Here is a 288,358-nt window from a genome sequence, read left to right on the forward strand (position 1 = left end):
GCAGTGGCATGATCTCACATCAGTTTTATTCCAGAGTAACCCCAGAGGTTTCAATGGAATTACTTCTCATTTACACTGGTGTGAGAGGAGAGTCAGGCTTATTGACTGTGAAGAATAAACTGCAGCAGATTTAAATGTACCTGTGTTGTTTTCCTGACTGCTCACAAATGTGGCTTTTGCAGAATCTAGCTTTATGAAACTTAAATAGATAAACCTAAAGTGTTGAGTAAGTCAAAAAAAGACTCTCAGGATTTGTGATATCAGTAGAATATGAGCTGTCAAAAACCTGAGCTATAGATAGATGAATCTGTATGTAAAAAGCAAAAACAGAAAATTAAAAAAATCTTTCCACTGAAACATGGAGATTCCCAATTTCGAATTGCTGCGAATATTTTCAGTTAATTCATAGGACAACCAGATTGTAGTCTCATCACTTGCACCAATCCCCATAGTTTCATTCCACTTATTCAACAAATGGGAAAGAGCTGGTTGGAGGGGCTGCATGGAGGACAGCTTGGAATACTATTCTCTGACAGACCTAGGAAGGGCCCTTGAGGTATAAATGTTGTCACCCAGACTACGTTAGTTACAACAGCTCCTTCAGGCAGCCAGTCTTTATCAGAGCAGGGAGGGGTGTGTGTGGGTGTGGGTGTGTGTGTGGGCGGGGTTTACACTGTTTTTGGTAAAAGTAAGAGACCAGAAGGTACAGAAGTAAAGTCCAATGAGCAGAGTACATCTGCTCTTACAGGCTGAAGGAACTCTGACAACAAAATGGCTACTCTGTTCTGCACACAGGGACAGTTCTTAGAAACTAAAAAGCACCGTACACAGAAAACATCAAAACATGATAGTAAACAACATCGGCTATCATGATATTGCAGACAGGGTACACTGCAGGAGTGCAAGTCAATAAAGTTTGGGGTCAAGTTATATTCATTTTGTTAGAAGCAGCTGCCCATACTTTTGTATGTAATATTATAAGGAAAGTGATGCTCTTCAGTTTTAGACCTAAGATCAAGCCCTTACAAAGGACCCTGTAAGGCCTTGTCATCATATTGAGCCATGAAGTTTCAGAATGAATTTCATGACTCTTGGGACTCTACACTTGTGATGGTGTGTAGGGTATGTGTAGTAACACACGACCGCAAAAGGCAGGTTACATCCACACTGTGGTGTGTCCATACATGTGGTAGTGAAAGGCTCTGGCAGGGGGGTGACAGCAGGGAAAGGTTCCAGCAGTTTAACATTACATTACTAAAAAATAGCAGTGTGGACATATGAGCCATTGCTTGGGTGTGTAGAGACCTGTGTAGGGAGTGGTCCTGGTGTGGCTGTACTCTACTCAGCTAAGCAGTGCTTCTCTGTCTACACTGCTATTAATAACTGTGCTAGATGGCATTCAGTGTATGGACTCTACACACCACCGTTAGTGTAGACATACCTTAGGAGTCTCTGAATTCATTCTCAAACTTCATGGCCTGATAATGATTATTGTGGAACAAGACAGCAACAACAACAACACTACAGAAAACAGGCTTCGTACACCACACTTAGAATGAACCTGGAGTCCTGTGGAGCATCCATGGAAATGGGCTTCTTCTATGAAGTTGTCTCTCCCTTATTCCCCATCACCTCCACCATCTGGGTTTTCATCTCCTTCACCTGCCAAGAAGCTGGGGAAGTTTTGGCCAAACATATTTTTGGGTATATCAGTACTTTTAAAAAAAGAAAACTGTAAAACTGCAGCTGTACTAGGATTTTTGAAGTAAATCAAGTTTTTACTGTAGAGTTTTAAAATGAAGGCCTTGCTAATAGGAAAGACCTATTTTATCATAGTAGTGCTCTCATAATGCAGGAAATAAGTTAGGGGCGGGAAATATAGTTTGCACACATGGTGTAAATATATTTTATTAAATGGCTGTGTAGCCATTGGTTTTTGTTTAGTATCCATTTATCATATGATGTTATCATATGATTCATCAATATGTTATATTATATATTTTCACTGTATGCTAATTAGAGTTGATTTGTAGGATTATAAAAGTATAAGATTGATCAATATTTAGAGGAACTATGTAGTAGACATGAGTAAGAGAAGCTGAAATGCAAAAGCCTGTAGGCCGAGGCCTGCAAGACTCTAGCTTAGCTATTTTGGGCCTTGGAGACAAGAAATGATGGCGCAAGTCGATGACTGAGAAATAACCCAAAAGATGATGGGAAAGAGGTACCAACTGGTAATATTGAGAAAGTATAGCTGGGAAGATTAAATTTAAATCATAAAATGCTGTAACAACAAATATGATTTCTAACACGTACGCTAACTGCAGGACAAAGGTGGTACTTCAGTGTTGACAAGAACTTACCCAGCCTACAGAATTTGAGGTCCCTTGTGTTTCCAGGGGTCACAAACCAATAAAAAAGAGGGTTGACACTTTCATGTACATGTACAGAATATAGGTATAGACAGACTCACAGTATAAAAAGGGGTGCCCAGAGCAGGAAATTGGGCTTCCTATGGGAAACTCCAGCAGGAACCATTCCTGTATTGATAGTCAATCCATGAGGGGGCCAACAGACTCTAACACCATCTAGGAGGGATGTGAGTATGTCTGTAGGTATAACTAGTTCATTATACTTATCTATAGGAATTGTATATGCTGTGACATTTATAGCTTTCTTGGTAACTTTTATAAAATTACTAAAAGATAGATGCCCTTGTAATAGTATGTGTTATTTGCCTATGGTTACATGTGTTTCTATGAACTCTAGATCTGGAGTAAACAGAGGTACTGTTGAATTTGAGACTGTAAGAGCCAAACCCACTGAGATATGATTAATATTAAATAGAATAAAAGGCTACAGCTGTGGCCTTTAATTTGCAGAAAAGAAGTCAGTGTGGTGATGAGTTCATTTCCCCAGAAATCACTACCTTGGTACTCATTCTGCCTGGCATCCATGAATTCACAATTCACTTAATGAAATTTGATCAGTGTTCCTGAATAACGGATTTTACAGGAATTAGTAAAAGTATCACAGGGAGATTAGAACACTCTTTATTTTGTAGGGAAGAAAAAATACATTATTAGAGTTGAGGAAGGTGTATTATAAAATTATAGTGTTGCACACACAAAACCAAATACTACGATTACACCTGTTGCCTCCAAGGGAGCTTTCTGTGCTTCTTGATCCTTTTGTGCTAAACATTAACTGTGATTTCAGAGATGAAATCCTGACACCACTGAAGTTAATGATGAAAATCATTGACTTCAGTAGGGTCAAGATTCAACCCCAGGTGTGCAAATTCAGCTCACATATATATTCTCTGAGGGCCAAATCCTACAGTTTTCACTGAGGCAAAACTCCCATTGACTTGAATTTTGCCTCAGTATAGCGGACTACGGTATATAGTCCTGAGTTATTAATTTTGTGCTTTAAACTTATTTATGTTCATATTATGGCTTACCAGCTGACCATGGTGGTTTAAAACAACCACTCTAGTTTGCAGTAGATGATACAATCTGAGAATTAGCTGTTGCACAGGTGAAGGAAATGAGTTAGATGTCTTCCATCTGCCCTACACAACGGAAAACCTTGTTAGCTAACACTCTTTTTTCCCACCAGTGAAAGCGCTAACGGGATCCCCAAGTGAAGTCCTTTTTCATTCAAATAGATTCCGACAATGCCCCGAATGCCAGAGTTTACTCTATCATTTCCTGTACTTTACAACCTACAGGCTGCGGTTCAGGTTCATTTACATAAATCAATTCCATTTCCAAGACATGTTTATAAAGCTATTTACATAGCTCACAACTGTATTTCAGTTATAGATTCATAGCATAGCTTCTGGTCTCCTGCTAATTGAGGTTAGAAAGCCATTACTGATATAAAAGTAATAATGTTATCTTGCAGCTCAGTAGGATCCTGCTAATAATTCAGCTGTAGAAAGAAAACAATCTTTTCATATTCCCTTCTTTAATGTCATTTAAGCTCCACATTAGCATTCCATGAAATAAAACTTACACATCAGTGTGTTAGGGTCTCTTGATAAAGCTTCTATCACTCCGCTGAGTGGTTCCAACACAGGAAACCAATTTTTATTTGACTTTTAGGTTATATTCTGAAGAGTTCAAGAAAATAAAACTCTTAAAAATCTGAAGATTAACAGTTAAGCTGATTTTCAAAACTTGGCTGGAACTTATTGCTACAGTATGTGGTACATTATATGATATGTATAATGCTAATAAAAATACTGCACTATATAAAGTAGTACATTTCACAGAAAGATCTCAAACTGTTCAAAATTCACTCCTACTAGTATCCAGGGTGTTATATGTGTCTCCTTTGCCCATGAAAGTATATTGCACTAGAGGGGGGTGGCATTCTGCCAGGATAGGGCAGTTGATTTTCTTGGCTCCATAGGTGGTGAATCAGGACATCTACAAGTTAGCTAGGTCTGGCCTGGTTTTGGGCCTGCACTGGTCAGATATGGAGTTTCAGGCAATGTCCACACCATACCTCTGCTCTAGGCAGTCTTACCACCATAAAGGGCCCACAGACTGAATTCCATCCTGGAGACCATTTCCTTCAGATCATTTTTTTCTACTTTCATATTTTAGTTGACTGTTTTCCCCCAATAGGCCCTTCCCAGGCATCTGTGCAGCCGAACATCGAAGTATAGGCAGTAACCTCTTAATCTGGAGGGTGATTTTTTTTCTCCATACTCATATATTTTTGGCCTCCTTCCAAGGAACTACTTGGTTTGACCAGTGGAAGGTGCAATAGGTCTATTTCGCACTCTACTGTTCTGCGGTAATTCTAAATCACTCACCATGCATCACAGAGAGTTAGCTACTCCTAAAATGCAACAGACGTTGTGTGCTGCTAGAAACACAATCTGGAATTTCCAAATTGATTGCACATGAGAGAATTCAGCATAGGATAGAATTTAGAAATGAAAAGAGACTTAAGGTCAGATTCTCAATGGGTTTAAACTGCAATAGCCCCAATTCTAAATACAAAACTAGCCTGTGTTATTTCTCTGTCCTCAGTGATGTTTGCAATGTATCCTAAGTACAGATCTAGTGCCCCAAAGCTTGCACAGAGAAGAAGCAGAGGGGAAGGAGCCAGTATTTCAGACCACAAACTGAACCAGTGACCACAGAAGGCTCCAATTCAGTTCCATGGCCTGACTGTAGGTTGGGGGATTGGTGTAAATGTCATGCTCTGCTTCATTCCTTGCAGGAAGCCCAGCTCCTTAGGCTTTCATGAAAGGGGTAAATTTCATTTATGAATAGCAGCCATGCTTGGAAAAACAAACAAACAAACAAAACAAAAACATAAAAGGAAATTCAGACAAAATTCCACTCTGGACTGCTCTAATTTAGTGACAATAAAAACAGCTGGCCATTTTTTATTAAGAACTTCTTTGCCAAATCTATGCATTTCCTAAAACCAATTATCTCATTATGAATCACATATAATGTGGTATCTGGTTGAGATTAGTACAAATAATATATTCTCTGTTAGCCAGTTGGGAGTATAACTCTTTATCATGCTATAAAGATTAAACAGGATGTTGGTTTCCAATAGGATGGACAATAGACAGGGCTCAGCATCCATTCAGACTGTGGGAGTATGCAGTGTTAAACAGCCACTTCATTCATGTGTGGGACTTTCATATACACACACATACTTCACACTACACACTCTCACCCTCTTTTGGTGATAAGCACAGTAAACCTCATGTTGCAACTCGCCCTGTACCTTCCCAAATTTTTTGATAACGCCCGGTCCAATTTTAGGTCATGGAATCCATTACACTCTATTTAAGGTGTTCCTTACTTTTATCAAAATATAATTCCTTTTTCCACTCTGTCCTTCTTGAAAGTTCTCCCAGCCCAATATATTTCTAAGGAGTTGAAAGATTTGTTCCTGTTTGTCTCTTTAAATGTCCATATTAGCTTTCAGAAATTGGCAGGGTTGTAATGATCACAATGGTTAACTCCTTTAGTATGTATATAGTTACAATTGGACTATTAAGACATTTTGGGGAGGAAAAATGTCTTTATATGTTTGTGCTGCCCCTAACACAATGGAGCCCCAATCCTGATCGCGGTCTCTGCCATATAAACAATAATTACTCCATTAACTTTGAATAATACTTTGAACTTCTATAGCACTTTCCATCTGAAGATCTCAAAGTGCTTTATAAACATAAAATACACAGCACCCCTGCAGTAAATATTATCATCCCCACTTCGTAGCTAGGAAAATTGAGACACAGAGAAGTTAAATGACTTTCCAAATGTCACGCAGGAAGTTTGTGATGTTGTCAAGCATAGAACCCAATTCTCTTTACTTTTAATCCTGTGCTTTACTCTCTCGACATGCTTTCTTCTTTTAGCAAGTACTGTTGATTTGGGATTACAGACATATGAGGACTATCTAGCAGTGTGAAACATTTCAATCATAGCCTGTAATTGATATATGGCATTGATGTATGTGAATGAAAGATGCTTGCAGAGCTAAGAAATTTGGAGATCTACATCAGCGCAAGCTCCCTTCCTTCTCTCTTCAGTAGCCCCTCTCTTTCCAATAAACCCTAGAATCCTTCTCACCCATGTCCATCAAATACACACAAGTCTGACTTCAGCTATATCTAGTAAAGGTAGAATGTATGGTGTGCTGAAGAGTTGGTATGAGGGCCCTTTGTGGGGAGGGAGAATGTTTCCCTTGGAGGTTGAAGGTCAAACTTGGATCTACAAATGCAGGTTCACTTCAGCCAAACTCTCTGCCAACTGAACTGTAGAACAGTGCTACTCAAAGTGGTGGTCCGCGGACCGGTGCCCGTCCGCGAGCCATCGGCTGCCGGTCTGCGCGCACACTGGGGGAAAAAACTGCCGGTACCCCACATTAGATAGCTTGAGATGCACTGCTGTAGAAGACACTTTGTGAACCAATTCCTGTAGGGGTCACCTGGATCAGAAGCTGACATTTCAAGTAAATTGACAGAGAACTAAAAAGCATTTTAGAATGCTTTGATTATGCACAACATGGCAGCTAGATTTAATGTCTCAGCATATAGAAGGCTTTATTTTATCTCTTGGTTATTGTTTAGGTTGCCTCTTCCAGACTTTCTGTAATATTTGTTTCTTGTGGAGTTTATTTGTTTGAAAATGGAGTCTAACACAAGAGAGAAGTATTATACAGTCAGCTACATACTGGTTACATTCAGCTATATAGGTTGTCTGGATAAATTAACAAAAGCCAGCTTCCCAAACCAAAATGAGCCCTACTGTGGTCAAAGAAGATATACCAGAAATGAATTCTATATAGCTTAATCTGTGTGCTCATTTAAACTATAGATGATTGGTTTTTATGCAGATGTTTACTGCATTTTCTTTCAAACAAAGCCCCAGGATATCCTGGCTCTTTCCCAGCTTACTATGCAGCTTGCTTTGATGGCTTCCCCTTTCCCTCTACAGCTTCCTTGAGACCCCCCTTGGGAAAACATGATTTTCACATTGAAAGGCCATTAGGTAAGATGACAAAATCAAGCTTTTCCAGATAAATCTGTCTTAACTGACCTGCTCTGGAACATACTTAAATGCTGTCATCATTTCATTCCTATTCTGAAATAATATCCCACAATATTAGAGTCTGTGGAATTGAGCATTAACATAGATCAAACATCCTAGACAGACTATTGACCTATCAAGTGTAGTAGCCTGTCTTAAGCAGATGCCAAAACTTGGTGTTTCAGAGACAGGTGAACCAGTCAGTTGTACAAAATGGTGAGCAAAGAGTCAGGAGGATGGGTGGCTTTTGACTCTTGCAAGCAAATTCACTTTTGACTTTTGCAAGCAAAAAGCATGATCCCTGAAGTCCAAGACTCTAAATAAATATTCAGGACATATCACTCTAAAGCTTATTGTCTTGATCTTTTTGTCTTACTGAATAACACCTGTATAGAAAATAAGCTTAGTTTTAATACACTGGGTTATTAAATGATCCACTTTAGAGAAAAATGCACTCTTGTGAATATGTATTTACATTGTGATTTTCAGAACTGCTGAACACCCACAGTTTCCTTTTACTTTAATACGATTTATGGATGCTTAGCATTTCTGAAAAACAGGCCACTAGGATATTGTAATTTATAATTTTTTCCCTAGAATTTCTAACTGAGCTATGAAACTTAGTTGTAACTAAAATGTTTCGTACATGCTGAAGAATACACACAGATCTGAAGAAGAGCTCTGCAGCACTCAAAAGTGTGTCTCCTTCACCAACAGAAGTTGATCCAATACGAGATATTACCTCCACACCTTGTCTCTCTACTATCGTGGGGCCAACATGCCTACAACACTGCAAACAACAATACATGCCGTCAAACTCACGAATGCTACTCTATCTTTTTATAGCTAGCTTGCTATAAGTTGGCTCTCCAGTCCCTTCTAGAAACCCCTCTCAAGCAGTCTCCCCTGTAGAAACCATCGTCCTGCACTCCTCTCTCATAGAGATCGTGGCCCCCGCTCCCTTTACAAACTTGCGCCATGCTCTTCTCTTGTTCTCCCCCATAAACTGGCCCTTTAGTAATGTGTTGATTTGAAATGCCTTCTTGCATTGTTGTAGTTCAAAGATAACTTTGTTTTTAACAGACTTCAATGAGTTATTTAAGACAAAGTTCACACCACAGGTTTCTAAGAGGAATTTTACATGTGATTAGAGTTGAAGTGAATTGGGAATTTGATAACATTGGCGTTTCCATTTACTCCATGCCATGAATATTATCTGACAAACACAAAAGAAGGAGAATTCCTTGTCACTGGAGGAGTTTTGCCAAAGTTCTGTACTGCTGCTTTCTCTCATTTTCCATTGCAATAACTGTTGCAGCCAGTTTAAGAGAGAACTTATCTGAGGAGGATTTCACATAGGGTGAAATTCACCCTTGTCATCAATATAAAGGGAAGGGTAAACCCCTTTAAAATCCCTCCTGGCCAGAGGAAAAATCCTCTCACCTGTAAAGGGTTAAGAAGCTAAAGGTAACCTCACTGGCACCTGACCAAAATGACCAATGAGGAGACAAGATACTTTCAAAAGCTGGGAGGAGGGAGAAAGAACAAAGGGTCTGTGTCTGTCTGTATGATGCTTTTGCCGGAGACAGAACAGGAATGGAGTATTAGAACTTAGTAAGTAATCTAGCTAGGTATGTGTTAGATTATGATTTCTTTAAATGGCTGAGAAAATAGCTGTGCTGAATAGAATGAATATTCCTGTCTGTGTGTCTTTTTTGTAACTTAAGGTTTTACCTAGAGGGATTCTCTATGTTTTGAATCTAATTACCCTCTAAGGTATTCACCATCCTGATTTTACAGAGGTGATTCTTTTCTTTTTACTTCTATTAAAAGTCTTCTTGTAAGGAAACTGAATGCTTTTTCATTGTTCTAAGCTACAAGGGTTTGGGTCTGTGGTCACCTATGCAAATTGGTGAGGATTTTTACCAAACCTTCCCCAGGAAGTGGGGTGCAAGGGTTGGGAGGATTTTGGGGGGAAAGATGTGTCCAAACTCCGTTTTTTCAAGAACCCAGATAAAGTTTGGTGGTGGCAGTGGAAATCCAAGGGCAAAGGGTAAAATTAATTTGTACCTTGGAGAAGTTTTAACCTAAGCTGGCAAAGGTAAGCTTAGGAGGTTTTCATGCAGGTCCCCATATCTGTACCCTAGAGTTCAGAGTTGGTAAGGAACCTTGACAACCCTGATGTAGAGGGATGACACAAAGTCTTCTACACCACTTAGAAACATGCTTCGGACAGTATAGAGGGAGGAGTTGGGTGTGGGCTGCAAGCAGGGACATTGGATCCACAAATATATAGATCCAAGAGTCCTGACAAACCACGTAATTTGTGTGGAAGTTCTATAGCTGCATTTCCAGCCCACAGGCACAGTAGGGACAGAGGCTGAAGGGTTAAACTTTTCTTCCTCAACAGTAGAGGTCTTCAACCACATAAATCTCAACTCCTTGGACTTTATTCAGCTGCACTGAATTTCACCCAAAATAAGAACATTCTTGAGGGTAGGGGTACACCATGATTTGTGTAGAAATGGAGGGTTGTGATTGAAAACCTATAGGCCCAATATTCAAATATACATATTTTAATAGGATGTCTATATTTCACACTTGAATTGTCAAATTGGCACCTGAACACACAAGATTTACTTGTGTTCTCCTACCATGCTCATGACTTTAATATGAGTGCTTAAATATCTCCCCCCCACCTCTTTTTTTGGGGGGGAGGTATTGCCTATATGCTGATATAAGCATCCACATGGGGGATCTGTAAAGTTGTTTAGGCACCTGTATTTTTAAAGTAAATCTGCAGTGACAATAAGGAATTTCTCTATAATTTGTGAGATGCTAACATTTGATTTTGCTGGGTAAGTGGATGGGGCACGGGTCACTTGCTGGAGGATTCTCTGCTCCTTGAAGTCTTTAAACCACGATTTGAGGACTTCAATAGCTCAGACATAGGTGAGAGGTTTTTCACAGGAGTGGGTGGGTGAAATTCTGTGGCCTGCGTTGTGCAGGAGGTCAGACTAGATGATCATAATGGACCCTTCTGACCTTAGTATCTATGACTGTGGTAGGCTGAAATCTTGCTGCCTGCAATATAATGAAACATAATTTAGGGGTTTTGTTTTCTTGTTTTTTTTATTATTTTTACCATTAAAAATGAAAAGAGATCAAGATATTTCACTCTAAAATCTTTTTCTTGTATTTACACACTAGTTTCTGTAGGCCTTGATCCCGTACCATTAACATCAGTGGGAGTTTTGCCATTGACTTCAATAAGATCAAGTTAAGATCCTTAAGAATGTTTAGTGGATACACTAGGAGTTTCTTAAAATGATATTAATTATATTGTAATTATATTAATTAACATTGAGTACACTGCAGTCCCTTCTTCAAAGTTGTCATATTGTACATTCTAGCAGATTAATAATAAAAATATAGAACCTATTGAAAATGCTTATTATACCAACATAAATACCAATTCAGGGATTTGTCTTCTGAGCCAAAGTATTCATTTAGAGCATTTTCTAAACTGAATAGCTTGTATAACATTGTTCACCTGGTTACAGTATAGCTTTTTACATGCTAAATCTTACATTTCAGATTAAGAAACAGCTATATTTTTGTCATTTTCTGAAATTATAAGTATATAAGAGTAAGAATAAGTATATACAATATTCTAATTAACTGACTGGACATCAAAGGTAACAAACAAATTATGAAGCTACTGAGTGTATTAAAAAGACGGCATTACTGGAATTGCCTAAACATAATATATAATGTTTCTTTTAGTGAAATCAGAATTAGTTTTGTTTTCCTGCCTTAATTACTTTGGTGTGGTCCTACTGGAAAACCAAATAAGATCTTGCAAAATATTTATGGATACTTTACAGATACTTTTTAAATTCTTAATTTCTTTCTTCTGAGATAAATTACACGGGAGCTCCAGGTTGGGAAGCCTTTCTGTTTGAACGATGACTTTTCGAAGTGTCCTAAAGCCAATGCTCACATGTCACATGCAGACAGGGTGGCTCAAGGGGACATGTGCTGGCCAATAAACCTTTGCTACAGCCTGTAAGACACTGTAAGTTTGAACCCAACCTGTGGTAGAAATCTGAAAATGAAATATAGGTATGTTACTACAAACTACCTCCATCCAAGATTTCTATTTATTTATTTTGAGGAAATGTAATCTGACTACAGCAGAAAATTCAGGAGGCACTCAATCTATATTTGAAAAGAAAGTAAATTGCACATATAAATGTTTGTTGGGGGAGAAAGGATTTAGCTGTGGGTGGGAGAGCGGCGAGTGATTTGGTTCTGCAGCAAGGGGAGGGGGATTATTGGGAGGGGGATAATGGGTATGGGTAGTATGGGAGGGAAGCGGGGTTGGAAGGTTCAGATCGTGGGAGAGGGTGGGGATTAGGGAGAGTGGAAAGGGTGACATGGAGGTGGGTATGAGGGTGAGGGTGGGATTTGGAGCAGTGGGCACCTGTCAGCCGCACATTCTCTCCTCCTGTGTGTGTGCTGGGATCTAGGGGACCGTGCTGAGTTCAACAAAATTCAAACATCTGAAAATAGAAAATGAAGAGTTCAGATAGATGTCCATGCAATTGTAATTCTGCCCTCTTTGAGTGATGCCCCAATATGATGCCTGCACTCATACACTTAGCCTATTCCACTGAAAGAACAACACATCTGCTAAATTTTATAACCCCTTCAATACCTTTTACAACCCCTTCACCCTTATGCACATGATGCCATCTAACACTACACTTCCACTTACCCTTCATTAAACCTTTAAATCACACCCATCTCCTACCTGACTGCTGACAATCCCCAAGGTAAGAAAATCCCTGTGCCCCAGCCTGCCAGCATCTTGTCTGCCAGCATCATAGCCATGTCTTTGCAAATTGCTTTTTGTTGACCACTTGCGTGAAGGATTGTGCCAGCCACTGGTAAGCAGGAGTCCTGAGGTACTTCTAGAACTCTGACAATATGTTGTCATAACCAGCAGCCACAGTGCTGCTCTTAACATCACTCCAAAATTTGTCTAAGTCAGTGGCTGTGAGGGCTCTAAGTATTTCCAGGCTTTTCTCCAATGGAACTAACACCATTCATCATGGATTTGTTGTCTGACATGATTCTCGTTTGGTGCCTTTGACAGATTCAGCAGATAGCTGGCAGCTTGGTTTGGCATCACAGGTGGTTTGCTTTGGTTGTTGAACTGCACCAAGACGACAAATCAAATTCCAGTATTTCTGGCTTCAGTGAGTGATATCTAAATTCCAAGTCATCCCTTCCCATCATGCCTGTCCAGCGGCAAGAAGTGGCTCGGATTAGGTGGTCAGCAATATCTGGGTCACTAGAGGATTCATACTGACTGAGCAGTTTGGCACATTCAGCATCCAGGCATGGAGTGTAGACTGGACGGTGCCTGCATGGTACGGATGGGCAGGCGGCTCTGAAGATGACTTCTCAAAATCAACTAAAGGCTTCATCGAGTGAGACGATAAGTGAAGGTATAGAAATGACATTTTTTTCTAGAGCATCTGTGTACTTTTTCCAGTCTGCCTTCCTGAATTTCCATCTTGGCGTGTTAAAGGTTCTAATGATTGGGACTTGTAACCCCATGTGGATAACAGACTTCATGGGAAACCAGAAATGATGTAGGTTCCGAAACCAGAAATGATGTAGGTTCCAAAACCAGACATGATGTAGGTTAGGAGTGACCATCCATGAATAACACCCAACACAAATCAGGAGAATATTTATGAGACCATCTGGATGAGCGGAAGGTTGCCTCTCTGCCTTGCAAAATGGATGAGGGCAAGATCGTTGTTAGATGCCCACTCCACCGTCTGATGGAGAGTATCCCCAGTCAGGATGGTGGCTGTTGAAGTCACCTATATAGACAACTGGGTGAGCTAGTCTCGGCAGAACTTGCTGGTTAACATTTGGTGGCTTGCAAAACATTTTGATCTGGAAACCTCCCACCTGAATCACATCACAGACAATAGTTGATATAAAAGGAGCAGAATCTGAGATGTTTGCCTAGATATAAGTGGAGCGGCCCATGTTTTCCAAATCATTATTTAATTGCCTCTTCGGAAATGTTAGAGCTGTATGTTCTACTCATTATTATTACACATTCTTGTTTTCCTAAGTCACTTCTGAATTCAGCTTCCGGTTTTAAATGGGTTAGTCTTTAAATCATTTCAGTTCTCCTTCTCTTCAGACAGTTATTAATGTTCCGGCTACTGAAGTTGCTCTGAATTCTTATCACTCACTCAACTGATATTATTAACCAGTCAGAGCTGACATTGGAAATAGTACCTTAATTTACAGGGAGAAAATGTGACTGGCATTATTCATAAAGTACACCGCATTAGCTATGTAGAATACAAAGAATCAACTGAGTTAGTTAGTTATGAAGATTTACAACCAAATCCAAGTCAATTGAAATCAATGGAAATATTCCCATTAATTTCAATGAACTTTGGATCAAGCTTTTTAATAGTGAATTTAGGTGGAAAACTTGCAAGTGTATCCACAACAATGTATTTTCTATTCTAATCTAATTTTGGTAGCCCTGAAAATAAACCTACAAAAGAAAAGCAGAGACATGACATAGGTTACACACTGATGAATCAGACAACAGATGCCTTAGGAATGTAACCTAAAAAAATAATTATATGAAAGAACAAATGCCTCAAACAATCAAGATCAGACTGTTTAACAATAAGTTAAATACCTGTTAATTATTTTTCAAATGGTAAGTAGGTCAGAAATTAAATCTGAGAATATTTGTCAAATCTAAATTACATCAAAGGATATACCTATACTGGAGAAGAAATCACACAGTCATAGTTGTAAAATGATTGTTACTATGGGGCAATACATTACTTTTTTAAAAATTTAAAATATTTTCTTCTCCTTCTAGGATGCCTTCCACTGAATTCATTCAGATTGTTTCCCCTTCCCTTAGGTTAGTCACAGATGGCAGCCATCAGGACACTGCCCCAACAATTTGAAGATTTATGACAGTAACTTCCACCACACCTAGTATCCTTGAAGATGGCAGTGCTTGGAGACAAAATCAGTAAGAGGAGGGATACTGACCTCCTTAAAGGGACCATCCTCAATGGAAGTTTTGTCAGTGTAAGGAATGCAGGATGAAGTTTTTGGGCAGTGAGCATCTTTTGACTGATTTCATTCTCTTGACACAAGCAATTTGTGTATTCATAATTTCCAAGTGACATTAGTTATGCCTGTAGGAATTCTGCGCCACTGCATATGTGCAGAATTCATGACCCTGCAGATTCTTTTTCTCTGCAGAAATTACACCTTTCATGCACCACAGGCAGCTGTGGCACCAGAACATGCAGCCAGGGCCAGAGCAGTCAACTGCAGAGAGTGGGAAGGAGAGGCTGCACTTCTCATAGCGCCCTACCCGTGGAATCAGGTGAGGAGGAACGGGATATGTAGGGGGACATGGACAGAATGGGACACATGGGACTTCAGGGGAGTCACATAGACTGGGGTTCAAAAGGGCTGGTGGGGGGGAGACAGACTGGGGTGGGGGCACAGGAGCTAGTGGGGTGACAGCATTGAGCCAGTGGCTGAATGGGAGCAGGGGTGCAGGGCCACATGGAACGAGGGAGGGGGTTGCAGGGACACATGGGGACGGATATGGAGCGCTTGCTGAGGGGTGCAGGGACATGAGAGGATGGGGGAGAAGGGGTGGCTGAATGGGGAGGGCATGGACACATGGGGAAAGAGGGTGCAGGGACACATGGGGATGGGGCAGATGTGCCTGACTGAGTGGGAGAGGGTAAAGGTCAGCCAGGGTCTGCCTGGGGGAGGCTCCCCAACAATCCCTTCCCCCTCCCCGCAAAAAACCCCCTGTCCCATACTTCTCTCATCCACACCCAACAACCCTCCAAGTTCACTCCCAGGCTCCTTCCCAGCAATGACTTCCTTCCCCCTCAGCTCCTCCATTAAACCTGACTTCCCAAAGCCTTTGTGTAGCTACTGAGGGGTGCAGGAAATATGTTTCTGTATTGTAGTTTAAATGAATTTTTAGTCAAAGTTCTATATTAATATCTCTAGTAAAGAATCTATTTGTCAAAAAAACATTTCCTGAATCTTTTTTGTTGTCTGTATTGTTACAGACATACATGTCGACAGCCATTTTGAAATAAATTACTGAAATAATTGAAACTGGCCTGACTATATTGTGTTATTGTGACAAATAAAATATGCAGCATTTTAAAATTTTGTATGCAGAATTTTTAATTTTTTGGTGCAGAATTCCCCCAAGAGTAATTAGTATGGGTGTAAGATGTTAACAGGATGCTGAGGAAAGACGGTCACATTATCCCTTTTGGAAATATTATCTGTTAACCTGGAAAATTGTCTGACGCTAGTCCTGCTTTTATGTGGCTGATGTAATGGATTCTATTTATAAATATCCACAATCAGCTGTTACCTAATTGCACTGATGGATTACCTATTGAATCACTGGCCAGGCTATTTTAAAGAAAAAAAAAGTCACTTACTATTTTAACAGCAAACAGCAGACACTGAAAAATTAGGTACAAACACATAATATGATACAGTATCAGCTTTACAGCTCTCTAATGATGCCAACATATGTGATTCATTAGGTTGTTATCACAGCTTGTAATTCTGGGAAGCCAGGGGTTTTAATCAAGATTGTGAAAAATTGTTTTAAAAACATCGAAGTAACCAAAATACCTCAATCTTTTTATGCAATGATAAATTATTATGATGATCACATTCGGAGTTCTTTCAGAGTAACAGCCGTGTTAGTCTGTATTCGCAAAAAGAAAAGGAGTACTTGTGGCACCTTAGAGACTAACCAATTTATTTGAGCATAAGCTTTTGTGAGCTACAGCTCACTTCATCGGACGCATACTGTGGAAACTGCAGAAGACATTATATACAGAGAGACCATGAAACAATACCTCCTCCCACCCCACTCTCCTGCTGGTAATAGCTTATCTAAAGTGATCACTATCCTTACAATGTGTATGATAATCAAGGTGGGCCATTTCCAGCACAAATCCAGGTTTTCTCACCCCCCCCCTTTTTTTTCCAAAAACCACACACACAAACTCACTCTCCTGCTGGTAATAGCTTATCCAAAGTGACCACTCTCCTTACAATGTGTATGATTTGTGCTGGAAATGGCCCACCTTGATTTTCATACACATTGTAAAGAGAGTGGTCACTTTGGATGGGCTATTACCAGCAGGAGAGTGAGTTTGTGGGGGGGGGGGGGCGGAGGGTGAGAAAACCTGGATTTGTGCTGGAAATGGCCCAACTTGATTATCATACACATTGTAAGGAGAGTGATCACTTTAGATAAGCTATTACCAGCAGGAGAGTGGGGTGGGAGGAGGTATTGTTTCTCTGTGTATATAATGTCTTCTGCAGTTTCCACAGTATGCATCCGATGAAGTGAGCTGTAGCTCACGAAAGCTTATGCTCAAATAAATTGGTTAGTCTCTAAGGGTGCCACAAGTACTCCTTTTCTTTATTCGGATTTCTGATTTTCTAAGAGTTTCTTACAAGTTCAACTGAATAGGCCCTTTTTGGGCTGTTCCCTTTTCTTTTCTTTACCTTACTGGTAAGGATTGTGACAAGTGGAACTGCTGTGTAATAATTTGTGAATCCTGCGTGTTGACCTGGTTATTGGGGTATTTAGTTTAATAGGAGGCTGCAAGGAAAAGCAAGCAAGAAGGAAGCAATGGCTCAAGATAAGCTACTCCCTAGTAAATATTTAAGAGGTATTAAGAGACAATGCCTGAACTATGAGCTGTGAAGATTCTACTTCCTGGCCCCAGCCAATTTACAGAGCAGGTTTTGACAAACAGGACCAAAGCTTGAGAACTAGAAAAAGAACAAATGATTAATTTAAAAAGGGACTCCCTCTCAAGAAGGGGGTAGCTGTTCAGATGTCCAGGGAAAGCAAACTGAGACAGACATCCACTAGGTGTCTGAAGAAGCAAGGCCTGCCTAAGCTACCATCAGGGGGCGATAAGCCTATAGATAAGAAAACCATGCATGTATAAGGGGACTGTTGCCCCCTTACTAACATTCAGTGGGGGTGTTTTGGTTGGCTAGCTCCCAGTAGTAAAAGGGGGAAGGGTCTATGGGAAACCAGGACCCTGAGACTGATAGTCCCCAGGAACAATGGGGAGAGGCCAATGCTCCAGGTCAGCCTGAATGACAGGGCGAGCAGGCTAATCAGGGAGTCAGGAGGCCAGGGAGGTCCTGTCCTCCGTGTGAGCTGGATTTGCCTGGGTCAGACAGAGTGGGGCCGAGCTGAGGAGAAACAGGGGCCCAAGCTGCGCTGTGGAGCAGAGCTGTGCCAGATCCAGAGGGACCAGAAAAGCAGCCCAGAGAGAGCAGACCCTGTCCTGGGAGCAGAGCAGCAGCCACAAAGCCAGAGGCACAGCCCAGAGAGAGCAGACTTGCCCTGGGAGGAGAGCTGCAGCAACCAGAGCCAGAGGGGCCAGAAAAGCAGCCCAGGAAGCAGGTCAGTGCTGGGAGCAGAGTCACAGAAGCAGCCTGCAGAGCAGACCTGTCCTGGGAGCAGAGCTGCAGCAACCAGAGCCAGAGGGGCCAAAGAAGCAGCGCAGGGAGCTGGAGGCAGAGCAGCAGCAGCAGCAGTGCAGAGACTGAGTGGTGGAGCTGGAGCTGGAGCGGTCTGGAGCTGGGTGTGGTGAGCAGCTGGGGAGAGCGAGGGGGACCCTGGGCAGTGGGCCCAGCACAGGGAGACGCCTCAGCCAGAGGCTCTGCAGGCCAGGCTTGGATCGTAACCCTGACAGGGCAGGGGCGACACTGGGAAGAAGGGTCCTACCACTTAGAGCCTGAGAGTGTGTGGCCACCACCAGAGCAAGTGTCCAACCCACAGCATCCCTGCAGCACAGCCAGGCCTGAGAAGGCGGCCTGGGACTTACAAGGAACAGACTGTGAACTGCCCTGACATTCCAGAGACACTGTTTGTGATGTTCCCTGCCACAGAGCGGGTTGATGTTGTTAGGTGAGAAAAGCTAAACAGGAGGCAGTTATGCCAACCGAACCAAAGTCAGGCTAAGAGAGGCTGCTGAAAGTAGAATGAAGGAATATTTGTTTAAGTTACAGAGAGTGAGAAAAAAGGGGAGGCCTGCATTCCTGCATTTTTGTACCAGATGTTCTGGGAACAGTCCTTGAGATACAGAGGCGCTGTTTTCCACTCCCTGCTCTTGTGTTATGTCTGTTTTAACTCCTTGTCTCCTGGTTGGCATCCATACCGATAAGAAAGTTAGTGAAGCACTACAATTTGCTAAAAGTTATCTACAATAAGGGGGGGTAGATGTGCATGCATATAGAGAAAGAGGATTTTAACTAATGTAGGGGAGGGGTGATCTGCTTCATGAATAAATCTGTGACGCGACGGAACTGTCTATATAAACCTATGAGTTTTACTTAGAGGCTGGCTGGTTCTCTTTGGAGACGGGCTGCTCTCTATTGTTGTGTGCACTCTTCAATAAAGAGCTTTGAGTTTGGACCTTGCTGGTGTTGCCTGTCTCGCTCCGGTCAGACAACAAACTGTGCCGTCTGGGGTTCAAGTCCTCGACAATGTGTTCCCTTTAACCTTTCCCATTTTTCCTCATTCTTTTTAAAATTAATTGTTGATTAAATAACTTGTATTTGCTTTAACTTGTATGTAATGGTCAGTGTCAGAGAAGTTCCCGGTGCAGAGAGAGTACCCCAGAGTGGGGACACCCTAGCCCCTGTCCTCGGTGACCACAGCAGGGTTGGGGGTCGAGCCCCCCAAGAATCCGAGACCAGCCTTGTTGGGGTTACGAGGACTCTTCCAGACAGGAGAGTGGAAGGGGAGTGCTCAAGGGCAGGGAGGCCACTGGGTAAAGGAAGTGGGAGCGAGGACTCAGATCCTTTCACTCGCCCACTTCACCGGGGTAGTGCAGAAGCCAGGAAAGTTCCCCACAATAGCGGGACTATTCCCCAGCTTACATATGTAAGATGGCGAAAGTCCCATATGTATGGAGGACTTAGTGTAGTATGCTGAGCCAGACTCCAGGACTTTCACTGTGCTGTAGCAGCGTCGCATTGGATATTACTGTGTGTCAAGTTCCCATGCTGTAGATTCACATCACAGTTTGCCAGGCAGTAATTTGCTATGTAGACAAACCCTACATGCATTGTTCCTACTGTTAAAATACTTTAGTTATAAGAAGGCTATCTGGTCACTATATTCACCACCCAAGAAAGAGACCTTGGAATCATCACGGATAGTTCTCTGAAAACATCCACTCAATGTGCAGCAGTAGTAAAAAAGCAAACAGAATGTTAGGAACCATTTGGAAAGGGATAGCTATTATAGCAGAAAATGCCATAATGCCACTATACAAGTCCAGGGTACACCCACACCTTGAATACTGTTTGCAGTTCTGGGCACCCCAGCTGAAAAAGGATGTACTGGAATCGGAAAAGGTGCAGAGAGGTGTATTAAGCAATATAACTACAATAAAATTAGAAAAAATACAAAGTGAAATACATATTCAGTGTATCATAAAACATCTTGTTCACTACTTTATGCTATAAGAAAGTGTAGAGTATCTACTGGTCACACTTTATATAATTGTTCTATTTATAAATGGTTTATAGAATTAATAAATGGTTGCAAGATGTTATAAGCATATTACAGACATGACTGGCATGAGTCTACCTTTTCTACCAAAAACAAGGAAGACAGAGAAACAAGTCATGGAAAATGGGAAATATGACATGAAGAAATATCACAAATTGCAGGGAAATCCTCATCACAGAGCAGACATATCATGCACAGTATAAAAGAAAAATGTAAGTGGGATTATATTTCATAGCAAAAGACTTTAGGTGAACTTCTGGTCGCACTGAAGAGAAAGTAAGTTTTGCCACGAACATCAGTGGGGGCCAGAATTCACCCTGTTTTTGAGTTTGAGGCGCTTCCACAGAGATTATCACACTGCAACCCACCATGGAAGAAAATGTTATTACTGATGAAGCCCAGGTTCAAATGTGCAAGGGGCAGGAATAAGGTTCTCTCAGAATATGGCCCTTAGTTATGGATTTCACAACTGCCAGAGATGAAGCTAAATCCAAATCTTGCCTCTTACAGAAATGCGTCCTGGATCACTTCCTTAAAAAAACCAACCAAGTTGGGGAATGACCCCACCTGTGAACTCTGCATAGTAAAGTACCTAAACGTTTTTCTCACAAATAAGCACTTTTGATCTGGATGGAAGTGGGGAAAGCAGTATGAGAACACTGACCCCTTTCCTGAAGGAACTGATAAGTTTTCCTGGACTGATGTAGATAAAATCCAGACACTAAAATAATGGGCAGCATAGATATACACAGAGTAAATAATAAGAGTTGTAGCATTTCAGACAAGGTTTTATGGAAAATTGCCTGCTGCTGAAGGGAGATTGTACTGGACAGGGTGAAAATTTAATTTTTTTCTCCTGCTTTGCTTTCTCCTCCATTCTCTACTTTGCCCCCTCCTAAATTGCCACCTTCACTGCCTCCCTCTAATCCTGCTGGTGTTGTGTACTATACAGGCTGCAAACCTGCAAACTGTCAATCTGCTCCTCTGACTCTCATTCAGTCAGGCAAGGGGTCAGAATGCCTGCTCCACTCAAATCCCAGGGTGAAGAGCCTCCATAAGGGCATGCTCACTTCTTTAAGGCACAAAGAAACACAATTCAGGGCACTAGGCTCCCCTATTCTGATAGGGTTCTAACCCACGAAAACGTATGCCCAAATAAATTTATTAGTCTCTAAGGTGCCACAAGGACTCCTCGTTATTTTTATTCTGATTATGTATTTCCAAAATGAGGTAAAGAATGGCTTGACTATTTAGAGGGAGATGGCAAGAAATTACAAGCAAACACTATAGCTAGGGTGGGCTTTTGTTTCATAAATGTAAATCTACACTCTACTGCTTGGGAAGGGAAATTTTACATCAATATTAATTGTACATATAAATCATGTAATAATTCTACATGCAAAGAAAGTAAATACATGTCTTTTCCAAATTCATCTTAAAGATGTGCTAAAATCAGGCTGAACTGTTGCTGACAGCTCTGTTCAACTGATAGGGAGAGAAAAAGGAAATGCTGGAAGTTACCAGGGTTTTCATGTCACAAAAGGAGAATGATTTGTTTTAAAGCAATTGTATATAGGATGGCGGCTGGTTTGATAAGACCCACCGCTTATCATACTGACCAATATTGTCTGATTACGCTCCCTGGTTTGTCTGTAATCACGTTGTCTCCTCTTATACTTGAATTGCAAGCTCCTTTGGGAAGGAACTATCTTTCTGTTATGCAATTGTATAGTATCTAGCACAGGGGTCTCCCACATGCGGCCCACAGAATTATTTCCTGCAGCCCGCCATAGCTCCCCTCACCCCCCGTCCCAGCCCCCCTCCTGCGCCCGCCCCCCCGAGCTTGCTGCATCCCTGCTCCTCCACCTACCTCAGCTGTTTGGCGGCGCTTAGGACTTTCCATGATGGAGGGGGGAGGAGCGGGGGACACAGCACGCTCAGGGGAAGAGGCGGGGCTGGGGCCGGGATTTGGGGAGGGGGTTGGAATAGGGGTAGGGAGGGGCGGAGTTGGGGCAGGGACTTTGGGGAAGGAGTTGGAATGGGGGCAGGGAAGGGGTGGGAAGAGGCAGGGCAGGGTGGGGCCTCATGGAAGGGGTGGAGTAGGGGCAGGACTGGGGGCAGTGGGGGCGCTTTTGTATCTTCCTATGGAAAGGTGTTGGTGATGTACTAGTCCTCATGTGGCCCTCGTGGTGATTTGAGTTTGAGATCCCTGATCTAGCACAACAGGGCTTTGGTTCATGAGTGAGACCTCTAAGCGCTGGTGCAATACAAATAAAAAATAAAAATAATATAGGATGCCAGTCTCCTATAGAATAAGAGAACCCAGTGTAGCCTCCTTTTTCTAGTAAATGCCTCATTTAAATTAGGAGAATCTATAAATAAGCCTCACAAAAGTATTTTCTTTAAACTCAAGTACCAGGAAATCCCTCAACTTCAAATGAGATTAAACCATCTGAGATGCTTATGTGTGAAGCCGGATAATATTTCTCAAATAATTTATTAGACAAATTTCAGAATATATTTAAAATAAATTATTTAACTTTTTGTTAATATTCATACAGATATAAAGCTTTGTGTGATAAATGAAATGTGGGGGAGGGGAGCTCCCTTTTATGGACACCCAGCTAGCCAGTTTGCTATAAAGTCCCTCTTGGTGGCTGCTTGCTTTACCTGTAAAGGGTTAAAAAGTCCCCCAGATAAAGAAAAGGGAGTGGGCACCTGACCAAAAGAGCCAGTGGGAAGGCTAGAACTTTTTAAAATAGGGAAAAAAGCTTTCCCTTTGTGTTCTGTGGTTGTTCTCTGGAGAGAGGGGAACAGAGCAAAGTCAGGGCTCTTACTACGCTGTATGTAAGGTATGGCAGGTATGGAAATCATCAGATTATATCAAGAACTACCCAAATATGTATATAAATTAGGAAATGTCTAGGAAGATGCGATTAGGTTTATTTCTTTTATTTTCTGTAAGGTTTGTGAACTCCTCTGTACTAACCCCAGATGCTTTTGTTTGCTTGTAACCCCCAAGAAAGCTATTTTGGGTACTTGATTTTTGGAATTGCTCTTTTAAAATCTAGCAAAAGCCTAAATTCCAGATGTATTTTCTTTCTTTTTGTTTTTAATAAAATTTACCTTTTTTAAGAACAGGATTGGATTTTTGATGTCCTAAGTGGTTTGTGCATATGTTGTTTAATTAGCTGGTGGCCACAGCTAATTTCATTTGTTTTCTTTCTCAGCTCTTCCGCGGAGGGGTGTTAAAGGGCTTGAAGGTACCCCACACAAAGGAATTCCCAAATGTGCCTTCCTGGGATCTGAAAAGGGGTTTGCATTTGGATAGTGGCAGCATTTACCAAGCCCAAGTCAGAGAAAAACTGTAACCTTGGGAGTTTAATACAAGCCTGGAGTGGACAGCATTAATTTTAAAATCCTTGCAGGCCCCCTCCTTCTGCACTCTAAGTGCCAGAGTGGGGAATCAGCCTTGACAGTTTTGGTGGATAATTCATGAATATATTTGTCTCGTAATTTATTAGATAAATTTTATAATGAATTTCAAATAAAATATGAAAATTAACATATGTTTCCAACTCTTAACTTTAGTCTACACTAGAATCATTGTCTGCACCCTGATGTACCACAATCCAATGACTGCTGGGTCCAGAAAGTGAGTTTGATAAAGAAGTTGTGGGATGACCAAGGAAAAATTAATTGGAAAAGGAGCGAGCTACAGCTTCCAGATGTATTTTAGCAGTAGGATTATCATCCTGGGAAATAAAATTAATCTAGTGGCATACAGAGTGATTCACAGCCCTAACAAAAGGCGATAAAGCCCAATTTTGACAAAGCATTAGAATGGGTTGAGGATCATAGCAGAGGATGAATTATCTTTGCAAATAAAATTTGAATTATTCCTAGCACTAAAGATTCAGTAATAGTGAGATCTTGAATTTTCCAGTTTGAGCAGCTGTATACTGCAAGGGCTCCTTTAACACTTACAAAAAGGGGTTCCACTGGGACAGTGGTTCTTAATCTTTTCAATACTGTGACTCCATCTTACTACAGCAAAAAACAATATTTTTAGAATTTATTCTTCCTATCTAGCCATAAAAAGGGAAGGTGCTCATGATTCAAGGATTACCTGAAACCTTTTTGCAACACCAAGACTGAGAACCTATTAGTATATGATATGATCAGTTCTTAGAAAAAAGTTTAAGGCACATGATTCAAAAAATAGTGCTCATCTTAATACATGAAGGTCTGTTACATTTTCAAAACAACTTTTAATTTAAGAACTTTCTGCCTCTGTCTTCATGAACAAGGTCAGCTCCTAGACTACTGCATTGGGCAGCACAACATGGGGAGAAGGTGACCAACCCTCTGTGGAGAAAGAAGCAGTTCAGGACTATTTAGAAAAGCTGGACGAGCACAAGACCATGGGGCCGGATGCTCTGCATCCAAGAGTGCTAAAGGAGTTGGCAGATGTAATTGCAGAGCCATTGGCCATTATCTTTGAAAACTCATGGCAATCGGGGGAGGTCCCGGACAACTGGAAAAAGGCTAATGTAGTGCCCATCTTTAAAAAAGGGAAGAAGGAGGATCCTGGGAACTATAGGCCAGTCAGCCTCACCTCAGTCCCTGGAAATATCATGGAGCAGGTCCTCAAGGAATCAATCTGAAGCACTCAGAGGAGAGGAAAATGATCAGGAACAGTCAGCATGCTTTCACCAAGGGCAAGTCATGCCTGACTAATCTAACTGCCTTCTACGACGAGATAACTGGCTCTGTGGATGAGGGGAAAGCAGTGGACGTGTTATTCCTTGACTTTAGCAAAGCTTTTGATACAGTCTCCCACAGTATTCTTGCCAGCAAGTTAAAGAAGTATGGGCTGGATGAATGGTCTATAAGGTGGATAGAAAGCTGGGTTCAACGGGTAGTGATCAATAGCTCCATATCTAGTTGGCAGCCGGTGTCAAGCAGAGTGCCCAAAGGGTCGGTCCTGGGGCCGGTTTTGTTCAATATCTTCATTAACGATCTGGAGGATGGAGTGGATTGCACCCTCAGCAAGTTTGCAGATGACACTAAACTGGGAGGAGTGGTAGATACACTGGAGGGTAGGGATAGGATACAGAAGGACCTAGACAAATTAGAGGATTGGGCCAAAAGAAATCTGATGAGGTTCAACAAGGACAAGTGCAGAGTCCTGCACTTAGGACGGAAGACTCCCATGCACCGCTACAGACTAGGGACCGAATGGTTAGGCAGCAGTTCTGCAGAAAAGGACTAAGGGGTTACAGTGGATGAGAAGCTGGATATGAGTCAACAATGTGTCCTTGTTGCCAAGAAGGCTAATGCCATTTTGGGCTGTATAAGTAGGGGCATTGCCAGCAGATCGGGGTACGTGATCGTTCCCCTCTATTCGACATTGGTGAGGCCTCATCTGGAGCAGTGTCCACTACAAAAGGTTTTTTTTCTCCTGCTGATCATAACCCACCTTAATTGATTGGTCTCGTTAGAGCTGGTATGGCAACACCCATTTTTTCATGTTCTCTGTGCATATATATCTTCCTACTGTATTTTCCACTGCATGCATTCGATGAAGTGGGTTTTAGCCCACGAAAGTTTATGCCCAGATAATTTTTTTAGTTTCTAAGGTGCCACAAGTACTCCTCTGATACAGACTAACACAGCTACCACTCTGAAACCTTTGCAGCACTAGTGAAACAGCTTTTCTAGCCCCAGATTATTTCTAAAAAAATTGTCACCAGCAGAAATTCCATATACCACATTTTTTAACAAGTAAAGTTGTTTTCAGGGCCCATTTAAAAAGATGGTGTTAAGACCAAGTTTTTGTAAATCCCTGCAGACTGGTTAGCTGAATGAGCCACCAGGCAGCCAGCTTTGCTGAAACTAAGAGCAGGCTGGCTGACTGCTTTTATGTCTAAATTACCCATGATCACTGGGTGCCAACTTTCTGATTGCAGAAAACGAAACACCCTTGCCCTGCCCCTTCCCTGAGGCCTTACCCCTTCCCCGAGGCCCACCACTGCTCGCTCCTTCCCCCCTCCCTCCATCACTTGGTCTCCCGCATCCTCACTTGCTCATATTCACTGGGCTGGAGCAGGGGATTGGGGTGCAGGAGAGGGTGAGGGCTCTGGCTGGGGGTGAGGGCTCTGGGGTGACACCAGGGATGATGGATTTAGAGTGCAGGAGGGGGCTCAGGGCTGGGGTGAAGGCTCCAGGTGGGGTCTCAGGACTGGAGCAGGGGGTTTGGGTGCGGGCTCTCAGTGGCACTTACGTCAGGCAGCTCCCAGAAGCAGCTAGTATGTCCCTGTGGTCCCTAGGCGCACGAGTGGTCAGGAGCTCCATGCACTGCCCTCGCCCGCAAGAGCTGCCCCTGCAGCTCCCATTGGCTGCAGTTCCCGGCCAATAGGAGCTGCGGAGCCGGCATCAGGGTGAGGGCAGTGTGCGGAGCCTCCCAGGCTGCCCCTATGCCTAGGAGCTGCAGGGATATGCTGGTCGCTTCTGGGAGCTGCATGGAGCCAGGGCGGGTAGAGAGCCTGCCTTAACCCCGCTGACTGGAGCTGCCAGTGTCCCTTTTCGACCGGGTGTGCCTGTGAAAAACCGGACACCTGGCAACCCTAATGATCACTAATTTTGTCACATGTTCACACCCTGCGCATCCTGCTGCCACAAGTAATGCCAGAGACTCTCATTGCCCCTTCAAAGTCACTGAGCCAACCCTCTTCTGCATGAAGTGTTAGAGGCATATGGAATCAGAGGCTCACTGTGACGCTGGGAAATAAGACAGGCGCAAATCTATAGACAGCTCAGTCAACAGATCTGGAGAACGCGGCTGACCCGAGCCGCCACGGCTTCTCCTCACCGCTTCCGGGCTGGCTTGTGGCGGGCATGAAAGGAAATGAAAGTGAAGGAGTGAGGGGGAGCGAGGCAGGACTAGGGCCCGGGAAAGAAGAGGGAGCATAACAGGAGCGGGCGAGAGGGGCCCAAGGGAGGGGAAAGCGGAGAAGAGAAGAAAGCGGAGAGAAAAGCGAAGCCTGCAGGGGATCACAGGCGCAAAGGGCGAGGGCACAGCACAGGGGGACAGGGCGCAGGAGCTGGCCTGCAGCTGCCGGAATACAGCGCCCGGGGCGGCGCTGGCGGACAGCCACCGCCTGGGGCCAAGGGTGGCGGGGCCCTGCCCCAGGCCCCGGGCTGCTGCGGGAACGCAGGGGTTGGCTCCAGGGGCTGCCGCTCCGGCCCCCGCCGCGCCACAGGGCTGGCCCCACAGGGCGCCGGAGCGTCCCGTATCCGCCGACGCACTTCCCCGGGCTCCCAGCCCGGGCCCTGCCCACTCCTGCTGACCCGCCCGCCCCTCCCCTGGCCTTGGAGTCGCGGCTGCGACACAACGGCAGGACCAAGGTGGCGCCGCCGCGCCGGAACGACGCTACCCAGGAGGCCCCGGGCTCGGCCGGAAGGGCCCCGCCCGCGCAGGGACTGCGTTACCCAGAGGGCTGCGGGGCAGCGATGTCGTGGCGTTTGGGGTGACGGGTGGCCCCTGAGGCGGGCCCGGAAGCCGGAGTTTGGCCGCGGCCGCTGAGGCGCAGAGCCCCTTGCTCAGCGGCCCCCCGGCCCCTCCCGCCGCAGGGATGAGGCGCGCTGGGCTGGGTAAGCGGGGGCCGGCGGCGGGCCGTTGCAGGGCGGATCGGCGCGGAGAAGAGCTGGGGGGCGGACTCGGGAGCTGGGGGGTGACCGGGCCGTGTAAGCAGGTGGAAATGATGCCTGAGTCGTTTCTGTGGCCTCCTTACCCGCGGCCTGAACTCGCCTCTGGCTAAACTCCAGGGCGGTTACCCCAGCCGGGGCTGTGCACCCCCTCCCGCCCCCCGTGAAGTAAGTGGCACTGAGAGGAGGCTGCAGAAGCCAGACACCATCCCAGCGCTGAACTACTTCTTCGGGGAAGCCCTTGGGATACTTTTCTTTCCACCTCGTTGGTCACCGCTTATCAGACCCCCACCACTCCAGCTGCTGCTTTCCTTTACCCGCCCCCCTCCCCGGAATTGAGTGTTGTCGTTGTTTCAGGCCTTCTCTCAGTACCCTCGAGCAGTCAGTTGTTGTTTACAGACAGCGGGAGGCCCGAGTCATCTCGGGACCCATATGTAAATCTGTGGTAGAGATCATCCTCCAACCTGCCGAGGGTGACAGAAAGTGAAAGAAGATGCATTTAAAATGCTGTTGTTGTTTTTGCCTTTTTGTTTTGTGGTATGCCAGTACTAAGCTCGTGGACTCTGTTTCAGAGCCCGTGACTTGAAAAACGTATTTGTAAAATTTATGTCTAGCTGTTTGTTGCCCTTCATTTCCTGCCTGAAGACAAGCTACTTCTGCAGCTGGCATCAAACTTCCGGATGTGTCTAGAGTATGGCTTGGAAATAACCCTGTTGGGTAACAAGAATATTGGCCATTGGAAGAATTATGTAAAAAGGGGGTATGGGAAGTTATGAACATGTTATTGTCTGGGGACGGGCACTATTACTTGTACAGCACATAGCAGTTAAATCCTTTCACTACTGTAAGGTTGTGATTTTTCCCCTTAATGGGGGGAAAAAGTTAAGTAAATGAGAAAAAACATTGTCCAAATTGACAAAACTGTAATTATGTAAATAAAATATAAGAGTAAAATAATGGATTACCCAATCTACTAAGTAGTTAGGAGTTAGTTTTGACCAAACCATTCAGAATGTGGTAAAACAGACTCTGTTACTTAGGCTATGTTTACACTACATAGCCTAAGGACAGCATAGCCCATATGGTAGACTCAGCATTTGCCAACAAACATGAATTTTGCAGGTATAAAAACCACTTCCCTTCATAACCTTACCTTTGCTGAGAAAAGCCTTCTTCTGTTGGCATAGCTGTGTATACACTGGGGGTTTTGTCAGCAGAGCTATGTCACCAAGTGTGTAGTTTTTTCACCTACGCTCCTGACTGAAATCACTATGCTAGTGTAAATGATATGTGTAGATGAGGTTTTAGACTGTAAGTTATTTGGGCCAGTAGACCATCTTTTTGTTATGTTGTTTCTATCATGAGTAGCACAACAGAGCCCTGATTTCTGTCTGGGGGCCTTAGGCTACATCTACACTACACAGTGTGTAGGGTATGTGTAGCTACATGGTGCAGTGAAAAACAGGCTGCGTCCATACTGCAGTGTGTAGCTATATGTCAGTGAAAGACTCTGGTGCGGGGAAAGGGCAGCATGGAAAGACTTCAGCAGGTCCCCAAGCCTTTCACTGCAGTGAGAAAAGGCTCTGGCAGGGAGAGGCTGAGCTGTTCCCTGTGGTGGGGAGTTGCCAGAGCCTTTTGCTCTGCTGAAGCCTTCCCCCTGCCACCAGAATCCTTATCTGCAGTAAGGAAAAGCTCTGGCGGCAAAGGGCTCCAGCAGCAGGGAGCTGTCAGAGCCTTTTCCTGCTGCCTCCCCTTTGCTGGAGTCCTTTCCTGAAGTGGGGAAAGGTTCTAGAAGTGGGGAGTTGCTGGAACCTTTTCCCCTCCGCCAGAACCTTTCCCCGCTGCCTCCCCCTGCCAGAGCCTTTACCCAGTGCTGGTGTTTTTCCTTGTGGCAGGGAAAGGGAAAGTCTCCAGCTGGGAAGCGGTGGGACACTGCATGACTAAAAAGAGCAATGTAGACAGGAAGGCATGGGTCGGGCGAATAGAGAGCCATGTAGGATATGTACCTGAGTACATACCCTGACTATTCAGGCATGTCTGTACTCTACTCACCTAAGCTGTGCCTCCCTGTCTACACTGCTATTTAAACCTGTGCTGGGGGTTGGAGGGCCACCTTAGTACATACTCTACACGCCCTCAAAAGAAGCATACAGTGCAGATATGGCCTTTGACACTACTGCAATACCAACAATATTTTTTTTTAAATGTACAGAATTCAACTGATCTAGGACAATTATTTTACTTCCAGTCTTCCATTCTGATTAAGGCTATGATTTAATCATGGGTATTTTTAGTAAAAGTCATGGACAGGTCATGGGTAAGAAACAAAAAATCAGGACCTGTGACCTGTCCATGACTTATACCATAAATACCTATTGAATCTTGCGGGTGAGGGGTGCCGCAGAGGGGAGGGGGAGCCTGCGGCACCAGCGGCCGGGGCAGGGAAGCCCTGGGGGGCCACCAAGCTGTGGTTGCTCTGGTTGCCGCCGGGGACCACTGCTCAGGCAGTCCCCAGGGCCAGTTGCATTGGCCACCACTCGGGTGTTCCTGAGGCCAACTGCCTGGGGCCTCCAGAGCAGCGGCTGGCTCTGGGGTCGGGACCACTCCAGTTGCAGCTGGCTGCGGGGCCACTCCCGCAGCAGCCTGTGTGGCTGTCCCCAGGGCCGCCTGAGCAGCTGGCCCTGGGGTCAGCCATACTGGCCGCTGCAGAAGTCACAGAGGTCTCAGGAAGTCACGGAATCCGTGACTTCTGCCCCCTCCATGACAAACACAGAGCTCTAATTATGATGCAACTGCATGATACAACATACTCTGCAAACAAGATTTGGGGTAGAAATCTTGATCTTTACTTTTAAATGCTAGAAGAGAAAAAATTCTGTTATTCTATCAGCCACGTTTCTGACGCTTCTTTGTGCTTGGGATGAATCGTGTTAGTTAAGTAATAGGTTCCATAGCTGTTTCTGAATTTTTCTGGGTTTTTTGTGTGGGTCTAGTTCTCTAATTAAATCACATCAGATTTCCACTGAAGGAATGGTCAGCTTGTAGTGACGGGTCCCTCCAAACACACCTTCAGTAGCTTTTTAAAAAAAAAATGTTTAGTGCCTTTCGCTGTGGTCCTCTGATCAGGGTGGATTTGATTTAAATCATGATTTAAATCACTAGCCAGGAAGACTCTATTTAATCATGGTTTTCTACATAAAAGTGCATTCTTGTTGGTTGTTATTACCTTAATACATATTCTTCACAACTCAGAGATAGATGGAGGTTTTATTTTTAGAAGGTACACAACTATACGTTTTTAAAGTGATTTATTTTGAAAACTTTTCAGATTAGTTTTACAGCTATATCAGAAAATTAATGATTGGTTATTTCATTTACCAAAAGTAACTGAAGCAGATATTTATGAAGTCATTGGGAGGTGAACTATCTCCAGTTCAAAGGGTTAATCATTAATATTTGGAGGAATTTCTTGCCATGCTGTATTAGGAGGAGAACATCACCAGACAGACATTTAAATAGTTTTATTTAACTAAAACAGCAACATTAAGTATTTTGGTTTTTTTTGTTCTACAGCAAATATATAATATTTTAACAAAACAAGCATCTGTCCCTCACTTCTCACGTTTATCTCCAGACTTCTTCTCCTTGTCCAGATTTATTCCGCCCCCAATCTTCTATTCATTGAACTTTTTGAAACTTTGCACTTTTAGAAAGAAGTAAGGGATTGACTCTGTGGTCAGAAATTTGCAGAGGGACAACAGAGTTGAGATCTGTTATTTCTCACCTCTATATGTTGTTTCTTTATTTATTTACAGACATTTTTGCTGTTAACAAGAATTTTACTTCTGGAGACACAAATCCACAGTTTGAGAACTGCAAAACTAAGCATCTCTGATGGTATCTTCTAGACTGAGCACCGAGTCCCATTGAGTAGATAGAAGGATTAACCTAAATAATCTATACAGACGCCTGTGGAACCCCCTAAAATTGGTCCCTAATCCATGAACTATTGGAACTCATTTACAAAACTTTTCTTAAACATTACATGAATATATTATCTCATACTATAGAATTAGAATTTATAATCTCTATTCCATGATGAGATATCTTTGAGCCCTAATGTATCTTAATTAAAACTCTTTTTTTATAAAAAAAAAAAATCCGATTTAAATAAAAAAATCCAATTTTTAAAAATTTCTTTTAAAAATCATAGATTTTTATTTATCCCACCTCTGATTAAAAGTCATGCTTTTTAAAAAGTTTGTGCTCATTATACATTTTAACATTTATGGTAGTTGGGTGCAAATATAGAGACTGTTCCTGAATTCCACAGAGTCTTTGGGAAGTTTGGGCATCGTTATCTTTCGGTCAACCAACCATGGTGTTGATGGTGATAGTAAAAGAACTTTTGAGCTTCCACAATGCGTTCTAGGACTGGTAGGTATTAATACTTCAGGATTTATATCATGTGACCCATGCATCAGAAGTTCAGGATTAATTCGGACAGTATTCTTTGATTTTCTGTTCAGATATGGGATCGGTATTAAATGGGAACATACTTTCCCTGAATGGATGTTTGTACCCATTCCTGGGTCATATTAAACCATTAATGTCAAAGTAACTAAAATATAGGGATTGCCACCAGCTCACTCTGTAATATTGTTTCTTTAAATTTTTCCCCTTTCTTCACTTGCAAGACCTGCAAATTTAAATATGTCTGGATGGGTATACTAAGGTTGAAGGGCTTCAGACACTTCTCCTAATTGCTCATTTCGTGCTACATTGAAGGTAATGTTCAACATAAAAAGGAGGTTGCAAATTGATAAAATTAATTGTTTTGCTTTTCAGCGTTTCCTATTGGAAAAGATGGGGATCAATATGAAAATTGAAAGGTGGATAAGGAACTGGTTAAAGAGGAGACTACAGTGGGTAATACTGAAAGGTGAACTGTCAGGCTGGAGGGAGGTTACCAGTGGAGTTCCTCAGGGATTGGTTTTGGGACCAATCTTATTTAATCTTTTTATTATTGACCTCAGCACGAAAAGTGGGAGGGTGTTAATAAAGTTTGCGGATGACACAAAGCTAGGAGGTATTGCCAATTCAGAGAAGGACCAGGATATCATACAGGAAGATCTGGATGACCTTGTAAACTGGAGTAATAGTAATAGGATGAAATTTAATAGAAGTGTAAGGTCGTGCATTTAGGGATTAACAACAAGAATTTTAGTTATAAGATGGGGACGCATCAATTGGAAGTAACAGAGGAGAAGAAGGACCTTGGAGTATTGGTTGACCACACGATGAGTATGAGCCGCCAATGTGATATGGCCGTGAAAAAAGCTAATTCGGTCTTGGGATGCATCAGGCGAGGTACTTCCAGTAAAGATAAGGAGATGCTAGTACTCTTATACAAGGCACCTGTGAGACCTCAGCTGGAATACTGTGTGCAGTTCTGGTCTCCCAAGTTTAAGAAGGATGAATTCAAACAGGTACAGAGAAGGGCTACTAGGATGAACTGAGGAATGGAAAACCTGTCTTATGAAAGGAGACTTAAGGAGCTTGGCTTGTTTAGCTTAAGCTAAAGAAGGCTGAGGGGAGATATGATTGCTCTCTATAAATATATCAAAGGGATAAATACTGGAGAGGGAGAGGAATTATTTAAGCTCAGTACCAATGTGGACACAAGAACAAATGGATATAAACTGGCCATCAGGAAGTTTAGATTTGAAATTAGACAAAGGTTTCTAACCATCAGTGAAGTTCTGGAACAGCCTTCCAAGGGAAGCAGTGGGGGCAAAAGACCTATATGGCTTCAAGATTAAGCTCAATACGTTTATGGAGGAGATGGTATGATGGGATAACATGATTTTGGCAATTAATTGATTTTTGGCTCTTCGTAGTAAATAGGCCCAATGGCCTGTGATGGGATGTTAGATGGGGTGGGATCTGAGTTACTACAGAGAATTCTTTCCTGGGTATCTGGTTGGTGAGTCTTGCCCACATACTCAGAGTTCAGCTGATTGCCATATTTGGGGTCGGAAAGGAATTTTCCTCCAGGGCAGATTGGCAGAGGCCCTGGGAGTTTTTCGCCGTCCCCTCCAGCGTGGGGCACTAACAGACTGTTCCTGAATGAAACTAATGTTGAAAAGCTATTAGAAGGCCAAAGTGACTTAAATTTATCGTGTGGCTACGTTGCTATTATGAGGACATTAAAAAATGTCCTGCTTGCTTACAGGTTCATTAAACTTTGTGCTCTATCATTTCAGTAGATGGTTCCAGTTAGCAGAATATTTGATCTTAAAGAATCCAAAGAAACAATTTTTTGTGCACTTTTAAGATGAGCGTGAATCCTGTATCTTCCTATTTCACAACTCTTGACAGACTCTTACATTTTATTTTAGGAGAAATCTGTTTTATTTAATCTATTCAGTTTCTACTTTCCTACCCAGTCCCGCTCAGATTGGGCACATTGAGAGAGGTTGTCTACGTAAATTCTTCTATTCTTATGAATACTTATAATTTATAGAATTTCTGCCATTGCTGCCAGCCACCTGTGCCTTCTTTGGCTGCCTATTACACAGTTGTGCTTACTGCATACTGCTTATTCCCACAATGATAGCACACAATGTTGTGGGACAGTACACACACGGCACTGATTTCTCTCAAAAGTCTGCCCTTTGTACTTCTTCCATACCTGTCTGGCAACCCCATTCCCACTTGAAGTTGTGGTTTATGTAAATATGGGGTTTGCTTATTAAAAAGACTTGGAATGCTTGTTCCATTTGTAAAAGACTGTCTCTTGCAATGATCTTTGATGTATAACTACCGGACTCTGGCTCCAAGCTACAGATTATCGAAGTCCATTGTAAACATGTACCTATTATGATATTCACTTAGTAATGAGTACTATAAGGTTACTTCCGTTATAACTTCATATTTGGCACATGCTTGTGACTCTGCGAAAAGATTCCCTTTGAGCCAACTTTGGTCTTAATCCAAATCTGATTGGAAAAAAATTTAAAAGAATAAAAGAAAAAAGATCCATTTCCCCATTGTTGAGTAACATGATAGTAAAATGGAAGCTTTCCAGTTCATTCATCCTTACTGAAAACTTGTCATCAGGCCAACTGGTGAAAAAAATTTGTTTTTAATCTGCATCTGTAAAAAAACAACCACCAAACAAAAAACCACCATGGTATTACGGAATATCATAAATCCTTAATATCAGTTATCTAGTTATCCTGTTTTCCTGTGTATGCCTTTACTATGTACAGTACAGTGGGAAATCAGTCAAGAGATAATATCAATCCATTATTCTAGTTTTGATATGATTGCTCTGTCTCCTCTCTCTCAAAACCTTTTCAAAGATGAACTGAGAGAATTAATTTGTCGAGGGGATTCAAACAGTTTTAGTGTGATTTAAAATTTTTAGCTAGTCATGATAAATGATGATAGGAACTAGATAGCTCGCTGAAAGTAAATACAATCTCTACTCTAAAATTTAGCAGATAAAAACCCAGGCTTTTATCCAGCCACCTCCCTTGGTATGTCTTCTATTTTTGGCCTGCTTCACCCTGCTATTCCTCTTAGCCCTGCAAAGCTAGACTGTTTTTACTTTGAGTACTGGGTGGTGTGCGTGGGTGGGAGGGGGGAATGCAGGGATCTTGGTGCATATCTCTCCCAGTATGCTGTTTAGCTGCTGGTTGGATGGTCTCTTTATTAGAGATTGGAAGGGGTGAGCATACTAAGCTGATGATTTTGGCACTGACTCTCCTCTACTGGTCAGTCATCTGCCAGTTGACAGTCTGGGTAGCAACTGTGAAGCTCCTTCATCCACCTAGCAGAAGACTTGCCAAGTGCAGCATTCCACCGCAAGGCAGAGGTCTCTTGCTGGTAGAAACATAAGGAAACCTCTGATTACGCAGCCTGTATGTTAATCCTTTTCCCTTTTTATAAACTAAAGGAACATTAAAACCTATATTTCATATAACAGGTTACAAATGTAAACATTTCAAAGTCAAAAATATGAAGACTTACTGAGTAACCTTAACTCCTGAATGCCACATACAGCATAGTTGGGAATGTATACCTTAATATACAATGGACTCAGTTCTACTTTCAGGTATGCTTTTAACATTCAGGCTGTCTTCCTTGGAGAATACACAAATGTACTGTATCTGAGGGCAAAATTGGGTTGTGATATATGAATTAGTTAAATCAAGGTTACCAAAGAATCTTTTAATTTTCCCGATTTCTGAACTGAAAGCTAAACTCAATGTTCTAATTGTCTGAGAGAATATGTATATGTTAACAATGTCTCTTGCTCACTCTTGAGGATGCTGCAGGGATGCACAAGGAAATGCATTTGTAACCATAGATGGACTGGGATCCCCATGATACTGTATTTTGCTTGGATGATATTTCCTGTCTGTAGACCTGATTTACTGGTTTTTTTGTGTTTAGGTGAAGGAGCACCTACCAGTAACTATGGCTATACCAACAGTGGGTATAGTGTACACGAAGAGGAAAATGAAAGGTTAACTGAAAGTCTGCGTACAAAAGTCTCTGCCATAAAATCAGTAAGTATATAATTATAGTGGCATCATCACTTTGATTGAATTAAGTGCACAATAGTGAAGCAGCAATAGAGGAAAAGTTTAGAACATAAATTGAATAGCGGAACAAAATATTGCCAGTCAAAAAGCACAGTGCATTCACTCGTGTAGCTGATTTCCTCTTTAATTAGACTTTAGCTCCTGCTGTCCTTTTTCGCTAATCATGAAGCTACTTGCCTGATGAGGACAGCAGAGTCTATACTTACTGCTTATTGTCAACTCCAGAAGTCAGCATTTCCTCGAGTATGACTCACACTGGCCAGGGAAACTAGAAGCCTGGGTTCAGCTCCGTAATTGGCCTGACAACTAGGTTTTTGTTTGTTCCTGTTAATTTAAGAAATTAGACTACTTGTACTTAGCAGAGACAGTAGTTGAAGAACAATCAAGTCCTTTAAGTTGAGGTTTGGACAACTTTTACTACATCTATTTATGAATATATAATATGGAATAATTATTTTGGAAGTAACATCCTGATTTCCTCAAAAGAAGAAACTTCTTGACTAGGGAAACTCATTCTAGAGACCGAGTACTGTATTTTTAAAATAAATCCTTTTCTAACTAGAACCCTGAGAGTCCACTCTACTCAACAAGAAACTCCATTTTTCCAATAGTTAATCCATTCCAAAACCTATTAAACATTTTGGAGCCCTCACTATAGGTGCTGTTTCTAGAGATGTGGTGCAAGGCAATGAATTTTACAGAATCAAAGCCCATACAATCTTATTGCTCAGACTGTTGCTCATAATTAAGCAATTCAGTTCCAATTAGACAAGCATAGAGACATTAGCTTAAATAAATGCTGTCATCTTAAATCATACTTTGAACTAGGATTGTCAAATTGGGGGTTGCATCACAGGTGGTGGTTGGGATTTTGAAGTAAAATCACCAAAACACAGTGACTGCTAAGATCTAGTGGAGTGAGCTAAAGGGAGGGAAGAAGAAGCTCTGATTTCTGCTCTCACAGCTTGTCTCTCCTAACCATCTTCCTTACTGCCCACACTGTGCTATACTCCTGATAAGTGCCACTTAGAATCATCCGCACAGTACCCTCATACAAAAAGAGCAAAAGACCATGGGAGTGGGATCATGACACAAAAAAGTAGGTCATTTGGGTGGCCCCAGGTAGGAAAGTTTGAAATTCTGCTGTCAACATGTTAGTAATATAGCAATAACCTACTCCAGGGTGTGCATTAGTTAGGTGATTGCCATATACTTCAGGTGTACTGAGAACCAGGAACACAGACAGTACATTCAGCCATCCAAGCGGTGTGTCAATAACCTAATAACTGCACCCTGGTGTAGCGTATTGCTATGTAAATTTCACCCATATCTTTTAAATTTCTGGAAAATTCATGCTATGTCTTCTTCCACTGTGAAGAGTGGTTCTTAGTAAAATGAGAAAAATAGGGAAAAGGCTATAAACACCTTCTCTCTATTCTGAATATTTGATTCCAGAATCAATCTTTATAGAGAACCTAAAAAAAATCCTGAGAAAAATGTATACCATAAAATAATGCCAGTCTTTAGGCTGTATATGTTCTTGTCGTAAACTGATACAACATAAATGTAGATGCGGTGGTAGCACTACATCACCAGAAGATGCATCTGCATGTCGGGAGATGCATTCAGGTTAGAGCCACTTTGCCATAGGGGGATGGTGTTAAAGTAACAAGTGTCCCAGAGTTGAGGGCCTTATCTATTGCACTTGTGCACAGTTTCATAGATGCTTTTCTTTAGCCTCTTTCAAAATATAGCATCCATGTTACTACATCTAGAAAAACACAGGAGATGACAGATATTTTCAGAATGACTTCTCCCAGTATATAATAGTCAAATCTGGTTTATATGGCTCAAATAATATAAGTAATGGTAATGCTCACTTCTTTTATAGCTTTCCATTGAAATTGGAACAGAAGTTAAAAATCAGAATAAAATGTTATCAGACATGGTAAGTATGTAGCAATTAATCTTATTAATTTTTACAGTGATATATACATATGCTTGTTTATAGTTGGCATTTTTTATATTAAGAATCTTGTAGTGACGGGACTAAGAACTTATCCCTTATGTTATATAATACCACAAAAATGTTAATTATTATAGGGACAAAAAGGAGGAACAGTTCTGTCCTCCAAATTGACCGTTAGCTACTATTTCTATAGCAGCAGTGTTTCCTCATGTAAACACTTTGGCCTTGTCTACGCTACTGGGGTAAGTTGACCTAAGTTACAGTACTGCAGCTACATGAAAAATGTTGCTGGAGTCAGCGTAGCTTATGTTGACTTACTGCAGTGTCTGCATTGCGCTGCATCTCTTACTTTAATCTTCTTGTTCCGTGGAGTACCAAAGTTGACCGGAGAGTGCTCTGTGATCGATTTAGTGGGTCTTCACTAGACCTGTTAAATCAACCCCTGCTGCATCGATCACAGCACCATTGATCCCCAATAAGCATAGACATGGCCTTTGTATGAATATAACTTTTAAAGGAGCAGTAAAGATTGGTAGGTCCCAGATGAGTCTAACTATTTCTGCTCCATTAAAGCAAACATGCAATAGGATTTAAAATATAGCTTTGACAAACCTGTACAGGGGGCATGTCAGTGCTAGAATTGATTTTAAAAAATGGAGGAGGGAAGCAAAAATCCAAGAAAATTGGTTACTTGTGTAAGATGGTCTTGTACCTGAAAATAGATAATCAGATGGAATGGACATGAAATGAGGACTTCCCTTTATTATAGGCTAGCAAGATGTAACTGCCTGTTCATATGCTGGTTTGAAATAGTTTTTTAATACTTTAAATATAAGAAGAAAAGACAAATGCAAGAAGTGATTGTGCCTAGAGCATTGTAGCATGGTATTACTTGCTTAAAATGATTCTCTTTATGTTCTCCTTTTTCATAGGACTCTGACTTTGATTCTACGGGTGGATTTCTAGATGCGACTATAGGCAGACTGAAAACACTCTCCAGAGGGAGCCAGACAAAACTATTGTGCTACATGATGCTCTTTGCACTCTTTGTCTTTTTTGTAATTTACTGGATTATTAAACTGAGATGATGCAAATTATATCCAGCTTTTTTGTGCCACTTCAAGAGAATCACAAAATGGTGTTAATCTGTGAGGACAGACCTTAAATTTACATACTCTGTTGATAAATGTGGTTAAATGGTTATTGTAAATTATATTAGATATCAGTGCATTTGTTATGTATATTTTGTCTTAATGTTTACCATTCCAGAAGCTTTCTTATCATATCCCCTATTTTCTGGGGTTAACAAATGTTATCATACTACCTTGTGCATATTTACATCTTGGCTCAAGTTATTTCTTGGGGAAGTATCTTTGGAAATGCACAAAAATAAATAAATAAAAAATGTGCCCGCAAGGACAAAATGTGAACCTTTAACTTTGAATTTCCTTTAATGGGTTTCACGTTTTTAATAAAGTAAAAACAAATATTAATAAAATTAGGGCCTGATCCTGAGCAAGGACCTCAGGATAAGGCTTGTAGCAATTTGCAGATTATAAAAGTATGAAAAAGGCTTATGCTTTTTCAAAACAGATTTATTGTAGCATGGATTAAACCACCTGAAACTACAATATCTTCATACTTGTAATGCTTTGGGTGTGGGTTGGCAAGTTTCTATAAGTATCATGGCTTAGAATTTTAAAATGAAATTAAAAAAAAAAATTCACCTCGCAGGTTAAGGAGGAATTAACTGACCTAAACTGGAAGAATGTTGGTTAATTTTAATTTGAGACCAAGCATTGCTAAGGGCTGGTCTACCCTGGGAATTTACAGCGAGATAGCTATGTTTCTCAAGGTGTGGAAAAATCCACATCCCTGAGAGACATTAGCTATGCAAACCAAACCCCTGCTATAGACAACATTAGGTGGATGGAAGAATTGTTGACCTAGCTTCTGCCTCTTGGGGAGGTGGATTACCTATGCAGATGGGAGAACCCCTCAGGTGTGCATTGGTAATGTCCACACTGAAGTGCTATCGTGGCAGAGCTGCAGCAACATTGTATATGTAGACAAGCCCTAAGACGTATTCAATATAACCAAATGCCTTTTGATAGTTTGGGGAACCAGCATGGACAAGATGCAAATATTTGCATAGCATCTTTCCATTACATTTTGTATTTAAGTACTTAAAACTTACTGATTCTATTGAATCGCTGGGGTTTTTATCCTTCGTACATTTGTCAGTTAATGACCTCTTAAAGCTACTTAGCATAATTTTTAAATGTGAAGCCAGATTTATAAGCTCTTATACTGGAGAGTATTATGATGCAAGATAGCACTAATTACCTCTTTTGTTAGAGGCACTTTTATTTATTTGTTGATTAAGCCTTAGTTTTGGTTATTCATAAAGGTAAATTCTTGACTAGCAACTATTACACTGTTAAATGCAGCATACAAAATAGAAACCATTTTCTGGAGATTGAAATGTTATCTAAAAGAAAACTATGCCTTGCCTAAACTTTCTGGACTCACTATTAAATGCAATATGTTGCCATGACTTGTAGTACTACCCCATTACAAAGTGTAAAAAATAAAGCATGTCTGTGGTATATTTCTTAGCCATATGGATTTGTTCCTGAAAATAGATTGCAGGTTTTGTTCCATCTTATGTAGTCTTTCCTAGCATAAAATACTAAGAGGTTTTTCAAAAGTGCTGATTTTAAAATAATGTTAGAATCAGTATTCAATATTTTAAACAGCAGCATTTAATGATGCAACAATCATTTTGGGAAAAAAAACAACTGGTAAACTGAGGTGCATTCTGAATATTTAAGTATCATACTAGTATTAGTCTGGTGGGTAGTTACTTTTATAATCCATATTCAGCAACTTGATTGTGTTTTTCTTATCTACCACGTTTGAAGAGACCTAATTCTAGATAGTCTGCAAAAGAATTAATCTACTGTAGTTTGAGTAGACTTGAAAATTTTTTTGTCAAACATCTAAAATAATTTACACAAACAAAATGTGCTTGAAACACTGACTCTTACGTAACACATCCTCCATCTTTAAAGGATGGCTGTTTGTATCACTGTAGGTATGTTGCAATGGCCCTCTGCCCAAGGAACCCTCCATTTTTAACATAAATCTGCCTTCAGGAATTAAAGTCCACTCACTATTCTATTTGTAGGTATTGTAGTCTTTGGGAGTGAGCGTTACCCCCCCAAGCTGAGATACTACAAGCATTATTCAGAATACAGTACATTGCCTCTGACCTCCAGAGCTTTTGCACCTCATCTGTCTTGCCAGGCTTAGCGCTTCCCCCTTTGCTAGTGGCAGGGCCTGGAGCAAATCAGCCCCACTCTGGACAGTGTTTCTTTCCCTTTTTATTTATCAATATTTTCAAGGAAGGCTTTGGGGCAGGCCCAAAGAGTGCTCCAAACAAAAGAAACAAATTCACAAACACAAAAGACAGGAAGACACCTTTTCCTATCCCGTCTCTCAGGTGGGGAGTTATCCTGTTATTGGCCCCAGAGTACCCATCCTTCCGCTAAACAGGCATTCAGTTTAGTTGTTTCCCTTGTCAGGAGCAGAGCAGCCCCTCACCCTGGAGAAGCCTATCTTCCAGCTACCGCTAGCCCTGCAACAACTTGTCTCTCTGCCCCCTCTCTCACCAGAAGAGGGGTTTATAAATGTCTCAGGCAGCCCTTGATTGGACTCAGGTGTCCCTAGTTGCACTGAGGTAACCCCTCAGTTGATAGGGAAAATGGCCTTTATCAAACAGCCCTTCCACTATTCTCTTGCAGCTGTCCAGCCAGACTTTGTCACAATACATACATAGATGCACATACTGTCTTCATGTTACTGCAGCATCTCTTTTTGGTGATCAAACATAGTAGCTGAACAGTTTCACTACATAGACTACTTTTTTTTCTCTCTGCCTGGTGCATACAAATACCTATACGGGCAGGGACTCATTGCGTGTGCAACACATAGCATAATTGAACTACACTTGAATGCATGTTGGTATACTTGTTTTCTGCCCTTGCCCAGAAGTGTTGCCCTAACACCAGGGTTCACACTAGTACTGCTTTACAGTTTATTCTTGCCTTTTCTCAGCCTTTGTGGGAATCCTCAGAATATAAAATCTGCCTCTATTTGATTCTTAGATTGTTTAAAACTGACAGGATTTTGAGGTGTAGGTTTTAAATCTCAACAGGTGAGTAAAAGGTATGTCTATGAAAGACTCATCTCCCTAACCCTTGATGCCTGGGAAAACTGTAGCTTGAGTCTTAGCCTTTTCTTGATATTACTACCTCATTAGTTTTCCAGGAAAAATAGATCTGATACTTTGGAGAAAAGTGAGGGATCTTTAAGCATGAAGGAACAGTAAAATATGAGGAGGGAGTGACACTACACCCCTTATTCTTCATAGTGAGATATGATTATAGCATAATCATGATGTATTTTATGCAAGATGGGTCATGTGGGATGTCACTGGAAAAGTTATGATTTGCTGAATATGATTATCCCATTTGTATGTATGTATTATTTTTGTCTCTGAAGTTACAAATACTATGTATCTGTACTTCAAACCTGGTGACACATGAGTGATGCCCACTAGACAAGATGCTTTCAGTCTAGATAGCTGGCTGGGAAGGGTCTATTCAGGGCAGTGAGCCATGAGGGAAAACAATAGGCCTTAGGAGAAGCTTATCTTCTACCTGGTGACCCTTCCAGGGAACACTCCAGACAGCCCGTGAGTGATGGCTGCTATGACTCTACAAGGACATGTGACCAGGCTATATGATTCTGGACTCCATCTTGGGATGTCAGTATGTTTCTACAAACCAGTCTGGGGACTAAGTTTTGAAACAAAGGTTCCCACCATATGTTAAAGCTATATAAGGCAGGGAGTGACATCTGTTGTTCTTGACTCCCCACCCAAGAAGACTCCTGGAAACACCTGAGAAGCAATGACTGAACTGGGGAAAGTGCTGGACCCCGGCTAAAGAAATTTCTAGCAGGTGTATGAAAGACTTGAGGATTCCAAGCTGTAAAGCAAGCACAGCTTGCCCCTTAAGAATCTGCAGCCTGCTTGTATCATCGGCCAGGGTGAGAATTTGCTAATTCATAGCCCACCTTTCTAGTATCTTAGACTTAGTTTGCGTTTTTATTTACAAGGTAATCTGCTTTGATCTGTTTGCTATCCTTTATAATCACTTAAAATCTATCTTTTGTAGTAAATAGACTTGTTTTTGCTTTCTCTAAACAAGTGAGTTTAGAGTGAGGTGTGTGGGAATCGTAGCTCAGAGGAGCTGCTGCATATTTCTCTCCACATTGGGGGTGGGGGGGTGGGGGGAGAGCAAACTCAGCTTATACTGTACAGTTCCCTGTGAAGCACAAGATGGTATAATTTTGGGTTTATGCTCTAGAGTGGGTGCGTGTCTGGGACGCTGGGAGTTACCTTGGCTTTAGCCTTTCTACTGTTGGTTCATGCAGTGGCTAGTCAGAGAGCCTGCGTGTAACTGCAGCTGGATGTATCCCGACCTGTGTGTATGTTTGGGGAAGTTAAGACGGGGAGCATGTCTGCAGCTTGTCACGGCAGTGCAGTATGAGAGTGAACCCAGGCTGGTGGGTCAGAGAGCTCAGTGGTACCCCAGTTCCAGGTGGCACCCTGGGGGGAACCTGTCACAGAGGGGAAAAAACAAACTCCTTTAATCTGCTATGGTTGCCTAACTTCTCAATATGCTACATCAGAAAAAAAAAGTTTTGTATAATGCATTAGTAGCACAGTAATGGCCTGATTCCTTAGAATGCGTGAGAACTTCATGGCTTTCCTCTCTCCAACCAGAGATTTCTATAGCATCAGTATAGGGTACTTTAAATGATGCATCTCTGAGAAATGAGATGTGAAAAGGGTATTTATTTTTAATCACACTAGAGCGCCTCAACTTTAATGGCATTAAGTTATTTTGATATCTCTCGTAGCCTGAAATTATTGGGCTGGGATACAGTTAAGAGCGCAAAGAGAATCTTTTTGCGAATACAGACTAACACGGCTGCTACTCTGAAACCAGTTAAGAGCGTGCAGCTCATGTGGACGGCTGTAGGTTACAAACTATGTGTTTCAGTAGGTTTTACCAGTGCATTTTAAATTATAAAGATGAACAATGGATGAAGTATCGGCCTTTTAACAGAAGTAAATGTGCAGTATGAAGATTTGACTCAGAATCCCAGCCATTCATTTGGAAAAGGTTGAGAGAGAACTTCTGTAGAAATAGAATGACCCTTTCTTGAGGAATATTTCAGTATGTAGAGGATACTATATGTAAGGAGACTATTTGGGGGAGACGATGTCTTGCAACCCCTGTAGTGCAGAGGCCTGGACTCTTACGTTGTTCAAGGTAACAAAAGTCCAACACAGCCTGTTAACATAAAATTACTTGGAAAGTCAGCAGAAGTTAGATTGAATTAATCTAAACAAAAGGGTATTCTTGTACCACCCAAGGATTCCTAAGGTGGTGACTGGTAAGAAAAAGCAAATGGAATAAGAAATTAATGGATCAAAATTGGTGTAAAAAACTAGGACTAGTTGGTGGACAAAATAAAGAAAGATGAGCTAATCTTCCTATTACCCCTTTTGGGTTCCTTAAAGACTTTGAGGGAAATTCCAATGGTGGAAGACAGGTGGACTGAAAGGAGTGAGCTTTACCATCCTGGGTGCCATCTTCACAGGCTTCTGAGGCCTCAAGATTCATTGTGATAGCACTAAGTCTTCATCATTTTGAGCATGAGAGATGTCCTGAGCAACCCAGCCCAGAGGATATTGTCACCTCCACCAGTTCTGACTAAATCCTGCCCACCAGCTGGACTGTAATAGTTGGGTTTCTGCTCTTACTTCTTCTCTCGTTTGTCCTTTTTCCTTCTCTTTCCGCCTTTTGTTTAATAAGAGTTGGGCTTAACCAGCCAAACAACTGCATCTTTTGCAGCACTGCAGTGAAGCCAAAGACAATCAAGAGGAGTGCCCTAAGAGCCTGATGTTGCTGATGTCAAAGTGGCTTGATAAGACTATGCTGTACCTGTATTTCTCCAGCAGCAAGCACTAGAGACAGAAACTATATTTTCCATCATTGTTTTTCTCCTCTTTCATGTGTGTTTTGTCTTGCAGTGGGATCAGACTTTTACAGCTCTACTCCCGTCTCAAGTAATCTTCTCTTTCCCCTAAAGAAGACCAGCTGTTACCATCTTTAATACCACCTAAAAGATTGTCAACCGAGGTGCATTCTCTATAAAACTGTCTGCAGCTGAATAGAAAGCGAGAGGTTTTCATTTTAACACTTACTTAATACTTTACCTTTCAAATCTCTATCATTTCCTTTTCTGTATCTTTAATAAAAGGATAGCTTTTTAATGGTGGTTGTCGACATGCTGGCTGATGTCTCTGCTCAACCCCTTGGCCTAAACCATCTTTAACTATTTAGTGTTGTACAATGACAAGATCACTAACACCTGTGACTTTCTGGGCCCATTTATTCCATTGAAATTAACACCACTCAGAAATAAGCACTGGCCTCTGGATAGCTTTAGATACAACAAAATATCATTACTTAGAACGTTTCATAATTCATACCAAAAATGTTAGTTTCTCCATAGATCAGCAAATATTTGAGTGCTATGATATGGTCTTATGGTCATAAAATACTCTGCATTTACTCACTACAGATGTGGGTGCTATACGAAAACTAGTCCACTCGCTAGTATTGTGTCAAATGCACAAATATTAGAGCTGAATAACATTTTTCAACCAAAACTATTGGTGAAAAGTGAAAATTTGGGTTGACCACAACACTTGGTTAATTTGCATTGATTTTAGCAAATTGTTTTGGCAAAAAAACCCCAGTTATGCTTTGACATATTTGAAACTAAACATTTCAGTTTGAAACAACTATTTGAAATTTCCTTTAATGTTGTTAAAAACCAAATGTTAAATGCAATATTATTTTCTGGGTCAAACAAAAATGTTTGATTCAGCTCAAAATGGTTTTTATTCTTTTTTAGTTTTCAGAACTGCCACCAAACCAAACTGTCGGTTATTCACACAGTTCTCCAATGTATATTGTAATTCTCTTTGCTTTTGTTTTTAAATTTAATTGCTGTGGGGTTGGGTTTTTTAAAAATTAGTAATTTTAAATGGCTCTTGCACTTAATGCAAATGGTATTTTACTGTACCAGCAAAACAAGTATTTCAAGTTGCAATGTACTTTTATATTAGCTGTCATGATGCTTAAAGGAAATATCTGCTTTAAAGAATTAACCCCACAATGCTGTGGAGATTCCTTAAGACATACATTATGATTTATCATTAAACTGTGAAAATTCTCCATTTTAATGAGCAGTAATCCCATCAAAAGCATTCTTTTTGCAGTAAAATGGTTTTTGACAGTTGATTTTTTAATATGTTTCAGTTTAAAAGGCTTTGTTCTCATCTAAAAGTGGTGGAAGGAATAACCAGAGTCAATTTTGAAGGTACAGATAAGGTTGAAATGTAAAGACTAATTTTGATTCAATGTAAGTATAATGTAAAACTAACCTTTACATTTATTGCAAGCAGCTGTACATTGCATGACAGGGACTTCTGTAACAAATTATGCTAATTTGTCCAATCAAATTTCATTTGTCACATATTTGTACTTTAAAGCAATTACAATTTACGGCACTGTGAAACACATTTAATCAAGTTTAAACAATTCCAATAAGTGTAACTGACACTGATGAATCAATATTCAAAATGAGCAAATATTAATGGACTGATCTATTTAGAGAAAATGAAAAGAAAAAAAAGTTGTTGTCTATTTGGTCCTTAGGTCCTAACCAGTGTAAACTCCTGTCAATCATAGATTCCAAAGCCGGAAAGGACCCTTGTGCTCATCCAGTGTATCCTCCTGTATAACACAGGCAGTAGACTGTATAACTTCCCCAGTGTGGTTGCAGACTGTAACAATTCAGCTAAGGACTACAGAGTGTCCGGTGGCACCTTAGAGACTAACAGATTTATTTGGGCATAAGCTTTTGTGGGTAAAAACCCCACTTCTAAAGAACCATCTGAAGAAGTGGTTTTTTACCCATGCAAGCTTATGCTCAAATAAATATGTTAGGCTTTCAGGTGCCACCGGACTCCTTGTTATTTTTGTGGATACAGACAAACACGGCTACCCCCGGATAGCTAAGGACTAGGTATATAAGGGAATATTACCAGACTTATGGCCACTGTTCAAAATGAATGATGTATATGTAGATCCACTTTCTGCAGTGTGTGAGCTATTGATCATTTAATATTACTAAGTGAGAGTTAGGTAACCTATAGGTGAGTGAAGGACAGCAGAATTACCGTTCCAGTAACGGAATGTACAAGTGCAAGAAATGTGGTATGAGAAATGAGAAACTGTGGTGCCTAGAAGTGCTAATTCTGGACCAGGGACCGTACAACCACTGAAGAAAAAGAAAGTCCGTTCCCCAAAGAGCTTACAACCTAAGATGAAGTGCATGTCTCCAATATGGTTGGTGTTCAGTGCAGTTTTACATTAAAATTTGCTTAAGTAAACTACTGGTAGAATTGTCTCTTGCACTGGATGTGGCAAGGCGGCACTCAATTTTATCATGGTTTAGATTTTTTAAATGTAGGTGTACCTTGCTTATATAAGTAGACACTCACTCCATTTACTTAATATGCACTAGACCAGGGGTGGCCAACACGTGGCTCCGGAGCCATATGTCGCTCTTCAGAAGTTAATATGTGGCTCCTTGTACAGGCACCGACTCTGCGACTGGACCTACAGGCGCCAACTTTCCAATGTGCTGGGGGGTGCTCACTGCTCAACCCCTGGCTCTGCCACAGGCCCTGCCCCCACTCCACTCTTTCCCGCCCCTCCCCTGAGCCTGTCATGTCCTCGCTCCACCACCACCCCCGACCCCAGCCTCCTGTACATCACAAAACAGCTGATTGGGAGGTGCGGGGAGGGAGTGGGAGGCGCTGATCAGCAGGGCTGCCGGCCGGCAGAAGGCACAGGGCTGGGGGGAGAGCTGACGGGGGGCTACTGACATATTACTGTGACTCTTTAGCAATGTACTTTGGTAAATTCTGGCTCCATCTCAGGCTCAGGTTGGCCACCCCTGCACTGGACCACTCACAAGCAGCAACTAGTCTGCAACAAGAGAAAAAAATGTTGCAAGAGGATACATGTTTTCAGATTACTTTCTTTTAATTTCAGTATTTAATTTAAAAGTTATGGTACAAGAAATTTTGCATACAAAGGCACTAACTAGTAGATCATTGGCATAAATGCTAGAAAATTTCACTTAAATTTCACCTTAAATATATTGCTTATTCTTTCAGTACGTAATCAATATACTGTATCTCTCTCATGAATTTTCAATGAAGAAATGTAACTGTTGCTGGGTGTTACTTCTTTTGTGGAAGAGTTTCCATATATTTGCATATAATGGAAAGCATGACTTCATCTGCACCAGCCCCTATTGACAGTAGTCTTGAGTCTCTGCAGAGAAAAAGAATGGGTGAAAACATTTGTATGATACATCAGCTGAAAATTCATGCTGAACTGAAATGTTTCCTCTCCCCGCCCCCGCCCCCGACACACATTTAGTTACTACAAAGCTACTTTTCCTTGGTTTTCTTACACAGAAACATACTCTAGCTGTAGAAGTGTATATACTTCCTAGACAAAACCTGAGTTAATATTGTACATACACATCAATCAGAGCGAAGGAACTTTTCCGGTTGTTTGAAAAGAAAAACACAGCATTGCTTCAGACATAGCCTAAAGTTTGGAAATGCAGTTTTCTTCAAGTGTAATGCTAGCTCTGAATTTCAGTAATTTTGTTTCCCCTTCAAAGTAAAGCTTATGAAGGATTTGCCCCTTTGCTAACTTCCTACAGCTTTAAAAATTGGCCAGAGAAACCTTTGAAGAGCAGCTTGTGTTCCATTGTCTACACTGTTTAGATTGTCCAAGTTTGTTAGGCTAACACTTGAAATCTCCATGCTCCCCACGATGAAGGCTGCACTTTACAAAAGGAATTGTGTCTGCTGGGGATGGAGGGTAGAGAGAGCAGGTTCCCTAAAAGGGTTCTAGGGAGAAAAGGCATCTTGCATCCTTTAACTTTTCAGAAATTCAGTGTAGTCTGTAGCATTGAACTTCAGTGATCTCTGTAGTGAAGGGTCACAATCGAACAGCAGCAAGGGTTCTGCAGAACACTGGGGGCAGTTCATTTTTGCATGACTTTGGAGTAAATACTACTTCTTAAAATACATCATGGTATCCAACATCCACCCTGATCTGATAAGACTATTTTTAAGGCCTTACTTTTACTTAGTTTATCTTCCTGGAAGGGCCGCTCTAACCCTACTTATTTTTGAGTGGGTGGTTTCAGCAATAGTAATTGAAAAGCTGGCTGTTATACCACTGAGCCATCCCCACCCGTGATGCCTAAATTCTCATAGCAACTCAGATCTATAAACCACCATGCCCCTGCTCTTTCCTATTTTCTTTGTAAATTTGATTTTCCCTGGGGGAAAAAATTGTTTTGCTAAACTACCACTCTTCAATTCAATAGCGACATTGTGGTAATCAGACACATATCAAGAAAAGAAGAAATTACTTAGAGTCATTCTAGATCAGATGTATACGTTCATAAGATTTATGGTCTGTTTGAAAAAACAACATAAAAGGTTACACTGACTTTTTAAACATTTTCTAAAAAACCACAAAATAATTCAAGCTTGAAAGAACGCTTGAAGAAAAGAGGACTTGTGGCACCTTAGAGACTAACAAATTTATTTGAGCATAAGCTTTCGTGAGCTACAACTCACTTCATCGGATGCATGCAGTGGAAAATACAGTGGGGAGATTTATATACACAGAGAACATGAAACAATGGGTGTTACCATACACACTGTAACCAGAGTGATCACTTAAGGTGAAAAGAAAAGACGTACTTGTGGCACCTTAGAAACTAACCAATTTATTTGAGCATGAGCTTTCGTGAGCTACAGCTCACTCCGATGACGTGAGCTGTAGCTCACGAAAGCTCATGCTCAAATAAATTGGTTAGTCTCTAAGGTGCCACAAGTACTCCTTTTCTTTTTGCGAATACAGACTAACACAGCTGCTACTCTGAAACCTGTCACTTAAGGTGAGCTATTACCAACAGGAGAGTGTGGGGGGGGGGAAACACACCTTGTAGTGATAATCAAGGTGGACCATTTCCAGCAGTTGACAAGAACGTCTGAGGAACAGTGGGGGGGGGGGGAGATAAACATGGGGAAATATAAATCTCCCCACTGTATTTTCCACTGAATGCATCCGATGCAGTGAGCTGTAGCTCACAAAAGCTTATGCTCAAAAAAATTTGTTAGTCTCTAAGGTGCCACAAGTACTCCTTTTCTTTTTGCGAATACAGACTAACACGGCTGCTACTCTGAAACCGAGCAAATGCTTGGTTATTCAAAGTAACAATTTAAAAACCATACTTATAATTTTATCTATTACTAATAAAACTTTGCCTAGCAATAACTAAAAGGTATTTGAGAAAAAGATATCTTTTGGATTTACCCCACCTTGCACTTTTGGCAGCACCATTTACAGTCATTTTACCTGTTTCATAAGCATAGCCAATAATCAGTTTCCCCTGTTGCTTGCTTGGGTTTTACACACAGCAACTGGGGAAGAAAAACATTTAAAAAGCAGGAATGCGCGACTGCAACACTGTAACAGTTGACAGAAGTCAGAGGTAGCTTGTAGTATTTTAAACTACTGTAAAAAAATTTTGTGATGACTAGATTTCAGGTTGATCATAACCCTTTACAAATTTAAATAGTTTCTAATAAAGAAAATTAGTTAGTCACTGACAAGCTAAAAAAGTCATGTTATATTAAAATGAAATCTAAGTTTGTTGAATATCCAAATATGTAATATATGGAAGATGTCTGCCTATATAAAATGGGGATCTTTCCATGAAACAATCATATATCTGGAATCAGTGAGCGAAAATGATTTTCTCCTCCTCCTCTCCCCCCAAAAAAGAAAAGAAAAATCCTTACTATATCTATTTTATTTAATAAACACTGAGATATAAGAAGTGAAACATCTGGGAAATGTATTACATAAAAGCAGCAGGATGTGTTTAGTGAGGGGGAGGGGTAACTAGCCTTCATTAATTCCATCTTCTAACAACTCTGTACGTTGGAAATACTTTTGTAGAACAAATGATTTCAGAGCTATTGAACTTAAAGTGATAACAATTACTGAAACAACTTGGCAGACAGGTTTGTACAATGTCTAGTTAAAACTCCCTACCAACACTGTTAAGCAATTTCAAATGTATTGACTGTATTAAACAGTTATCATAGTTCATGATGCTTGCTGAAGTAATAGCAGACTGACCTGTGTGTCAAGCACTAACGCTGCTTACTAAGGATTACTTTGCAAATTAATTTTCCTGGTATGACTGAATGGACATGCCATGCATGCACTTACAGTAACAGCTGCTTGCTGCTGTACAAACGTCACAGTGATGTGAACTGATTACAGCAATGTCTGAGTAAAAGGAAGAGCTAGTATTAGGAGACTTGCTGCTTTGTTTATTAGTAGAGATTACAAAGGATCACAGAGTAAACCTGTTTGTTCCTTCAGGTGATATTCTTACTTCACCTCTCTGGTGACTATAATTATCCAGCCATGGAATTGTATTAGTTCATAACAAAATTCTGGACTGTGATCATCATCATTTAGGTCTATTTCTAAGGCTTTTTCTTTTGAGGTGGCAAGGATTTATTTCTTTAATATTAGATGGCAGGCACAGGTTAGATCCCAATAGGAAATGTGCTGGATTTGCCAGCTGGAGAGCAAGTACATAACTACACTAGTCTGCTTATCCTGGAATCCTTATACATACCTGCCCTATCCTGGAATGGGCCAGAACAGCCATAGCAGAGTCAGACGGGTGCTCCCAGAAGTAGCTATGGTGCCAAAACCACAAGTTCAGAGGACAAATCAAACCTTTTCAAATGCATGAGATTTATTTCCCTCCTCCACGGAAATCCTACTCCTGAGGCATATGTAATACAAATGTATTACAACACCTCTGCCAACAGCAACATGCTCTGAAAAGGGCAGGAAGCTTGCAGAAAGGTGCTCTGGGGAATGAAGCACTTACACTGCTCCCTGCTCGGGAAATTGCCATATCACTACCTTGTGGTCAACACATCCGAGCTCTTCTTCAGCCAGCCCACATCAGCCTTGCCTCTCTGAAGCAGCAGTTCTACAGCCTTTCTCACAAAGGGACGGCAGTTTTATATCAGACATTTTTAAATAACACTTTCCTTCTTCTGTTGCATTGGTTTAACAGAAGAGGTTGTTAGCAATGAGACTGTTGACAGTTTATATCCTGTGCTCTGATGTAATTTTTAGTAAAGTATTTCAAGAGCTTTATTTCTAGAAACAAAGTAACACATTATAAAGAAGTAAAATTTTTATAACTTCCATTTTTTCAATTTTCCTATTGCCACTTTACGCAGAAATGGTATATTTATTAGTATCTTGACAGACCTAACCCTGATTCCACTAACACTTTGTTAGGCATCTTGTTATGAGGTTTGATATGCAAGCTGAAATCTACTATAAGCAAGAGAATTTAAGATCCATATTTTGTTTATGTAAAAATTCATACAGCAATAACATCACTTGGCATATAGGCTATAACCATCCTCCAAAAGAACACAGGGTACTGGAGCCAGCATCCCACTTAAAGGATTATTGGCAATGCATAGAAAATATTCTCCTTACAATTTTGCTCATTTCTATAGTCAGTATTTCTCTTCCCTCTGTTTTTATCATCTTTGCAGGAATCTCAGTGGGCTCAGGGTGTATAGTTTGGCATCTCCCTTTTAAAAGTCCACAGAGTCTCTACAGGTAAAATTTACTCATGGTGTGTAGGGCCACTGTAAGACCTTTGCACCTCTTAAATCCCATCCAAGGGGCAGCATTGAGGGAGCGAGAGGCAGAATTTCATTCCTCCACATGCCTTGGAAAAGATCCCTGAGCTAGCCCCACACAGGCTGCCAGAGAAGAATACTGGAAGGTCCACCAGGGGAAAGGTTGTTGGAGCTGTGCGGAGTGTTGAGTTTCAAAAACAGGAGCCTAAAGGTAGACTCCTGAATCCATTTTTATGGGGGGTCAAGTTCTGTTGCTCATTCATTTTTATTTTGGTTCTGTAATTTGTGTCAGGAGCACCTAGGATAGGCACCCCCTTGCTAATGGGGAAAGGACCTGTCATTAAGGTGTCCTTCTCTCTGGAGCTACTGCCTTAGAGACATATAGGGCTAATGGTGAACTGTAGAAGGAATATGGAGTCACCAGTGACCACTCCCTTTACTTGAGTTTCAGACGAGCCTTGTGGGTAGATTAAACCACACAATTACTGTTTAAAGAAGATCCCTGCAAAAGGGATCTTCTTCCATGTTCCTTGACCGTTACACCTAGGCAAAGTCACATTGGAGCCAATGAAACTCTCTGCCTGTGGATCCCACTGCAGGATCAGGCAGGAGATAATCAAAGGATCAGATCTGTGGCTTCTGTAACTCCAATGGAACTTCATTATTTACATCAACTGAGGGTCTGTTCCAGATTATTTTCACTGCAGCAAAACTGGAAAGAGCAAACATCCCATGTAGGGTTTTTAATACTCCATATATTTGATCAAAGTTATTTAAAGCAGAGTCAAAACCTTTCACATTCTCAAACAGTGACTCACCTGTAAAGTCTGCTCACTAGCACCTCATTGGTGAATCCCATTCCTCCCCAGAACTGGAGGCAATTATCACTCAGCTCACGGGCTAGACGACCTGCCTTTAGTTTAGCCATGGAAGCAAATTTGGTCACATCATTGCCTCTTATATAGAGAGCTAAAATAAAAAAGCACAAATTCTATAGTAAGTCACTGACTGCAGTATAACTTCACTCCCAACCCCCTTCCCACAGATTTCCAATCATGACAATTTTTTGATATTAAGAGTATATTCCTGAAGCCAAATGTGGAAGCTTACCAACAGCCTGGTAGAGCAGAGAGCGAACAAGTTCCACCTCAGTTGCTAATTCTGCCAGGCGAAAGTGCACTGTTTGGTTATGCAGTACTGGCTGGTTGTATATTTTCCGTTGGCGAGTATAGTCAATAGTTTCTTCTATCACATTTTCCATTGGTGCCAGGACTAGAGGAATCAAAGCACAGAACAACAGCTGTTTTTACTCAAGGGTTTTGCGGTTATGTGGTGTGTGTGAGGTTTGTTAAAAAGGAAGACTTTTTTTTCCTCCCAGCTTGTGTGAAATAGGTACAATGAATAAACTAGTTATTTAAAAATAAATTATTCTATGGGGCTTATTTACTATTTATAGTTTCACTTCCCCACAGATGTCCGTCATTCCAATATGTCTTGAAGAAAGACTTTAGAGTGTATGTATGTATAAAGAACATCTTCTTTTCTATATCTACTGCCACTACCCTTGTCCATGCTTCAGTAATCTCCTACCTTGATTATTGTAACCTTCTTCTCTCCATTCACCTCATTCCTTCTAGGCCATCCACACGGCACAGCTGCCAAACTCATCTTCCCTGCCTCATCACCCATCTTTATGAGTCCCTTCAGGGACTCCACATCCCATTCTGCATCACTTTCAAGGCTACTCCTTGCTTCTGTCTCATCACTGGTCACCCATCACACCCATATAACCTTCTGTACATGTTGGGACAAGCTAAAGGAACAAAGAATTCTGAACTGTAGGAACATAAGAATTACTATACTCAATAAGACCATTAGTCCGTAGAGTCCAGTGGCCTCAAAGGATGGTGTAAGAATCCTAGAGTGTTACCCTGGATTTGAGGGGTAGGAGTGTACCCCAGAATGTGATCATGCTAATGGCAATCCTATTATGTGCATTCAGCCACCATGAATTAATAAAATAGAACACCACATAGTATAGGGTTAATTTGAAAGCAGGCTTTTAGAGGCAAGGTCAAAACTAGCTGGCAATTTCTGCTAATCAGAATAGGAGTGGAGAGAAAAAGGTCAACAACTGAGACTGAAAGAAAATAAGTGGACAGAAAACCTTGAATCTGGGCGCCTTTGATATAGAAGTTTATTACAATTAAGATTGTTAGGAATGTTTGTTGATAAGTAGTTTATTGAAAGTTAGGAAAAGTGATGATTTAGTAGGGGTCACGATGACCTACGTGTTTTGTAGAAGTTAGTTATAAAGGTTAGCTAATACAGTGTACTTGGAGCAGACCTCTGAAGCCATCCTGAGAGACATTTTTCCCTACACCTTTTCTCCCCAGTGGGTTAGCAACTGGCCAAAGTAAACCTGCTGTTAATTACTCAATACTATTCCAGATTTTAGGTAAATATTTGGGATGTTCTAAACTTATTGCTTATGTCTGTGAGTGCTTAAATCTAATAAACTGCAGTTTTAGACAGAGCACGCTTACTTGCATTAATCTTTTATCAGATGGAATTTCTGTGTTCCCGTTGATTTATTCTTGATACCACCTAGAGTGAAATAGTTAAGTTACCACTACTGTGGGTTCTGAAAACCCTGGGTAACAACAGTAGACATATGTGGAACAATCTGCTCCCCTGTACATAATTTCCCATGCCTAGTCTTTCTACAACTCTCCTTAAACTAGAAGAAATGAACTAAGCTCTCTTCATTCTACTGATAACCAATGTGCAAGGTCATTCCTCAGGGATACAAAGGGGACATCCCCATCTACTCCCAAGCCTAACAATCTGCCACATCAGAATGCAGAGCACCTCATGCCTAAACATTTATCATTGTTCTCTGACTTGGCCCTGGCTGCATGACTCACAGACCTGAGCCCCCATGCACAAATTAAGTATTTAGAAAGATACCATTCTACGGACTTAGCACACATTAAACTTTCCCATCACCTCCAAGTTGAATATAGGAATTAATAAATAAAAGAGATCTGCACTTTACTGTCCAGGTCCCCAGTCTTACAGTGTGATCTGCTAGCATCTGTGGGACTCTGTAGGGGTCCATGTTGTCCTGAGGGCAACATGACAGATTTTTAAAATTGAATGGGCATGTCACATTATGAACAGAAAGGTGTGCTTCATTATTTTCTTCAAGAAAGCAAGAAACACAGCTACTTTTATTAATGTCTGTGATATATTTACTATATTATACCATAAGTGATTCGCCACTTGCGGCCCAATCAGCACACAGCTGCGGCCCATGTGACATCCTCAGGGTTATGCAAGTAGTATTGCATGTGGCCCACAATGGTAAATAGGTTGAGAACCACTGCTATACACCAACTATAAAGAACTCAAAGAAGACTCCACACCACAGTTTACCCAGGAATTTAAGGAGATCATCAAATCCTCCCCCAAACAACTCAAAGAGAAACTCTACAACCTCATCCCCCACAAATCCACTCTAGGGACCTTCTATATGCTTCCCAAAATACACAAACATGGGAACCCATGCAGACCCATCATATCTGGCCACAGCACTCTGACTGAGGGAGTATCAGGACTCATAGAACCCATATTCCAACTACTCACCGCACAAAGGGCCAGCTTCCTCCACGACACAACTGACTTCCTCCAGAAACTCCACAACATTTATAACCTCCTCAGAACACCATCCTTGCCATTATGGATATCAGTAGCCTGTACACCAACATCCCTCGCATTGCTGCCTGCCTCAAATATTTACAAGATAATGGACAGCCCTCAGATATCCACTCCAAACACATCATCAAACTCATCCATTTCATCCTCACTCATAAGAATTTTACATTCAACAATGAACACTTTGTCCAAACCATGGGAACAGTGATGGGTAGTAGGACGGCTCCACGATATGCCAACATCTTCATGGGACACCTTGAGGAAGAATTTATGGACAAATGCAACACAAAACCAATGATATACCTGAGATACGTTGATGATATTTTCATTTTCTGGACCGATGACATACACTCCATCATAGATTTCCACCATAACTTCAACAACTATCACCCATCCCTCAAATTCTCTGTAGAACACTCCCACACTAGCATCAACTCCCTGAACACCATGATCAGCTTCAACAATGGAACCCTACAAACAACTATATACAAGAAACCCAACATAATCACACCTGCCTTCACAGATCTAGTAACCACCCAAACACATCAAGAAATTTATCTACAGCCAGGCACTCAGATACCACAAAATAGACTCTGAGGAGAAAAACTGGGATATATACCTCAACACACTTAAAACTGCCTCCCCCAAACAAGGACACTCCACCAGAGAAGTAGCTCACATCATGGAACACCCAAGTACCCTGAGAAAGCTGCTTCCATACAGAAATAAAACCCCCTCTGACCGCATATACCTAGTTGTCACTTACCACACCCCACACTGGAACCCATATGGATTATCATCAAACAATTACAACACATACACAATGGGGACCACACTCTGAAAGAAATCTTTCCTGAACCCCCTCTTTTGGCCTTCAAACAACCGCCAACCTCTCCGAGCTTATCACTAGAAGCAAGGTGAGGATACACCAGATAGGATACACCAACTCAAAGCGGCAGCAGCCCTTGTCAGATCAAGAAATGCAAAGCCTGTAGGCATATCTCCACTGCTCTGATGATCAACACCCCCACAACATACCTAGCAAGATTCATGGGTCCTACACTTGCATATCACACATATGGTGTACCTCATACAGTGCACTAAATGCCCCAGTAATAACTATGTGGGTGAAACCAGACAAACACTGCTCTCACATGAACTCACACAGAAAAATGATAAAAGACAAAAACACTCCATCACCTATGGGTGAACACTTTTCACAACGTGATTACTCTGACCTCCCAGTCCTCATTCTCAAAGGAAATCTGCACAACACTTTCAAGAGACAAGCCTAGAAGCTTCTCTTCATAACTTTGCTAGACACTAAAAATCATCAACTGAAAAGAGACACTGGATGACTGGTAGGGTGTTAACTGGTTACTTCACCTTTAATGGTCCCTTGAAATGTGTGTTAACTACTTATGCTAAACAATCTGTTTCACCTTGTATTTAGCTCTGACAGTCTGGGTACATTTCCCAGACCTGAAGAAGAGCTCTGTGTGACTCAAAAGCTTGTCTCTTTCACCAACAGAAGTTAGTCCAATAAAAGATATTACCTCACTCACCTTGTCTTTGTGACACATTTAGCAGACAAAGAGAGAAAGGAATGTTTAATAATTTGGGACCACATTTTGATCTGGCAAAATAAGATTTTTATGAAACATAAGACCAATAAAAACATTTCCAGAAAATTATTCTTTTTGTTCTATTCTTAATATAAATTCCAATGGAAACAGATTAAAACAAAATTCTTTGAAGATGTGCTACTTCCTCAGGTATACAAACTATGGATTAGGCTATCAGATAGACTTGAACTGGTCTATGCTTTATAGGAACAATTTTGTGTCCAGAAATAATTGCATCTGCACTGAACTGCAAGGGGACACTTTACAAGATAGACTTCAACCTTCTCATTTGTGGGTCCCAAGAGGTGAGTAGATTATCTAGAAATGTTTACACCTGCAGGGATGGAGGCTGGCCCTGAAAATCTGCCCCTATTTAGAAAATAAAAGATTTTAAAAATATCGTTTTACAGGCAACTTAGGCCCAGTCCTATATTTGATTTCCCAGGGTTGAATCCCCACTCCCATGCGGATCCAGTGGCAGGACTGGAGCCAGAGGTATGAAGAGATTTTTAATATAATATAGTTTTAACCTTGTTGTCCTTTAAAAAAATGAAAAGGAAATACACGTTATTCTGTCAACTAATGTTTCTCTCAGTACAACAAAAAGTCTTTGTCAGCACATTACAGGCATCACATTACTTTTTAGGCTGAGCTACAGGACCACAGATCCCTGCAGATCACATACTTAAAAAATATCTTAAAAATGAAAAATTGTTTCCAAGGCTGTGCTAATTTGGTTGACTTTGTTTTCAGAGAAATTCAGTCTCAGATGTTTTTTAACAACATTAATCCCTTTACAAAAAGCTGTCTGGCTTTATCATGTCTACCAGGAAGTTTCTCTGAACCTCTGTCACCTTTCTCATAACAGGACTCTTTTCCCCATTTCACTGTTATTTCCTCAGATAAAGTGTAATTTAATCCTCTATCCTTCAATTTTGATTTCTCAGCCACTTTCTTTTGTTTGTCTTTTATTTCAACATCCATATTATATTCTAAACTTGGAGGAACTTTCTATTACATTTTATAGAGAAAATTTGTACACCATACCTACAGAATGGCAGACTATATCCTGGAAAGCTGTGACTCTTAAAAGTATTTAGGGGCCATAGTGGACAAGAAACACAACATGAGCTCCTAATGCGATAGGGTGACCAGACAGCAAGTGTGAAAAATCGGGATGTGGGTTGGAGGTAATAGGAGCCTATATAAGAAAAAGACCCAAAAATTGGGACTGTCCCTGTAAAATCGGGACATCTGGTCACCCTACAATGCGATGCTGTGGCAAAAGGGGCTAATGCGATACATGGATGTATAAATGGGAGTAACAACAGTAGGGAAGTATATGGCATTGGTGAGACTGATACTGGAATAGTGCATACGTTCCTCGGGATGTTGACAAATTGGAGAGGGAGCAGAAAAGAGCCACAAAAATGACTCTAGGCTTGGAAAACACCTTTACAGTGAGAGACTTAAGAAGGTCTATCTGTTCAGTTTATCGAAGACCAAACTGAGAAATAACTTGATTACAGTGTATAAGTACCTTCACAAGGAGAAAATACCTGGTACCAAAGAGCTTTTCAGTATAGTGAAGTAAGCCATAACAAGAACCAATGCCAATGCTCAGAACCTGAAGCCAGACAATTTAATCAGAAATAAGGCACACATGTTTAACAATGAGGGTGATTAACCACTGGAACAAATTACCAAGAGAAGTGGTGGATTTCCCATGTCTTCAAACAAGACTGGCTGCCTTTCAGGAAGATTGCTTTAGACAAAACCACAACTTATTTTGCTCATTAGTGGAATAACTGGATGAAATGCAATGGCGTATGATACACAAGAGGTCAGGCTGGACAATCCTATGATCCCTTCTGACCTTAAACTCTATGGCTCTGCAATGTAATTCCTGCCACATCAAAGCAGAAGAGAAGGGAAAATCTGGAAGTGGTTAAAATTTGAGTGGCATTCCCAGTGGGACAGCTGTTGGAATGTTCACTTATCCCTGTGGAGAGAGGGGAACATCAGCTCTTCAGTTACTGTGGTAATTATGAGAGCAAGTCATAAGAGAGAGAGATCTGCAAATTAAAATTTAAAAATTGACAAGATTTCAACGGGGACAAAGCTGCCTTTTCCTTGCATACAATCCCCAAGGGATAGATGGTAACTGCTGTGTAATGACATACTAATTAATTAAGAAAAAAAGCTTCTATATGGCTTTGATGGGACTGGTAGAAGAGCAGAATGATACAAATATCTGTAGGAAGAATCTTGTCACAGTGAGACTCTTTTGCCTCTTTGGGTGCGGCGGGGGGGATACTTTGTCTTTTAAGCTTCAGCAGCAAACCTTTGTCTGTGTTATGGAAAGAATTCTGCAGTTGATCCCAATGGTTAAGGGACAGCTTGTGACTGACTTTGTGGATATGCAAGACTGAGGAGATGGAAAAAAGAGTTACTCCCAGCCCAGGGGCTAGAGACAGTCAAGATTCTTGCACTCTTCGGGTGAAATTCACCCTCAGTGCAGAGGGCCAGCATAAGGCTGAACAGGAAAAATCTAGCTTTGTCCCTCTATCCCTGGGCTGGAGGAGGCATACTCAGTCGCTCTGATCGGGTGGTGCATGCACAGTCTGGTCAGCACTAAGAACTAGGAGAGGCTGGGCATGCTTAGGGAGGGTAGATTCTTTAGAGACATTAGGTGTTAAGCTCTAGCAAGTGTGATGGGGCAAGGCCAGATGGCTATAGAAAAGTAGTGGGAGATAGATATATTAGCTCCAGGATAAACAAATCCCTGGTAGCAGGATAAGTGAAATGGCAGCTGCTCCAGGTCAATTAAGACACCTGGGGCCAATTAAGAACTTTCCAGAAGGCAGGGAGAACGCTAGGTTGATTGGGACACCTGAAGCCAATCAGGGGCTGGCTGAAACTAGTTAAAAGCCTCCCAGTTAGTCAGGTGGGGGTGCGTGTCAGGAGCTGTGGGAGGAAGTTGTGCTGTTAGGGAGACTGAGTAGTACACACCATATCAGGCACAAGGAAGGAGGCCCTGAGATAAGGGTGAAGTGGAGCTTGAGGAAGTGAGGGCTGCTGTGGGGGAAGTAGGCTAGGGAATTGTACATGTCATGTTTCTAAAAGGTCAGCTACCATAGCTGATACTATTAGGGTCCCTGGGCTGGAGCCCAGAGTAGAGGGTGGGCCTGGGCTCCCTCTCCCCCACCTTTGCCCCCTGATTAATCGCTGAGACTGGGAGATAACAGAGACTGTTCAAGGAAGGATAAGTTTGCCTCACCCACCTCGCTGGCTTATGATGAAAATGGCTCAGTAGACTGTGACCCTCATCTCTAGAGAGAGAAGGGTTACGTGGAGGGTCACAGTGAGCCTCTGAGGCTAGCAAAATCCGCCAGGAAACGCGGGACCCTCAGAGGCAAGAACAGAGCTTTGTCACACAAGTCTCTACTGAGCATATGCAAACTGTGATTTTTCTGAGACTTATTACTTGGCCAAATTTAGGTAGATTTCCACAGGGCTGGCAAAAAGGCATATCCTTCACCCCCTACCAAATTTCAAGTCCCCACTCCAAAGCCTGAGGATGCTAGAGCTGTTCAAAGAAAAGGTCACCAGATTTTTTTTTAAGATGAGCCAAACAGCCTATTTTTTCCTAATCTCATTCTCAGAAATCACTGAACCATTTTGGATGACATTTTCCAGAAGAATTGAGACTGAATACAGATGCCCAGCATGTAAAATTTCAGCCCGAACAGTTAAAGTTGGACAAAGTTATAAGCAACTGAAAACAGCATCATATAATGGGACACATTGGGCAATCTTAACAATAGACAGAGCTACCAGTCCTGTCTAAAATACCTTTACATAACTTTGAAATTTTAGTAAAGATACACTTCTTAGAGTGGGCCAAATAATACTATAAACTAAGTAAATATTGTAAAAGAGTGAATGGTTCAGGAGGCTGGTAAAGGGACACAGGTTTGAATTTGTCCTGCATTAGTAATGATTGAAATTTGATACCATTTGATTACTATTTGGTAGTCCAAGTTAAGTTAATTATTAATAATACTCAGCACTTGTGTGGTACTTTATGCACTAATAAGTGCTGGCTGTCACAATCAGTTCTCAGTCAGTAAGTGTCTGCATTACAAGACCACCTTCACAAAACTTAAAGAAGGCACCATAAAAACAAAAGTCAGACAAACAAAAAAACCCTCCATCTGCTTCTGCTTAAGTTCTGCAAAATTCCCATTGACTCCAATGGGAGCAGAAGCAAGCTCTAAATGGGTCTAGAGACTAAGCCACACTCTCACTCCCACAGAAGAGGCCTGCCAGTTCAGGCTTGAGACACAGAGGCAGAGCAGCACGGGGAAATTTGTCCTGCCACTGCTTATGCTGTACCTGTATCAAGGTGAATAGAAGATTTGAGACAGAGAGCTGTTAAAGAAGAGCACCTTTACACAGCCACAAAATTCTCTTAAGAAAAAACAGAAAATTATAACTTCTCCATTACAGGCAGTTTCAGAACGCAGCCTTATGGTAAATCCATGTTTGCTATTTTCCATATGTATTATGATCATCTTTGTATTTCATTGGCAGCCCATACACAATGCTGCTGCTTCTTCCTCATGCTGTTGTCAGAAAGCTCCAGCAAAAACAAACACATAAAAAAACTCCAAACCAAAAAAAACAAACAACAAAAACCATACAGTGCCTCACTAGTAGTATCCAAAGGTTACTTTCTTTCCATTTCATTTTTATTCCAGCTATACAAAGATAAAGTTCTCTATGTCTAGACTATGACCAATTTTACAAAAATGAATCACAAGAGTTAGCTGTAATCCACCACCAGGAAAGTAAATTCTGTTAGTCATTTTGTAAGAGTCTTCTCTCTTGCCTGGAGTATGGCTGATGACTTACTGTTGGCTACTGCCCATAAACGCTCTTCCTGGAATTGCAACATCTGGTATGTAAAGCCCATTCCTTCCTCCCCAATTCGGTATTTGCTGGGAACTCTGACATCTTCAAAAAAGATCTGTGCTGTGTCTGATGACCTCATACCCATCTTGTCTATCTTTTTAGCAATGGAAACACCTAAAAATAAAGATGGATTAGGAAGAATACAGGGAATAAGAGTCTACGGTATATAATTATATATATTAATTTAACAAAAGAAAGAGTTCTGTACTAATATTTGCAAATTTGAAAATGTCTATGCTTAGGCTACAATAAAATCCTAAATTTAAGAAAACATGAAAGTGTCTTAAACCTAACCACAGCATTCCTTCCCTATCTGTTAGAACACCACTATTTTTAAATGGGAAATCAGAATTTTCATAATCCTAAAGACCTTACTTCTCATAATCCTAAAAAATTAATGATTTGCTAGTAGAAATGGCCTTTATTTTAATAAAAAGAAAAGGCGGACTTGTGGCACCTTAAAGACTAACACATTTATTTGAGCATAAGCTTTCGTGAGCTACAGCTCACTTCATCGGATGCATTCAGTGGATGCATCCGATGAAGTGAGCCATAGCTCACGAAAGCTTATGCTCAAATAAATTTGTTAGTCTCTAAGGTGCCACAAATCTGCCTTTTCTTTTTAGGGATACAGATTAACACGGCTGCTACTCTGAAACCTTTATTTTAATGGACCTCTAGAAATCTAGCAGTATCAGGTTAGCTTTTATGTTATTTTATATGGTATAAAATGCAGAAATTAATGTAACTTTTTGAGTGACAACACTGCAGTAAAGGCAGTAATAGATATTTAGGAATAAGACCATTTTATCTGTGTATTTTGTAACCTCTGAGTTATCTTTCAAATATATGAGCAGTTCCCAATTCATAAATATCTGCAAATTAGTCTCACATAATGTATAGGTTGTCATATCAACTCATTTTCAGGATTAGTGAAACTAGATCCAAGACTTTCCTTTCCCTCTCTCAGTGTACTATGTTGCAATGATCGCATTTTTCTGGAAGGAGGGTACCTGTCTGGTCAAAATGTCTCCAGTGACATTAAAAAGCCACATTACATATGTATGGAATACAATGGAGGCTTTCAGCAACTAACACCAGCTATTCATTTTCTTCTGCCAGCTAGCAGTGACCATTTTGCAGCTGGACAGTTACAGTTAAATCACTTGAAATTAATCCCCAAACAGCGTCAACAGCATAGAGGAATTTTTTTTCTTTTCACATGAGGAAAAAAAGCATTTCTGCCTCTAGTAGTCTTGAGTGGCATCTAAATGCATATGGCTCATTATTTAACCCTCCTGAGAGCATTGCTCTTGACCCTTTGTTAATTGCTCTTTTATGAAAACAGTTTAAACATCAGATGTCAGGGAAAATGTGTTTTGGTCCACACTGAAACACTTATTCTCACTACTGAGCTGCCATAAAAAGCAATCCCAATCCCACTGAAGTCCCACATCTCATCAAGGTGTGAAATTTATTCTTGCACAGATGGGCCAATGCACCACTTCAGAGGCGCATATGCCTCAGGTGGTGAATTTCACCCAACATAGAGGTAGGATTTTCACAATCTAGTTTCAAATGGTATCTTCTCTACAATTATGGTATCTTGCCAGGCTGTATCATTCACTCACTCCAACAAGGAGATCCAAAACGAAACAATATGAGAACTCCTCCTTTTTTTGGCATACAGAGATTGAATGAGCTTTACACCAGGAGGTGGGCCCAAATCCATAATTTTATTTAGCATTATCTAATAATCCATCTCCATAGTAGACATGATGTCAGATTAGGTTGAAATAAATGTTGTGCTCTTCCAACCACAGTGTTAGCAGTGGCTTGTGTAACATTAAATCACAAACACTATGTTAATGCAATAGTAAAATTGCATGGTTAAGCAACCAAAGCTTTAGAAATGATAAAATTAAAATTGAATGCGATACCTTAATGCTCCCACTTTATGTTTGTTATGTATTAATGCACAATCTTTATTTACATGATTACACATTATGACTCAAATACCATTTCTCAGATGCATTCTTTATATAAGAAATACATATATTACCATCTTGTATTATGTTATCGTATTATTATATATGTAATATCTTGTATTATATGTATTACTGTGTGTATAGCAGACAAGGCCCCTAAAGTAATTTTTATTACAATTGCACAATATAACATCTGAATATACTACAGATAAAATATTGTATACTGTTATATAGTAATAGTGAAAATGTGCTCATATATAGAGGCGTATATTTAAAATTACAACATAAACACTTTCAGTGATCATGTTTCTTCAGTTATGATTAAAAACTTCTTACTTTAAATAATTTACTTAGTAAAACTAAATACTTAGCCCCTAGAAATATACGTATGTTTTAAATGCTCTTATGGTGAAAAAGTGTTTGTAACTTGTACATCTATTAATATACTGATAACTTTCTAAGTAGTAGTATATAAGTATAAATTCTGTGCTGTAATTCTCACTCACTAAAGAAAGAGTTCAACAGTATTTTGGAAAGATGAAAGGCGAGCACAGAAGTTTACAGTTTTTATCCTCCAAAGCTCCATGTAGTCTATAAAGATAAAATAATACACAATATATTGTGAGGAGTAGCTGAACACCATTTTGGGGGGATGAGGTGGGGTGGGAGTCGTGGAGGACCAGAATCCAGGACAGCATTTGTGGACCCTCTCCAAGGTTAAAACACTGGATATTATGATAGTTTATTCAGAGTTTTGCTTCAATCTGTTTTTAATGATGTTTTGTAAGGTATTAATTTTGTCCTTGGCAATTACTTAACTGATCTGTTTCCAGAGTAGCTTATAAATTACTCCAACAGAAGCCTATTGATAGACTTTTTTAAACAATATTTCTGGCCAGAAGAAACCTTTATGTTACAGTAGCTTTGGCATCAGAGTCTGAAGTCTGCAAAATATTTAATTTCCTCCCTTTGTCCCTTTCTGTTCATTCATTCATTCTGTACCTACCATTTAATATTTCAGAGTGACATAGAATCATAGGACTGGAAGGACCTTGAGAGATCATCTAAAGTCCAGTCCCCTGCACTCATGACAGGACTAAGTATTATCTAGACCATCCTTGACAGGTGTTTGTCTAACCTGCTCCTACAAATCTCCAGTGATGGAGATTCCACAACCTCCCTAGGGAATTTATTCCAGTGTTTATCCACCCTGACAGTTAGAAGTTTTTTCTAATGTCCAACCTAAACCTCCCTTGCTGCAATTTAAGCTCATTGCTTCTTGTCTTAGTCTCAGAGGCTAAGGAGAACAATTTTTCTCCCTCCTCCTTGTAACAACTTTTTATGTACTTGAAAACTGTTATCATATTCTCTCCAAGTCAGTGGTGGGCAACTTGAGGCCCGTCAGGGTAATCTGCTGGCAGGCTGCCAGATCGTTTGTTTATATTTGCACGGCTATCTGCAGCTCCCATTGGCTGAGAATGGCAAACCGCGGCCACTGGGAGCTGTGGGCGGCCGTGCAAATGTAAACAAATGATCTGGTGGCCCACCAGCAGATTACCCTGACAGGCCGCGTGCAGACCACAGGTTGCCACAACAGCTGTAAGTCTTCTCTTCTCCAGATTAAACAAACCCAATTTTTCAATCTTCCCTCATAGGTCATGTTTTCTAGACCTTTAATAATTTTTGTTGCTCTTCTCTGGACTTTCTCCAATTCATCCACATCTTTCCTGAAATATGGTGCCCAGAACTGGACACAGTACTCCAGCTGAGGCCTAATCAGCGCAGAGTACAGCAGAAGAATTACTTCTCGTGTCTTGCTCACAATACTCCTGTTTATATATCCCAGAATGATGCTTGCTCTTTTTTTTTTTTTTTGCAATAGTGTTACACTGTTCACTCATATTTAGCTTGTGATCCACTATGGCCCCCAGATACCTTTTTGCAGTACTCCATCCTAGGGAATATTTGCTTGGTTACTTTATTTGACAATATAACACTGAGTTGAGGACATATTATGTTCTCTCCAAAAGATTTTATATCATATGCTGTAAAACGCAATAAAAAGAAAACTGTAAGAAAAACAAATCAGTGCTTTTACCTGGTAGGTTCATTGGTAGACATATAAGAGATTTATTTTGGTGGGGAGGTCCTTCACTGGAATTTGCCAGCAGGCACATCCAGTCAGCTTGACATCCTGAAGTAATCCACATCTTGCCACCATTTATGACATAGTCATCGCCTTTTCTTACTGCTGTTGTTTTGATACCTATTTAAAAACAAATGTGAAATAAGAGGTTCTTTTCACGGATCAGGTGACTGAGGTGTGATTGGTAGCGTTAATCTCTCAGTCACATCAGCAGTCAGATAGCTAGCATTCACTCACTGCTCAACAAGTGTTGAGAGTCGTGGAAGCAAATGCTAAAGATACCATAATTGTTCATCTGCATTCATTTAAGTCATATTTCAGATTAAAAAATACCAGGTACCAGGGCTGGTTCTAGGTTTTTTGCCGCCCCAAGCTCCGAGAGTGCAACTGCACAAGTCAAAAAAAAAAAAAAAAGGATGGCGGCCCCTGGAATTGTGCCGTCCCAAGCACGTGCTTGCTTTGCTGGTGCCTAGAGCTGGTCCTGCCTGGTACCACAATAGGATTGTGCAGACAACCTTTACGTTTGAATGACCACTCTGCTCTACTACATTTTAGGTAATCTAAAGAAAAAAGATGAATGAAATGAAACCAATGAGAAATGTGGGGAACCAGATCACCTAGGCCAGTGGTTCTCAACCAGGGGTACACATGCCTCTGGGGGTACGCAAAGGTCTTCCAGGGGGTATATCAACTCATCTAGATATTTGCCTAGTTTTACAGCAGGCTACAGAAAAAGCACTAGTGAAGTCAGTACAAACTAAAATTTCATACAATGACTTGTTTATACTGCTCTATACACTAAAATGTAAGTACAATATTCATATTCCAATTAATTTATAATTATTAGGGCTGTCAAGCGATTAAAAAAAGTAATCACACTCAACTGTGCAATTAAAAAAATTAATTGTGATTAATTGCACAATTAATTGCGCTGCTAAACAAGAGTAGAATACCATTTATTTAAATATTTTTGGATGTTTTCTACATTTTCAAATATATTGATTTCAATTACAACACAGTATACAAAGTATACAGTGATAACTTTATATTTTTTATTACAAATATTTGCACTGTAAAAAACAAGAAATAGTATTTTTCAATTCACCTAATACATGTACTGTAATGCAATTTCTTTATCATGAAAGTTGAACTTACAAATGTAGAATTATGTACAAAAAAATAACATAATTTAAAAATAAAACAATGTAAAACTTTAGAGCCTACAAGTCCACTCAGTCCTACTTGTTCAGCCAGTCGCTCAGACAAACAAGTTTGTTTACATTTGCAGGAGATAATGCTGCCCGCTTCTTGTTTACAATGTCACCCAAAAGTGAGAAAAGGTGTTTGCATGGCATTGTTGTCGCCGGCGTCGCAAGATATGTATGTGCCAGATGTGCTAAACATTCATATATCCCCTCATGCTTAAGGGAGGATAGACATCCAGAGGATGTCTGTCCAAGCTGATGACGGATTCTGCTCAACAACGATCCAAAGCAGTGCGGACCGACGCATGTTCATTTTCATCATCTGAGTCAGATGCCACCAACAGAAGGTTGCTTTTCTTTTTTGGTGGTCATGTTCTACAGTTTCTGCATCAGAGTGTTGCTCTTTTAAGACTTCTGAAAGTATGCTCCACACCTCGTCCTTCTCAGATTTTGGAAGGCACTTCAGATTCTTAAACCTTGGGTTGAGTGCTGTAGCTATCTTTAGAAATCTGACATTGGAACCTTCTTTGTGTTTTGTCAAATCTGCAGTGAACATGTTCTTGAATCAAACAACATATGCTGGGTCATCATCCTATAATACCATAACACAAAATATATGGCAGAATGTGGGTAAAACCATGGAGCAGGAGACATACAATTCTCCTCTGAGGAGTTCAGTCAGAAATTTAATTAATGCATTTTTTTAAACAAGCATCATCACCATGGAAGCATGCCTTCTGGAATGGTGGTCGAAGCATGAAGGGGCACTGTAAGTTGCACTTTCACAATAAAGAGATTGCACTACAATACTTGAATGAGGTGAATTGAAAAATACTATTTCTTTTGTTTGTCATTTTTACAATGCAAATATTTGTAATCAAAAGCAATATAAAGTGAGCACTGTACACGTCGAATTCTGTGTTGTAATTGAAATAAAAAAATTTGAAAATGTAGAAAAATATCCAAATTATTTAATACATTTCAATTGGTATTCTATTGTTTAACAGTACAATTAAAACTGCAATTAATCGTGATTAAATTTTTTAATCACGATTAATTTTTTTGAGTTAACTGCAATTAATCAATAGCCCTAATAATTACATGGTAAAAATGAGAAAGTAAGCAATTTTTCAGTAATAGTGTGCTGTGACACTTTTATGTCTGATTTTGTAAGCAAGTAGTTTTTTAGTGAGGTAATACTTGAGGGTATGCAAGACAAATCAGAATCCTGAAATGGGTACAGTAGTCTGGAAAGGTTGAAAGCCACTGATCTCGGGTGCCCTAAAGTCAGTCCCCCTGGTTGGAGTATTTCCATTGCCTAAAAGGAACCTTGTGTGAAACAGAGCCACTGTAGTAACATGGCCAAGGCTCCCTTATGCCTGATTGATCACAGAATCATAGAATATCAGGGTTGGAAGGGACCTCAGGAGGTCATCTAGTCCAACCCCCTGCTCAAAGCAGGACCGATCCCCAATTAAATCATCCCAGCCAGGGTTTTGTCAAGCCTGACCTTAAAAACTTCTAAGGAAGGAGATTCTACCACCTCCCTAGGTAACGCATTCCAGTGTTTCACCACCCTCCTAGTGAAAAAGTTTTTCCTAATATCCAACCTAAATCTCCCCCACTGCAACTTGAGATCATTACTCCTTGTTCTGTCATCTGCTACCACTGAGAACAGTCTAGAGCCATCCTCTTTGGAACCCCCTTTCAGGTAGCTGAAAGCAGCTATCAAATCCCCCCTCACTCTTCTCTTCCGTAGGCTAAACATCCCAGTTCCCTCAGCCTCTCCTCATAACTCATGTGTTCCAGTCCCCTAATCATTTTTGTTGCCCTCCGCTGGACTCTTTCCAATTTCTCCACATCCTTCTTGTAGTGTGGGGCCCAAAACTGGACACAGTACTCCAGATGAGGCCTCACCAGTGTTGAACAGAGGGGAACGATCACGTCCCTCGATCTGCTGGCAATGCCCCTACTTATACATCCCAAAATGCCATTGGCCTTCTTGGCAATAAGGGCACACTGTTGACTCAATGATCCTTGCTTGCCACTTGGAACCACTGGCAGCTGGCAAGTAGAGGAGTAGCCTTATACCGGGGACCAGACCCCTCCCCCCTGCCCCTGACTGGGTGAGCACAGAGGTGACTGAAAGCCTCCTTTGCACCCCACATTTCCTTTCTCAGCTGCATTGAGTGTTCCTCCTCCCTCTTCAGTTAAACAGAGAGACCTCTTAAGAATAAAAACAGATTACCTTTGATTTTCCAAAGTGTTATTCCAAGTGTATTATGCCAATCAAGTTAGATGATAAATAACTTGTACCTAAGCAGAGAATTTAAGTCACAATTATCTGCACCACTCCATCCCTAAATCAAAACCATATTTAGAAAGTTCTGATATTGATTTAATTTAACCAGAAAGGCATTTGTTAAAATAATTGGTCAATGCTGTGTTTCCTCTGCTAGTTACTTTATGTTAATTTACTTTCTGTTACTGGAAATAAAACTAATGATAACAGTGAACTTTCCTACAAACAGAGCCAATTTACTGGAAAGAAAATGACGGTGCATGGTACAGAGGGATTAAAGCATATCATTTCCATTACCGTTATTTAGACTAAACCACCACATGTAACACTGAATAATGATCCTGGAGATATATTTGTCTTTAGAAATCAGAAATCAAAATGTAATCTGTGTTTTTGACAGAGCAAATATTCTAGAAACTAAACATTTTACATGGTTTTATTGACCAAGAAACTTCAGCCACCATGAGCTATAATCTCATTAGCCCTGTCTGCAGGATAAATTTGTACCATTATAACTCTTACTAGTTCAAATGAACCACTGTAGTTTGTAAGAGAGCTGTGTGTTTAAACTAACCTTAATGGCCTGTGTAAATCTGTTCACTGTATCCACAAACAGTGCCACTTCCAATCACTGCAGTACCAATCCATGGTGGGTTCCCCTTCACTGAAAAAGGGTGTTGTGGGAGTAGCAATCCATATGTGGAGATGTGATATATCAAATTGTTTTTCTGCAAAGCCCGTTCCATTTAATTGTTCAAGAGATAGGCTGCTTTATGCACTGAACAATGTAATGGCTTCTCTACATAGAGAGTTATTCCAGAATAGCTATTCCTAATTAACTATTCCTGATTAACTTCATGTGTTGGTGCTCTTATTCCAGAATAATAGTGCCTTATTCTCAATCCATTTTGTTCTGGAATAAGAGTGTCCACCTATGGAGTTAATCAGGAATAGTTACTCCACTTTAAATTCACACACCACCTTTTTCCAGATTAACTTTCATATGTAAATACATCCTTAATTTATAACACAGTCTTTAGGTATTGAAACAAGAAAAGGCGTATGACTACAGACATTGACTACAGACAACTTTTATGCACAACATGACAAACTACATTAGCTCTAAACAAGAAAATAATCAACACTACAGGAGGCATTTTACACTACACAGAGTGGTCACTGAAGGAGTTGCAGGAGTGTTGTGGGATTGTGCTGGAAGGTCGTATTGCAACAGTAAAGATGAAATGCCAGGGCTTTCAGTACATATTAGCATTGAAACAGTGCAGGGCAGAATACAGTGGTGGTCAGATTAGCTTTGCACAAATTCAATGGCAATTGTGCTGGCAATCTCGCCGCACAGTTCCAAGCACTCTTGTATGTTGGGACAAGAGATGTGTTGCAAGAAGGGTAGGTGCTGACAGTGTTCGCTCCCTAGCACAGACAAGGCTAGACAAGTGAAACTGAACAGGTGCAATAAGTAAATAAAGACAAAAGGGCAACCAGTAAACAAAGACAGCAAAACTCTAGGGTCAGTATGAAAGGCATCTGTAAAATGTCTTCCCTGACTTTATAAAATTATACTTCCGTTTGAAAATAATTTCAAGCATATTAACCTTTTCCTGTATTTCATAAGATTACTATCTGCCCTAACTTATTTAAATAGTGGAGTCAGTTGAAAAGTACAATTCACAGCAGAATCTGCAGTGAAGGAGTCACTGTTTGTGAAATCATACAGGAAATGGAAGAAAATCGGCATTATGATACATTAAAGCAGTTTCCAGATGACTGCCCAATATCTTCCAGTTGTCACCACTGTAAATAAGTTCAGATCTCCATTAGCAGGTGTTGCAAGTGCTATGTCTATATCAGTAAGCCGTGCTGGTCTAGGGCTATATTCTGCAATATGGAGAGTTAACTCATTCAGCCTCTTCAAGCGTAGAATACTTTTCTTTTTAACAGTGGGCCAGATTCAGCAGTGACCTAAAGAATGACACCTCCCCACCTTACTTTATAATCTCTTGTTAGTTGTGCTCTCTTTTATTCTCTCATGAGGAACTAAATCACACTAGATTCACACATCTGTTGAATGACAAATCAGTGCAAATTACACAACTTTACCACGTAAAGCCACTTAAATCCCTCTCTGACCAATTTATGAGACAGTATAATTTACACTAATATTTACATCACTGCTGAATTTGGCTCAGAGACTTCCATGGTCTTGTTGGTCTGTTCTCCTTTTCCAGTCTTGCCCATACTAGTCATTTTTCCTAGAAATTTCCCACCAAAGCCACCATGGTAGTAGCAATGATGGGGGAATCCAGATAAACAGGGTACTGACATTTTCATCACCATGTCATCTAAGTTCTGCTCCAGTATGTTAGCTTTAGCAATCCTAGGCATAATCAGTTTGCTTACTTGCAACATCTGACCCTGCTCCAGGTTCACTGACTCCTAAACAAGCCACTACTTCTCCAGCTATAGTTGGTACAAGGAACTGTCGTTTTAGCTCATCAGAACCAAATCTGCAATGAAAGAATGGAAACACAGACTGTTAAAGGCTTTTGAAAGGGAGTTATGCGTATAAAATCTAGTATTTCTTGGTGAAACGCACTCCACCCACGTAACACTTACATAATGTATCTCTATGTGGGTGGTGTGCACAGAGCAAAATCTACCCTCCAAGCCCAAGGATGGGATAGAGATCTGCCAAGCTCACATTCCAACCTCTGGCTGGAATAGCAGCCACAACTACTTTGTACCCATTGTGTTGGGGGTGTCCAAATCTGTGTAAATGTGGATCCAATGACCTCTCCCCAGCCTTCTGTGCCAATCTACATCGGGCTGGCATCAAGACCATTTCCTAGAGTTGCCAACCCTCCACGATTGGCCTGGAGTCTCCTGGAATCAGCATCCATCTCCCGGTGACCAATGAAAGCAATCTAGGAGATTTTAATAGGATATTTTAAGAAAATGACATTACATCATGTTGGCGAAAAAATCTCCCGGAACAGCTTCAGAGTTGGCAACCCTACCATTTTCTCAGTGTGTCTTCCATACCACCACTCATACTGCAGACTCTTTTGCAAATCCTCTGAACAGGGCTTAAGTGGTGTGAAGGATCTTGTGCTAGACCGCTGCATGGCAGGGGATTTTCAACTGCCATGAACATTAGTACTACAGGTGTTAGGGTGCATCTTAAACTGGTTTTTAAATCATGCAGGGAAATCCATTATTTGCTTCTTCCCATCACATCTCCCACCAGCCTGCACTGATGCACAGGTAAAAAAGGAAACAAGGAAAACCACTGACAGCATTTTTTTCTGTAAACTTAAAAAAAATATATTTAATACTTGACTTCGTCTCTCTTCTGACAATATACAGCATCTGTGAAACTGCAATTCAACAACTTTGCTATACTGTGACATTCAAAGAAAAATTCTTCTGTCTTGCAAGAAGTTAAACTGTGTTTTAAGGAAATGAGTTTTATGAAAAAGTAAACTTGTTTTCCATCATGAAAGCATGGGTCAGGAGAAAAAAAATCAGTCACTCAGGCAAAACTCCCACCGTGTTGGCTATGTAAAAAATGTCTGTTGTTCAAACAAGCCCACCTTAACAAGCTATAACTGATCTGTCCCCATTATTACTTACTGCTCTACCCATTTTTGTGTTGTTTGCAAATTTTACCAACAATTAATTTATATTTTCTTCCAAATCACCCAAAGAAGTTGAATAGAATCAGGCCAAGAACAGATCCCTGCGAGACCCCACTAGAAACACCCCCACTGAATGATAATTCCACATTTACAGTTGTTTTTTGTGATCTAACAACTACCATTTGTTTAATCAACGTAATATTGGCTACATGGATTTTGCACAGAGCTATTTTTTTTCAACAAATGTCATGTGGGCTAAGTCAAATCCCTTACAGAAGCTACCTTTACCAACCAAACTCGTCATCTCATCAAAATATGATATCCAGTTTGTTTGACAAGAACTATTTTCCATAAAACCATATTGATTACCATTAATTATGCTATCATCATATCCTCATATCCTATATTGGCCTTTCTGTGATTTTGTCCAGAATCAGTGTCAGACTAACTGTCCTATTGCTACACAGGTCATCCAGTTTACCCTTTTTAAATACTGGCACAATAACTTCAAGGCAGATCTTGCAGTAGTAGACACAGGTCTTGCGAGCTCTTCCATGGGTCCTGTTATTGTCCTTGACATTTATATTACCCTGCTGGGGTGACTTTTCTTTGTTGCAGCACTGGCCTGTGCCCCAGGACTGGTCCCTCTCCTTCATTTGGTCTTATATCCTCTCATATATTGGTGTTCTGGGGACTGCTGTTCAGATGAGATTGGACCTACTCCTCTCCTGAGATGGCAGGGAAGTCTAGGACCTCTGCATAGGACCATGCAGAAGCATTCGGGTGAATGTCTATATAATCAGTATTGGACTCTGGAAGCTGAATCGCCTTGTCGAGCACCAGCATTTAAACGGGAAGGTGATATCTGGTCAAGATGACCCTAGGGTGGTAGAGGGCACACAGTAAACAAACAGGTTGACCTAGGTGTGCAGCAAAGCAGTGTGGGAAAGCAGTGTGAGGACTGACAGAGGAGGAATTGTTAATTCAGACTGGGGATATGTTCATGCCAACCTTATTATTGAAATTTACTTCGCAAGTGGAGTTTGTAATGAGTATTGAGACCCCAGGTAATTGAGAAAAAACTTGTGTGGACACAAGGCAATTTATCCCCCCCAAAATCAAGTTAATCCAAAATAAATTTCATGTGTAGACATGCCCATACTAAAGTCACATTAAATTGTGTTTTACTCTGAGAATTTGAGAATGGAGCCCGAGTGGAAATCATCCAACCTTTGATTCTCTGGCTGAATAGGCTTTGTCCAAGAAAATGTTCTCTATTAACTTACAATAAACAAATTAATTCCAGTCTGAACTGACCTAGCTAAGAAGTAGTTAAAATGTAGTGATATTATTTATGTTTATTATATTAGTACATAGCGGCCCCACACAGGATTAGGACTCATTGTATTAGGTGTGCCATACCAGTTACAAATGACCAGACCTTTGCCTTTCTGATATTGACTAGTAGGAGACTATTTGGAATTGATATATATACTACTTGACAGTGAATGAGCAAAATCATTTAAATCATTTTCATTGTTACGTGTTGTGGAATAATGCAGATGTGTCTAAGATTTTCTCATCAAAGTCTATTTTTCAGCTTTATATTTCCTTAGATAATGAGTCACTAAAAGTAGCTGTGTTGTTCGTGTCAGGATTTGGTCCTTTTGAATTTACTGGTGTTCATTTATGATCAGCGGTTACATTTAATCTCACAAGGATTGATGCACCACCTGTGTAAGGAGTGGTACCTTATCCCAGAAGACTTCATATCTAGCTTGAAGTGGGTTAGATGATCATCCATTTGAATGTGTGAGCTCAGAAACAAGAAAGCTTGATGTGGTTTAATCAAACACCGAGTGTAGTGTAAAGAACCAGGTGCAGCTGCTCATACTCAAAACTACAATTTGCAGCTAACAGTACGTCAGAAAATGTCAGTCCTAATTAGAAACGTTCCTTCCTTACTAATTAATCAATTCACTTCAGCACAGCTTTTTTCCCTTTGAGTAGGAGAAACAAGAATGAAAACTGTCAGCTTTTCTCCCCCACTTTAAGAGGATGATCATCAGCTCTATTAAACCAGAATAGTGATGTACAGTTGACATATTTTCAGTCAATGCATCAAGAATCACATCTGTCAGAAAGCAAATTCATTGCTATTTCAGATGAATTAAGGGGGCTTTCAGCTTTTTAAATGAGCGCACATAAACAGAACTAAGAAGTGGATCAAGGAAATGTAATGGGATTTGGATCCTGCTGTGACTTTTTTTTATTTTACCCTATTTAACATCATCTACAGTATAATATTTAATCATTTCTTCAGTATTAACAGCAATGTTGGTGGAATGTCATGAATACCAAGTATGGGGCAAAAAAGAATGGATAGTTTCTATGTAACTATTTTAACATTAATCATTAATGTGCCACAGTTGGGACCTATTTTCTTATACAATGGACCAGAGGGAAAAAATGTTCCAGCGTCTACAAGGAGCTTTATTTTTATATACATTACACATAAAAATGTGTTAAAAGAACATTAAGGTTGCAAAGTCAAGCACTGAAATGCTAAAATTAAGGTGGCATGGAACATGCTCAGTTGCTCGGTGGGAATGGTGCATGCACAGTTCGGTCAGCGTGAGGAGTTGTGAGGGGCTAGAGCATGCTCAGTGAGGATGGAATCTTTGGAGATTTTAGCTGCTAAATTCTAAGTCTCTACTAAAAGTGTGTGGACTGAGTTTTTACAGAGGCTTATAACTTGGCCAATTCCACAGGAACAGCACAAGTCACATCCTCGCCAAATTTCAACTCCCTTTTCCAAAACATTGGTACATGAGAGTTTCTCAGAGAAAAGGTTGTCAGGATTATTTTAAATGGCAAAACACTGTATTTTCCCTAATCTTGATCCCAGAAACAGCTGAACTGTTTTGGCTGAAACTTTCAAAAAAATCTAGCCTAAGGTAGACACTCATAGAAAATATCAGCCCCAAATAATTAAAGTTTGCTAAAGTTATGAACAACTGAAAACCAGGTTTTATAATAGGAAATGTTGGGCAACTTTTAATAACAGCAGTGATACCAGCTGCGCTATGACATATATTCACTTTTGTGTTTTGTTCGGTGAATGAACGACCAGCTGCAGTTTGATCATCCCTGTCAAGATTGGGTATATTCGGGTCTTCAGGGCACTCTTTCTGCGTGAATAAAACAAACAGAACTTGGCCCAGTGTATGAGGAGAAAGAGCAAAGACTCCACAGTCTGTTTCTTGGTGTTCCTATAATTGGAGCTGCTGACATGATTTGATATCAGCAGGAATGGGGTGAATGAAATGCAGCTTCTATATGCACCCACATAGTGAAAGTGGCAGCTAGTACTCAGATCAGACTAAAAGGTTCTCCCACCAGTCCAGCTTCTCTGACTGAAGGACAGATCCTCAATGTAAACTGCAAGATCTGCCTTGACGTTAATGTGCCAGTATTTAATAAGGGTAAACAGGATGAACTGTGTAGCAATAGGATAGTTAGCAATTGTAGCTCCCTTGCTGGACAATGGCTGTTGATGGATTGTTTGAAATCCTGCCCAAGTGTTGGTTACTTTCCTTGATGTTGCTTCTGGGGAGCTAATATCTGGCTGATTCCCCAATTTACAGCATGTTTTAGTGACCACCATACAACACAATACTCATAATTTCATATACATTAATGATATACATATATGGATAGAGAAATGACTTTCAGCAGATAATAACCTTTCCCCGATACATATAAAGCATGCCTTGTAAGGTAAAATCACAATTATATAAAAATGAGTAATATGGGGGTTCCAGGATGCTCCCCCAAGGTATGGAATGTCACAGAGATATACCCAGATAATCCCAGCAAATGACCCGTACTCCATGCCACAAAGGCAACAATGCAAAGGTCACTGTCAAATAGGTGTGAGGGGAAATTCCTTCCCCTCCCCACATATGGCTAACACAACATGACTAACATCTATTACGTGTTTGTTCTGTCATCCTCTCCCCAGCGAGAGAAGTGTGTGCAATGGAGTGTCACGTATTGGTAGGATTTTTGTTTTGTTTTAATAAATATACATGTTGTTACATGTTTATATTAGACAAGGCAAGATCAGAGAAATGCAAGTTCATTTAGAGCAGAAGTTGGTGAGGTTTGTGATGGTCCTTAATTCCTAGGGGAGTTCATTCCAGTTTTGGGCTAACCCCCCAAAAAGTTCTGTCTCCTGCACAGCTGAGAGTTCCAATGTGACAGAAGAGCAAAGATGTTGACCATGGTTTTCTTCCCGTGCATTATGCAATCTTTTAGATATCCTGGGCCCAGACAATGGAGCACTGTGATGGGGTGTTCACCCCACACTGGAGAAGAAGGGGTTAATAGAGGCCTCATGGGCCTGCCACACCCTATCCCAGAAAGGAGCAGTGGAAATGAGTCCTCCAAGCAGCCTAGAGAGGCTACGCAGGAAGCAGCTAATTAGAGGGAAGCTGCGAGGAACAGCCAATCAGGACCCAGTAGGTTCACATAAAAGGAGCAGCAGGGCCAGAGACAGTAGCTGTGGGGAGCTCAAAGAGTCAGGATTGTGTTCTTAGTGGGCTGCAGGAAGGATAGCACCTTGAACAGAGCAGTTGCTGGCAGGAACCAGGGAGCAAGAGGGAGTGCCTGGCTGGATGCTGGGACTTGCTGACTGAAAATCCTGAGAAGAGGGTGACGAAGGTGCTGGGACCCTGGGGAAGCGGCCCAGGGAACAGAAGCAGCATTGAATGAAGTTAAAGGAACACAGCAGGGGGCTGCTATCTACAGGGTTCCTCAGTCAGGATCCAGAGTAGTGGGCGGGCCGGGGTCTCCCCGAGTCACCACTGGGGCAGTGGCTGAATGATTGATCTGAGATACTTCACCCTTGGAAAGGGGAAAACACGGATGATGACACGGCCGGAGGACCGAGTGATGAAGAGGACACTGTGGTACTTGAACTGAAGTGGGTCTGCAAGCGGAGACAATGACGGGAAAGGCGCTACCTGAAGAGGGGGCACCAGCTGGCACAGCTAATCCCTGTGATGGCCAGCCAGAGGCGCTACTGTGGTGAGCAGACTCTGTCACAAGCACCTTGAAGTTAAGGACCATAGATTTAAAATTTATGGAAAACCAGCGTATACAGCAGAGAACAGGTTTGATATGCTCACAATAGTCTGTGTTGCTGAGGAGATGAGTTGCAGCTCTGTACTAGCTGGAGTTTCCTAAGCACTGAAGGCTTCATACCCCGGTATATTGCAACTTCATCTATTCTAAGTCTTCTGAAGCACCTCTCCCCAACATCAAAGCAATGAATGTAGTGTGCTCTCCCACTGGAATGTGTTTATGTGTGTGGTCAGTTGTCTTGATTACCCTCCTAGGTGCTGTTACTACTGTGTGTTGGAAAAACATTATAAAATACTACAATGGAACAAAATTCTGCCCTCAGCTATCTAGTGATTTCTTTTAAACCACAGGGAAGAATTTAAAATAACAAAAGCCTCTTAAGGTATGGGCTATCCTCTACAGTCTTATAGAAGACTACAGTTTTATCCTTTGCAGTATAATAAATGAAGTACAGCTGTGCTAGGAGTGATCAAATGATAAACTATAGCTACTATCTGTCTTCAGGTTTCTGGTGTATTTGTGTAAGGCAAAGGAAATTCTCTTTGGAAAGACTTCCCATAAGTAAGACCTCCAAGTTTTTAAGGAGGATCAGTATAAATCATGGAAGTATATCCACATTTTCAGACTACGGGGCTTCAGGAAATGAAAGATAGAATGTCCTTCTCTGCAAAACTCAACATAGGCATCAGTTGACTGTGCAATTAAGTCTCCTTATCAACAATAGTTTAAATGACCTATTATAAAGAATAATATTTTTTATTATTGTTACCTATGTTTGACTTTATTATCAGTTCTCATCTTTATTATTAATCATGCTATTAATAGTTCATTATTCCAGAATGAATGCCATTATCTAAGCCTTCAGTTTTCAGAGGTACTTGTTGCAGATACTTTGCCTTATTATGGCCCCAATCAAGCAAAGCACTTTTGCACAGGGATAACTTTAAGCATGTAAGCAGTCCCAATGCTGAAGTGTTTTACTGGCTTGTAACCTAAATCTGGTTAGATGGGCTGCTGTTAAGGGACAGGACTGCTATGGAACTACAGGATAAGCAGGGGCTCTTAGAGACAGGTGAAAACTTTGGGAAAATGATGTGTTACAACCGCTGTCGTGTTGACAGCACCGGATTATGACATTCTGAGGCCCTAAGCTATGTCAAGTGTAGGAGGCCCCATACCATAAAAAAAAATTAGTTGATTATTTTCACAGAAAGGACATTGAATATATAAACATGAAAGTTCTTTATTTGCATATAGACAAAGGCAAAGTTGTAAAAATAGAATAATAATCTAACTAAAACACATCTTGTAATAAGAAAAGGAGGACTTGTGGCACCTTAGAGACTAACCAATTTATTAGAGCACAAGCTTTCGTGAGCTACAGCTCATGCATCCGATGAAGTGAGCTGTAGCTCACGAAAGCTTATGCTCTAATAAATTGGTTAGTCGCTAAGGTGCCACAAGTACTCCTTTTCTTTTTATGGATACAGACTAACACGGCTGCTACTCTGAAAACATCTTGTAATATGCCTGTTTGCATTATAAAATAGTTTCAAATTAACATATTTTCATCTATGATTTCTTAATTAGTAGATATGAAAACTTTATATCTATAGCAACACAAAAGCAGTTAGTTACACAGACCATCTTACTTAATGGAAGCAGTACTACCTGCAGTATATTGGTTTGCTGATGACATTAAATTTAACACTGAAATTTAAAACATTTTCTTTTGTGATTTTTGGAGAGCAAAGTCATTGATGATGTCCTCAAATGATAAGCTACGGAGTTTGTCACTTTCGATGCATAGAATGCTTAGAGCAGATAGCTTTTCTAGCAGCATTTTCTAGGCAGACATCTCTCTGCGTTCGCTTCTCTATCCTCTGTCTCCCCCATGACCGCTAATTATTCTCGAGTAAAAACCTCGGACACACAGAGTGACAACAAGCTCTATGCACGAAAGAGAAAGAAAGAATTTACCAGAAAAAAGACTGGTAATCTCTAGACAGGTATTGAGAAAGTGAGAAAAATTAGCCTACATTCAAGCAAATATAATGAATATTATAGGCTTTAATTGCCTATAAATCATATATGCACATAATTTGAAATAACTTGCTCATCAAGTACTCAGAATATTTTGATATATATGTATATTTTCCTTCACTTCTCTCAAACCCCTCTACTTATCCTTTCGTCAGCACTCTCTGATATTTACTAAGGTTCCCGAAACTGACAGAGGGAAGCCAACACAAATGTATCCTCCTCAAGATCCACTCAACCCAAGTCCATAAGACGATCATCTGCAAACTCAATCATGTGAAGCATGGATAGCGCATGAAGCAGAAAGCGGCGTGCGCACTAAAATACACAATTGTACGTATGGACAGATCAAAAGAAGAAAGAACATACTAACACTTAAGAAAACAAATTAAATCAGGAGCGAAGGCACTATACAACTGAGCGTGCTGGACCATAAACAAAAGATGGCGGCCTTCCGGCTATTACCAGCCAAGGGGGCTGCTATATATGATAAGGAGGACTTGTGGCACCTTAGAGACTAACAAATCTATTTGAGCATAAGCTTGCATCAGATGAAGTGAGCTGTAGCTCATGAAAGCTTATGCTCAAATAAATTGGTTAGTCTCTAAGGTGCCACAAGTACTCCTTTTCTTTTTTGCAGATACAGATTAACATGGCTGCTACTCTGAGACCTGTCACTATATATGATGTCACCCCTAGGATGAGTCCCCTATGAGTTTGGCAGGACTGCTTCACGACACTACCTCACATTTTTCCCAATTTTATCGGCAGCGAGATTATTTATTTATTTAAATAAATTATGAAGGTATGGTCAGAATTTTACCAGTAGCAGCTGGCCAACAAAAGGCTGCCTTAGGAGTCTGATAGCAGACTTATACGTAGAAATACTAATTATACAAGTGCAATTATTGTTTTTTTCTCAGCCCTGGCCTTCCGGCATGTCAATAATGAACAATTAGTGAAAGATAAGGTTAGGGTATTTGTGTAGTCAGATGTGTATATTTGTGTCATATTTGAACAAAAATGTCTATATTTAGAGAGAATATTCTTTTTCCCATATCTCCTTTATTGATCAATTGGTTTTGATAAAATTTGAAATGGAGTCCGTTTTTTTCTTTTTTTAGAGGCCCCTCATATTGTGAGGCCCTCAGCAAACTTTTTTGGCCTGAGGGCCACATCTGCATGGGGAAATTGTATGCAGGATCATGAATGTAGGGCTGGGGCAGGAGGTTGGGGTGTGGGAGGGAGTGCAAGGTGTGTGGGGGGTACGGTGTGCAGGAAGGAGCTTAGGGCAAGGGGTTGGGGTGAAGGAGGGAGCTCAGGGCAGGGGGTTGGGGTGCAGGAGGGGGCTCAGGGCAGGGGGTTCGGGTACAGGAGGGGTGTGCGGGGGCTCAAAGCAGGGGGTTAGGGTGCTCAGGCCAGGTGGTTGGGGTGCAGGAGCGGTTTGGGGTGCAGACTCCAGCCCAGTGCCGCTTACCTCAAGCAGCTCTGGGGTGGCAGTGGCGCACAGCAGGGCTAAGGTAGGATCCCTGCCTGCCCTGGTCCTGCACCACTCCCGGAAGTGGCAGACACATCCGGCAGTGGCTCCTGGGGGTGGGGTGGAGCAGGCGGCTTTGCCACGCACTACCCTCGCCTGTGGGTACCACCCCTGAAGCTCCCATTGGCTGCGGTTCCGCATTCCTGGACAATGGGAGCTGAAGGGGGCAGTGCCAAAAGGCGAGGGCAGTGCATGGAGTCCTCTGCCCTTCCCCCAGGGGCCTCAGGGATGTGGTGCCAGCTGCTTCCGGGAGCAGTACGGGGCCAAGGCAGGCAGGAATCCTGCCTTAGCCCCACTGTGCCATGGGACTGGCAATCCCATAGGCAGTATTGAAAGCCCTGACAGGCCAGATGTGGCCTGCAGGCCGTAGTTTGCCCTCTCCTGCCCTAAGCTGTAGTTTAGTTAGTTTATGCTTTAATCTGGTGCTGAATGTAGAAATCCAATAAACTGGATTCAGATGGAATGATATAGATGTGACACCAGTTGAATATAAAGAAAGAGAAACAATTCCAAAGCAATGAAGGCCCTTTAAAAATAAGTATTATTAAGCAGCAGGTAAGCAAATGCCTGGTAAATTACGAACATACACAGATCAGTCAGTCAATGTGACACACATGTTAGGACATTAAAGGAATTAGTTAAACTTATTGTCACCTGACAATTATTTCAGAAAAAAATGGAGGAAGTACTGGAAGGATTGAGAAAAGCAAACACAGTGCTGAGTTGCAAAATGAAAAAGAGGACTGATTCTAGTAATTACTGTCAAATTCATCCTTGGTGTCACTGCATTGGGATGAATTTGGTTCAGAAAGGATTGGAAAACTATGGGCAGTTTACAGCCTGGATTTATTAAGGGGAGGTTGTGGGTGTGGCGAGGGGACTCTAAAGCTTATACCCACCTTCCTCTGAGTTTTTTTTTTCTGCACCCACACCACCCCCCTCATTCCATCATTCGTGTGCAACTAACGAATGCTAAAATTGGAGCAAGTTACATCTGTTTTCTGAACCAGTCATACTCAATGCAGAAGGTCACCATTAACATCACTCCTAAATTTGGTTCAATGTGTTATTATTTCTTATTTTTAAACTCTTCCAACCTCCTCTATCTTTCCACCCACAACTTTTCCTTTTTCAACAGTGTCATCTGAGGATATAAAGTGGGTTTCCACTTCTCAGACCATGATATCCAAATTTGCTTTAAGACAGATGCTAAAAACCTGTTGAGATTTATCTTCATAGACTGTGTGAAATTAGTCTCTGACAGTCAAATAACTGATTCTCATTTGTTGTTGCTCAAGACTGCATTACTACCATTCATCTTCTCACACCAGCTATTGAATCCTTCTACTGGTGCATATTGATTTGTCTGGAAAAATTAACATGTTGAGGTTCTGTGTTTAACTTATGTCTAGTCTTGCTTTCAGTAACCAATGTACTGCAGTAAAAGGTGGCATATTTATTTTTGTCTAAGAAACATACCTAAATTAGCTAATTTCTGTTTGAATAATGCCAGCACCAGGAGAAACAAATCTGTGTCTGCTTGAATCAATTATTTGATTCTTGGCTTATTAGTCTTCCAGACCAGCTTGTTAGAATGCTTCAGAGGAGTCAAAGCTCTGTGTTTAGTGTTCTAGATTAAGTAGAACACATCACTTGGTTTTAAAAACTTATCTTCCAGTGTAAAATCATATTCTCCTGTTATACTAAATTATTTAAAGGTGAGGTTAAAGAGGAGCTTACCTTGGTTTTGGGGAAAAATAAAAAATGGTAAATTTGGTCAGCAATGTTTTTTAGTGCTAAATACATTATATTATTTCCTAACAAATTTGAAGTTGAAGAGAAGAGTGGGAACTGAGGATTTCTTTTGAAAGTTACCTTGTTAGAGCTGGTGTAGCCATGTCAGTTTGCACTCCAATAGCCATAGGAACTCCCCCACAGTGGATATTTCCCAGTTCCTCTGCCACTGCAATGCTATAGGAGAAGTCCAAGCCCATGCCACCATATTCTGATAAGGAGAAAACAGCAATCATATTAACATTCTTTGTTAAGAGAAAAGAAAACCTATTTAATTACAATAATCTACAAGCTGGGGCTATTATATAGTTTCCAAATATTTAACAATGATCAACTTTTATTCTAGCATAGTGCTGCTACAGCTATTTAAAAATGAGTTTAAAATTACAACTCCCATATCATTCCATACATATTCCACATTCAGGACATAGTAAGATCTCAAAAGCTAAATAGAATCAGGCCATGACAATAGCTGGGTGGAAAACTGAGGGACTGTAGAAAATGGTGATTTAGTAGTGATGTTATTCCCTCTGAGTTAGCACTGAGCCTATACCCAAGAACAATGTCAGGTAGAAGTGTGCTGCTGTATATGCATATATGTCCTCACTATTTATGGTCATCAAAGCACTTTTCACTAGAACAGAGACAATGACTGTGGTGTCTTGGACAAATTCCAGTATGGGTCTTTGTACCTCCTTACATTTCATACTACAGTTTCAATTAAAGAGGATATTATTCTTCGTCTCTTCCCCAAGTTATACAGTGTTGCCTCATACTAATACACAGCTGTGTATTGCACCCAAGAAGGAGCTGAGTTTCCATGGGGCGGAGGAGATGATTCCTGTACTTGTAATTTATACGCAAGATTAATTATTATATTATTATTATGATTTGACTGAATAGCTTGATTAGGTGGCATGTTACTACTTTAATTAACTCATTGGAAACTCACTCAACAGAGGAAATTTAAAACAAACGGGGATGGAAAAATATGCTGTGGCTCAGCCACCTGTGTTCTGTTTGTTCTGTTCTCAGGAGCAGCTATGCTTGTTGACATCACGCATTTGCTATCTCAGCTTACCCTTAAACCAAATTTCCATGAAGTTTGCATTATAACACCAGTAGCCAAATTAAAAACAACACAGCCCATATAGACCTATCACTCTGTACACTATTATCTGTTTCCTAAACCCCCAGGCAGTGCCTTTGTGCATCCTCTTTTTGCGGAAGGAGAAGAAGCCGCACATTCAAAAGGCAAAGTTTGAGCTTTAGTTTTGCATGGTGCACTTGCATAATATAGCCTGACTGCACAGGATTTTCAGTATAGTGAAATTATTGTATTTCAAAACTTAGTTCAGCACACCCCCTGAAAAAGCCCATACTTTGTTTTTAATTAAAAAATCAAAAAACCTCCCACAGACAGTTTAAGCAGTGCAGGGAAATGACAATCACATGGGGATGTCTACAAAGGAATATATTATTCATCACTGTTAATGTTACAATAGCCCTAGCAATGAAGAGACCAGCTGGCAAAAGTTAAAGACAAAACGGATTTCATGGCTAGCAATACGTTAATTGGCTACCCAAAAATTCTTTTGACAGACTTCCACGATTGAGATTTATTTTTTTTACAAGTCAATAATAACATTTCAGATTGAGAAAGTAGGCTAGTCAATACATCACTTTCCCAGAGCAATGAGTAGTGTAGACTATCACCACGCTCCCCCTGGGGAAATAACGAGAGAAAGAATCACAGGTGACAGGCAGATGCCAGTCATGCAATGTTGTTGTAGCCATGTAGGTCCCAGGATATTACAGAGACAAGGTGGGTGAGGCAATATCTTTTATTGGACCAACTTGTGTTGGTGAGAGAGACAAGCTTTCAAACTTACACAGAGCTCTTCTTCAGGTCTGGGAAACTCATCCAGATGGAACAGATTGTTTAGCATAAGTAGTTAACACATTTCAAGAGACCATTCAAGGTGAAAGTGACCTGTTAACACTCCTCCAGTCATAGGGAGGAAAGGAAGGGGTGGAAGCAGCTGGTGGGAGAGGGAGAGAGGGTTGTTAGTAGATTATTGTAATAAAAAATAAATCTCTATTCAGTCAATGATTTTTAGTGTCTAGCAAAATTATGAATTTAAGCTCCTAGGCTCATCTTTTGAAAGTGTTGTGAAGGTTTTCTTTGAGGATGAGGACTGAGACGTCAGATATAGAGTGATCGCTTTGTGCGCGAACACTTTTCACAAAGCAATCACTCTGTATCTGGGATCTTAAATTCATAATTTTGCTAGATACTAAAAATCATGAATGGAATAGAGACAGTGGAGTTTTGTCTTATTATGGCTATTGTGGAATAGCCTTTTAGGTGGGATGGTGAAAACACCCAACTAAGATGCATGAGTAACTATCTTTACACGTCATATAATTGGTCTCATATGTTTATAAAAAGAAAAGGAGTACTTGTGGCACCTTAGAGACTAACCAGTTTATTTGAGCATGAGCTTTCGTGAGCTACAGCTCACTTCATCAGATACATACCGTGGAAACTGCAGCAGACTTTATATATACACAGAGAATATGAAACAATGCCTCCTCCCACCCCACTGTCCTGCTGGTAATAACTTATCTAAAGTAATCGTCAGGTTAGGCCATTTCCAGCACAAATCCAGGTTTTCTCACCCTCCACCCCCCCACACAAATTCACTCTCCTGCTGGTGATAGCCCATCCAAAGTGACAACTCTTTGCATGCACATTGTGTAAAGAGTTGTCACTTTGGATGGGCTATCACCAGCAGGAGAGTGAATTTGTGTGGGGGGGTGGAGGGTGAGAAAACCTGGATTTGTGCTGGAAATGGCCTAACCTGACGATTACTTTAGATAAGCTATTACCAGCAGGACAGTGGGGTGGGAGGAGGCATTGTTTCATATTCTCTGTGTATATATAAAGTCTGCTGCAGTTTCCACGGTATGTATCTGATGAAGTGAGCTGTAGCTCACGAAAGCTCATGCTCAAATAAACTGGTTAGTCTCTAAGGTGCCACAAGTACTCCTTTTCTTTTTGCGAATACAGACTAACACGGCTGTTACTCTGAAACCTGTCATATGTTTATAGAGCTTTGAAATCTCTCACATTTACCAGCTGTCATAAAACATGAGATTATGTGGAATCACCCCTGATATTTGGTACCCCTTGTAACTCAGTATGAAAACATGTAAACTCATTTCTCATGATTCTAGAAAACCAAAAGAAAAATTAGATGATTCCCCCCTGAACTTGGATCTGAGAGAATACTATACTGGTGCCAAGATAACCAAATTAACTGGCAGTTTTCACCAGAACATATAATTTTAAATCAACAGACACAAAGCTGAAATGTTTAAGCCTTAGTCACCTGTCATAAAGATAGTTAAGAATAACAATTCTAGGATTACAAAAGGCCTTGTAGTTACATAGCTGTTAGTGTTCATTTCTAAGCTAGTGCATAAATCTCACCATAATTCTCTTCCTGTTTCTTTAACATAAAAAACTCAGACAGTTTAAGAGTATTCAACTGCCTTTTCTTCTTGACATATTCAAGATCCCAGGAATCCAGCCATTACATTCTGGGATGATCAAAGTTAAACAACATAGTTAATACCCCATCTTCGCTTAATTTGTCAATGTTGGTCATTTATTTCTTCCTGGAAATAGCAAAAGATGCCTCACCACACAGAGTGGAAACACCCTATTAGAGTCCAAATCAGCTGTATTTGGATACACAAGTATGTTGCTCACCTAATACATCTGAATCAGTCCACAACAATGTTAAAGAAAAACAGATGTAAAGCTCTCTACTACAGAGTGGAACAAATTATACTTTTAATAATGATCTGTGGGCTGGGGCTACAAAACCAGAGCCATATATAACTCTCAATTCACAATGGATCTCCTCTTGATAATGGGTGATTTCACAAAGACCAAGAGCACTTTGTTTATGTGGTAACTAAACTTTATTAATAAAGTTTCAACATGACTTAGAGGGGGAAAATTAATGCAGTGCACTTTTAGAGCCTCTGCTATTTCTTCACTTTGTTTGACCATTGTTTATGTGCAATGGGGTACATACACATCTGGGGTAACTGCAAATTAGGTATGCCTAAATCATTAGAAATTTGGATGTTATGATATTGTTAGGCTTAAGAGTTAATTTACTGAGATTAATGTAGTAACTTAAATCTCTCAGAATTGTTTCAGGTTAAGACAGTGCTGTACTGGGAAGTATTATGAAGGTCTTCTTCCCAATTGCAAGGAGTAGAAAATGTTCTTTAAAAAAAAATTAAAGCTTCCACTCTGCAGAATCTCTCTTGGAACAGATAAATGCATCAAGCAGGCTGATCAGGCCCACAGGCCATGTGTCTGACATTCCCATAATGAGTTCAAAAGACATCAGGTCAAACAAGCTAGAGTCACATGTTTAAAGACATAACTTGCAAACCACTACTTTAATCGTCCTCCCATTCCCAGTAACCTCCCTTACATTTTTATTAGGATTTTTATATTTTTAAACATACACAACATGATGTGACCAAATGCCACACATATGTGAGCAATCACAACTATATAAATCCTCGAGCTCAACAGAACTTCAGAGTTCCCTGATGATAAAATACTTTGCAGAGTTCTGTCCCGTAACCCACACTGTGGGGAATGAAAAGTTCCACACTACAAATAATGTAATATGTGCACGACAAAAAGAGAAACAGCCTGGGAGGAGATTCAGCAAACTTTCAAAGCCCCAATATTGCAAATGGTCTTATGAACCACCAGCTGTATCAACTCCACATGAGAGAAAACTGAAACTTGGTCCACACCCATCAATATACTTTCAACTAATCCCTACAGTATGCATGTTAATGAAAACCTCCTGAATGCAGAGTCCTCATCCTCTTTCTGCTTTTCAATAACTTGAGCTTTTGTTGTTGTTGGGGGTTGGTTGGATTTCTTTGGTTGTTTTTTTTATTAGCCATAAATGATACAGAAGCTTAGATTTAATGTCCTGGAGGTTTCAGTAACAGAGAATGTGATCTCAGTTATTAAGAATAATAAAACAAAATTAAAATCCAATTAAACTCTATGACAGGGAGAGAAAAAAGAGGGAAAAGGAAATCAAGAAGTTTATGAGCCTGATACTGCACAGTGCCAAGTCCCTCCTGCAGTGGTGAGCAGCCTCAGCTCTCATTGTAATGCAAAGCCAGTTCTAATGAGGCTTCCAACCCAATTCTGCAGGCTAACAGAAACGTCAAATCCACATCCTAGCTTTCATGTGCTTTTCAATGCAAATCTCCAGACTAAAAGTCTGTCAATCAGTAATTACTGCAGTATCTCATGATGAGCATAAAACACATTGTTGTGATTTGTTTTCACATAATTGTTCAGACTTCAGTTACCATTTTTCCACTGAATTCTCTGTTGGGGACAAATTTAGTTAGCAGGGGAGATTGCTGCCCTCCAACCAAGAGGTTACCACTCTTCTGACAAACAGGCACTTATTGCAGCAACAGCCTTTGACCAGGGAGGTAAGACACCCAATCCTGTTGACATCATTCTGAGTCAACCATCCAGTCAGCACCAAAGCAACGCCCCTTCCCTTCCCTAAAGGCTGAATGTGTCTTTAGTCACAAAGTTAGTGCCTTCCAGACCTCACAGAAGACATGAACTCTACCTCCCCTGGTAGAAAAGAACACAGCCAGCTCAGCTACTCTGCTACATTTTAATTATTTCCAAAAGATTAAACACACACAGAATTCTAAATGTGTTGGACATACAAAGAAATCAGATTGTGCCAAGCCCCCATATTCATACGCTGTAGCATATTAATATGGGGTCTTGGCACAATCTGGTTTTTATTTTTTATAATTTTGGCAGGTAATACCAATGTTTATTTCTGAAGTATTTTATTTTTATTGATTTAGATTTTCATGGTTGTGGGAAATTAGGAAGAATTAGACAACAGAGGTTCAGACAATAATTATTTAATGACAGTAGACATTGAGATTCAAAAAGCTAAAACTTTATAACCATTAAAAAACAAATTATCAACACCACATATCAACATTTATAAAATAAATGTCTTTAAATCAAATGCTATTAACTTCTCAAGCAGCATTTTTCTTACTTTGCCTATTGGTAAATTTTTATTATTATTGATGAAAATATTTTTTCGTGGGGGGGTGGGTGTACGGTGAAATCTAGGTTTACCGATATTTACTGATAAAAATCTAATCCTTCCGAGCATATCAATATTGCAGTACTCGTGACACACTAACCCATTTCCCTGACCCCCCCCTCCCCACACACACACGTGTGTGTGCATACAAATTATGGTTACTAGCAGCTGAAAGCCCGTGCTGTCATACGGGTGTGGTCATTGGGGTAAGTACTTCACCATCCATGTAGTCTCCCTCATACAACCAATGAAACTGATGCATGTAAACTACCTCTGATTTCACAATGGTTTAGGACTCTTGGCATGGCATAGATAAAAACCTTGTTGTCCCAGGGGTATAATTTGTAAAGGCAAAGTGGCTGAGAACTTAAAAATTGGAAAGCAACAGACCACAAAACCCAGTGATGATTGAACCTGGTGGTATTCTGAACAAAAAGAGCTCACAACCATGCTTGTAGCTGTTTCCTTCTCTTCACACTGACTCAACAGACACTTTAGGCTTCAGAGTGATATACAAACAGATGACTATCCTGGAATCTTATTATATAGAAGATACTTTGTTTAATCTTTACTAGAAGACAATTTTGCATGAGAGCAGCAGGATAGATAATCAACATCCCAAAAGCTCCAGCCTCCATTCTGGCTCCCATGTACTTACAGGGGATCGTTGGAAACCACTGTTCAAAGTTTTGGTAAGAGATTTCACTGCTCAGCACATGAAACTATATCTACCAGTCCTTCTCAAAAGCTCTTTTAGTCCACTCCATGATGGTGAATTACCTATTGGAGATCCAGAGTTGTTTGACACAGAAAGGGGAATTGTTTCCAATTAACTCAAGCTATCACTACAACAAGGTTAGATTTTCTAGAGTAAACTCCAGTGCAGGAGGTTTACCATTAACGAGGATCATAGAGATATCTTGCCTCCCAAGGTATCCCTGGCAGAGCACTTTGGCCCCATAGTGCCATTATGTCACTGCGCTAAGTAAGGTGCAGTGTCAAGTCACAACACTCCAACTCTGAACCACTACAGAATGCTCCTACAGATGGCCTCCCAAGACCCTGGCCCAGTATCTGCAACCTTATGTGCAACCTTATGTGCAACATAAGGTGACCACGCCACTTAAAGAAAATCTTAGTCACAAGCTTGCTGAGCACATCATTCTTACTATTACAGTGACTGGGGCAAAAGTCAAATCAATAGAGACATCTGTAAACTAATGCACCAGCTATAGATTCCGCCACTGGTTTTGGTAATCATCTCATTCACAGTCACCAGACAGCCAGATTCCTCAAAAATGACAGCACTTGCTGAAGTGGAAGTAATAAACTGTCAATTCATATAAGGAACAAAGATTACAACCCCCCAAACAGTTGTTCCCAAAACAATTTAAGCGTCTTCATAGTATTGTGATCATAACTTCTGATGCTAATGGCATATTTATAGAAGTTTCAAAATACAGACAGATGGTATCATGGGGTGTATCAGCCCATTTGAGGCCCCCTGCTGGAGGCCTCATGGTCCTACCACACTCCACCCCAGAAAAGGAGCAGTGAAGGTGGGTCCTCCAGGCCTAGAGAAGCTGCAGGGAAGCAGCCAATCAGAATCCAGCAGGCTCAGTTAAAAGGAGCTGCAGGACATGAGCAGATCAGTTGCTGGCTGGGACCAGAAGGAGAAAGTTTGACTGGAAGGCTGCAGAACTCCACAGGTAAAGAGGCCTGGGAGAGACCCTGCTCAAGAAGGGAACAAATAGAGAACCCTGAGGTAAGGCTGAAGAGAAAAGGCTACATAGAGAAAGGCCTAGGGAATAGCAGCAGCAACTATTAAAGGAGGCAGCATGTGGCTGCTATTTGTAGGATCCCTGTGTAGGGGTCCCGAAGTAGTGGGCGGGCCCGGGTACCACACCAGCCACCGGCGGTGGCCAAAGCCCCGAGAAGGGGATAAGCTTCGTGTAGAAACCCAAGCACAGGGCTGAAATTTAAAGGACTCTAGGATGGGGCTGGAGACCCTGCCAACCATTTGTTGGATTTTTGTTACCCCAGGAAGAAGACCAAACTTGAAGGAGTAACCTGGCTGGCGAGCTGGCACAATAAGAATTGATAAGACAAAGAGTGTCCAGGGAGAAAGCCCTGGGGCACTGCTCCATAGCAGCGCCGGCACGGACTTAAAGTCAGCCCAGAAGGGGCTGAGAAGTGAGCCCAGCAAGGGCACAGTGATATGCCCTGGTGGACCTTTTATCCTGAAAGGGGCTGGCTTGTTTGTTTACATATTGATTATGTGTGACTTGGCTGGAGGGCTGAGCCACTGAAGACCCACCTGATTAGGTTAACAGCTGACAGGATGTGCTGGAAGCAGAAGAGGCGAGTGTCCCCCGTCACAGATGGATACAGATAGGTGGAATAAAGATACAGTGAAAGTCTGCTATACTTTTTATGCTTAGCTGTTTGCTCTGTTTTCAGTTATTGAAAGTCAAGTAATGAAACAGCATGTCAGAATTACTGAGCAATGGAGATTCTTGTTAGTAGGACTGGGTGGAAACTGGATTTTCTGTTTCCTTGGCAATTCTGTGGATTCCGAATTTTTACCTGCTCCAACATCAAAAAACAAAACAAATATTAACACTTCCCATAAAACTAAAATTCAAAAATATTCTGTTTGGGGTCAAACAAATGTTTTGTTCCAATAAAATCAAAATGTTTCCTTCCCATTTTAACTTTTTTGTTTTTAAATTTTGTACATGTAATATAAAAGTCATTTAAATTAAAAATAATAAAAAAACAATTGCCTGCCCGAAACTGTTGTTCTTTGAGATGTGATGCAAACATGTATTCTATGGTGGGTGTGCACTCCCCATGCATCAAAGCTAGAGAATTTTGCCTAGTAATATCCGTAGGGGCTGTGCTCACGCCCTGAGGCCATAGTCCCTCCCATGGTGGTATTAGGGTGGCGATGCTCTGACCCCCTCAGTTCCTTCTCACCAAATGTCAGAAGTGCAGATGCCGATGCAGAGGAGAGGGAGGATGGGTCATGGAATACATGTCTACATCACATCTAAAAGAACAGTCACAGGAAACCATTTTTTCTTTGAGTAGATGGAGCCATGTAGTCTATGTGGGTGGTTCGCAAGCAGTATTCACAGAAGGTGGGGCTTGGAGTCTATTTAAAGAAGGGCTGCAGAATTGCCTTCCCAAAGTTTGCATCTGATCTGGATGCAGATGTAATAGCATAGTGGTTTCCAAAAGTATGCACAGAGGACCAAGTGGCAACCCTTCAAATGTCCAATATAGGAATATCCTTTAGAAATGCTGTTAGCTAAACCAAGAATCAGAGAACCTCCTCCTTTGGGATCTGTGACTCTTTCCGAATTAATACCATTGCTGCACAGGAAGGGAGGACTGGCCATAAAATGGTAAATTCTGTTGCATGTCGGGCTCAATGCCAGAGTTCCCTAACCACGCGGCCCTCCTCCTATCTACAGTTAATGACATAATCTTGGCTGAGGCCTCCACCATGTCCAGGGCTGCCTGCAACAAAGTTTAGGCCCTCCAAAATGAATGCTTTGAACTCTTCCCTAGAGACTTCTGGCAACTTGTCCGTGAACTTAGATACAGCCACCCAATTAACAAAGTCATATTCGGAGAGCAGCAACTGCTGTTTTGCAATACAAGCCTGAAGGGAAGCGGAGGTATAAATCTTTCTCCCAATTTAGTTCATCCTCTTGGTAAGTGGGAGAAACAGAAAACTTGTGATGAAATGTTCATGGACATCATTAGAGTCCAGAAACCGCCTGAAAAACAGGGAGAGTTGGAGGCAATATCTGAGGACTGAGAGGGAATCCGACTAGAAGTTTTCCAGAGAGATTACTGCAGTGGTAGAGGATGGTGTGGCACCTGCCAGGATCAAAACCAGCATGGAAAAGACGGGGAGATGCAGAGGCTACTCCTTGAGGCAATAAAAAATGCCCCTTTGCAATGCATGTTACTATGAGGGCAGCAGGCCACGCAGTACTGCAAACCAACAGCAGCCATGTTATGTGGCCTCTGGATAATACAGGTGAGTCGCATCATATGCGCATTTAACTTACGCGAATTCAACTATACGCGCTCGGCAAAAAAAAGGAAAAATAAGATACCTGTAAATAGTGCGGGCGATTCCGCCCACCATTCCACTCAATGAGAATATGCCCTGGAGTGAGCATGAGATGGGAGATGTCAGTCTCAGTTCCTGCGTGCCTCTCATAGTGTGAGCATCTCACCACACTGAGTGTGATTCTAGTGTTTAAAGATATGTATTTTTTCATACAACATGGCCCCTAAATGGAAGCCAACTACTTCATCTAGTGCTCACTGAAGAAACAGCAATCTGTTCCAACGCTGGAGGAAAAACTGGCTGTGTTGGACTTATTGAGAGACGATATGTCAGTCGCCAATGTGGGCATAAATATGGCTGCAACGAATCTAGCACCCGTGCCATCTAGATTAGAGAGAGAGAAATTCATCAAGCTGTGGCATCAGGTGCTCCAATAACTGCTAAGGTGATGAGCCAGGTGTGTGATAAGACTTTAGCGAAGACTGAAAAGGCATTAAACTTATGGCTGGAAGACATGAACCGTAAACATGTGCCTATCGATGGCAACACGTTGCGAGAAAAGGCTCTTAGCCTCTATGCGCTGTTCAAACCTCCCGCCAAAGAGGGATAGCCTTCTGATTAGAGAGAATTCAAAGCCAGCCAAGGTTGGCTTAACAGTTTTAGGAACTGCTTCAACCTCAAAAATGTGCAGACTACTGGTGAAGCTGCATCTGCCAATGAAGAGGCAGCAAAAGCCTATCCCGAACAATTAAAGAAAATCGTAAAAGAAAAGGGCTATCTTCCAGAACAAGTTTTTAATGCTGATGAGACTGGGCTCTACTGGAAAAAAATGCCCAACTGTACTTATATTTCAAAATCAGAAAGACAAGCCCCTGGCTTCAGAGCGGCTAACGACCGTCTGACTGTGTTTTGTAGCAATGCGGCTGGGCATTTAATAAAGCCGAGCTTGCTCTACAGGGCTGCGAATCCCCATGCCCTAAAAGGCAAGAACAAAAATCTCCTGCCTGTGTTCTGGCAATCAAATAAAGACTTGGGTGACGGCAGCATTATTTCTGGATTAGTTCCACAAGCATTTCATTCTGGAGGTCAAGCAATACCTCGAAGAGAAAGGACTTGAATTTAAAGTGTTGCTGCTCATAGACAATGCTCCTGGCCACCCTGCGGCACTCCAGTTTGCGCATAATGACGTTGAAGTAGTCTTTCTCCTTCACATAGCACATCCAACCTCTCAACCAGGGTGTGATTCGTTGTTTCAAGGCCACATACATGAGGCTTTCGTTCTCACGGATATGTAGCGCTATGGATGCTGATCCCAATCTTAACACGATGGAGTGTTGGAAGTTTTTCATTGCTGATTGCGTCACTTATATTAAACAGGCAGTGGATGCAATCAAGCCTGAAAGTCAATGCATGTTGGCAAACCTATGGAAAGAATGTGTAAATGATTGACAAAGAAGTGAAATCCATTGTTCAGGTGGCCAGGTAAGTGGGTGGTGATGGCTTCGTTGACATCCTGGTCTGGCGTCTGCTGTGCATCCCACAATGCACAGCAAGAAAAAAATTCCCAGAATATACACTGCTCAGCAGCGGAGCAAGGGATACCCTCTGAGAACACCATGCCATCAGTTCTCAGCAAACCCCTGCCATGTGTACACAGTGATGCCCATTGCATACCATCCCATGCACAGTTTGTGTACCGCACATTACCTGACACAGCAAAAAAACTACGGATTAAACCCCCATGTATACAAGCCCTATGTGTTTGTGCAGCACCTAGCACAGCATGACCCTAAACTCAGGTGGAGTCTTTAGAAGCTATTGTTATACATTATCATAATTTTCAATGTAATTGATACTTGGAATTTTTGCTTCTTAACCTTTTCGCTGCTTATCATTTTTTTTTTTTTTTTAAAGTACTTTAGGATCCTGCCTTTACTGTGTTCAATTTAATGATTTTCTTTTATACACCATTGCTGGTTTTCTTTTGTTTGAGGGGTGGTATTTAGGATACAGGTTCCTGGATACAAATTAAGGGTGGAGGGGTTATAACATTTAATTTAAAAAAAAAAAAAAAGCCAGCAATAGACTTCCCTCACCATGCGTGTGAATTATTTTCTTCAAAAGGAGTTTCCACCCAAAAGGCTGTATATTTCTACAAGCATTTGATTATCTTAAGAAACACTTTGAAAGTGGGTCAATGATGAGTTCTTTGGGTATAGTTTTCTTCCCATTCCATCACTATCTACATCAATAACAAAGTGTGTAAACAAACCAAGGTACAAACCATTGAACTCTCAGGATTTCGTAATGGGAATGCCAGCAGCCATTTAACTGCAGCAGCCCTGGCAGGCACAATTATAATACAATTTATCACTGAACACACACCACGCTGAAGAATACATAATCACCATACCAGCAGGTTGAGACCAATAATTTATATTGAATAAATTAGGCTAAAACAGTGTGCCTTAAGGAAATAAGATGTCAAAGGGATCTGTAAGAACTGAGAGGAGTTTTAAAATAAATGCCTTTTGGAGTCCTCTACACCTCCCTCAAGGACAGCTCCCAGACTGCTACGCTGGGCATCACAAAATGGGGAAGAGATGGCCAGCCCTCTGTGGAGATAGAGGTGGTTAGGGACTATTTAGAAAAGCTGGACGTGCACAAGTCCATGGGGCCGGACGAGTTGCATCCGAGAGTGCTGAAGGAATTGGCGGCTGTGATTGCAGAGCCATTGGCCATTATCTTTGAAAACTCGTGGCGAACCGGGGAAGTCCCGGATGACTGGAAAAAGGCTAATGTAGTGCCAATCTTTAAAAAAGGGAAGAAGGAGGATCCTGGGAACTACAGGCCAGTCAGCCTCACCTCAGTCCCTGGAAAAATCATGGAGCAGGTCCTCAAAGAATCAATCTTGAAGTACTTGCATGAAAGGAAAGTGATCAGGAACAGCCAGCATGGATTCGCCAAGGGAAGGTCATGCCTGACTAATCTAATCGCCTTTTATCATGAGATTACTGGTTCTGTGGATGAAGGGAAAGCAGTGGATGTATTGTTTCTTGACTTTAGCAAAGCTTTTGACACGGTCTCCCACAGTATTCTTGTCAGCAAGTTAAGGAAGTATGGGCTGGATGAATGCACTATAGGGTGGGTAGAAAGCTGGCTAGATTGTCGGGCTCAACGGGTAGTGATCAATGGCTCCATGTCTAGTTGGCAGCCGGTGTCAAGTGGAGTGCCCCAGGGGTCGGTCCTGGGGCCGGTTTTGTTCAATATCTTCATAAATGATCTGGAGGATGGTGTGGATTGCACTCTCAGCAAATTTGCGGACGATACTAAACTGGGAGGAGTGGTAGATACGCTGGAGGGGAGCGATAGGATACAGAAGGACCTAGACAAATTGGAGGATTGGGCCAAAAGAAATCTGATGAGGTTCAATAAGGATAAGTGCAGGGTCCTGCACTTAGGACGGAAGAATCCAATGCACCGCTACAGACTAGGGACCGAATGGCTAGGCAGCAGTTCTGCGGAAAAGGACCTAGGGGTGACAGTGGACGAGAAGCTGGATATGAGTCAGCAGTGTGCCCTTGTTGCCAAGAAGGCCAATGGCATTTTGGGATGTATACGTAGGGGCATAGCGAGCAGATCGAGGGACGTGATCGTCCCCCTCTATTCGACATTGGTGAGGCCTCATCTGGAGTACTGTGTCCAGTTTTGGGCCCCACACTACAAGAAGGATGTGGATAAATTGGAGAGAGTCCAGCGAAGGGCAACAAAAATGATTAGGGGTCTAGAACACATGACTTATGAGGAGAGGCTGAGGGAGCTGGGATTGTTTAGCCTGCAGAAGAGAAGAATGAGGGGGGATTTGATAGCTGCTTTCAACTACCTGAAAGGGGGTTCCAAAGAGGATGGCTCTAGACTGTTCTCAATGGTAGCAGATGACAGAACGAGGAGTAATGGCTTCAAGTTGCAGTGGGGGAGGTTTAGATTGGATATTAGGAAAAACTTTTTCACTAAGAGGGTGGTGAAACACTGGAATGCGTTGCCTAGGGAGGTGGTGGAATCTCCTTCCTTGGAAGTTTTTAAGGTCAGGCTTGACAAAGCCCTGGCTGGGATGATTTAACTGGGAATTGGTCCTGCTTCGAGCAGGGGGTTGGACTAGATGACCTTCAGGGGTCCCTTCCAACCCTGATATTCTATGATTCTATGATTCCCTCCTCTCCCCTTGCCCCTGCCCCTTTATAACTTTTGAAAACAATAACAGAACTACTGCATGAAAATATGTTAGAAGACAATAACAATGTTACCAAATCTGCAAATATTTAGGGCCAGATTCTGACATTGTTCCTCATCTGGAATAGTACCTCACTTCATGAGTCATCTCAGTGACATCATAGAGTAAGTGTGTCAGAATCTGATTCTTCATATTTATGAAGATTTTCTTTTATCTGGCAGCCTTGCAACAACTTCTATATAAATTAATGTTCTTAAAATAACACTGTCTAAAACTTAAAAAAAAAAAAAAATGCTACAATCATGTATGTGTTTGAATCTCAGCAGCTTTAATACCTAACTTTAGTGCCATACTGCATTTCTGAAAAGAAACTTAATTTGCAAATATATTTATATTGTTGATTCTTATACAGGCGCGGTGGCATGCATCTGTAATTCCAGGTACTTGGGAGGCTAAGTCTGGGGGATCACTTGGGCTCAGGGGTTTGGGGCTGTGGTGCATTATGTCGATCAGGTGTCCAGTGCCACTGACAGCCTGGCCAGTGGGTGGCTGAAGGACTGGCTAGAACAACACACATGACGTGTTTTGATCGGTGCTCTCTCTGTGACAGCTGATGGACCGATCTATCTAGGTGATTCTTATGCAATAGATTGGGAGCTATGATGTAAAATGTTTAAACTCAACAAGAAAAATGAGTGAAAAGATTTACAAACAAAAACATCTCCTTCTCCCCAGGAATCAGTTATTTATTGGGAAGACATTTAAGGAAATCTCTCATGAGCACTAAATTCCTCAGTTAATACCATCATGGCTGAATAACCTAGTTCATAACACATCTTGGAGAAAAGGATAATTGAAAATCAGAATTTTCCCTCCCTTGCCCTGTGAAAAAGATACTTCAAAGCTACTATGTTACCCACTACCTCTCCAGCACACACACACACACACACGCACAGGAGTGAGTGGGGGACACTGGCCAGAAAAAACAAAATGTTTGTGTACACTCTACATTTTTAAACAATTTCCTGGTATTGTAACATAAATTCTTCAATGCATCTATTCCATTTGAAAAGGACCAAGACCTGGCAAACCCATATCAGACACTGGACCTTTACAAATTAGTAAATGAATCATCTGAAATTGACCACGACTTTCCTTTTGAGAGAGAAAGTAAACAGGGCAGGATGTACACCTTATGCACCCCTAGGCACAGCATCTTCAGCCTCTCTTCCTCCCACCCACAACTTACCTTTGTGTATTCCATAAAAAAATTAAACAAAAAGAAATATAAACACAGCCTCCCCAGGATGCACGGCGCTCCTAGCCCGAGCTGGGACACAGCCCACCTGCCCCAAGCAAGGCACAAGAGGGGGGAATGTACCTCTCCACATGGCGAGGGGTCTCCGGGTGTCTTCTGTCCCTCCCGCAGCCCGGCGCAGCAGCCGCTTTCCAGCTCTGCCCGTGCAAGTGAATGGGCTGCCAGCCACACTCCACCCTCTCCCTCCCTGGCACGGAACAAAGGCAGCGGGGCAGCCAAGACTGGGAAGGGGCTGGGACACTCCCAGCACCTTTAGCAGCCACCCTGCCCAGCTGCAGCTCATAGCGCCCCCAGGCGTGCTGACTCGGACGCTCACCCTGCTCCAGCCCCACACGCTGGGCAGCCACCAACCCATGCCAGGAGCCCAGCTGTCCATAGGGGAGCTGTATGTATTAACTTTTAACAGACTTTTAACTTTTAGGCCCCCCTAGAACACTGGTGCACCTAGGCATGTGCCTACTGTGCCTAATTGGAAATCCGGCCTTGGTTGTAAAGTGTTATATAAAGGTTTTCTTGACATGTGTCTGGGAGGACTACATTCCTCTCCATCATGTATTTTGTTCATGCCAAATACTTTTAGAGACACTATTTTAGAAATGTTGGAGAATGTTTTAACAATTTTTATTGGCACCATTTTTTTCCATCTATCCAACCGTAATGCGAGGTTTCTATAGTACCCAGGCACTATTCAAAATCCCTGTGTGATGGGATCTATCAGACCTTCTCTGACTCCTGCTTAAGGAGAATTCAATCAAACCTGGCTACCAACAAGGTTGGTCCTTCAGAGGTCTAGATGCACTAGGAGGAGACACTGATCAGTTCGGAGCCAGCAGGTCAATTTAGAAGCTGTGCCTGCTTCTTTTCAGGGCAGTGCAAGGGGAGACTGGGACAGAGGATGAGCTTCTCACTGATGGGCCAGGTCAGAGCCTTGCCCTCAAGCACTGCAGCATTTGCCTTGGAGTTCGGTTTGTTTAAAGGTGCAGAGGGACAAGTCTGAGTTTGTTATTTTTATTGAGCTGTGTACAGACTGATGCCAAGCTTACAGCATAAGCCCCCCTGGTCTGAGCATGCAGCTACAACTGGTGGACTAAGGCAAGGAGTGCCTGCAGTACAACCCTTGGCCCTGCAGGGGGTGCTATGGAGCAACCCCACTTGTGACACCCTACTGAAGTATTGTTAACATGAAATTATTAAAAGACAAAACAGGACCTGACAAATTGCATACATAATATTAAACACATTTGGTGTCTTTTCACTGTTGCATTGTTAATTTCCTCCTCCTTTTCTTTACCGCAGTCATTTGCTGGGCAATTAGGTCTAATTTAGGGCTAGATTATGGCATCAGGGCTGTTTCACACTGGGGCATTCTGGCAACTGGAGATCAACAGTGGGTAGTGATACTCTGGCCATGCTTCCTTTCTCCTAGGTATACCACTATGCCTAAATCCTGAACTACAGCAAACGCACACCAAGAAACCCTTGGATTATGGACCCTTTTCGACAGTGGGAAGGAGCTACTAACTTGCTGTAGTAGCTTGGCTCTTATTGTGTTTCTGGTGAGGAAAAAGAGTTCTGCGTAAACTCGAAAGCTCATCTCTTTCACCAACAGAAAAGATATTACCTCACTCACCTTGCCACTTTAAATCAACACCAGCAAAGGGCAGACTAAGCAGAGCAACTGATACATGAAGCACTTGAAAAACACACTCCACACCAGGTCCCACAAGGACTAAGCGCATTGACCGGGCCAAAGTACATCAGTGACCTAAGCAATTCCACTCCCAAGCCATATCCTCTTATCTGCAGTTTAAGGGAGTATTAGCTATGTCAGTACAAAACAGTCCATTCCTTACAGTGCAGATATTTCCGATGAGTCAGTTAAACAGGAATGTAAGAAAAATAATGAAAATATGAAGTTAGATTTTTTTATATAACTTAAGTGTTGCTATCCTTAGATATCTCCTCAGTGACTCAGTCTCTGGATAGGCTACCTTTTTCTGATATGGTCTCCAGCTAGGATACCCACCTCCCAATAATTCCAGGATATGCAGGCTGCCCATCATCATACTAAGTCCATTCACTCTCATTCTGCTGGTCTGAAACTGGTGACCCTGGCCTACCAATGCATCAGTACTGCCCTGTTGGCTTGTTTCTCTGTCTGCCTGCCTGATGTTCTGCTGGTTGGGTCCCTTGCTGGTCAGATCTCACTTGTACTTTGAGCTAAAGGCTCCTGACTTCCACCCACCTATGTCCTTCCTATTGAGACAATCATACACCAGAAGAAGAACAAAGGAGCAACACTTTTACCCCTCAGGCCTTTAGAATATAGGCAGTCAGGCTGCACCTTGCCAACCAGGCTCACCTGACTTAATTTTCCACTCACCCAGAGTGAGCAGCTGAGGGCTTGGGAACAACAGCAATAATCTTTTACCCACATTACAACACTGAAAATTATTTACATCTTCACCAATAAGTGATGCAGAGGAATGGTTCCTTCCTCTCACATTTCCTTTTGGTTGCTGTGCCACTCTCTGACAAGGAGCAGCGTGTGTTCCCATGCAAACAAAGCCAGGTACACCAGATGCAGAAGAGGTGGGGAGCCATGGCACTGAGCCCTTTGGAGAGGGTAGTAGTCCCTGCACCCAGGAAAATTTAGATTGCAATTGCACCTGACCCCTGCACAAGAGAAATCCTCCTTGGCATGCTTTCCTCTCTCTCTTTGTACACACATAGAGAGCTGGACACAATATTCCCCTGAATGCATTAGGAAAGACTATTGTAGCAGAGGTATCAGGTGAGCCAAAAGCAGACCTCCTCCTTCAAGACAAATTATTACATTTAAATTGTGCTAATCATGTTTCAGCTGTCACTCTCTCTTTTGCATATCTTAGTGGTCCCTTATTTTTAATTCTTATAGGAAAAAAATACCCCAAAAGCTAAGCTGTACAGACAATACCATTTACAATATTGCAGTAGGGTTCACAAGAATTTCTGTGGTGAGCGTGTATGCTTGTATCATATATCTGTTTTCAGGTGTTTTGAGCAAAACACTAGGAAGTGCTAAGGCAGTCTCATTAACTATAGCCAAAGGACTGCAGGACCAAACTGCATGTGTGACAAAAATCTGCTCTGAATTCACACACAGCATTCTGCACCATATCCCAACACACACCAACTGTGCTTTTAAAAAAGGTCAACTTGGCCATTTAAATTGCAAGACAGATAAGAAATGATAATTGTTGTCTAGATTTTAAATGCATTTGTGGTCTTCTGCTACATAAAGTTTCATTTTAAAAAAATATTTTCAGTCCATTTGTCTGTAATGTGTATTTTACAATACAAGTCTTCCAGAGAAAATAACAACATAACTAAAGGTTGATGTTCTACAGTTGAATGAGATAATTTTCACATCAGTTTCACAGGTAAATGACTTTATATTCTTTAATATTTCTACTGATGATTTGAACTGAGCTAGCAATGTTGGTTGCTGTTACACTACAGAAAACAAAACAAAGTAGAAAAACAGCGAAATTCACAAGAGAATAGGAAGGCATTACTGATCATATATACCTGGATTTAGATCTGGCTGAACTATTCATGGCAAATAATTTGACAAATTAATCCTGTTTTTTTGCCTTGTCTTACACTAGGTAATGATTTTCATGAATTTGTTCACTATTTGCAATTGTTTTATGAAGATTTCCTATGAACAAATTTCAGCTTTTAGAATCCACACAAATTTTTCACGGTCAGTATTAATTCGGCATTTTCTTTTTGTTATTTGAATTGCGAAATTGTTCACTGAAGAAACATGGGACTGTTTCCATTCCTTGACTGGATAATCAGAAGCTTTACAGTTTCTGAAACAAATAAGTGTATCCATGAAAATTTGAACTTTTCCCTAAAATTCCTAAGAATAAAACCCATCCAAACTTTGTGAACAATGCATAAAAGGGGGTGATGGATAGCCGTGAATTGAGTTCATTGGTTTTATTTGCATGCATTTTTGATTTTTGCAATATTAATCCAGTTCTACCCTGGCTTCTGGCATCTCATGTCTGCATGACAGCATAAGGAAAAATGCTATTTTGAACATGCTTTCAAAGGTATATTTGAGGACTTTATTTGTTGCTTTAAAAACCATTAGAAGTTAAAATACTGCAGACTATCTTACTTCTGGGCAGACAATGAAGGTTCAAGGACTTGGAAAACAAAGCCTAGGATTCACATATATATTTTAATTTGTATTAATTAAGGCAAATTCAGCCCTAAATAGGTTACTATTTAACATGAAAAATTAGTGATATTTACTGTAGAGTCTCTCTTTGTTTTTAACTTGACTTATAGTGACCACTGTGCCTTTTACTATGAAAACTACATTTGAAATTACTTATGCCATTGTTATTCAAGGTGAATCACAAAGAAGACTAAAGTATTTCCTTAATTTCATTTGAAAATATATATATGAAGATAAGGAATTTAGAAGAAAGAGAGAGAGTTTTATTGTACCATGTCTCCTTTAATCACCATTTAACTAAGCTAAACATTATCTAGCTCTTTAATCTTTTCTCAGAAATCAATCCCTTCAATTATTTTTATTTTGTCCTTTTCCGAACTCCCATCAATTTGCCTACATCTTTCAAGCGGAGGTAACCCCAAACAAGAACTCCAATTTCAAATGCTTGTCAACTTTGGAGATGTTTATATTCTGAATGCCAGATCCATAGCAATCTTCTGGATCTGGATTTCTAGGAAAGATCAATTTCCAATTCTGATATCATTATTAATTATTATTATTATTATTACTCTTGTAATATCTGTGCTCGGCTGCTGCAGAGGGCAGCCATCCAGCCAATACAAGGAACATAAATCAAACAGTAATAAATGCTCTCACAGACACATAGGCAATGGAACTGCAAAACTGTAAATGAGAGCAGAATATGGTTCAGTGTTTGTTACAGATTTGTATTTCTTCTACCAGCAGAATGGCTATCCTCTGCAGCAACAGAACAAAAATATTGCAAGTGTCACTTATATGTGAACTTTTGAAAATGTATTTCTTGCTGACACAATGGTGATTTGTAAAAGCAATTTAAAATCAAGATGACAGTCTCAGAGATTATAACAATATTAGGTTATGTTACATTTTGGCCTACCCCACCCAGGAGTGCACCTTGAAATGTTCTTTGTATTTTATTTGAAAAAAATCAAGGACAATAAACTGACACACAGAAACTAGAAGGCATTTTAAATTAGATCTAAGGTTCTTTTAATAGTGATTAGACTTGAGACATGCCAGAAAGCATTTTTGTTTGTTTGTTTGTTTCAGATTCATAAGTGCTCAGAACCAAACTGAGGCACATGTAGCACTGTGAAATCTTTCTATGTGGCTGTTCCATACTGTATAATTTATAGCTAATTAGCAAATAGATACCTCACCTAGAAAGGACTTCACTAGGTAGGTCGTAGGACCTAGTGTGACTGATGAAATTATCATATTTATCTCTTTTCCTATAGGAAAATAATGTCACTGATCCAATTTCTCAGTCAGGGATGCTGCAATCACCCTGGAGTTTCAGTTCCTGCTGCAGAATCCTGCTGACATCCCTCCAGTACTGAGTGTCAAGGAAGCATGTAGACTCGCAGGCTACCACAAATAGCATTTTACACATTTGGAGTGTCATATGGCCATTCATCTCTGCTCATTTTCTTCCCTTCAGCTACATGTGAATTACACTGACAGCTGTCATAGAAATGTAGTATATAGAAGCTTATAATACTAACCATAGGGAGCAGGCAGGTCCTTAAACTGAACTATTCTGGTTTTTACCAACTGAGGATTGACCTAGAAGTCTACATTACCCTTACTATTAATTTAATAGATAGACAAGTCGGGTGCGGTAATATCTTTTATTATATCTTTTCTGTTGGTGAAAAAGAGACGCTTTTGAGCTTACACAGAGCTCTTCTTTAGGTCTGTTAAAGGTATTCAGAGTGCCATAGCTAAATACAAGGTGAACAGATAGATAAGCATAAAGAGTTAACACACGCTGTGAATGACCATTCAAGGTGTAGCAGGCAGTTAACATCTCTGCAGTCATAGGATAAATGTAATGTACTTCATCCACTGCACTGAACATGCTAATAACATCTATGTGCGTGAAACAACACAATCACTATGCTCCTGAATAAATGGATGCCTAGCCTGCTAGATTTACACAGCATACAGCAGCACCACTGCCAACGTCTACCAATCTAGCTCCAATAAATAGTTTCTGAACACTTTACAAGCCATAACAGGAGGAAGCAGCTTTGGAAGAATGCCACAAGGCAAGATCCAAAGTGACAGCAGGGCAAACCTGAAGTCTCATTACTCTGTCACATAAACAGTTATAGAGAAAGCTAACAAAATTTACTTTTAAAAGTGAGGTCTCAGTTTCACTTTGGTATCTTACCTTTGCCATATAAATGGGTGGGAGATTCAGGTACTGTACTTTTAATGAGAATTTGTGACATAGAACTGTTTAAGGAATGCTTAAACAAACTACAAAATACTAGCACATTTCTTATTTTCATGTTAATTAAAATGCCAGCTTTTCTAATTTCAACACAAATATTGGGCCAGACCTGCAGCTGGTGAAAACTGTCATAGTTCTATTGACTTCAATGCTATGACAATTTACATGATGCTCCTCGTCAGTGCGATCTCACCAAAATCACAATAGCTGATTAAGGAGACCCCCTCTTCGCTTCCAGCTCCATTAACAAAGAAAAATAGCCTGACATCTATAGGGTTAAGTGGCAGGGAAGCAGGAATTTTGTGGAGCGCTGAGGTGTCTAAAACTGTGAATTAGGTACATAAATCTGGGGTTTAGGTACCTAAGTCCCTTTGTGGATCTGGATCTTAACTTCCCAGTTCTGTGGTCTAGCCATGGGACCATGTCCAATGTCTTCATGTTCACCCACAGAATGTTTGTGCAGTTACTGTGTCTTTGCTTCTCTAAGTAGGCATAGATAATTAATAGAAAGTGCATTATTTCAATTATTTTCAAATTAAATAATTTTAAAACGGACTGAGGAGCAGAGCAAATAAACCATTTCATTGAATATTAAAGTCACAAGTGAGAATAAGCACCCACAGAGGAATTCTTTCTGTGCGCCACTGCCAAAGCCTAGGGGATTTAAAGTTGCTTGCATTAACTCTGATTAATTGCATTAATTGCTGTTGTGAGTTTGTAATAACATAAGCTGTGTTAAATATGTATACATGCATTCATATTTATAGCAGAGTTGCAGGAAATAATTTCTCAAAATTCTTCTAAAAAAAACCCCACTCAGTAAAACCTTTTCCAGAGAATTTCCACTTCTTGCAATAATGTGAACGCTTTGAATATTACAAAAGTATACACTACAAAATAACACTGTGTACTATGAAGAATATACAAAATGGGTGACAGCTCTCACTGGTTCAGGAGGCAGGATATAAATAAAGCATGTATGGCTTTTCTTCTCAGGAATGATGGTCCTTACTCTGACTAGGGTTGCCAGGTGTCCAGTTTTCAACCAGAACACCCAGTCGAAAAGAGACCTTGGCGGTTCCGGTCAGCACCGTTGACTGGGCCATTAAAAGTCCAGTTGGCGATGCAGGCAAGCTAGCTACCTGGCTCCGCGCAGCTCCTGGGAAGCTGCTGGTTTCTCTCTCTGGCTTCTAAGTACGGGGGCAGCCACGGGGACTCCATGTGCTGCCCCCACCCCGAGCTCCGGCTCCGCAGTTCCCATTGGCTGGGAATCATGATCAATGGAAGCTGCGGGGGTGGCACTGTGGGTGGGGGCGGCACGTGGAGCCCCTGGCCCCGTTTCCACCTAGGAGCCGGAGGAACATGCCAGCCGCTTCCCGGGAGCTGCCTGAGGTCAGTGCTGCCCAGAGCCTGCACCCCACACCCCCTCCTGCACCTCAACCCCCTGCCCCCTTCAGCACCCCAAACCCCTCATCTCCAGCCCTACCCCAGAACCCACTGCCCAGTCAGAGCCATCACCCCCCTGCACTCCAAACCCCTCAGCCCCAGCCTGGAGCCCCCTCCTGCACCCCAAACTCCCCAGCCCCACCCCAGAGCCTGCACCTCACACCCCCTCCTGCACCTCAACCCCCTACCCCAGCCCAGAGCCCCCTTCAGCACCCCAAACCCCTCATCTCCAGCCCCACCCCAGAACCTACTGCCCAGTCGGAGCCCTCACCCCCCTGCATTACAAACCCCTCAGCCCCAGCCTGGAGCCCCCTCCTGCACCCCAAACTCCCCAGCCCCACCCCAGAGCCTGCACCTCACACCCCCTCCTGCACCTCAACCCCCTACCCCAGCCCAGAGCCCCCTTCAGCACCCCAAACCCCTCATCTCCAGCCCCACCCCAGAACCTACTGCCCAGTCGGAGCCCTCACCCCCCTGCATTACAAACCCCTCAGCCCCAGCCTGGAGCCCCCTCCTGCACCCCAAACTCCCCAGCCCCACCCCAGAGCCTGCACCTCACACCCCCTCCTGCACCTCAACCCCCTACCCCAGCCCAGAGCCCCCTTCAGCACCCCAAACCCCTCATCTCCAGCCCCACCCCAGAACCTACTGCCCAGTCGGAGCCCTCACCCCCCTGCATTACAAACCCCTCAGCCCCAGCCTGGAGCCCCCTCCTGCACCCCAAACTCCCCAGCCCCACCCCAGAGCCTGCACCTCACACCCCCTCCTGCACCTCAACCCCCTACCCCAGCCCAGAGCCCCCTTCAGCACCCCAAACCCCTCATCTCCAGCCCCACCCCAGAACCTACTGCCCAGTCGGAGCCCTCACCCCCCTGCATTACAAACCCCTCAGCCCCAGCCTGGAGCCCCCTCCTGCACCCCAAACTCCCCAGCCCCAACCCAGAGCCTGCACCCCCAGCCAGAGCTCTCACCCTCCCACACCCCACCACAATCCCCTGCCCCAGCCCAAAACCCCCTCCCACACCTTAAACCCCTCATTTCTGGCCCCACCCCAGAGCCTGCACTCCCAGCTGGAGCCCTCACCCTCCCACACCCCAGCACCCTGCCCCAGCCAGGTGAAAATGAATGAGTGAGGGAGGGTGGGGGAGAGCGAGCGATGAGGGGGAGGAAGGATGGAGTGAGTGTGGGTGTGGCCTCGGTCAAGGGGTGGGGCAGGGGCGAGGCCTCGTTTTCTGTGATTATAAAGTTGGCAACCCTAACTCCGTCTCTGACTTGTGGCGCAGCAAGGGGAAAACAGGTAGATTGGGGCATCTGCAGAGCCCTGAACGGGCTGTAGTGGGGAGCCACATTCTCTCAGAGGGATGCTGTGACACAGAAGTCCATTTGTGGGTCACTGCTCCTTGTCAGCAACTTTTGTCAGGCCTGACATACTCCCCATACCTCATACGCTGTTGTCATGATATTTATTTAAAAGGTGACATGTAAAATATCATTTGAAATATGATGAAATCTAGTAATTAATGTCACTGTGAAATGTTTGTAACAACTCTGTAGGTAAAATTATGGATACGTAATGGATATGGATATGTAACAACTCTGTAGGTAAAATTATGGTCTGATGTGTTCTGGAGACTGTAAACAGACAAAGGTGACAAAACAGGTTTCTTCTGTGTAAAGAGGATAGATAATATGGTGGCAGACATCCTGTGCAGGAAAAGAGCTCTGACCACCTGCCTCCGGGTCAGCCAGTGGCTATCTCTCCTGCAGCTTTGTGAGGGGGCAGGCGTGCACTAATGGCATCCCAGTGCCAGAGGGCAAGGCGGTCACTGGTGTCAGGTACCACAAGTTTCAGCTGGCCTGACCAATTCAGTGTAGCCCAACTCACCGTGCTTATAATCTGTACCTAAAAGGTGTCATGTAATTTGTCACTGGAACACTAATAACTCACTGAACATTAATATTCTTGCGTGGTGTGTGTATGAGACGCATATAAAGAGCTATGGATATATGCTGAAATGATGGCTAAAATGTGTTTAAAGCCAGGCATATCTGGAGGAGTTGGTAAACAGAACTGACCAAGAAAAAGGAATATATTTGCTTCTCTGTCCAGTCCAGTGGTCAAGCAGAGACAATGAAGGTCCATTTACATATTAGGTACACAAAGCTATCAAGCTAACAAGTAGGGGAGGAGACAGCATGGCATCCACACCCAGCAGGAGAGACACACTTTATCTGAGCTAAAAAGACAGGGGGTCTGAACCTCAAATGATAAGCAATTGAACTAGCTGATTACATACAATCTTACTGTATGATAAAAGTGTATCCAATAAGGTATTTTCTAAAGTCCTATGACATAGTGGTGATTAATATCATACTAAAATGTATGTATTAACACTTAATAAGGAATTATGGATATTTGTTGATATTAGGCTGAACAGTCTGTGTCCAAGCAAAGGGAGAAACAGGTCTCTCACAGACAGGAGGGAACATCACAGCTATTTACTTGTCCAATATGTAAATTAAGCAGTGTAAAATCAAAACACTGGAAATCCTATTTACATACAGAGGGATGGAAAGCCCACAGGAAGGGAAAAACAGCATGAGGTCATCGTGCCTCTTGAAACAAGGTCATTGAACTGTGGAAGCTATAAGCAAGGACAGAACCATCTTTGTATGCAGTGTTGTAGTCGTGTTGGTCCCAGGATTTTAGAAAGACAAGGTGGGAGAGGAAATATCTTTCATTGGACCAACTTCTGTTGGTGAGAGAGACAAGCTTTTGAGCTTCTACAGAGCTCTTCTTCCTGACCTGAAGAAGAGCCCTGTGAAAGCTTGAAAGCTTGTCTCTCTCACCAACAGAAGTTGGTCCAATAAAAGATATTTCCTCACCCACCTTGTCTCTCTAAGAAGCTATATTTTATATCCATCACTAGACATACAGACAAGGGAATGCAGCGCTTGCAAGCTGCGAAAGATGGGCCTTCAACCAAAGGGGAGTTGAAGTCTCTGGGAACTGAATATAGGTGAGAAACCTGCTTAGGCAAAAGATCTTTCAGTAGGAAGACAAAGGAAGCCAGCATCTTGTAATCTGTGAAAGGTCCTGACTGAGTGAAAGTCAGCCATGGCCAGGAAGAAGGAAGACCGGTGAGAGAAATCATCTGAAACAAAGCCCATACCTTGCTAAGTTAACTTTTAGACTTATATATACATATGTTTTCACTTTTATTTGCTTGTAACCCTTTCTAACTTTATTCCTTTTATTTGGCATCACTTAACCCACGCCCTCTTGTTAATACATTTGTTTTATTTTTACTGCAAACCAACTCAGTGCTGTGTTTGAAAGGAAGAATGTATTTACCCCAGTTAAGTCAATAAGCTGTAATTTGCTTTTGGCTCTTTAAAGGAGCAATGAACCTTACTATTTCTCAGAACGATCCACTGGACACTTTAGGGCACACCGTTTTAGGAAAATTCAGGACAGGGAGTGTGTTGGGGGTCACTCTGCAAGTAGCATCCAAGGAGGATCTGCTAGAAGTGATGGAAAACAAAGTGGGGCTGTAGACAGCTGCTGGGGTCACAGTTGCTGAACCAGGGCTTGCTGCATAACAGGGAGGCACTCAGGGTGTGTGACCTGCATGCTGGCTGCTGACCGTGAGCATTCCAGGCAGAGAGCTACAGTAGGAAAGCATTGTGAGGTATTCAGGGTTATGGGGTAAGAGGTAACAACCCCTCACTGGTCTGAACAGCACCCCAGAACACTATGACAGGTGCACAGCAAGAAAGAGGGCTCCTTGTGATCCCTATAAATGTCCTTGCCAGGGACAATCAGGGTTATACCACCAGCCCATGTTCATATATGTGAGAGAAAGAGAGAGAGTATGTGACAGAACACTGAACAGTAGAACAGGCGATGAACAGTACATATACAATGTCATGGCTCCATAGTTATGGGTACCACTGCCCCCCCCCCAAGCCATTTATTCTTGAGTGGCAATAGTTTTTACTGCACACCTGAAATTGCCGTCTTCACTATGGTTAAAATTTTGCCTTATTTGTGGGAGCTGTGCAGTGTAGAGAGTGGAGTGGTGGCAGCCAACCATATGTTCCATGAGCTGGCTCAGGAGAAGTTACATAGATCCTAAGGCCAGACAGGAGCATTGTGATCACCTAGTCTGACCTCCTGGATGGCCAGGCCATAGAACTTTCCTATAATAATTCCTAGAACATCTCTTTTAGAAAAAACATTCCATCTTGATTTTAAAAAACTGTCAGTGATGGAAGGTTGCAGGCGGTGAGGAGGAAATGCAGAGTAAGACACCCTTTCCTAATCTTTAAGGGGAACATCTTAGTTCCATTTATGTCAGTGGGAATTTTGCTACACAATTCAACAAGAGCAGGATTTTGTCATCTGTCTCCCAAGCTCGGCAGGACTGCGGGCACTGGATCCTACACCTGTCACTGATACAGGCTACAACACTGCCTACTCTTTGCCTCGAGTCAGTGTAATTGTACTGAGAGCAGGACTAGTTCCACATCTGAAGGATAGAAATAAAAAAGTTTGCTGGCAGACTGAGTTTTTTAAAAAGGCAACTGCTCAAAGCTGCTCAGAGGTTTGGAATCTTGGAATAAAAGCTGAAAATGAGTTATGGAATGGAGTGCCGAGGAACTGGCAAAAGGCGGACAATAAATGCAGTTTATCATATGGTGCTTCTTTTTATCACACAACTCAATGTTATCATGGAGTAGATTTTCAAAAGCCAAAAAAATGACAATTAGATGGCTAACTCCCATGAGTTAGGAACCTAGGTGCCATTTGATAGTAATAATAATTCCTAACTATTACATAGGACTTGTCATCAGTAGATCTCAAAGTGCTTTACAACGCAAGTTAGTATTATTATCATATTTTGCTATGGGGAAACTTGAGGTGCATGAATGTAAAGTGACTTGCCCCAAATCACACAGCAAGCCAATGGCCACACTGGGAATTGAATCCAGGTCTCCTGAATCCTAGTCCAGTGCTCTTGTGCCTTTGAAAATTTCCCCTACATGGATATCATTCAAACAAAGGTGATGTTTGTATATGTACATAGATATTATATTATTAATTATATGTAATAATAATATATCTGAGTATTTGGGGCACTGCTTATAATATACATTATAGATGCTTGCCTATGATCTGTGCAAATTATCATCTGGAGAACAAACTTTACAAAAATCTCTTGTGCTTCAATATCTTCTGCAGAGAAGGTTAATAAACTGCTTAGTTTACTAAACATGAGCAATTGTTATACTCAGTATTAGGGAACATTAATTCAAATCCTGTTCAAAATGAATGTTGAATTGAGAGGGGAAAACTATGAAGGTGTAACCTTTTTAATTACATCTTAAAACAGTTGGCCTGTGCCTTTTCTTTTTTTTTTTTTTTTTTTGCAAACGATAATGTCTGGATTCTGCTAATTTGTTCCATATGCCACTTTGCTCATTTGACCATTAAAAATACTTTATGCTAAGCCTCAATATTCCAGCAATGGGAAAATGAATAAAACTCCTGTTGAAGAACGATTCCAGGTGCTGTACTGTGAACCAATAAGAATGCAGTTTAATGTTTGTTACGCTAAGATGATCCCACATTTCTGAAATTGACAAGTTCTTTGACTGGAAAAGGTCACAAGCAAGAAAAAGAAGAAAGTGTTTATTTTTTAAAATGTGTTCTTGGGGTTCCAAGCCTATTCATCTCTCTCTCTCGACCAACCATGGGAGTCATTTCACCATTGGGAAAAAGCAGCTCCCAAAGGCTATGCGGATCACAGAGCACAAATGGACAATCCTCATAATCAGGAATTACGGTTATGGAGCACGAGGTAAACATGAGGACTGGATTGGGACTCAAAAATCTGGGTTCAGTTTGTTGCTCTGCCAGACTCCCTGTGTAACCTTCAGCAAGCCACTTAATTTCTGTGCCTCAATTCCCCATTTACAAAAGGGGAACAATATTTCCTTTCCACAACCTTTGTTATCATGTCTGTGCAGACCATAAACTCTTCAGGCCAGAGGCTGTATGTTGTTATTTGTATGTACAGTGCCTAGCACAACACAATCCTATTTCTAGGTACTACTTGAAGACAAGTCATAACAACTCTCTCTACATAATTAGGAAACTAACTAGTCGTTTCCCTAGTACCCAAATTTAAATCTTGATTTCATATTATGTTTTCTAGGTGAAATTGTTCGTTTACCACCTTTTAAAAGTACATTTTAAGGGCATCATTAAACTAAACTTCAAACCACTTTCTGTAAACAGAGACAGTTTAAATGTCAAGTTATGTTAACTACGTCACCGTTGATTGTTTTAGCTGAGAAATCCAGCTATTTGAGATTGTGGGCAGAGTTTGGGGTTGTGAATTGTATTTGCTGAACTTGACCCTTGTCTAGAATGCCCTGTGGTGACTAAAACGCAGTGATTCAAATGAAATCTTTATTTATTATTTGAGTGAGCTTGAATTTTAACTTTTGTTTCCTCTCTGTAACTATTAATATGCTTGAATAATTTAGTAATTAATATGCTCATTTCTAGTAATTAAACCATAGAGTTTTGTAGTTACTTTTAAAAAATAAGTCACTGATTATACTCAATATTAAATTAAAAGCAACATCACAGTGTCAAAAATAAAGTCCTATAGAATAATCTGCCTTTGAAAGGTAATATTGTATAATTATTGCCATCTTCACATGAAGTCCTTTGTGTTCCAAAATATATACTCTATCCTCCTACATAGAGCAAGAGATTATAGAGTGTGTGGAGACATTTTCAGAACATGGACCTCTACTATTCATCATGGTATTTTAATAAAACATTAAAAATGAGTGAAAATTATTTTAAATTAGTATAGGATTTTTTCCTTAAGTGCTATTTGCTTTTCATTCAAAAGACTTTTAAGTTACTATTAGGACAGGATGAAGGGCCCTATTGTTCAGCTACTCCCTGTAGAAGTCTGCAAATTTTCATTCACAAAGTTTTCTATATATTCCGTTGCAGGGGAGCTTGTCCTTACCCCTCATTGAAATAGGAGGAGGAGTGACCCTTGAAACAAATGATCTGCTGATATCCATGAGGCTCTCATTGGTCCTCCTAGTGCTAGTTACTTGGTATTCTGGTTTCTTTGTAGTCAGGCTGCCAGGGAGACCCTCACGCCAGCTGTCATTCGCCTAGAAGGATTCAAATCACAGAGTAGGACAGCAGAAAAACATTAACTGGCAAGTTTCTGGAAGACCACAATGCCATGTGAAGTGGCCATCCTCTCCACAACTCTCCATTCCTCCCAGCATTCACCCTGAACCTCCCAGAGCTCAGCATAAGCGGGAAACATGAGAGGTGGCAGTCCTGCCAGGCAAAATTTACAGAATGGTTTTTGTGTGACTACTTCCTTCTGGCTGCACGCTTTCAATGTATTTAGCTGCAGCAATCTCATTACACTGTAAAACCAATTAATGGTTATTGCAGTGTTAAACCTCAGGATTTTGATACCAATCTCATGTTCTAAGTTTTGAACTCTTCGGTTTATCAGTACTGACACTGGACACCAAGTTATTTTTCATTTTGAGGATTTTATCTTAATCTCTTTCCTTACGCCAGGACGAATGAAAAACTGTTAAAGCTTTAACAGGATCAAAGACTTGAAAAGATGTTGAAACTCTGTACTTTTATTTACAGTGTATTTCGGAAGCCTACTTAACTGCTTGAAAAATATCCAGTGAGAAAATCTGATTCATGCTGTTCCATTACGTGCCATACCCTTCCCATAAACAGCAGTCTGATGAAATATTTTCCTCCACTTACTAAATGAGAGAATGGTACTGTACTATACAAAAATGTACAAAGATCCAGATTCTGATCTTAGTTATGCAAAGGTAACTCCAGAGCAACTCCACTGATTTCAGTGGATTTACACTGGTGGGAATAAAACCAGAATTTGGCACACAGTCTTCAGCGTTTGTGTGTACACACACACACACACACACAGAGTTAAAAAAAAGTTTAAAATATCCTGCAGAATCCACAATATCTTTTAAATATTTTGGTGGCCTGATGGTGACTTAACCCCCCACCTCAAAACAACGAATTATGATAATGGCATAGAAAAAGTTCAGATAGCCAAAAATTAAACCTCTGTCTTTCGTAGCTTACACACCAGGAGAAAAGAAATTGGATTGTCTTCATCAGTAAATAAAAGTTTAATTTAATGTTAATTTGGAAAAGAAAATTAGGAGCTTGAATATAGTTATGATGTAAACTTGATGGAAAAAAAAGCAGATTATTTCCTGTGGAAATAATTCCTTCTTTACACAAGAAAGGTATTCCAGAAATTTATCTCATCCTCACTAAGAAACCACATCTTGCTCCGTGACAAACATGGAAGTTCTATGACTTCCACCCTCATTTCATCACAAAAGGAAAGAGAGAGGGATAGGTACAAGGGTTTTAACCGATTCCTGATGTAAGCAGGATCTGAGTGAGCTCCCCCTGACATCTCATGATGAGCTGGGGAAGAGGACTTCAGGAGCAACTCCTGTTTGCATGGACACACCCACTCTGCCTAAGCGAGCCACATGATGGAGCTGCTTTGCCCAAATGATCAATTTTGGCTGGTGTTGGGTTACAAATCTCTTCAGTATTGAGTGCAGGGGTTATGAAATGTTACCCTTATTGTATGAGAAAAGGGCAGCAGAACTGTACATAACCTTCCCTGATTGAGAGGGGTCACCCTAAACAGAACTTAATTCATTAAGTAGGGGGTAGGGGATACCAAACCCCAGTGAAAGGAGAGAGGGTGGTGATCGGTGTTCCTACCTGAGTGGGTGGGCTCTTCCTAGGGATTCCTAGACACCATTTGACCCTCCCTTCTCCACTGTTTAAAGACAGAGCTGCTAAGAATCAACTAAAAGGCCTTATTTCACTCTGTCATTACTAGAGCTGAAATCAGTGATAACCACGTATTGAACCTTAGACCTAGTGTGGGACGGAGTTGCAGAGAAGGAGCCTGCACTAGCAGTGAGGTTCCCTGCTACCTGCTGAAATTGGTGACAGCTGAGGTAAGTGGTGGAATCTCAGAACGTGCCATTGTAGCAGAGAGAAAGTGGTAGCAGAGGCAGCAGCAGCCAATGGTAGCAGAATGAAGGACAGAGCAGCAGCGAATAGCAACAGAGTAAACGGTGGTGACAGAGGGCAGAGTGAACGACAGCAACTGTAAGCCAGTTACAGAGGTGGTGCAGCAGTTGAAGCATTGCTCTATGCTTTCCTTCCCCCAGGGTGGAAGGCAAACTTGTGAACACAACTCTCGGTCTTCACTGACCAAGGACAGCAACTGTGAGTGCGATGCAGTGGAGGGAGAGGGGAGTGGAATGTTAAAGGGACATTTGTTTGTTGAACTTTCACACCACAAGGTCAGAAATTGAGGCAAAGGACACCACACAGCACACTCTGGCATGGGTGTTTGCTCCTGGTCATATGCTCTTAAATCGTGGTTGTGGTGTTTTCCCAAATTAATGCTGGATTCCTCTTCCCTTTTAATTAAAAATTTTCTTTGCTACACACAGACATAGTGTTGGTGAGAAGGAAAGTATTTCCACTTAGAGGTGCCCAGGTGGTGGTGTTAAATTTTCCTAGATTATGGGGTAGGGCCTCAAGCCGATTCTGTTTTGTATTGTTAAGAGGAAACCCTAGATACCAAACCCAACCCTTGTTACTGCCGACTCCACTGGCAGAAGGATTATGCTAAGGCTGTACTGTGACTGGCTATGCAGTTTTGCACAAGTGGAGAATAGGCGGGCGGGGGAGAAAGCTTCCTTTATTGGATTGATTTATTAGAGAATGTAACAGGGTTGCACTCACCTCTCGCAGGTGCTCCCTGGCCGAGTGCGTGTGCTTGCACTCTCTCATGCTGTGGTGTGTCTTTGGTGACTCAGCTCTCCGGCCGAGTCACGCACAGACTCTCTGTGTGATGAAAACAAAGCAAAACCTCTTCTGGGATACAAATCCAAAGGGATCTCTCTCAGTGCCCCCTGTATTGTCTCCCACAAGTTGTCTCCGCTCCGGGATAGAACAGTGCCCCAGAGCTCCCTCCCTGGTGACAAAGTCTTCGCCCTCTTAAGGGCCTTTCTGGCCACCACTCTCCAGCTGGGCCACTGCAGTTCAGTTCCCCCCTCTGGAGGTGCCTTAATGTCCAAGCCAGTGGTAACAGGGGTTGGGGTGGGCAACCCCACACACTAGTCCGGGTCCCAGCCCAGGGATACCATAGATAGCAGCCGTCTGCTCTGTCCCTTTAACTATGTCACACAGCTTCTCTAATTTCCTGGGCCACTTCCCCATGGCCCCATGCCATCTTCACCCTTACCTCAGGGCCTTGTCTTAATGGAGTCCCAGCAGCCAGCCCAGAGCATCATCCACTCTCCTCCAGCTCTAGCAAGGAACTGCTTTCAGTCTTGCCCTGCAGCTCTTCCTATATTAGCCTGCTGAGATCTGATGGGTTGCTTCCCACACAGCCGTTCTACACAGCTTGGAGGACCCTTCTACTGCCCTTTTCCAGGGCAGATTGTGGCAGGGCCACAAGGCCTCCAGAAGGGGCCTCAGGGCCCAGTCCACCCCATCACAGAGAGTTACATTCCATCAGCCCAAAGATTTGGAGTTAAGAGAGTTCCACTCTAAAGCTAACAACGTATCACTATCACAAATACAGGTCCAACAGTTATTTAAAGGAGCCCTGCAGTTTTTGTGGAAGCTGGCTGGTTTATGATGGTTTAGATTTATATTTCAAATTTAAAGGCAATTGATGGTCTAGAAATAAGAAAATACGTCTGGCACCCTCAAAAAGATACATTGTTCAATTTAAAATTAATTCTACAAACATAAACCAGACTGCAAAGCAACCTGCAGCAATGCTGGAACTTCCCCTCTACCAGGGGACCCCTAGAGGGGACACCACAGCCCATAAAGTGAGTGGCATTGGCTGGAAGGGAGCATGAGCAGGACAGCAGAGGATGTACTTTCTTAGTGGAAATTAATTCTCTCCCCCCCAGATGGACAGCTCCAATCACCCACAGAATGCAGCAATATTACCCACCTTTCTCCCAACTTTGGGGGGGGGGGTGTCAGCAGTGCAAGAAAATGCAATTCTGAATAGCCAGAACCTTGATTTTTAAGGTTAAGTCAGGGTAAACACCTGGAATGTGAGAAATACGGGAAGCACTATTCTTCTTGTGAGGAAGGTCATCTGTAAATGGGTGACTTTTAACTATCTATTAGAAAATTCAGAGAAGCACTGAATAGATAAATGAGATGTTATTTTTAAACGATTCCCTGTTGTGCTGCAAAGCAACCCTAGGCATAATGACACTGGCTTACTGCAGAGGTCATTCTACCTACATAGATCTGAAGAGAACATGGCTAAGCACAAGACAAAGGGGAAGCAGAATGAGTTTGAGGAGCTTTAGAGAAAGAGCCACGTTTAAACTATTAGCCAAATGTTACATCAGAGTTGTCCACAGGAAGCCTTTGGTTGTGCTAGAAAGAGCTCCAAGATTTGCCTCAAGAAACAGGGAAAGAAAAACATTAGCTAACACTTCTTTGTGCCAGTTTACATAGTGCTTCTCTCCCTATTGAGACTATTTACAGGAAATATATATTGGAAAATAAAAGTAGACTAGGGCTTGGTCTACAGTAGCAATCTAGTTATGCCGACCTAATTCCTGGTATCTCAATGGGAGAGCTCCTCCCATCAACATAGCTACCGTAGGCATAGATAGCATCTTCACTGAAGCACTGAAGGCATAGATAGCATCTTCATAGCAGTGCTGCTGCAGCCTTTTAAGTGTAGACAAGCCCTAAGAAAAGTTACAGTATTCCTCCCCTTGGGTCTATTTTTGATTCATTTTTCTACTAAAAAATTTTAAAAAATTGTCAATTTCTCAGGTAGAACAGTTAAAAAAAAATCCAAAATCCAAGTTCTATTAAAATCAAAGATAATGTTAGCATTCACTCCACCGACCCCAGGATTTGACCCTAACTTCTCAGAGCTATTAGGATAGAAACAGAGGAAGCAGAATCCCCCTATTAGCATTCTAAAGGGGGGAATTGCTTTATCTACCTTCCAAAATAGAAAATCCCTGATTAGATTACGGAAAGACTCCAAAATAAAGAAAGAACAAATAAGAAAGTCATCGTGTGTATATCCAATTTAAATTTTAATAAGCTTTTCCCATAAAGAGAAGGGAAGTAAATCCTTCTGTCTAAATCTGTCTCAAATCATTGAAAATTTTACTTTGAACAACAATGATTTTATAGCAAGTAGGTAGTGAGAAAAGGGAACATGTTTCAAAAGCATTAGGTTTCAGGCATGCCAGATATATATTACTATGAAAATTGCCAGTTCTGGTTTTGTTTTGTTTTTGGTTTCTAAAATGAAGAGTCCAAATTTCCTCTACGTTTTTCCACAGAATACCAGTCAGAAGAAACAAAATACAGGGAGAGTGTACTTACTGGGTGTGTGCTTTGTGAACTGTAATTTTATTGATAATACATAAATAATTTTGACTTCAAAGAGATATATTTAAAAAACAAGTAGAAATATTCCTCCATTGTCAGAGGAACAACAAGTGGCCAACACCAATGCCAAAAAACAGAACTGGGTAAGAAAACAGTGTAGCGACTCAGCTGGAAAATTATAGTAGAAAGCTATGTCTGAAGAATGTCAGTAATATTAGGAAGGAGAAGCCAACCTATGCTGACATTGGTAGTCTATTAAAAGTGGTTCAATAATAAACAATTATTTAAATACATCATCAAGAAGGAGGGTTTTCCTGTGGCTTGAGTGCAAAGTCAGAGATATACTTCAAAAGCTTCCTCTCAGAGGTTGTGCATGGGGGGTGGAGAAATAGACTGAAATATTGAAGACATCGGAGATATTTTGGAAACACTTGAACTTTGAACCTTTGTCCCTACTGAATCAGGACACCCTGCAAACCCTCCTCTCCTAGAAGAAGTTATACAGAAGGTAGGTTGTGCTTTCACAATAAGTCAGGAAGAAGGGGAGATGAAATGAAATCTCTTCTACACAAATAATGAGAGTACCAAAAGTTAAGGAATTACCTTATTGGATCTGACCAGTGGTACATCTGAATCCAGTACCCTGACTCTGACATGGCCAATACAGATACTGAAGAGGAAGGTACAAGAAACCCCCTAATGAACAATTACAGACCTTCTCATAGTGTAAGTATGTTCCTAACCCTCAGTTTATGACCTGACATGTGAAGAATTATATCATTCATATATATATATTATATATATATTATATATATATATATATAATATATATATATACACATACACACATATATATAAACTGCTCTAATGTAACTGTGGATGTTCCTCTTACCCATATAAACATCTAATCCTTTGGGGAACCTTACTAATTCTTGGCCTCAGTGATGTGTTATGGCAGTGAGTTCCATAGGTTAATCTGTGTGGCATTAAAAATAGGGCTGTCAAGTTACTAAAAAAAAACCCAATCATGATTTATCATGAGATTTAAAAAATTGCAATTAATCATAGTTTTAGTCTCACTATTAATAATAGAATAACATTTATTTAAATATTTTGGATGTTTTCTGCATTTAATAGGACTGGACCCAGGACTGATCCCTGAAGGAACTCTTTAGATATGTCCTCCCAATTTGACACCAAATCACTGATAACTGCTCTTTGAGCATGTCTTTTTTTCAGCCTGTTTAATTGAATCAAGACCATATTTCCTTAGTTTGCTTATAAGAACATCATGTGGGATTATGTTAAATGCCTTTCTAAAATCAAGATATAATATAATATATCTACCGGCATCACTGCCCATCGCTTAGGCCAGTAACCCTGTCAAAGAAGGAAATTATATTTATTTGGCATGATTTGTTCTTGACAAATCCATGTTAGCTATTACTTATTACCCTATTATCTTTTAGGTTCTTACAAACTGATTGTTTGTCCTCCGGGACCTCACCCATCCTCCATGGATTCTCCAAGATAATCACTAATGATTCCAAGATTACTTAAGACTTTCATGGCTTCAATACACCTAATTTATCTAAATATTCATTAACCTGTTCTTTCCCTAGTCAGCTCGTGATCCTTCCCCTTGTTGTTAATATTAACTGTATTAAGTTTCTGGTCACCATTAACCTTTTTAGCGAAGACTGAAGCAGAACAGGGTTGGAGCACCTCAGCCTTCTTGACGTCATCTCTTATTAGCTTTCCTTCACCCACTAAATAGGGGGCCTACCCTTTCCTTCATCTTTCTCTTGCTCATATTGTATTGATGAAGCCTCTTCTTTTGCCTTTTATATCCCTTGCTAGATGTAACTTATTTTGTGCCTTAGCCTTTCTGAATTTGTCCCTTCATTCTTGCGCTGTTCTTTTGTACTCATCCTTAGCAATATGTCCATGTTTCCTCTTTTTGTAGGATTCCTTTTTGATTTCCAGGTCATTAAAGAGCACCTGAAGATCTATGGCTTCTCCCCACCACTTCATTTCCTGAAGTATGCACATTTTATTCATAATTTCACTTTACAGTGCACTCCACCCAATTAACTCAAAGTAGAGAAACAAAGCCATGATTTGTACTTGTGGCACTTACTCTGGTTTCAAGCAGGGCTTAGCTCTATTGGTCCAAATCACAACTTTCTTGATTACGTCTGGGTTTTGCACCACTCAGGTTACATCAGTAGCTGGCCACTGATTGCTACAATTGGGGCACATTTCCAGTGTAGACAAGGCCATGGAAAGATTAAGTGACTTACCCATGGGAAATCAGTGAAAGAGCAGGGAGCAGAAGAATCAAGATCTTCCAACATTCAGTCCTATGTTTTAGTAACAAGACTAGTCCCTCTCCTCCTTAATACCCAAGCACATACATATATATACTTGCCAGAGATAGAGAAAATGCAGATCTCAACAAAACAAAACAAAAATGCATGGTATAGGCATTCTGGCACAGACAGGACTAAGAGAACCTCATCACAGGTCACATCAATGACTTTTGGTGACAAAGTTTTAAGTTGCAAAATCAGTGGAGTATCAAGCTGCCATTAGCTAACCTGCCTCCCCAAAAAGGTTTTTCTGTAACATTACAGTTATAGAAAAGCTGCTATATATTGCCCAAAACATATTCTTCTCTCCAGAAAAGGAAATGTCCTATACCAATGACTCACTCTCCTCTTTCTTTTCGAGTACATGTATGTTTGTGGGTTGGTTTCATTTGTAGCAATGACCAGAATATAAAGTATTTATGAGATATTATAATGGGAACTTTTTTAGTACAAGAGGTAAGTGAGGTTTGGGTTCCTTAGATATATGTTAGCTGGCATGTTAGAGACAAATAAGGAGCAGTACTTGAAAATTAAAACAAATGGCAAAAATTGCAAATAACGAATGACCAGATTTTCCCTGAAAAGCCAACCCACTGGCAGAGCTAGTGCTTTTCTTCTCTCCAGCTTCTTACCAGCAAATGTCTCAACTACAGAGTTAAAGAAACTGCCACGGAAAGCAGAAAAAATAGCAAAATAACAGCTTTTTCAGAACACCGGCTCTCAGGAAAAAGCAGACTTCCAGGAATAAATTTTTTATTTTATCTGGCCAGGATTATGAGCTTTTGTGATTTTACTATTTTACTTGGATGCACTACTCGTTTGATTAAGAATTACACAAAGAAAGGAGGCCATGTGAACACACAAGGGAAAGAACAGCGGATGAAGCAAGACTGAGGGTGACCCAAATGTACACCAACTTTTGTTTTTCAATAAAATGAAACTAAAAGCTGACAGTGTAGATTTGATCACAAAGTAGATTTGGAAAGAACAAAATACAGGTACTAAATTTCAGAGTATGATAGTTTTGTTTTCCTTTACCACACAATCCCAAGCACTTGGACAACAAGTCTAATATTTCTATGTTACAGCCATCCCTTGAGAATGCTGCATGTATAGTTCTAGCAACTGCTCCCAGCGTATTATAAAAATTAATTTAAACAAAGTAGTAAAGAAATATATGTCGAAAAAATGTGGGGTGAAAAATATATGCAGTAATTGCAAAGAACGACTATACATATTATTATTGTTACTTAATAGCTAAAGTTTTATCTCAGACCTCTCTTTTCATTATATTTATATATTCCTGTTACTGGCAATCAACGACTGCTGCATCCATCTGAATATCAGAAAGTAGGGCAAGCCCTAATCTTTAGGCAGACCTTGTCTGCCTACTGGGGCAAGAAAGGAGGCAGAAGAAAAATGAACAAACCAGGAAAGCAGTATAAAGCAAATTACTGCTTCCTCCCACTGCCTCCTCTTGGGACCAATTGCACCTATTTCTTCCTTTTCCCTCTCCTTGTTGCCCCAAGAAAACCAAGACACTCCTTCTTCCAAGTCCACTACTAGCAGCAGCAGCTCCGGAAGAGCCTGAGTAGCTAATCAGACCTCACAGAACTCAGCTGATATTCCCTGATGTATATTGACACTACAGCAAACTGAGCCCTAACCAGCCCACTGAACCTGGAGGCCCAGCTCAATGCTACTCCCTATTAGAAAGGCTTGTGTTGTTTCTTACTGCCTTGCTGCTATTTCATTTTCCAAACATAGTTTTTGTATCCTACTGTGTGCATGGTTTTCTCTGGAATTATACTGGTACATGATTTAAATTGCCTTGAAATTTCATATTATGCACTCTCTATAAAGAACAGATTTGCATAATTCTTTTAAAATATACAAGAGAAAAAAATTCAAGGCCCCCAAAATTAAATTGTTGGCATGATGATGAATATCCTTTGGACAGAGTATCTTTTAAACAGACTCAGCTGAAAAGCATCCAGTAGCTCAGCAGCAGATCACCACAATTCTGAAAAACAATGTTGAAACACACATTCTGCACAAAATACTTCCTGTTGCCTTTATCTAAAATGCTGTGAAAAATAACAACCAGCTTCACTGTATCCTGTCCCTGTACTGTTTTGTACTGGATTCTTATTTGCAGGAAATAACATTTGCTATTTCTGGTTTTGCAACAGGTTATTAGTGAAAGTTGGAAAAGCAGCTCCTAGAAGTGTACCTAACTAGCATCAAATGGTAATTAATTTATGCCACAATATCCCAATAAACCAATGCAACAAAGACCTGTTCTGTAAATTCTTTTTTGCATGAGTAATTCTTACTCACGTAAGCAGTCAATAAGACTATTCAACTGAATAATGGCTACTCGACTCCATATTAACTTCAAGTGGCACATATAACACAGCAAGATTTGGCCAGGACATGGAACAGAAACCTTCTTGGTCATACTGATGGACAACTGCCTCATGGCAAAAGAGAGAGCAAGACAATGACACTGATACTACTCAACCTACCAGCTGCTTTTGATCACAAAGTACTGTTGACTCATTTATGTATCTAGGCAGAAGTAAGTGGAATTTCATTAAGCTGGCTTCTGTCATTCCTTCCCAACAGATCTCAGAATCTTGATGGGCAGATAGTGTTCTCAGGAAGAAGAAGTGACATGTGGAGCCCATAACTACTTTTGTGTAAAGCCTACATGCAACCATTAGGAACAGTGTGCCGGTAACACAGATCTACACATTCTTTTCATTCAGGGAAGGCAAACTGTCCCACAGATAACAATATCTTGGGGGAAATACAATTTACACGAAGCCCAGATGGCTTAAACTAAATCCAGGGAAAATGAGATCACTATAGTCAAAAGAAGTAAGCACCCTCAACTGAAGCCAAATGTGCTCTAGCAGTTAAGATTTTATGCAATCTCAATCATGCTGGAAACTCTGCTGACCATGGAGAATCAAACAACAACAGTTCACAAAGGGCACACCTTCTTTCATCTTTGACCAAAGTAAAGACTCCGCCCCCCTCCTCTGAGAGGAGGACTGGCCAGAGTAGTATGTGTATTCACTACCTTCAGGCTAAACTACTGTAGTGCTCTCCAAGTTTGGACAAGAATTTCACACAGAAGCCACAGAGGGGTTGGTACCCATCTGCCAAAGGGAACAAGCTGAAGAGAGGATATTGTACCAGTGTTCCCCAATCTACGCTAGATCTCCTAGTGCTACTGATTCCAATTCCAGGTCCTGAGCTCTGATGCACAAAACAACCAGAGGAATATATATCCATGTCACTTAAAGCATGCATATCCTTAAAGCAGAAATCCACCGCAGCAGTTTCAATCATTCAGCACTACACACTGCTAGATACTGAAGTCACAATGGAACAGCAGAAAGAGCCTTTGCAACAGCAGACTCAAAACTCTGAAACAGCTCCCCTGCACCCAATGACTGTTATATCTCAATAAAGGACTCAGATGTCTATTAGTCTCACAAAAGCTCCTTAAAATGAGAAATCCAATTACCTGTGCAGATTGTGAAATAATCAACAGAAAAATGGGGATAGGAACTTGGGTAGTACTTAAAATGAAACAACTGGACATGGATATAAAACAACTCCTTCTTTTAGCTACAGAGTAGTTACCATTTAAAAATTTCCCCCAGATTTACCACACAGTGGTATCTGAGCTATAACAACATTTCCCTAACTTTACAGTAGAGATATAGTATTCAGGGAACCAGCTGCCCAGGGCAGCAATGCAAACTTATTCTTGGAGCCTTGGGCCCTTCCTCAAGTCCAAGCCTGGGTCAATTTCCATATTCCTATTGTAAATCTATAGATCTCTTACAGAAAGTCAGCTATAACTAGAATGGGACCAGTGGAGTTGCAGAGGTGTAACAGAGGGAAGAATTTGTTCTCCCACCAATAAACCAGCTCAAACGTGTTGTACTGATCAAATGAGGCTGTTATGCATCTTCTGTTGGCAACAGCTAACTAGTGTAACTATTTTCAATTATGTTTAATACAATCAAAGATAGAGGGCCAGAAAACAAACATGCTTTAATGTAATAAGGTGTTTTATACACTAAATATGTCATTTTTTGCTTAACATTAAACAACAGCCCCGATAAATTCCAACTTTATGCTTTAAAAAAAAAAAGAGAGAGAGAAAAGCATCTGATGAATGGGAAAGGTCAAAAATCAGTAAGGAAAGGAACCTGATTTTCCAACATCTTAGAGTTTTGTAAAACAATGAAAAGTTAAAATAACCTTAAACTCTGAACTTACCTAATAGAGTCCTCTGAATCATAAACTTTCCTATAGGCATGGAAGTATCATACTAAGTGTAATGATTAGAAGACTACTAGTGAAACTGCCCTGACCATTTTGATAGAAACAATATAATTTGTACAATACTGCAGCTGAATTTAATACTATAATATAAAAAATGAACAGGAATATCAATTTTGCTTTGAACTTTTATAGTGTTTAATACAAAATATGACTCATATCTCTAATATTTATTGTAGCTGAGCAAGAATTATACAATTAATAAAAGACTTAATACAAACCTATATACAAAGTAATAGACACTAATATTTATCTTCAATATATCATACCCATTTCTTTCGAATCACAATCAAGTCTGTCTTCACATCAAAAAAGGGGCGGAAATCCTCACACTCTTATTCATCATTTACTGACTGACTGTGAAGAAGAAATATTGCAATAATCCTAAAGAGGACAAATTGCCAGACCATTCAATTGAAACTGTAGTCTTCTGCTTTCCCTTGAGGAATTATGCAGCATTCTCAAACCTTCAGTGGATTAATTAGGCAAAAATTTATAAAGCACTTTCAAAGTGAGAACTGTGAAGGACTAAAACTTAAGTTAACACCAATCACCAAGTATTTCTATTATTATGTCTAGTCTAATAGACTTCAGAAACATCTCAGCATAAACTACAATTTTTCATTTCCCACTTCACTTACTATGAAGTATGTTATCCCCTCTAATGTGGCTGTCAATATGTCAGCATAAACCAAACAATGAAATCAAAGAAGACCTCAAATGTAATATAAATGAGATGCTGAGTCCCATGTCACTTAACAAAACATACTACCATCTAAGGTTATTCTAAGGCACCTATCACTGGTATCTACTGTAAGTAATGAACAATTAAAAAGGTCACATGAAGCATGCCCAAAAGGCTCTCTGTTCTCTCCATTTCTCCCCAAATTTCAGTTGTACAACTCCAGCACAAGTTAGAGTTGTAAGGGGGCAGCTTTAACACCACTGGACTATTAGATGCAATGGAGGAGCCGCACGCTGCCCCTGCCCCGAGCACCTGCTGTGCAGCTCCAATTGGCCAGGAACCCCACATCTCCTCCTGCACCCCAATACCTTGCCCCAGTCCAGAGCACCCTCCTGCACCCTGAACCCCTCATTTCTGGCCCCATCCTGGAGCCCGCACCTCCAGACAGAACTCTCACCCCTCCCACACCCCAACCCCGTGCCCCAGCGCACTGAAACTGAGTGAGGGTGGGGGGGTGGAGTGAGCGGAGACAGGACTTCTGAGAAGGGGTGGAACCTCGGGGTAGAGTTGGGGCAAGGGTGATTGGTTTTGTGAGATTAGAAAGTTGCCAACCCTAGTTCTAACATGTCCCTGACATCCCTCCCACTCCCTCTACCTCAGCCCAATAAATAGCTATAGACAAATTCTCACAGGAATTCTCCTCCATGGGCCATTTCCAGCTGCTTTAAGTCCTTATGTAGGGAAAAGTAGATTTACAACAGAGAATCAGGCCTAGTTTCTGTGTGTGGATGCAAACAACATGCAGATACAAATACAGACAATAGGTTGAAGCCATTTTGAGAATCTGTCCCTCAAAGTCAAATGTATTAAAAAACAGCACACCTAACTTAAATATGTGATTGTGTACATAAAATGATCAATTGTGAATTACCTATTTTTCATGTGCAAATATTAATGTTGTACATGACACTCATTATGTATTGTGACAAAGTTCCTGTTCTACCTTGGCTGTTTTTCTGAATTCACAGTCCTTCTACTCTGGGTTCCAGCCCAGGGCCCTGTGGAATGCAGCTGTCTAGAGTGCCTCCTGGAACAGATATGCGACAGCTACAACTCCCTGGGCTACTTCCCCATGGCCTCCTCCCAACACCTTCTTTATCCTCACCATAGGACCTTCCTCCTGGTGTCTCATAATGCTTGTACACCTCAGTCCTCCAACAGTATGCGTTCTCACTCTCAGCTCCTAGCACCTCTTGCTCCCAGCTCCTTACACACGCACCACAAACTGAAGTGAGCTCCTTTTTAAAACCCAGGTGCCCTGATTAGCCTGCCTTAATTGATTCTAGCAGCTTCTTGATTAGCTTTTCTTTCGAATCACAATCAAGTCTTTCTTCACATCAAAAAAGGGACGGAAATCCTCACACTCATATTCATCATTTACTGACTGACTCTGAAGAAGAAATATTGCAATAATCCTAAAGAGGACATATTCGCAGACCATTCAACTGAAACTGTAGTCTTCTGCTTTCCCTTGAGGAATTATTCAGCATTCTCAAACCTTCAGTGGATTAATTAGGCAAAAATTTATGAAGCACTTTCAAAGTGAGAACTGTTAAGGACTAACAAACTTAAGTTAACACCGATCACCATCAGCCTCTCTGTCTTAACTGTCTCCAGAAGGTTCCTGATTGTTCTGGAACCTTCCCCAGGGAAATGGGACCTACTCAACCTGGGGCTAATATATCTGTCTTCTATTACTCTCCTATAGCCATCTGGCCTGACCCTGACACAGTATGCAGAGTTATTTGTTTGTGTGTATGCATGTGAAACACAATAACAATTTAAACTCCTATTTTAATAGTCTTAAACACTAAGGGTGAAGCTGCACTGAAGTCCAAGACAAAACCCTTATTGACTTCTACAGGGACAAAATTTTATCTTAAACTGGAAGTAACTAAGCCTTCAAGAGATCTCAAATTCTCCTTTTTCTTGGAATGGTAATTTTATTTTTTTCTGAAATGTTTTTCAAAGATTATTTTTGTCCTTTTCATTCTCCAGGAAGAATCTGAGTGTCTTAGTCTTCTTACTGAAGCCTGGCCTACCTTAGAAAAATAGTTTGGTTTAATTACATCAGTAAGGGGTATGAAAAATTTATACCCTGAACGGCATAGTTAAGCTAACCTACGTCCCCATGTACACAGCGCTATGTTGACGGAAGAATTCTTCCATCAACCTAGCTACTGCTTCTTCGGGAGCTGGATTACCTATGTCAATGGGAGAATCCCTCCTGTCGGCATAGGTAACATCTATACTGAAGTACTGCAGCAACACAGCTATGCTGCTGTAGTGTTTTAAGTGTAGACAAGCCCCGAGATTGAAGGAAACTAGTGATCCCTGAATTAAAGGGATGTAATACCTGAAACTGACCGACTGTCCAAGTGAGAGCTCTGCCATTTAGGGTACGCCCACACTGCAGCTAGGAGAGAGCTTCCCAGCTCAGGTAAACAGAAACGCACTAGCTCTGTCCAAGCTAGTGTATTAAAAATAGCAGTGTGACTGGCGGTAGCATGGCAGGGGTGGCAGATTGGGCGAGTCGCCTAAGTACACACCCACCCAGACCTCCTGGAACTGTGCTTGGGGGTTGGCCCAAGCTGTCATCAGTGCTACCCCCCGCCCCGTCACACTGCTATTTTTAGCATGCTAGTTCAAGCAGAGCTAATGTATGTCTGTCTACCTGAGTTAGGAAGTTCGTTCCCAGCAGCAGTGTACATGGACTTTAGTGTATAGATGAACATTAAAAAAATTCTGTTCTTTCAACAGGTTTCAGAGTAGTAGCCGTGTTAGTCTGTATTCACAAAAAGAAAAGGAGTAATTGTGGCACCTTAGAGACTAACCAATTTATTTGAGCATAAGCTTTCGTGAGCTACAGCTCACTTCATCGGATGCATTCAGTGGAAAATACAGTGAGAATTATATACACACAGAACATGAAAAAATGGGTGTTATCATACACACTGTAAGGAGAGCAATCACTTAAGATGAGCTATTACCAGCAGGAGAGCGGGGGGGGGGGGGGATGGGAAGAAAACCTTTTGTAGTGATAATCAAGGTGGGCCATTTCCAGCAGTTAACAAGAACGTCTGAGGAATGGGGGGGGGGGGGAACAAACATGGGGAAATAGTTTTACTTTGTGTAATGACTCATCCACTCCCAGTCTCTATTCAAGCCTGAGTTAATTGTATCCAGTTTGCAAATTAATTCCAATTCAGCAGTCTCTCGTTGGAGTCTGTTTTTGAAGTCTTTTTGTTGTAATATTGAGACTTTTAGCTCAGAGATCGAGTGACCAGAGAGATTGAAGTGTTCTCCGACTGGTTTATGAATGTTATAATTCTTGACATCTGATTTCTGTCCATTTATTCTTTTACGTAGAGACTGTCCAGTTTGACCAATGTACATGGCAGAGGGGCATTGCTGGCACATGATGGCATATATCACATTGGTAGATATGCAGGTGAACAAGCCTCTGATAGTGTGGCTGATGTGATTAGGCCCTATGATGGTGTCCCCTGAATAGATATGTGGGCACAGTTGTCAACAGGCTTTGCTGCAAGGATAGGTTCCTGGGTTAGTGGTTCTGTTGTGTGGTGTGTGGTTGCTGGTGAGTATTTGCTTCAGGTTGGGGGGCTGTCTGTAGGCAAGAACTGGCCTGTCTCCCAAGATTTGTAAGAGTGATGGGTCGTCCTTCAGGATAGGTTGTAGATCCTTCATGATGAGTTGGAGAGGTTTTAGTTGGGGGCTGAAGGTGACGGCTAGTGGTGTTCTGTTATTTTCTTTGTTGGGCCTGTCCTGTAGTAGGTGACTTCTGGGAACCCTTCTGGCTCTGACAATCTGTTTCTTCACTTCAGCAGGTGAGTATTGTAGTTGTAAGGATGCTTGATAGAGATCTTGTAGGTGTTTGTCTCTGTCTGAGGGGATGGAGCAAATGTGGTTGTATTGTAGAGCTTGGCTGTAGACAATGGATCATGTGGTGTGGTCTGGGTGAAAGCTGGAGGCATGTAGGTAGGAGTAGCGGTCAGTAGGTTTCCGGTATAGGGTGGTGTTTATGTGACCATCGCTTATTAGCACCATAGTGTCCAGGAAGTGGATCTGTTGTGTGGACTGGTCCAGGCTGAGGTTGATGGTGGGATGGAAATTGTTGAAATCACAGTGGAATTCCTCAAGGGCTTCTTTTCCAAAGGGTCCAGATGATGAAGATGTCATCAATATAGCGCAAGTAGAGTAGGGGCATTAGGGGACGAGAGCTGAGGAAGCGTTGTTCTAAGTCAGCCATAAAAACGTTGGCATACCCATAGCAGTGCCGCTGGTTTGAAGGTATACATTGTCCCCAAATATGAAATAGTTATGGGTGAGGACAAAGTCACGAAGTTCAGCCACCAGGTTTGCCATGACATTATCGGGGATACTGTTCCTGACGGCTTGTAGTCCATCTTTGTGTGGAATGTTGGTGTAGAGGGCTTCTACATCCATAGTGGCCAGGATGGTGTTTTCAGGAAGATCACCGATGGACTTCCTCAGGAAGTCAGTGGTGTCTTGAAGATAGCTGGGAGTGCTGGTAGCGTAGGGCCTGAGGAGGGAGTCCACATAGCCAGACAATCCTGCTGTCAGGGTGCCAATGCCTGAGATGATGGGGCGTCCAGGATTTCCAGGTTTATGGATCTTGGGTAGCAGATAGAATACCCCAGGTCAGGGTTCCAGGGGTGTGTCTGTGCGGATTTGTTCTTGTGCTTTTTCAGGGAGTTTCTTGAGCAAATGCTGTAGTTTCTTTTGGTAACCCTCAGTGGGATCAGAGGGTAATGGCTTTAGTAAGTGGTGTTGGAGAGCTGCCGAGCAGCCTCTTGTTCATATTCCGACCTATTAAAGATGACGACAGCACCTCCTTTATCAGCCTTTTTGATTATGATAACCCACCCAGCAATATTGTTAATCTATCCAACCATACCCTTAGCCCAGCAGAAGAATCTGTCCTATCTCGGGGCCTCTCCTTCTGCCCCTCCTCCCCCACAAACACGATACAGTTCTGTGGTGACCTAGAATCCTATTTTCGACGTCTCCGACTCAAGGAATATTTCCAACACACCTCTGAACAACATACTAATCCACAGAGACCTTCCTACCAACACTACAAAAAGAAGGCTTCTAGGTGGACTCCTCCTGAAGGTTGAAACAACAGACTGGATTTCTACATAGAGTGCTTCCGCCAACGTTCACGGGCTGAAATTGTGGAAAAGCAACATCACTTGCGCCATAACCTCAGCCGTGCAGAACACAATGCCATCCACAGCCTCAGAAACAACTCTGACATCATAATCAAAAAGGCTGCTGGTAATAGCTCATCTTAAGTGATCACTCTCCTTACAGTGTGTATAACACCCATTTTTTCATGTTCTGTGTGTAAATAAATCTCCTCAATGTATTTTCCACTGAATGCATCTGATGAAGTGAGCTGTAGCTCATGAAAGCTTATGCTCAAATAAATTGGTTAGTCTCTAAGGTGCCACAAGTACTCCTGTTCTTTCAACAATCTGTCATTATTGATGATAATGTCAATTCTCAAGCCTTACATAATCCTGGAAAAATATATTTATTTTATCATTTCAGCTGTTCAGTTTCAAGAGGGGGGAGAGACTTTTTTCTGTTTGTTTTGTTCCTAACCTCCACCCCTTAATGTTCTGAGGACATAATACTTAGATGTACTCATTCATTTTCTTGAATGGGTATCTGATTTTTAGTCAGGCTGGCCTCGAAGCCTTTACCCCAAAGCTGAATCAAACTCAAACCAAACTTTTCTTTTTAAAATCTATTATTTACTTGAATGGTGTTGGTAGGTTCAGAAAAAAAATCATACATTACACAAAGTCAGATATATAAGCCACATTTCATCCAGCTACTAAACTCCACAAACTTCAGATGAGTTCACATCTAAGGCTTTTGAATTAGGCCCATCTCTAAGCAACATATCACAAAGATAATACTGCATGCCTTGAGTGTTTCCTTCATTACTATCTCTTTTTGTCTCCACTGATTTGAATAGTTAACTTCTCCAGTCCCACAGTTTTTCCAGCTGCTGTGGTCCCTGTTCTATTACTAAAGCTGACCTCATGTCTTGCACCTTGAAATATTTGTACATGTAGAAAAAGTAGAACCTGTAATACAATGGATACAGGACTGGCCTGGAAGTCAGGAGACATGGGATCTATTTCTGTCTCTCACTCTAAACATCTATCTGACATTGGGCAAGTCACTGCACCTCTTTCAGCCACTGTTTCCCCACCCACTTGTCTGTCTTGACTAGTTAGACTGTAAGCTCTTTGGAACAGGACTGTATCTGCATATGTGTTTATACAGTGTCTAGCACAATGGGGCACCAATCTAGGTTGAGACACTACTGTAATACAAATAATAATTAGGGCTGTTGATTAATCGCAGTTAACTCATGCAATTAACTCAAAAAATTAATTGCAATTTATCACAGTTTTAATCGCATTGTTAAACAATAGAATACCAATTTAAATTTATTAAATATCTGGTTTTCAACATTTTCATATATATTGTATTCTGTGTTGTAACTGAAATCAGTGTATATAATTTTTATTACAAATATTTGCACTGTAAAAATGATAAAGAAATAGTGTTTTTCAAATCACCTCGTACAAGTACTGTAGTGCAATCTCTTTGTCATAAAAGTACAACTTTCCAAAATGTAGATTTTTTTTGTTACATAATTGCACTCAAAAACCAAAAAAATGTAAAACTTTAGAGCCTACAAGTTCACTTAGTCCTACTTCTTATTCAGCCAATCGCTAAGATAAACAAGTTTGTTTACGTTTACAGGTGATAATGCTGCCCACTTCTTATTTACAATGTCACCAGAAAGTGAGAACAGGCATTCGCATGGCACTTTTGTAGCCAGCATTGCAAGGTATTTACCTTTACGTTGCTAAACATTTGTACATCCCATCATGCTTCAGCCACCATTCGAGAGGGCATACTTCCATGCTGATGATGCTCGTTAAAAAATATAATGCATTAATTAAATTTGTGACTGAACTCCTTGGGGTAAACTTGTTTGTCCCCTGCTCTGTTTTACCCACATTCTGTTATATATTTTATATTATAGCAGTCTTGGATGATGACCCAGCACATGTTGTTCTTTTTAAGAACACTTTCACTGCAGATTTCATAAAATGCAAAGAAGGTATCCAAAGATAGCTACAGCACTCGACCCAAGATTTAAGAATCTGAAGTGCCTTCCAAAATCTGAGAGGGACGGGGTGTGGAGCATGCTTTCAGAAGTCTTAAAAGAACAACACTCAGATGCAGAAACTACTGAACCCGAACCACCAAAAAAGAAAATCAACCTTCTGCTAGCGGCACCTGACTCAGATAATGAAAATGAACATGCGTCAGTCCAAACTGCTTTGGATTGTGGTCAAGGCGAACCCGTCATCAGCATGGACACATGTCCCCTGGAATGGTGGTTGAAGCATGAAGGGACACATGAATCTTCAGCGTATCTGGCATGTAAATATCTTGTGATGCCGGCTACAACAGCGCCATGAGAACGCCTGTAATCACTTTAAGGTGACATTGGAAACAAGAAGTGGGCAGCATTATCTCCTGCAAATATAAACAAATTTGTTTGTTTGAGCAATTGGCTGAACAACAAGTAGACTGAGTAGACTTGTAGGCTCTGAAGCTTGACATTGTTTTATTTTTGAATGCAGTTTGTTTTTGGTACATAATTCTACATTTGTAAGCTGAATTTTATGATAAGGAGATTTCACTACAGTACTTGTATTAGGTGAATTGAAAAATACTATTTCTTTTGTTTTTTTTACAGTGCAAATACTTGTAATCAAAAATATAAAGTGAGTACAGTACACTTTGTATTCTGTGTTGTAACTGAAATCAATACATTTGAAAATGTAGAAAACATCCGAAAATATTTAAATAAATGGTATTCTATTATTGTTTAACAGTGTGACTAATCATGATTAATTTTTTTAATTGCTTGACAGCCCTAATAATAATCAAAATAATATATGTAAAGGCTTTCTCCTCTGGTCTCCAGCAGAAAAGCAGACCTTTAGGAACTAGTGTGATCCTTTTATCAGTAACTTTGTTTATTTATAACCATGGTTACCTCACATCCAAAATCTTGTACATCCCTCCACCTTACAAAAAGACTGTTTGCTCTCTGATGGATCTTTTTAAAATGTGATGTTTAGAATTGAACTTGACTGTCCCACAAGGTGTAGATGTGTCTCGGTCCTAACCCATTCACAAGACTCCCCAGCACTTGCTTGGGTTAAGCATCCTATGGAACCAGTAGATCAAAGAGAGATGAAATACTGAATCATTTTATTCTTACTACAAATAATAACTAAAACATTTTCAGGTTCAAAAAGTGCAGCAAATGCAAAATATTTTCTCTCCTATTATTTTCATTAGCATATGCCTCTACACTTCCAAATTTCAGGGAAGAGTGGAAGTGGCAATGCCAAAATAGCACTGTTCTATTTGTATTTCCAGCTCATTCAGAAACAGGAAATACCAGAAAATTAATAAGAAAGCCTATTTTCCTAAGATATCCAGTCCTCTTTTTTCCCCCAGTTAAATCTCTGAACCAGGTTCATTCCTCACTAGTTTTCTCAGAGAATTACATCTACAAAGTAGTGAATCATGGTGTTAATTGTTATTCAGTGGCTTACTAGGCTCATTTGTTGATTGTAGTTTGTCTCACAACAGGTGCAAGATATAATTAGTAAATATTTAAGAGAGCTGGTTTGCTGGAATGCTTATAAGTAGCATAATGGCCCATCTCATGTTAAACTTTTAGCGTGTACCAAATATTCAAATTCTAACTGCAGCTCTCTGTAGCGGATCTGCAGGGCCTCTAGTATTCCATGGCACTGCCATGACAAGTGAGAGTTCAAGAGCAGCTTTTTTACAGATTCAATGCCATGTACCCGTATTACTAAACTGAACACTGGCTGCCCATTTCCAGAGAACATGAAAACAGCCTACCTACCCTTATACACAACATATTGGGGATGAGCAAACAGGTCAGCTGGCCATGTTTCAACCTGCCAAATCAAACACAAACATTGTGTGACCATTACCAGGTTACAGGAGTGGTTTAGTCAGGGGCTATGCTTCTATCCTAGCAAAGCCTCCAGCTGTGACATGTGGCCGGTACTACCTTTTTAGCTTTTGCACTCTCCCCTAACTGATGAACCTGCAATGCACAAGTTCCCAATTCATTATCTTCCCAGTGACAAGCTTGGGGGCTCCATCCCACCTCTACTACCAAATCCTGCCCTAATGATAGACCCCCATTGCCCTCCAAGTTCCCTGGTCCTCTCACCCCTTATAACAAGGTATAATACCACAAAAAGCCTCTTCCCAAGTGACTTACCAACTACCAAATCCTAGTTATTTCCCCAAATATCAATTATATACACTGAATTCCACTCAGAACTGCCAGCTGCACCCACTTCCATTCAAATACATAACATCCTTAGGAACCACCTCCACCGGGAAGGAGCGGGGTGGGGGGTGGGGGGGAACGGAATAAATAAAAGCAGATGAAAACCTGTTCATATTTATGCTAGGATCAAAATGTTAACTTCAACCAGCTCTGTATTAACTACCTTAAATACAGCTTCCCTCTAAATCCACTTTTAATTCCTCACAGGTGTGAAAGTTTGTCAAACCTCTACATCTGAAATATCTGCTCTTCTGAAAATGTGTGAGAGAGGACTAACAAAATTGTCATTAGGAGATAAATAGACCTCTCCCCTCTCTCACATTTCAATATTACACACACACACACACACACACACACACACGATGAATCTGGCATTAAAGAGGAAAGATTTGGCACAGTTTTCAAATTTCCTAGCATTGCAAACTGTAATTTGAATACTGAGTCTGCTTTTGTGTCAGGTATTTATCAGGCCCAAGCCAAGGGTATCCCGAGACAGAGTGGGACTCAACACAGCTTAAACAGTCTACACTTGCCCAACACACACTGCATCTCCCAGAAGTAAGGGAAGGACGTAGCCATGGGTCTAATTTTTCTGTGTTTTGTCAGATACAAATTGTATTAGGATTCTCAAACTGTATAAAATCTTACTGAAAATAAAATAAGGGATAATATTTCAAGATGGGTTCCTGAAATCATCCAATAACTAAAGGAAGTATTTTGTATGAAATGAACAACAAAGCAACACAAACTCTTACATGTCAATTATTTGCACAGGAAAATACATCACTTAAATGTAGGCACCCATTTATGTTTCTAATTAAATTTACTAAATATATACTTGCAAGAGAAATTCATCCAGGCAGGAAGACTATGCTCCATTTAAGCCCCCAAAATATTGCTGAAGTGAGATTTACTTGGTGTACAGTCTGCTGTCCCGCTGCCCAGGGGTGCCTTTTTCCTTTGCGAACTTCAGTAGTTGTCCATGCCCTCAGCCTACCCACTTCTTTCTTTGCCTTCATTGAGGCATGTAGTAATGTTTGTTCTTTTCACCATTTCCAACAAGTGGATCTGGAGTGCGTGAATGTGACGTGCATAGTCAGGCACACGACTGTTAATTTTAGGCATCCCTCTTCAGCCAAACTTCTTGAAAATCTAGCCACCATTTAAGCCTGGGTTCATAAACCATATGGACAAAAAGAATCACATGGATCTTTCTTCTTCCATCTTTTCAGCCTTCACTCCAATTTCTAATCTGAACATGAAAACCTCCAAAGAATGTGCCTTGACTCCTTTCCTTGGTGACCAACTCCAGTGCCAGTTCCCCGGATGGTTAAAAATATTTCCTGAGGTCTAACCTAATATTTTCTGTCCTTACTTCTGGGAATATCAGATTTAGTTTCAGGGAGAGTTTTAATATCACATTAGTTTAACCACTGCAGTTTTTTGAGAGTCCCACAGTAAACTGAAATGAAAAGAACAGTAATGCAATAAATTACATTATATTGTTACTGCTCTTATTCTGTTTAAGACAGAACTGAGTGAACCTCAGAAATAGATTTTGCTTAAAGAATTAATATAAGAGGAAAATTAAATTTATTTTGATTTATTAAATAATATCCTCACAAATGTACTATGTATTGTGTATCAGAAAGAATTTCTTAAAGTGCTGCAGTAAAATGTATAATCTTTTCTCAATGGATATGGCCAAAGCCCCATTGCTTGAGTCAGATAAAACCAAACACAACAAAAAACTCAAAAACATGACGCAGGAAAAAATCCTTCACTGGCAGGGGGGTAAATAAAATATGTCATTTCCATTGCTAATTTCGAGAATTCTCCAGTTATCTATGGTTTCAGAGTAGTAGCTGTGTTAGTCTGTATTCGCAAAAAGAAAAGGAGTACTTGTGGCACCTTAGAGACTAACAAATTTATTTGAGCATAAGCTTTCGTGAGCTATCTGGATGAAGTGAGCTGTAGCTCACAAAAACTTATGCTCAAATAAATTTGTTAGTCTCTAAGTTGCCACAAGTACTCCTTTTCTTTTTGCAGTTATCTATGGTTTCTTCTTGCCTATGGTGATTACATGACCCCTTCACTAACCTCTTGGGCTCTCATAACAGAACCAGAATTTAGAATTACAAATACATAGATGAACAAAAAAAAATGTACTGAAAAAAGATATTTAGAAGTTAATAAATCATAATTCCACATGGTGAAAATTGATGGTCCCTTTGCAATACAAATGCTACCTCAATCAACTCTCCATACACAGAAAGTTATTTCCAGGGCTAACAATTGCTGTACACTTGTAGGACACATGCATTGTAAAATGCTGCTCCCGTTAAACAGTTCATTGTTCACAAATGGAACAGTGTTTATAAAGGAAATAAAGCCCAGTTTCAATAAATATCTGTAGTCTAACAGATGTTTCCTACTATCTAAGCAAAACAAGTACATGCCTGATACATGAACCACTTTTTTTGCCCCACCAAAAAATGCTTGAAAGTTAGGTCTGTTGAAAAATAAATGTTATTCAACAAAATAACTTTGAAAAAAATGAACTAAACTGAGGACAGCCTCTTTGTTCTGAAACTGCAGCTGTTACTTAAACAAATGTATTTGATAGATGCAGCTCTTAACCGCGCTGAGTGCTGTCTGAATGGAAGCTTAAGTCTAGATTAGGAGGGATGTAGCATGAAAATTACACTTCTGGTTCATGCTGGAAAGAAGAAAATAAGGTATGTGGCTAATGACAAAGAAACATTAAGGATACAGTATGTCTGCATCCACTTGAAATTAAAATTCGCTGTTCAAGTTCTCTTTTTTCCACCTATTTCAACAAGCACGGATCAGGGCCACAATGGAACTCTAAGAACCGTAAATGATATTATTTTACAATTGCGTCAGTTTTATATATATAAACACACACACATATACCAGCTTGCTATATCCTAGGGCATTATAAAGTAGAGGAATAGGAGTGCTGCTCCCCACAGGGTATGGCTACACTGCAAATAAAACCTGATGGCTGGCCTGTGCCAGCTGACTGGCTCATGGGCCTCTGGCTAAGGGGCTGTTTAATTGCCAAGCAGAGGTTCGGGCTGAAACTTTGGTTCCAGAACCCTGCAAGGTGGGAGGGTCTCAGAGCACAGCCCAAGCATCTACACCACAATTAAACAGCCCCTTAGCCCGAGCCCAAGTCAGATGGCACAGGCCAGTTTTTATCTGCAGTGTAGCCATACCTGTAGGCTCCACTACAGGTATGTAGGGGCTCCAGTGCTACCCAGAATCCTAACAGCACAATGCACAGCAGCGCTGCTTCTGACACAACACAGCTCCCAACACACCCCCGACACAGAGCCTTGCAAGGCAGTCCTTGGAGGACAGCCTTATAACTGTTTTTACAGTGCTTGCACTGGAGGAACCCTCTAGCAGGCAGATCTGGGGCTTTTAGAGTTTTTTATGCCAGCTAGGTAAGCCCTTTTACCTGGCACAACGGGGGTGGTGCAGAGGTGAGGATCTTGCCCTAGTTGTTTTTCCAAAAGGTTCACTCAAGATTTCAGTGCTACTGGGTGACCGTGAGACTCTCTGCACTAGTACTTCTGTCTCATTTATAATGAAATTTGTATTTTTCCAAGTCTTTACGCCCAAGGCCCCAGGAGAATTCTTAATTCAAGTGACAAGAGCATATTTCACAAGACACTCCTTGGATTTGTTCCTGGAAGGTTATTTCCAAGGGAATACTTTGTCACTAGGATTTGTAATGAACTCTGGGACTTAAGGTGAAATGTATCATTTGGAAGAGTTCTTCGTGCTACAGAAACCCTGCTGGATTTCCATATGGGCAGAAGGGCAAACACAGAGAAGCCATATAGGGAGTAGGGGGCATCTGCACTTCCTGAGTGCTGGTAAGGAGAAGCTCTGAATGGCACAGAGGGGAGTCCTGAGGCAGGGCTAGAGAAGGGGCCATTGGATCTATGATTACATGGATTCATTGACTAGGCATTCCTGTCTATATGGCCTGGAAGAACAACAGCTGCTATATCAGCCCATAATCTGAAGTGGAAGATACAGAAGGCCCCAGGGCTTGAGGTTGGAGTCAATCTCCTATCCCAGCCCCTGCTTTAGTTTCCCGACAGAAAGTCTGTATATCCAGGTGGCATAAATATCACCCACACTGAGAGAGTGTCTTTGGTGTACCTTAACCATTAAAACATTTTCTCTTTGGACTTCCCTGTCTGGAGTACAGTTTTCAATTCTAGTAAGAGGGCTTCCTAAAAAAATAATATTGGGAAAGAGAAATGTTTAAAAACCATATGATAAATGTATATACCACTTCATGACTCACCTGTTTCAGTCCACTAATGGCAGCAGCCTCCATCTCCCATTTCTCTGCCTCTCCCATAAGCACCTTTGTGCATTCTTCCATGCCGCCTTTATGCATGGGACACCCTCCTCAAATCAAGATGTAAATTCACTTCTCTGCCTGGCTCAAATCCCTTCTTAAGATCCATCTCTTCTCCAATGCCCATGGTAACTGACTAATGAGAATAGCCAGGTAGGTGAAAAAGTAGCTAATCTATTAATATATTTTACTACATTACTTTAAAAGCCTCCCACTTGTAAACATCGATAACATATATAACCTTTTGTTCCTGCCTTCCCCTCCTTACCTCACCCCCTCCACTGTGTTCTAAACCAAACTGTCCTGTCTTGTTCCTATTTAATTTGTAAAATGCTTAGGACAGGGGCTGTCTTATTTTATGCTTCAACAGTAGCCAACACAATGGGACCCTGATTGGGGCCTCTCTACACTATTTTAATACAAATAATAAGATTGTATAATTTGATTGCAATGAAATCTATAATCACTACAAAGGGGCAATATTAATATTAGAAATGTGAAGGAAATGACTTTTTCAGAGATTGCTTTTGGAAATATTTCAAAATTTCCCATCAAACTCATTTACAGGGAGGGATTTTATGCTCTGTATTTTTCTTTCACCCAATAATCCTATTTGTCCTTTAATGTTAATCTTAAGTGTTCTCTTCACACTCTCAGCATTTTATAAAGAAGTGGCAGCTCAGAACTAATTGGATTTGTCAAACAATCATAGCTTAGCAGTTTTGTGAACTGTAGCCACCATGAATAGCTACAGAAAAACCTTTTGGTTAAAATATATTAGAATGCAGATATTATTTCCATGAAAAATTCTTCCTCTTAAAGTCGTTTGTGAGAACACGTAATTTGTTCCATAATTCAAACCCAAATTCTTAGCAACATAATGAAGTGATGTGTGCAGCTAAATTGAAAGGTAATGTGTAAAATCTGTGCAAATGATCATTTGCAGTTAAATCACAAATTAAAATTCACCTATTTTCACTCCTACTCAATTTGCCCTAGCCTTGAAAAATACATTCTTCACTCTTCATTGACTTGACAAAGACGTAGGGCTCAATGTCTGTTGTTCTTATAGGCACTTTGACAGAAAAGACAGATTATGAGAACTCTTGTAGTTGTAACTGTTGTGATAGAAATGTAAAAATGTAATTTAATGAAAGGGGGTCAATACACAATCATAGAACAAGGCTATTTAATTAATTATAGTTTGCATTTCTGTAGTGCCTTCCGCATGAAGATTTTAAATTAAAGCCTCACAACACCAGTATTAAAACAGGCAATTATTATCCCCAGAATACCAGGGAGAACAGAGGCACTGAAAGACTAAGGAAGTTTTCCTAGACTACACAGGCAGGCTAAAGCAGAGATAGGAACAGAACCTGGATCTCATGTCTCCCAGTCTTGTGTTCTGTTAATTAAGTCAGTCTTCTGCACTTCTTGTTACATAAATTACGTTTTTATAGGGTGACCATGTGTCCTGTTTTGGCTGGGCCAGTCTCCTTTTTAAGCTCTGTCCCCGGCGTCCTGATTTTTTGGGGCAAAACTGGGCATTTGTCCGATTTGTTCTTGCCAACTGATCATCAGTTGGCAAGAGCAAATGGGACAAATACCCAGTTTTGCCAAAAAAGTGGGGGGGTGCTCCCCAGTGGGGTGCAGAATGTTCAGGGGGGAGGAACGAGTGGCAACACCAGCCCCACGTGTCAGGGCTCAGGTGAGCAGTAATGCCAGGTGGCTCGGGACAGCCCCGCGTGCGAGAAGAGGCTCGGGGAGGGGTTTCAGGTGAGCCCCAAGCCATATCCCATTTTCCCTTTGGAAAATGTGGTCACCCTATTTTTAAGATACAGGATCAGAATCTCTAATCCCACTCCGCTCCCTATGTGTTGCTCTGATGTGCAAAGGCACTAGAAACTGCCCACCTTTACCTGCCATGGATTTCCTCAGTCTGAAGGGAGTCACTGGCTAGTCTAGAGGTGCAATAGCTATCCCTATGCCACCCCTCTTGAAGCTCCCAAGAGGGGGAGCCCATTGGGATGGGGCTGGTATCAGGTACCAGGGCAAGCTATATTTGGCTATTCTTAGCAGATACTTCCTTAGGAGTTGTTACCCATCAGGCAGGTGCTCGGAACTCCACCAGGGCTTCAGTCTCAACACAGTGAGAGGGCCCACCTTCTCTCTCTCTTCCCCTGGCCCCACAAACACATTGGCCTTTACTGCACCCAGGAAAAAAGGGGCAGAGAAGAGAATCTGGGCCAGAGGAATGTATAAAATCCGAGTACCTATATTTCCTTTGAAATATCTTCTTTTTAGTAAACAGAATGCAGCATTTCCTATTCCTGTAAGCTATTTAAAGCCTTATTACAATTTTTTAAAATTATTAGTATTATGCAAGCATAATACTAGAATTCTCTCTGTATCTGTAATGTATATCACCAGGTGCTTACTCTATATTGGCTTCTGTGCGCTGGGAGCTTTAGAATAGTGCATTTTAAACACATAGTCATCAACGCCTATCTTTTCCACTAAATGGTGAAGGTAAAATAAGCGTGAATGCTGTACAGAGTGACCAGATGTCCCGATTTTATAGGGACACTCCCGATATTTGGGACTTTGTTTTATATAGGCACCTATTACCCCCCCATCCCCGTCCCAATTTTTCACGCTTGTTGTCTGATCACCACACTCTAGGAATACGTACAGGTAGGCATAATGGGTCCAATCTCGGTGAGGTATGGAACACGCTCAAATTGCATTCATTTTAATGAAGACTGAAAATGCTCAGTACATCTCAGGAGCAGTGTTAACAAGATGAGGTTTCTGTACATAAGCAGAAGTGCATCTACAGAGTTACATTCCCAACTCTGGACGCTGTTATGGAAAAATCAAAGCATGGGATTGACACACTGGCAAAAAAGTGATACACAAAGCATTTGCTTCCTGTGAATTTCACAGAGCAAAACAATATAACATTCATATTGCTGCTTGAATACAGGAATCAGGCTTGCAAATAGTAGGGAAAATCATTACACGTGTTGTATATGGAGAATAAATGTACACAATCACATCAGCCACACTATCAGAGGCTCGTTCACCTGCACGTCTACCAATGTGATATATGCCATCATGTGCCAGCAATGCCCCTCTACCATGTACATTGGCCAAACCGGACAGTCTCTACATAAAAGAATAAATGGACACAAATCAGACGTCAAGAATTATAACATTCAAAAACACACAGAGAACACTTCAATCTCTCTGGTTACTCGATTACACACCTAAAAGTGGAAATTCTTCCACAAAAAAACTTCAAAAACAGCCTCCAATGAAAGACTGCTGAATTGGAATTAATTTGCAAACTGGACACCATTAACTTAGGCTTGAATAAAGACTGGGAGTGGATGTGTCATTACACAAAGTAGAACAATTTCCCCATGTTTATTTCCCCCCCCCCACACTGTTCCACACACATTCTTGTCAACTGCTGGAAATGGCCCACCTTGATTATCACTACAAAAGGTTTTTTTTCTCTCCTGCTGGTAATAGCTCACCTTACCTGATCACTCTTGTTACAGTGTGTATGGTAACACCCATTGTTTCATGCTCTCTGTGTGTATCAAATCTCTCCACTGTATGCATCCAATGAAGTGAGCTGTGGCTCACAAAAGCTTATGCTCAAATAAATCTGTTAGTCTCTAAGGGGTCACAAGTTCGCCTTTTCTTTTTGTGGATACAGACTAACACAGCTGCTACTCTGAAACAAATTCTACTGATGGTCAAAGAGCAGCAACTTAGTAATTTTTGAAAATGTTTCCACTTTTATAGTGTTTAATACACAATATGACTCATATCTCTAATATTTATTGTAGCTGAGCAAGAATTATACAATTAATAAAAGACTTAATACAAACCTATATACAAAGTAATAGACACTAATATTTATCTTCAATATATCATACTCATTTCCTTCGAATCACAATCAAGTCTTTCTTCACATCAAAAAGGGGGCGGAAATCCTCACACTCTTATTCATCATTTACTGACTGACTGTGAAGAAGAAATATTGCAATAATCCTAAAGAGGACATATTGCCAGACCATTCAATTGAAACTGTAGTCTTCTGCTTTCCCTTGAGGAATTATGCAGCATTCTCAAAACTCAGTGGATTAATTAGGCAAAAATTTATAAAGCACTTTCAACATGAGAACTGTGAAGGACTAACAAACTTAAGTTAACACCGATCACCATGTATTTCTATTATTAAGTCTAGTCTAATAGACTTCAGAAACATCTCAGCATAAACTACAGCTTTTCATTTCCCACTTCACTTACTATGAAGTATGTTATCACCTCTAATGTGGCTGTCAATATGTCAGCATAACCAAACAATGCAATCAAAGCAGATCTCAAATGTAATATAAATGAGGGGCTGAGTCCCATGTCACTTAACAAAACATATTACCATCTAATATGAAAATTGAAAGGTGAATAAGGAATTGGTTAAAAGGGAGACTACAGTGGGTCATACTGAAAGGTGAACTGTCAGACTGGAGGGAAGTTACCAGTGGAGTTCCTCAGGGATCGGTTTTGGGACCAATCTTACTATTACTGACCTCAGTACAAAAAGTGAGAGTGTGCTAATAAAGTTTGCGGATGACACAAAGCTGGGAGGTATTGCCAATTTAGAGAAGGACAGGGAGATCATACAGGAAGATCTGGATGACCTTGTAAACTGGAGTAATAGTAATAGGATGAAATTTAATCGTGAGAAGTGTAAGGTCATGCATTTAGGGATTAATAATAAGCATTTTAGTTATAAGGTGGGGACGCAACAATTAGAAGTAACGGAGGAGGAGAAGGACCTTGGAGTATTGGTTGACCACAGGATGACTATGAGCCGTCAATGTGATATGGCTGTGAAAAAAGCTAACACGGTCTTGGGATGCATCAGGCGAGGTATTTCCAGTAAAGATACGTAGGTGTTAGTACCGTTATACAAAGCACTGGTGAGACCTCAGCTGGAATACTGTGTGCAGTTCTGGTCTCCCATGTTTAAGAAGGATGAATTCAAACTGGAACAGGTACAGAGAAGGGCTACTAGGATGATCCGAGGAATGGAAAACCTGTCTTATGAAAGGAGACTCAAGGAGCTTGTTTAGCCTAACCAAAAGAAGGTGGAGGGGAGATATGACTGCTCTCTATAAATATATCAGAGGGATAAACACCGGAGAGAGAGAGGAATTATTTAAGCTCAGTACCAATGTGGACACAAGAACAAATGGATATAAACTGGCCATCAGAAAGTTTAGACTTGAAATTAGACAAAGGTTTCTAACCATCTGAGGAGTGAAGTTTTGGAATAGCCTTCCAAGGGAAGCAGGGGAAGCAAAAGACCTATCTGGCTTCAAGATTAAACTTGATAAGTTTATCGAGGAGATGGTGTGATGAGATAACATGATTTTGGCAATTAATTGATCTTTAACTATTCATGGTAAATAGGCCCAATGGCCTGTGATGGGACGTCAGATGGGGTGGGATCTGAGTTACTACAGAGAATTCTTTCCTGGGTATCTGGCTGGTGAATCTTGTCCACATGATCAGGGTTCAGCTGATTGCCATATTTGGGGTCGGGAAGGAATTTTCCTCCAGGGCAGGTTGGAAGAGGCCCTGGTGGTTTTTCGCCTTCCTCTGTAGCATGGGGCATGGGTCACTTGCTGGAGGATTCTCTGCACCTTGAAGTCTTTAAACCATGGTTTGAGGACTTCAATAGCTCAGACATAGGTGAGAGGTTTATTGCAAGAGTGGGTAGGTGAGGTTCAGTAGCCTGCATTGTGCAGGAGGTCAGACTAGATGATCATAACAGTCCCTTCTGACCGTAATATCTTTGAGTCTAAGGTTATTCTAAGGCACCTATCACTGGCATCTACTGTAAGTAATGAACAGTTAAAAAGGTAGCATGCAGCATGCCCAAAAGGGTCTCCGTTCTCTCAATGTGTATCGTGAATTTCAATTGACCGACTCCAGCACAAGTTACAGCTGCAAGGGGGCAGGTTTAACACCACTGGACTATTAGATGCAGTGGAGGCTCCATGTGCTGCCCCCGCCCCAAGCACCGGCTCTGCAGCTCCAATTGGCCGGAACCCCACATCTCCTCCTGCACCCCCAATCCCTGCCCCAGCCCGAAGCACCTTCCCGGACCCTGAACCCCTCATTTCTGAGCCCATCCTGGAGCCTGCACCCGCAGCCGGAACTCTCACCCCTCCCACACCCCAACCCCATGCCCCAGCCCACGGAAAGCGAGTGAGGGTGTGGGAAAGCGAGGGATGGAGGGAGGGGGGATGGAGTGAGCAGAGACGGGGCCTCTGAGTAGGGGCAGAACCTGAGGGCAGGGGTGGGGCAAGCGTGTTCAGTTATGTGCGATTAGAAAGTTGCCAACCCAAGTTGCCATGTCCCTGACTTCCCCCCACTCCCTCTACCTCAGCCCAATAAATAGCTATAGACAAATTCTCACAGGAATTCTCCTCCATGGGCCATTTCCAGCTGCTTTAAGTCCTTATGCAGGGAAAAGTAGACTTAGAACAGAGAATCAGGCCTAGTTTCTGTGTGTGGATGCAAACAACATGCAGATAAAAATACAGACAGTAGGTTGAAGCCATTTTGCAAATCTGTCCCTCAAAGTCAAACGTATTAAAAAAACAGCACACCTAACTTAAATATGTAATTGTGTACATAAAATGAGCAATTGTGAATTACCTGTTTTTCATGTGCAAATATTAATGTTGTACATGACACTCCTTATTATGTATGCAGTTATTTGTTTGTGTGTATGCATATCAAACACGTCAACAATTTAAGTTCCTATTTTAATAGTCTTAAACATTATGGGTGAAGTCCTGGCTGCACTGAAGTCCAAGATAAAACCCTTATTGACTTCTACAAGGACAAAATTTTATCTTAAACTGGAAGTAACTAAGCCTTCAAGAGATCTCAAATTCTCCTTCTTCTTGGAATGGTAATTTTATTTTTTTCTGAAATGTTTTTCAAAGATTATTTTTGTCCTTTTCGTTCTCCAGGAAGAATCTGAGTGTCTTAGTCTTCTAACTGAAGCCTGGTCTACCTTAGAAAAATAGTTTGGTTTAATTACATCAGTAAGGGGTATGAAAAATTTATACCCTGAACGGCATAGTTAAGCTAACCTACGTCCCCATGTACACAGCGCTATGTTGACGGAAGAATTCTTCCATCAACCTAGCTACTGCTTCTTCGGGAGCTGGATTACCTATGTCAATGGGAGAATCCCTCCTGTCGGCATAGGTAACATCTATACTGAAGTACTGCAGCAACACAGCTATGCTGCTGTAGTGTTTTAAGTGTAGACAAGCCCCGAGATTGAAGGAAACTAGTGATCCCTGAATTAAAGGGATGTAATACCTGAAACTGACCGACTGTCCAAGTGACAGCTCTGCCATTTAGGGTACGCCCACACTGCAGCTAGGAGAGAGCTTCCCAGCTCAGGTAAACAGAAACGCACTAGCTCTGTTCAAGCTAGTGTATTAAAAATAGCAGTGTGACTGGCGGTAGCATGGCAGGGGTGGCAGATTGGGCGAGTCGCCTGAGTACACACCCACCCAGACCTCCTGGAACTGTGCTTGGGGGTTGGCCCAAGCTGTCATCAGTGCTACCCCCCCGTCACACTGCTATTTTTAGCATGCTGGTTCAAGCAGAGCTAATGCATGTCTGTCTACCTGAGCTAGGAAGTTTGCTCCCAGCAGCAGTGTACATGGACTTTAGTGTATAGATGAACATTAAAAAAATTCCATTCTTTCAACAATCTGTCATTATTGATGATAATGTCAATTCTCAAGCCTTACATAATCCTGGAAAAATATATTTTTTATCATTTCAGCTGTTCAGTTTGATGAGGGGGGAGAGACTTTTTTGTTTGTTTTGTTCCTAACCTCCACTCCTTAATGTTCTGAGGACATCCTACATATTGTACTCATTCATTTTCTTGAATAGATATCTAATTTTTAGTCAGGCTGGCCTCGAAGCCTTTACCCCAAACCTGAATCAAACTCAAACCAAACTTTTCTTTTTAAAATCTATTATTTACTTGAATGGTGTTGGTAGGTGCAGAAAAAAAAATCATACATTACACAAAGTCAGAGATATAAGCCACATTTCATCTACTAAACTCACCAAACTTCAGATGAGTTCACATCTAAGGCTTTTGAATTAGGCCCATCTCTAAGTAACATATCACAAAGATAATACTGCATGCCTTGAGTGTTTCCTTCATTACTATCTCCTTTTGTCTCCACTGATTTGAACAGTTAACTTCTCCAGTCCCACAGTTTTTCCAGCTGCTGTGGTCCCTGTAAAGCTGACCTCATGTCTTGCACCTTGAAATATTTGTACATATAGAAAAAGTAGAACCTGTAATACAATGGATACAGGACTGGCCTGGAAGTCAGGAGACATGGGATCTATTTCTGTCTTTCACTCTAAACATCTATCTGACATTGGGCAAGTCACTGCACCTCTTTCAGCCACTGTTTCCCCGCCCACTTGTCTGTCTTGACTAGTTAGACTATAAGCTCTTTGGAACAGGACTGTATCTGCATATGTGTTTATACAGTGTCTAGCACAATGAGGCACCAATCTAGGTTGAGACACTACTGTAATACAAATAATAATTAGGGCTTTCGATTAACTGTAGTTAACTCATGCAATTAACTCAAAAAATTAATTGCAATTTATCACAGTTTTAATCACACTGTTAAACAATAGAATACCAATTTAAATTTATTAAATATCTGGTTTTCAACATTTTCATATATATTGTATTCTGTGTTGTAATTGAAATCAGTGTATATAATTTTTATTACAAATATTTGCACTGTAAAAATGATAAACAAAAGAAATAGTGTTTTTCAAATCACCTCATACAAGTACTGTAGTGCAATCTCTTTGTCATGAAAGTACAACTTTCCAAAATGTAGATTTTTTTTTGTTACATAACTGCACTCAAAAAACAAAAAAAAATGTAAAACTTCAGAGCCTACAAGTCCACTCAGTCCTACTTCTTATTCAGCCAATCGCTAAGATAAACAAGTTTGTTTACATTTACAGGAGATAATGCTGCCCACTACATTTACAGGAGATAATGCTGCCCACTTTCACCAGAAAGTGAGAACAGGCATTCGCATGGCACTTTTGTATCCGGCATTGCAAGGTATTTACGTGCCAGATATGCTAAACATTTGTATATCCCATCATGCTTCAGCCACCGTTCCAGAGGACATACTTCCATGCTGATGGTGCTCGTTAAAAAAATAATGCATTAATTAAATTTGTGACTGAACTCCTTGGGGGAGTATTGTATGTCCCCTTTTAAGAGTACTCACAAAGTGCATTTAGCAACATATGCCTCTTTCCTGGATCCATGCTATCCCTTATATCACTTAAATGTGACCTCAAAAGCAGAATGACTGAATCTCAATTTTGCGTAATTTAAATATAAGATGTATTATGCATCTATCATTTAAATTATGCTAAAAGCTGGGACACGTAGAAGTGAACTACATGAAAATAAACCCCACGTATTATACAAAATACTAAGTTTTTGTTTCATTTTACTCTGTAACTAAATGAGAAAAAACATTTACTGCACACAAAGGCCAACATTTTTAAATGTGAATACTCAACATTTCTGTCTTTGAGCCAGTTCTTTCTAGCAATCCATAGTGAGTTTATTAGACTAAATATGGACACGTATGTTTCCTAGTATGGCCTGCTCATTCAGCACGTACAGTGAGGTGCATTTAAAAAATTCATTTCTGTTACCAGTTCCAGTGGTATTTCCAATTTTAAGTATGTAGAATATCATTAGAATGAGTAACATCTTTAATACTGGAATTAATTAAGGGTTTCTACTCTATATTACAACACTACAAATCACAAATCCCACTACAAATCACAACCAAATCCTAATTTAGTATCTCTATAGCAGGCAAATCCAAATCCCCGGATTTGAATGCACCTCAACTTGGGGAGAGTGGAGGGAGTAGGGACAGGCCATAGACACAATAGCCACATCTGAATCTGAACTTTCCCAAAGTCCAGGTGTTCAGATTCAGTCTATAACAGACAGATATTAGAACTAAGTGATTTAAGAGTCTGAGTCCTATTTTCAAAAGTGAAAATCAATGGGACTTAGTTTCCCAAGTAGAACCATGTGAATAACTGATTTTTCGATTTACTGGGCTTTCTGAACAAAATTGGGGGAAAAAAATAATTTTGGGTCAACTTGAAATGAAATGTTTCCAAATGTTCAGCAAACTGAAAACTTGGAAAAAAATTAGTTTAGGGTCAAAAGAAATGTTTGTTTATTTTTTGAATTTTTAAAATCTTTTTAAAAATTAATAAAATTAAAGTAAATTTCTAAATGGAAACTCATTTCAATTTGAAAAATTTCATTGTTTCATTCTGAACGGGTTTTTTTTTTTTTAATGAAAACAACTTGGTGAATTTGACACAAATTTGCAAAATGTCTGTCAACCTCAAACTGCATTCTTGCAGTGAAAAAAGTTTCAACCAAAATATTCACCCAGCTCTACTTCCCCAAGTGCCTTCAACATGTCTGAAAACAATATATAAGATGCTTTTGAAAATTTTACCCAAGATTTCAGATGCAGGTTTTGGTTTTGGTCAATATCTATTAAAATGAATGTAAAGATTTTACCTGTTGGTTTGTTAACTCCAAGGAATCCAGCTTGTCCTAGAATTTTAAATACTTTGTGTGCTGGAAATTGTCCTTCTTCTTCCCATTTGTCCACAAATGGGTTAATCTCCTTGTCAATAATCTGCATTTGGAAAACAAATTAAAAAAATACGTTTAACGCAGAATGGCACTAGTAAAATTTTGAAAACCCATGAGTTTGCTTTCTGCTGGATACATTAATCTCCATGGCTTACAGTTGATGTCCATTAAAATTGCAAATAAGGGCATGATACAAATGTAAATCCATTCTTTAGAAAGTAGAAATGCTGACTGCATGAGGAGTTGTTATGAAAAGAAAAACGCTAGAACCCATGAGAAATGGAAACTATCCCTATTTTTGCTACATCCAAATTAGTTTCTACGCAGCAATATGAAGGAAGGCTTACACCAACCTCAGATGATTAACTTTCATGTGAGGGATGCAAATTACTTGGACTGGCTATGCACAATGATTTCATACACTACAAATAATAGCGGTGACAAAGGCCAAGCCACAAATGAAGACAGCCACAGAGAGGGGTCAAAATTGCTAAACCGCTGGTTCTCAAACTTCTGTACTGGTGACCCCTTTCACATAACAAGCCTCTGAGTGCGACCCCCTTTGTAAATTAAAAACACTTTTTAATATATTTAATATCATTATAAATGCTGGAGGCAAAGCAGGGTTTGGGGTGGAGGCTGACAGCTCACGATCCCCCCATGTAATAACCTCGCAAGCCCCTGAGGGGTCCCGACCCCGCAGTTTGAGAACCCCTCGGCTAAACTAACTGACCAGTCACAAAGGAATTCCTTGCATAACTTGACCTAGACCTACGGTCCCTGTTAATCTGCAGCATTCTGGCTCTTGTTCCTGTTCCATGGTATACATCCCATGCAGAGGAGGACATTCAGACTGGCATCTGCTAATGAGATCCCAATATGGGATGCCCACACCCTCTACTATCCCAGATATAAGCTTAGTGCTATTAGCTCTTAAATAAAACCAGTCAAAGGGATACACATGCAAAAATAGGATTGGGGTGAAGGAGATGGAAATACATTGGGCCAGCTCCTAGTTCATGCTCAGGCCTATTTGTGTCATGGAGCCTAAATGGGCAGCTGAGGACTCTCCTAGCATTGGGAAATCCTCGACTGACATAGAGCCAACATAGCTAGCTCCACACTACGCACTCCCATTGTAGCATGCGTGGTTGAGTTGTGACCAGAGTGCAGAATACTTCAGCAATGCCTGCCCATGCCCAGTATAAACAATGGCCCAGACTGGTCTCTTACTAGCCAGCATAATTTGAAGCAGTCTTCAAAATGCTCTAAATTATGCAGGGGTAATTGACGATGGGACATAAGCCACGTCTGCTCCTACACCAATTCTTCAGGGCACAAGAAGACTGAACACATTAAATATCACACATAGGTAGGGCCTTATCAAAAATCACAGCTGTGAAAAATGTATCACAGACTGTGAAATCAGACCTGCCCCATGAAATCTAGCTATTGGATGGGAGGGGAGGGGAGGGGAGGGCTGCGGGCGCCCCGGCTTGGGGGGCTCCTACTGTGCCCTGGCTACAGCTGCTAGTCCCCTCCAAGCTGGGGAGGAACAGGACTTACTCTTCCCCTGAACAGCTGCTCTCAGGGAGAGATCAGACCCACTCCCAGGTGCCTACCCTGGAGCTTCCTGCAGCTGCAGGAAGTTACTGGAGGTGGAGATGGGTCTGATCTCCCGCATGCTGCTGAGAGCACCCTGCAGCTGCATAAGGTACCCGAAAGTGAGTCTGCTCTCCCTCAGAGAGCGGCCGTGCAGGGGAAGAGCAAATCCTGTCCCTCCCCAGCCCGGCCGGGACTAGCAGCTAGGAGCCCATGGCTGGGACGCTCCAAGCAGCACGGTGGAGATCAGGCCCATCTCCACCTCTGGGAATCTCCTGTAGCTGCAGGAAGCTCCGGGCTGCGGCTTTCAGAGCCCAGCTTTGAAGGCAGTGCAGAAGTGAGGGTAGCAATCCCACAACCCCTCTACAACAACTTTGTTACCACCCCACAACTTCCTTTTGGGCTGGGAACCCCATGGTTACACCACCATGAAATTTCAGATGTAAATATCTGAAAACATGAAACATGAGCATGAATTTTGTAGGGCCCTACAAATAAGAGGTCCAAGTTAAACACACACACACTTTGGAATAAAAAAGTTGTACTATTTTTAATAAGGATAAAGACAGATTTTTAATCCCTGAAGGAGATTTTACTCCTCTCCAAAATAATGATGTATTATAATATACACTTCATTTATTATTCCAAGTGTTCACCTTTCCCAGTCTTTTGTCCATACCAAATAAATACGTCCTGTAGTGATAACTACTTCTTAATCTGGAAATAAATACTTACTGCTTCCCAAATCACTAGGCTGAGAAGGAAGAGACCCTGTGGAGTTTCATTTTGAGAGATTTAGTTTTTGTACAGTCTTAAGAGAATCTCAGCCCATCCACACCAGCTTCCTGCTCTACAGCTGGCCAAGGAACACTGGATACCTCACATCAGGCAGCAAAAATTATTATTTCACTCCTAACACCATATTCTGTGAAACAATTACATTGGATGTTTAATTTATTAAATTATTTATAATCTCTCTCATATGAACATTGTTGATCACATGATTAGCAAGAACAAAAATAAACTGCACTTCCCTCTTCCCATGTTGCATATAGGACAGACTTCCACTATGTTTATAAATTTTCATTTCAGATACTTAAATACTTAAGATATAGACCCTTAATGTTGAGTTTGCTGTAGAAAAGTATAATTTTTTATCAATAGTGTTCTTTGTTTGTGAGACTTCACTTGATAGCGTCCAGGAAAATGGCCGGAAGCGACTACTAACTATGAACAAAAATCTACCCTAATGTTTTGATAGAGCTCAGCAAATGTAGGAAGTAGATGTACTAGAATTGTTCCCTGTGTACTATAACCATTGGGACTGAGTCCAGCGCTGCAGCCATCTGCATGTATTAGAAGTCAATGAAGTCAATGGAATGATTGCAGCATCAAACTCATTTACATTTTCCATCAGTTTTGCAGCAACAAAAGCTTGTGAAGAATGACAATACTGTCCTCTTGTTTAGGGTGACAGCATAAGAATTTATCTTAAGTACAGTGTACACATTTTCCTCATACTGCCCCACTAGAGTGTCACAATTCAAACCCAGAGGCATAATCTCTGTAAAGGGGAAGAGGGTCAGTTTGCATACCAATGCAAGCTCCTGTCCCTCTGTGGAGACTGCCTGCAAGAGTGATACCATAGTCAATATCAATTGTTATTCTTTTAAAAAAACATGGATAGGTGCCCACTAGGAAACTGATCAAGCCAACAAACTCATATAATGTCAGATGACGTTAACAACAACAAACCTTTTTATAAAGTAATCTGTACTAAACTGTATCAAAAACAGCATCTGTAGCTCAGCGTTCAGGAAAGGAGAAATGGGAGGAAACAGGCAGCGTTGTTGCTTTTTTGGTTTGGGGTTTTCTTCTTGTTGTTGTTGTTGTTATAAATTATTCCAGCATACAAGTAAAACAAACACATGGATATTCACCTTCAGAACATCCCCAGGTAGTGCCTCATGAAACTACAGCATATTGCACTATTTGACTGTCCAGACTAACATATCCCTTACGTTGGGGTGAATATTTGCTTAATACTAAATACTATTTCTGATAAAGATTAAAAATATTATGTGGCATAACTTATTTCTACCAACATACAGTAGGTTTTCCTGTTTTGGCCAAAAACACACACATTTCTTCATGATTTTCCTATGGCAAATTAATGTCAACAAAACACATTCTGAACATGACAAAACAGGTTTGGTTGGACGGAACAACTCTTCCCTTTGTATATCTACTTCCCAAATACAAAAACTGAACAGATCTGTATGCATCCTATAACTGGGGGTGGGAGTGGAGAATCTTAATCCAGCATTTTTAAAAAATGTGGTATAGATTACTGCCAAAAGTTTCATATGAAAATAATTTTTTACTCAGAAATTTTAATTATGTACTTCTTAAATTTAAAAAAATAATCTCCGGGATTTCACTCAGCACACCAATCTGTAGTTAGCCCTGCAACTCTATACTGCTTCTAGGAAAAATTATTAACTTTGTTAAATTATTTAACTTTGTTAAATTCTCACTGCATTCTGTAACAAGCATACTGTTCCTACAAGAGCAAAAAATGTAATCAAATGAATTTTGGCACTGGAAGTAAAAATAAATGTCTTTTAGTGACTAAAGATCTTTTCCTGTTAGTCACCAGTAAGCTCAGCTTCCATGTAGCTATTTGAGATTCAAAGCTAAAACAATATATAAACCACAACTTTTAACCTTTGCAAGCATTGTACTTATTACTTCTTATCCCTCATTTTACTACTTCTTATACCTCATTTTATATTTTTATTGTACAATGTATTTTTGTCCATGGTTAGCAGGATAACATTATACTGAGTGGAAATCTTACATAAAAATACTGAATTCAAAATAACACTTTCACAAGTTCAGGAATATAATTAAATCTTCCAGTAAGTCCTGTTCAACTAAAATGAGAGGGAATTTGAAAGGTAAGAGATATTGTATAAATTAATAGGCTATTTAATTGCATTCTGTGGTGCCATATAAGTATACCATGTCAGTTCTGATATTAACAGATTTCAGTTCAAAGGCTCTAACTTGATTAGAAAAAAGATCACTCCAGTTAACATTATGACAACATAATTAAAGAAGTCTCTGTAACTTAATTTAGTGAAAAAATTCACATGAATAGAAAAGCAACAAACTAAACTAATTAACATTCTTAACTAATAACTTATTGATCACTGGAAAAAACATCAAACAAGTGAATTGGGAGAACTGGACAGTTCACGGGATTGGCAGTGGGCTACAGAGCCTTTACCTCTAGCATTCGGCACAAGCAATACATTTGCTCTAAGGAGAATAATTAAGTAAATAAATAGTCTACAGTATGGGGTGGGGGGTTGGCATATCCTAGAAAACCTGTAAATATTTGTAATAGCTGATGATGCATTATAATTGTTCTAATCACACTACAGCTACTAGTATTTCATGTAAAAACTACTCAGACAAGCCTCAAGGGCGCAACAAAATTTCCTAGATGGCCATCACCATTTTTATTGTACCAGGACACTATTCATTCATTTAAAACTACCAACAAATAAGTGTTTCTTATGGTTTTGATTACACACCGTATGTAGTACTTTCCTTGCTCAGATGTTCAGGATAACCCTGACTGTTCATAAAAACTTCTGCAGAGCATCACTGGCTTTCTGAACTTGGAAGCCAGGCTGTATCAATATGTTGCATTAGCAATGTGATGGACTAAGCAGTGAAGCTATAACCCAGAGCATCCCTACATTTGACATACATTCATGGAAGAAGAACAGGAGTACTTGTGGCACCCTAGAGACTAACAAATTTATTTGAGCATAAGCTTTCGTGGGTTACAGCCCACCTCATCCGATGCACAGAATGGAACATATTGTAAGAAGATATATATATACATACAGAGAAGTTGCCATACAAACTGTGAGAGGCTAATTAGTTAAGATGAGCTATTATCAGCAAGAGAAAAAAACTTTTGTAGTGATAATCAAGATGGCCCATTTAGACTGTTGACAGGAAGGTGTGAGGATACTTAACTTAGGGAAATAGATTCAATATGTGTAATGACCCAGCCACTCCCAGTCTCTATTCAAACCCAAGTTAATGGTATCTACTTTGCATATTAATTCAAGCTCAGCAGTTTCTCATTGGAGTCTGTTTTTGAAGTTTTTCTGTTGCAAAATTGCCACCGTTAAATCTTTTACTGAGTGTCCAGGGAGGTTGAAGTGTTCTCCTACCAGTTTTTGAATGTTATGATTCCTGAGGTCAGATTTGTGTCCATTTATTCTTTTGTGTAGAGCCTGTCCGGTATGGCCAATGTACATGGCAGAGGGGCATTGCTGGCACATGATGGCATATATCACATTGGTAGATGTGCAGGTGAACAAGCCCCTGATGGCGTGGCTAATGTGATTAGGTCCTATGATGGGTTTCAGAGTAACAGCCATGTTAGTCTGTATTCGCAAAAAGAAAAGGAGTACTTGTGGCACCTTAGAGACTAACCAATTTATTTGAGCATAAGCTTTCGGGAGCTGTAGCTTTTTGGGTCCTATGATGGTGTCATTTGAATAAATAGGTGGACAGAGTTGGCATTGGGCTTTGTTGCAAGGATAGGTTCCTGGGTTAATGTTTTTGTTTTGTGGCGTATGGTTGCTGGAGAGTATTTGCTTCAGGTTGGGGGGCTGTCTGTAAGCAAGGACTGGTCTGTCTCCCAAGATCTGTGAGTGTGAGGGATCATTTTTCAGGATAGGCTGTAAATCTTTGATGATGTGCTGGAGAGGTTTTAGTTGGGGGCTGAAGAGGACAGCTAGTGACGTTCTGTTATTTTCTTTGTTGGGCCTGTCCTGTAGTAGGTGACTTCTGGGTATCCTTCTGGCTCTGACAATCTGTTTCTTCACTTCAGCAGGTGGGTATTGTAGTTTTAAGAATGCTTGATAGAGATCTTGTAGGTGTTTGTCTCTGTCTGACGGGTTGGAGCAAATGTGGTTGTATCTTAGAGCTTGGCTGTAGACAATGGATCCTGTGGTATGTCCTGGATGAAAGCTGGAGGCATGTAGGTAAGTATAGCGGTCAGTAGGTTTCTGATATAGGGTGGTGTTTATGTGATCATCACTTATTAGCACAGTAGTATCCAGGAAATGGACCGCTTGTGTGGATTGGTCTAGGCTGAGGTTGATGGTGGGATAGAAATTGTTGAAATCATGGTGGAATTCCTCAAGGGCTTCTTTTCCATGGGTCCAGATGATGAAGATGTCATCAATGTAGCGCAAGTAGAGTAGAGATGTTAGGGGACGAGAGCTAAGGAAGCGCTGTTGCTATTTCATGGAGTTTAAGTGAATTGCTTTTTGGGAGGGGGTTGCCTTCCTGCCAAACAAGCAGTGGGTTCCACCATCAGAAACTGCAGAGCCAAGGGATTCCACATGAGGCAGAGAGTCTTGGGGCCCCAAATCATACACTCCTACACTCCCTGGCCATAGCTTCCGCTGGGATCCCCCCTTAAAAACAGTCATCTGGCATATAGGAGCTCTTTAAAAGAAGTAACAATATGGGCCCATACTACCATTTCCAGAAAATCTGTGGAGCTGGGGGGTACAATTAGCGACCTCCCCAGACTCCTTTCCCAGCCGGATGGTTCCTTGCAGATTCTGCAGACAGCACTCTTTGGCATTCCAGGAATACAGTGTAATACTGTGGAGGTCATCCTCTATGTGAGAAAGACAAGATGCACATGTGGAAGACTCTTTATTACAGGCAGATTGGCATCAGGGGGTTAATCTGTGCCTATGATTATATTTGTTTGTCTAGCCAAAAATATGAATTGGCATCTCTGTACATGCACCTATATTGAATGTAAATGCTTCAAAGACAACTATCTGAGTAATGGATTTCAGGATTAGGCCCAATGATTAAAGACGTCTGTGTACCCTTTCAAACTGTCACCAGGAGGCCTCTGAGATACAGACCAAGAAAACAATTTCCATGGGAAGACAGGTTTAATTGGAAAAAGGTCATTTTACGTGCAGACATCTGTTCCATGACCTTGTGAAAGATAATTGGCACAAATAAAGCCATTCAACAATGATATTTTAAAAGAAGAAGATCCACATTACTAGAAGAGAGCAAAAAAAAATAGCTATTAGAATCTTCAATTTAGACTTTTTCAAATTATTACTATCGTTCACTTCTACAAACCCAAAACTGACCAACTTTAAAATTATAATCTGGAAGGGACTGATTTCTAAATATTTTTAAACCTATCATCAAGAAACTAAATAATAATGTGTGTGTGGTACCCAAAAATCTGAAGGCAACAGAATAAAAACAACAGCTAATGACCCCAACTCAGGAAAGGATTTAAGCATCTGCCCAACTTTAAAATAGAACTGGTAGAATTTCTTCTGTGGGGAGTGGTGTGTTTCACAAAATAAATTTAAAAGAAAACACTTTTTCATTTTGTTCAATTTTTTCACTGTGAAATAATGAAAAAATTTAAAAAAATATTTCTCAGAATATGTTTTTTTATTTTGTTTAGGAAAAAAAATATTTTTCCCTTTCCCGATTCTTTTAAGTTTTTCCTCTGGAAAAGTAATGTGGAAAATCTTTTAAATTTCCACATTTTTCAAGGGAAAAGTATAAATAAGTGTTTTTTTCCCTCCCACTCTCCCTCATTTTTACTTTTTCTACTGGAAAAATGGGGGTTAGTAAAAAATTGCGAGAGGTGAATTTTACAATAATTTTAAATAAAAAATTTCAAAAATACCAAGTTTCAGTATTTTGTTTCAAAATCTTTTGTTTAGCATTTTTTTCAAAATAAAAACTCCCAAATTTGTTGAAAACCGTTTTTTCCCTTAAAAAATCATTTTTCATGAAACACCATTTTTCTATGAAAAATATTTTGAACAGCTCTATTTTAAGCATGTGAATAGTCTGATTGACTTTAATGAAACAACTCATGTGATTAAAAGTGAGCCACATGCTAAAATACCTTGCTGAATATGGGCCTTAAGGGGTAAGCTATTAATGACAGGGACCTCTTATGTTTGGTACACTTCACCCACTGTACAGTGCTGTATACATTAATCGCATTGTTTTATTATTTATTCAGCACCTAAAAATGTGATTAAGACCTTTAGAAAAATGACAGACACATTTCATGTAATACAATTACCTAGGCTTGTTATGTCCTGAAGGTTCTATCCTATCGGAACATAGACATGTATATGAAAATACAGATATACACAAAAAAAATGTAAGTTACTCAGACAATTCCCACCACACCTTTTTGTTTGTGGGATGTCAGACTGAGGTGATAAGAATCAGGGAGGCAAGTGACATTGCAGCAAGTGAATGGTGGCAGCGGAAAGTCACTTAGTTGTTGACTGAAGAAGTCCTGAGGTGCCCAGTGATGTACTGAGCTTGCAGTAGTACAGCCTGTGATGTTATAGGGTATGTCGAGACTGCAGCTGGGAGGTGTGATTCCCAGCACAGACAGACAGGCAGATATTGCGGCACAGGTGGCAGGTCGGGCTAAGCACCAAAGCTCATGCCCAGGGGGTTGGGCAGGCTTGGACTCGGGAGGCTAGGGTGAGCCGCTACCCATGCCACACGTCCAAACTACTTTTAGTGTGCTAGCTGAAGCAGAACTAGCATAAGTCTGTCTGCCTGCACTGGGAATCGCACTTCCCAGCTGTAGTGTAGACATACCCAGTGGGGCAACATACAGGAGTACAGAGGCTGTGAAGCTGTTACTCCATGAGAGCATGATTCTTTGAAGGTCCAATTCTGAAAAGACTGTGCAAGTGGTTAATAGGGACAGCCTTGGGGTTACTACTGAGGCCTGAGGTATCCCTTTGATATAATGGGTGAGAAAGGAGACAAAGGGTGCACAGGCCTGGCTCACTCCAATTTTCCTTGCTTTTATTGGAGATGGTTGTGGCTGAGTCTCAGCTTCCAGAGGAATTGTAGGATTTGAAGACTGACCTGTGCTAACAACAATGGGGGCTGGAGTAGAAAGGTCAATTTATATCCTTACAAATAACTATAATTAATGAATAATAATACCATGCCATAAAACTCTTAGTATTCCTTTGGACATCATCGGTTATGCCAATGCCCCAGCAGTAAACAGAAGAATGCTGTCTCCTACAGCACTAAAAATGCAATGATCAGCAAATGTTGGAATAAACTGTTAGTGAATGAAATTGTATTTTCTAATCCTAAAAGAAAAAATAAAGACAAAAAACCCTAATGTAATATACCTCATTATTTATTTTTTATAAAAACACATTTTCAGCGGAAAGGCACACACAACAGATCCTATAATAAGGGTCATGGAATTTCTTCCTCTTCATTCATACAGCAATAATTGGACAGGGTTCTGTTTAAACCATTTAGTATCCTCCCTTTTACTGCCGCATGTTTCACTATACTGTACATAAAGTATAATTATGTTTACTGATTCAGAGGTTAAAATATTGCAAATCTCCTTTTTGTTCCCATACTTCAATCTACCTGTTTTCATTACAAAAAATATATAAAAATAAATAAAAATTCCAGATTGTGAAACCCAAAAACTCACAAATGATTTTAGTCACTGCAAATGCCAATTCAATTTTACTACTACTATGAATCAATTTCCAGTATCTAAGATACATTCTTGTGTGCAAGACACAGCCACTCTATCAGGTCATTTGAGTAGATATTGCAACCTCACAGGCACTATTAATCTCCAGCTTTCAGTTATAATTCCTGACAACATATCAAATATGTAAGGATGATACAAAAACCCATATTTACATCAAAGCTGTTTTGGCTCTTTGACCCAGTGCTGTTCTTCCAAAGAAACAAAAAGGATTAACAAAAAGTAGCAAAGAACAGTGGCTCTCAACCTTTCCAGACTACTGTACTCCTTTCTGGAGTCTGATTTGTCTTGTCTACCCCCAAGTTTCACCTCACTTAAAAACTACTTTCTTACAAAATCAGACATAAAAATCAAAAGTGTCACAACACACTATTACTGAAAAATTGCTTATGTTCTCATTCTTACCATATAATTATAAAATAAATTAATTGGAATATAAATATTATACTTACATTTCTGTGTATAGTATATAGAGCAGTATAAACAAGACATTGTCCATATGAAATTTTAGTTTGTACTGACTTCGCTAGTACTTTTTATGTAGACTGTTGTAAAACTTGGCAAATATCTGGATGAGCTGAGTACCCGACCCCCCCCCCCACCGGAAGACCTCTGTGCACTCCCAGGGGTATGCCTACCCCTGATTGAGAACCACTGCCATAGAATACCCAGTTACAAAATGTCCTGAGAGCACCCAACTGGTTAAATATGAATATTTTGCTCATGATCTACACAGGTTCCTAACGTTCCTTTTTGAACAACGCTTATATTGTATTTTACTAAAGCCATTTCTCCATCTCAGCAATGGTAAAATTCTATTACAACTGCTGTGAAATCTGACCACAATGGGCAAAGTTACACATACCATGCAGCTAGACTAGAGTTCTCTTTATATCACTGTGGTAGTCAACTCTGCAGTTTTCAAATCACGTATGGCAGTGTTTTCTTCTTAGTTCAGCTGTACAGACAAAACTATTTGGTCAATATTAAGATTAAATTTTTGCATCACTAAAAACTCTGCTGGGGATTTAGAAAGTTTATTTGTATTCAAACTTTTAGCTTTACATTATATACAGAAAGATGATCTAATGATGGTCTCTAGAGAGAGCATGTGATAAGTGACAGCTTGGTGTATTCCATATAAATGCAGAGTTAGAGTTACTCCAATGTTGCTGCAATACTCCCCCCCAACACCTACTGAGGGCCAGAAATCTGTTCAGGTGTTGCTGAATGTCAACATTCTTTAAAGTAAGAATAGAGGGGATAGAACAGTGAGGAAAACTAAAAAGATTTTGGAAGAACAGCTTAAATACTGGAACACCGATCTATACAGATGCTTATTCCCAACCACTGCGGTATCTTAGTGCCTCATATAATTATTAATGTGAGCACACAAAGTTCTCTTTTTTGCCGTCTCTATTTCAGTCAGCAGGAATTTTTTTTGTATGCAGTGTTATTGTGGGAAAAGTCAGGTCACAGAAATTCCCTTTTCCATGTACAACTGGCCAAGAGACTGTGCCCGCCCCCTCCCCCCATTCTGCTGGATTCAGACTTTGCCACAGTGACCACAAATTCTGGCCTTAATTGTAATTCTCTGTGACTAGTAATGAAACAGAAACCCTATAGGAGCTCCATTGGTTCATAATGAATCTGTCTGTCTAACACCACAGACTGCAAAGAACATGTCACCACATAGCTCCACTTTCTTCACTGGCTCTCTGTCAAACACAGTGTCAAACTCAAGTTTAGAGTTATCTTCAAAGCCCTCAATAGGACAGCCCAAGCTACCTGATCCAGGACAATGGAGCTAATTTCCAGAACAGGTTGGAAAGACCACAAATCTCACTGCTTTCAAAATAAAATGTAAAACCCACTTTTTGTACCCAGGTCTACTGGGTATCTAGAAACAGTGAGGAATACAGCTGAACTCCAAGGCTGTGGCCAACTTTATGATCTGAGGGTGGACACATTCAGATCATAAGGGTGTTACAGAGGCAATCCATTCTTCAGAGGGATGGATCGCTTCATGATTACCAATTCTGCTCATTTCCTCTGAAGCACCTGGCATTGGCCACTGTCAGAAGACAGGATACTGGGCTAGATGGACCTTTGGTCTGACCCAGTATAGCCGTTCTTATGTTCAAAGTTCCCCCGCTACCCAACCAACGTCACCCCGTCTTTCTAGAGTGCAGCTGCTAAATCCACGCGTGGCAAGTTTGGTCTCAACCCCCGTCCATAGATAATAGTGTCACTGTCTTCATCTCTCTTATGAGATTTCCATCCATCTTTTTTCTCAGGTGTTTGACACTTCTAGTTACATATCATGATTAACGTATTCCCTTTACTCTTGTAGGTCATAACACAGGTTTGTACTCCGCATATTTTTAATATTATTTTACGCAGGATAATGGTCACAGATTCAAGTAAACCAATGGAGCACTCAGTAAGTGAGCTTGCTTAGATTTACAGCAGTCATATTAACATTCAACTCAAGCTGGCGTACCTGGGCCTTACATTCCACAAAGTCTTTTGTTGACTCTCATAAAAAGGTGCAGTCAGTCAGGCCCTGATCCCACCAGGCTTCCTGGGCCCCAGCTTCCACCAGAACTGGCTCCTGGAAGAAGCAGACAGCCCTTTATACCTTGCCTGCTGGGCCTGGATTGGCTTCTGCCTGCTCCTAGCTCTTCTAGCCACAGTAGGACTGATTCTCATTGGTTCCACCTGCAGCTGATCCTGGCTGATCTTTCTATGCAGCTCCTGCTCTTCTTCCCCAAAGGAGTGCACCAAGACAGTGGAGCTTCCAGCAGGGGGCAAACAAACACTTGGTACACCTTTTTACAGTAGCAAATTGTAGGTATGGGGGAGTTTATAGAAATCTTTATGATTATCCATCAGTCCTAGCTCACTGGATTAGTAAACCTTTCTTGAATTATTTCTCTCTCCTCATGTAATCTTTCTCTAGGATTTCAGTTAGCACATACAGCAGGAGACAAGAGTTTCCCCGCACTTCTGCTTTTGGATGAAAGGTTCAGAACAGCAGCTTTTCATCTTCCTGTCCCTAACCTATATGTGAGGGATTTCTCTTTGCCCCTCTCAAAAATGCTAAAAACTAATAAAATATACTTTAAGAATCTTATAGGGCAGGTGTAAAGGATTAAAAACTTTGGGTGAAATTCTGGGTCCACTGAAGTCAATGGGAATTTTGCCATTGATATCAATGGGGTCAGGATTTCATTTTTTATATGGCTATATTGTACCTTTGATCTTTAAGTAAAATTCCCTTTGGCATTAATGGATAGATATTCAGTTAGTCCTAGAGTGATTGCCCTTGTTGTTATTTATTTGTATTGCTGTAGTGCCGAGGAGCCCCAGTCATGGACCCCACTGTGCTACCTTGCTGTCTTCTCTCTTTTGTGGATGAGAAGGAACTATTCTAAAAGAGAACTTCAACAACCTCTCCACACATTTAGACGGAAAAGGACAAACATTCATTTTGAAAGAATGTGTACAGAACAAACTGCAGGAGACAATTTTCAGAAATTCAACATACCTGAAATTTAATATTGTGAAAAGTTCATGTGTGTGTCTCCTCTTTGGCTGAAAACCCATAGTATATTATATACATATTTGCCTTATTCCCTTTTTGTTATGTGCAGTGATAATATACGTCCCCTTCTTTTGCATATTAAAAGCATGTGCATTGTACAGTAAGAAACAGGTCATTTACAGAGCTGATTAGCCTTAATTGGACTGATACGGCTAAAGTACTGACTATTGTGTTAAATCTTTGTGACTTTAGGTCACTCTTTCATAATGTTGACAATTAGACATTGATGCCCTCGAATCAGTTCTAATGAGAACTATACTGATACAGTGTGGACCATCAACTTGAGAACACAACATATTTAAAAGTATATTTTTAATTAGGCCCAAAATTCCAAAAGTGGAGGTTTTTAAATGAAGATTAGATATTGTCAAAGGAGTAATTATATGCATCTTCTAGTGTATACATATACCTATCTTGCCCAAATTATTTTTTAAAAATCCAGAGAAGAAACTCAGTGTCATTTCTTCTTCAAAGGAGTTAGAGCCTAGTCATAAAATCATAGAAATGTAGGACTGGAAGGGACTTCAGTAGGTCATCCAGTCCAATCCCCGGCACTGACGAAGGACTAATTATTATCTAGACTATCCTTGACAGGGGTTTGTCTAACTTATCCTTAAAATCCTCCAATGACGGTAATTTGTTCCATTACTTAACTTCCCTTACAGTTAGGAAATTTTCGTTAATGTCTAACCTAAATCTCCCTTGATGTAATTTAAGCCTGTCTTCAGTGGTTACATAAAACAATTTATCACCTTCCATTTTGTAACAACCTTTTATGTACCCGAAGACTGTTATGTCCCCCCCTCAGTTTTCTCTTCTACAGTATAAACAAAGCAATTTTTTTCAATCTTTCTTCGGAGGTCATGTTCTCTAGACTTTTAATCATTTTGTTGCTCTCCTCTGGACTTTCTTCAATTTGTCCACATCTTTCCCAAAGTGTGTTGCCCAGAACTGTACAAAATACTCCCCCTGAGGCCTTATCAGTGCTGAGTAGAGCAGAAAAATTACTTCTCATGTTGTGCTTACAACTTTTCTGCTAATACATCGCAGAATGATGTTTCGGGTTTTTGCAACAGTGTTAAAATGTTGACTCATATTTATTTTGTGATCTATTAAAATCCCCAGATCCTTTCCTGCAGTACTCCTTCCCAGGCAGTCATGTCCCATTTTATATTTGTACAAATGATTATTCCTTCCTAAGTGTAGTACTTTGCATTTGTCCTTATTGAATTTCATCCTATTTAGTTCAGAGCATTTCTCCAGTTTGTCAAGATCATTTTGAATTCTAATCTGTCTTCCAAAGTGCTTGCAATCCCTTCCAGCTTGGTATCACCCACAAACTTTGTAAGTGTACTCTCTGTGCCATTATCCAAACCATTTATAAAGATATTGAATAGAACTGGCCACAAGACACATCCCTGCTGAATTATTTGACATGCCCTTCCAGCTTGATTGTAAACCATTGATACCTGCTCTCTGAATGCAGTTTTCCAACCAGTTATGCACCCACCTTATAATAGGTTCGTCTAGGCCAGGGGTTGGCAACCTTTTAGAAGTGGTGTGCCGAGTCTTCATTTATTCACTGTAATTTAAGGTTTCGCGTGCCAATAATACATTTTAACATTTTTTAGAATGTCTCTCTCTATACGTCTATATATTATATAACTAAACTATTGTCGTATGTAAACAAGGTTTTCAAAATGTTTAAGAAGCTTCATTTAAAATTAAATTAAAATGCTGATCTTACACCGCTGGCCCACTCAGCCCATTGCCAGCCTGGGGTTCCATTCACCTAGGCTGGCAGCAGGCTAAGCGGGGCCTGTGGCTGGGACCTTGGCTGGCAAGGGGCCGGCAGCCAGAACCCCAGACCGGCAGAGGGCTGAGTGGGGCCGGTGGCTGGGACCCCAGACCAGCAGTGAGCTGAGTGGCTCAGCCCGCTGCCGCTCAGCCCACTGCCAGTCTGGGGTCCTGGTCCTGCCCACATAGAGTAGGTACCTACCTTCTCCCTGGTTCTAGCCATTCTCTTCCTCTCTCTGCACTGAGATGAGGGTTGGAGTACACTGAGAACAGGGCTGGGGGTGAAGGAGCAGGCTGGGGGTTGGGGTGCAGGGTCTGGCCAGGAGCTAGAATGAGGGAGGGGGCTCAGGGTTGGGGCAGGAGGTTTGGGTGTGGAGCGCTTACCTGGGCAGCTCCCATTTGGTGCGAGGGGTGCAGGATTCCCGTTTGGTGCTCAGGGTGGGAGTGGGGATGTGGGGGGTGCAAGAGTCAGGGCATGGGGTGTGGGGGGGCTGGGTATGTGGGGGGGTGCAGGAGTCAGGGCAGGGGGCTAGGGATGTGTGAGGAGAGTACAGGAGTTAGGGCAGGGGGCTGTGTATGTGTGGGGGGTGCCGGAGTCAGGAACTGGGGCTGGGGGGCGTGCAGGGGTCAGGGCATGGGGCTGGGGTGTGGGAGGGTGAGGGCAGAGGGCTGGGTGTGTGTGAGGAGGGTTCAGGGATCAGGACAGAGGACTGCGGGTGTGGCCTGGGGTCGTGGGGGTGCTCCCAGTGCCCTGCCCTGAGCAGCTCACGGCAGGGGGCCGGAGGGGATATGCTCTGATTCCACCCCCTTCCCCAAGGTCCCCAGAGCAGAGAGCACGCCGTGGCTCTGCTTTTCCCTCTCCCCCGTTTTTACCTCTCCCCATCCGTCGCAAGGGCCGTCAGCTGATCGGCTGCAGGGAGGGAGAGAAGGAGGGGCAGGAACCCAGCATGCTGGGGGAAGAGGTGGGGGAAAGGGGAAGCTTGCCTGCCCTGAAAGCTTGCCTGGGGTCCCCGGCAGACAGCAGCGTGCCATTAAAAATTGGCTCGTGTCCCATCTTTGGCACGCGTGCCATAGGTTGCCGACCCATGGTCTAGGCTATATTTCTCTAGTTTGTTTATGAGAAGGTCATGTGAGACAATAACAAAAGCCTTACTAAAGTCAAGATATATCACATCTACTGCTTCCCCACATCCACAAGGCTTGTTACCCTGTCAAAGAAGGATATTAGTTTGGTTTCACATGATTTGTTCTCAACAAATCCACATTGACTGTTACTTATCATCACCTTATTTTCTTCTAGGTGCTTACAAATTGATGGGTTTGATTATTCACGACATTATCTTTCCAGGTACTGAAGTTAACCTGACAGGTCTATAATTCCCTGGGTTGTCCTTATTTACTTTTTTAATGATAGGTACTATATTTGCCCTTTTCCTGTCCTCAGGTATCTCTCCCGTCCTCCACAAGTTCTCAAAGATAATTGCTAATGGCTCAGAGATCTCTTCAGCCAGTTCCTTAAGCATTTTAGGATGGACTTCATCAGGCCCTGCTGACTTGAAGACATCTAACTTGTGTAAGTCATTCTTAACTTGTTCTTTTCCTGTTTTAGCCTGGGATCCTACCCCAATCATTAAAGAATGTTGTCATAAATATAAAGGGAAGGGTAAACACCTTTAAAATCCCTCCTGGCCAGAGGAAAAACCCTTTCACCTGTAAAGGGTTAAGACGCTAGGATAAACTCACTGGCACCTGACCAAAATGACCAATGAGGAGACAAGATACTTTCAAACCTAGAGGGGGGGGAGAAACAAAGGTTCTCTCTGTCTGTGTGATGCTTTTGACGGGAACAGAAAAGCAATGGAGTCTTAGAACTTAGTAAGTAATCTAGCTAGATATGCGTTAGATTCTGTTTTATTTAAATGGCTGATAAAATAAGTTGTGCTGAATGGAATGGATATTCCTGTTTGTGTGTCTTTTTGTAACTTAAGGTTTTGCCTAGAGGGATTCTCTATGTTTTGAATCTGATTCCCTGTAAGGTATTTACCATCCTCATTTTACAGAGGTGATTCTTTTACTTTTTCTTCAATTAAGATTCTTCTTTTAAGAACCTAATTGCTTTTTCATTGTTCTTAAGATCCAAGGATTTGGGTCTGTGTTCACCTATGCAAACTGGTGAGGATTTTTATCAAGCCTTCCCCAGGAAAGGGGGTGTAGGGTTTGGGGAGGATTCTGGGGGGAAAGACGTTTCCAAGCGGGCTCTTTCCCTGTTATATATTTGTTAGATGCTTGGTGGTGGCAGCAATAAAGTCCAAGGGCAAAAGGTAAAATAGTTTGTATCTTGGGGAAGTTTTAACCTAAGCTGGTAAAAATAAGCTTAGGGGGGTTTCATGCAGGTCCCCACCTCTGTACAATAGAGTTCAGAGTGGGGAAGGAACCTTGACAAATGTACCTTACTGAAGATAGATCTCATAGTGGTACTTGGACTTAACAGTGTTAGTCACCAAAAATTAGTCCAGATAATTTATGTTATATTCTGAAATAAATATGTAATTGTTCTTTAAATCTACCAGTTTGGCAGGCATAATGATATGAAATAAGTGTGAGCACTACTTTCTATGGAAATACTCTTATGCAATTCATGAACATTTATTTCTCCCTGAAGACCAACTACAATAGGCACTGAAAGCATTTTTAAAAATCATGAGACAGAGGGAAACATAAAAAACAAACAAACCAAAACCCACAGAAAGTCCTAAAATCTAGAGCAAGGCCAACCTCAGAGACAGAGTGCCTTGGGAACAGGAGAAATGGGAGGAAAGACACGTACCGATAAAAACAATAATCACACATTTCCACACAAAAATGCTCAAAACAGAACCAAGCATCAATCTTATATTTTCTGATACACTCTTGCAAGAATCTAAATTAATCACAGACACTCATACACCGCTTTTTCAGACACAACTTTTAGCTGTCAAAAGTGTGCCGGTATATAGTCCAGTTTAGTCAGATGTGCTACTGAAGACAAGCAGCATGACATAATCGCTAGCTCTGAAGCACAAATACAATTTTTGGGCCTAACTTCTTATGGGGGACGCTCCCTGAAGTCAATGGGAAGTTATTCTCCTGTGAATAACAGGAATAATTAATCTAGTATTTGGATATATAGCTATAGTCATCTTAGACTTGTGTAACACACTTTGAGACTGAGCAAAGCAGAACGCATGATCCTGCTCACAAAATTGCCATTATTGCATTTTGGCTACAAGTTAATCATTTCAGTGTCAGATGATTCTGGTGACATCAGTCTGATACTCACACACAGAGAAATTTTCTTGAAGCCTTAATACATCACGCTGAAACTTATTTTACTTTTTCACTCTTATCACTGAAATATAGTTTAAAAGTTAAAAGAATTCTTTGCTCTGGCAGCACTCACAATATATTGGATGATACTTTTTGTTACATATAGGTAACACTACTGCCCCTCCCAGCTACAAGATCTGACATGAAAGCTTCCTCTCTATCAAAGTATTGTCTAGTATATTGATTTAAATCAACTGAGGATTTGTCCCCAAAATACTTACATAATACTGCCATCAGAGAAAAGAGGAGAAAGTGGAGCACAGGATCTGTGGGTATATTATATGCTTTCCTCAGGAATGCTGGGTTCCATGTAGTTTGTGCCCGACCTCTCTGCAGGACTAAACTTCCCCTATTTAGGGGAACATTCAGTGCATAATGGAGGAAGCTTCCCACGCTTAGTGTTCTGAATCCATTCCCTCCTGTAGGTTTTAGTGAAAGGAAATATGATTGTAGACGAGGGGTTCCCAAACCTGGCCGGGAAATGGCAAACCGGGGCCACTGGGAAACAAAGCGTCTTGCAATCTGCCGTTGTGGATATCTTCTACTAGCAGTCTCAGATATATGTGCCATTGTAGGCAGTCTCATCATACCATCCCTGCCATGAACTTATCAAGCTCAGTCTTGAAGACAGTTAGGGTTTTTGCACTCACTGCTCTCCTTGGAAGGCTGTTCCAGAATTTCACTCCTCTGACAGTTAGAAACCTTCATCTAATTTCAAGACTAAACTTTTTCTTGGCCAGTTTATATCCATTTGTTCTTGTCATTTTGTTACAGATTTCGCTGTGGTGGTGGTCGTAAACTCAGGGGGTTTCCGGGTGCCAAATGTAGGTCCAGTGTGCTGCAGAATACACAGGGCCTTAACTATACTAAATATAGAATCATAGATAAAAAGTGGTCACCATATTGATTTGTAGCTTTGCTATGGGGATATAAACCAAGACCAACTATTATCCAAAGGACATGGTCTCACATCTTCTTTATTCCAGTATCCCCATTATAGTATTGCAGCAAGGATGGGATAAGAGTAATTGGACCAGATCCTCAGGTGGCATAAATGAGAAGCTGATTTACACCGAATAAGGCTCTGGCCACACATGTATGGAGAATTGCACAGGTTCATGTCCCAGAGCCCTCACTCCCATCGCCAAGACAAAAGAAAAAAGAAAAATGCAGAGTTTAGATACAGCAGATTAAGAATTTGTTTGATTACATTCAAATGTAATGTAGAGGAATCTCCATTTCAACAAGTTGTTGAATACTCTTGCACTATAACCTTGTACAATAAAGAAAAAAAGTTACTCCTCAGAGATTTCCAAGAGGAAGGGTGGTGACCTAAAAAGTAGTAAAGGAAACTACTCACATGACAATTTCAATATCCCTATTGAAAACAGTTCCCTGGAATTACATGAGTCTCTTCCTCTTCATGCTCAAACAATTGGAAAATTACAGATAGAGTTATATTTTTAACCTAACAGATTACAGAGAAAAAAAGAATGGAAACACAAAATAAGGATTTCGGAGTAATGGAATCCAAAAAATTATTTCTATAACTTCTTCTGTGGTTGTGTTAGGGTATGTCTACCCAGGAGAAAGTTACATCAGTTGAACTACAGGTGTAATTTTAAACAGGTGCAAATGGTTATGTGGCCACTCTTATTTTACTTTAAGAGTGACTTATTGCAGGTGAGAGTCAGCTCTACACTAAAAACTTGGCTGACATAGCTTCAGTGCTTAGGAGTGTGAAAAATCCATACCCTGAGCAACATAGCTATGCTGAGCTAATCCCCACAGTAGACACAGCTAGACACATGGAAGACTGTTTCCATCTGTCACAGAGGTGGAGTTCCTACAGTGACTGAAAAGCCCCTTCCGAAGCTGTAGGCTCTGTCTATGCTATGGGGTTATGTCAGCATCGGTAGAGCACAGTAGCTACGCCGCTATACTCCCTGTAGTGTAGGCATGGCCTAGCTTAAATCAACTGGGAGCAGGTTTAAGCTAAACCAAAATAAATCATTCTTTAAATGTAATAAGAGTATTTACAAAGGGGGTTTGTACAAGCTTAACTACAGCAGTTTAAAAATGGATTAAAGTTAAGTGAGTGAAATTTTCATGTGTAATCAAGTCCTCATTCTGGGAGTTATGTATATGCTATAGAATTGTCCCGTAAAATAAAATATTATCTTGTTTAATATAATTTTTTGTGCAATACAGTCATCTATCAAAAATACACATATTGCCCCAAGATACTGTAGCAGGGGTGGCCAACGTGAGCCACATGTGGCTCTTCAGAAGTTAATATGCGGCTCCTTGTATAGGCACCAACTCCGGGGTTAGAGCTACGGGCGCCAACTTTCCGGTGTGCCAGGGGGTGCTCACTGCTCAACCCCTGGCTCTGCCACAGACCCCCGCCCCAACTCCACCCCTTCCCGCGCCCTCCCCTGAGCCTGCAGTGCCTTCGCTTTTCCCCCCTGCCCCCCAACCCCCGCAGAGCCTCCTGCACGCCATGAAACAGCTGATCGGCAGGCGCTGACTGGCGGGGCTGCTAGTGGGTGGGAGACACTGGGAGCAGGGTGGGGGAGCTGATGGGGGGCTGCTGACTTATTACTGTGGCTCTTTGGCAATGTACATTGTTAAATCCTGGTTCCTTCTCAGGCTCAGATTGGCCACCCCTGTACTGTAGCATCTGAGCATCTCACAATCATTGTGTTCATCCCCACAACTCCCCTGTGCAGTAGGTAAGTGCTATTATCGCCATTTTACAGCGGGAAAACTGAGGTAGAGAGAGGCTATGCCACACAGGAGATATGTAGTGGGAATTGAACCCAGGTCTCCCAAATCCTAAACTAGTGCCCGCTAGACCACTGTTTCTCAAATGCTGTCACTGTGGCCACATGCAACCACTAGGGGCTTTTCGTGCGGCCACGACAGCCTCCTGGGTGGTGACAGACACATGGAAGCCTGTCTTGGACACATGGAAGCAAAGCACTGGCCCCTCCCACTTCCTCCTTGTTGTTCCTGGATACGCTGCCCTGCACCGCCTCAGGAGAGAGGTGGGACAGAACGCAGCAGAAGCAAGGGGAGTTCTTGACCCACATTGGACAGAGGGGGTTTCGGCAGCAGGCTGCAGTGGCGGGACTTCAGGAACCTGGCCGTGCAGCCCCTAGTGGTGCGAGGCAGCAGGTACTGAATGCCCCCCCCCCCCCCGGCTCTGGCCACGTCGCCCTAACCTCCAGCTGCAGGGCTTCAGCCTCCAGCCCCTGATTCCAGCTGCATGGCAGCAGGCACTGGCCCCCAACTCTAGTCCCAGGCTCCAGCCGTGCAGGGACCAACCCCCAGCCTCATGGCAGCAGGCTCCAACTGCGGGGCTCTGGTTGCGGGGCAGCAGGTGCTGACCCCTGGCTTCGGACATGGAGCTTCAGTCGGTCTCTGGCTCCCAGTTCTGGCCGTGCGGTGACAGGCACTGGCCCCAGGCTCCGGCCCCAGGCTCCAGCCACGTGGCCCTAGCTCCTCATGCTGATCTCCTGCCCCAGCTGCACAGCAGAAGGCAGTAACCCACTCTGTTACTCTGTTCCCAAGCTCCCCCCACCAACCGCTGGGCACTGACTCCTGGCTCTAGCCATGTACCCCTGGGCTCTGGCACCCAGCTCCAGGCTCTGGGCTTGGGCACTGACCTACAGCTCCGGCTGCATGGCAGCAGGTTTCAATCCCTGGCTCCTGTCCCCGTCTCCAGGTTCTGGCTGTGGGCACTGAGCCCCAGTCCTGGCTGCATGGTAGCAGACACCAGGCTCTGGCTACGTGACAGTGGGGCTCATCACCCACCCACACCACCCATGGCCCCTGCTGCTGCCTCCCACAGCCCTGTATCCACCGCCCCTGGACCCTGCTGCCTTCCTGGCCTCGCATCCATCCCCCACATTGCCCCAGACCCCTGCTTCCTTCCCCGGCCCCGCTCCATCCCACCACTGCCTCTGGCCCCTGCTGCCTCCCTTTCGGCCCCCCCAGCCAGGGCTTAATGGGTCCTGGGGCTTGCTGAGAAATGTGATATTAACAAACATGCAAGTATCACTTTTCATAGCAGACTTCGAGCTATCTGTGAAAAGTGATACTTGTATGTTTGTTAATATTAGTTATCATAGCCTCCCAAGTAGCTAAAGTGTGCTGTGATATTAACAAATATACACATATCACTTTTCACAGCAAGCCCCAGGACCCACTAAGTCCTGCATGGGTGCGGGGTGGGGGCGGTAGTAAGGGGGAGGCAGCATTATTTTTGTTACCGAGTCTGCCAAAAAACCCTACAAATATAAATGACAATGATCGGGATGTGAATCTGTGCATTTTTAATTGTTTTTCCTAAAGTTAATTAAGTATTTTAGGGGGAAAAGTGTCAATGCAGCCACTAGTGAGAGTTGGTGGCCGCACCCTAAGCCATCAAAACATTTGTTGTGAGAAGCCCTGCACAAGACCATCCTTCCTCTCTGTATTCAGGTATTTAACTTGTTCTAAGTTTTAGAGTTGCCAAGCATAATAGCTGGTGATATTTTCTATTAAATAAGGGACAAACCCTAGTCCCTAAGCACCTGCACACTCCTACAGCTCCAGAACAAAGTGGAAAGGGTGCAGTTCCCCGACACATGCAGAGACGAATGCAACAGGTCTGCAGCCTCTGTGCACCACAAAACCTAGCTCTTCATGTGCCTCCCTATGCGCTAGTGTATGTGGAGAGGAGTATGCTGTCCAAGGAAGTTGGTGAATCTGTGACTTCTCAGGTACACAGGTCAAACCCCCCCATCTGCAGCAAGGATCTCTGCAAACCTAAGGCTGCGGGAGCAGCTACAGAATTACTCTGCTGTCACTTCACAGATTGGGGAGGATTCCTCATCCTAGGTACAGACAATTTACTCTGGCTTTGTGCAGGATCCAGGGGTTCAGTCTAAGTGAATAATATTAACGTTTGTATTAACAAACTAATCAAGACGTAGAAATCTTTCCTTTATGTGAACAGAAAATCAAGGCACAGCAGAATATATACAAGGAACACATACATATACAAACCTCGGGGGAAGAGGCCTAACTTCATGCTTATCGACACACTAATTAAACATCCTTTAAACTAATGAGACAATGGTACATCCTGTTTGAGCGTGAGAAGCATAAGTTGTCATTTTACAATGAAAGAAAAATAAACAACGTCAATCAAATGTCTTTCCCCACACTGAACTAAGATATAAAATAAATTTGGAAAGGTTAAACTCATCTAGTAATGCACAAAATCCCACGTGAAATGAAATACTACCCACCGGCAGGAACCATAGCATAAGATGGACCCGTTTCACCCATATAGTGCAAAGGAACAGTGCCTGAGTTTCAGCGCTGCATAATGCCTCCTCCCATCACGAACCCTAATGATTATCACAGTTATGCCTTGTAGGTCATAGTTTAGAAAAAGTGGTTTAAACTTCAACTTGTGATAGTGGTATAGATATCAGGCTGTCAGAGCCATGTGACTTGGTAATACACTCTTCTAAACAGGTCATAAACCCTGGTTCTCAGCTCTGTACTCTAATAGTATTCTCTGCAACAATACTTTTAATGGGCTGAACCTGACTGTCAGAGACCAATTAGTATGACTATGACTGTTGCTTTAACTAGCTGTTAAATCCAGGATCTCTTCACAATAATTATTGTTACAGAGCACCTTGACTGCCACTTCCTCAAACACCCCCTTAGAGAGATCCCTTATCTCACATTATACACAGAAAGTGAAGGGCCAAATTCTGATTTTACCTGCACCATCAAATGCCTAAGTAACTCCATAATCTCCAATCACAGGAAATACTCTGAATTTACACAAATGTGACTAAGAGCAGAATTTGGCCTTGTAATGAAGTTGAGGACAGATCTGAAGCGACCCTGTGCACCTATTTAGAGCAAAAATAGATTGAGATTTTAATTATAAACAGGAATGTCAAATGACGACAACTTCTTTGGCTGGGTTTTTTTTTAAAGTAAGGACATTTAAATAGCTTTAAAGTTAATCAAAAATAAAGGACTTTTCCTCCAAATCAAAGAGACTTGGAAGGTCTCTAACAGCCACAAACTCCTGTTGGATCCCAACCATAAGCCTTCAAACATAATTAGTAGTAAAAGCTTTGTAACCTCCAAGGCCTGAGGGTGGACTGTGTGTGGCTAAGAAGCTAAGTGATTAGTATTACTATTGTCTAGATTGCAGCTCAGATTGAGATTGTGTTTAAACCACATTACATAGTAAGAAAGGTTTACTGCTGATAAGTGGCTACATACAAAGAGTTCTGTCAATTAATATTTTTCAAAGTATGTCACTAGAAGAAAATAAATCTTGGCCTTGTGATATAATGAGCCAAACTTGCCCTTGTTGTAACTCTGCTAACTTCAGTGGAACTACTTCAGGGAAAATTTGGACCAATATTGTTAATTAATACAAAGTCTCCAAAGAGAGAAAGTCATTTAAAGTCACGTATTTGACAAAAGTTTCTTACCTGTTTTCTAACAGCCTTGAAAAATATTAAAATCAGCTGTGTTTTAAAAATCATTTTTTTCTTTCTCACCGTGTTTGTTGTTTAATGTGTACATTTCACCTGAGGTGGCTAATGAAAACAGTTGTGTGCATTGCCTGCCTAGCTAGCTATCCATCCTCTATTTCTCGTTCACAGTACTATAATTTCCAAGTTGCAAACGTGACCTGGAGAATGTCTGAAGGTGAACAAAAATGGTTTCGCTCATGTTTTTAAACTAAGTATGAAACATTTCTGTCAGTATGAGGTTTGGTATACAGATAGTTACACCTGTTATTATTGTACCAAACCTACAGTAAATATGGAGACTAAACTACCAGGATCTAAACAAAGATACTAGCAGCAATCTTAGGGCGAGGTGATGTATGCACCTCATTGAGCAGGGCACATGAGGGACTCCATGCTACACAGCAACCTGCCAGTTTCAGGGCCACCCCTCCTTCCCCCTTTCTCGTGCCAGCGGGCTGGGATCAATCCCCGAACTATCCTGCTCAGAAAGTCGTGTCCCTCCTGACTCCCCAGCCCTTGGCGAGGGGTCACCGCAAGGGGCTCCCGAAGCATCAGGCGGCAGGCACGGCTGAGCACACGGGGCTGGCGTGCTCGGGAGATTCGGGCAGGGCAGCGAGGGGCACGGTACCGACACAGCTGGATAGGGGGTGGGGAGAGCCGGCTCACAGGGAGCGGGAGAGCAACTGCGGCCTCGCACGGGTCTCTTCACGCAGGGCCCAGCCCGCGGGCAGCTGGAGACGAGCCCTGCGCCCCGGCCCCGCCGGAGCAAAGCCAGCTCAGGCTGCAAAGTACCAGGCTCCCTCAGGCCTGAGCGAAGCGGGGAACAGCCCCCAGCCGCGCCGCAGGGCAGGCTGGTACCTTTCGCAGAGACTCTCTCAAGGCGTAATGCTCCCGCGAGTACAGCAAGCGGGCTCCGTCCCCGGCGGCTCCAGGGGCGCGGCCCGAGCTGCCCGCCCGCAGCGGGGCCCGAGCGGGGCCGGACGGCCCAGGGCTCCACTTGCCCCACTCCCCGCGCGCCAGCAGCCCGCGCCAGCTCCTAGCCATGGCGGGGGCAGCGCAGACTGGAGGGAACAACACACATGCGCAGCCGCCGCCGCAGCTCCCCGCCCCGCGCCTGCAGCCAGGACCGAGGCGGGGGCGCTGCCTGGAGTCACCTGCCCTGCACCTGCTCGGCGCCTTCCTCGCCGGGCTGAGCGGGCCGGGCGCGTTGGGTGCCGCGACAGCTGCCCAGCGAGGGACCCGTAGCTCGCAGGCTGCAGCCCTTAGCAAACACAGGCGGCTGCGGGGCTACACGCTGCTCCCGGGAAGTTTCCGCTGCTGGGAAAGGCGCTGCAAACAGCCCCTCCCCGTGCGCCCGGCTGTGTCGGGGACTCAGCCTGCTGCTCCAGTCCTTCGAAGTTAGGGGTGAGAGATTTTTCTCTTCCTTTTGTTCGGTTTAGTTCAATGAGACTTTTAAACGACTCGATCGTCCCGCCTTGACGTAGCCCCGAAGTAGTTCTTGTTCTCGCGGCTGGGTGGTTCAGGGTGTGCCACACGCATCATGCAACGAAAATGCAAACGTTTGATCATGTTCTTTGCATATCTTTTGCTAAGGAACACTAAAGCGTTGGTAGAAGCAAGAGTTTTTATTAAAACGAGCTAGTAAACGCAAGAGTCAAGAAACAACACGCTAAACAGACACTACACGCAAATGCCCATTAGTACATTAAGCAAGTATCTGTCCCTTCTGGGGAACAATACTTAGAATACAATTTAGAATATTATCAAGTAGTGAGATATAATTAGATCATATAAAATGATAAAGAGATAAACAAGAGTCTCATTCAAGGTTGGTGTTGTTTTTAATCCATTGACAGTACTCGTTCAACAAGGACCCATGGAACTGAGGACAAACTAGTTATACGCTAAAGGTACAATAATGTATGTTCCAATTGCAGGAAATTTTTCTTTCATGCAATGACGCAGCCTCCTTTCTCTTTAAAGGGATTCCTATCTTCAGGAATACCCTTGACCAAAGGATCCTCTCCAGATCTTTCTTCAATGTAGTTCTTTATATCTTCAGAACATTTGGACACCTTAAATAAAAGAAGACATAAGGTTCTGCTTTATACATAGCAATCACATTTCCCATTAGACTATAAAGAAGACGTTGACTTCATAACATTCTTTTTCTCTTTCTTATATTTACATAATATGTAAAGGACCTGATGCTGCAAGTGCTCCACATGTGATCACTGAGCACCTCCAAAATCTGTCCCTAATTTAAAACAAAAACAAACACCTACTTGTGTTATAATAATCTCTAACATTATTAAAACTGAAGGGATGTTAAAGGTCAAGTTTCTTTTCTTTTTATTCCCACTACTGTTTTGTAAAATGTATTTTTTTTCTTCTGAACTAGTCAATAAATGGTTTATTTGGTGAGCTGTTTGTTCCCCTTCTAAGCATGTGTTTCATATTTATTGGCAAAAGAAGTAAAGGTCAAATTTTTCAAAAGTGACAAGTAATTCTGGATGCATCAATACTTTGGTGTCCAACTTGAGATCCCTTTTAGGAGCCTCCTTTTCAGAAAACACTGAGCGTTCTCCTTCTGAAAATCAGGCTTTTAAAAGTATCCCCAGTTGCACTCCAAAATCAATAGTCACCTTTGAAAATGTTGGCTAAGATGTATTTTTTAAAAAATCTGCAAGCAACAGCTTAATGTTGCATCACACATCCACATAAGCTTCTGTGTGAAAACATACAGTATATCATAGTAGGGGTTATACACAGCCTAGTCCTGCAGTTACTGTGCATAAAAATCCTCCACTGATTTAAAAATAAAAAACTAAAACCTAATAATTTATTTAAATTAGGATCACAAAAACTCACATTATTTCAATGGTACTCATATGCAGAATCTGCTGCAGAATCAGTAGAATTTGAACCCAAACTCAATGTAACATTACACATTTTTCCAAATAAATGCTTCAGTAGCCTTTTTTCTATTATAACAAAAGCCAACAGCCAAGGTGTAGTCCTACAATAACAAGCCTGTTGAATGGAAGACAACAAATTCAACGAGGAAGCACATTTCACCTATCAGTTACAAAGGGTTGTTATAAACAGCAATTAGTATAACATCCTGAAAATTATGAAAAACACATTGACATTGTCCTTTCAAGCATACAGTGCTTCTCCAGTAGACACTTGTTTGCAGCAACACTTTGTAACAGCAACCTCCCCTTATGAGCAACATTTCCCCTGGGAGTGCTTTCCTTATTGTGAATTGTTGACACTCCCCATAACAACAACAGCCGCTTAGGAGCAACATAACTAAAGAGCACCATATGTTCCTACTCATGAGCATCTACTGTAATATGCTATGTGATATTTTGTGACAAATTCATAGCAAAGTAATGTGCTAACATGGGACTATAGTCTCCCTTCCAATTTAGAGAGCCACAGAAGGGGGGAAACTCCTAGAGCAGTGGTTCTCAAGCAGGGGTCCATGTCCCCCTGGAGGGGCCACAGGCAGGCTTCAGGGGGTCTGCCAAGTAGGGCCAGCATTAGACTTGCTCAGGCACAGGACAGAAAGCTGAAGCCCCACCGCACTGGGCTGAAGCCCAGGCCCCTGAGCCCCATCACCTGGGGAGGAAGCGGAAGCCTGAGTGATGTAGATTTGCAGGGCCCCAGTGGCACAAGAACATAAGAATGGCTCTACTGGGTCAGATCAAAGGTCCTTCTAGCCCAGTATTCTGTCTTTCGACAATGGCCAATTCCAGGTGCCCCAGAGGGAATGAACAGAACAGGTAATCCTCATGCCCTGTTGCCCATTCCCAATTTCTGGCAAACAGAGGCTAGGAACACCATCCCTGCCCATCCTGGCTAATAGCCATTGATGGACCTATCCTCCATGAATTTATATAATTCTTTTTTGAACCCTGTTATAGCCTTGGCCTTCACAGCATCCTCTGGCAAAGAGTTCCATAGGTTGACTGTGTGTTGTGTAAAGAAAGACTTCCTTTTATTTTAAACCTGCTGCCTATTAATTTCATTTGATGACCCCCTCATTCTTGTGTTATGAGAAGGAGTAAGTAACACTTCCTTATTTACTTTCTCAATACCAGTCATGATTTTATACACCTAAATCATATCCCTCCTTATTTGTCTCTTTTCCAAGCTGAAAAGTGGCAGTCTTATTAATCTCTCCTCATATGGAAGCCGTTCCATACCCCAATCATTAATTCTAATCAATTGGCATGGTTGCTGCCCCTTAATGCGGGCCCTGACTTTTATATGCAGGAGAAAACCAGTTATTGTGGTGATTTATGCATATGGATAATCGGAAACATAATTGACAGGAAATAAAAGACTGGAATGTATAACAATGCAACCTTAGCATCCATAAAGGTGAGGGACACTCTCTTTGCTGGTATTCAGGAGATTCCCGACTATGCCTTCTCCTAAATTTCTCAGACTCTCAGCTTATTTACAATAATGTCCTTTCTTTTTAAATACATTTAAATAGATTATGTGCAGCCTATGGAGTGTTTTTCAGTCACTTCAATGTTTTTGAGGCAAGAATCAGATATTCTTATGCATTTATACACATTGCAAGGGGCTCTGGATCCTATTGGAGCTTCTTGGTTCTGTTGTAATATAAATAACTATAATCACTCTAATAAAAATCACTGACATCTATTTCATGGGCTAAAATACCCCTCTGACATCAATATTTTGTTTCTGAGCAAAGTCCCTGAACCTGCAGGCTGTAACTTTATTCAGATGGATAGTCCCATTGACATCGTGTGAGTAAAGTTATACAGCTGCTTAAGTAGATGCAGGGTTAAATTCAGGGCCCCATCCTGCTCCCACTGAAGTGAACAGGAGTTTTGTCAATGACTCCAATAGGAACAGGAGCAGATCGGAAATCTATGTATCAAGAATGTTCATCTCCAGAAAACGTGCATGGTAAAATACATCCCACGTTGTTGACTGCATACTACTTCACAAGGTGAATCACCAAAAACAACAACAACAACAAAACACCTTTAACTTTTGAATCGACCCTTATGGACCACGGTTCTCCAACAACTGTTCTCTGTTGTCCTTCTGTGGACCACTTCACAATAGGGAGAGACTTTGGGGGATTCCTCCCAGGCCCCCGGCCATTCTGTGTCTGGCCTGGTAGCCCTGCAAACCACCAGAAAGAACTCTGAAGACCAGACTCTGAGAACCACTGGCTTGTACAGTTTTGTTTTAACTAACAAGGCTGTTTTGAATGATAGGACTTGGTTTCTGGGAACCAGCAAAATCATTTTGTGTTCTAGAACATCTCCAAAATGTCTACTTCCGATCAAAGTCAGTGGGGGGGGGGGGGGATCCCGTGGTTGAGGTCACATATTCCAATGTTCAGCACACAGTGGATATTTTATCCCACAGTTTAAAAGTCTGAATGGTCCCTTGTCTTCATTTCCTCTTTGGAGAGCAGTTTCAGCTGCCCTGTGCCAACTGCGCCACGCCCTCGCTGAGCCCTTGGGTTTAGCTGCAGCGACTACCGAATTTAGCGCTAACACCCTATGATTAGCTTGTTAATGTGTTTTCCTCCTTTTTTCGACCATTATAGAGACATTTCTCAGGCTGTGTCACTCACATTTAACCTCCACAGGTCTGGATCCTCCTTCCTATAGTTTTCAGAAGTGTTTAGCTCTGGTTTCTGTGACGGAAGGTAGCAGGTACAGTAGCCAGAAGCTAAACTACGTGGGGAGCGAGAAACTAACCTAAAATCTCTTAAAGTTACTGCGCGTTAAGGATATTTTAAAAACACACAAAGACCCCAAGGCCCCAATGTCTGTTTCATCGCTTCAGTTGTTGAGACAGACTTCAATGCCCACCTCCACCTTCTGCAAGAAGGGAGAGCTCGTGGGGTCTGAAATCCTTTCCCCAGTCTGAGATCGCGCTTGTGCGCCTTTTCTCCCATCAGTGAGCCCTTGAGAGGAGGCGAAACTAACCGGCTCATTGAACCGCGCTGGCATCTGTCTGCAGGTCTCATTCCACTCCCATAAAGAGAGTCAGCGCTTCGGGGGGCGTGAGGACCCTTCCCCGCGCTGTGAGATGCACCGCGGCGCTCACCATCGAGAGGTTAGTTGAGGCACTGTTGTGAACCTAAGGCTGAAAAGAAGCAGAGTAACTTCCAAACTGCCCCCTCCCCCGCCCCCCAACCCCGGAGACTCGAGAGCTAAAGATCTTGTTCACGCCCCAGCCTGACCTCGTCTCCAAGCTGCCTCCCCGGGGCGATGGGGCTATTTCAGCCGCAGGCTCTCAGGGGGCTGGGGAGGGGGCAGCCTGGGGGAACTCACCGGTTGTCTTTCCAACTTCACTTCTTTCCGGAGCTGCTCAACTTCCATTTTCAGTTTATCCTTTTCGCTCAAATCCTCTATATTGATCGCCGGCATTTTCTAGTTGTAAAAAGGGGAGCGAGTTACCCTCTCGGAGGAGATGCTGGGACCCAGCGGTTCGCGAAAGAGCCCCCTCCCCACCCCACTCCGAGGGCATGACTTACTGTTGTCCCGGGCGAAATTGACCCGATTCTCTGAAGTAACAACTTCCTCTCCAATAAACTCCCTCACGCACCTTCCCCAGAGTGCTCCAGTCCAGCTAGCTACTCACACCCGCGACTCCTGGGGTTTAAATCAGCAGCATAAGCTTCCTAAACGGATCAAACCCAGCAGCGTGACCCCCACCCTTCCACCCTGACCGAGAGGACGTTTACACTAGGCACTGCACACAACGAACAACGATTTACTTTTCCCTCCCCTTCCTCCATTCAAACCTTCAGTTCTCGCCTTTGCTGTATAAATAGGTATCAACTCTTTTATGTAAACCTGGCCGGCCAGTAACGGAGGGGGTTGGGGGGAAATCGGGTAACATTGATTAATCCGTTTAAATCCCAGTGTATTTAATCTGGTATTAACACGGAGTTCGACACCTAGGCGCAGTGTCACCGCTGTAATGCAGAGAACAAGGCGCGGAAGGAGCAGGGCTGACTGTTCTGGGGAAGAGGATGTGTGTGCTGAAAACTTTCTCCACAAGGAAGAAGCCAGACATATTTAGAACACACGTCCTTTGAGAGGAAGCAGATTTGCTGAGGAAATGTCCGGCCTTTTTGTGTGCCGGATTCCTGGTGGTACCGAACGACAAGGCTGGTGGAGGAAAGCGGTGGCGGTTAAGACAGGCATATAGACTCATATAACAATGTAGCAGCAAGAGTGATCTGGTTCACAGAGCACAGTCCGGAAAAGGACCACGAAATCCCCCTTGAAATTGTTTCTTCCTTGTGTTAAATTAAAATACTCTGTAAACATTTGGAACTCCTGATTCGTCTGACTTTCTTTTCTCTGCTGGGAAGGCGAATGGGAGAGGTTGGGTGGCCAACTCCGCGGGGAGAGCTGTGTGGTGTGACTCCAGTTAATGGAGTGCAATGTTTTCCAATCCACCCCCCTCCCCGCCCTTCTCCGCCTCTCTTTCTCCGTTTTCTCTCTTGTACAGCGACAGGTTTCAGAGTGGTAGCTGTGTTAGTCTGTATCAGGAAAACAACAACAACAACAAAACCCCCAAAAAAACAAAAAACTAAAAGGATGAGTACTTGTGGCACCTTAGAGACTAACAATTTTATTTGGGCATAAGCGTTGCTGGGCTAAAACCCACTTCATCAGATACATGCAGTGGAAAATACAGTAGGAAGATATATATACACAGAGAACATGAAAAAATGGGTATTGCCATACCAACTGTAATGAGACTCATCAATTAAGGTGGGCTATTATCAGCACCCCTGTATATATATCTTCCTACTGTATTTTCCACTGCATGCATCTGATGAAGTGGGTTTTAGCCCAGGAAAGCTTATGCCCAAATAAATTTGTTAGTCTCTAAGGTGCCACAAGTACTCCGCATTTTAGTTTTTGTTTTTTGGGGGTTTTGTTGTTGTTGTTGTTTTCCTGACACAGACTAACATAGCTACCACTCTGAAACCTGTCGCTGTACAAAGGAATGTAAAGGAATGGCTCTGGGCTCAGCAAGCCCTGCCCTGCACCTGCAGGAAATGCTGCAGGAAATGCTCCAACTGGAGGAGGAGTTAAGAAGTAGGGGAGCAGCTCCTTAGGATGCAGACCAGGGAAAACAGCAGACCTGTGACCTTCAGTGTCAGCTGAAGAGAGCTGACAGAAAGGCGGAATCTCTCCCCATGACAACTGCCAAAGGGTCCCTCTGTGAGGGAAGGGAGGAGCTGCTACAGAGATAACCTGAGGAGGAAGCATTTCTCATTCCCCCTCAGGTGGACTCTGAGTTTTGTTAATCCTCCTTTACTTTGTTTGGACTACCCCAGCAGGGGATCTGATCTGCCCCAGGAGCATGGGCCATGCTGCAAGAGGAGGCAGTTGCCACCCAGGAAGAGAAATTATATGCAGTTGCCAGAAAATTCTGTGTACTGAGTGGTCAACCCTCATGCTGCCTAAACCCAGATGGTGACCCAGAAACTATCACAGGGGGGTGATAGGAAGTGGCCTGGGAAGGACAGCCTTAAGTCTCCCTGGCTGTCAGACCACTGATAGCCTTCAAAGAGCCCTGGGTCAGAGCCTCGTGGAGTGGGAGGGCTGGGGCTCCCCTACCAACAGCTTCCTGCAAGGCATGGGCCTAAGTCCTGATCACTAGGAAATGCTACTCTACCAACCAACCCCTGAGTGAGGACTGTCGCAGAAGGGAAATTGTCTTCCCTCCCTCCTAACTTTCACCTTTTCTTACCATCACTTGCTGTGTCTTCTCTTCAGAGCCTACACTCTCTTGGGCATAAACTGTCTCAATGTGTTTGTTTAGTGTCCAACACAATGGATCCTAGATCCTGATAGGGACCTCTGGCTACTACTGTAATATATTAATAATTAATACACTCAGACAGCCATGTCTCATTCCACTGAATAAGGCTGCATTACTGTATCCTTAGGATTACACATCTGACCATATAAGTGACCACATGGAACAAGGAGAGCTCAGTACTGAGATGTCATGTTTGTTTCCTTTCACCTTCTCTCCACCCATACCAGCTATGCAACTCCCTTCAGCTTTTATAAAAAAAATCCCCAAGACCCACCTTTTCCTCTTGAGTCCTGCTGCTGAAATGTTTTTTCAAGGCTTCAGTCTTCTCCTGCTTCAACCACTGCAACTTTGCCCTCTCTGGCCTACTGATTTTTACCTTGCCCACCATCAGTCTCCCCAGAATGTAGCTGCTAAAATACATTCCCTTTCTCACTGTTCATTCCCTTATTTTCATCACCTACCTGTTGCTTTTGGAATCAAATTCAAGCTCCTGGTTTTCACTACTCGGCACTGTCTAGCACCACTGCTGCTGCCTGTATCTCAGTGCTTCTGTTTCCTTGTATCAGCACAGCCACACTTTGCACCTTGCAAAGTTTCTGCTTACTTACCCTAGTAGCTACCGTTTAGAGTCACAGGTAAAAAACAAGTGTGCATTAGGGTAAAGTTGGTAGAGGACTTAGTGAACAATTTTGTAGCATCTTCTCTTTATGGGTATGTCAAATGTGACTCCTATTCAGGAAAGCTATGGTTCTTGCCACTCTATCTCCAAAAATGACTCCAATAATGGAGGCAAATCTTACTCACTTTATGCACATGACTAGTTCTATTGACGTCATAAGAACGGCCATACTGGGTCAGACCAAAGGTCCATCTAGCCCAGTATCCTGTCTTTTGACAGTGGCCAATGCCAGGTGCCCCAGATGGAACCAAAAGAATAGGTACTCATCAAGTGCTCCATTCCCAGCTTCTGGCAAACATCACTGTCCATCCTGGCTAATAGCCATTGATGGACCTATCCTCCATGGATTTACCTAGTTCTTTTTGAACCCTCTTATAATCTTGGCCTTCACAACATCATCTGGCAAAGAGTTCCACAGGCTGACTGTGTGAAGAAATACTTCCTTTTGTTTGTTTTAAACCTGCTGCCTATTAATTTCATTTGGTGACCCCGAGTTCTTGTGTTATGAGGAGTAAATAACACTTCCTAATACTCAGTGGAATAATATAAAAAAGCAAGATTTCAGTGTCCACAACTGTGCATGTTATCACATAACACCCTAAAGCAAAGACCCATTTGTATGGTCATTTTATTAGTCTCTTCTTTCTTACAAAGAACAGCTCTACATCTTAAATCTCTTGTCTTGTTGAACTGAAAGCACAGTTGACTAAATATTGCACTGCACTGTAAAAATGATAGACAGGTTTAAATTAAACAATGGTTTATGTGTGTGTGTGATGGTGGAAGTGAGTGCATTAATTCTGCTGTTTGTTTAAAATATTCAGTTTTTTTCAATTCTAACCAAATATGATGCATTCTAAAGAACATCAGTCTAGTCACATTTAAGTCAGTTGAGAATTTGTTAATATTAGAAAAATGACATTTTGACTTTGCAAGAAATGGAAAAGGTATGTTTGCACTTCAGGGAACCAAGTTTCATTACATCTGATGCTACTAATAACCCTAACTAAAACCCAGGACATCTGTTATTAACTGTCGCAATAACAGGATTACTAAACATGACAGCTGTGTCCTTGTGGTAACAGCTCAGGTTGTATTAAGGTAGTTTGGTCTGTGTTACTAAACCATCCATTTATCCCTTATCAATCTGATTATAAATATGTGTGTGTGCATAGATAGATATAAAAGCTAAAGGATATATTTTAAAGAGAGAATACAGATGAATGATAGAAATACAGGAATGAAGTATACGGAGAAAGAGAGCTCTAGAAACTGGGTGCTTTGTGGGTCAATATGAACAACACTCGGTGAGTATTTTTTTCTTCTTTGCTTTTTCCCCTTTCTGGAAAATTTCCTGTATTAGCTTTAGTTTGCATATCCTCCACTGCAGAAAAGTTGGTTATTAGAATACATCAAAGGTACCTCTTTTTAATTATTTGTATATTTTTATTTATACATACTGTAGGTGTACATGACATTTTGCAAATAAATAAAAATGGCAAGTCCTTGTTGCTCCAGGGATCTAGACATCTAAGGGAGACACAGCATAGTCAGGATGACAATAAAAGGGAGGGAGGACATCAGAGTAAGATATGGGGATAGAGTTATTTTTATCTAACATCTTATTCTTCTTCTCTCAACTAATGTATTCAATCTGGAGAAAATGTTAGTTAATGAAAGGTCTATATGTAATGGTATACTTTAAAGATAAAAAAGCTCTGCTAGACAATTGAGCTAATCCTCTGCCAGGACAGGATGGACACCCTTGGTGTACATTTCTATATGTTAGAGAACATACTTTGATTCAAAGCTGTAACTGGGTATATGTGCAAGTGGTTAAAAGTTCTCGGCTGCTTCCTTTTTAAATTAAAAATTATTCACCAAATACAACTCCAATGGGTTACCTTTTTTTTCTTGCAAAGTCCATTGAAATGTTGCAGTGAAATACAGAGGCAACAGCCCCATAATATTAGACAGTTTCCCTAAATAGTCAACTTCATTGTAATTTGCATAGATTATTATAAAGCCAGAAGGGACCATTGTGCTTATCAAATTTGACCTTTGCACAAGGACTTCCCTAAATTGATTCCTGTTTGAACAAAAGCATGACTTTTAGAAAAATGTTCATTCTTAATTTTAAAAATTGCAGTGATGGAGAATTCACGGCAACCCTTAAATTGTTCCAAGGGTTAATTGCCCTCCCTGGTTTTTTGTTTGTTTTTTTTTAAAGCACCTTATTTCTAGTCTTAATTTGTCAAGCTTCAATTTCTAGCCATTGGATCCTAAATCTTTGTCTGCTAGATTGAAGAGTCTTCTATTATCAAAGTTCTGTTCCCTGTTTATAGTCTGTGTTCAAGTCTCGTCCCCCCTCCCCCCAACGTTTTTTTTTTTTTGTATAAACTGCAGTCCCTTGCATGCACTGGCCTAAGGGTCACCATGCATCAGCTTTTCCAGCAGCCACTAATTTCCCTATTTCTAAACCTTTATTCAACTTTTCCTTTCGTAAAAAATGGAGCTGCCACAAACTCTTACGTTTGAGCAAAAGTAAACTGGTATTGCTAACACTAAGTACAGTCACCACAAATAGCACTTTAATGGGATATGTCGCTTTAGCATCATCAAACGGAACGATGACTTGAAGATGTACCCAGTAGCCGAAAAGGCAGGGTAAGAAAGGAGGGGTCAGTTATCCTTTGATAGGACCGTGATCAGCACGACAGGACAAATCGGAAACTTGCCTTCTCCCCAGCAGGGGGTTTGACAGGCAGCTTATTGCGTAGCCTGATGTATGATTGATCCGCACAGGTGACCGGGGGGCAATCTTGTCTGCCATCATCGCGGAGGAAGTGGAAAGCATTCCTCACGCTCAGGACTCCCTGATGTGCCACTCTTGGCTCCTGGAGCGGAGCTGACGGTTGCTCTATTGCACCCTCCCCGCCCGCTCTTTCCCTCCCCGGGGGGAGCAAAGGGCCTTCCCCGGAGTTACTCGCCTGGGAACTGCCCAGGACCCAGCGGAACCTGGCCGCGGAGCCGGCCTGACGCGCTCCCAAGCGGTGGGAAGGGGCTCTTGGAATCGCCGCCCTGCCCCATAGGCGTGACTCGGCCTGCGCGCCACACCCGCGCTCTGCGGCCGCGGGGGAGGTGAGCTCGGCGGATATAAGGGACGGAGAGATGGGGCAGGGGGGCACAAGCGCCGGCTCGCTCTCCAGATCGGTTGCCCTGCAGCAGCGCGCCTCGGCCTTGGTCCCGCGTCTCCATCCCTGCAGGCAATGAGCTCGCCCGCCAGCCTCCGGAGCTGCTTAGCTCTGGGCTCGCTGCTGCTTCTGCTGGGACAGGTTCCGGGCGCTCCCCAGGCGCCAGCAGGTAACAGCCGAGCTCCCGGCCGGCGAGCTGCGGGAGGGGGTTCGGCTCAGCGCGGCTTTCCTGGGTGCGTTTAGTCCTTGTGCAAACGACGGTGGCTCTCGCCGTCCCGGTTTTGTCCGGTGACGCTCCTAGCGCTGGCTCCAAGCTCTGTCTCTCCAGTGGGCTGGCTCCCGCCGCAAAGCCCCCGAGAGTTTGATATCCAGCATGCTGGGGGCTAAGATCACCCTCCGCTTCCTCCTGCCTTGTAAACTTCTCCCAGCGTCTCGCTCACCTCCCCGCTCCTCGCGCTGCTGCGGCTCAAAGCCGGCCACGTGGAAACTGCCCTGGCCCGTCGCCCCTCTCCCCGGTGACTCACCCCGAAAGCTCTTGTCTCTCTTTACAGCCCCAAATCAAGAGGTCTGCCTGCTGCCCCCGAAGGAAGGCCCCTGCCGGGCTCTCATCCCGAGATGGTACTACGACAGGTACACCCAGACATGCCAGGAGTTCACTTATGGGGGCTGCCAGGGCAATGCCAACAACTTCAGAAGCTTGGAAAGCTGTGAGAAAAGCTGCTGGATGATCCGGAGTAAGTCCTCTCTCGCTCTCCCTTTATTTAGACACAGGGGTCCTCACCCCAGCATTGGGCATCCTGGGACATCTCGATTATCCTGCGCTGTTGGTTAATAGTTCGCTGCTCAGGTTTGCATGAAGCGAGACAGACTACTGATCGCTTCCGTTATGCCCCAGCACATCAGCAGAGCTACTTAGTCCTTCTGGTGTGCATGCTTTCTCTAAAAATAGACCTAGGAGCCTATTCGCTCAGAAAGCTCCAGCTTGTTGTTTTTCACTAATATGTCTATGGCTCTTTTGCAGGGTTGCCCTACTAAAACTTTTACTATGCCCTGCAGCCGTGCCTGGTGTGCGTACTCATTATCCAGTCTGAAAGCATCCTTGAACTTCTAGGGAAGGTTGCATTCTCTCAACATTTGCTGCTTCATCAATTGAAGGCATAGACCCCAAATTCTATTTTTAAAAAAGCATTTCCTTCCAGCTACATAACTTAATAAAAGTTGTAGCTTGCATACGTATGTTTGTCACTTGAGCCAAAATGATACGTTAGCTTGTAGCTCTCAGGTGTGAAGCCTTCACAAATCTCCACACCAAGAAGCTTCTGGGAGCAGGTGAAGGTTTCTTTACTCAGTGGATTTTGCCAACCGTTTTTTTCTCTCTCCTGGATTTATCATTTTGCCAGTGACAGCTGTAACAGTAACAGCACTGGTAATACTAGGGTTGATCCTGAAACCCTAGCTAGGATAAAATTCCCACTAAATCGAGGCTTCTTAGGGCTTTGTTGGCTAAACCAATAAAATCACTGAGGAAAGGCCTAAGATGGAAGGATGTATATGCCTGGCTTCTTTTTGGAGCTCATCATAGTCTATCCCTAATGTTTTTAAGAAATCCATTATGTATGAAAACTCCATCTAACTCACTAGATACTCAGTCTAGTGCTGTATTTTAACAATCAATTATCATATATCTCTTAAGCATATCGGCAGAAGTTAAATAAGTTCAGAAGTATCTTTGCATGTGGAAAGCATGTCAGACAAGATGTAATAAAGTTTAGCCTAACTGTGCATTGATATTTAAATGCTCTTTATTATAGAAGTGCCCAAAATATGCAGGCTGGAGGCTGCTCCAGGACCATGTAGAGGTTACCTAAGAAGATATTTCTTCAACCTGAGTTCAATGAAGTGTGAGAAATTTATCTATGGTGGATGCTATGGAAATGATAACAACTTCAGAGATGAAGATTCTTGTGTGGACTACTGTTTGCCTGAGAAAAGTAATGATTACTCCAACGTTCTACTAAAATAACTTCTTTATAAATGTGCTCTCAATAAAAAAGATGGTGTTTATCAATACAAATGTTATTTTTCTTTTTACCTATGAAGACACTTAAAGTAAGCTTTGCCTCTACTGTTTCAAGTCTGATATTTGCTCATTGCTATAAAGTGTTTTTGAGCATGTCATGTGCATGTCAATTTGATTACACACTTTCAGGGATCGTCAACCTCCACTGCCTGTTAAGTAAAGGACAAAACCACCCATCTAAAAATATTATATTACAACCTGAATCCTGCCCAACAATTACACCCACACAACCCTTTGACTTCTGAGGGATTGTAGAGGTGTAATTGAGGGCAAAATTTGGTTGTGTGTGCCCATGTTGCTGCAGTTTAGTATAACGCAGTGGTTGCTGGGCTTTAGGTGGATGATGCCTGAAGCTTAGGGACAGAGTGCCTTCTTAAAATTAAAGACCTGAGAGAGACTGCCAGGTTATTTGCTTTCGGCACTCATTTGATCTCAGAAGGCAAAGAACTTTTATATGGAGTTGTGACTCTTCGGTTGCCTCATTTTCAAAGAGAAAGATAGTTACTGTCAGCAGATAACCATATCTAAGCTTTGTAGTAGAACCCCAAATGTATACCAGATGCATACGACTATCATGAGATGAATAAGCAGCCATCACAACATGCATCATGACATCTTCATTAGTTTTGGCTCATGGCAGAATTGGCAACATTTTCATGGGTGAAAAGTAACTAGTTTAGTTTCTCTTGCACATTTAAAGAATGGGCAAATATCAACAGTAAGAAAGACAATTCTGATAAGAAAAAAATTAACCCGATTCTTTTAAATACAATGGTTTTTTTTTTTAATACAAGCTATTTAGTTAGTTGTACTTATCAAATCATTGAATAGATTAAGGGCAAAGCTAGGCCTTCCTTACTCACAGAAGAAGTAAGAAAGCAGCATGTGGCTCCAAATTATTCATATTTATTAGCTACATAGCACTGTCTACAATGAACTGCTGAATCTCACATGCAGTGTGATTGTGTGAGGGCTCTTTATATGGTATCTGAGATGTATATATGGTTTACTCATGGGGATATAAGGAGCCTGTCCTCCTGAATCAATGGTAATCACAATCATTTCAATTGGTGCAGGATTGCCCCAAATTTTGTTGGACCTACAAGTCAGAGCTACTGAATATTACAGTAATTTCTCTCTCTCTCTCTTTTTTTTTTTAAGCTGGCCCCTTATTATGCTATAGCCCAAAAGATGAAGGATTGTGTTCATCTTCTGTGACCCGCTATTACTACAACTCAAAAAGTCAATCATGTGAAGAGTTCAGTTATACAGGTTGTGGTGGAAATGCCAATAACTTTGTTAGCAAAAAAGATTGTTATAGTATCTGCAAGAAAGGTAAGATTTTTATTTTTACTATTTAAAATGTACACATTAATTAGCATTTGTACAAAGCTTCTTCATCCTCAGTGCACTTTACAAACATTTCATCCCCAATCGTTTGGGGTCAGTATTATCACCAGCATGTAGCTGGTAAAACTGACGCAGGAGGCCATATCCTGCTTTCCTTAGAAGAATAGTCCCCTAGAAGTCAATGAGACTAATAACTTGAGTAACGTAAATAGGAGATGAACCCTAAATGGTTAAATATGAATATAATATAAGAGCGACCACACTGGGTCAGACCAAAGGTCCATCTAGCCCAGTATCCTGTCTTCTGACTGTGGCCACTGCAAGGTGCCCCAGAGGGAATGAACAGAACAGGTAATCATCAAGTGATCCCTGTCGCCCATTCCCAGTTTCTGGCATAGGTCACAAAAGGACTCAATATTCACCCCGACTGAAACTTGTAAGAACACTAACTGACCTCTCTCTCTCTCATGGACATCTTAACTAGAAAATTGTGTTTATACATGTTATCCCTGGTTTTAATACTTCCCATTTTGCTTCATTAATTTTATATGTAAATCTTTCAGAGATGAAAATAGAAAAGCACCATACTAAAGTAGCATTATATTATATGCTGACCCTAAAGTGTTCACCAACTGGAACTTCTTTCAACAGTCAGTTCAGATATTGACACGCTATATTCTACCATTGATATCAATGGGAAGGTCTAAAGATGGATCTAGGCTTTACATGGGTCATTATTTGTTTGTTGAAAACAAAGGTAAACTGAGGTGACTTTTTTAACTGTTTAGAACACTTAATACCAATAGGACTGTTTATGCAACATGTAGCTTGTGCCGTCAAGGACTCAATATTAGGAAATGTGGGAGGTAATGATCTGATCTTATAAGCATCATGGAGTGAAATTCAGGCCTCATTCAAATCAATGGTAGTTTTGCCATTGATTGCAATGGGGCTAGGATTTCACCCCAAGAACAGTGAAGGAAAGATGAAGTCAGTAGGACTACTTTTTGTGGTAAACATTTTTCACTGTAGTATGTGCAGGATTGGACCCCAAGGCTGACAATGCAACATGATATGGTCTTTAATCATACTATATGGTTATCTGATACAAGTGTTTATCTAAACTGTATTTTATTATTATGCAAAATAGCTGACCACAAGGTAGGACAAGCATCACGATGCAGATGTACAAAAAGACAGGGATAAGGTTGAACATTCAGCTTTAACTTTTACACTTTGAGAGCTCATTGGCACCTGCCATGTTGCATTAATTATAAAGGTTTCTTTTTAAAAAGAGTGTGTGTGCAGAGGAAAGGAATAAAGAAATATCATGAGTTCTGTAACACACTGGCACTAGTTGGCAAAGCCCAAGAGAAGCAAACCAGCCTCTTCAGCAAACTGTACTTTAAGACTAAGTAGACACTGGCCAGCTGAAGGGGATTGAGGTCAGTTTGTACTCCAGTGCATGTGTGCATTTCCATATCTTTGTAGTGTACAGACTGGGAGAGTGCTATTATGGGCAACTTTTAGGCAGCTTAAGCACATTCTTCTCCCCCAGGCAACTCTTCCGCCACGTTGTTGTTGTGTCAAAAGTTGTGGGGACCGTTTTTTTTCCTTTGAATAAATATATATTTGCTCTTCAAACTGATCAACGACCTTAGGGCACTTAAGCAGTGTAAAGAAAAAGCATCTAATTAATTTCAACAATAACCCCCCCACTAACAACTGAGGATTTGGGAGGGACGCAAAGGAGCTGAGGACTGGCCTTTGGGCATATGGATGCAAATTAAAACGAAGCACTAGGCAAAGTCTCTCGATCACTTTTGAAAAGTGCACATTTCTCAAGCCCTGCTCACATATGCACTGAAAAGGCATGATCCAAAGCCCACTGAAGTCAATGGAAAAAACCCTAATGGGATTTGGGTCTGGCCTTTATTGTGCTCTGAATTAACAAAAATAACATGGCTGTACACAGTCAGTATGCAGTTTTCAAATGCTTTGAACTTTATATGAAATCAAAACCATTTTTTTTAACTTGGCAAAAGCAGCAGTTAACTTTTAAACTTTGGCTCTGTTTGCTTGAGTGCTGTTCAAAGAAATGTGGTTCGAAAAAAATATTGCAGTGGGGTAAATGTATCTTTTTTTTTCTGCTATAACTTAAAAATGGCTGGAGAGATTTTGTTAGTTTTTTCCATACTGATTCTTAAGAACAGTCAAGGAAATTTTCCGCCTCAAAGGTGAATGTTTAGGAAAGGTTAGAACGTGCGTAAACAGGGAGATATAAAGGAAAATGGTCTGCAACCTCAGTTACAGCTGTTGCGAAGCCATCAGTATGAGTGTTCTAACGAACAGGATGGAAGAAACAAGTGAGGAATGACGACACTCTGTCAGCCTAGTTTCCCTAACTCCACTTCTTTCATTTTCTTAGCAGGGAGTAAGAAACCAAATATCAAGAAGTCAAGAAATAAACTTCCCGAGACTACGAGAAAACTAGAGAAAAAATCTAATCAGCCTAACCTAATGTTTTAAATCTGAAGAGCCCATCAATGGCAAATGCACGACTTTGACTTAGAGAGCCTCCTACAATATACTTTTACTTTGTGTGTGTGTGTGTGTGTGTACAATTTTATTCCTCAGACTAGTTCTGTCTGAGAACTACTCTCTTTGAACAGTTTTTTTACATTAGAAGCAGCTATTATTTGTAATGTGAATTGACTTGTTTGGTTCTCTGCAACACTATTTTTCCTTAAAAACCCAAATATTTGAATGTCCATGTTTTTCCTGAGAAATAGTGCTACTGTTTTTGGGAAATGATTTAACTGTCACAACCCTGTGAAGCTTGAAGTACCCTTCTTCTGTTTGTTTAACTAAGGTGTACACCAAGCTAGAGCCCTGCCCTTAATTTGTTTGGCATTGTTTGTTTACTAAACTGAACATCAGCAGAGCCTTCCAAGACTGTATACAAATATCTATAATACTTCTCTTGCACATCCTTTTGTCATTATCATTGTCAGTCTATCCCTTAAAGGGAGCTATGTTTAAGTAGAAGAATCAGAATAGTGGTAATTATATTAATGTGGCAAAGGAGATTAGAGCCTGGTTCAGTTTAAAAAAAAAATCCAACTTCCGTGAAAGGAAGCCTTGATTTTTTTCAAGTCTTTCCTAGCTTTGGTAATATGCAAAATAATATAAGCTCAAACCTGGGTCATCCTGCAAAAGGAAATTGGGCCTGGGGTCTCTTGGACAACTTCTTGTTCTAACAGAAGGCAATTAATAAGCTACATAAGTATTTGAAATGAAGATGTAGTCGCTGCATTCCACCTCCCACCCCAATAGCTGGTATGGCTGCGAAACTCAGGGTCAGATCCTGAACTGGAATATTTCCGTTGACTTCAATGGAGCTAAACCGGTTTACTCCAGATAATGATCTGGTCCTTCGTATTGACAAGGGAGGCTGTTGAGCATTGAAAAATGGGAGCTTCAGTAACATCTCCCGTTGTCCCTGTTTTGGGTCACTTTTGTAATACTCGTGTTAGTGTGCTGACAGACATGCTATTACGCAGTCTTTTGTGTATTGTTTGTTTTTACAAGATCCATGTAGGAATTATGGGGTTTTTTTCAGTTATAATTGATTCGTATTGGAAATCCATTATTAATAAAATTTTTTTTAAAAAAAATAGAAAGCTTAATGCTATTAAGTATCCCTATATAAATCTATAAGTGTGTGTAAATACATGTGTGTAGCCAAACTAAATGAGTCAAACATGACTCTTGGGTTTAATCTGTTAAATCATCTATTTTTATTGAGATTTCTATGTGAACAAGGCCTGCAGATTACATCGGTCATTCATTCCCTATAGTATATCTCAGCTGGCCATAAGAGGTTGCTTTGAAATGGTGGTTGGATAAGTTCAATATCTGTTTGGTATTTGGTAGGTCTCTTGTCTGATGTTGCCCTACATGTGGATCTTTTCAGAAAACAACCTGCTTGGGCATAGCCAATGATGTCTCTGTTTAGAATCTGGATGCTGAAAAAGCAGCAGGATAGTTCCAATCCTCTGTGGCACTTATCCTGGCAACACTCTAAATACATATTTTGTAGTCTTCATGCTCCCATATAAATATCACTTCTGCTCTGGGTATTTTTGACCCTGACTGAGTTAAAATGCATAACAGGTCTTCTAAAGTAAGAATAGGAACACTGCAGATTTCAAACAAGTGAGCTTTTTTTCTAAAGTCATGATTTCAAAGTTTAAATAAACACAATGCACCTGAATCTCTGTCTCTCTGGGGATTAAGCCCCTGAGTCCCTGGTTCTTGACACAAAACATATTTCATTTGTCACTCTATCTGTGCTGAACATGATTTTCTTTAATACTGAACCTCAGATAACTATTTGCTCACTTTCTAATGCATGGGCAAAGCTCTGTTTTTTACTAAACTTCTGTCTGATTAAATCAACTTTTCAGACACAATTATGGACCAGTTTGGCTGCCACTCAAGTCAGTGGGAATTTTGCTTTAGCTCCCAAAGGGTCCTGCTTACAAAGCTCCTGATAGATTGAGCTATCCAGCCCCACCAATTGAATGGGCTGCACTTCTTTTTCCAGAAAGAGGCACAAGGAAAGTTGTGTGAGCAAGTAGGTGAGTCTCTGGCTGGCTCTTACTATCGTCCATGCCTACGTGCTTGCCTCCCAAGCCTTGCCTCCGTCTGTTCCTGCTTTCCTGCTTCGCTCCAGGTCCCTGCTCCTATATCCTGCTTCTGATTCTGTCTCTAGATCTAGCCCTTGGCTTGACTCCTACCTCTGGCTCTGCATCTGATTCTAACCATTACGTCTGACTGCTCACGCCCTGGTCCATACACCTTCTCTGTGCCATTCTTATCTTCTATGTCTTTATCAGTTCTCCTATTCCTTGTCTCCTTTGTAAACTAAACAATCCTATCTTTTAAATCTCACCTCATGAGGTAGTTTTTATGGGCCACTAACAATCTTGGTTGGCCATTGCTGTACTCTTTTCATTTCTGTGATTTCATTGATATAGGGTGACTAGAACTGAAAACAATATTCCAGGTGAGGCAGTACCATTAATTTATATAATGTCATAAGGATATTAATGTTTTCTGTGATGATTTATTTCCTCTAACTTTTTGTTTGCTGTTTTTGGCCACTGCTGCACATCGCTTATCATGGCCCCTAACTCTTTGCTCTGAATTGTGAAGTTAATTTAGACCCCATTCATGTCAATTAGTTGTTCAAACTATTAATTCCAATGCGCATTACCTTGTATTTGTCAATAATTAATTTCATTTGTCATTGTGATGTCCATTTGCCTAGTTTTCCTAGGCTCCTCTCGAACTCCTCCCAGTCTTCAGTAGTCTTGAGTAACCTACATAATTCTGTGTTGTCTGCAGATTTTGGTGCCCCCTTTTCCAGATCATTAATGAAACAATACTGGTCCTAGAACTGATCCCTGGATTGTCCACAGTTAACCTGTTGTGATGTTGAAAATTCGCCATTTATTTCTGCACTATGGCCATATTGGGGATGAAGCCTGATTTTAGTGATTGGTGGCCAGCAACAGGTGTCGGTAAGACAGAGAAGGAAAGCAGTGATTTAAGCAGTGGAGCTTGCCTTCTTTTCAAACATAGCTACGCTTCTCTGATGCAAACTGCTGCTTTCCAGGCTGACAATAGGAGCTTTCACGAGTATAGCTACCATAACTGCTGGCCACAAGTTGTTGATATCAGCTAATCTCTAGTACAGGGGTTCTCAACCTTTTCCTTTCAAGGCCCCCTGACATGATATAAAAACTCCACGGCCCACCTGTGCCATAACAACTGGTTTTCTGCATATAAAAGCCAGGCCCAGCATTAGGGGGTAGCAAGCATGGCCCCATGCCACAGGGGGCACCACAAAGCTAAGTTGCTCAGGCTTCGGCTTCAGCCATACATGAGACAAAGTGCATACATCTTCTTTAGAAACAGACTCAGTCTTGCACTGATTTTGCAAGCAAAGCTTCCATTTATTTCATTTTGATTTTAATGGCAATTTCACCTGAGTAAGGAGCACAAGATGAAGTCCTAAATTAGTGGTTTTCCCAGAATTAAATGGAGTATGTGTGAAATCCTTTCTACTGATTTCAGTTGGACTATGGTCATTTACACCAACTGAGGATCTTAGCATTTTACATGCAGATTACAGAGCAATAATTTGTTAGACATGAGGAACCAAATATTCTGCTGGTGCAAATGAGTGAAACATCATGGCATCAATGGAGCTGTGCTTATTTACACTTGTAGAGCATTTGGCCCCAAAGTATGAAGCCTGGTGCAGTGCTGGTGTCATGTATGTGTTATAGATATTTTTGGTCCCTAAATTCTTATATTGAACTGAATTCAACTTTCAGTTATGAAAGTCTGGAGTAACTCCATTGTGGAGCTGTCAGTGGAGTTGTTATGGATTTACATTAGCGTAGCTGAAAGCAAAATTTGGCCCATTATCTTTCCAGAAAACTTTATTATACATAAATATATCACAGAAATATCTTAATATATGCTGGAATGAGTCTTTATTTTTCAGTGTATAGTCGGGTCTTGTAAAGTAATGCTATTAATGCCCTGGTTCTCATGGGTGACTTTAATCTTCCTGATATCTGCTGGGAGAGCAATACAGCGACAATCCAGGAAGTTTTTGGAAAGCGTAGGGGACAATTTCCTGGTGCAAGTGCTAGACGAGCCAACTGGGGGGAGCTTTTCTTGACCTGCTGCTCACAAACAGGGAAGAATTAGTGGGGGAAGCAAAAGTGGACGGGAATCTGGGAGGCAGTGACCATGAGTTGGTTGAGTTCAGGATCCTGACACAGGGAAGAAAGGTAAGCAGCAGGATACGGACCCTGGACTTCAGGAAAGCAGACTTCAACTCCCTCAGGCAACGGATGGGTAGGATCCCCTGGGGGACTAACATGCAGGGGAAAGGAGTCCAGGAGAGCTGGCTGTATTTCAAGGAATCCCTGTTGAGGTTACAGGGACAAACCATCCCGATGAGTCGAAAGAATAGTAAATATGGCAGGCGACCAGCTTGGCTTAACGGTGAAATCCTAGCGGATCTTAAACATAAAAAAGAAGCTCACAAGAAGTGGAAGGTTGGACATATGACCAGGGAAGAGTATAAAAATATTGCTCGGGCATGTAGGGATGAAATCAGGAGGGCCAAATCGCACCTGGAGCTGCAGCTAGCAAGAGCTGTCAAGAGTAACAAGAAGGGTTTCTTCAGGTATGTTGGCAACAAGAAGAAAGCCAAGGAAAGTGTGGGCCCCTTACTGAATGAGGGAGGCAACCTAGTGACAGAGGATGTGGAAAAAGCTAATGTGCTCAATGCTTTTTTTGCCTCTGTCTTCACTAACAAGGACAGCTCCCAGACCGCTGCGCTGGGCATCACAACATGGGGAGTAGATGGCCAGCCCTCTGTGGAGAAAGAGGTGGTTAGGGACTATTTAGAAAAGCTGGACGTGCACAAATCCATGGGGCCGGACGAGTTGCATCCGAGAGTGCTAAAGGAATTGGCGGCTGTGATTGCAGAGCCATTGGCCATTATCTTAGAAAACTCGTGGCGAACGGGGGAAGTCCCAGATGACTGGAAAAAGGCTAATGTAGTGCCAATCTTTAAAAAAGGGAAGAAGGAGGATCCTGGGAACTACAGGCCAGTCAGCCTCACCTCAGTCCCCGGAAAAATCATGGAGCAGGTCCTCAAGGAATCAATCCTGAAGCACTTACATGAGAGGAAAGTGATCAGGAACAGTCAGCATGGATTCACCAAGGGAAGGTCATGCCTGACTAATCTAATCGCCTTCTATGATGAGATTACTGGTTCTGTGGATGAAGGGAAAGCAGTGGATGTATTGTTCCTTGACTTTAGCAAAGCTTTGACACGGTCTCCCACAGTATTCTTGTCAGCAAGTTAAAGAAGTACGGGCTAGATGAATGCACTATAAGGTGGGTAGAAAGTTGGCTAGATTGTCGGGCTCAACGAGTAGTGATCAATGGCTCCATGTCTAGTTGGCAGCCGGTGTCAAGTGGAGTGCCCCAGGGGTCAGTCCTGGGGCCGGTTTTGTTCAATATCTTCATAAATGATCTGGAGGATGGTGTGGATTGCACTCTCAGCAAATTTGCGGATGATACTAAACTGGGAGGAGTGGTTGATACGCTGGAGGGCAGGGATAGGATACAGAGGGACCTAGACAAATTGGAGGATTGGGCCAAAAGAAATCTGATGAGGTTCAATAAGGATAAGTGCAGGGTCCTGCACTTAGGACGGAAGAACCCAATGCACAGCTACAGACTAGGGACCGAATGGCTAGGCAACAGTTCTGCGGAAAAGGACCAAGCGGTGACAGTGGACGAGAAGCTGGATATGAGTCAGCAGTGTGCCCTTGTTGCCAAGAAGGCCAATGGCATTTTGGGATGTATAAGTAGAGGCATAGCGAGCAGATCGAGGGACGTGATCGTTCCCCTCTATTCGACATTGGTGAGGCCTCATCTGGAGTACTGTGCCCAGTTTTGGGCCCCACACTACAAGAAGGATGTGGATAAATTGGAGAGAGTCCAGCGAAGGGCAACAAAAATGATTAAGGGTCTGGAACACATGACTTATGAGGAGAGGCTGAGAGAACTGGGATTGTTTAGTCTGCAGAAGAGAAGAATGAGAGGGGATTTGATAGCTGCTTTCAACTACCTGAGAGGTGGTTCCAGAGAGGATGGTTCTAGACTATTCTCAGTGGTAGAAGAGGACAGGACAAGGAGTAATGGTCTCAAGTTGCAGTGGGGGAGGTTTAGATTGGATATTAGGAAAAACTTCTTCACTAGGAGGGTGGTGAAACACTGGAATGCGCTACCTAGGGAGGTGTTAGAATCTCCTTCCTTAGAGGTTTTTAAGGTCAGGCTTGACAAAGCCCTGGCTGGAATGATTTAATTGGGGATTGGTCCTGCTTTGAGCAGGGGGTTGGACTAGATGACCTTCTGAGGTCCCTTCCAACCCTGATATTCTATGATTCTATGATCTGATAACTGAATTAATTCTTGGTTTTTTTAAATCACCGTATACCACCTAATGAATAGCAATGACATGTTTAAAAATAATATATAGACAAAGAATGTAAATCATGTTTGGATAAGTGCTAGCAACTGCTGTGAGCATAAGCGGTGATTTCTAAATTAATGCAATACAAGTCTGAATTACATGTCTTAACTACTCATAAAACGAGCGTGCTCAGACAAGCTTTGAAAATAATTTTATGCAATATAAAGCGTTGCTTCTAATGTGCGTGAGTAAAGTATGTGAGTAAAATGAGTTCCTTTCATTGATTCCTTTTAATTAAACTATTTACCGGAAGGACTGACACTAATTTTAAGGGAACATTCATGGCAGTGACACCCTTCCAAAATAACTGTGATGACTACTTTATTAGGCTTCCCTTTTCCTGTGCTAAGGGTTTTGAATACCAACAGAAGCATAAAGTAGCTGCTACCTTTTCTAACTCAATAAAACAGACTTTTTAAAACACAGCCCCAACATTTTTACTGAGATGAACATATAAGAAAATAAGGGACAAACTATTCTCATGAAAAGGATCCCAATAAAGGCCATGCAACAACTATGACCCATAGTGTAATTCTCCCACACTTACTCATGGTGAATAGTATTTATTGGACTCAATGAAACCTTTTGCAGAGGAAGGTATCACTCACTGGGAGTAAAGATGAAAAAGATTTCCCATTATTGTCATACATTATTAAACATTTAAAGGCTTAATGTATAAAATCCATAATAAAATAATAATAATAAAATCCATCGTAAGAAGTAAAAGTATATGAACACTGTAACTGTTAAAAAAGTTGAGATTAAAGTGTCAGAATATCTCTGTCAAACTAGACCCAGGCCTTCCAGTGTCATTTTGTTATTCAGAAGGAAAATCTAATGTTCTACGTATAAAATGAACGCTTTCTAACAACGACATCAGTAAAAAGTTAGTTTGCATTTTTCTAAAAGTGGAAGGGAAATATTATATGAACACTATTAACTGATAATTATTTGCCTCTGTCACACGGGCATGGGATAACACTAGAGTACAATTAGCACAACCAGCTCCCATTGACAGTCAATGAAAATCGGTCCATTGATTTCAGTGACAGCTGGATGAAGGCCAGGGTGCAGCAGCAATGTCCATTTGCATGCAGAAAAAAAAATTCCTTTAAGTTTTGATATTCTTCATGTGCTGGCATGTCCTGGTGTCTATCAGCTTTTTCTTAGCAAATCCTTTCTCCTGGGAAACAAACAAACAAAATTAATAAAAATACATTAAATACTTTCCTAATTTTACTTTCCCACCTAACCGTTGCTGTAGAGGCCACATGGAAGATATTGGATCACTGGTGGGGGCAAGTGGTCCATGCAATCAGCAATGGAAGAGGAGCTGGTCTGTAAGTCAGTAGGCCTGATTCTCCTCTTTACATTGGTATGGCTCCATTGACTTCAGACGAGTCCCTCTTGACTTACATCGGTGTATCTGAGAAAAGAATCAGATCCAACCCCCCTATTAAGATGAAGTTCTTAATGAGAAAAAAAATGAGGCTTTCTGGTTTAACACAAAACAATTCACTTGATCAGTGTTTGTCAGGGATAATTCTTCCCAGCCCAGGAAAATTGTGGTTTTAACATGATTTTTGAAATGGTCCAACATTAAGTATTAGTGTTACCCAATATATAGTGAGGGAAGAAAGTTTTTGATTCTAGTTATTTTTTCTGAAGTTAATTAGATAATGCTGATCATATCCTGAAGATATCAAAGGTTTATAGGATACCTAATAAAGTTGTCACTTTTGTGACATCAGTTAAATTAGGTTAATCTACAGTGATGCTTCCTGGGAGTACGCAGGGCTGTCAGACACCTCGCTACCACCTACCTTTAGCATAAGGAAGCCTTGTCTGTGCCTACCAAGGTCAGCTCCTTAACTCCACTGGCTTTCTCTCTCTTTCTGTGGGTTAGCAATAGGCACATTACAACCCCTGAGCCCTCCTAGCATCTCTCTTGAGTGAGCAGCCCCTGTTCTACTGGACATTCACACTATTTAGATTCACTGTTCCCCAGTTTCCCAATTATACCTCAGATCTCTGCTTCACTTAACACACAACACTGAGATAAGTAAGTTTATTTAAGTGATAGAGAATCGAGTGATAGCAAGTAGAAATATTGGAAACAAAGGGTTACATATAAAATACAATTTTAACATGCATTCTGGAGCCTAAACTTAATGAACAAGATACTATTATAGCTAATAAAGTATTGTTCCCCAGTGCTTTCCACTTCCAGCCAGGCAGGCTGCCATCCCTTGTTTGAGTGACAAGACATGCAGCTAGCTTGTGTCTTACCTGAAGGATGCTGCACGTTACCTGATGTACCGAGGTAATCCTTTGATTTTATTTATAAACAGGATGCCCCCTGCTGATTGTTTTTATCCTGTGCATTTGCTCTTCTAGATTTTGCAATCTTACATCTGCTTTCTGAGTTGGTGTACAAATAGGCATGGCCAATGCACACATGACCAGACCTGCCTGGAAGGACCCTGTCCGAGGGATAGCCCTTCCTGGTGACTTGCCTTACCTTAGAACACTATTTTCAGTATAGATACATAACTTCCTAAATACTATCCTTTCATGCCATTTCACACTGATTATGATGACCACTGGGCTGCGGGCTCTCAGTAGAGACATCACATGCTGTCCTTTGGTGAATTTTTATGTGTATATCTGACTTAGGGAATCCCTGTAAAACTCCATTGACCCCCTATGCCCTCTGTCAGTTGGCACCAAGAGGTTGCAAGGTCACATCTATTTATCATGTAATAGTGATTTTTATACCTTCTCTAATTTGAGATTAATGAAGAAATTGTGAAAAAAACATGATTTTTTATACAATTTCAAGAGTTACTATTTTGTCAGAACTATCTAAAGCCACTCAAACCTCAGAAAAAAATTGCTTCTGGTCTGGGCTAAAGTCGCTTCATTTTTTTTTCCCAGCCTTTGTATTTTTCCTGCAAACTTGCGATTGGAGAATAATAATAGACCGTATCTGTTCCAGGATTAGATTGGTGACGTGCACTTGATTTCTCAAAGGGGCAATAAAAAAGCTCTTTCCAAACATTGTGGAAGTGGAGCTGATGCAGAATTATCAAACTCCTTAATGCTTAATTTTTAATGGGTACCTGTAGTTTTATTTGAAAGAGACAGAATTATACCTGTGAATGCAATATGGAGCACTTACCATACATATTTTAAGATGAAGCTTTGTTATCTTTGTTAAGATCAGTATATTTGATTATTTGGAATAGATCCCTAAGGTTTCTTGAGGTCTTTGTTATTTTAAGCAAAGAGGTTTTGTGCAAGGGTATTTCACGTGGGCCCCGAGGGAAGGATCACAGAGTGTGGCTCTGGCCCTCAGTGCAATACAAAAGCTTGAACGCCGCACTATACATCTATTACACACAGAAATGACACTCTTTTCCTCTCACAGCAGCCACAGAACTTGAAATGTGTCAGGTTTTTCCTGAGAAGCTGGTGCTACTGAGGCATAATTTAGATGAGAGAGGCAACTCAAGTGACCCGCTTGCTTATTTGAAAAGAAAAAGAGTGCTAAAGCAAAAACTAACGGAGCTGCTCAGGATTGAGTAAATGTACTATCTCTTTGTGAACACGACCGGAAGATTAAGGGCCAAATTGTACCTAGCCCCTTGATAGGAGCACTGGGGGCCTTCTCCATTGCATCCCCTGCACACAGGGACTAATCATAGTCTATGTATTTACCTCAGTTACTAAAGATCTGCTTTTGCACCACTCTGGTGAAAGGGAGCTTTGCCATTGACTTCAAAGATTTCAGGATCAGACCCCAAGCAGCTGGGGAGCGAATGAAGCCAGGAAGCCATCCTCCTCCAAACAGACCGGAGACTGGGCCTATTATGGAGGGGAGTGTGTGCTGTGCAGTCTAAAAGGTGAGCTCAGCTGTTGCATTCACAGGTCTCTTGGAGACTTTGGGTACTGTTGAGGCACCTTTCTCCTGAGAGCTCCCAGTAGGCCAATGCAGTTTAATGCATTGTGAAGGAAGCAGGCCAGCGAGGGACGGGTTGTTACACTGAATGCAGTGTTACATTATTACTTTTTTCTCAACTCCTGTTTTGTGTGTGCTACTGGGTAACATTAGCTCCATCTTTTTGCGGGTGTACACTGGGGTAGCTCCTCTGGAGTCCAGGGAGCTATATGGATTTACATCACCTGAGGATCTGACCCAAAATATTGTGTGCAATGCTTATTTCAGCACCACATGACACACACTCATGTTGCACCAAACAGAATTCAGAAATCCCAATAATTACCCAGCCCTCTAAGATTGGAGCCAATAACCTTCTGACATGTTTTACTGTTCTCAGCAGCAGGCTAACAGTCAATTAATTTTCATCCAGCACGCAACGGAGTAGAACACTGGCCACTTTGCATCCAAGGTGAAAAAATAAATCACAACAGCATTGAAGCCCGCACACCAACGACGATGTAAAGGTTTTTGCAAGTGCTGAATGATTTTTATGACTCATATCCTATTGTATTGCATTGAAACCAAGCCGCTAAGTAGGGAAATGATAAGCACTGGTACAAAATTAGAGAGACATTTAAACAAAGCTGCATGTTATTGATGGATTTTATTAATTGTATTAACTCTTTCCCCTATTTTTTCTTTTTGAGAACGGCATGGGCTGGCTACACTCTGAACAATGGCTGGGATTCAGCAATTCCAGGTTCATTGTCTCACAAGTTTCCAGTGAATCAACCCTCAGTTCAGAAGTCAAATGGCTATTTTCCTAATTACCCACCTGCAATGGGTTGTCCACCCCACACAAGCCCTGCCTGGGTTCATGTGGGCCAGGAAGGGCCAATTAACCTTAGACGCTGCACATGGAGGGGAACGAGGGCTTTGTAAGGGCTAATGGCAGATGAAGCTGGTCTGGGATAGGATTCTAAAGCTAGGAAGTGAAGGCAGGAAAGGACTGCATGGAGGAGGTCTGCAGTTACTCCTGAGAGGGAAAGGGAGTTGGCCAGGGAGAAGGCAGAGATCTAGGGGAAAAGTAAGACCTGAGGTATTTCCCTGGACTAGGGAATTTGACAAGAGCTGAGAGGGGTGAAGTAGCCACAGAGAGCAGAGGATGTTCTGGCAAAACCAGAGAAGGCAAGGAGATAGAGAGGTGGGGTAGGAAGAAACCTAAGGACACAGCAACAAGGTTTGTGACTAAGGACACTTACGTTGCTACTCGTAGTATCCCTGGGCTGGAACCTTGAGTAATGGGTGGGCCTGCGTTCCTCTACCAGCCACTGGCAAATTAGCACAGAAGCAGGAGTTGGAACAGAGGACTGCCTGAGATGTAATGGGGGGCTATAAAGTGATCTGGTTACAAGGCTGCCAAGTCATGAAGACGGCGCACCCCTCAGTCATGGAGAGAAAGAGGGACCGCAGCTACAGCAGCTCAGGGAAGAGGGGATCCAGACAGGGTGAAAGCTAATTACCAGGTCCAGCGACAAGGCGGTGCACCTGCAATGAGTGAAACCCCTTTTCACCTCCCCACAAACTCAGCCTGCTCTCAGAGAGGCAAGTTGGGTTCTGCATCGTCATGTTGAACAATAATAAAGATTCTGTGGTTTGATTCTGGTCCCTGTGCTTTCCACCACTTTCATTAGCGGGGGGCAGCCCAAAGCTGCAATTATAAGCTTGCTAAAGCAGGAGCCTTGCCTTGCACATAGGAGGGTAAAATTTTCCAAAACACCTACAAGATTTAGGTGCTTAAGAGCCAGATTTTTAAAGGTATTTAGGCACCTAAATATGCAGGTAGGCACCTAATAGTTTATTTCAAAGCACCTAGGTGCCTAACTCCTATTCGTTTCAAGGCAGATTTCCTCGGTGCCTAGTAGGTGCTTTTGGAAATTCCATCTGCATTGTTAGGTGCCTAAAAGGGCAATATTTATAAAGGTACAAAGTCCCATTCTCAATGGAGACTTAGAAGGCCAAGTCCCTTTAACTTTGTACAACAGTCTTTATGGCTACTGCATTCTGCCGCTCGAGGCTGATGTTTCTGTACTGTGTTGCCCAGAGTATCTATATGGGACAATCAAAATACAATTTACAAATAGCATAGAGCAGTGAATGGTTTGGAAAAAAATATAAGCCTGCTCAGAGTAGACTACTTGAGCTCATCAAACTAAAACTGAATGTCACAGGCTTAAGTCTGGTGGAAATGACATTTTTGTCCTGGTGTTACAACCTGATATTTGTTTCTCAACATGGATGTTCTATGCCACCCTAGAGGGCTTTGAATCGCAGAACCTTTCCCTAGAATGTGGATGGCAGGATAAAAACAAGGGTACAGGGAAACGCCTCCTTTCCCCTGCAGACATGGAGAATAAGATTGCCATTGCACAGGGCTTTTTGTACAGCCATTTTGACAAGTGGCTGGTTGTTTCTTGCCTCCTGCTCTCCGTCCCCAGAGCAAGGGCTCTGCTCTCTCTCACAGTATGGGAATTTATGAATTTCATGATACAGGACATTCCTGGGACTTAGCAAATTTGGGGAGTAATTTATTTTTTTGGGTAAAAAAGACCAATTTTTCAAATCCTAAACTTTGGAAAGTTCAGAGAAAAAAGTACCCAGATATGAACCATCTCTGGTTTTGACTTTTCAAACCAAATACCTGACTGTTGAGGTTTTAGAAAATCAAAACCTTTTCATCTTTAATTTATTAGATATCTATCTACAGCTATGTAGGATGCACAGCTTGTAATGTTCAGGAAACCAGGTCAGTAGTGAGCTAAAGTTCTTAGTCTCTGAAGGCTGTCAGACGGCTTGTGTGGACTGAGTGGATGGTCTCAGTCCAGAACCTAGAGAACACATGTTTTTCCTTTAATAAACTCATAATTGCAACTGGCTCTAATTGGTATCTTGAATCACTGCTGGACAAGGACTGAGTGACCATGTAGTTTAAGTGATCCTCTAACCCAAAGAGCTATCAACGTAGTCCTCTTCATGAGCACTAAAATTCACTTAAGGATAGAAAATTCTGTGTGTGTGTGTGTGTGTTATAAACAGAAGAAGAAGAAGAAAGACTGCGGTAGTGATGGAGACTGCCTGAGGCAGAGGGTGGATGAGATTGTCACGTCAATTATAAAAAGCTGTAACATTGCAAGCATGCACAAAACAATTTGAAGTAATCGTGCTGATTCTTTCTGGGTTCTGATCTGCAATTTCAGTTGCCTTTGCCATCCAGCTGTAAGGAAAACTTGAAAGTCACATTGCCATTTCTGCTAACAACAATGCTCTTAATTTTAAATACTTTGAAAGGATCAACCAGGATGGAAGGGTTGTTTTTAATTCCCTATTTTAAAATGTTTTGCTCTTGATTTAAAGACTTGTTCTTCCCCCCTCCCGTCCCCCCGCCCACCCGCACACACGCATCTCTCCTCACATCAGACATCATGCTGTCAGTCTGCTAAATCTCAGAGTTAGAGCCAAGACGAATGCATGGTATCTGTTTGTGTACCCACTTTATGAATTACTTTAGTTAATGGAAGTAGTACAGATATTAAATTATCCCCGTGTCAGCCAGTAAGCAAGTTTTTCCTTGTACTGAGGCAGTTTGTATTCTAACCGGGGGTTATTTTTCAATTCTCTTGAAATATTCCATCCCCAAAAATGTGTTCCTTAAAGTCATCCCTGTTATGTGTCAGAAATCTCTAGAAAAAGCACATAATGGTTGAGGAGTTAAATCTTCCCCTTGTCTGTAGGAGGAGAGAAAAGAGTGTAAACAGCCATTAACAAGTCAAGGAATGAGCAATGCACACAATGGGTGAAATTCACCTGTGGGGCACACTTCGCACTCTGATAAAGACAGTGTGTGTCTGTGAGGGGCAGATCATAGGCAGAGCAGTCACATATAAATGCATGCACACCTCAGACATGCCCTGTAAAGGGCCCCTGCACTGCTGCAAAGAATGTGAATCTTATCAAGGGTATGTCCAATATAATGGGAACAGGGTTTAATGTTTTCTAAATCTGAGCTTTGCCAGGTGTATAAATTGAAATCTTTGGCAAATTTTCTCTGCGGTGTGTTTGTCTTTCCGTCTAATGAAGAACTATTAGAAGCTTTCCAATTGATTTTGATGGGGTGTTACTTCTCCACTTCTTGATGCTGCAGTGCTTTTCTTTTCATTAAACTGGGTGGCATTTTGAAAAAGAAAAACTTGACCTGGGAATAATTCCCCTCAACAGAGTCCCATGGAATTCCACTGGTGAGAAGGCAATACTGGGACCTTTTCGCTTTAGTAAGCCCCAGTTATTTTCTGCTAAAAAGCTTGAATTTTAGCTTGGGTGGGAATTAGTAGAGACTCATCCCAGAATGAAATGTTCTTCAATTCTGTTTTAAAAATCCATTTTAATCCTGACCAATGTAGCATGTACTGTTAAAGGTCAGAGGATAGAGTCCATATTCATTGTTAAAAATCTTAGTTTCCTTTTCACATAAGAAATTAAAGTATAACTCCAAAAGGACTTCCTTTCTGAAGTGTTGCCTTATTGTTAAGCCTGGTTCTGAGCACTCCCACCCCAGGTTTTGGAAGCGAAGATGCAGATCCAGCTCTGAACTCTGCAAGTAGGACTCAGCTAGTTAAGAGCGAATAGTGCAGTAAAATCTTGCAAAGCCTCACAGAGAAACGTAAGGCCGTTATCAGCAAACTGTTCCATGTGGAAAGGGCTGAAGATATTTGACGCTTGTCAGATGAGGAAACAGTCTAACTGTTTAAAACCAGACTGGACAAAGCACTAGGACATACAATGCAGAAAACAACCCTGCACTGATTGGAGGAAGATGTGAATAGCCTGCAGATGTATCTGTGGTATTTATGTGGCCCCCATAGTACTACAGTATGTGATCATTTTTGATGTGCTTATTTTCACAACACCCCATGAGAGCTAGGGCAGTGCTTTTATCCCCATTTTACAGATGGGAACAGAGGCACAAAGAGACTAAGTTATTTGCCCACAGTAACACAGGAAGTCGGTGGTGGAGCAGGAACTTGAATCTGAGTTTCTCAGGTCTAGGCTCAGACCCTAACCATCGGGCCATCCTCTCCTGGGTGAGCCCGGAGAATCTTTTTGTATGCTATGATGATTCATTTTATTTTACATACATTATGGCCGGCACTCTTCCTGTTCTGTGTCAAAGCTGTAGCGTCTTTGACTTAAAAGGCGAACAATTGCCTGAATTGTCAGTGGAATAGTTGGAACGATCAGATATTGTGATAGGCCCTAGCACAGGCCATACTGGGCTGGAGCCTACTGGCATGCTGCTTCTTCCCCATTAAAATAACGTTACGGGTCTGCCACAATCTACCCCTACAGGTCTTGGAAAGATTAATTCTTTTTTCACTTTTCAAAGTAACCTCTATAGTTGCAGAGATTTCCATGACACTTTGCAGTGTTTTATCCATCACTCATTGTATATGGCCAGCATTTTTTGTTGGAGTCCTCTGCCCCACCCCCGGGCCGCAGGGACGTGTTGCCGACCGTTTCTGAGAGCGGAGCTGGGCCTGCAGCACCAGAGGGGGAATCCCGCCTGCCTGCCCTGCCCCCGTGCCACTACGGAAAGTGGCCAGGACCTGGAGGGGTTGGGGGAGGCACAGTGGTCTGTGTGTTGCCCTAGCCGCACCTCCAGGTACCTCCCCCGAAGCTCCCATTGGCCACGGTTCCCCATTCCTGGCCAATGGGAGCTGCGGGGGAGGTACCTGGAGGAGTAGCCAGGGTAACACACAGACCCCTGTGCATCTTCCCTCCCCCAGGTCTCGACTCCTTCCTGAAGTGGTGCGTGGGCAGGGCAGGCAGGCAGGGAGCCTGCCCTGCCCCCGGTGCGCACAAGTCTGGACCCGCCCCCTGAACCCTTCCTGCAGCTGAACCCCCTACCCTGAGCCCCCTGCTGCACCCCACACCGCTTCTGCACCCTGACCCCCTGCCCTAAGCCCCCTGTCACACCCCTCCTGCATCCCAACCCTCTTCCCTGAGCCACCTGCCATACCCTGCACCCCTACCCTCTGCCCTGAGCTGATTGCCGCACCCCAACCCCCTGCCCTGAGCCTCCTGATGCACCTCCTGCACCCCAACCCCCTGTCCTGAGCCCTCTGATGCACCCTGCACCTTCCTGCAGCCCCTGGGGGCAGGGAGGCGACGGAGTTGGGGTGGGGATTTCAGGGAAGGGGTTGGAATGGGGGCAGGGAAGGGGTTGGAAGAGGTGGGGCAGGGGCGGGGCCTCACAGAAGGGGTGGAGTGGGGGCTGGGCCAGGGCAGCAGAGCAGGGTGGTCAGTGGTGCTGCCTTCAGGTCAATGTACTAGTCCTCATGTGGCCCTCGTGGTCATTTGAGTTTGAGATCCCTGGTCTAAAACTTAGGTACTTAAGGAACTTTTACTTTGTACCAAGTGAGTTTAGACACCTACAAGATTAGGCAGCAGCTGAGTGGGAGTTTTGTGGATTTAGGTGCCTAACTTTGTGGATCCCAGCCTAGATATATGCAAGGTATTTTGTACCTTGTGGAGAAGTAGCACAATTACAAAGCAAAATAAGATTTCACCCTGAAAAACAATGCTGTAAAATGGCATTGTGGGTACCATATTCATTATATCTCACATTCAATTTTCTCAGCTTGCACATAAAAAAGACATTTGTTTACCATAACTGCTAGCCACATAAGCTCACTCTGGGCTCTGACAATCAAGCTGAATTGTTTTAATCTCCTGCACCATCACCAGTAACAGAGGGTCTGAAAGCCAGATTATTTAATCAACTACACCTGTGCCTCCCAGTGGGCATCAAATTATGTCACCAGCGACACCTGATGGCTAATTGGGTAGCAGAAAAATGAATGGAAGAAGAATCTGAAAACAAATGGTATGCACAGCTGCCACTGATAGCATAATTTGTCTTGGAGAATCCTTATTACTGGTGCTGACGGGAGGGAAGAAAAGAACCCAGCTTAAATGTCAGAGCCCATTTTGTAGGGTTAGTAGTTAGACAAAAATCACATTTTTACTTGCAAGCTGAACTATTTTGCTATGGAAATCAGAGAAATTCAATGAATATGGAGCCTGATAATGCCAGTTTTCAAGAGTCAATTTTCAAAGTAGAACGGTACTCAGGAGTTTTTTCCTCTGTCTTCTTTAAGTACTGATACTATGACTTAAATCTAGAACAAATAACTGCTGCCTTGATATGTTAGCAGTAATGGATCAAAACTTTTTTTGGCTGTATCTGTGTTTTCCTCAACATTTCAGAAATAAAAAGAACACCTACAATGAGCAGTGGATTGTTAAAGAATTTACACCTAAACTGAAGGCTGGGGGAAAAGTTATAAAAAGATAATGGTTAATGACTGATTGCTATATAGACAATAGTACAAAATTCCACTAACACATAACTCAGCTGATACACAATTTAACAAGACAGAAGAATTATTAAACAGCAACCGCAAATAAACAGACTTTACTAGCATCAACGAGTGAGTAATTTGAACTTTGACAAATAGATCTGCTATTCATTTTGAGTAGCCAAGTCTGAGTCACTAGTTACCAAATACACCAGGGATCTCAAACTCAAATGAGCACGAGGGTCACATGAGGACTAGTACATTGTCCAGAGGGCCACACCACTGACCACACACCCCCCACGCTGCCCTGGCCCCGCCCCCACTCCACCCCTTCTGTGAGGCCCTCTTCCCACTCCTTCCCTGCTCCCATTCCAACTCCTTCCCTGAAATCCTCACCCCAACTCCACCCCCTCCCTGCCTCCAGGGGTGCAGGGTGCGTCAGGGGGCTCAGGGCAGGGGGTCGGGGTGCAGAAGGTGTGTGGGGTGCAGCAGAGGGCTCAAGGCAGGGGCTCGGGGTGCAGCAGGCAGCTCAGGGCAGGGGGTCAGGGTGCAGAAGGTGTGTGGGGTGCAGCAGGGGGCTCAGGGCAGGGGCTCGGGGTGCAGGGTGCGGCAGGCAGCTCAGGGCAGGGGGTCAGGGTGCAGAAGATGTGCGGGGTGCAGCAGGGGGCTCAGGGCAGGGGGTTGGGGTGCAGGAGGGGTGTGGGGTGTGGCAGGGGGCTCAGGGCAGGGGATCAAGGTGCAGGAGGGGTGTGGGGTGCAGCAGGGGGCTCACAGCAGGGGCTTCGGCTGCAGGAGGAGTTCCGGGGGGCGGGTCCGGCCTGGCGCACACCAGGAAGCGGCCGGGACCTGGGGGGGGCACAGGGGTCTGTGTGTTGCCCTGGTCACTCCTCCAGGTACCTCCCCGAAGCTCCCATCGGCCCGGAGTGGTGCCGGGGCAGGGCAGGCAGGCAGGGAACCTGCCCTGCCCCTCCGGAGCCGCTCTTGGTAAATGATGGGGGTATGGGGGGCCACGGTGAGCTGGTGGGCCGCAGAAAATAACTCCACGGGCCACGTGTTTGAGACCCCTGATCTGGAGGGTGCTCAGTACCCAGTACAAATCTACACAAATCATAAAAACTAAAAATACCTCTGCCAAATAAGGTGCTGAACCAGAAGCAGCTTCACTGACCCTGTTCTTCCCATGATTCAATTCCACCATCCCATTCCACCTGGGGGCCCAGAACAAGACTGCTGGTGCGGTCGTGAAAAGAGGACTATCTTGCCAGCCAAGAGCTGCCCCGCCATGCTGAATCCCCAATACATTCTTAAGACCCAGAACTTCCTGGATGCTGCAGTTTCCTAAGACCTCAGGTCACTGATCCATTCAGCTGCAGGGAAGGAGCTCCCTCCTAAGGAACTTGAGGGAGCAAGTCAGGGGCAACACCAGGTCCAGGATGGCTTGCTTCACGTACAGAGCCATTTGTATGTGACACCAGGACCCCCTCAGTTAAAGGCTCTGTCATGATTTGCCATTAGCAGGCCATCTGGGTTACCTCAAGACCCTCTATTTGTCTGCTGGCTGCTGCTGGTGCCCTTGAATGTCCACAATGATCCACTCATAGATTGATTCCTGTGAGACATATGCCTGCACTAAGGTGCCACACTCGAAACTCTTCAGCACCCTAATGCCTTTTAAGACCCCATCCAGCTTGAGAAGACTGGGGGGGCATCTCCCAGGACAGTGCAGGGCAACAGGGTGGCCTCCGGGCAGTCAGAGGGTAATGGAGATGGGGAATGCTGAACATTGCGGTCACATACTCAAGGTGGTGCTCGAGGGGGTTGTGAGTCCAACTTGCCAAGAAAGGTGGGGTGGAGGGGAGGCTGGGAAAGGGCAAGGAAAAGTCCAGATTAGGGGCAGGTGGTGAGGGGAAGGGTTCTCCAAACGGGGGAGACAAGGAAGGGTCTGAGTCAGGAAGCAGGTGGGGAGCCGGGGATGGGAAGGGGCAGGAGAGGGAGGGAAACCGGGGGGAGTGGTAGGGGCCCACACTGTGAGCTGGAGTGGGAAGGGCTGAGCAAAGGGTGAAAACATGAGTGGATAGGATTCCATGATTGGAAACAAGACCGTTGATGAGGACTAACCAAAGTGGCTGGAGGAAATGGGATGGGGTGTTTGATGAATGAGATAGGCAGCTAAGACAAGTCGGGGTGAGGGGGCTCAACTGGACAAGGGAGTTTGACTGCAGAACATTGAGGGGCTTCAGGAGTCAGAGGACAATACAAAAGAGGATAAGGGGGTGGGAGCAGGAAGGAATGGGGTAGGAGAGTGTGGATAGGGGAGAAGAGAGAGAAGGTCAGAAAGGAAATGGGATAGGGGAGCAAGGAGGAAGAGGAGGGGCAGAAAGGAAGAGAGAGACAACAGGGGGGAGAGGTCAGCAGATATAGGACAGATGGCAGTAGGAGAGGAACAGTAAGTAGGAAATCTCTCTTCAAATCCTTTTTCCTCTTGTAGCTTAGAGGAGAATTGAACCTGATTCTCTCACATCCAAGGTGAGAGCACTAACTACTGTGCTAAAAGTTACAAGATGGCCATCACCACCTCCTTCTGCCATGATCTCTGGGTTTCAGGGTCTGCACAGGAAGCAGGGTTGGTGGCTGGGCAGTATGGAGAGGAAAGGAATGGAATCAGGAAGGTCTCCATGGGCCAGAACTGATATAGTGATCCACCAAGTTTGGGAATGAGCTTCACAATCCACTCTGCAAGGGGCAAGCCCCTCCGTCCCCAGTAAACTGACTGTGGGGAGAATACCAGAGATTCCCCATCCCAGCCCTCTCCTGTGGGTTTTTCCACAGGGATGAGATGATCTGGGCCTTGCGGATTTTGCTGCTATGCTATGAACACACTCCCAGAAAGGAAGTGGTTAGTATGTCTAGACAAGAGGAGATATTGTACTAACCAAATGCATGGATAACCTTGTGGTGCCACAATGTTACTGCTTAACAGATCTAGTCCTTTAACTGTTTGGGGACTTTACAGATGAAAAAAGAGTTTTACTAGAACAAAGTCTACAGCTTTTGACACTGGAATTTTGTTTGGTTCATTTCTTTTGTTGAAGAAGAACCCTTCTTTGGTTCTTTTTGGTGTTGGAAGTGTATTCCCTCAATGTGTTTATTCCTTGCTCTGGTATTCGTTCAATGTAGTACACTACATGTTTCAGGCTGTTCTTTTAAAATGGAGACTGATTCAGTAAAAATGGATATTTGTGGGGTCTTGTGGTATAGGAAGCTAAAATCCTGGGTTTTGTGTACTGCACTTTTAAATGTGAGAAGCCTGCCAGCTAAAAGGCAGGGCTATGAGCAGAGTTAAAATGGAGAGTCTTACATCAGTAGATACACTCTGCTTTCCCTAAAACATCATTGAAACTCAAGTGGATACCAAAATGCTTAAAGACCTACCGTCTCTTTTTTTTATTTGTATTATGGGTGGAGCTCTAGCAATACTTTTGTTAAGATGCCTTTTATTACAGCTTGCTGTTTAAAAATACATACCATGTGCACATCATCACTCCTTATATACACAGATAGATTTCAATGATAGTGTTGCCAACTCTCATGATTTTCTTGTGAGTTACGCAATATTTGGTGCTTTGCTGAAAGCCTATTGTAATAAATAGGCCTTACAAATTTCCCCTGATTGTGAGCTCAACTGTTTATACACTATCACAGTAATCTATCACAACAACTGCTGATGGGAAAGCGTACAACAGGGAGACAGAAACACTGAATTAGTCCCAACAAAAAGGCCTACTGATATGACTCAAGGACTGTGTTGATGGGAAAAATTGTCTACTAGAGCGAGCTTCACCATTATGGCTGCCACACCCATTGTCTCCTAGGACCACAGTCCTTCATCATCCTGATCCTGAGAGAAGTCCTGACCAGACCAGGCCCAGAGATGTAGATGACATCATCACCTCTACTGGCTCTGGCTGAATCCTGAATACCACCTGAGTTAAAAGACTTTGTCTCTCTTTCCTGCCTATGTGTCTTTTTTCCTTCCCTACTTTATCTCTTAACTTTTCTATTGTCATGTTGTCTGGTGTTGTCTGATGTGGCTGGTGTGGCTCATGTTGTCTGGCCAGCCTCAGGGGAAACTGTCAAAAAGCAGGGCAGAAACCCCAAACTGGTTGTATGTTCCATAGTTAGATTTCACCAACCCAGTAACAAGTGTGAACTCCTAAAGCACTATAGCAGTCGTACTATGGAATCACAGACAGTCCTCTTGGGCATTCCAGTCTATCTTGCCATTCAGGCAAGCTGGACTATGTGACAGATGGTCATGTTACACCAAAAATCACAACATATTCAGGTTACTCCCAGTCCCAAAGAACCAGTCACTTACCCCAGGTACAACATCTGTAGCCAATCCTGTAATAAATTAACTAAAGACTTATTAACTAAAAGAAGAAGTAAGAGAGTTATTTACAAGATTACAACAGGAAACCTACACACACACAAATGGGTTACCGTGTTAGATTTAAAAAGGTAACAGAAGCTTCTATAACAAGCAGCTTTATATGTCCTTTTAGGGCTGACCCATGCCAAACCCCATGGGGATTTTTTGCTTATGTTTAGGAATCTTTGCCCCTTGGAGTCCAGACAGCACAAAGAGACCCAGATTCTCCTTCTAAGGAACGTTTATCCCCTTCACCCAGAATCCAAGCTGATGGGATGACCTCTTCTTGAAGGGAGGGAGGAATGCAATTCACAAGGTATCCATCCTTTGATGCCACACAATGCCTCATTTGCCTCAATGGACCATCGTGTGTGCAGGTTGAGCACTTTACCTTAATTAATGCTTCTTTTCCTGTTTGGTGAGTTACACAATCACAGAAGTTTACAGGGCAAACACTCAATATAACTTTATACCACGGGATACAGATATTATAAGCAGGATTAATATGTGCAGCATCCTACAAGCATTCCATAAAGTCTAAACACATTCTTATAACTCTAATATTTATTTAACTAAACTAACGCACAGGTGAGCCAGACTGGTTTCCAGCTATGCATTTGTCAATGTTCAGTGAGGCCCTGGGCCTTGGCATGAGTTGGTACCTGGTCTGCTAGCCTCACAGCTATCCTTTTCTCCTTTTTCTTTCTGTCTAATAAGAGTCTGTTTAGCCAGTCAAGACTGCATATTTTGGTAGCTAAAAGCAATGCTTTAGCCCCATACAGGGACAAGTTTTCCAGGTCTGAGAATGCCTGGTCAGACCAGGTGCTGTGCCTGTGTTTCTCCAGCAGTGAGGTTCAACACCAGAGACAGGAGCTGCATTTTCTATCGTTGCTGTTCTTTTCTCTCTCCTTTGTGTGTGTTTGTCTTGTTTTGTCCTCTAGAAAATGGGACAAGACTTTAACAATGACAACTCTATCCACCTCTACTAACTTCTTTTCTTTTCCCAAAAAGGACAGTTATTACCATCTTTAATACCATCCAAGAGATGGTCAAACAAGGGGGGGTTTCCTTCTGAAAACTCTCTAGGGAAAGGAAACAAGGGATGTGTTAAAATGAAAGTCTTACTTAACACTTTGCATTTCAAATGTGGTAACTGTTTTCCTTCCTTTCTGTACCTTTAATCAAAGGTAAAATGGATTTTAAAGGTGTGTTTGCCATGGTGCAAAGCAGGCTAAGGTCTATGTACACCAAACCCCAAACCTTGTTTAAAACTGTTTAATGTTGGACAGTGACAGGGTTATGTTAACATCTTTGGACCCCTATATTCCATCTAATTCAACAAGCCCCAGCTCCTGAAGACATTTGGTTATGTAAGAATCTCAGCTTTCATCGGAAAAAAAAGGATTTTTCTCGTCCTCCTTTCTAGCCCTTTTCTTTTGTTGCAGAGAAAAGCCTGCAAACATGAACCAAATGTACCCCAAAGGCTTAGAACCCAGACAGCAAATAAAAAGAGTCTCACATTTATTATTTTAAGCAATTCTCGTGATTTTAAGGCAATCTCATGATTTGTTGGATCCCAGCTCATGCTTTGAGTGCTTGTGATTGAAAAACTAGATTTATATCACAGTAGTTGTGTCCGTTCATTATTAAAACTGAGGACGACATGCCTTCTTTCTTCAGGCAAAACTCCTTTTGACATGAGTGGGGATTTTTCCCTGAGTAAGGTCTTCACAATCTGGGACCCTAAACCAAGGCTGGTTAGCACAGTGCTGTATCACAATCACGTCACTTATTTTATGAAATACCAGATATTCAGAGAAAAGGTGCTTTTCAATTGCTGTCAGCTCCAGCTTCTTGCCTTCTAAGTATTGACATTGGCAGTGAAATGATGAGTACAACTGTGCACCGTGCCTGTCCCAAAAGATAAAGCCCATGCCCTCTTGGCGCTTACAAGCTTCTCACTGTCAAGTATGTATTTGAAATGCATCTTCAGAGACCATGTTGCAATGTGATGTCAGTCAACAGAAAGTTCCCACTGAATCACAGTTTAAAGATTCTCACTTTCCTCAAAGAAGCTGACCTTCCCTGATCCAGACCATCTGCAAATGGTGAGTAATCCCAGACTGAAAAAAAGGGATGATGCATACATTTACTAATTACTATATTAACCGTATAGTTTGACTGAAATAGATGGTTTGTGCTGCTGTTGGGCCCAATTTTATCTTCAATTATAGCAAAGTAGCTCCATGGAATGAGATGAGAATTTGGCCCATCATCTAAAAAATGTCTTAAATCATAGCAAAATGCTTCACAGTATGAACTGATTGTCAGTGTATATCTATCAAAATGGACAAAATCAGTTACCTAAAGTTAAGTTCAGAAGTCCATATATAGGCACCTAAGTAAGTGGCCTTAATTTCAAAAGATGTGAGCATTCAGCACCTCTTATGGATGCTCTGTATCTCTGAAAGGGGAAAATATATTCCAGGCAGTGGGAATGGGGCATTTAGGGAAGCTGGCTCCTCTAAACTATCATTTTGACCTGTTGGTCGAGGGCAGTCTACCACTTCCCAGTGTACCACCTTTTCCCACCTCATTTTTTGCCAACTGCCTGTCCCACTTTCTAAGTGCTTGGCCCCCCCATCACAATGGATCAGTGGATCCTAAGCACGGTGGAACCAGGATACACCCTTCAATTTATTTCTATCCCCCTTCCCCATCCCTCTTGAGGGACCACTCTCACAAGAGCATGCTACTTCAGGAGGTCCAGCCTCTCTTCCACATGGGGGCCAAACAGGAAGTTCCCATATCATTCAGAGAGAAAGGATTTTATTCCCGATACTTCCTAATCCTGAAGACAAAGGGGGGCTCAGGCCTATTTTAGATCTAAGGCAGCTAAACAAGTTCCTAAAGAAAACAGAATTCCAGATGGTCTCTCTAGCACCTATTATCCCTTCCTTAGATACTGGGGACTGGTATGCTGCTCTTGACTTACAAGACACTTATTTGCACATGGCGATTCACCAGAGCCACTGAACGTTTCTCAGATTCATGGTCAAAGGATCCTACTATCAATTCACAGTACTGCCTTTTGGCCTGTTAGCAGCCCCTTGCACATTCACAAAATACGTGACTACACTAGCGGCATTCCTGTGAAGATCAGGAGTCCAGGTGTTCCCCTACCTGGCCAACTGGCTAGGGAGAGGCCTGTCAAGGTCTCAGGTACTCTCCAGCTTAGCTATTATACGGAGCACTTTCGATGTATTGGGGCTTCTAATCAGTACAGAGAAATCTATCCTGACTCCTTTCAAAGAATAAAATTTATTGGGGCTGTCCTGGATCCTGCCCCAGTAGGAACATCCTGGCCTTTATAGAGGTTCCAAACTATGTGAGTCATTGCTCTATATCTGAAGGCGTACCTTGTCATTATGGTTTGAAACTGCCTCAAACTTTTAGGACACATGGCAGTGTGCACTTACATGGTGCATCATGCCAGACTGCATCTCAGAGAACTACAGGGCTGGCTAGCCTCAATTTATTCAGTGGCCCATCATCATGTGGACCTGGTGATTAAAGTACTTACTCAGATCCACCACTGTACTGGTGGCTAGACCCTGCAAATGTTTCTGAGGAAGTTCCTTTGCCGCTCCACGACAGACACTCACTCTAATCACAGATTCATTGGATCTAGGCTAGGTCCCCTAACTTAGGTCCCCTTCAGACTCAAAGCCTTTGGTCTCCTCAGGATCTAAGTCTCTATATAAATATCAGGGAGTTTCAGGCCATTCATTTTTGCTTGCATAGTATTGGTTCCACATATCAAGGGGCAGAATGAGTTGGTGCTCCCTGACAACACAGCTGCTGTGTTCTATGTAAGCAAACCAGGGGTGGACCTAGTCAGTAAAGTTTATGCCAGGAGGCGATCCTCCTTTGGATGTTCTGTATCACCATTTCCACCAACCTGAAAGCTTCTTACCTTCCAGGCATTCAAAACACTCTGGCAGACCACCTAATCAGGTCGTTCACAGAACACCATGAATGATCTTTTCACCCAGATGTGTCAAGGTCCATTTTCCAGCATTGGGGGACTCCCCAATTGGACATATTTGCAACAAGGGCAAATAAAAATGTGATCTTTTTTTGTTCTTGAGAAAGTTGCGGCCCGGGTTCACTGCCAGAGGTTTTGCTCCTACCCTGGTCAAAAAGCTTACTGTATACCTTCCCTCCAGTTCCACTCCTACCCAAAGTCTTGTCCAAAGTCAAGCAACATTCCACTCACTTTATTCTAATAGCCCTAGGGTGGCCCAAGTAACACTGGTTTTTGAAGCTACTAGCTCTGCCAGTCAGACTTCTGCTCTCATTTCCAAGAGATGTGGATGTGATATTCCAGGACCACAGCCACCTTCTTCATCCCAAGCTTCAGGCCCTCCCCCTGACAGTGTTAGCTTTTTATTCCATCAGAGTCTATCTGGCAGCTATCCCAGCTTTCCACTCTCCCATGGATATGGGGTCAATTTTTTTCAAGCCCAAAGTCCATCAGATTTCTAACCCTTCCAACCCTAACCTTCTATGATTCTGTGATTCTATGATCTGTCCATAGCTTAACCTCTCACTATGCCATCTCTTATCAGTCTAGAGCTTGTGCTGGATTTGGACAAGTGGCCCTACAGACCCTGTTCAAGTAGACTCCAAGCTCACCTCCGGCTCAAACTGCTTGTGCGACACCTACAGTGGAATGGACATGTGCAATCACTCAAAGAAGAAAATATGGTTATCTTCCTTTCCATAACTATTGTTCTTTGAGAGGCACTGCACATGTCCATTCCATGACCTGCCTGCCCTTCTTCCCCTCTCTATAGGAGTCTTTCTGGCAAGAAGGAACTGAAGGAGTTTAGGGACAGCACTGGCCTTTATACTTGCATGCAGTAGTGCGAGGCACCAGCGGGCACTCATGTTTCCCCAATGGGTAAAAAATCTCCTACAACTATACACAAGGTTCAAACACACCTACAGTGGAATGGGCATGTGCAACACATCTTGCAGAACAAGTTACAGAAAGGTAGGTAACCATTTTTTACAAAAGGTTAATACCCCTGTGAAAAGGCAGGTGGCAGTGACCACTGATGTTGTTATAAACAGTGCAGGGCAATAATACATGACTTTTAAGGCAGGAATACCCTATCAATTTAAAACAGGGATAATTTATATAGTCAGAATGTGTCTGTTCCTGTTAGGAATTCAGTCAGGGCTCTGGGGTGGACATCACTGCTCTAGAAGACCAAATTTAATGACAAAAAGAAGATACCAACTGAATTTAAACATCCATTTGCATTTTTATTTTTAAAGGTCCATTAAAGAGACGTAACGCAGATGTCACAATCCAAGTTATTTGCTGCCAACTTCTGAAATTTGCATTTCACAGATGAGAATAATGTGATCTCTATGACAAACTTGTTTGCACTGTGGTTTCAAGTCCCTGGGAGCTCTGATTCATTCTCCTGCCCTAGAAACCTGGAATGAGATAGCAAATCTCTCTTGCCTGAGGAAAAAGGCTTGTTAAACTTTTCATTAAAATGTTGTGTGACCTCCATGGCCTGTATCATTATTAAAAAGTGAAGCAGTTGTTACAAGGAAAGCCCAAAAGTCAAGCAGAATTTTTTTCTGGAAAAAAATCAAACCAATACCCAACTATCACCTGCTAGTACCCCCGGAAATCTTCCCAGAACAAGATACACATCACCTCCTTGAACAAGACTTGTTACCACTAACACAAAAGTCCAGGCATTTTGCATTTCTTCAAAAATTCAACTCCCAAGTTGCAAGCACTTGATTGTGGATCAAATGTGCCCTGTAGAAATCAGCAGTTCATTCATGACGAAGGCAGCTCTGAGTTGTTGAGCTCCTCAAAGCTAATTCTGCTCCATTATCCCACTAGGCAGGAACAGATTTTTCTTTGACATTAGTATTTGAATATACATTGGGGAATAAAACAAGAATGATGTAATAATTTTAAAATTAGTTTTCAGTGTTATATTTGATTCATAAGGTTTCTAAAGTGATGTATGCATTTTCCATTGGGCTTTGTCATTAATGGACTGCTGTGATTACTCTTGACAGTTTGACAGTTGGCATGTCAAAGGAATAGACTCGTTGGCACATTTCTGTTTAAAGTACAGCATCCTAAAATAAAGTAGCAGTGCCATTTACACATCAGTGCTTAGGGGCATAGCAGTATTTCCATTATGAATCCCTATAGTCAGAGGCTTAAAAATTCACAGGTTTCAGAGTAACAGCCGTGTTAGTCTGTATTCGCAAAAAGAAAAGGAGGACTTGTGGCACCTTGGTTAGTCTCTTAGGTGCCACAAGTACTTCTTTTCTTTTTAAAAATTCATCAAAGGCTGAAAGCCAAAAGCTAAAGGGAGAAATATTAGTATTCTCCACATCCACTGCTCCCCTCCCACAAAGAATCTTCCATTGTTTAATTAGCTGAACTTTTTATTGAATTCTTATAATAATGTCATTTTGTATAATAAAGCTATGCACTGATTGACCCCTACGATAGATTCTACCTATTTTATAGAGTAGACTTCCTGCACCTGATTCTGATTTACACCTGTCTAAATTGGATATAAAATGCTACTATTTTGATCAGGTTGCACTCACTTTACAGAGGTGAAAAAGACAACATAAGGTGCAAGGCAGTGGAGACTCATGCCCTGTGGGTATCACAGTAAATGTGCACCATAGGCATTGAGCTAATTTTAAGAGATGATCCAGGGTAGAATCCATGGGAGGTATTGGATGAATGATCAGCAACTATGCTGTCTCTAAATGCTTTCATGTGTCCCACTGTTTGTCTTGACAGATTAGACTCTAATAATATTCAAATACAGTGCAGTACAACTGAGTTTCTGATATACACTGATATAAGTACAGTAACTTCCCATATATGGGTAGCTTGTGGCTGAACCTTTCAAAGCAATATATATTACTTCCAAGTTTCTTCCCAAGAATTTCCCATCTTTTCTCTTGACTGAATGAAGGTAGCCAACATAGATTTAACTAATCTGCTGGAGTTCTTTGAAGGTATATCACTGCCTTGACAGACATGGAAATTCAGTGGATTTTCAAAAAGCATTCAACAAAGTTCCAGGTCAAAGATTAATGTCTGAGGAATCATGGAATGAGTAATAACATAGGGTGCTGGATAGAAAGTTAGTTGAAAAGCAGGAGTCAAAGGGTAATAAACTTCTCAAGCTTGGAAGAGGTTTCTATGTAAAGAGTAGCCTGGGGTCAGTTTGAGGACCACTCTTGTTTTAAAGTATGCACTACACAAAGGAGGTGACTGAAAATGCCCTACTCATGTCACAGCCTACAGACATGTTAGGTTACACTGAGCTTCAAATAAAATAAGTTTGTAGCCTCATGGGTGGTGGGGGGGTGGGGGTGGAACTTACAGCATGAATCTCCTTAGGTCAGCAGAAAATTTGGGGGGAAGGATTTTTTTAAAAAGTCTGAACATAAGGGGCATCTTTTCAAAGACAGACAAAAGCAGTTGCATACACAAACTACTGTGCATGCCTAATTTTTACAATCAAGTACCCAAAGTGTGTTTGCAAATCAAATAACTATGTGAACACTTGTCTGGCCAGTAACTGGAACATTAATACTAATAAAACATGCAAATAAGGACATTCTAATAAGAATCCTTGTACCATAATTATTAGAACTCTGTAAAACTTGGTGCATTCAACTTTCAGGTTATGTGATCAGTGTTGTTTGTTATACTTTACATGGGTTTGAACCTCTTGGGCCAGAATATTTAGTCTGACCAAGCTATGCTTCATGCAGGACAAAATGGGGGAAAGGTGACTTTATACCAGTTTTGCATTCCTCCAATCCTGGGACCAACTGGAGACCAATTCAGCCTGTGGTGCCATTTAGAGCAAGCTCAGGGCTGCTCTAAATTTCTCCTGGCTGCCTATGGCCCAGATGTGTCCATGTCACCTTTCTCCAAGCATGCCCCATACGTTTGGGAGTGGGATCAGGGCAAGTTGCAGAACCATTATGACACTGTACACCACTAAAATATTCCCACTTCACAGGGGAAATCCTCAAAAGGGTAGTTAAGCTGGTGTTATTGCCACATTGTGGCACCAGAGTGGTGCAAAGGGCCTATAGCAGGGCCAAGAATTTGCTTCTTGAATTTTACTTCGAGTAGATTTTTAAAAACTCAAAGCAAAAGTCAGCCAAAACCCTTGAATTTTGCCTGATTTCAAAAAGCTATTTGGAGCTGGCTGTTTGAAATATAAACATAAATTCCTCCCAGAGATTCACAGGAAACTCTGCCGATGTTCACTCAAACTTTGGCCCGGTATATTTAAGATACTTGTAAACTTGGTGACATTTTAAATGAAACTGGGCCAAATTTCAGGTTTGGTCTGAAACCCCAAACAGGTGAGTTCCCCATTGTTTCAATTTTGTAATGCCAAATTCACACAGCTCTGACATTACAAATCTTGGCAGAGGAAAGTTATAGGAAAATATTTTCCTTTTTTATATGTATGATTGTGGTACAAAAATGCATGCCCTTCAGCTTACTGCCCAACTGAAAGAAAGAGATACAATCTAGGAAATATTTTGGGGAAGTTTTATGGCCTCTGTTATACAGGAGGTTAGACTAAATGATCACAGTGTTGTTCTTCAAGACATGTTGCATATGGTCCATTCCGCTGTAGGTGTGTTTGAGCCTTGTGCACAGTTGTAGGTGATTTTTCCCTCGGCAGTACCTTCTGGCCTTGGACTGTATGGATAAATTAGTCACCATGCTGATTCAGTGACACAATGACTTCAGTTACCTATTGCACACAAGGCCATCAAAACAGTTCCTGAATACAGAATCTATGCCCCACTGTAGATCCAGTTAAAGTGTTCATTAAACACTTTATTTTAAGCTCCCATTTTAGAGACTCAACTTTAGATGTCCTATTGTGGCTTATCACATAAACAGCAATCCACCTTGGTGGTTTAGTGAAAAGTCTCACTGCACTATATATAGTAAGCCTTTGGAGTTTTCCCTTTTTGACACACAGTAATAAAGGTTGCTTGGCAGTTTCTGTTTCTCCCATGTGATTGGATCTGACAATCTGCTGGGAACAAAAAGTCAACCTTGGCCTCTGGGTCTGAGATGTCTTGAGTCACTCACTAGACTTTGCAGGTCTGGGTTTATTGCATGGCACTCAGAAAGCATTGGCAGCCAATATGCTAACAGCAGCTTTCACAGTTAATAAAATGTTTGAAGTGCTGTGTGTTTCCATCTCTCCCCGACTACATAAATACAAAATCTTTTGCCCTGACATTTCTATCACCTTGTCATCCACATGCGGCACAGAACCATGGAGAAGGATAAAGATAAAAAATAGAAGCTTTCTCCTCCATAACCCCAGGATTCGACATGTGACTGTGTTTATACATTCAAAAGCAAAACATAGTGTGACAAAGCTCTGTCCTTGTCTCTGTGGGTCCCACATTTCCTGGCAGATTTCGCTAGCCTCAGAGGCTCACTGTGACCCTCCATGCAAACCTTCTCTCTCTAGAGACAAGGGTCACAGTCTACTGAGACATTTTCATCATAAGCCAGCGAGGGAGGTGAGGAGAAGCTATCCTCCCTTGCACAGTCTCTGTTGTCTCCCAGTCTCAGGGATTAATTGGGGGTGAGGGGCAAAGGGGAGAGCCCGGGCCCACCCTCTACTCCAGGCTCCAGCCCAGGGACCCTAATAGTATCAGCTATGGTAGCTGACCTTTTAGAAACATGACATGTACAATTCCCTGGGCTACTTCCCCACAGCATCCCCACTTCCTCAAGCTCCACTTCACCCTTACCTCAGGGCCTCCTTCCTTGTGCCTGATATCATGTGTACTGCTCAGTCTCTCCAATAGCACAACTTCCTCCCACAGCTCCTGACATCCACACCCACCTGATGAACTGGAAGGCTTTTAACTAGTTTCAGCCAGTACCTGATTGGCTTCAGGTGTCCCAAAAAACCTAGCGTTCTCCCTGCCTACTGGAAAGTTCTTAATAGGCCCCAGGTGTCTTAATTGACCTGGAGCAGCTGCCATTTAACTTATCCTGGTAGCAGGGATTTGTTTAGCCTGGAGCTAATATATCTATCTCCCACTACTTTTCTATAGCCATCTGGCCTTGCCCCAGATTCCACAATTGATTCCAATGCCAAGAAGTTGGATTTGTAAAATAGACTGGAATAAAGGTGTCTTTGTTTAGGAGATGAAAAGAAAAAGAAAATATGTATTTGTGGAAGTTCATCTCCTGCAGAGTTTCCTATGGCCAGGAAAGGGAGAAGAGTAGGAGACTCCATGAAGTCCACTGGGAACATCGCATGAAGATATAATACCTCCAGGAAAGCTTTAACTGCTACCATGATGGAACTATAAAAAAGTCCAAACATACATAGTTAAATAGACCTACCTAGCACAGTTTGGTGAATGATGTGGTAGGATGGAAAGTTTAGCGTTTGAAAGGTAAGATCACAGACTTCCTGCCAAAGAGAACTAATTTTTTCATAGTGCTCAAGTATATGGGATATGAAGCTGGATGTACTGACATGTACTGATTTAGGCACTTAAAGATGCATAAAGGCACCAATTGATGAAGTTGTTAGCTTGATATTTTGTCATATTTGACCTGATTTTTTAGACTAAGCTCTCCATCCCATTTTGCTCCGAATGGGGATGAATGAGTAGACAGATATATATTGAGTTAACTGTAGCTATTGCAAGAAAAATGAGAACTGGCTCCAGAGTTGGCAATCATGTCTTCTAAAATTGACATGTTAATTTCTGGGTTGTGAGAAAGTATATGTTTTGTGAATGGCTGAACTGTTTAAAGTTAAATACTCAGCAAGAACATTTGATTTTTTAAAATCTTACTCATGGGAGTCATCGTCACACTTTTCTGTATGCAAAATGTAATTATTTTTAAAGAATGGAACATGCACAATATTTATTTTTGCATGCATATTTTCTCCACTGGGGAAAAGGGGGAATTTTCTGTAGCCCTGCTAGATCACTGAAGGATTCCTTTGTTTTCCTGCCTTTTCATCCTTCTGTTGTATAGTTGTCTTGCAGCCACCATTGTTCCATCAACAGAAATCTCGGGAACTGGATGGAATTATTGTCTTATTCTGATTATTTAACATGTAATTTGAAATAATGTATAGAGACTAGCCATGTCGGGGCCCCTTTGTGCTAAGTGCCGTAAAGGCATGTACTAAATGATAATCCCTGCTGGGATGCCCTTTGGAGCATGTCAGTGGTGTTTTTTCACTTGTCAGAATTGTCACTATTGAACAACATGAGGCATTATCATGAGGCAAATTAGTTGAAACAATAAAATTAGTTGAAACAACAAAAAATTGTCAGACACATAGAAGAACATAAATTGTTGCGCAAAAATCAACATGGCTTCTGTAAAGGGAGATCATGTCTTACTAATCTATTAGAATTCTCTGAAGGGGTCAACAAACATGTGGACAAGGGGGATCCAGTGGACATAGTGTACTTAGATTTCCAGAAAGCCTTTGACAAGGTCCCTCACCAAAGGCTCTTACGTAAATTAAGCTGTCATGGGATAAGAGGGAAGATCCTTTCATGGACAGAGAACTGGTTAAAAGAGAGGTAACAAAGGTTAGGAATAAATGGTAAATTTTCAGAATGTAGAGGGATAACTAGAGGCGTTCCTCAAGGGTCAGTCCTAGGACCAATCCTGTTCAACTATTCATAAATGATCTGGAGACAGGGGTAAACAGTGAGGTGGCAAAGTTTGCAGACAATATTAAACTGTTCAAGATAGTTAAAACCAAAGCAGACTGTGAAGAACTTCAAAAGGATCTCACAAAACTAAGTGATTGGGCAACAAAATGGAAAATGAAATTTAATGTGGATAAATGTAAAGTAATGCACATAGGAAAAAATAACCCCAACTATACATACAACATGATGGCGACTAATTTAGCTACAATACTCAGGAAAGAGATCTTAGAGTCATCACGGATAGTTCTCTGAAGATATCCACGTGGTGTGCAGTGGCAATCAAAAAAGCAAACAGGATGTTGGGAATCATTAAAAAAGGGATAGAGAATAAGATGGAGAATATCTTATTGCCCTTATATAAATCCATGGTACGCCCACAACTTGAATACTGCGTACAGATGTGATCTCCTCATCTCAAAAAAGATATAATGGCATTCGAAAAGGTTCAGAGAAGGGCAACTAAAATGATTAGGGGGTTGGAATGAGTCCCATATGAGGAGAGATTAAAGAGACTAGAACTTTTCAGTTTGGAAAAGAGGAGACGAAGAGGGGATATGATAGAGGTATATAAAATCATGAGTGGTGTGGAGAAAGTGAATAAGGAAAAGTTATTTACTTGTTCCCATAATATTAGAACTCGGGGTCACCAAATGAAATTAATGGGCAGCAAGTTTAAAACAAATAAAAGGAAGCTCTTTTTCACTCAGAACACAGTCAACCTTGGAACTCCTTGCCTGAGGCAGTTGTGAAGGCTAGGACTGTAACAGGGTTTAAAAGAGAATTGGATAAATTCATGGAGGTTAAGTCCTTTAATGGCTATTAGCCAGGATGGGTAAGGAATGGTGTCCCTAGTCTCTGTTCGTCAGAGGGTGGAGATGGATGGCAGGAGAGAGATCACTTGATCATTACCTGTTAGGTTCACCCCCTCTGGGGGACCTGGTATTGGCCACTGTTGGCAGACAGGATACTGGGCTGGATGGACCTTTGGTCTGACCCAGTATGGCCGTTCTTATGTTCTTATTATCACCTTTTCTCCAAACATAAAGGGAGTGTTTTTTCTGCAGCACCGGTGAATTTTTAAATTTTGCTAGCACAGTCCATAGTTACTGCTCATTTGCATGCACTCTATGTTCTTCCAAGCTGTTTAACCATATAGAAATTATGCACTTTACAAATGTGCTGAAGCCCTTTACAGAGAACCTTGCCTCTCAAAAAAGATATTAAAACTATTCATTCTGGTATTGATTATAGTCTGCACAGTTCGGGGGTAATTTATGTGTAATGAATTTATGAGTTTTACTGTACAAGACAAGAATAGGAATCACAAAGCCAAAGGCTATTGGGGACAAACCTTTAGATGGTGTAAACTCAGTAGGGTGTAAATTCAATGTAAAGTCAATGGGCTTCTGACCAATTTCACCAGGTGAGCATCTGCCTCCTTGTTTCTAGTAATGGAGGAACTCATAAAATTATGAGATTCGGTTCACCACATGTTAAGCACCCATAAGTTTAGATGTTTTTCTGAAATAGCCAGATCTCATAGGTCTACTCTATTCAGTCAGAAATTGTGTGACCATGGGCTTTTTTGAAAGTTATCTGGTGGTTCCTGCTGTTGCATGTGTCATAAATTTCAGGAGAACATCTTTTGAGAACATTAATTTGGCATTTCTCCATCCAGTTCCATCTAGAACCAGGAAATATAAAGGTGTGCGAAAATTAAAACTACTGAGGACAGAGGAATTTGATGGGAGAAAGTTTAAAAACCTTACAAACATCTAAAAATGTTCATTTCAAATTTAGGTGATGGTTCTCCTAGTGGTTATTGTATCTTCTTTCCCACCTTTTAACTATGTATATACAATTTACCAAGAGTCCTGGTGGATTCTCCATCACTGGCCATTTTAAAATCTAGACTGGAACTTTTAAAAAAAAACATCTGCTCTAGGTAGAAAACAAGAATAATTTGCGGGAGGTTCTGTGGCCTGTGTCACACAGGAGGTCAGACTAGATCATCACAATGGTTCCTTCTGGCCCTGGAATCTATGAATCAAACTACTTACTCTATTTATACAGGTTTCTGAATATTCAGTTCTATAAATGGTCTTCAGATGCAACATTCCAATCAAGACCAGATCAGGATGTGAATTTCTGAAATGTTTGGTGATGGTAAATTTTGAGTGTTTTGGTCTTGACTCCCATGTAATGATACATGACAAAAAAAAAATCTGTCTAATCTAATCTCTCTATCTATCTACAGATATTTCCCAAATGCTTATCACTAAGGTGTCTGTCATCCACATTGCCTAGATGCATACTGATAACAGGGACACAAAATTAGTTTCAGACAGTAAAATTAAAGTGTAAAAGAATGTTACAAAGGAAAAATTAGTTCCAACACTTCCAAGGTGAAAAGTTGTGATTATTCTGTAACCACTCGATCTTTCAAATATTTTTAACTTATTCCAAGGTGTAAATGAAACTATCAAAGAAACAGACACATTGACTCTTTTCCTAAACAAAAGTATACTTATTCCTATAAGTCTATGGCAAAAGATTGTAATGGGGTGCAAATGCTTTTTTATGCCAACTCCATGAAGGATATATAATATTTGGCTGAATAAATACACTTCACAAGCAGGCAGGCTCACTGAATATATATCACACAACCAAATCATTTATTGTCCAACACCAAAAATATCTGTGCAATGTCCATGCTGAGATAATGTATGGCAATAACAGGTTGCTTTGGGCCAGCCTGAGCCTGCTTTCCTGAACAGCTGTAAGTATTAAAGCTGCCATGGCTGCTAAGATGTGTCTGGGCTTTCTATGATTTAAAGTGAAATAGAACGCACCCTTTCATAGGCAGGATATATCTGCATTTTGGCCTCCTTGATTTCAGCATGGACTTAAAGAATAAACCTTAGGCCCTTGGAATTGTGGTGGGAATGGAAATTAGTTGGTACCTCCAGCTTAGAAACATATTAGTAAAGATAAACTCAGTCGTGAGAACACTGCAGGCTGTAGTTTATGAGCGGGAAAAGTGAAGGAACTACAAAAATCACTGCAATTCAGTCTGACCCCTGCTGCTGCTGCTGGAAAGGTTAAACAAATGACATTTGAACACTAAAGATAACTCCAGTAATTGAGTCATTGTAAATCTATTGGAAGCTTGTGTTTTGGCATTTGCTGACAACCCCCATTCTTAGTTTGCCAGGTAGGAATTTTGTGCTAACATTTCTGATACTTGTATTGTGTATATATGACCTTTAACCCTTAAAAAAACCTGACCTCTGCCTTTTCTACCTTTTGTGAATTCTTTAGGAATTCTATAAATATAGCAATCCAGGACCATTAGAAGCTTTTCATCAGATGTTCAGACACAGCATTGTAAATCCCGGTCTGTGGGTCCTGGGCTTGTGGACTCAGTGTTTCCAGGCCTGCGCTTGAGCAACCACACTGCATTGTAAATCTGAGCTTACAATTGCTGGATCCGGGTCTCACAGCCATACTGCACTATGGTGATCTTCTGACTTGGGGCTGCAGTTTGAGCTGTGTCTACACAACAGAATAACAGGACTTGGACTCAAATCACAGCAGGACTCAGGCTCTGCCCAGTTGTGACATTTTGGGGCTCACCAAGACCAGTAAGGGATTCTGTCACTACCTGCCCCATAGCTTCGGCGTGCCTAAATGCTGCGCTGCTATGGCTCAGATCCCTGACACCACTAGCCAGCCCACAAGCAAGGTCTCACCCTGACTCTCACCAGCCTTGCAGGGTGACACCAACAGCCCTTCCAGTCTTGAGTCTCCTCAAATCCATCCTCCCTGAGTTCTTAAATACCGGACCGTGGGACCATTCCCCTCTGGTTCGTCATCCCAAAGGTGTGAAGCCAGCCCCAGTTGTCAGTTCCCTTTGGCACACACAACAGAGACCTGCTTGGAATGAAAATAAATAAAAAGTTTTTTTTAGTAGAAAAAACACTGATTCCAAGATGAACAAGTAAGGGGAAGCAAATACATACAAGTTACACAGTCAATAACTATAAAGACGCAACCTCAGCCTTCACACTTCCATATGAGGTAAAATCCCTTTTCTAATACAAGTTACCTATTGCCTTTGAACAATTCCCCAGTGTACGCTCTAACTACAGGAGGGACTTAGCAGATCACGGACAACTTTCCACCTTGAGGGTGTGTCCACACACACACCCCCCCCCCCCCCCCCCCGTTCTGGATGCCTTTCACTTCCAAACTCTTCCATTTAAAAAGGGTTTGCAGTTATTTTTGTCTTCAGTCACTATAGATATTCAACATGGGGAAATCCCCAGTTATCTCAATGTCTTTCTATTAACCCTATTGACGCATCATTGTGTTTTCATGGGTTGTACAATGGATCGTTACTTGAGTCTGGTTTTGTATAAACACCTGGCTTGGGAGGTGCCTTTTCCTGTGTGATCACTCACTGTCCTGATGTCAGGTGGAATCAAAGTTTATGAGCAAAGTGCTCTATACCCACAAATACTTACGTTCATTACCATAGCCTGTATGCATATCTCATAATAATTATTATGTTTAGAATATTACAAGCTTTCATTACAGACCTTACTCGATATACTTCCATAGTACAACAATACAGCTTACAATCAGTTGTTTCAACTGCTCTTTTTTGAGGCCTAAACCTTTTGTCCTTCCCATGAGATGTCTGGACCCTGATTATCACACCATCACCCTAGGAGGGTCCTAAGACGTGGGTCCTAAGTGCTTGTGATGGAGAATCCACTATGACCTTTGGTAAATTGTACACCCACAAACCGACAAAAATATATTTCCATCAAGAATAATCAAAATTTAGAGATAGGTAAAGTAAGAAAAGTTCTGCTTGAGAACTTACAGTTTGATTTAAGGATATTTACTTTGTATATTTTGACATGTAATGTTACAATTTGTGTAAAGCTTTAACATTTTGAATCTCAACATCTACTGTCTGACACACACACACCACCTCCATTGTCTGACCCACCCCCATAATTTCCTGCAACTGTGAAAACTTAAATCCATAAAAGTTGAAATAAATGCTTAAAACCCGTAATTTTGCACAATTGTGAAAATTTAAATTATTGAAAAAATGCTTAAAATAAACATTGATATTATCCGTTGAAGTTATAAAAAGAAAAACTAATCATGCCAATCCTAGTTATTCTTCATCATGTCCTTGCCCTTCCCTATTCTTTCTAAAATTGTTTTTTCCTCATCTTTTCTGCAGTTGAAAAAATAATAGCTTGAGACTGGCTTACTTCAGGTAAAGGATGGTTCTTTCAGTAATAGCTGAAATAGAAAATATTTGTAACAGAGCCAAGAAACTCTGTGAGTTTGATCTCAGTAAGTTTCCTACTTATCATAGGTCAAAATTTGCCCCATATGAAGTGGGCAGGTGTGTGGGATCTAAAGGCCAATGCAGAGCTCGCGAGAGCATATACACTCTCAGGAACACAATGGAGATAAGCAACCCCTGCATTTGTATGGATCAAGTGATAGAAAGAGAGACAGAAAGAAAAAGAGAAAGGCTAATTGTTGAGGCCTTCCCCACGCCAAGCCAACTCAGGCAGAAGCGTGCTGTCATGGAAACATCACCTGTGCCTGGTTCAAACAACCCCTCAGAGAAGCTTCAAATCATGGAGAAGGCTTCTAAACAAGACAGTGTGGAGGAGGTCACCCATTCCCCTGCAGGTGTGAGAGAGCCATGTTGCATAGCATGCCCATTCCCTCAGCCATGCTTAACCAAGTTGCTTTTACAACCCTGGAGTCCAACCTCACAGAATGGGATTCGATGTAACCAAAGGCTCAGCTACTCTCCGTCTGCACAAAATTCTCCCATTTTCAGGTATTTATTCTCCATTTTCCCAGCCCTCCAAAGATTTGGTCCTATTTATTTTATATTTGCTCTTTGCAGTCAGCATTCTTCAAATAGTCTTTGCTACATGCTCTTTGTTGTACATATGGCTGTAACAAGTGTATCTTCTTGCTTTAAGTTTCTCAGGTGTGCTTGCTTCTTCCCTAGCTCGCCCACGCCCCACGTCCCTGAGTGATGCAGTTACACTGACCTAACCCCCAGTGTAGGCAGCTCTAGATCAACGGGAGAATTCTCTCATCCACCTAGCTACCATCTCTTGGGGAGGTGGAGTACCTACGCCAATGGGAGTAGGTAGGGTTTTCACTGAAGCGCTACACCGGTGCAGCTGCACCCCTGCCACGTTGGAAGTGCAGACAAGCCCTAAAGGTATTTCTACACTCGAAATGCTACAGCGGCACAGCAACAGCATCGCAACTGTGCCATTGTAGTACTGTGGTGTAGATACTTACCACAGTGACAGAAGGGGTTCCTCTGTCACGGTAGTAAATACACCTCTCCAAAAGGTGGAAACTAGAGCAACGGATGAATTCTTCCATCGACCTAGTGGTGTCAGGGATTAGATCAGTTTAACTACATCACACAGGGCATGAAAGTTTTCACAGCCCTGTGCAATGTACTTAGATCAAACTGACATTGTCATGTAGAACAGGCCTTAATCTGCAAAGGTTTCTGTATCCGTTCACTTAAATGCAATTACCCATCTCTCTTCAGGGAGGATATTACTCATGGCAAGTACTCCTTTTCTTTTTGCGGATACAGACTAACACAGCTGCTACTCTGAAACCTGTCAGATACAGGAGCCGCTAGTTGCTTGGTGTGGGTTTTTTTGTTTGTTTGGGTTTTATTTGACCCAGACATAGAAGGTGAATAAGATAGACACAAAATTATGATTAAACCTAGTCTGCACATTTACCAATCCAATTGAACCAATTAAATAAAAGAAGGATGCAAGCGGAGAGGAGGAGGTGAGATGTCCCACACCTCTAACATTCTACCTAGAATAATTAGCCCAGAACTGTCCTCAAACTAGCCCTCATAGCCAGCAAATCTGTGACCTTGAGCAACCCACACACACCCTTCCAAGCCCAATTATAGGAAATTGGCTCAACCTGCTGAGAACCTCCCAACCCTTAACCTGTGAGAGTGTTGAGGAAGGCTCAGATAGGGTCAGATCACCCTGAAGTGGAGCCCAAAAGGATTCAGAGCCTTACCAAGGGGGAGCCAGGCATGGTCTGCTCTTGTGATGAGGGCAGAACCAAGTGGCTTCCTCCATGGCTTTAATGGCGTCCGCTCCTTCCTTTGCTGAAGTCTGGCTGCAGACTCAGGCAGAAGCCCTGCAGAGGCAGCATAGTGGATCTGGGCTGAGATTCAGAAGACCTGGATTCTATTCTCAACTTTTCCCCTGATTTGCTGTGTGACTTCAAGCTAGTCAATTCACCTCTCTGGAGCCTTGTATTTTTCTGGTGGTTCAAAGATGCCCTTAAAGGGTTATTGAAGTATCCCCCAGGACAGGGTAATGCTTGAGTAGTGCTACTCTTATCCCAGTTGGCCAGTGTAGGGGATGTGTCTAGGGAGAAGGTGTATGGCTGAGTATGCAGCTCTAGCTGCCTACACATCACAGTGGGCCCCTTGGTTGGTACAACTTATATCAGGAACCAGCCCGGTTCATCATTCTGTCCATCCAACCTCCAACATCTGTTTGTGTTTAAAACCAGATACACATAAACATCCAGATATTTGGTACTGCAATAAAAAGTACCATAGCAGAGCACAGGAAACGGAGGCATAGAGCAAAAGTTACATGTATCAGCCAGGGAATGTGTAGCCAAGGAGAAATAGTGAAGAAATAGAACACAAGTTTCCTGACTTCCTGTCCTGTACCTGACTCAGTTAGTTGTTAGTCTCCTCCTCCTCCTCTCCCCTTCCCACCCCGAACTGGAAATCAGAGAGATAGCGATCTAGCTGCAACACCTGCAGTTGGGGTATCAGTCTCCAATGTCAAATAACGATGCAAGAAACAAGCCAACATTTGTTATATTAAAGCTTTAATATATCCTTGCAACAGACAGCTGCCAGTCTCGGCACTGTTTACTGCTGTCGCCGACCCATGTTGTTTGTTAAGGCATCACATTGAAATAATCAAATCCACGCAACCATGAAGTGCTATGACAGAGTTGCAGAGGTTTTCCATCTTTCCTCATTTCTGTGGCTTTTGTTTAAGCCTTCACACACATCTGCTCTGTATTTTCAATGCCCGACAGAAAACTATTCTTACAAGTGTGACTTCAAATAACCAACCAGTTAGTCAAAATTGAAGTTAAAGGCTAAAACTTCATTTTAGGGAAAAAGATTTTTTTAAAAAGCCAATACCTATAAGATTTAGTTTGATTCGTTATCAGAATGGAAACATTACTTTTATTGTATTAGGACTCTTATTATTTATAGAGAGCACCATTTTTAAACTTGAGCCCCTACAATTAGGCATCTGCATTCATATTTAAACATCTAAATAAAAGTGGCCTGATTTTTCTGAGATGTTGAGCATCTCTGGCTCCCACTGAAACAATGGGAGCTCGGCACTTCTGATAATTAGGCCATGTATTGAGGTGCCTAAATCTGCACCTAGAAGTCTAATTTTAGACTCCCAATTTTGAAACTGTTAGTCAGAAGGGCCTGTGTGTGATTTACATTTGTGGCATTTACAACAAATACGGAAACAGGTCTTTGTCATAAGGAACTTGCAATCTTAGTGCCATAAAAAATACTTCGGGTGAGGCTGAAATCCTGGCTCCATGGAAGGCAATGGCAAAATTCCCATTGATAACAATAGGGACAGCATTTTACCCAAGTAAAGGGCTAGATTCTGGCTAGGTCCTGCACAGATGTGCAAGGCCTGGAAGGGCACAAGAGTTTCCTTCTCTCTTGCACCCTGCACTGAACAAGGCCAGAATCTCAGCAGGAAGTGCTGCGTTTGCTCCCTGCTAGCATCCTCATAATGCTGTCTGTTTGCAAGGGGACAGGAAGAACAAAGCCTTGGCTGATCCTTACACTGATCAGCAAAAATGGCCAGTCGTTGAGTGCAGAGCACGCTGCAGCCTCTCCAGCGATGATAAAGCCACCAGTCTGGTATGTGGACACTAAGCCCTGAGTCAGCCAGAATTCCTTCTTGTGCTCCAGTTGCAACAGAGCCCCCCTGTAACCCTCTGCCATTTTCCTGCAGCATCCCAGAGGATCCCGAAGGCATCTTGCCCCAAGTTTGTCTCCCTTTTCTTCAAAGAGACCCAATGAAGTGACCTTCTTCTAAGCTTGAGAACAGCTGAGCGCTGGGGGATGGGGGGGGGGGGAAGACCTGTGCAATAGGTGAGCCAATCAAAATATGAGTTTGCTTGTTGCCTCTGCCAAACCCCATGATTACATGCACAACTGACACATTTACTGTACATGACCAGCTATGTAATTTCTACATGTAAACATGGGTCTGGTGGACCTATTTTCAGCCTAGATCTATACAGGCTTCCACAAAGAAGCTCCAAACTTCTAAGAAGGCTAGGTAAAGAATTTATATCTATGCAGGGGAGCCAAACCAAATTCCTCCTATATCCCGCATACATGAAAAGCAAAAGAAAAATCCATTCCTCCTATATGCAACCCAAATCCAAATCCAAATCCCCCCAAATTTTGCATGATTTTTCAAATTGAACCTGGGTCTAGATGTGTTGTGAATTTTGCAGATGTGTCGCGCCATTACAGTGGGCTATCTTACAACCTCATTTGAGTGTTCATTGACTCATTTGAGTGTTCACACTTCAGACGTGGATGCATGGAGCGCAATTAGACAGTTGGTAACCCTATCGGGCGGGCATGTAGAAGCCCTGGCCATGCCGGAAGAGCGCACCCAGAAGCTCTCTGGGCAGCAGCCAGGGCAGGCACAGCACTGCCCAAATGTCAGGCGGACCGCATCTGCAAGGGTGCAGCTTGTGCGTGCGTGGGGGCCCATTGATTCTTCTGCCCCGGGGCCCAGAATTGCTGTTAGCGGGCCTGCTTCTGTCCCCGGCGTGTGACAAGAAATAGACAAGTAGAGATACAAATATATACTGCCAATCGCCAATCCAAGATAGAGACAAGTCTGTATATCTAGTGGGTGTGGCTAGAATCGTGCATAGAATGAAATGTAAGTTTTGAGGCTGTGATGTAAAGTTGGTAATGTTTTATTTATTTGCACTGTCAGATGCTAAATGATGGCTTAGCATATAAATGATATAGACAAACTGACAGAAGTTCCAAAAATCCATATGCAAGCTTTTTCCCAGCCCTGAAGCACATGAGGTATAACAAGGGTATTTACAAGTGAGTGTATCATCACCCTCGCAAATCAGCATGTTGTAAATCTTCACAGGTGGCTATCACAGCTCACCAACTGTCTGTGTCTACGCTGAAGCATGATGATCCTACCAGAGTTGGACACAGCCATTTGGAAGCTATTCACATTGTCATTTGCACAGTGCTAATCTAATGCTGGGAATTAAGCCATTTGTCAATATTCTGTTTTAAATCTTTTTTCCATGCTGAGAAATTTTTCAAAAGTGTGTACAATTATACACCATAGAAACATCTGCATCCTATAAATGGGCCTCGGTTATGATTCTGGGTTTTCCCTGGATAGCCCAAAAACTCCTTTGTCAGATTCAACTGCATCTGGGGGAGGTGAATTGATTTCTTGCATCCCCATCTTGTCAATTAGCCAGGCCTTGACTTACTAATGCCTTTTGTAGGGAGGTGAAAATTCCTATAGAGTTCCAGTTATGGTTTCATCCTTGGTAAGACAAAGGCAGATGGATAAGCCAATACAATCATGGCCCATTTAGAAGTGCATAAACCTCTAAGTTTTTCCACTCTATAGTCCCAGACAAATTTACCAACAGCCTAAAACAAATTCAAAATACATGATTAACTCAGCTTTAGAATTAGAAAACCCCTCCGATCTCCAAGCTGAAAGGTAGGAGAAAAGTATTTTGTATATACTTGGAGTCTTTGTCTCACCTTATTCCCACTATTGTTATTCATTATTTGATTGAATTATGGCAGGGACTAGGTGCCCTAATCATTGATTAGGGCCCCATTGTCCTGGGCATTATACAAACAGAACAAAGAGAATTCCTGCCCTGCATACCTTACTCCTTACCTGCACTCTCCCTTCCTCACCAATCCACCCACTTGTTCTATTTGCTTTCATCCTCATTCACCCTCTCTCAACATTCACAGGGGGACATGGATCAGCATTCATGTCGTGCTCCCCATCAGTACCTGGTCCGGACCGGGAAAGCTAATGATCCAACCAGTGGATCAAATTCGGTGATGAATCCTGGTCATGTGCCAGCTGAGGCATGTTGTGCATACACTAAGAAGAACATTCACAGATTCATCCATCAACCCCCTTTATGCTGCACTCTCATGGAGTCACCCCCGTTCCCTCATCCTGCCACTTACAACCCTCCAGCCCTTTCCTGCCTGCTGCATTAACTCCACCCCTTTTGCTCCAACTCAGACCTGGGCATCCAAATTCCCTTTCATCAGAGTCTTCAATGCTAACCCTGAAGTCCTTCTACCTCTTGCTCCTTCCCACTTGCTTTTAATTCTTCCTTTAGTGTTCCTCCCCACACAATTCCTGCAACCTACCCCTGCACCCTCCTGTTGCATCCAACTTAGTTTCACCAAAGCTCACTCTTCCCTCTGTCTCCAGTTCTCCCTTCCTCTAGGGTTTTCAACTTTCCCCCAATGCTTCTGGTCCTTCCATTACTTCCTTTTGCCAGCCCCTTCCTGCCTCCAGTGAGAATGTCCACAACAGCTGTAAGGCAGATCAAAATGTTGTTTTACACACAAAGAGATTGTGCTAGGTGTGTTACCACACTCAGACAATAAACTTGCCTTCTGTTCCCCACCTGTAAGAGAATGTCATTAACCCCCAGAACTCTGAGGCTATTTAACTCTTGACAAAGCTTGTTTCTATTTTGCCTCCAAGGGGGAGTTACTGGAGTTTCCTGCAGGAACTAAAGCTACTGAGAGATAATTAATGCAAATCACAAGGTAGGTAAACATGCCTAGAAAAACAACATTTGCCTGGGGATGATGGTACCTCTTGGTTTGAACTGCTCGAGGAAAGCTGTCAAACAAAGAACTGAGAATTGTAAAAAGTGATCAACCTGTCTCAGGGGATAGGGTCTAAAAGGAAACCCTTCTTAACTAACTGGTAACATTGAAGCTAGTGATATCTACACTATTGAAAGAAATTCATGTAGTCACGGCCTTTTTTCATGGACTTGGAAACACAGGTATGGGCAGTTCTTTCTGGGTCAAACTCAAAGAGCACAAAAGAGTCAGACTAGCTGACATACTTATGATCTAGGCTGTGCACACTGCTTTCAGCACTGTAAATGGGCTGAGATTGCATTTCAGAAAGGTATCAATGAGAACAGGGCCTGTGGGAGGATAAACAAGACCAAGGAGATGGACTGAGGGAGATGCTGGAATTGGAGTCAAGGAAAGAATGAATCATCTCAACAACCTTACAAATCCCCATCTCTCACAGGAGTAAAGAGGAGTTGCATATTTCTCTGCTCAGAATGGTAGGCCTTCAGCCTTCTAAAAAACTCCCTGAATTCTTCTCTTTGGAATTACAACATTTCCCCCCTAACAGCAGGATTTTCATTCTCAAGTTCTGTCACATAGAATCACTCTAAGGCTGATTTCAAAAGTCAGCTCCAATTACAACCATTTAGCTAGAAAATTTAAACTCATATGACAAATGAACAACTTTAACACCATTAATGTTTAATTTCAAGTTTTTTAACAACAAATTCAATCAGATGCAAACAGTGGTCAATCATAACTTTGCCTGGAATCCTTATAAAATCTGCCCCTAAGTTTGTGGGCTAAGGAGAAAGATGTATATCAAATTGAAAATGTGACTGCTCAGTAAATAGCATTCTGCCTCTGTATCCAGTCAACTATGAGTTGAATAGATATTTTGACCTAGATTTTCAGATCCATTAAAGAGATTGGATTTGCAGAGGGTGTGTGCTCAGCACTTTCTGAAAATCAGGCCCCTTTAAAGAGTCTCAAGTTGGGCACCCAAAAATTGGGGCACCAAACATTCTCTAATCACTTTTGGAAATGCAGACTTTTGTACCAGCACTCAGCAGGTCAAGATGCAGTCATGTTCAGTTTGTTTCATTGTACCGAATACTGGCTGTTGAGTACTTCTTGGTAGTCACATCTGGAGATGAAGCCATTAAAAGTTGTGAGGAGAAATAGGAGCCACAGCTCTGGGTCCTGAAGGAGATATGAGTGAGGAAAGCAGGGATGAAACAGGCCTTGGAGAAGAGAGAGAAACAGGGGATGCTTGCTTCACAATTTGGATTCAAATCCTGGCACTCCCTTCTATCTGAGACACAATTTGCTTGATATTTGTCTTTGAAGTAGCAGTTCCATCACTTTATGGTGGCTATACTTGTCCGGTGGTGTTGTAGTAGCCAGGCAAGGTACCAACAAACTTCAACAGGACTTTATTTTTTAAAGTGGAAACCTCTTTTCCAAGCTGCTGCTGCACCCTCAGTAGCCCTCCCTCAGCCTCTTCAACTCCTCCCCCCTCCTTCCTGTTTCCTGTCCTTTCAGACTCCCAACAGCCAGTGCTCCCAATTCTAATAATTACAAGCAACATCTAAACACCACATTCCTTCCTCTCTTAAGAAACTCTCCCAATTACAATAAACATTGTTGTTCTAACCACAGGAAGAAATAGGAAAGAAGGCACTATATTATTGACAGAAATATTACACTAAAACCACTACAGATACTACATAACATAGTCTCTAGTCCAGACAGGTGGTCGTCTGGGTCTGGCAGGCCGTCTCTCAAGCCCCAGTTCCAATGCAATGTCTTGTTGTGTTGATACTACAGTGAAGTCATCCAATGCAAACTAGGTGTTGGCATAATCTCCTCTTGGTGCATAGGCAGGTGCAAGATAAGAAGCATTCCATACCTGCCCATCAGAAAGTCGATAGGTGTAAGGTCCCTTCTTCTCTATGATTTTAAGAGGAGCGGTGAATTTATGGTTCCTTTGCGTAAAATTCCAGGTTTTCGTATTCTAACGAAGGAACCACACTGAAACTTTGGTTCCTTAGCACCCCGCCGCTTGTCTGTGAAAGCCTTATACTTTGCTTACTTCTGTTCAACTGTTTTTCTCACATCATCCTCAGTTGGGGCCTCAGGTAGTGCCTTTAACAATCCAGCAATGTTCAGTTTAGTATTCATCTGTTTCCCATGCAGTAACTCTGCGGGTGATCTTTGTGTTGTGGCATGTCGTGTAGCCCGGTATGCTTGCAAGAAATCAGTAGTGAAGGTTATCCACAATCACCCTTCCAGTTTAGCCGTTTGCAAACTCTCTTTCAAACTTCTGTTAAACTGTTCGATTTCCCCATTGGCTTGAGGGTAGTATAGGGATGACCTGCTGTGCAAAATGTTCCTCTGTGCTAGAAAAGTTTCAAACTTCAAGGAAGTAAATTGACTACCATTATCTGAGACCAGTTCTTTGGGGTTACCTTCCCTGCTAAAAACTGAAGAGAGGAACTTAATTACTGTATGCATCCGATGAAGTGAGCTGTAGCTCATGAAAGCTTATGCTCAAATAATTTGGTTAGTCTCTAAGGTGCCACAAGTACTCCTTTTCTTGTAGCAGAAGAGATTTGCGATGTAAATGCTACCTCAGGCCATTTACTGAAATAGTCTATTAAGGTGATGGCATAATGACAGTCAATTGGAGCAGTAACAAAGGGGCCTAAAATGCCAATCGCCACTTTTTGCCATGCAGATTCAGGGAGAGGAACAGGCTGTAATGGAGGGGTACATGTCACTGCTGTCTTATCACGCATTTGGCAAGTGACATAGGATTTTATGAGTGCTTCAGTTTGAGAGTCCATCCCTGGCCACCAATACAGATCCTGTAGTCGTTGTTTGGTTCTGACAATTCCTTGATGAGTATCATGTGCCAGGTGTATGAGTTTTGACTGTAATTCTTCTGGCACAAACAGCTGGTGTGTACCTCACAGCACACAGCCATCAAGCAAAGAAAGTTCATACCGAACTCTAAAACAAGGCAGCAAAACTGGGTCAAGTTTTTTAGGGTTACTGGGCCGTCTCTTTGCCAGAAATTCCCATAGTTTTTGTTGAATTGGACACGCTGAACAAGCAGCTTGAAATTGTTCTCTTGTAACCACAGTAAGAGTGCTTGTAATATGCGCAACTACTATATCTTCATCCTCCAGTGGACCATCTGGTGAAGGCAAAGCCAGGCGAGAAAGGCAATCAGCTACCACATTTTGGTTTCCAGGCTTATATTCCAGTTCATAACTGAAAGAGAGTAGTTTTGCAGACCATTTAGCAATATGATATCCTGCTCTTCCCAGTCCTTTCGTGGTGAGCAATGTCGTCAAAGGGCTGTGGTCTGTGCGCAACTTGAACATGCAGCCCCACAGGTAAGTTCTCCATTTTTCAGTAGCCCAGACACAAGCAAGTGCTTCTTTTGCAACTCTAGAATATTTTCTCTCAGCATTACTTAGTGTTCTTGAAGCAAATGCAACAGTCCTCTCTGTGTTGTCCTCATGAAATTGTGTGAGGACAGCCCCAAGTCCATAATCAGAAGGATCAGTAGTTACAGTTGTGGACAATGCAGGACTGAATAGTGCAAGTACTGGACTATGTAGAATCAAGTCTTTCACCGTTTCAAAACTAGCTTGTGCATCTGTTGTCCACACTAAGGTTGAACTTCCCTGTAGTAATTCTTGTAACGGTTCAATGACAGAAGCATAGTTGGGAATGAATTTTGCATACCAGGAGGTAAGACCCAAGAAGGAATATAAGGTTTGCAAATCTGTTGGAGGAGGAGCATTTGAAATTGCCAGGATATGAGCCGGATCAGGTTTTAGTCCAGCCTGTGAAATTGTATGCCCCAGAAAGGAGAGTTCAGTTTGTCTAAATTTGCATTTGGACCTATTGTGCTTGAGGCCTGCTTTCCTGATGCAGTTTAGTACAGACTGCAGGTTATTGTCATGCTCCTCCAAAGTATTTCCAAACACAATAATATCATCCAAATAGCACCGAACTCGATGTTGATTCTGCAAAATCAATGACATCATTTTGGAAGGCACTTGGGGCTGATTCGAGACCGTATAGAACACGTTTAAAACGGAATAGTCCCTCATGTGTAATAAATGTTGTGAGGTCTCTGCTATCTTCATGCAACATAACCTGGTGGTATGAGCTCTGCAAATCAAGAGTAGAAAACATCTTCGCTCCACGGAGTTCTGCAAATACTTCTTCTGTGTGAGGAAGAGGATGGCTGTCAATCACAATAGCTTTATTTGGCTCCCTTAAGTCCACACAAAGGCGAATGCCTCCACCCTTTTTCTGCGTCACTACTATAGGTGAAACCCATTCCAAGAAGTTAATCTTTTCAATAATGTCCTCTTGAACAAGTTTTCTAAGTTCCTCTGAAACAGCTTCCCTGACTGAAAATGGTAAGCACCGTAATTTCTGTCATACAGGCATCACATTATTCTGCATTTTAACTTTATGCAGAAACCCATAAGCACAGCTGAATTTCTCCTCAACCTGGTGTTGGGTCCCAGCTGAAACTGGTGTGTGTACTGCAAGAGTGCTTTGCTGAGGAAGATCAATTCATCCACTAACCACCCTGAGATTTAAAGCAGCCAATAAATCTCTGCCAAGGATAGAAGTGCCTTTGTGGAAAATGTAGAACTCTGCAGTTACACAGCAATCACCGAATAACTATTGCTGGCAGGCAGCCTTGTACTGGAATATGGTTTTTCAAATAGCACACCAAGTGAAGCTTGGGTTCAGTAAGAGACACATCTTTAAAGTACTGCAAATAGATGGAATCAGGTAGTATAGATACTGCTGAGCCAGTGTCCAACATTAGCTGAATAGAGTGTGATTTGCCTGAGGGTATGGCGGAAACGTTTACCGTGCACTTTATTCATTCTGGAATATGTGCAGTAGTGATTTTGTCCATGCTCAGCACAGTAACATCTGGTACTGTAACTGCATGCACCTGTTGATTGAACTGGCTGCTGCAACATATTTTAGCAAAATGCCCAATCTTTTTGCAGTGATTGCACTGAGCTACTTTTGCCAGATATCCTGTGTAGTTTGCAAGGTGCTGTGGGGATCCACAGTGAAAGCATGCTTTTACTCTATTTTGAATTTGCTGATTTGGTGGTTTTTCATTAGTTTTCCTCTTGTAATTGTTTGTCTGCAGCGATAGTGAACTTTTCTGCAAAGAAGTCACAGCCTGGACTGTGCTTACTGTATCCATGCTCATTATTTTGGCTTCAGCTGTAGCTGACTCAATCTGTGTAGCAATGGTTATTGCTTTTCCTAGTATAAACTGTGGTTCTAGAAGTAAGCATTCTCTTACACGAAGCATGGTTGTTTTCTCAATGAGCTGGTCTCTAAACATCTCATCTGCCATATTCCCAAAGTCACAAGTTACAATCAGACTCCTCAGGGAAGCAATATACTGCATTATAGTCTCCCCTGGTTTCTGCTCACACTGGCAAAATCTGTAGCGATTAGCTACTACATTCACTTTTGGTACAAAGAAGTTCTTTAATGCAGTGAGTGCAGTCTCATATTTGTCACCTGCAAGGGGGAAAGTGTAAAATATGCACAGCCCTGCTGCTCCAAGGCAGTGGATTAGCGGAGCACACTTTCTTACTTCAGAAATCTCTGTAGCACTGGTTGCAAGCAGATAAGTCTCAAACATATGGATCCAGGCAGTAAAAGCAATGGAGGCTCACCTGGGCTTTGTAGAAAGGGTGCAGGTGGGTTCAGAGGCAGAAGATGCATCCTCGTCGCCAAAATGTTGTCGTACCCAGGCAAGGTACTAACAAACTTCAACAGGACTTTATTTTTTAAAGTGGAAACCTCTTTTCCAAGCTCCTGCTGCACCCTCAGTAGCTCTCCCTCAGCCTCTTCAACTCCTCCCCCCTCCTTCCTGTTTCCTGTCCTTTCAGACTCCCAACAGCCAATGCTCCCAATTCTAATAATTACAAGCAACATGTAAACACCACAGGTGGATAAAGGCATGTACCTCACCTGGAGCTCAGTCCTTCCCAACCTTCCCTTGCATCTGCTGTTATTTCATCTGTGGTGTTTCTGTCAGGTTTCTATGATCCTGCATAGCAAGTCTTAATCTCTGACAGAAAACAAGTCGAACATCTAACGTCTCAGTTTTGTGGTTCTTGCCCTGAGAAGCATGTTTGTTTTCACTGCTCATATTAGCTTGCTATATTCCAACCACAAATCTAAGGAGCAACGCAGAAATGGGGGGGCAGATTCTATTCTCAGTTACCCCACTGTAAAGCACTCCAATACGTCCAGTGGAGATTCTGCAGCTTTACATCTATGCAAATGAGAGAATAATTTTTCCCAAGATCTGTAAAACAACTGGACTCCTTTCACAAAGCTGCCTTTAGTGCCTTAAAATGTAAGACACATAGCTTAATATGAAAATCCGTTCAGCAATCTGTTGGTAATACAGGCACTCTGACAACCTCACTTTCTCGAGGTCTGGAAATACTATTCCCCTGCACACCAGTCCATTAAGTCAAGGGGTGTTGGGTCTGGCCCTATGTGAAGATTCCAAATCTGTGAAACAAGAATCAATACTGGCATCTTTATCCTGAGCGTCAAAATTCATTAGAATTTGACTCAACCACCAAATTCCTTTACTAACATCAGGGGCTGGATTGATCCTTTTTGAAACTCTATTGAAGTCTAGCAGGGATGAATTTTTATCCAAATGGTGGGTTATTCTTGGGCTGAAGGTGCTGCTGCAGGTACTGGAAGGTAAGAACTATATGGAATGGCTGTAGATCTCAAGGGTTGCATTGGCAACTTCTGTAATATTTCTTTGTAAGTCCAGCAGCTTTCCTTTTGAACTCTAGAGTTCTCTTGCTTTATCTATTTAATTTGAGAGGCTGCCTGCAAGCTTACCTTTACCATGGTTAACTCACTGGTCAGCAATCTAATCTGACGTGTAAAATCATCTCTCTCCGTTTAAAACAAATCTCAGTCTCTACAACTTGAATGTGGCATTGCTCACTCATATCTAAGCCTCCTGCTAGAAAATATACCCTTGTCTTTTACATCCTAGATCAGATTTTACAGTAGTCAGATTGTCTGGAATGGTCAAAGGAATGTAAGAGAGTTAGGCATCCAATTCCCACTGAAATTCCATAGGAGTTGGGTGCTGAACTCCTAGGTCCCTTTGAAAGTCCCACTCCTTATTCTTCACATGACTTAAATCTGATTTTCATGAAAGAATTGGTTCTCCACCTCCATTTGCTCGAATAGCTCAGAATGATTGTCATTTAGTTGTTGAGCATAGATATTCCTATTGCTTTTAAACAGAGCTGGCTGGAAAATGGAATTTTGACTACGCAGGAAATGCAACGTTTTAAAAAAATGCATTTCAAATTGAACAAAAATTTCAAAATTTTGATTTGCCTGCAGCATGGAAATCCTGAAAAATGTTGATTAAAATACCTAAATGTTTTTAAGATGGATCCTGATAAGGTTATGAATAGGATTACAACTGGTGGCCTATGGCTGACCACTGGTGGCCTGTGATAGCAGGGGACTGGAAGCGATGACCCAGGAGTGCCCTTCGAGTCCCATGTTCTTATGGAAGCATCAAAATGTTTTATTTTGATAGTATCGAAATGTTTTGATAACATTGAAATAATATAAACTATATAGATATAACATTAAATAGACTATAAAGATGTTAAAATTATTGTAATAGAAAATTCAAAATGAAAATGAAATGTTTCAGCATTAAACAAAACATTTTGATGTTTCCAAATCCAAATGAGAAAGTCAGAACAAATTTTTGAGGGTTTCCCAATGAAAGTTTCATCAAAATCCACATGTTCCTTCAACATGTTTCAATTTCAACCAGAGTACATTTTCTGACAGAAAACTCTTCTGATTAAAATGTTTTTGCCACCTCTACTTTTAAGTCTTGTAATGTCATGTTTCTGATGTCCAATATTTCTCTGGGCTAAGTCTGCATTATTTTATTCGATTGCCTCTTTTGCTCTTGCATGTCTCTGCTTTTTCTCTCTTTCTAAGCAGGCCTATATTTCTTTCATCTCTGCCAGCAGCTTCCAATTTATAGTTCTGAATGTGTCATTCTCTCTCATCACTCACCCATTTGCTGGCATACATCCCTCTGCTGGTTGTGTTTTATGAACTCTACATAATAATTGTTGCTGACATTAGCAAACCGTGTTGCTGTTTAGTTTTTTTGGACAATCTCTCCAGATGATCTGGCAGTTGAACATAATCCTGCAAAACAATAGGATTTATACCCAAACTTCTTTCTGTCTGATTCCATTATTCACATGCTGTGCATCACTATGTTATGTGACCCAGTAGCTTCAAGGTGTCTTCATTCTCACGTAAGTCATTGCCTATGCTTTGAGCACTGGCCATGCACTATGTATGATTTGACACAAAGGAAAGAACTAAAGCTTTCATTACATCCCTTGCTGATATCAAAACATTCTTCCCTCTCCAATACCCCATTTTCCTGGGCACCTTGACTCCATATGATCACTTCCTTCTGGTTCACTACCTAACATGTCAGTCCATCAAAAAATAATTTATTGAGCACCCTCTGGCGTTAGTTCAATTTGCTGGAAACTTTCTGTGTTCTACAATGTTAGAAACTATAACTGAATCAAATGTAGCAAGCCCAAATTTAAATGAAGATAGAAAGGAGATGTGTGAGAACAAGGCAGTTATTAACACTGTCATAAACATATAGCTAAGGGTAGCATAAAATCCCTCCTTTACCTGTAAAGGGTTAAGAAGCTCAAATAACCTGGTCAGCACCTGACTAAAAGGACCAATAAGGGAAGAAGATACTTTCAAATCTGTGGGGGAAGGTATTTGTTTGTGGTCTCTTTGTGTTCTCTCCAGGACAGAGAGGGACCAGGGCAGGAAAAATACATCTCCTAAAGCCATATCTGAAATAAGCATCTAAGATTACAAATTGTAAGTAATAGCAAGGAAATGTGTTAGGTTATCTTTTGTTTTAGCTTGTGAATTCTCCCTATGCTAAGAGGAAGGTTTATTCCTGTTTTTTGTAACTTTAAAGTTTTGCCTAGAGAGGAATCCTCTGTGTTTTAAATCTTATTACCCTCTAAAGTTATCTTCCATTCTGATTTTACAGAGGTGCTTCTTTTACTTTTTTCTTTATAATAGAGTTCTGTTTTTAAGAATCTGATTGGGTGTTTAGTGTCCTAAAAATCCAAGGGTCTGGTCTGTGCTCACCTTGTTTACTCTCAAGCCTCCCCAGGAAAGGGGGTGAAGAGGCTTGGGGGGGATATTTTGGGGAAACAGGAACTTCAAATGGTCATTTTTCTAAATCTTTGTCTAACTCACTTGGTGATGGCAGCGATACCGTCCAAGGACAAGGAGGAATTTGTGCCTTGGGGAAGTTTGCTACCTAAGCTGGTAGAAATAAATGTAGGGGCTCTTTCATGTGGGTCCCCACATCGGTACCCTAGAGTTCAGAGTGGGGAGGGAGCCCTGACAAACACATAACCACCTCTTACTACCAAAGATAATATAATTGCTGATGTAATAATAGTCACTGTTTGCTTGGCTCCATATGGCTCCTGAATTTAAAAATCAAGCAAAAAGAAAGCAATGGCACAAGCAAGGAGGAGGTTCAGTGATAGGAAGGCACATTTTCTAGAGGTGACAAACAAGAACTCAGTCAAAATATCTGGATATGTACATTTCAGGACGTACTTTGGAGTTGTCAGACCATTTGTATTTGCATGCAGGCAATTGTTATCAAAAGTACAAGAAAAAAGGAGAGGCTGAAAAAGCAACTCACATGAAGGCAGGAGGGAGAACATAGCCACAGAAGCATATAAATAATACAGTAATAAGAAATAATTCCTCACAGATGTGGAGTTTGCCTCAGTTATCCACACCCATGTGACTTCTAGACTAGAATATAGTAAGGTTCTCTTTATGGGGCTAATCTTGAAGACTGCCTAATAGCTACAACTAATGTAGAATGTGCTTTCCTGCCTACTTGGAGGGTTAACCATAGGAAATATATTAAACTAATACATGAAAGACTTCATTATTTTTCTATAGGTTCTCAGGTGACGTGTAATTCAAGGTCTTGAAACTGTATTATAATGCCCAATATGGCTTGGGTCCTGGCTACTTGAGTAACCACCTGTCTCCCTAAGCAGGCAGGTTGCTCTTTCTTCCTGGTGCTGGGATGGAAGGGGTTCCTGTGTGTTATTCTAGGCTGAAACGAGAGTAACTCTGTTCCCTTTAAAATCAACAAGAGACTTCAGCACAAGCAGAATAGTCCACAAAATATGATAATCCACATTGGGTCCCCCAGTTGTTCTTTGTGTAAATTAGTGGGAATTCTACTGTAGTTAGTAATAAAAAAAGAGACAAAAACTGTTCTAAGCGTTAAACATTTATGAACAAAATACATCACTTTGGTCCTCAAACTGATTATCATGACCCAGAGGTGTCAGGGGATCAAGAGCCTGATCACCCAGCCCTCCCATATTGCTAACTGGAGCCCAAGTGAATGAGAGAGTTTAAAGGAGTGTCCTGCCATGGAAAAGGGAGTCCCAGTATGGCAAAAAGTTGAGAACCCCTGTCATACACCAACCAGATGTTTTTAGCAGTGAAGTTTCTGTTCTCTGAATCTCTAGGCACTTGGGGTATGCCTACATTGCAACTGGAAGTGACCACGTCCTAGGTTAGAGCTAGCATGCTCAAAATAATGCAGGGAGTGCACAGAATGGAATGGAGAGCAAGGATAGCCTTGGCTCCCCCAACACTAGCCAGGAAAGTTAAGCCAGCGTGAGGGTGGAAGGAAGATGTTTCCCCTTGGAGCAAGGGGGAGGAAATATGACTTCCTTTGTGGAGTGGTAGCAATGTACTACTTCTTACACAGGGCTAGAGTTTAGGCCACCAGCTAGAGTTCTGCATGCCTTTTAATACAGGGACTTTGCAGTTCTAAAAGAATTATGAGAAATTAAGGCAAGGTTTGGAGAAGCTGAAAAACATGCTTTGTGTGTATGTAAATGCTGATAGGATATTTCCAAATGTCCATTGTTTCACTCTTCCTATGGTGCCAGCTTTCTAGTCCTTGCCAGCCTCATCCTGTTTTTTAGGCACCACAATGATGGTAATTTTAGATACATTCATGATCATTTGCCTTTAGGACTGAATGAATAGATCAGTTATTTCTTTTATCTGGTAAATCAATTATCCCCACAGATTTAGCATACACTACAGTCAGTAAATAGTTCTTTTGTGACAAATCAATTTAAGGTCCAGTCTAGAAGCCAACAAATTATAGGTAGAGTAATTACTTTAAGATGAACCATCATCCAATCATTTTTACAAGCAGTTGACTATCAAATGTGATTTTTTTTCTTTATTTTTAAAGCCAATTCGTAAGAGCTGTGTGGCTACCTTTGGAAAGCTCTCCTGCGATACATGACCTTAGTACCTTCACTGTGTGACTTTACTTGTACGAGACGCAGCAACAAAGGTGGGAGGAAAGGAAGGGATGGAAGAAGAAATGATGGTGTTCTGCACTGGTTCGTACAGACACCCAGGGAACATGATAGATTGAGCCTTTTTGGGTAGTGCACGGACACCACCAAGGAATAAAAAATAAGCACCAGAATCTGAAATGTGCCGTAAGTATGAACAAAGCCTCATTCTTCCTTTTTGCAGCAGTATAACTCTACTGACTTCACAGGAGGAATGGAGTACAATTCAGGCCCACAAATTTGTCCCTAGAGTAAGGAATAAAACACAATATACACACACTTTGGACCAGATGCTCAAACGTATTTAGGTACCTAACTACCACTGATGTCACTGGGAGTTAGACAACTAAAACCTCTGAGGATCTGGGCCCTTGTGTATTTCTAATCCACTAAACTTTGATTGCAGATGTACCCACTATAATTCCATTTTTACGGCAGAAATAGTGAGTAGTTCAGCCTGTTTTGACAGCAGAACTGCCTGTGGATACCCACCATTAGATAGTTTGTAAATCTGGATAGTCATGGATGCCCATATCCTGAGTTGCTTCAGTTTGGAATAAAGACACGACAATGTAGCAACAGCTATTCAGACTTAAAAAATATTTAAGCTTAGAAGAGGACAATTTGAGGGTTAACTAAGACTCCTCATAAATCTAAACGCAATATTGCCATTACATCAATACAGCAAATACTATGCAACCAAGAAAAAAAATAGTGTCGGATATACAGAATTCTTCAGCACCAAAAGGTACATAGGCCACATTTAAAACATGCATCACTGATTTGGCACTGTCCTGAGTTTCTCCTTGTGGTTATCTTCTTGCTGCAAATTAGTAAAAGCAGGCCTGCGACCATCAGTTTACAGGGCAGAGATCTTCACTTCCCCTCTGCTGTCTCCTTCTGAACTAACTGAATATAACTTTTCTTTATATTTGGGAGTGGAATTGGCTCCCACCCTTGGAGATGCCCAACTGAGCATGCTCCAAGGGTTCAGGAACTTTTTTTCTTTGTTTACCTGCTAGTCCCAGAGTAGCAGGAGTCAGTGGACAGCTGCTCCACTTTAGTGGGGAAACAATCCACCACCCACCGCACTTGAACGCACACAAACCTGACAGCCACAGTTTAAAAGGAACAGAGGCAGAAGCATGGGTCACACATGCATTAGTGAATGAGTAGCTTGATAGTGTAGGCTAAAGAATTTTTTTTTCTTTTGGCAAATCAATGTTCACAAGTGAGGACTGCTAAGGCATTGGAACTTAGTTAAAGTTGACCCCTTCATTTCAAGTGTTTCCACTTTTACTGCTACCCAGCCAAACTCATGCTGTGGTACCTGTTTTCCAACCGGGAGGCCAGAATATGAAGGGCTTTTTGTAAGTGTGATATTCATATTGCTCCATTAATTGCCTGATGGGTGGTGGTAACATGCTTAGTATCCTCTCGCCAAGGGCTATGTGAATCATCGTCTTAATGTTCCCGAACTTCATTAGCCTGGCGAGCAGAAATCTGAAGCTAGCACTGAACCATAGACCTCCCACAGGATAATGCTGTAGGCTGCCATCATGCCTCCCTGTCAATACATTTTTAAAGGCATATAGCCATATTACTGCAGCATCAACCCCTTGTAGCCCTTCTGGGCACAATTCACACAGCTGCAGCTTTTTGCTGATACATTTCTGCCTCTGTGAGGGCCAGTGTAATGGTGCTTCAGCCCTCCAAGGAGGACTGATCAGCTGGCAAGCAAGTTCCATATGAGGACGGCATCCCAGCTTCTCTCCCACTTGGAGAAACAGAACTGTGTCCTCCTTCCTGGGCAGCCCCAAACTGGTCTTAGCTCTCCTCTCCAGACCTGACATTGGCTGCAGATGTAGCAAGGCGGGATCAAATGCATCCACAAGCTTTCCTTAACCCTCTCATGGCCAGAGGACAACCTGTCAGTCTCCTTAACCCCCTCGTTGCCAGTGTGGGGCCTCTGCTCCATCTCAAACTTTCTCTGGTTTTTTTTGCTGCTCAGAATAATGAATTTTTTTTTACCAGTTTATCTCCTTTTTGGACATGTATTTATCTGCTCAATATAACTATGCAAAGTTCAGTTAAATGCTATTGGTAAAAAGGAGATTGAATGAATCATGGAAAATCATAATTTACACAGACACACAGCTGTTGCACGTTACCATCTGGGCTGCTCAGAGTAATGCCTCCAGTTAAAGAGATATTAATCAAAAGCATGTCACTCTCGACATTCCCCGAGATTACTTACTATTCTTGTTGAATCCATATATTCTTATTACCACTGATTCTGTTGCCTGGCAGATGCCCTCTGAAGAATTTTGTCAGGTGACTTTTTCAGGATAAAATCAGAACTGACAAGAGGACCCCTGATACAATTTACTCTTGGATTAAGAAGTGCCTCTTACTTTCTTGCAACAGGACTCTCTATTCATTTGTATGTCACGTGAAACAAACATGAGAGAGAGAGAGAGAAAAAAACTATCCTGTTTACTACCTATCCTTGTAGCATTTATTTGAGTTGCTCAGACGATCTGTACTTCATGGAAGACACAAATTTAGATTCTATTTTAGAAAAAGACTCACTGTGTCCATGATACAGTACCTCAGGTACTATTCCAAATATTTAAACCACCCAGTTTGGGAGAGTTCAAGATGGTTTATAACAGATTGCTCAGTTCCTTCCCTTAATATGTTACTCAACCAATGAGTTGTTAGAAATTAATATATTAATGAACACAATGAACTCAGTAGCCTTGTTAAGATTAATAGCTTCACTAAAGACATTGGGCCAGATCTTCAGCTGATGAAAATCAGTGTAGCTCTAATTACTTCAACTGAGCTATGCCAAAGTACACCAGCTGAGAATCTGGCCTTTTTACACAATGGCCAAATAAAGGAGGAGTAAATGGAAATTGGGAAGCCATTGGGCGCTGAGGGTGATTGGTACCTCACAGGGGTTACTCAACCCCCGGCAGGATTGGGCTCTGAGGGTGAAGAGAAACGCCTTCTTTTAAAAAAAAAAAAAAAAAAAAAAAGAAGGAGGGGGTTATTGAATTTAACTCATTTTTTTTCCCTTTTGAAAAAACAAGCTTTCTGAGCAAAATCTGCTTTTCTATTATTCTCACGTAGTTTCAAGCAGCAGCAAATTTCAATATTCCAGTGAAAAGCAAAATAATACTTTTGATGGGAATGTGTTGCACAATTCGTGGAATGATGCAATAAGAAGAACAATCTTAGTGACGGGGGAAGGTCTGCTCCATACTGGAACTCCACACTGTGCAGCTGTTCTGGTTACGAGAGAGTGATGTGACTGGTTTAGCCAAACTCAATCCAGCATCACTGAAACCCAGTTTCTAGTAATGCATAAGGGGCGGAGGGATCACTTCCTTAACTGAGTCAGTTGCCAGAAGTCAATGGATTAAAAATTAAATTTATACCAGAAAAGCTGGGCTTCACGATGTTTCAAACAAAGAAAACAGAGAAACTCTGAACTGAACTTATTTCTGAAAGTGCATACTTTCTGTTTCTGAGCCACTAAAATGCTTTTTATAAAGTTGTACTGAAAGAGAACAGTTTAACATGTGGTAAAGTTAAGTTTCAGAATCCATGCATTTACATGATTTGAGTCACTAAAATAAAAATGAACAAATAAAATTAAGTTTGAGGGCAATCCAAAGGGCTCTTGTAATAGTTGTCTCTGATCATTCTAATCCCAGGAGTGTGTTTTAAAGCACTTTGCATGGTTTAATTAAAGTTGACAACTTGTGTCTGATTTTTACAAAAAACATGAATGGTCTGGTTATTTGTTAGTCCTGACCTGAGTGCAGGAGACTGGACTAGATGGCCTATTGAGGTCCCTTCCAGTGTTACACTTCTATGATTCTATGCGGGGAATAATTAATGAAGTAAATTAATGTATTTTCACAGTTAAGGCAATAACACAAAAGTTAACTGGGTTACAACAGTACAAACCAAGAACTTAGAGGATGTAGACTAATCAAACTAAGATGGTATGTTTTTATGAATGATGTCATATTTAGTTGTGGTAGGAGATATCTGACGTCTAAACTGCTGAAGCAGATGGAAAAATCAGATTGGCTAAGAAAGGACTTGAAGCCAAGTCCTCCAATGCTTAATTAGTTCTTCATCAACTAAAACTTCCATTGACTTCAATAAGAATTTGGCATGGAAAGGGCTGCAGGATTAGCCTTCTTGTCGGTACTTGGAACCCATTTTTCATTCTGGTGGGAGGGTGTCTATAATGGCCATAAAATAATAAAACAAAAAACCAAAAGCACATACTCAAGTAAAATACAAACCGCTGTTTAAAGACCTGCATGCATTTTAATTTCTGGGAGAAATGTGGCTTAGAAAGCAAAGGAACATCTCCATTTTCTAAAAATATTTTCAACAACTTTGTATTTGAGTGAAAAAGACAAGTGCGAAAGGAGACTGGCTTTCTGCACATAAGTACCTTAATGAAGGTTCCTTACAGAGTAAGATGACTGCACCTAGATGTCCCGATTTTACAGGGAGACTCCTGATTTTGGGGTCTTTTTCTTATACAGGTTCCTATTATCCCCCACCCCCGTTCTGATTTTTCACACTTACTGTCTGGTCACCCTAACTGCTCCTGACAATACAACGTTCACAGAGATATTCAGTTTTGCTTTTCATATATTGTTTCCAGGCTATTTAACATAGTTAGAAGAAGAAAACCCTGTTAAGTTATCCACAGTGGCTTTCCCAGTGTGACCTGTGTTCAGTGCATCTACGTTTTAGATCGAGTTGGGCAAACTACGGCCCATGGGCTGGATCCGGCCCGTCAGGGCTTTGGATCCGACCCGCGGGATTGCCCCTGTGGTGCCGCAGGCCCAGTGCTGCTCTCAGAAGCGGCTGGCACCATGTCCCTGCAGCCCGGGGGTGGGGCAGAGGACTCCATTCGTTGCCCTTGCCTCCAGGCACCTTCCCCTGCAGCTCCCATTGGCCAGAAATGGGGAACCGCGGCCAATGGGAGCTTCGGGGGAGGTACCTGGAGGCGTGGCAAGGGCAGCACTCAGAGCCCTGTGCCCCTCCCCCAGGGGCCGTGCAGGGATGTGGTACTGCCTGCTTCCCGGAGTGGGACAGCCTGGGGCTAGGACAGGCAGGCAGGGAGCCTGCCCTGGCCCCAGTGCACACTGCTGCCACCCTGGAGCCAATTTAGGTAAGTAGTGCCGGGCCAGAGCCCAAACCCTCCTGCACCCCGCCCCTGATTCCCTGCCGTAAGCCCCCTGCCTGCTCCCCTCCTGCCCCCCAAACCCTTCCTTGAGCCCTCTCATCCACCCCGCACCCCTCCACTTCCCCAATCCCTTGCCCTGAGCCCGTTCCTGCACACTGCACTCCCTCCGACACCCCACACTCCCTCCTGCACCCCAACCCCCTGACTCGGCCCTGCATACAATTTCCCCACCCAGATGTGGACCTGGGCCCAAAAAGTTTGCTCCCTCCCATTTTAGATTCTAAGATCTTTAGGGCCAGGGCTGTTTCCATTTTTGTACATTGTACAGCCTTGAGCAAAGAGCTGGTGGTAAACAAAATATGCTGGCCATATACAATGAGTAAGAGATAAAACACTGCAAAGTGTCATGGAGATCTCTGCAACTATAGAGGTTACTTTGAAAAGTGAAAAAAGAATTAATCTTTCCAAGACCTGTAGGGGTAGATTGTGGCAGACCCGTAACGTTATTTTAATGGGGAAGAAGCAGCATGCCAGTAGGCTCCAGCCCAGTATGGCCTGTGCTAGGGCCTATCACAATATCTGATCGTTCCAACTATTCCACTGACAATTCAGGCAATTGTTTGCCTTTTAAGTCAAAGACGCTACAGCTTTGACACAGAACAGGAAGAGTGCCGGCCATAATGTATGTAAAATAAAATGAATCATCATAGCATACAAAAAGATTCTCCGGGCTCACCCAGGAGAGGATGGCCCGATGGTTAGGGTCTGAGCCTAGACCTGAGAAACTCAGATTCAAGTTCCTGCTCCACCACCGACTTCCTGTGTTACTGTGGGCAAATAACTTAGTCTCTTTGTGCCTCTGTTCCCATCTGTAAAATGGGGATAAAAGCACTGCCCTAGCTCTCATGGGGTGTTGTGAAAATAAGCACATCAAAAATGATCACATACTGTAGTACTATGGGGGCCACATAAATACCACAGATACATCTGCAGGCTATTCACATCTTCCTCCAATCAGTGCAGGGTTGTTTTCTGCATTGTATGTCCTAGTGCTTTGTCCAGTCTGGTTTTAAACAGTTAGACTGTTTCCTCATCTGACAAGCGTCAAATATCTTCAGCCCTTTCCACATGGAACAGTTTGCTGATAACGGCCTTACGTTTCTCTGTGAGGCTTTGCAAGATTTTACTGCACTATTCGCTCTTAACTAGCTGAGTCCTACTTGCAGAGTTCAGAGCTGGATCTGCATCTTCGCTTCCAAAACCTGGGGTGGGAGTGCTCAGAACCAGGCTTAACAATAAGGCAACACTTCAGAAAGGAAGTCCTTTTGGAGTTATACTTTAATTTCTTATGTGAAAAGGAAACTAAGATTTTTAACAATGAATATGGACTCTATCCTCTGACCTTTAACAGTACATGCTACATTGGTCAGGATTAAAATGGATTTTTAAAACAGAATTGAAGAACATTTCATTCTGGGATGAGTCTCTACTAATTCCCACCCAAGCTAAAATTCAAGCTTTTTAGCAGAAAATAACTGGGGCTTACTAAAGCGAAAAGGTCCCAGTATTGCCTTCTCACCAGTGGAATTCCATGGGACTCTGTTGAGGGGAATTATTCCCAGGTCAAGTTTTTCTTTTTCAAAATGCCACCCAGTTTAATGAAAAGAAAAGCACTGCAGCATCAAGAAGTGGAGAAGTAACACCCCATCAAAATCAATTGGAAAGCTTCTAATAGTTCTTCATTAGACGGAAAGACAAACACACCGCAGAGAAAATTTGCCAAAGATTTCAATTTATACACCTGGCAAAGCTCAGATTTAGAAAACATTAAACCCTGTTCCCATTATATTGGACATACCCTTGATAAGATTCACATTCTTTGCAGCAGTGCAGGGGCCCTTTACAGGGCATGTCTGAGGTGTGCATGCATTTATATGTGACTGCTCTGCCTATGATCTGCCCCTCACAGACACACACTGTCTTTATCAGAGTGCGAAGTGTGCCCCACAGGTGAATTTCACCCATTGTGTGCATTGCTCATTCCTTGACTTGTTAATGGCTGTTTACACTCTTTTCTCTCCTCCTACAGACAAGGGGAAGATTTAACTCCTCAACCATTATGTGCTTTTTCTAGAGATTTCTGACACATAACAGGGATGACTTTAAGGAACACATTTTTGGGGATGGAATATTTCAAGAGAATTGAAAAATAACCCCCGGTTAGAATACAAACTGCCTCAGTACAAGGAAAAACTTGCTTACTGGCTGACACGGGGATAATTTAATATCTGTACTACTTCCATTAACTAAAGTAATTCATAAAGTGGGTACACTGACAGATACCATGCATTCGTCTTGGCTCTAACTCTGAGATTTAGCAGACTGACACCATGATGTCTGATATGAAGGGAGATGTGTGTGCCGGGGGGAGGGAGGGGAATAAGTCTTTAAATCAAGAGCAAAACATTTTAAAATAGGGAATTAAAAACAGCCCTTCCATCCTGGTTGATCCTTTCAAAGTATTTAAAATTAAGAGCATTGTTGTTAGCAGAAATGGCAATGTGACTTTCAAGTTTTCCTTACAGCTGGATGGCAAAGGCAACTGAAATTGCAGATCAGAACCCAGAAAGAATCAGCACGATTACTTCAAATTGTTTTGTGCATGCTTGCAACGTTACAGCTTTTTTTAATTGACGTGACAATCTCATCCACCCTCTGCCTCAGGCAGTCTCCATCACTACCGCAGTCTTTCTTCTTCTTCTGTTTATAACACACACACACACACACAGAATTTTCTATCCTTAAGTGAATTTTAGTGCTCATGAAGAGGACTACGTTGATAGCTCTTTGGGTTAGAGGATCACTTAAACTACATGGTCACTCAGTCCTTGTCCAGCAGTGATTCAAGATACCAATTAGAGCCAGTTGCAATTATGAGTTTATTAAAGGAAAAACATGTGTTCTCTAGGTTCTGGACTGAGACCATCCACTCAGTCCACACAAGCCGTCTGACAGCCTTCAGAGACTAAGAACTTTAGCTCACTACTGACCTGGTTTCCTGAACATTACAAGCTGTGCATCCTACATAGCTGTAGATAGATATCTAATAAATTAAAGATGAAGAGGTTTTGATTTTCTAAAACCTCAACAGTCAGGTATTTGGTTTGAAAAATCAAAACCAGAGATGGTTCATATCTGGGTACTTTTTTCTCTGAACTTTCCAAAGTTTAGGATTTGAAAAATTGGTCTTTTTTCCCCAAAAAAATAAATTACTCCCCAAATTTGCTAAGTCCCAGGAATGTCCTGTATCATGAAATTCATAAATTCCCATACTGTGAGAGAGAGCAGAGCCCTTGCTCTGGGGACGGAGAGCAGGAGGCAAGAAACAACCAGCCACTTGTCAAAATGGCTGTACAAAAAGCCCTGTGCAATGGCAATCTTATTCTCCATGTCTGCAGGGGAAAGGAGGCGTTTCCCTGTACCCTTGTTTTTATCCTGCCATCCACATTCTAGGGAAAGGTTCTGCGATTCAAAGCCCTCTAGGGTGGCATAGAACATCCATGTTGAGAAACAAATATCAGGTTGTAACACCAGGACAAAAATGTCATTTCCACCAGACTTAAGCCTGTGACATTCAGTTTTAGTTTGATGAGCTCAAGTAGTCTACTCTGAGCAGGCTTATATTTTTTTCCAAACCATTCACTGCTCTATGCTATTTGTAAATTGTATTTTGATTGTCCCATATAGATACTCTGGGCAACACAGTACAGAAACATCAGCCTCGAGCGGCAGAATGTAGTAGCCATAAAGACTGTTGTACAAAGTTAAAGGGACTTGGCCTTCTAAGTCTCCATTGAGAATGGGACTTTGTACCTTTATAAATATTGCCCTTTTAGGCACCTAACAATGCAGATGGAATTTCCAAAAGCACCTACTAGGCACCGAGGAAATCTGCCTTGAAACGAATAGGAGTTAGGCACCTAGGTGCTTTGAAAAAAACTATTAGGTGCCTACCTGCATATTTAGGTGCCTAAATACCTTTAAAAATCTGGCTCTTAAGCACCTAAATCTTGTAGGTGTTTTGGAAAATTTTACCCTCCTATGTGCAAGGCAAGGCTCCTGCTTTAGCAAGCTTATAATTGCAGCTTTGGGCTGCCCACTGCTAATGAAAGTGGTGGAAAGCACAGGAACCAGAATCAAACCACAGAATCTTTATTATTGTTCAACATGACGATGCAGAACCCAACTTGCCTCTCTGAGAGCAGGCTGAGTTTGTGGGGAGGTGAAAAGGGGTTTCACTCATTGCAGGTGCACCGCCTTGTCGCTGGACCTGGTAATTAGCTTTCACCCTGTCTGGATCCCCTCTTCCCTGAGCTGCTGTAGCTGCGGTCCCTCTTTCTCTCCATGACTGAGGGGTGTGCCGTCTTCATGACTTGGCAGCCTTGTAACCAGATCACTTTATAGCCCCCCATTACATCTCAGGCAGTCCTCTGTTCCAACTCCTGCTTCTGTGCTAATTTGCCAGTGGCTGGTAGAGGAACGCAGGCCCACCCATTACTGAAGGTTCCAGCCCAGGGATACTACGAGTAGCAACGTAAGTGTCCTTAGTCACAAACCTTGTTGCTGTGTCCTTAGGTTTCTTCCTACCCCACCTCTCTATCTCCTTGCCTTCTCTGGTTTTGCCAGAACATCCTCTGCTCTCTGTGGCTACTTCACCCCTCTCAGCTCTTGTCAAATTCCCTAGTCCAGGGAAATACCTCAGGTCTTACTTTTCCCCTAGATCTCTGCCTTCTCCCTGGCCAACTCCCTTTCCCTCTCAGGAGTAACTGCAGACCTCCTCCATGCAGTCCTTTCCTGCCTTCACTTCCTAGCTTTAGAATCCTATCCCAGACCAGCTTCATCTGCCATTAGCCCTTACAAAGCCCTCGTTCCCCTCCATGTGCAGCGTCTAAGGTTAATTGGCCCTTCCTGGCCCACATGAACCCAGGCAGGGCTTGTGTGGGGTGGACAACCCATTGCAGGTGGGTAATTAGGAAAATAGCCATTTGACTTCTGAACTGAGGGTTGATTCACTGGAAACTTGTGAGACAATGAACCTGGAATTGCTGAATCCCAGCCATTGTTCAGAGTGTAGCCAGCCCATGCCGTTCTCAAAAAGAAAAAATAGGGGAAAGAGTTAATACAATTAATAAAATCCATCAATAACATGCAGCTTTGTTTAAATGTCTCTCTAATTTTGTACCAGTGCTTATCATTTCCCTACTTAGCGGCTTGGTTTCAATGCAATACAATAGGATATGAGTCATAAAAATCATTCAGCACTTGCAAAAACCTTTACATCGTCGTTGGTGTGCGGGCTTCAATGCTGTTGTGATTTATTTTTTCACCTTGGATGCAAAGTGGCCAGTGTTCTACTCCGTTGCGTGCTGGATGAAAATTAATTGACTGTTAGCCTGCTGCTGAGAACAGTAAAACATGTCAGAAGGTTATTGGCTCCAATCTTAGAGGGCTGGGTAATTATTGGGATTTCTGAATTCTGTTTGGTGCAACATGAGTGTGTGTCATGTGGTGCTGAAATAAGCATTGCACACAATATTTTGGGTCAGATCCTCAGGTGATGTAAATCCATATAGCTCCCTGGACTCCAGAGGAGCTACCCCAGTGTACACCCGCAAAAAGATGGAGCTAATGTTACCCAGTAGCACACACAAAACAGGAGTTGAGAAAAAAGTAATAATGTAACACTGCATTCAGTGTAACAACCCGTCCCTCGCTGGCCTGCTTCCTTCACAATGCATTAAACTGCATTGGCCTACTGGGAGCTCTCAGGAGAAAGGTGCCTCAACAGTACCCAAAGTCTCCAAGAGACCTGTGAATGCAACAGCTGAGCTCACCTTTTAGACTGCACAGCACAGACTCCCCTCCATAATAGGCCCAGTCTCCGGTCTGTTTGGAGGAGGATGGCTTCCTGGCTTCATTCGCTCCCCAGCTGCTTGGGGTCTGATCCTGAAATCTTTGAAGTCAATGGCAAAGCTCCCTTTCACCAGAGTGGTGCAAAAGCAGATCTTTAGTAACTGAGGTAAATACATAGACTATGATTAGTCCCTGTGTGCAGGGGATGCAATGGAGAAGGCCCCCAGTGCTCCTATCAAGGGGCTAGGTACAATTTGGCCCTTAATCTTCCGGTCGTGTTCACAAAGAGATAGTACATTTACTCAATCCTGAGCAGCTCCGTTAGTTTTTGCTTTAGCACTCTTTTTCTTTTCAAATAAGCAAGCGGGTCACTTGAGTTGCCTCTCTCATCTAAATTATGCCTCAGTAGCACCAGCTTCTCAGGAAAAACCTGACACATTTCAAGTTCTGTGGCTGCTGTGAGAGGAAAAGAGTGTCATTTCTGTGTGTAATAGATGTATAGTGCGGCGTTCAAGCTTTTGTATTGCACTGAGGGCCAGAGCCACACTCTGTGATCCTTCCCTCGGGGCCCACGTGAAATACCCTTGCACAAAACCTCTTTGCTTAAAATAACAAAGACCTCAAGAAACCTTAGGGATCTATTCCAAATAATCAAATATACTGATCTTAACAAAGATAACAAAGCTTCATCTTAAAATATGTATGGTAAGTGCTCCATATTGCATTCACAGGTATAATTCTGTCTCTTTCAAATAAAACTACAGGTACCCATTAAAAATTAAGCATTAAGGAGTTTGATAATTCTGCATCAGCTCCACTTCCACAGTGTTTGGAAAGAGCTTTTTTATTGCCCCTTTGAGAAACCAAGTGCACGTCACCAATCTAATCCTAGAACAGATACGGTCTATTATTATTCTCCAATCGCAAGTTTGCAGGAAAAATACAAAGGCTGGGAAAAAAAAATGAAGCGACTTTAGCCCAGACCAGAAGCAATTTTTTTCTGAGGTTTGAGTGGCTTTAGATAGTTCTGACAAAATAGTAACTCTTGAAATTGTATAAAAAATCATGTTTTTTTCACAATTTCTTCATTAATCTCAAATTAGAGAAGGTATAAAAATCACTATTACATGATAAATAGATGTGACCTTGCAACCTCTTGGTGCCAACTGACAGAGGGCATAGGGGGTCAATGGAGTTTTACAGGGATTCCCTAAGTCAGATATACACATAAAAATTCACCAAAGGACAGCATGTGATGTCTCTACCGAGAGCCCGCAGCCCAGTGGTCATCATAATCCGTGTGAAATGGCATGAAAGGATAGTATTTAGGAAGTTATGTATCTATACTGAAAATAGTGTTCTAAGGTAAGGCAAGTCACCAGGAAGGGCTATCCCTCGGACAGGGTCCTTCCAGGCAGGTCTGGTCATGTGTGCATTGGCCATGCCTATTTGTACACCAACTCAGAAAGCAGATGTAAGATTGCAAAATCTAGAAGAGCAAATGCACAGGATAAAAACAATCAGCAGGGGGCATCCTGTTTATAAATAAAATCAAAGGATTACCTCGGTACATCAGGTAACGTGCAGCATCCTTCAGGTAAGACACAAGCTAGCTGCATGTCTTGTCACTCAAACAAGGGATGGCAGCCTGCCTGGCTGGAAGTGGAAAGCACTGGGGAACAATACTTTATTAGCTATAATAGTATCTTGTTCATTAAGTTTAGGCTCCAGAATGCATGTTAAAATTGTATTTTATATGTAACCCTTTGTTTCCAATATTTCTACTTGCTATCACTCAATTCTCTATCACTTAAATAAACTTACTTATCTCAGTGTTGTGTGTTAAGTGAAGCAGAGATCTGAGGTATAATTGGGAAACTGGGGAACAGTGAATCTAAATAGTGTGAATGTCCAGTAGAACAGGGGCTGCTCACTCAAGAGAGATGCTAGGAGGGCTCAGGGGTTGTAATGTGCCTATTGCTAACCCACAGAAAGAGAGAGAAAGCCAGTGGAGTTAAGGAGCTGACCTTGGTAGGCACAGACAAGGTTTCCTTATGCTAAAGGTAGGTGGTAGCAAGGTGTCTGACAGCCCTGCGTACTCCCAGGAAGCATCACTGTAGATTAACCTAATTTAACTGATGTCACAAAAGTGACAACTTTATTAGGTATCCTATAAACCTTTGATATCTTCAGGATATGATCAGCATTATCTAATTAACTTCAGAAAAAATAACTAGAATCAAAAACTTTCTTCCCTCACTATATATTGGGTAACACTAATACTTAATGTTGGACCATTTCAAAAATCATGTTAAAACCACAATTTTCCTGGGCTGGGAAGAATTATCCCTGACAAACACTGATCAAGTGAATTGTTTTGTGTTAAACCAGAAAGCCTCATTTTTTTTCTCATTAAGAACTTCATCTTAATAGGGGGGTTGGATCTGATTCTTTTCTCAGATACACCGATGTAAGTCAAGAGGGACTCGTCTGAAGTCAATGGAGCCATACCAATGTAAAGAGGAGAATCAGGCCTACTGACTTACAGACCAGCTCCTCTTCCATTGCTGATTGCATGGACCACTTGCCCCCACCAGTGATCCAATATCTTCCATGTGGCCTCTACAGCAATGGTTAGGTGGGAAAGTAAAATTAGGAAAGTATTTAATGTATTTTTATTAATTTTGTTTGTTTGTTTCCCAGGAGAAAGGATTTGCTAAGAAAAAGCTGATAGACACCAGGACATGCCAGCACATGAAGAATATCAAAACTTAAAGGAATTTTTTTTTCTGCATGCAAATGGACATTGCTGCTGCACCCTGGCCTTCATCCAGCTGTCACTGAAATCAATGGACCGATTTTCATTGACTGTCAATGGGAGCTGGTTGTGCTAATTGTACTCTAGTGTTATCCCATGCCTGTGTGACAGAGGCAAATAATTATCAGTTAATAGTGTTCATATAATATTTCCCTTCCACTTTTAGAAAAATGCAAGCTAACTTTTTACTGATGTCGTTGTTAGAAAGCGTTCATTTTATACGTAGAACATTAGATTTTCCTTCTGAATAACAAAATGACACTGGAAGGCCTGGGTCTAGTTTGACAATGAGAGATATTCTGACACTTTAATCTCAACTTTTTTAACAGTTACAGTGTTCATATACTTTTACTTCCTACGATGGATTTTATTATTATTATTTTATTATGGATTTTATACATTAAGCCTTTAAATGTTTAATAATGTATGACAATAATGGGAAATCTTTTTCATCTTTTCTCCCAGTGAGTGATACCTTCCTCTGCAAAAGGTTTCATTGAGTCCAATAAATACTATTCACCATGAGTAAGTGTGGGAGAATTACACTATGGGTCATAGTTGTTGCATGGCCTTTATTGGGATCCTTTTCATGAGAATAGTTTGTCCCTTATTTTCTTATATGTTCATCTCAGTAAAAATGTTGGGGCTGTGTTTTAAAAAGTCTGTTTTATTGAGTTAGAAAAGGTAGCAGCTACTTTATGCTTCTGTTGGTATTCAAAACCCTTAGCACAGGAAAAGGGAAGCCTAATAAAGTAGTCATCACAGTTATTTTGGAAGGGTGTCACTGCCATGAATGTTCCCTTAAAATTAATGTCAATCCTTCCGGTAAATAGTTTAATTAAAAGGAATCAATGAAAGGAACTCATTTTACTCACATACTTTACTCACGCACATTAGAAGCAACGCTTTATATTGCATAAAATTATTTTCAAAGCTTGTCTGAGCACGCTCGTTTTATGAGTAGTTCAGACATGTAATTCAGACTTGTGTTGCATTAATTTAGAAATCACCGCTTATGCTCACAGCAGTTGCTAGCACTTATCCAAACATGATTTACATTCTTTGTCTATATATTATTTTTAAACATGTCATTGCTATTCATTAGGTGGTATACGGTGATTTAAAAAAAACAAGAATTAATTCAGTTATCAGATCATAGAATCATAGAATATCAGGGTTGGAAGGGACCTCAGAAGGTCATCTAGTCCAACCCCTGCTCAAAGCAGGACCAATCCCCAATTAAATCATTCCAGCCAGGGCTTTGTCAAGCCTGACCTTAAAAACTTCTAAGGAAGGAGATTCTACCACCTCCCTAGGTAGCGCATTCCAGTGTTTCACCACCCTCCTAGTGAAGAAGTTTTTCCTAATATCCAATCTAAACCTCCCCCACTGCAACTTGAGACCATTACTCCTTGTCCTGTCCTCTTCTACCACTGAGAATAGTCTAGAACCATCCTCTCTGGAACCACCTCTCAGGTAGTTGAAAGCAGCTATCAAATCCCCTCTCATTCTTCTCTTCTGCAGACTAAACAATCCCAGTTCTCTCAGCCTCTCCTCATAAGTCATGTGTTCCAGACCCTTAATCATTTTTGTTGCCCTTCGCTGGACTCTCTCCAATTTATCCACATCCTTCTTGTAGTGTGGGGCCCAAAACTGGACACAGTACTCCAGATGAGGCCTCACCAATGTCGAATAGAGGGGAACGATCACGTCCCTCGATCTGCTCGCTATGCCTCTACTTATACATCCCAAAATGCCATTGGCCTTCTTGGCAACAAGGGCACACCGCTGACTCATATCCAGCTTCTCGTCCACTGTCTCCGCTTGGTCCTTTTCCGCAGAACTGTTGCCTAGCCATTCGGTCCCTAGTCTGTAGCTGTGCATTGGGTTCTTCCGTCCTAAGTGCAGGACCCTGCACTTATCCTTATTGAACCTCATCAGATTTCTTTTGGCCCAATCCTCCAATTTGTCTAGGTCCCTCTGTATCCTATCCCTGCCCTCCAGCGTATCAACCACTCCTCCCAGTTTAGTATCATCCGCAAATTTGCTGAGAGTGCAATCCACACCATCCTCCAGATCATTTATGAAGATATTGAACAAAACCGGCCCCAGGACCGACCCCTGGGGCACTCCACTTGACACCGGCTGCCAACTAGACATGGAGCCATTGATCACTACTCGTTGAGCCCGACAATCTAGCCAACTTTCTACCCACCTTATAGTGCATTCATCTAGCCCGTACTTCTTTAACTTGCTGACAAGAATACTGTGGGAGACCGTGTCAAAAGCTTTGCTAAAGTCAAGGAACAATACATCCACTGCTTTCCCTTCATCCACAGAACCAGTAATCTCATCATAGAAGGCGATTAGATTAGTCAGGCATGACCTTCCCTTGGTGAATCCATGCTGACTGTTCCTGATCACTTTCCTCTCATGTAAGTGCTTCAGGATTGATTCCTTGAGGACCTGCTCCATGATTTTTCCGGGGACTGAGGTGAGGCTGACTGGCCTGTAGTTCCCAGGATCCTCCTTCTTCCCTTTTTTAAAGATTGGCACTACATTAGCCTTTTTCCAGTCATCTGGGACTTCCCCCGTTCGCCACGAGTTTTCTAAGATAATGGCCAATGGCTCTGCAATCACAGCCGCCAATTCCTTTAGCACTCTCGGATGCAACTCGTCCGGCCCCATGGATTTGTGCACGTCCAGCTTTTCTAAATAGTCCCTAACCACCTCTTTCTCCACAGAGGGCTGGCCATCTACTCCCCATGTTGTGATGCCCAGCGCAGCGGTCTGGGAGCTGTCCTTGTTCGTGAAGACAGAGGCAAAAAAAGCATTGAGCACATTAGCTTTTTCCACATCCTCTGTCACTAGGTTGCCTCCCTCATTCAGTAAGGGGCCCACACTTTCCTTGGCTTTCTTCTTGTTGCCAACACACCTGAAGAAACCCTTCTTGTTACTCTTGACAGCTCTTGCTAGCTGCAGCTCCAGGTGCGATTTGGCCCTCCTGATTTCATCCCTACATGCCCAAGCAATATTTTTATACTCTTCCCTGGTCATATGTCCAACCTTCCACTTCTTGTGAGCTTCTTTTTTATGTTTAAGATCCGCTAGGATTTCACCGTTAAGCCAAGCTGGTTGCCTGCCATATTTACTATTCTTTCGACTCATCGGGATGGTTTGTCCCTGTAACCTCAACAGGGATTCCTTGAAATACAGCCAGCTCTCCTGGACTCCTTTCCCCTGCATGTTAGTCCCCCAGGGGATCCTACCCATCCGTTCCCTGAGGGAGTTGAAGTCTGCTTTCCTGAAGTCCAGGGTCCGTATCCTGCTGCTTACCTTTCTTCCCTGTGTCAGGATCCTGAACTCAACCAACTCATGGTCACTGCCTCCCAGATTCCTGTCCACTTTTGCTTCCCCCACTAATTCTTCCCTGTTTGTGAGCAGCAGGTCAAGAAAAGCTCCCCCCAGTTGGCTCCTCTAGCACTTGCACCAGGAAATTGTCCCCTACGCTTTCCAAAAACTTCCTGGATTGTCTATGCACCGCTGTATTGCTCTCCCAGCAGATATCAGGAAGATTAAAGTCACCCATGAGAACCAGGGCATTAATAGCATTACTTTACAAGACCCGACTATACACTGAAAAATAAAGACTCATTCCAGCATATATTAAGATATTTCCGTGATATATTTATGTATAATAAAGTTTTCTGGAAAGATAATGGGCCAAATTTTGCTTTCAGCTACGCTAATGTAAATCCATAACAACTCCACTGACAGCTCCACAATGGAGTTACTCCAGACTTTCATAACTGAAAGTTGAATTCAATTCAATATAAGAATTTAGGGACCAAAAATATCTATAACACATACATGACACCAGCACTGCACCAGGCTTCATACTTTGGGGCCAAATGCTCTACAAGTGTAAATAAGCACAGCTCTATTGATGCCATGATGTTTCACTCATTTGCACCAGCAGAATATTTGGTTCCTCATGTCTAACAAATTATTGCTCTGTAATCTGCATGTAAAATGCTAAGATCCTCAGTTGGTGTAAATGACCATAGTCCAACTGAAATCAGTAGAAAGGATTTCACACATACTCCATTTAATTCTGGGAAAACCACTAATTTAGGACTTCATCTTGTGCTCCTTACTCAGGTGAAATTGCCATTAAAATCAAAATGAAATAAATGGAAGCTTTGCTTGCAAAATCAGTGCAAGACTGAGTCTGTTTCTAAAGAAGATGTATGCACTTTGTCTCATGTATGGCTGAAGCCGAAGCCTGAGCAACTTAGCTTTGTGGTGCCCCCTGTGGCATGGGGCCCTGCTTGCTACCCCCTAATGCTGGGCCTGGCTTTTGTATGCAGAAAACCAGTTGTTATGGCACAGGTGGGCCGTGGAGTTTTTATATCATGTCAGGGGGCCTTGAAAGGAAAAGGTTGAGAACCCCTGTACTAGAGATTAGCTGATATCAACAACTTGTGGCCAGCAGTTATGGTAGCTATACTCGTGAAAGCTCCTATTGTCAGCCTGGAAAGCAGCAGTTTGCATCAGAGAAGCGTAGCTATGTTTGAAAAGAAGGCAAGCTCCACTGCTTAAATCACTGCTTTCCTTCTCTGTCTTACCGACACCTGTTGCTGGCCACCAATCACCAAAATCAGGCTTCATCCCCAATATGGCCATAGTGCAGAAATAAATGGCGAATTTTCAACATCACAACAGGTTAACTGTGGACAATCCAGGGATCAGTTCTAGGACCAGTATTGTTTCATTAATGATCTGGAAAAGGGGGCACCAAAATCTGCAGACAACACAGAATTATGTAGGTTACTCAAGACTACTGAAGACTGGGAGGAGTTCGAGAGGAGCCTAGGAAAACTAGGCAAATGGACATCACAGTGACAAATGAAATTCATTATTGACAAATACAAGCTAATGCGCATTGGAATTAATAGTTTGAACAACTAATTGACATGAATGGGGTCTAAATTAACTTCACAATTCAGAGCAAAGAGTTAGGGGCCATGATAAGCGATGTGCAGCAGTGGCCAAAAACAGCAAACAAAAAGTTAGAGGAAATAAATCATCACAGAAAACATTAATATCCTTATGACATTATATAAATTAATGGTACTGCCTCACCTGGAATATTGTTTTCAGTTCTAGTCACCCTATATCAAAGAAATCACAGAAATAAAAAGAGTACAGCAATGGCCAACCAAGATTGTTAGTGGCCCATAAAAACTACCTCATGAGGTGAGATTTAAAAGATAGGATTGTTTAGTTTACAAAGGAGACAAGGAATAGGAGAACTGATAAAGACATAGAAGATAAGAATGGCACAGAGAAGGTGTATGGACCAGGGCGTGAGCAGTCAGACGTAATGGTTAGAATCAGATGCAGAGCCAGAGGTAGGAGTCAAGCCAAGGGCTAGATCTAGAGACAGAATCAGGAGCAGGATATAGGAGCAGGGACCTGGAGCGAAGCAGGAAAGCAGGAACAGACGGAGGCAAGGCTTGGGAGGCAAGCACGTAGGCATGGACGATAGTAAGAGCCAGCCAGAGACTCACCTACTTGCTCACACAACTTTCCTTGTGCCTCTTTCTGGTTTAAGAAGTGCATCCCATTCAATTGGTGGGGCTGGATAGCTCAACCTATCAGGAGCTTTGTAAGCAGGACCCTTTGGGAGCTAAAGCAAAATTCCCACTGACTTGAGTGGCAGCCAAACTGGCCCATCATTGTGTCTGAAAAGTTGATTTAATCAGACAGAAGTTTAGTAAAAAACAGAGCTTTGCCCATGCATTAGAAAGTGAGCAAATAGTTATCTGAGGTTCAGTATTAAAGAAAATCATGTTCAGCACAGATAGAGTGACAAATGAAATATGTTTTGTGTCAAGAACCAGGGACTCAGGGGCTTAATCCCCAGAGAGACAGAGATTCAGGTGCATTGTGTTTATTTAAACTTTGAAATCATGACTTTAGAAAAAAAGCTCACTTGTTTGAAATCTGCAGTGTTCCTATTCTTACTTTAGAAGACCTGTTATGCATTTTAACTCAGTCAGGGTCAAAAATACCCAGAGCAGAAGTGATATTTATATGGGAGCATGAAGACTACAAAATATGTATTTAGAGTGTTGCCAGGATAAGTGCCACAGAGGATTGGAACTATCCTGCTGCTTTTTCAGCATCCAGATTCTAAACAGAGACATCATTGGCTATGCCCAAGCAGGTTGTTTTCTGAAAAGATCCACATGTAGGGCAACATCAGACAAGAGACCTACCAAATACCAAACAGATATTGAACTTATCCAACCACCATTTCAAAGCAACCTCTTATGGCCAGCTGAGATATACTATAGGGAATGAATGACCGATGTAATCTGCAGGCCTTGTTCACATAGAAATCTCAATAAAAATAGATGATTTAACAGATTAAACCCAAGAGTCATGTTTGACTCATTTAGTTTGGCTACACACATGTATTTACACACACTTATAGATTTATATAGGGATACTTAATAGCATTAAGCTTTCTATTTTTTTAAAAAAAAAATTTATTAATAATGAATTTCCAATACGAATCAATTATAACTGAAAAAAAAAAACATAATTCCTACATGGATCTTGTAAAAACAAACAATACACAAAAGACTGCGTAATAGCATGTCTGTCAGCACACTAACACGAGTATTACAAAAGTGACCCAAAACAGGGACAACGGGAGATGTTACTGAAGCTCCCATTTTTCAATGCTCAACAGCCTCCCTTGTCAATACGAAGGACCAGATCATTATCTGGAGTAAACCGGTTTAGCTCCATTGAAGTCAACGGAAATATTCCAGTTCAGGATCTGACCCTGAGTTTCGCAGCCATACCAGCTATTGGGGTGGGAGGTGGAATGCAGCAACTACATCTTCATTTCAAATACTTATGTAGCTTATTAATTGCCTTCTGTTAGAACAAGAAGTTGTCCAAGAGACCCCAGGCCCAATTTCCTTTTGCAGGATGACCCAGGTTTGAGCTTATATTATTTTGCATATTACCAAAGCTAGGAAAGACTTGAAAAAAATCAAGGCTTCCTTTCACGGAAGTTGGATTTTTTTTTTAAACTGAACCAGGTTCTAATCTCCTTTGCCACATTAATATAATTACCACTATTCTGATTCTTCTACTTAAACATAGCTCCCTTTAAGGGATAGACTGACAATGATAATGACAAAAGGATGTGCAAGAGAAGTATTATAGATATTTGTATACAGTCTTGGAAGGCTCTGCTGATGTTCAGTTTAGTAAACAAACAATGCCAAACAAATTAAGGGCAGGGCTCTAGCTTGGTGTACACTTTAGTTAAACAAACAGAAGAAGGGTACTTCAAGCTTCACAGGGTTGTGACAGTTAAATCATTTCCCAAAAACAGTAGCACTATTTCTCAGGAAAAACATGGACATTCAAATATTTGGGTTTTTAAGGAAAAATAGTGTTGCAGAGAACCAAACAAGTCATTACAAATAATAGCTGCTTCTAATGTAAAAAAACTGTTCAAAGAGAGTAGTTCTCAGACAGAACTAGTCTGAGGAATAAAATTGTACACACACACACACACACAAAGTAAAAGTATATTGTAGGAGGCTCTCTAAGTCAAAGTCGTGCATTTGCCATTGATGGGCTCTTCAGATTTAAAACATTAGGTTAGGCTGATTAGATTTTTTCTCTAGTTTTCTCGTAGTCTCGGGAAGTTTATTTCTTGACTTCTTGATATTTGGTTTCTTACTCCCTGCTAAGAAAATGAAAGAAGTGGAGTTAGGGAAACTAGGCTGACAGAGTGTCGTCATTCCTCACTTGTTTCTTCCATCCTGTTCGTTAGAACACTCATACTGATGGCTTCGCAACAGCTGTAACTGAGGTTGCAGACCATTTTCCTTTATATCTCCCTGTTTACGCACGTTCTAACCTTTCCTAAACATTCACCTTTGAGGCGGAAAATTTCCTTGACTGTTCTTAAGAATCAGTATGGAAAAAACTAACAAAATCTCTCCAGCCATTTTTAAGTTATAGCAGAAAAAAAAAGATACATTTACCCCACTGCAATATTTTTTTCGAACCACATTTCTTTGAACAGCACTCAAGCAAACAGAGCCAAAGTTTAAAAGTTAACTGCTGCTTTTGCCAAGTTAAAAAAAATGGTTTTGATTTCATATAAAGTTCAAAGCATTTGAAAACTGCATACTGACTGTGTACAGCCATGTTATTTTTGTTAATTCAGAGCACAATAAAGGCCAGACCCAAATCCCATTAGGGTTTTTTCCATTGACTTCAGTGGGCTTTGGATCATGCCTTTTCAGTGCATATGTGAGCAGGGCTTGAGAAATGTGCACTTTTCAAAAGTGATCGAGAGACTTTGCCTAGTGCTTCGTTTTAATTTGCATCCATATGCCCAAAGGCCAGTCCTCAGCTCCTTTGCGTCCCTCCCAAATCCTCAGTTGTTAGTGGGGGGGTTATTGTTGAAATTAATTAGATGCTTTTTCTTTACACTGCTTAAGTGCCCTAAGGTCATTGATCAGTTTGAAGAGCAAATATATATTTATTCAAAGGAAAAAAACCGGTCCCCACAACTTTTGACACAACAACAACGTGGCGGAAGAGTTGCCTGGGGGAGAAGAATGTGCTTAAGCTGCCTAAAAGTTGCCCATAATAGCACTCTCCCAGTCTGTACACTACAAAGATATGGAAATGCACACATGCACTGGAGTACAAACTGACCTCAATCCCCTTCAGCTGGCCAGTGTCTACTTAGTCTTAAAGTACAGTTTGCTGAAGAGGCTGGTTTGCTTCTCTTGGGCTTTGCCAACTAGTGCCAGTGTGTTACAGAACTCATGATATTTCTTTATTCCTTTCCTCTGCACACACACTCTTTTTAAAAAGAAACCTTTATAATTAATGCAACATGGCAGGTGCCAATGAGCTCTCAAAGTGTAAAAGTTAAAGCTGAATGTTCAACCTTATCCCTGTCTTTTTGTACATCTGCATCGTGATGCTTGTCCTACCTTGTGGTCAGCTATTTTGCATAATAATAAAATACAGTTTAGATAAACACTTGTATCAGATAACCATATAGTATGATTAAAGACCATATCATGTTGCATTGTCAGCCTTGGGGTCCAATCCTGCACATACTACAGTGAAAAATGTTTACCACAAAAAGTAGTCCTACTGACTTCATCTTTCCTTCACTGTTCTTGGGGTGAAATCCTAGCCCCATTGCAATCAATGGCAAAACTACCATTGATTTGAATGAGGCCTGAATTTCACTCCATGATGCTTATAAGATCAGATCATTACCTCCCACATTTCCTAATATTGAGTCCTTGACGGCACAAGCTACATGTTGCATAAACAGTCCTATTGGTATTAAGTGTTCTAAACAGTTAAAAAAGTCACCTCAGTTTACCTTTGTTTTCAACAAACAAATAATGACCCATGTAAAGCCTAGATCCATCTTTAGACCTTCCCATTGATATCAATGGTAGAATATAGCGTGTCAATATCTGAACTGACTGTTGAAAGAAGTTCCAGTTGGTGAACACTTTAGGGTCAGCATATAATATAATGCTACTTTAGTATGGTGCTTTTCTATTTTCATCTCTGAAAGATTTACATATAAAATTAATGAAGCAAAATGGGAAGTATTAAAACCAGGGATAACATGCATAAACACAATTTTCTAGTTAAGATGTCCATGAGAGAGAGAGAGGTCAGTTAGTGTTCTTACAAGTTTCAGTCGGGGTGAATATTGAGTCCTTTTGTGACCTATGCCAGAAACTGGGAATGGGCGACAGGGATCACTTGATGATTACCTGTTCTGTTCATTCCCTCTGGGGCACCTTGCAGTGGCCACAGTCAGAAGACAGGATACTGGGTTAGATGGACCTTTGGTCTGACCCAGTGTGGTCGCTCTTATATTATATTCATATTTAACCATTTAGGGTTCATCTCCTATTTACGTTACTCAAGTTATTAGTCTCATTGACTTCTAGGGGACTATTCTTCTAAGGAAAGCAGGATATGGCCTCCTGCGTCAGTTTTACCAGCTACATGCTGGTGATAATACTGACCCCAAACGATTGGGGATGAAATGTTTGTAAAGTGCACTGAGGATGAAGAAGCTTTGTACAAATGCTAATTAATGTGTACATTTTAAATAGTAAAAATAAAAATCTTACCTTTCTTGCAGATACTATAACAATCTTTTTTGCTAACAAAGTTATTGGCATTTGCACCACAACCTGTATAACTGAACTCTTCACATGATTGACTTTTTGAGTTGTAGTAATAGCGGGTCACAGAAGATGAACACAATCCTTCATCTTTTGGGCTATAGCATAATAAGGGGCCAGCTTAAAAAAAAAGAGAGAGAGAGAGAGAAATTACTGTAATATTCAGTAGCTCTGACTTGTAGGTCCAACAAAATTTGGGGCAATCCTGCACCAATTGAAATGATTGTGATTACCATTGATTCAGGAGGACAGGCTCCCTATATCCCCATGAGTAAACCATATATACATCTCAGATACCATATAAAGAGCCCTCACACAATCACACTGCATGTGAGATTCAGCAGTTCATTGTAGACAGTGCTATGTAGCTAATAAATATGAATAATTTGGAGCCACATGCTGCTTTCTTACTTCTTCTGTGAGTAAGGAAGGCCTATCTTTGCCCTTAATCTATTCAATGATTTGATAAGTACAACTAACTAAATAGCTTGTATTAAAAAAAAACCCATTGTATTTAAAAGAATTGGGTTAATTTTTTTCTTATCAGAATTGTCTTTCTTACTGTTGATATTTGCCCATTCTTTAAATGTGCAAGAGAAACTAAACTAGTTACTTTTCACCCATGAAAATGTTGCCAATTCTGCCATGAGCCAAAACTAATGAAGATGTCATGATGCATGTTGTGATGGCTGCTTATTCATCTCATGATAGTCGTATGCATCTGGTATACATTTGGGGTTCTACTACAAAGCTTAGATATGGTTATCTGCTGACAGTAACTATCTTTCTCTTTGAAAATGAGGCAACCGAAGAGTCACAACTCCATATAAAAGTTCTTTGCCTTCTGAGATCAAATGAGTGCCGAAAGCAAATAACCTGGCAGTCTCTCTCAGGTCTTTAATTTTAAGAAGGCACTCTGTCCCTAAGCTTCAGGCATCATCCACCTAAAGCCCAGCAACCACTGCGTTATACTAAACTGCAGCAACATGGGCACACACAACCAAATTTTGCCCTCAGTTACACCTCTACAATCCCTCAGAAGTCAAAGGGTTGTATGGGTGTAATTGTTGGGCAGGATTCAGGTTGTAATATAATATTTTTAGATGGGTGGTTTTGTCCTTTACTTAACAGGCAGTGGAGGTTGACGATCCCTGAAAGTGTGTAATCAAATTGACATGCACATGACATGCTCAAAAACACTTTATAGCAATGAGCAAATATCAGACTTGAAACAGTAGAGGCAAAGCTTACTTTAAGTGTCTTCATAGGTAAAAAGAAAAATAACATTTGTATTGATAAACACCATCTTTTTTATTGAGAGCACATTTATAAAGAAGTTATTTTAGTAGAACGTTGGAGTAATCATTACTTTTCTCAGGCAAACAGTAGTCCACACAAGAATCTTCATCTCTGAAGTTGTTATCATTTCCATAGCATCCACCATAGATAAATTTCTCACACTTCATTGAACTCAGGTTGAAGAAATACCTTCTTAGGTAACCTCTACATGGTCCTGGAGCAGCTCCAGCCTGCATATTTTGGGCACTTCTATAATAAAGAGCATTTAAATATCAATGCACAGTTAGGCTAAACTTTATTACATCTTGTCTGACATGCTTTCCACATGCAAAGATACTTCTGAACTTATTTAACTTCTGCCGATATGCTTAAGAGATATATGATAATTGATTGTTAAAATACAGCACTAGACTGAGTATCTAGTGAGTTAGATGGAGTTTTCATACATAATGGATTTCTTAAAAACATTAGGGATAGACTATGATGAGCTCCAAAAAGAAGCCAGGCATATACATCCTTCCATCTTAGGCCTTTCCTCAGTGATTTTATTGGTTTAGCCAACAAAGCCCTAAGAAGCCTCGATTTAGTGGGAATTTTATCCTAGCTAGGGTTTCAGGATCAACCCTAGTATTACCAGTGCTGTTACTGTTACAGCTGTCACTGGCAAAATGATAAATCCAGGAGAGAGAAAAAAACGGTTGGCAAAATCCACTGAGTAAAGAAACCTTCACCTGCTCCCAGAAGCTTCTTGGTGTGGAGATTTGTGAAGGCTTCACACCTGAGAGCTACTAGCTAACGTATCATTTTGGCTCAAGTGACAAACATACGTATGCAAGCTACAACTTTTATTAAGTTATGTAGCTGGAAGGAAATGCTTTTTTAAAAATAGAATTTGGGGTCTATGCCTTCAATTGATGAAGCAGCAAATGTTGAGAGAATGCAACCTTCCCTAGAAGTTCAAGGATGCTTTCAGACTGGATAATGAGTACGCACACCAGGCACGGCTGCAGGGCATAGTAAAAGTTTTAGTAGGGCAACCCTGCAAAAGAGCCATAGACATATTAGTGAAAAACAACAAGCTGGAGCTTTCTGAGGGAATAGGCTCCTAGGTCTATTTTTAGAGAAAGCATGCACACCAGAAGGACTAAGTAGCTCTGCTGATGTGCTGGGGCATAACGGAAGCGATCAGTAGTCTGTCTCGCTTCATGCAAACCTGGGCAGCGAACTATTAACCAACAGCGCAGGATAATCGAGATGTCCCAGGATGCCCAATGCTGGGGTGAGGACCCCTGTGTCTAAATAAAGGGAGAGCGAGAGAGGACTTACTCCGGATCATCCAGCAGCTTTTCTCACAGCTTTCCAAGCTTCTGAAGTTGTTGGCATTGCCCTGGCAGCCCCCATAAGTGAACTCCTGGCATGTCTGGGTGTACCTGTCGTAGTACCATCTCGGGATGAGAGCCCGGCAGGGGCCTTCCTTCGGGGGCAGCAGGCAGACCTCTTGATTTGGGGCTGTAAAGAGAGACAAGAGCTTTCGGGGTGAGTCACCGGGGAGAGGGGCGACGGGCCAGGGCAGTTTCCACGTGGCCGGCTTTGAGCCGCAGCAGCGCGAGGAGCGGGGAGGTGAGCGAGACGCTGGGAGAAGTTTACAAGGCAGGAGGAAGCGGAGGGTGATCTTAGCCCCCAGCATGCTGGATATCAAACTCTCGGGGGCTTTGCGGCGGGAGCCAGCCCACTGGAGAGACAGAGCTTGGAGCCAGCGCTAGGAGCGTCACCGGACAAAACCGGGACGGCGAGAGCCACCGTCGTTTGCACAAGGACTAAACGCACCCAGGAAAGCCGCGCTGAGCCGAACCCCCTCCCGCAGCTCGCCGGCCGGGAGCTCGGCTGTTACCTGCTGGCGCCTGGGGAGCGCCCGGAACCTGTCCCAGCAGAAGCAGCAGCGAGCCCAGAGCTAAGCAGCTCCGGAGGCTGGCGGGCGAGCTCATTGCCTGCAGGGATGGAGACGCGGGACCAAGGCCGAGGCGCGCTGCTGCAGGGCAACCGATCTGGAGAGCGAGCCGGCGCTTGTGCCCCCCTGCCCCATCTCTCCGTCCCTTATATCCGCCGAGCTCACCTCCCCCAGGGCCGCAGAGCGCGGGTGTGGCGCGCAGGCCGAGTCACGCCTATGGGGCAGGGCGGCGATTCGAAGAGCCCCTTCCCACCGCTTGGGAGCGCGTCAGCCCGGCTCCGCGGCCAGGTTCCGCTGGGTCCTGGGCAGTTCCCAGGCGAGTAACTCCGGGGAAGGCCCTTTGCTCCCCCCGGGGAGGGAAAGAGCGGGCGGGGAGGGTGCAATAGAGCAACCGTCAGCTCCGCTCCAGGAGCCAAGAGTGGCACATCAGGGAGTCCTGAGCGTGAGGAATGCTTTCCACTTCCTCCGCGATGATGGCAGACAAGATTGCCCCCCGGTCACCTGTGCGGATCAATCATACATCAGGCTACGCAATAAGCTGCCTGTCAAACCCCCTGCTGGGGAGAAGGCAAGTTTCCGATTTGTCCTGTCGTGCTGATCACGGTCCTATCAAAGGATAACTGACCCCTCCTTTCTTACCTTGCCTTTTCGGCTACTGGGTACATCTTCAAGTCATCGTTCCGTTTGATGATGCTAAAGCGACATATCCCATTAAAGTGCTATTTGTGGTGACTGTACTTAGTGTTAGCAATACCAGTTTACTTTTGCTCAAACGTAAGAGTTTGTGGCAGCTCCATTTTTTACGAAAGGAAAAGTTGAATAAAGGTTTAGAAATAGGGAAATTAGTGGCTGCTGGAAAAGATGGTGCCTGGTGACCCTTAGGCCAGTGCATGCAAGGGACTGCAGTTTATAGAAAAAAAAAAGTTGGGAGGAGGGGGGACGGGACTTGAACACAGACTATAAACAGGGAACAGAACTTTGATAATAGAAGACTCTTCAATCTAGCAGACAAAGATTTAGGATCCAATGGCTAGAAATTAAAGCTTGACAAATTAAGACTAGAAATAAGGTGCTTTAAAAAAAACAAAAAACCAGGGAGGGCAATTAACCCCTGGAACAATTTAAGGGTTGCGGTGGATTCTCCATCACTGCAATTTTTAAAATTAAGAATGAACATTTTTTTAAAAGTCATGCTTTTGTTCAAACAGGAACCAATTTAGGGAAGTCCTGTGGGCTGTGTTGTGCAAAGGTCAAATTTGATAAGCACAATGGTCCCTCCTGGCTTTATAATAATCTACGCAAATTACAATGAATTGACAATTTAGGGAAACTGTCTAATATTATGGGGCTGTTGCCTCTGTATTTCACTGCAACATTTCAATGGACTTTGCAGAAAAAAAAGGTAACCCATTGGAGTCGTATTTGATGAATAATTTTTAATTTAAAAAGGAGGCAGCCGAGAACTTTTAACCACTTGCACATATACCCAGTTACAGCTTTGAATCAAAGTATATTCTCTAACATATAGAAATCTACATCAAGGGTGTCCATCCTGTCCTGGCAGAGGATTAGCTCAATTGTCTAGCAGAGCTTTTTTATCTTTAAAGTATACCATTACATATAGACCTTTCATTAACTAACATTTTCTCCAGATTGAATACATTAGTTGAGAGAAGAAGAATAAAATCTTAGATAAAAATAACTCTATCCCCATATCTTACTCTGATGTCCTCCCTTCCTTTTATTGTCATCCTGACTATGCTGTGTCTCCCTTAGATGTCTAGATCCTTGGAGCAACAAGGACTTGCCATTTTGTAGAGCTCTCTTTCTCCCTATACTTCTTTCCTGTATTTCTATCATCCATCTGTATTCTCTCTTTAAAATATATCCTTTAGCTTTTATATCTATCTACACACACACACATATTTATAATCAGATTGATAAGGGATAAATGGATGGTTTAGTAACACAGACCAAACTACCTAAATACAACCTGAGCTGTTACCACAAGGACACAGCTGTCATGTTTAGTAATCCTGTTATTGCGACAGTTAATAACAGATGTCCTGGGTTTTAGTTAGGGTTATTAGTAGCATCAGATGTAATGAAACTTGGTTCCCTGAAGTGCAAACATACCTTTCCCATTTCTTGCAAAGTCAAAATGTCATTTTTCTAATATTAACAAATTCTCAACTGACTTAAATGTGACTAGACTGATGTTCTTTAGAATGCATCATATTTGGTTAGAATTGAAAAAAAATTGAATATTTGAAACAAACAGCAGAATTAATGCACTCACTTCCACCATCACACACACACATAAACCATTGTTTAATTTAAACCTGTCTATCATTTTTACAGTGCGGTGCAATATTTAGTCAACTGCGCTTTCAGTTCAACAAGACAAGAGATTTAAAATGTAGAGCTGTTCTTAGTAAGAAAGAAGAGACTAATAAAATGACCATACAAATGGGTCTTTGCTTTAGGGTGTTATGTGATAACGTGCATAGTTGTGGACACTGAAATCTTGCTTTTTTATGTTAATCCACTGAGTATTAGGAAATGTTATTTACTCCTCATAACACAAGAACTCGGGGTCACCAAATGAAATTAATAGGCAGCAGGTTTAAAACAAACAAAAGGAAGTATTTCTTCACACAGTCAGCCTGTGGAACTCTTTGCCAGGTGATGTTGTGAAGGCCAAGATTATAAGAGGGTTCAAAAAAGAACTAGATAAATCCATGGAGGACAGGTCCATCAATGGCTATTAGCCAGGATGGACAGTGATGTTTGCCAGAAGCTGGGAATGGATCACTTGATGAGTACCTATTCTTTTGGTTCCATCTGGGGCACCTGGCATTGGCCACTGTCAAAAGACAGGATACTGGGCTAGATGGACCTTTGGTCTGACCCAGTATGGCCGTTCTTATGACGTCAATAGAACTAGTCATGTGCATAAAGTGAGTAAGATTTGCCTCCATTATTGGAGTCATTTTTGGAGATAGAGTGGCAAGAACCATAGCTTTCCTGAATAGGAGTCACATTTGACATACCCATAAAGAGAAGATGCTACAAAATTGTTCACTAAGTCCTCTACCAACTTTACCCTAATGCACACTTGTTTTTTACCTGTGACTCTAAACGGTAGCTACTAGGGTAAGTAAGCAGAAACTTTGCAAGGTGCAAAGTGTGGCTGTGCTGATACAAGGAAACAGAAGCACTGAGATACAGGCAGCAGCAGTGGTGCTAGACAGTGCCGAGTAGTGAAAACCAGGAGCTTGAATTTGATTCCAAAAGCAACAGGTAGGTGATGAAAATAAGGGAATGAACAGTGAGAAAGGGAATGTATTTTAGCAGCTACATTCTGGGGAGACTGATGGTGGGCAAGGTAAAAATCAGTAGGCCAGAGAGGGCAAAGTTGCAGTGGTTGAAGCAGGAGAAGACTGAAGCCTTGAAAAAACATTTCAGCAGCAGGACTCAAGAGGAAAAGGTGGGTCTTGGGGATTTTTTTTATAAAAGCTGAAGGGAGTTGCATAGCTGGTATGGGTGGAGAGAAGGTGAAAGGAAACAAACATGACATCTCAGTACTGAGCTCTCCTTGTTCCATGTGGTCACTTATATGGTCAGATGTGTAATCCTAAGGATACAGTAATGCAGCCTTATTCAGTGGAATGAGACATGGCTGTCTGAGTGTATTAATTATTAATATATTACAGTAGTAGCCAGAGGTCCCTATCAGGATCTAGGATCCATTGTGTTAGACACTAAACAAACACATTGAGACAGTTTATGCCCAAGAGAGTGTAGGCTCTGAAGAGAAGACACAGCAAGTGATGGTAAGAAAAGGTGAAAGTTAGGAGGGAGGGAAGACAATTTCCCTTCTGCGACAGTCCTCACTCAGGGGTCGGTTGATAGAGTAGCATTTCCTAGTGATCAGGACTTAGGCCCATGCCTTGCAGGGAGCTGTTGGTAGGGGAGCCCCAGCCCTCCCACTCCACCAGGCTCTGACCCAGGGCTCTTTGAAGGCTATCAGTGGTCTGACAGCCAGGGAGACTTAAGGCTGTCCTTCCCAGGCCACTTCCTATCACCCCCTTGTGATAGTTCCTGGGTTACCATCTGGGTTTAGGAAGCATGAGGGTTGACCACTCAGTACACAGAATTTTCTGGCAACTGCATATAATTTCTCTTCCTGGGTGGCAACTGCCTCCTCTTGCAGCATGGCCCATGCTCCTGGGGCAGATCAGATCCCCTGCTGGGGTAGTCCAAACAAAGTAAAGGAGGATTAACAAAACTCAGAGTCCACCTGAGAGGGAATGAGAAATGCTTCCTCCTCAGGTTATCTCTGTAGCAGCTCCTCCCTTCCCTCACAGAGGGACCCTTTGGCAGTTGTCATGGGGAGAGATTCTGCCTTTCTGTCAGCTCTCTTCAGCTGACACTGAAGGTCACAGGTCTGCTGTTTTCCCTGGTCTGCCCCCTAAGGAGCTGCTCCCCTACTTCTTAACTCCTCCTCCAGTTGGAGCATTTCC

At 41.8% G+C, this 288,358-nt stretch overlaps 5 protein-coding genes across 6 annotated transcripts; 2 read left to right on the top strand and 3 right to left on the bottom strand.

Moving 5' to 3' along the window:
• Positions 1-27,739: 27,739 nt before the first annotated feature.
• On the top strand, positions 27,740-41,161 carry BET1 (Bet1 golgi vesicular membrane trafficking protein). Of its 2 annotated transcripts, none has more exons than XM_077808085.1 (4): positions 27,740-27,912; positions 36,430-36,545; positions 38,473-38,529; positions 39,483-41,161. In XM_077808085.1, the coding sequence occupies exons 1-4, from the start codon at positions 27,894-27,896 to the stop codon at positions 39,636-39,638; spliced, it is 348 nt and encodes a 115-aa protein (XP_077664211.1). In that variant the 5' UTR covers positions 27,740-27,893; the 3' UTR covers positions 39,639-41,161. The 2 variants fall into 2 exon arrangements, with proteins under 2 accessions (XP_077664211.1, XP_077664213.1); XM_077808087.1 differs by lacking the exon at positions 27,740-27,912 and adding an exon at positions 32,360-32,403.
• Positions 41,162-48,787: 7,626 nt separating this feature from the next.
• LOC144260695 (putative acyl-CoA dehydrogenase 6) lies at positions 48,788-180,876 on the bottom strand. Its single transcript, XM_077809402.1, has 9 exons — positions 180,691-180,876; positions 154,161-154,281; positions 85,777-85,906; positions 73,939-74,045; positions 67,966-68,133; positions 63,820-63,993; positions 54,671-54,832; positions 54,379-54,529; positions 48,788-49,106 (listed from the first exon to the last, which is right to left on the bottom strand). Exons 1-9 carry the CDS (start codon positions 180,874-180,876, stop codon positions 49,013-49,015), a joined length of 1,293 nt encoding a protein of 430 aa, XP_077665528.1. The 3' UTR covers positions 48,788-49,012.
• A 905-nt stretch (positions 180,877-181,781) lies between these two features.
• Positions 181,782-186,269, bottom strand: LOC144260697 (guanine nucleotide-binding protein G(I)/G(S)/G(O) subunit gamma-11). The gene is made up of 2 exons (XM_077809404.1): positions 186,174-186,269; positions 181,782-181,907 (listed from the first exon to the last, which is right to left on the bottom strand). Exons 1-2 carry the CDS (start codon positions 186,267-186,269, stop codon positions 181,782-181,784), a joined length of 222 nt encoding a protein of 73 aa, XP_077665530.1.
• Positions 186,270-192,636: 6,367 nt separating this feature from the next.
• On the top strand, positions 192,637-198,520 carry LOC144260696 (tissue factor pathway inhibitor 2-like). Its single transcript, XM_077809403.1, has 5 exons — positions 192,637-192,730; positions 193,113-193,295; positions 194,373-194,552; positions 195,803-195,976; positions 198,420-198,520. Exons 1-5 carry the CDS (start codon positions 192,637-192,639, stop codon positions 198,518-198,520), a joined length of 732 nt encoding a protein of 243 aa, XP_077665529.1.
• A 79,467-nt stretch (positions 198,521-277,987) lies between these two features.
• LOC144260698 (tissue factor pathway inhibitor 2-like) lies at positions 277,988-283,869 on the bottom strand. Its single transcript, XM_077809405.1, is given in 6 exon segments — positions 277,988-278,088; positions 280,532-280,705; positions 281,955-282,107; positions 282,110-282,133; positions 283,211-283,393; positions 283,776-283,869. Coding segments are annotated over 6 exon segments (729 nt in total).
• Positions 283,870-288,358: the final 4,489 nt, after the last annotated feature.

This window comes from Eretmochelys imbricata, chromosome 2 (genome assembly GCF_965152235.1).
Source record: "Eretmochelys imbricata isolate rEreImb1 chromosome 2, rEreImb1.hap1, whole genome shotgun sequence".
Classification (NCBI taxonomy): domain Eukaryota; kingdom Metazoa; phylum Chordata; order Testudines; family Cheloniidae; genus Eretmochelys; species Eretmochelys imbricata.

What these genes read in the sequence shown, in the direction of transcription:
- LOC144260696 (XM_077809403.1), top strand. Translation starts at nt 192,637, where the DNA reads ATGAGCTCGCCCGCCAGCCTCCGGAGCTGCTTAGCTCTGGGCTCGCTG. An exon ending in AAGCTGCTGGATGATCCGGA is followed by an intron (nt 193,296 to 194,372) that starts GTAAGTCCTCTC and finishes TCTTTATTATAG; the next exon opens with AAGTGCCCAAAATATGCAGG. An exon ending in TTATAGTATCTGCAAGAAAG is followed by an intron (nt 195,977 to 198,419) that starts GTAAGATTTTTA and finishes TCATTTTCTTAG; the next exon opens with CAGGGAGTAAGAAACCAAAT.
- BET1 (XM_077808085.1), top strand. An exon ending in AAGTCTCTGCCATAAAATCA is followed by an intron (nt 36,546 to 38,472) that starts GTAAGTATATAA and finishes CTTCTTTTATAG; the next exon opens with CTTTCCATTGAAATTGGAAC. An exon ending in ATAAAATGTTATCAGACATG is followed by an intron (nt 38,530 to 39,482) that starts GTAAGTATGTAG and finishes CCTTTTTCATAG; the next exon opens with GACTCTGACTTTGATTCTAC.
- LOC144260697 (XM_077809404.1), bottom strand. Translation starts at nt 186,269, where the DNA reads ATGCCGGCGATCAATATAGAGGATTTGAGCGAAAAGGATAAACTGAAA. An exon ending in TGAAGTTGGAAAGACAACCG is followed by an intron (nt 181,908 to 186,173) that starts GTGAGTTCCCCC and finishes CTTTTATTTAAG; the next exon opens with GTGTCCAAATGTTCTGAAGA.
- LOC144260695 (XM_077809402.1), bottom strand. Translation starts at nt 180,876, where the DNA reads ATGGCTAGGAGCTGGCGCGGGCTGCTGGCGCGCGGGGAGTGGGGCAAG. An exon ending in TGAGAGAGTCTCTGCGAAAG is followed by an intron (nt 154,282 to 180,690) that starts GTACCAGCCTGC and finishes TTCCAAATGCAG; the next exon opens with ATTATTGACAAGGAGATTAA. An exon ending in TGGAGTTAACAAACCAACAG is followed by an intron (nt 85,907 to 154,160) that starts GTAAAATCTTTA and finishes TCTCCTTATCAG; the next exon opens with AATATGGTGGCATGGGCTTG.